The 218,418-nt window shown below is 39.4% G+C and overlaps 14 protein-coding genes and 2 pseudogenes across 18 annotated transcripts; 12 read left to right on the forward strand and 4 right to left on the reverse strand.

The window, feature by feature from the left end:
- The first annotated feature begins 20,330 nt into the window (after positions 1 to 20,330).
- LOC121995179 (U-box domain-containing protein 18-like) lies at positions 20,331 to 22,301 on the forward strand. Its single transcript, XM_042548990.1, has one exon. The coding sequence runs from the start codon at positions 20,331 to 20,333 to the stop codon at positions 22,299 to 22,301; it is 1,971 nt and encodes a 656-aa protein (XP_042404924.1).
- Positions 22,302 to 22,731: 430 nt separating this feature from the next.
- LOC121997550 (protein LSM12 homolog) lies at positions 22,732 to 28,721 on the forward strand. The gene is made up of 5 exons (XM_042552018.1): positions 22,732 to 22,902; positions 22,985 to 23,147; positions 23,374 to 23,454; positions 28,196 to 28,319; positions 28,406 to 28,721. Exons 1-5 carry the CDS (start codon positions 22,779 to 22,781, stop codon positions 28,454 to 28,456), a joined length of 543 nt encoding a protein of 180 aa, XP_042407952.1. The 5' UTR covers positions 22,732 to 22,778; the 3' UTR covers positions 28,457 to 28,721.
- A 10,410-nt stretch (positions 28,722 to 39,131) lies between these two features.
- LOC121997551 (nucleobase-ascorbate transporter 6-like) lies at positions 39,132 to 43,007 on the forward strand. 4 transcript variants are annotated; one of them, XM_042552019.1, is made up of 15 exons: positions 39,132 to 39,306; positions 39,370 to 39,590; positions 39,729 to 39,826; positions 39,964 to 40,140; positions 40,221 to 40,321; positions 40,409 to 40,484; positions 40,613 to 40,672; positions 40,799 to 40,983; positions 41,064 to 41,160; positions 41,291 to 41,377; positions 41,476 to 41,534; positions 41,638 to 41,729; positions 42,217 to 42,294; positions 42,380 to 42,540; positions 42,625 to 43,007. In XM_042552019.1, exons 2-15 carry the CDS (start codon positions 39,479 to 39,481, stop codon positions 42,841 to 42,843), a joined length of 1,602 nt encoding a protein of 533 aa, XP_042407953.1. In that variant the 5' UTR covers positions 39,132 to 39,306; positions 39,370 to 39,478; the 3' UTR covers positions 42,844 to 43,007. The 4 variants fall into 4 exon arrangements, with proteins under 4 accessions (XP_042407953.1, XP_042407955.1, XP_042407954.1 ...); XM_042552021.1 differs by having other exon boundaries at positions 39,392 to 39,590; XM_042552020.1 differs by having other exon boundaries at positions 39,430 to 39,590.
- A 1,625-nt stretch (positions 43,008 to 44,632) lies between these two features.
- LOC121997552 (uncharacterized protein YuxK-like) lies at positions 44,633 to 47,596 on the forward strand. The gene is made up of 3 exons (XM_042552023.1): positions 44,633 to 44,962; positions 45,732 to 45,899; positions 47,093 to 47,596. The coding sequence occupies exons 1-3, from the start codon at positions 44,713 to 44,715 to the stop codon at positions 47,320 to 47,322; spliced, it is 648 nt and encodes a 215-aa protein (XP_042407957.1). The 5' UTR covers positions 44,633 to 44,712; the 3' UTR covers positions 47,323 to 47,596.
- A 380-nt stretch (positions 47,597 to 47,976) lies between these two features.
- LOC121997553 (nuclear-pore anchor-like) lies at positions 47,977 to 117,259 on the forward strand. Its single transcript, XM_042552024.1, has 48 exons — positions 47,977 to 48,408; positions 48,526 to 48,672; positions 50,177 to 50,275; positions 58,428 to 58,556; positions 58,637 to 58,729; positions 58,821 to 58,886; positions 74,094 to 74,183; positions 74,284 to 74,361; positions 74,708 to 74,832; positions 76,234 to 76,345; positions 76,431 to 76,523; positions 76,842 to 76,890; positions 79,895 to 79,998; positions 80,064 to 80,132; positions 80,299 to 80,424; positions 80,538 to 80,642; positions 80,748 to 80,861; positions 80,947 to 81,025; positions 84,497 to 84,540; positions 84,638 to 84,711; positions 85,946 to 86,048; positions 88,129 to 88,263; positions 88,334 to 88,432; positions 88,679 to 88,720; positions 88,803 to 88,856; positions 89,831 to 90,010; positions 90,089 to 90,136; positions 91,321 to 91,371; positions 91,716 to 91,799; positions 91,882 to 91,956; positions 92,067 to 92,251; positions 92,336 to 92,438; positions 93,713 to 93,829; positions 94,253 to 94,345; positions 105,788 to 105,940; positions 106,013 to 106,066; positions 112,398 to 112,511; positions 112,620 to 112,697; positions 112,867 to 113,016; positions 113,095 to 113,166; positions 114,112 to 114,267; positions 114,351 to 114,404; positions 114,534 to 114,621; positions 114,689 to 114,753; positions 114,819 to 114,926; positions 115,514 to 115,573; positions 115,835 to 116,006; positions 116,072 to 117,259. Exons 1-48 carry the CDS (start codon positions 48,103 to 48,105, stop codon positions 116,974 to 116,976), a joined length of 5,700 nt encoding a protein of 1,899 aa, XP_042407958.1. The 5' UTR covers positions 47,977 to 48,102; the 3' UTR covers positions 116,977 to 117,259.
- A 96-nt stretch (positions 117,260 to 117,355) lies between these two features.
- On the reverse strand, positions 117,356 to 119,848 carry LOC121997554 (U-box domain-containing protein 41-like). Its single transcript, XM_042552025.1, has one exon. The coding sequence runs from the start codon at positions 119,708 to 119,710 to the stop codon at positions 117,830 to 117,832; it is 1,881 nt and encodes a 626-aa protein (XP_042407959.1). The 5' UTR covers positions 119,711 to 119,848; the 3' UTR covers positions 117,356 to 117,829.
- Positions 119,849 to 129,087: 9,239 nt separating this feature from the next.
- On the forward strand, positions 129,088 to 130,089 carry LOC121995180. The gene has a single exon (XM_042548991.1). The coding sequence runs from the start codon at positions 129,088 to 129,090 to the stop codon at positions 130,087 to 130,089; it is 1,002 nt and encodes a 333-aa protein (XP_042404925.1).
- An 18,539-nt stretch (positions 130,090 to 148,628) lies between these two features.
- Positions 148,629 to 151,115, forward strand: LOC121994324 (3-oxoacyl-[acyl-carrier-protein] reductase FabG-like). The gene is made up of 3 exons (XM_042548398.1): positions 148,629 to 148,997; positions 149,720 to 149,949; positions 150,761 to 151,115. Exons 1-3 carry the CDS (start codon positions 148,637 to 148,639, stop codon positions 151,037 to 151,039), a joined length of 870 nt encoding a protein of 289 aa, XP_042404332.1. The 5' UTR covers positions 148,629 to 148,636; the 3' UTR covers positions 151,040 to 151,115.
- A 3,512-nt stretch (positions 151,116 to 154,627) lies between these two features.
- LOC121997557 lies at positions 154,628 to 157,427 on the forward strand (annotated as a pseudogene).
- A 978-nt stretch (positions 157,428 to 158,405) lies between these two features.
- On the forward strand, positions 158,406 to 160,603 carry LOC121997556 (IRK-interacting protein-like). Its single transcript, XM_042552026.1, has 2 exons — positions 158,406 to 158,827; positions 159,055 to 160,603. Exons 1-2 carry the CDS (start codon positions 158,609 to 158,611, stop codon positions 160,441 to 160,443), a joined length of 1,608 nt encoding a protein of 535 aa, XP_042407960.1. The 5' UTR covers positions 158,406 to 158,608; the 3' UTR covers positions 160,444 to 160,603.
- A 308-nt stretch (positions 160,604 to 160,911) lies between these two features.
- LOC121997558 (histone H3.2) lies at positions 160,912 to 161,597 on the forward strand. The gene has a single exon (XM_042552027.1). The coding sequence runs from the start codon at positions 161,000 to 161,002 to the stop codon at positions 161,408 to 161,410; it is 411 nt and encodes a 136-aa protein (XP_042407961.1). The 5' UTR covers positions 160,912 to 160,999; the 3' UTR covers positions 161,411 to 161,597.
- Positions 161,598 to 161,878: 281 nt separating this feature from the next.
- On the reverse strand, positions 161,879 to 169,190 carry LOC121997560 (E3 ubiquitin-protein ligase makorin-like). Of its 2 annotated transcripts, none has more exons than XM_042552028.1 (8): positions 168,975 to 169,190; positions 166,842 to 166,929; positions 165,972 to 166,774; positions 165,070 to 165,139; positions 163,881 to 163,969; positions 163,727 to 163,787; positions 163,396 to 163,485; positions 161,879 to 162,325 (listed from the first exon to the last, which is right to left on the reverse strand). In XM_042552028.1, exons 1-6 carry the CDS (start codon positions 168,980 to 168,982, stop codon positions 163,754 to 163,756), a joined length of 1,092 nt encoding a protein of 363 aa, XP_042407962.1. In that variant the 5' UTR covers positions 168,983 to 169,190; the 3' UTR covers positions 161,879 to 162,325; positions 163,396 to 163,485; positions 163,727 to 163,753. The 2 variants fall into 2 exon arrangements, with proteins under 2 accessions (XP_042407962.1, XP_042407963.1); XM_042552029.1 differs by lacking the exon at positions 161,879 to 162,325 and adding an exon at positions 162,376 to 163,072.
- Positions 169,191 to 191,825: 22,635 nt separating this feature from the next.
- Positions 191,826 to 193,154, reverse strand: LOC121995182 (annotated as a pseudogene).
- On the forward strand, positions 193,150 to 196,558 carry LOC121997561 (heat shock protein 81-1-like). The gene is made up of 3 exons (XM_042552030.1): positions 193,150 to 193,333; positions 193,436 to 193,858; positions 194,804 to 196,558. The coding sequence occupies exons 1-3, from the start codon at positions 193,208 to 193,210 to the stop codon at positions 196,352 to 196,354; spliced, it is 2,100 nt and encodes a 699-aa protein (XP_042407964.1). The 5' UTR covers positions 193,150 to 193,207; the 3' UTR covers positions 196,355 to 196,558.
- A 457-nt stretch (positions 196,559 to 197,015) lies between these two features.
- On the reverse strand, positions 197,016 to 198,623 carry LOC121997562 (GPI-anchored protein LLG1-like). The gene is made up of 3 exons (XM_042552031.1): positions 198,335 to 198,623; positions 198,204 to 198,260; positions 197,016 to 197,528 (listed from the first exon to the last, which is right to left on the reverse strand). Exons 1-3 carry the CDS (start codon positions 198,417 to 198,419, stop codon positions 197,173 to 197,175), a joined length of 498 nt encoding a protein of 165 aa, XP_042407965.1. The 5' UTR covers positions 198,420 to 198,623; the 3' UTR covers positions 197,016 to 197,172.
- Positions 198,624 to 212,887: 14,264 nt separating this feature from the next.
- On the forward strand, positions 212,888 to 214,589 carry LOC121994325. The gene is made up of 2 exons (XM_042548399.1): positions 212,888 to 213,017; positions 213,153 to 214,589. Exons 1-2 carry the CDS (start codon positions 213,007 to 213,009, stop codon positions 214,420 to 214,422), a joined length of 1,281 nt encoding a protein of 426 aa, XP_042404333.1. The 5' UTR covers positions 212,888 to 213,006; the 3' UTR covers positions 214,423 to 214,589.
- Positions 214,590 to 218,418: the final 3,829 nt, after the last annotated feature.

Below are 218,418 nucleotides of genomic sequence, written 5' to 3' on the forward strand. Positions count from 1 at the left end.
ACCGGACGATGTTCGGCTGATGGTTAAAGGCGCCCTGTCGAAATCAGGGTTCCGGCGCTCAGTGGAAAAGGTCGCAGGGCCGAGCGGACTGCACGCTCGGCCAAAGCCATAAGGTAACATACTGCTAATAGTCTCCACAAAGCACGTGATGGAGAATCTCCCCAAGTAAACCACCGCATATGTCCGGCCGGATGTTGAGGGAGCTGTCCGCCCGGACGCCAGATCTGGAGCAAAGGGGAAAAGGACAAGGGACGTCTTTTTCTGACAGCAGGTATGTTTCACGTGTAGGTCATGCTCCAAATCTTGTGACAGGGGATTCCGCTGTCCCATCGAGGACAAGCTTAGACTGTAGCAGTATGGGTTAGGGAAGCTCACTGACAAGCCCTTACTGGGGTATGGGCCATGGACACGTGTACACCTCGGTAGGTGTACACTCACTTCTTCGCTGCCCTATATAAAGGCCCTTGATCTTCGCTGGAGGTATGCATTCTACGAGTTTTGGAGCCACTTTTTCTCTATTGAGCTTCGCCTGACTTGAGCGTCGGAGGGTCGCCGCCGGGAACCCCTTCCCGGCTCGACTTTTGTGCAGGTTCGCCGGAGCTTCGTGCCACCAGTCGAGGATCCACGTCAGCAGTCGGAGAGCGTCCCGTGCCCAGCGTCCGTTGATTCAGCATTCGGACAGGATCAATCTATAAAGCTAATAAAATATGTGTGTCCATTCTAAGATCCCTTAGGGAATAGTCCATAAATATTTGTATGTATTAGTTCCAAAATGTCACTACAATAATTAACCCCTTTATTCCTCTTATTAGTGGTCTTCCTCTTAACACACTCTATGCAAACATCATATTCTTGTTTATTTAGAATTTAAATTTTCAGTAGTTTCTTTAATTCAATATTGGTTGGCAATGATTATGTAGTTGATAAGTTTTATAAATTGACATGTCAAAGGAATCAAGAATTTCATGTGACAGTAACCTTTCTAGGTGTTGTTTGGATATATATCCTAAACGCTTATACTATAACATAGAAGAATTCTCATTGGTCAATTTACGTTTTGTACCTATACTATACATTATTACGTTGTCAATCGTAGGAATAAATGTGTTCAATTTATAAAACTTATCAACTACGGAACCATTGCCAACCAACATTGAATTAAAGAAAATACTGAAAATTTCATTTCTAAATGAACAAGAATACCCTGATTTGTCCAAATAAGAAATTGAAATTCAATTTCATTGAAAAGATAATACAATAAATGTATTTTCTAAATCACATTGGTTTCTAAATAAAGCCTTAAAACACCAATCGACTCAATTTTAGCCTTCTTTCCATTTCCTTTATAGATGTATCTTTCACCATCAAGTGGAAGTCGACTCTGAGACAATCCTGTATAGTGACACTTATGTAAATAGTAGCACCGATATCTATCCACAAGTGTTAGTGGGAATAATAGCTAAATTGACCTTTGAAGTAACAAAATTGAGAATTTATCTTTCTTTACACGCCAATTGGTGTATTTGGGGTCGTCTTTCTTCATATGACTTTTCTTCTTGCAGAAGAAACAAGTAGGCACCTTATCTTGTTTCTTTTGCATCTTATAGTCATAGCCTCTAAAATCTGCAGTTTTCTTTCTTTTTTCCTTTATTGATCCATTTCTTCTTCTTGCTTGAACCTTGGAACCTAAATGTTAAGTAAGCACCTACAGGTATCTCCCTTATGTTTCCTTTGCCATTATATCGCACGGTTGCTAACTTCGAAAGAAGTGTGGTAGTCTTGACCTTTCCGTTTACTACGAAATGATCTGCTAATTGGCTGAGGAAAATCCTAACATCCCCTTCCACAGTTATTAAACCTTTAGTGGTGTTAGTATGGAAAGTCTCATGATACTCAAATACATGCGATTTGATTTCTCCCACAGCTGAAATTCAACTTGCTCTATAATGCTAGCACTAGTACGAGGAGATCTTATAAGACTCTCTGCCCAGACACTATATCCCGTTAGCAATCAGGACATACAATGGATCGACCGATCCAAATGATCATCTGGATATGTTTAATAATGAAGTCATGCTGCACCAATATACAGATGGAGTGAAGTGTCGAGTCTTTCTCACTACCCTCTTCGGATCGGCGCAGCGCTGGTTCTGAAGATTACCGGACAACTCAATACAGAGCTTCAAAGACTTCCGAACCACGTTTCAGCACCATTTCGCCAGCAGCCAACGCTATCAAAAGACGAGCATCAGCCTCTTTGCCCTAAAGCAAGGACCCAAGGAAGTGCTTCGAGCGTACATACAACGTTTCAATCCAGAGAGTAGCCATGGACATCCCTTTTGCCTTTTAATTTATATAAAAGATCAGCCTTTTATATTTGTCGAAGATGGCTCATATTTAGTTGACACGGGGAATGACCGTGTTAAGAGGCATGGCTAGGCCATGTCAGCCGCTGAGGGTATGAGGCACGATGGTGTTGTGAAGCACGGTTAGGTCGTGTCAAGCTCTGTGAGTTTTGACGAGCGCTTCGGAGAAGGTCTTCTCACGGTCATGCTGCAACACGCGACCAAGCTGTGTTGCAGGCACGATTGTGCCACCGAACATGGCTTAGCCGTGTTTGAGTTTGAGGAAATGAACACGCTCATGGCACAGGCATGCCTAGGGACATGGCTTGGCCATGCCCCGTACTAGAGGCGTCGAGAGTTGCGGGATTTATCGTATTGTTGTACCTTGATTCGATCCTAAGATCCGTAATAAACAAACTGACACACCGTACTTGAGTTTTAGATATAGAATCATTATAAATCTAAACCTAATTCTAATTAAGAGTTATTGATTATTTTATGAAGTAGGCATATCACTAAATCATAGTAAAATTTCTCTTCGTCTTCTTTGCTCTCTCGATTCTTCTTCTTTGATTTCTACGAATCTTCGATTTCTCCTTTTTACGATTCTTAGCTATTATTTGCTCTCTTGACTCTTCTTCTTTGCTTCTTTTTATGATTCTTTGCTATTATTTGTTGGTAGTTTTGAGAGCATGAAAACTAAAATGAAGTAATTAAAATAATAATGCAGAAACCATAAACACTCACATTGATCTCCCGAAGAACCACAACTGAAGACGCCAATCGATGAAGAGATTGTCGCTGTCGGAAGCACGATCACGGAGTTGCCGGAAAGCGCTTCAAGGTTCACGAGCCAAATCCCGATCTACAGATGTTCTCCCTTTGCTCACACACGATTACCTCCGCTGCTCCTATGATCACCTCGATCGCTTGCTCGCTGTTCACCTTCACCCCTTCGGATCTGTGCTTGGACGCACCTTTAATAAGAAGGCTGAGGAAGACGAAGGGGAAAGGACACCCCTTTGTCTCCCTGGCGTTTGCAGCAAACATCAGTTTGCAGCAGCGAAAGGGACGGACCCTTTCGTCTCCAGTAACACCTAAACGTCCAACATCTCCCACTCGTCCAAGTCAATCCATATGGTCACATAGACCATGTCAGTTACATAGACTACAAGGTGATCAAGTCATGAAGACCGGAGCGAAATTAGTCACAAAGACCAAATAAGTCACGAAGACCTTATGAGGATCAAGTCACGAAGACCAGAGCAAAATTTAGTCACGAAGACCAAATAAATCACGAAGACTTTATGAGGATCAAGTCACGAAGACCAGAGCAAAATTTAGTCACAAAGACCAAATAAGTCACACAGACTTTATGAGAATCAAGTCACAAAGACCAGATCAGAACATCCATTCCATACATTAGGGAAAATGGTTTGTGCGACAGCAAGCACAGTGAACATTCAATTTCTAAGAAGATTGTCACACCTTACTTAGCTGCTCCATAGAACAAATCAGAGACATAAATGTCCATAGAACAAATCATAGACATAAATGACTTGTCTTTACCCCAGATTAAATTATTTACATCATCATGAACATCTCTAATCCCTCATATTGACCATATGTCAAGAGCATGTTCAACACCTCCAATCAAACAAATTATTCACAATTACATTTTATGTACTGAACTAAAAATGTAACCGGTACCAGTGAATAAATGTCGCAGATGTAAATCAATCTTAATCTTCCTTTTTAGCTAGAATCCATTCACTCTAATCAGTTGCTTTCCTAGTTATGCTCCATAGACCGAATCATCCATAGCCAATAGGAAACATGCTAAAGTAGCAGACACTAACTTCAAGTAGACAGCTAAATAGTCACTTAGGGTAAAATCGAGATTAACTTATAATCTCAAGGGTCTCACATAGTAGAGAAGCAGGGATCCATTCTCCTACAACCCTTCTTGTTGCCATAGCACATGTGGTATGAATCATATGCTACGATGTTATTCTCTTTACCAAAAAGAGCGTATGTTTTTCTCAATTTTAACATCGTACAGATTTTGATCTAGACATTCCCAATGTCTAATCCTGAATTCAACATATGAATTCTAATCTGGCTTCAAGCAGAATCAGTAAATGGTGAGTGCATTTACTCCAATCATTACACAAATGATCTCATCTTGACACAAATATCAAGGCGACCTTAACTTATGGGTATGTCTCTATTCACAGCTACAAAAGCTGTCCCATAAGCAACGGTCTTACCTCTATTCGTACTTAACCAATATAGATGATTGTCCATGTGAGTGGACCAATCCCAATCTGCCAACATGCTTATCGAGACTTTTATTTGAATGTAACCAAGACATATACACTGAATAGGTCATGGAATTTTTCATTTATCAAAATGTCTTTACAATTGTTACATTCTCCGAAGTCTCAAAGACTTCATATGCCCATGAAATGACTCTTTAGTCAATGGCTTAATAAAAGGATCGGCAAGCATTTTTCGTGTAGGGATGTACTCAAGAATAATCTTTTTCTTGTCAACAATATCCCTTACAAAATTATACTTAATTTCTATATGTTTGCCTTTGTTGTGGTATTTGGGATCCTTGGAAAAAGCTATCGCAGCTTGACTGTCACAGTACATAGTAACAGGACTCCCACTATCCTCAACAATCCTCAGATGCTTCAGGAACCTTCTTAGCCAGACAACCTCTTGCACAGTCGCTGCACAAGCCACATACTCAGCTTCCATTATCGACAAGGCTACACAAGCCTGCTTCTTGCTATTCCATGAGATGACGCTATCATTCAGCAAGAAGACATAGCTAGATGTGGATTTTCTGTCATTAAGGTCCCCTGTCCAATCTGCATCTGAGTAGCCACTTAGGCTCATATCTGATCCTTGGAAACAGAGGCAATAATCAGCTGTTCCTTTAAGATATCTGAATATCCTCTTCACCGCTTTCCAGTGTCTCAATCCTGGGTTTGACTGGAAACGACTAACTAAGCCAACAGCATAGCTTATATCGGGACGAGTACACAACATAGTGTACATCAAACTACCAATAGCACTGGCATATGGTTTCTTCTTCATTTCGGCTATTTCCTCAGAAGTCTTGGGATACATACTTTTGCTCAAGACAGTACCTTTCGCAATAGGCGTCTGTTCAATGTTGCAATCTGACATATTGAAGTGTTGTAGCATCTTAGTGATATAAGCTTCTTGAGACAAACCCAAAAGCCTCTTTGATCGGTCTCTAACGATCTTCACTCCTAAGATGTACTCTGCTTCTCCCATATCTATTATGTCAAATTGTGATGAAAGCCAACTTTTGACTTCTATCACACTCTTTATGTCACTTCCAGCTATTAGCATATCATCAACATATAATGATAAAATGACAAGCTTTCCTTTTTCCTTTCTTAGGTAAACACAATGATCCTCATTGATCATTTCGAAACCATAAGATAATATTACTTCATTAAATCTTATGTTCCATTGTCTTGACGCTTGCTTTAGCCTATATATAGACTTCCGAAGTCTACATACTCTTTTCTCTTGGCCTTCAGCAACATAACCTTCTAGTTGTACCATATAGATTTCTTCATCAAGATTACCATTAAGGAAAGCCGTTTTTATATCCATCTGATGTAATTCCATGTTATAGTGTGCTACTATAGCTAGGATGACACGTATTGACACAAACTTTACAACTAGGGAGAATGTCTCTTCAAAGTCAATACCCTCCATTTGGGTATATCCTTTTGCAACTAATCGAGCTTTGTATCGATTAATCGATCCATCTGCTTTCCTCTTTACTTTGAGAATCCACTTATTCCCAATAGCCCTTCGGCCCGGAGGAAGATCGACTAAATCCCAAACTTGATTCTTTCTCATTGACTCCATTTCTTCATCCATTGCAATTTTCCATTCTTTTCTAACTAAGCTTCTCAAAGCTTCCTCAACTGTTCGAGGTTCCTCATCATCAACTGGGAGAACCATCAATGTCTCATTCTCAATATCAAACCTTCTCCGAGGAATAATCTTCGAAGGTTAGACTGTTGAGAAACTGACTCATTCAGTGGCAAATTACTCCCACTCGGTTGACTAGATTCAGGCATCTCCTGATTTGTTGATAAAGGAACATTATCCTCCTCCTCTATCTCATATAGAGGAATTGTTTTATCAACTTCACCTCGTGTTGGGAACTCAGTTTCTAGAAAAGTAGCATCTCTTGACTCTATCTCAGAGATGGTTCCATCTTGTCGCTCACCAATAAAAACATAACCCTTAGAAGTCTCAGAGTACCTTATAAAGATACACTTCTTACCTCTGGGTCATAATTTTCCATATTCGTGAGTCTTATCATGAACATAGGCAGCTGACCCCCAAGGTCTCAGATTACTCAAATCCGGTTTTCTGCCTGTCCAACGTTCATGTGGGGTAGATGGAACTGACTTTGAAGGCACTTTGTTAAGTATATAAGTCGCAACTAATAATGCATCTCCCCAAAAGGAGATTGGCAAATTAACCTGCGCCATCATAGACCTAACCATTTCAAGAAGAGTCCTATTTCTTCTTTCAGCAACCCCATTTTGCTGTGGAGTTCCAGGGATAGTAAGTTGTCTAATAATCCCTTTCTCATTACACATTGTCTTGAACTGATCAGACAAATATTCTCCTCCACGGTCAGTGCGCAAGGTTTTAACCTTACGTTCCAGTTGATTCTCAACTTCGTTCAAGTAACGAATAAAGCAATCCAATGCTTCAGATTTGTGAGAAATCAAATACACATGACCAAAATGTGTGAAGTCATCGATAAATGTAATGAAATAAGAACTCCCATTTCTAGCCTTCACATTCATTGGACCACAAATATCCGAATAAATTAATTACAATGGTGATTCAGCCCAAATAGCCTTACCAAACGGTTTCCTAGTCGTCTTTCCAGCAAGACAATGCTCACATATAGACAAGTTAATCTTAGCATGAGTGCCTAAAAGGCCCTCCTTACACTACAAAAAATTTTAGATTTAACCACACCTAATAGACAACAGTTTTTCGAGAAACTGTTGTCTTTTTGCCATTTAACAACGGTTTTATTGAAAACCGTTGTTGTTCACCATAATTTTTTTTAAATGACAACAGTTTTTAAAAAACTATTGTCTAATGTATGTCAAAGACAATAATTTTTAAAAAACTGTTGTCTAATGTATGTCAAAGACAACGGTTTTAAAAAATTGTTGTCTTTTAGTGTTGCTTATGTGATAAAATACAACAGTTTTATTAAACTGTTGTCTATTGAATGTTGTTGAATCATAAAAACACAACAGTTTTTTTTAATTTCATGAAAAAAACCTAAAACCCACTCCGACTCCTCCTTCGCGACTCCTCCGCGAATTTTTAAAACCAAGGTTTCTTATTTTTCCCTTACTTTCCCTTCTCCACCGAATTCCTTAATCCCGAGCCCTCACTCCCGCGACACCGCCGAACCCCTTTCTTCATCGCCGACTTCTTCCCCTAAGCCTCACCTCGCGACGCCGCCCTCTCCATCCTCCCTTCCCTCTCGCGAGTTCCTGGGCGTTGCCGGCCTCTCCTCACGCCAACATCAGAGATGAGCCCCAGCCGCCGGTCTCCTCTCTTCCTTGTGTGCGAGCAGGCGATCTTCTTCTTTCCCTCACGCGGACAACACAGCAGCGATCCTTCTCCCTCGCTCGAGCACTGCGGACCACAACCGTCGATCCTCTTCTCTCCGAGCTGTGCCTTAACTGGTCAGGCAAGTATACTTCCATGTGATGGTATGAGATCTGTGAGGTGATGATTAGGTTGTTAGGAGGAGTCTAATTTCTTGTTGGTGATGCCCAATTTGTGGATTGAGTCGCGATTGGATCTTCTGCCGTGATGCTCTAGCCTTCCTATGCGATGTTCTGGTTTTTTTTTTTTATCAGATTTGGGGGCTTTAGGGTATTGGTGGAGAATGCTTTTGTTCTTTTCCTTCTTGCTTTCGAATCTGTGGAAGTAGATCGTTGGATTTTGATTTGGGGGCTTTTGTCAAGATGGAAACCCATAAAGATTAGGTTTGATCTAAGCAACAATGATTCCTCTTCGATACTTTGACTTTTCATTTATTCCCTTTGTATTGATCTTGAATACATGCACTCGAGCATTGACACAATGAATGGATGCTTGATATCCTTTGATCGTGAGTAAAATTTTTTTAGAAGTAGCCATGACAGGCACTTGGATCCACACTCGTGTCAGATAATCACACCCGGTCCTAATATCATTTCCTTCCTTAATAAATGTTGATTATACCACAAATTCCTTCAAAGGGGTTTCACGATGTTGTGGTGATTATTGTTATCTTTCATCGTGTGCAAATTCCATGGCATAGGTGCAACATATGAAAACTAATGATGCTTGGTGTAGCATGGAATGATAATTGCAATTGTACAGTTCTGTGCACTACATTGTCTGATGTTACAAGGCTGCAGCTAGATATTGTTCATGCTATGGCTAGGTAAACCCCTTTCAGTTGGCTATGCTATAGTTTGCTGTGAGTCTGTACCCATGATTACAGTTTGTTGCACACTGGATCGCTGAACAATCTACTGTTGTTGAACCTTGTATTCGATGATAGATTTCAACATGCAAGACTCACCTCACTATGGCTAAACTAGGCTTGAATTCTCATCAACGGCACATGAGAATCACATGTATATGGAATATGGATTGTGCACAAATATGGACCATAAGACTCCACGTTCTTTTTAGTATAACATTGCTTTTCCTATCAGTCATAATGCTATCTTTGTGTGATGGCTAACAAAACAAATTGCAATCTCACACCATGGTATTAAAAAGCTCATGCTTGGGCAACGTTGAGCCACCTAGATGGTTTTTGAAGAGGACTAAATAGTGACATATGAGATATGTGATCTGTATGTGCAGTTAAAACCTTATTCAGTTCATCTAAACTAAATACTTGTTTTTTTGTTTGTCGATTTGTCAAAGTTGGTATGGTGTAGTCAATATTAACTTGAGCGTGGCATGGATTTCAACAAGCCTAGGATTTTTTTAGTGTGTATGATCCTTATGTGGCCATAAGGTTTATGCAGTTGCATAAGCAGCCTAGGCAATGGCTTTCTAAATCTGTGGTTACCTGTTAACTTATATTAATTGGATTGAATATTAGTTTAGAAAATGAAAGAACCTTGTTTGAAGTTCTGGCGATTCATTTTTTAAATTCTAATTTTTTTTATACTAATATCTGAGCGTGTCATATGTCGGATTGGATGGTTATGCAGATAATTGGCATCCTATGGTATATTGTTGGAAAGCTGAAGCTAAAGCAAATTTTTCAGCCTCCCATTATTGCCTTAGTGAGTATTTGATTTGAAAATTGTCTTTTTGAATTTCTAATTTCCAATTCCTTTTCCTTGTCACTTGTTATTAAATACTTTATACTTAAAACACTCTCTGGGGCTTCTTGTCTCATGGACATTGGGATCTTAATTTATTTATGCTTTTAGAGTGAAGAGCAATGATGTTGGCATGCCTAGTATAATGAACATTTTTTGTGTTGAGATAAAAATGTGAACTTCATATTTGTTTGATTTTCTGTAATGAATGTATTAGTTTAACCGGTCAAGATCAAGTATCATCTCATTGACTCTTCCTAATTTCCTTCCTCTGTTATTTTTATGAATTCTTTGATTATGAAGAAATACAAACTTGTCCATTTCTCATATTGAAATTTTAATTTTTTCCAGATTTTATTCTCTTGTGAAATGAATCGGAGTTTCATTTTGTCAATACCGCGATGACTACTTTTTCATTGGCAACATCCCTCTAAACCAAAATTTTAGTTTAGCAAAGCAAACTCCCAACCTTTACAAACTCTAATAAGTTAAAACCCCTGCCTTCACTAGAGTTTTATAATGAAACTTTGAGTACATTTGGCAAAAGGGCAAACTTTTGGGGGGTAACATGAAATTCTCTGAAATTTTTGCGGTGGTTATTTGAATTATTGTATTGTTACCTTCTGTTAATGATTGTCTTTAACATGTTATGCAGAAGCAATATTTTGCATGATTATTTTAATGATGTTTTATATGGGATTAGGTATTACTAATGTTTTATATGGAATTAGGCTTTGGCTATCATCATTGGCGCTATACCATTTTTGAAGAACTTCATCTTGACTGATGATGCCCCGCTATTCTTCTTCACTGACAGCTGCTTATTCTTGGGTATTGATCTGTTTCCTTCTTTGTCTTTTCCAATTTTCTCATGCTACTGAAATTTAGAACCTTTTCATTTAGTAACACGCAAATAGAGTCTTAAAACAGAAAATAGTTACCTTGTTAAGGTTGAAAAAGTATGAAGATTTCTATGAATGATGCTAAGTATGAACTGTTTAAGAAATGTCAAGTTGCAATCACATTCTTCTATGGTAAATTTAGATTAGAGAATTAAGATAACTTATTGGCCATCCATTTCTGTAACTATTCTAATTGCACTATAGTGAGCTAATAAGATGAGCCTGATATCTGATGTCTGGTTAGTGGTTAATGACAGTTATTGCATAATTTTTTTGACATTTAAGGACCTCTGTTTTGGAGTTTTGTCTGGTTAATGACTTGGTTATTTGCATAACCTTTTAACACTCAAGGACCTCTATTTTTTGTATTTACATTCAAAGCAAAAAATATTTTAAGACCTGAAGGATTGTCTATATTTTGATTTCCAGGGAAGCGATGATCCCATGTATTTTGCTTGCTCTGGGTGGAAATCTTGTGGATGGTATGCAATCTTCCATTTCTTATGTAACATTTCTTCAAACACATATTGATATCCTATGTCTGACAGCCTAAAGTTCTTTTGCTGGTAGAAGTTGAACAAGTACATTTAGTGATGCTTGATGAAATAGTTGACATAAAAACTATCCATTGGGTTTCTATCTTGAATCTAGAATATCTAGAATGTTACATGCTATATGGCACTTTGTTGTGTTCCAGGCTCTGGCCCAGGTGGTAAAAGACTTGGTTTACGAACAACTGCTACTATCATATTTGGAAGATTGGTTTTGGTTCCTCCTACAGGACTTGGAATAATCACCATTGCTGACAAGCTTGGACTTTTTCCCAGGGGCGACAAAATGTTCAAATTTGTCCTGCTGCTGCAGCACACTATGCCAGAAAGATATGTACAACATCTTTGTCATGATCATCTTTATGCCATTTATTCTGGGGAAATGACTTAACTTGCAATCATATGCTATTTACCTCAGGAAAAAGATAATGACCTTACCCAGAAAGGAGAAGAAAAGAGAAGCTAGGAGGGAGGAGAAAGCACAGGGTGTTTAGAAAGCATATATAAACTCTGCATAATACCTCATGGAAAAGGATGCAGTTCTCGATATGGTGTTTAGAAGATGCACAGGGTATTTAGAAGATGCACAGGTAGAGAAGATTTGATCCAACAAAACAAGATATTTTGGACTTCATATATATGTGTGATATATTGTTGATGTACGTAGATTATATACTCTTTTATGCATACTTTGACGTACATCTACTTGTATTTCATTGACATAATCTATGTTTATTGCACCCTATTTCATTAGAATGTCATACTTTCATTATATTCTGTTCGGAGATCTACTCTTTGCTTATTTTGATTGACAGGACGTGATTTGGAGTAAAAACAGAGTTTAAATGAAGTCTAGAGCTTCCAGAGTGACATGGGCATGCAAAACTATGTTTTCTTCATGTTCTGGCCGTGTAGAACTCACATGGGCGTGTTAAGGCCGTGTAGGGGTCATGTTGGGGCCGTGTGAACCTCACACGGCCGTGTGAAGGCCGTGTGAACCTCACACGGCCGTGTGAAGGCCGTGTGAGGTTTTCTTCACTGCAGACTGAAACTAAAACGGCCATAACTTTGTGCTTGGTTGGAGATTTGGGCTGTTCTTTATACCGACTTGTAGATAACTTCAAGATCTACAACTTTGATGAAGACTTAAACGGGAGAAAACCCCATCTTGGTGGCCTAAAAGATGTTGCAATGAAACATAACTATTCAAAGCTAAGACAAAGGGTGTGCAAGGGCCATGCAAGGGGGTGTGAGCTGCATACGGCCATGTATGGCATCCAGTGCTGAAACCTTACATGGCTGTGTAAATCTACACGGCCGTGCAAAGGAAACAGAAGCAGAACCTCACATGACCGTGTTCCGCACACGGCCGTGTGAGGTTGGCAGAGAAGGAAGTGGTGCAGGCCGTGTGAGCCTCACACGGCCGTGCCACGGGGCCGTGTGGCACCCGTGCCAAGCCTATAAAAGGGGTTTTCTTCCCCTTTTCTCACATCTTGGGCTGGTCTTTGGCTTGGGGCTTTTCCCCATTGCTTGGGGAAGGGTTCTCCCCCTTGGGGGAACCCTAGATCTTCGATCCTTCGCCGATCCGTCCACCTCCGGAGCAAAGATTGCATCCAAGAAGACCGGTGCTACATGGATAAGCTTTCCCTTCTCTTCTCCTTATGTTTTGAGTTGTAGATAGCTTTATTTCTTGTCTCTTGATTGTAATTATCTTGCAATGGAGTAGATCTCTAGATCTAGGATGTAGGAAGCATTTGTGATAAGATGAATGATGTAAAACTATGAAGACACCATGATTCTATTCAATGACTTGTTGATGCATTGTTCTTGTTTGATGTAATGTGATTGTATGCAAACCTTTGTGGATTTGTCATTTTCTTGTTTCCATGATATTGCCTTGTTTGTACCTATTTGATCTTGTGTGGAATATGGTGATTTGGCTTAATGACCATGCTTGATTGAATGTTTGGATTTCTTGTGGACTTTGTAAAGATAAACTCTCACTAGATCATCCGAGGGATCCACGTGACAGGTGCAAGCCCGTGTAAGGACGTTTGAGAGATAATCTTGAAGAGGAAATAAGAATTCAAGAGAGTAGGATGGATCTTGTGATTAGTTTCTTGTATCTTGATAGATTAATAAGTTGTGGGCTTCTATGTTGATATCCGAGGAAGGCATAGTAATAGGTGCGCTTCTGTGTAAGGACAACGTAGGTTCACGTCTAATTGATCATATCTAGATACATTTCTCAGTCCTTAGCCGGTTATCTATTGCAAGAGAGAACCGGCAACTTTCTACAAGTGTTTGGCAATTGAGGGATAAGAATTGGTGAACCATTTACATTGAATAACATCACAAAGAAACCAAAATCCTAGTATCTATTCCCCTCCATTCACTACGCTCATTCTCTCCCTTCTTACTCTCTTTCTTTTCTCTTCTGTTTCTTATCCTAACATTTGTAAACCACTTTTTGATTGTCTAGATAATTCGCCGTGCGAAGTTAACTAATGCTTAATCAACAGTCCCTGTGGATACGATAATCTTTTATATTACTTGCGACATTTCCGTACACTTGTGGAGCGTAACAATTGTTATGGGTACTATTTAGTTTTGTAAACTTTTGTGATGTTTGGATGTTGATGTTTGGTACTTTAATGATGTTTGGATGATGATGTTTGGTACTTTAATGAAATTTGCACTGGATGATGATGTTTGGATCGGATTGTAGGTTTTTTATCAATGATATTTTGTAGATATATTATTTAAATAAAATAATGGTTATTAAATGATGGAAAAAATTTAGTTTTTTATTTATTGTCAAAATATTGTATATTGTACCCAAAGACATCAGTTTAAATATGTGAAACTGTTGTTAATGGCATTAAAAGACAACAGTGAAAAATCATTGTCAAACTGATGTTAAATAACATTGTTGGCTAAAAAGACAACGGTTTTTAACCGTTGTCAAACCGTTGTCATTGGCTAAAAAGACAACGGTTTTTAGTCGTTGTCATAGACAGTTCAAAACTGTTGTTGAAGAGTCTATTATTAAAGGCATATGTTCAAAGACAACGGTGAACAACTGTTGTCAATGAGAAGACAACGGGTTTTTACCATTGTAAAACTGTTGTCTGTTTTCAAAGACAACGGTTAAAAACTGTTGTCTTTGTCTTCAAAGACAACGGATAAAAACTGTTGTCTTTGAGCACCCCCTTTAACAACACAGCCTTTAACAACAGTCCGAAAGAGGCTACGACAACAGTGAAAAACCGTTGTTGTAAGTCTTTTTTCTTGTAGTGTTAGCTAATCTATTCATTCGTTCTTGTCCTATATGTCCCAATCTAGCATGCTAAATTTCATCATTAACATCAGCATTACTAGTAAGAGCAATGTTTGAAAAACAACTATTATTATTTGGTTCTACATCAAGAACCATAAAACCATTTGTTACATAACCATATCCAATTAACACAGAGTTAATTCGAAGTTCCACACAACGGCTATAAAAATTTACATTGTAACCTAAATCAAGAAGACAAATAACGAAAACTAGATTCCGTCAAATCTCAGGAGCGTACAGGACATCATGTAGAAACAAGGTGCCTCCACCACGTAGATTGAGCTTGCAAGTGCCAATTCCTTTGACTTCAATTCTTGCATTGTTTCCTATATATATCCATTTGTTGCCAGCTGGTACCCGACGGTACTCCACATATGTAGCTCGATCACGAGCTACGTGGTTCGTTGCTCCTGAATCTACAATCCACAAAGGATACGAATCAGCTAACAACACTGTACTCGCAACATATTGCTCATGGAAAGAAGACAAAAATGGATCTACCTTTTTAGACTCAGTACAATCCCGAGCAAAATGGCCCTTCTTGCCACAGTTGAAGTAAGTCAACCTGCTCTTAGGTTTTTGTCCATATTTCTTTCCTTTCTTCTTGATTTGGTTTTTCGCAGCAACAACATTAGCCTCCTTTCCTTTCCCTTTTCCTTTCTTGAACCACTTGTTCTTATTCTTGGAACCAGAACCTTCAGCTACAAAAGCTTGACCCGAAATCCTTGTGGATTCAATCCTCTCCGCCTCAAGTTCCACATGGCGTGAGACATCAGTGAAAGTCTTGATACTCTCACTATGGGTCAGGTTCTGTTTCATCGTTTCCCAAGAATCAGGAAGGGAATGGATAATTCGGTCAACACATGACCAACAGTCTTAAGCTCTCGAATCATGTTACCCATCTCCTTGAGATGTTGGGCCATGATAACATTCGAGCGCTTTTTACAACTATCAAACTTGATAGTTAGCTGACGGAGCTTACTCAGACTGACTCCACTGTACTTCTCTCTAAGGGCTACCCAGACTGCATGAGCCGATGGTAATGGCTCATACTCAAATACCAGGTCATCCACCATTGAACTAATCAATATGCCCTTAGCAATGGAGTCCTTCCTTTTCCATGCCTTATAGGCATCAAGGTCACGTCTGTGTTGTGCTGAAGAACCATCAACCGGTTCCTCCATAATTTGGTTTACAGCCTCTAGAACTTCTTGTTTCTCAAGAACATATTGTATCTTGAGGTGCCAGATTTTGTAGTTATCCCCATATAATTTCTCACCCTTATTGAGTTCAGCTATGATGTTTTTAGTTGCCATGATCTACATAAATAAACAAATTATTTATTATTTCAGTGTAATTCATATATGTGCAACTATTTATTGACTCAGTGTAAATTAGAGTTAGTTTACAAAATCAAGTGATAACATTGTTTCCACTCATCATTTGTATGTTCTAATCTAATCAACACTAATCAATTATATTACACATATCCCAACTAATTAACAAATCATTTTATATGAACAAATCATATTTATATGAACAAATCATATTTATATGAACTAATCATATCATGAAATGAACTAATCATTTCCAAGTTAGTTAACATATAACATAACTTTTATTATATAATTCTGTTCGTACAAAACAACTGAAATTATTACATGACTAAAAAACTAGATGAGATAACACTGCTCGTACATAACGACAGCAAACAGAACACTAATAAACTAGATAGGCCAGCACTGCTCCCACTAGGACAAACACTAGTATAGCAGCCAACACTATCCCTATTAACCTGGACTCATTTGGGATAATCTCAGATGGGGTAGCTTCAGAATTCTCCATTAAATCCATTTCTGGATCTTCCTTGAGCATCTCCTGGTCCTCTTCAGACTCTTCTTCACCCATATGGTGAAGTAGTTCCTCACACAGTACTGAATATGTGACATGCCCTTGATGACGCCCCCATACATAGTCTGCTATTATCCTGGGATACTCTGGCAATGAATGCATCAATGCCCAGATCCTATAACTGTCCAGGACTGGAAACTCTTCTTGTTCAAGTTTCCAAAATAGTCTATCCAACCGTCTAACATGTCCGTCAACTCCATAAGCAGACTTATACTCTATCTCCTGAATCTCCTCTCGGAGCTGGTTTCGCCACACTTCGCGACGAGTCAATGTGGTAATCGTCCGTGCCATCTGAAAAATTGAATTTAAATAAGTCAGTACAAAACCGACTAACCAGTACAAAACCAGTTTAATTCAATTTATACAGGCATATCATCATTATAAATCAAGAAAAACAAATCTTCTCGATTTTCAGGAGTTTAAGTCGACTGACCCATTAGACCGGTCAATCAGGAGTCTGGATGTTAAACTTAGTCTATTGTCCTTATTAGAACTAATCTAATTGGACCTATGTTCTGTACTTCTGTTCTCGTTTAAGCCCATTTGAGTCAATCACAGACTTATTAATCAAACTCAGGTTCGTTTGACTCGTCCAATTGCCCATTGGATTAAGTCTGACTCATTAGAACAAATCCAATGTTTCTGATCAAATTTTGACACAACGGAATTAATCCGGTCATATTTGATCAGCCCAACTTCTGTAGTCAAGATCACCCTTATTAATTCAATAATAAACTGAGCTGGTTAAACCAACAAATAATTTGAACCAGCTTTAGATATTATTGAATCAAATTGATCTGCTTAAATTAACTAATAATTTAAACCAGACCGGGGTTTGATCGGATAAGTTGGTCTGATTCAATTTTCAGTAAATTGAACCAGAAATTAAATATCTATTTATTAATTAATAATACATAACTATATACATTTAATTAATTAATAAATATATTTAATTAATATTCACATCTACGGTTTATTAATGTGAAGAAAAAATATATATATGCACATGCATGCACTGTGCTTCGAAACTGTTCATTCCTTTTTCATTCGATCTTTAATCGATTTAGATTTTGAAATTAATCGATTCAAATATCGAAAATATTACTGTGTATGATTTTTAATCGATTGACGAATCGATTCAACAAAGCACTATGCCATCAATTGAATCGATTCAATTCCTTATTCAATCGATTCAAATATTTGAATCGATTGAACAATCGATTCAAACAAAAAATACACGCTGTTCGCGATTTTTGAATCGATTGAAACGAAATTTCAATCGATTCAATTCACTGTTCATCTTCATCTTCGCAACAGAAGAAGGAAAAACACGAGCTTTTCGGCGTCGTTTTTCATGCTGTCAAAACTATACATGCTCTGATACCATTGTTGGTAGTTTTGAGAGCATGAAAACTAAAACGAAGTAATTAAAATAATAATGCAGAAACCATAAACACTCACATTGATCTCCCGAAGAACCGCAACTGAAGACGCCGATCAATGAAGAGATTGCCGCTGTCGGAAGCACGATCACGGAGTTACCGGAAAGCGCTTCAAGGTTCACGAGCCAAATCCCGATCTACAGATGTTCTCCCTTTGCTCACACACGATTACCTCCGCTGCTCCTATGATCACCTCGATCGCTTGCTCGCTGTTCACCTTCACCCCTTCGGATCTGTGCTTGGACGCACCTTTAATAAGAAGGCTGAGGAAGACGAAGGGGAAAGGACACCCCTTCGTCTCCCTGGCGTTTGCAGCAAACATCAGTTTGCAGCAGCGAAAGGGACGGACCCTTTCGTCTCCAGTAACGCCTAAATGTCCAACATTATTATGGCATGGGGTGTTATCATATTAGATCATAAGTTCAAAACTCGATGTATCCAATCATGTCTTCCCTATATTTTAACCACTATACTAATGGCCAGTAACTAGTAACTACTCGTGATTTACCTCCTCCGTATTGACTTAGGGACAAGTTGGCGGGGGTACTAAGGCAAATGAATCACCTTTTGTCACATTTGCTATTATTGTGGTGTGATGTCAACCATATTAATTTAACGGTAAATTGCCCTGACATCCCCATGCGAAGTTTCAACTTTGTCATTAGTCCCAATGTCAAAGAATATTTGTTTCAAGTCACTAATTCACACTAATTCACTATCTATGCATAATCTTGTACAATTATACCTAATTAAACTATATATATACTTGATTTTAAATATTTTGTACCTAATAAAATAGATTATGTATATATATATTTTATATATATATATAAAATGCTCAATTGGATAGAAAATATACTAAATTTTAATTTAAAAGATGCTGAATTTAAGAAGAATTATATCTCATTATGGACTTTTTTATTTATATTTTATCATGTATCTAAAAAATATGTGCGTATGAATAATGCTTAATTTAGGAGAAATTATACTTTATTATGAACTTCTTATACTTATATTTTATCATGTATCTAAAAGTTATATGTATAGATAGTGTACTAAATTTGAATTTAAATGATTCTAAATTTAAAAGGAATTATACCTCATTCTAAATAAACCTATTTTTTAACTTTTGTGCCTATATTTTATAATCCTTGAAATATGCGTATAAATAATAAATTAGATGATTTAGTATAAATTAAGAAGTTAAAAATAAATATTCTCTGATAATGGCAAAATTAACATTTTGCATGGAAATTTTAAGACAATTTGCCCTTAATCTAATGTATATCTCAATTTGGCCTCGAGAGAATTCTTGTTCAGTATCTTTGAAATTCGCACTATTTATCGTTTCAAAACAAAATCCAAATATTTGCTTTTGAAACAACGGTCAGACAAAATATAAAAGCTTCTGCATACAGCAACTTGCAGAGAAATGTTATACATGTTTATTATTTATGTATTTTGTCATTAATGACTACATCCGTTGATGGAGAGGTGAGCTACCTCCTTCTAATTATTTAACTATTAATTCTGCAAAATTATTAAGTGGTTTGTATTTTGTTTTGTGAATCTTCTGGAGCCTTTCCCCACTTCCCTTCATCGAACGCAACAAGTAGAAAAAAAAAGGTTTTGGTCGGTGACTTAAAATCAAAATTAAATTAATCTTTCGTGGACGACCACCAATTTTGATATTTCATAAGTTTGACATTCAAAGAGAAATAACTCTGGAAATTCAACCAATAAGCTGTTCTCAATTATAAATTCGATTTACACGACAAGCAAAAACAGAGGTTGAAATTGTGGTTTGTGCTAATTAATCTCTTCGTCCCGCGTAGATAGCACTCCCTGTCCGCCACGTGTCTCAATTATTTCCAGTACTTTTGTTATCATATTTCCATGACAACGAGATTACCTTCCTAACTTCTGTATTAGGATCCGATGTCATCATTCAAACACAAAGTGTTTTGTCATTCTGAACCAATGTCTACACATGCTGATACATGGCACCTGTAAGTTTACCATTGGAAGCCAACGTGGTTGGTACTGTAGAGACAACAGCATGGGTTCGACACTGTCGGCCGCGATTACAGAAACGCCAAACCAGGTATTGCCTTCTGACGGAAGAAGTCATCATCCAATACGCCACGTGTCCGGAGCCGTCCACGCTGACATTGGATCCTGTCGCTAGCCTAAAATATTTGTCGGCTCTACGGACACGTGTCCGTCTTCTTGTGATATCAGTGAGGTCGAGGCGCATGCTCCTACTTCGTCGACCGACACGTGTTTTTCCGCAGCCTCTTGCCTTATGCGTATATATATATGAATCTCGAATGGCGAAGGGGGCTACTAGATTTGGAGAGCAGATCCTAGATTTGTTGCTTCTAAGTCAATTTCAGCATCGCGATGTCAAATGCGACTACAGGCAGCCGTAAGATCTTCAGCCTTCCGGCGGTGACTCCCAGCACCTCCGTCAACTCCGTGTCTCTCATCCACGTCCTTTCCCTGCTCGCCGACGACGTCCTCGCCCTCCGCGGCGCCGCCTTCCCCGTACACCGCAAGTACGCCCGCGAGGCGCTCCGCCAGGTCGTCGTGATCCGCGAGTTCCTTGCCGACGTTGTCGCCGAGGCCCTCCCTGCCTCCGCCTTTGTCGGGCTAGCGGAGCTCCACGTCGCGCTGCAGAAGCTCGGGCATCTCCTTCGCGACCTCGCCCGCCCTGGTGCCCGTCTCTGGGTGCTGGTTAACTCGGATCGGGTGTCGAACAACTTCAGAGCGCTGTTCAGATCCGTGGCCACCGCCCTCGAAGTCCTTCCTCTCGGCGCCGCATCGCCGGAAGTGATGGAGCTGGTTCAACTCGTGGCCGAGCAAGCGTGGAAGGCGGAGGGCGGGACCTTGCCGTCCGACGCGCTCGCCGCGCGGATTGTGTGGTCCGCGCTTGCCCTTTTCGAGAACGGCATTGAGCCCGATCTGATCGATCTCAATGATCTCATGGAACACTTGCAAATCAGAAGCTGGTCGGATTGCAGTGAGGAGATCGCCTTCCTCGAGGACTTATTCTTCGATTGCGAAGAAAATGAAGCAGCTTCAATAGGTAGCTTGGAGGCGCTCATGGCCTACTGCCGAGCAACTTTATTCGACGCCGACGACCACAATAAGAGAACCGGTGGAAACCAATTCAAGGCTCTACATCGACCAGTGAATCATGTGAACTTGGACGACCTCCGGTGCCCCATCTCTCTGGAGCTCATGCTCGACCCCGTGACGATCGCCACGGGGCAGACCTACGACCGCGCCTCCATATCCAAGTGGCTCAAGTCCGGCTGCCTTACCTGCCCCGTCACCGGCAAGAAGCTCACCGACACCGCTTTTGTCTCCAATTACGCCGTCCAGCATTTGGTCGAACAGCTCTGCGCCAGCAAGAACCTCTCCTTCCCCGAACCCAATTCAAAGCAAAAGCGTGATGGGAGCAAAACTGCGACGCCGCCGAGCTCTGCCGCGGCTGGTGCAATGAAGATGGCGGCGGCATTCCTCGTCCGCAAGCTCGCGTTCCCGACGAGCCTGGAACAGAGCAGGGCCGCGTTCGAGGTCAGGAGGCTATCGAAATCCAACGTGTTCAACAGGACTTGTTTGGTGGAGGCCGGCGCTGTGCCGTGGCTCCTCCATCTCTCCTCCTCGATGGACTCGTCAACGCAGGACAACGCGATGGCGGCGCTGCTGAATCTCTCGAAGCACCCAAGCGGCGCAAGGGCAATCGTCGAGGTCGGTGGACTCGGCCTCGTTGTGGACGTCATCAGACTAACTTTCAAGGTGGAGGCGCAGCAGAACGCCGTGGCCATCCTATTCTACCTCTCGTTGGTAGAGGAATACCGCGCCGCAATCGGGGATTTGCCAGAGGCGATTCCCTTGCTGGTGGAGTTGATGAGGGAAGGATCTTACCGTGGAAAGAAGAACGCCATCGTCACAATCTTCGGTCTCTCACTCTGTTCAAGCAACCGAGTAAAGATTTTGGAATCAGGGGCAGTGCCGGCGCTAATGGCTCTTCTCTCCGGCCAAGAAAAGGGGAACCTTGCTAACGACTCAATGGCGGTGCTCGCAAAGATCGCCGAGCATCCGGACGGAACGGCGAAGATCCTATGCTACGACGGGGCAATCTCTCGCCTAGTGGAGTTCTTCCGGTCTACGGGGACGTCGCGGTCGGGGAGGGAAAGCTGCGTATCGGCGTTGTTGTCGCTGTGCGTGAACGGCGGGGCGGAGGTGGTGGAATTGCTGCGGAGTATGCCGGTGGTGATGCCGCCGTTGTACTCACTGGTGACCGAGGGGTCGCCGCAGGCAGGGAAGAAGGCGAGATCGCTGCTCAACAGAATACACGAGGTGTGACGCCAATGGTTTTCACATTTTGGAGCATATATATTTTTGTTTTTCTTTAAATTAATCAGATTTAACTCACTGCTCGTATTTTAAAAGAGCTGTGAATTTGAGAGATTATATAATATTTATGAGTATATTAATTGTAAAGATATTCTGTATTTATATACTTATTGTAATTGGATGTATGATTTGAATGCAATAAAAGAGAAATTTTATGCATTTTCTGTTTAGTTTTGGCTACTTTTTAAAAGTATTTATTTTATTTCACTGAAAATAAAAATCAAAGAATAATTTATGGGAAAGAAGATCTTTCTCCCTCGATTAAAATGGAGCATCTTCTCTTCCCGCTAGGCATGCACGGCACATGATCTGTGAGGGCTTGAAATTAGGCCGACTCAACAATTAAATCAGGCCCAATAAGATTGACGTGGCGGTTTGTTTATTAGGGATCCTGCGATCGAATCGGGCTACAGCAAGGCGAACCCCATGGAAGGAAGCGTCGGCGAGGAGCTTGCCGTGGGCTGCGTGCTTTCCCTCAGAACCACTCTCAACGACGAAATCGAAGGCCAAATCGTCGCCTACGATCGCCCCTCCAACATTCTCGTCATCCATATCCTCCTCCCGCCTTCATCTTTTACTTCTTCGAATTTGCTTTAGATTTGTATCCTTGACTGCTTGTTGGTGATGCGCACAAGAGGGAAGTTCTAAGGCGGGGGCTCGAAGGAACGTCCGGCTTCTTAAAGCCAACTATATCAAGGACTTCACGTTTCTGAAGAAGGCGGAGGATCCACTTGACGTCGACAAGTGCTTCATCGACCTCGCAGGCCTCCAGGCCAGGGAAGACGCCGCCTTGAGGTGCTTTTTATTCCTCTTATATTTGTATTAATTTAGGTTCTTTTGTTTGAGTCTCTTCAACCTTTTGGTTATCTGTCTGTTGGCGACTTAATTGTTCACAACGTCCGAAGCAAAATTTTGGACAAATTTTGTTAGGTAAATTTGTCAACGAATGAAGTTTTGTTTCCGGTTCAAGGTCATCGGTGTGTATTTTCTTAAGCATGATCTTCTGTGTGATGTGGCGCAGACAAGCAGAGATTGAAGCTGAGAGGATTGGAGTCGGGGTGACTAGTGAGGCACAGAGCATTTTTGATGCATTATCTAAGACGTAAGTAAAAAGTTTTTACTCATTCATCTCTTTAATTCCTGTATTTGCAAATTTGACTGTGAATGGATATCTAGACAGCATTTCATCAAAGAATGTCATAGGAGTAGGTTTTCAGACTAAGATTTGACGCCTGCTGGCCATTGGAACAATTCCATTTTCTTTTTAGTAGAAGTAAAACCTTGTTTTTCAATGTAAGCCATGATTATTGGTATAATGTTAAGAACCTCTAGCAATAGTGACCGAACATGGGTAGTATATTTAGAAGTTAATTGATTAATAAAACCGGGATAAACAAGGGAAGTAGGAGAACAGATGATTTAGAAGCTCACTTCTTAAACTTTTGACTCTCTCGGTCATTATGAGTTCATCTATTTATTTGTCTATGTCTTTGTCTTGTCTTTTAATTGTTTCTTTCTACTACCTTGAATTTAGTTTTTACTGGTTGACAAAGATTTATGCCACAACCAACTCTTGTATTATTTTTTTTTTCCTTTTTTTCTTTTTGTGGCCACATAACCCATCGAAGCACTCTCAATCTAGTATTTAAGTTAAGGACTGGATCTAGGAGAACAAGACAAATCTGGAGCTAGGAGAACATGATGATTAAATCTAGGGTTAGTCGGTTGGATAACTAAGGTTTTATTGTCGCCTTCAAGTGAATCAATTGCTAAAAATATACTTTTTTTATTTCTAGTGAACTGTCTAGGCTGCCTGCACCCTAAGTGAACTAGGGTTTTACTGTTCTATTCAAGTAAACCAATTGCTAAAAAAACTTCTGTTTTTCTAGCAAACCTCCTAGGCTGCCTAGGTATGTTGTTTGAACTGTTTTTCAAAACAGACACAAAATAGTGAGTGCTTAAACAATAAATGAAGAGGTCTCTTTTCATTTCCTAGGCATAGACAGTCTTTAGAATAATGCTTTCTCAATAAATATGCAAATTGTTAGGAGGTGAATCTCTTTTTTATTTCTACTTGATTAATGGAATACCATCTCAAACTTTCAACTCTAAATCCTTTGCGGTGCTTCCAAAAGTGTTCCGGCATTCATATTGTCATGTTCATCTGTCATCTTTTAGTAAGTTGGATCCTCACTTGTCTATTTTTGTTGGTAGTTCTTCTTGTTAAAATAATCAATGCGCTTTTATCCTCCAGGATAAAAAGCAATTGTCATTTTTATGTGCAAATTTTCCCCCATGGGACCTGATAATATTTTTTTTCCCTATCATGTTTCCTATTAATGCTGGTCTACAAGGGGAGATATATTGAAGTAATGATATTTCTCTAGTTAATATTGTAAGAGAGACAGATTGAGTTCATGATGTTGATACCCTTCATATAATTGATGGTTACAGCCTTACAAGGGACAGATTGATTGATTTATGTTTTTCCAATTCATTTAGCTGATTGCCGTGAGGAGATTCTGCAGACACAACAATTCTTATAATTGATAGCCAGGAGGCATCAACATCCATGAGGCTTCTCTAGATGTTGGTGTTGAGAGGGCCTTTATGCATTCAAGATTCCCTTATCTTGAGTATTTTCTTTCAGTGGAGTCTTCTATATTTACATGCTAATTACCATGAAACTGATAGATATGACAAATGAGAGAAAATTTAAGCTAAGAATAAGACTTTGGATCCCAAACACTCTAGAAGGAGAACATTTTGTACCTAGCAAATGGGTGTACTTTAGAAGGAAAAGTGGATTTTGATGAAACATTTACTCCAGTTGCAAAAGCCAATTCTATAAGTCCCTGTTTCTTGTACAACCATCTTTAAGCTAAGAATCAGACTTTGGATCTCGAACACTCTAGAAGGAGAACATTTTGTATCTGGCAAATGGGTGGTACTTTAGAAGGAAAAGTGGGTTTTGATGAAACATTTACTCCAATTGCAAAAGCCAATTCTATAAGAGTCCCTGTTTCTTGTACAACCATCTTTAACCAGACACTAAAAGGCAATTAGATCCAAAGTAGGCATTTTCTTGGTGATTATATGAGGCAATTAGCATGGAAATTTCTGATGGATTTAATAGTGAAACAACAACCAAAAAAGTTTGTCATTTGAGACATGCATTATATGGGTCAAGAGTTGATCGATTTATGGAGATGTGAATTCCTAGCATCTACAAACAGTTGATCACACTTTTTGAAGCCTAATCAGGATACGATTGTTATCTTCAATTTATTATATGGATGATATCATTTTCAAAGGAGATGATAGAACAACAACTAAGTCTTATTTCACTAGGTGGGATTGGCTACGATCCTTCTACGCCATTGAGCTCTATCCTCTACTATATAATCATCTATACTTAAATAAATTTTATCTAATTAAGTTTTTTTTTGCCAACCTTTTCCCCATTTGATGTGTGTATTTATCATAGTTTTATATTGTGTAACTGAGCATTTATTGGTTGTTAGGTACATGTCCGTACCATCTTAAACATGTCTCTCGAAGTTTTTTCTCAATAGATGCAACTCCAACTTTCTCTCTTATGCTCTCATTTCTTATTTTGTCCATCCGCTTATGTCCACACATCCATCTTAATATCCTCATCTTTACAACTCTCATCTTCTGCTCATGTGCTCGAGTCATAGTTCAATATTCAGTATTGTATAACATAGGAAATCTAACTGACATAATGTAAAACTTTTCTTTAAGTTTTAGAGGTAATTTACTTTCACATAAAACACCTGCACCATCCTATTTATATTCTATATACGACATTTCTTTTAATCCCTCCATCATTTTATGAAAATAGTCTTAAATACTTAATGCTCTCAATTTCAAATAACTCGTCATCTCTTATCTTAATAATTGTCTCATTATGTATAATATTACTACACTTAAATTTCATATATTGTCTTTACTCTACTAAACCTAAAACCTTTAACTTTTAGTTTTTTCTACCAAGAATCTAGTTTAGCATTTACTTCTTCGTGTGACTTATCTACCAAAACAATATCTACAAACAACATACACTATGGTATTGTGTCTTGAATGTGTGTTGTCTATGATTGAATATGTCCTGTCTATGATTAGTGTAAAAAGATAGAGACTTAAAGTCGATACTTGATGTAACCTATCTTTATTGGAAATGCTTCAGTCACTCTAGTCATTACATTTTCGTATATATCTTTAATTAGTTCAATATATGTTATGTTAACACTTCTCTTTTTTATAGTGTTGTAAATGGTGGTAGGCGGTGGCGGGGCAGTCAGTGACCTTCTACTGCCTTGGCAACTGCCTAGGCGGTTGAATTTTTTTACTATTTTTATATACGTAATATTAAATAAATATATATATATAAAATATATCCCAACTATAGTTAGGAGTTGATTAAAATTATTAACCTAAATTAATTTAATTAAACCATAACTTACAACTTACTCACATATCCTGTTTCGGTCGGACGATGAGCTTGACACATCACTAGGACCATGCAACGAATTCAGACTCGTCACCAGGCCTAGGCGACACATCTAGGCCTGTCATTGGGTTCGAGCGACGCATTCACACTTGTTGCCGGATTTGGGTGATGTGTTGGGCCTGTCGCTGGTAGGGGTGACTCCATTGGACTCGTTGCCGTGCCTAAGTGATGTGTACGCATGGTGGCACAGTGGTAGTTCCTGGCGCGACGGTGGCAGAAAAAGGTGAGTTACTGCCTAAAGCACCACCTTAGCTTCAGGCAGTGCGGTTGATGTCCGCCTCCCACCTAGGTGGCCTCCTTGATCGCCATTTACAACAGTTTTTTTTAGAATTCTCCATATAATTTTTCTTGGATTTATCTTAAGTTTTTTCTAAGTCAATGAATATTATTTGTAGATCTCGCTTTTGCTTTTGCTCTAATACTTTTCAATTAGTTGCTTGAGAAGATGTATAACTTTTATTGTCAACTTTTATGAATCTAAATTAATTTTCGGTCATCGTGATCTCCTTCCTTAATCATCTTTCTATTACTCTTTTCTAAAGTTTTATAGTATGACTTATTAATTTAATACCCATATAATTTGTATAATTTTATATGTTTTCCTTGTTTTTATATTAGGAAACTAAAGTATTTACCCTCCATTGATCTCATATGATTTTTCGTTTTCAATATTGTGTTAATTAATTTTGTAAGTCATTTAATATCTTGTTTCCCTAGGCATTTTCATACCTTTATCATCTGAATATGATTTGGTCCAATGAATTTTTCATTTTGCATCCCATCCCATTTAAAGCCATTTTCAAAGGAAAGTTGATTTATCTTTTTACACTCGCCTTGATTTTGTTTCTGCTTTATGATAGGTAGGTACAATCATGCATGATCCTCACGAGGGTCGTATTGAAGCCACTTACACAATTTTGAGATATTGGAATAGTTGTCCGGGAAAAAGCCTTATTTTCTCTCAATATTATGGTTTGAATATAGATTGCTATTTTCTGATGCTAACTAACTGAGCAAGAATTTTTTTATTATTGTCCCTCTACCATTGGGTATTCGACCTTTGTTAGTGATAATTTGGTAACTTGGTGAAATGAGAAACTAGTAGTGCTTGCAAGTTCTAGTGGCATATTGTGGTTAAAATGTTTTTTTTTTTCTACTGAGGAAAAATTCCTTTCTAATTCATTGGATAAATAAGTTGAACTGAGAAATATGTTAGTTTCATTTTAATATGATTTCAGTATAGCTTATTTCCATTTATTTTTTTCTTCTTATCAAATCATTTACTGAATCAACTTTGGTTACATGTCAGGCTCCCTGTCCATTGGGATAAGACTGTTATTGTAGTTATGAATGAAGTCTGTGTTAGCAGCCCATACCTCCCCGAAAACGTCACTGGAGGAACACCAGCTGCCAATGATCGGGTGAAGAAAGTGGTATTTTTCTTACTTGGCCTTTGTGAAACCTTGGTGCTTTCGGAAAATATTTCTGTTGATCTTATCTCTTGTGTCTACCCTTATAGCTTGAGCTTGAAAGGAAAAGGCTACAAGCTCGCAATTCCAGCCAGGTCTGATTGCTTCAGCCTGTGTAGAGTTGGCTTCCTGAATCTGGTATCCTAGGTTTAAGACAATAGAAAAGAACTTGTTTATTCATCGTTGCGCTAAAAATGCACGTTCTGAGAAAAATTGTAAGCGCATAGTGTTTGTTTTACCTTGAAAAATTGTAAGCGCATGATACATTAAACCAAATAAACACTAGCAAGACTTCACTCCATTGTAACAATTCTCATATGGTTCTGATTTGTGGATAACAAATCTACGTTTGAAATTGAGCCTTTATGTTTCATTTGTATCAGCTCAACTTTTCTGCATCTTTTTACCCCTAATCAATTCCCTAGAAAGGTCATAAGAAGGCTTTAAGCTTGATCCATTCATCATCATTCGCAATTCTTTGTTGATAAACCATTGTTTGAATTAATCATTAAGATAGCTGTGTATTTCATTGCAAGTATCAAAGCTTCTTCAACTCAATAGGTATGCTCTAGATTTGGATTTTGAATCTGCTCGTCTCTCATAAAATACTCTTTATTTGATACTTCTTTTCCATGAAGATGCAAATCATGTCAATCAAAATTTGAAATTTCTTGAGAATGTGAAGACTGATTCAGAAATGTCAAGATTACTCTACGGATTGCTAATTTGTCTATAGTCCTTGAACTAGCTCCACTTCCAACATCGCTTTCAGCCAAAGTAGTCAATTACTAGGGCATGGTTGCCGCCTTGGAACCTTCAAAAAAAAAACATTCCTTTACCGTTATCTTTTTCCATCAATCTTAAGTTGTCAACTCACAATCTTGAATTCTCTTACACAAAACGCTACATTCTCACAAGGCTTCTGATCTAGAAACTAATACAATATTCGTGTTCTAGCTAAATATAGCAACAGTTTATCTTTTGTTAGGCTATGCATTTGCTTCCAAGAAAATGATAATTTACGATGATAGAAGATAACTCAGGTACCCGCACAAGCTGTTCATCCTCTTTGGTCAAAATTTGATCATTTTACGATGATAGAAGATAACTCAGGTACCCGCACAAGCTGTTCATCCTCTTTGGTCAAAATTTGTAGAGTTAAGATCTGATGGAGAATGGTGCCAAATATGCCATGAAGCTTCTCACAATCCAACCTAAAGCCTCAATCATGGCTTCCAAATTTTCCTAGACAATTTTTTTTTTATTTAACAGCACTTTGTGATGATTGATTGGTAGGTCACTTGTCACATCATTTTCACAACTTGGCAATCTCATCCTGCTGAATCCCATTACCCAATGAAGTTACCCAGCTGTGTGATAATTGAGGAGCAGGTATCCCATGCTGCTATTAACATCATTTTCTTAGGGGAAGTTTCATTTTGCCACATTCTTTATAAAACTCTCATCATTTCATGTCCTAACTATTAACATCGGTTATTCATTTGGCGGTATAATAGGGCAGCAGACACTATGCCTGTGTGCCACATCATTTTCTAGTCCAATAAATTATGACATTAATGATGAAGGACTGAAGAGTAGGAGTCTACTTTCTCTAATGTTCCATGCAGTTTCACTTTATCTTTCAATTAGAAGTAAGTGGCGTTTTGACGTTAAAGTATTGAAATGATACGTATGAGTTTGGAGGTTTTCTGAGTATTTTTTGATGGTTTCAAATTGTGATGGATATTTTTTTAAAAAAAAGGAAATTTAGTAAAGAGGTAAAGTTAGTTTTGAGATAGACGCCCTTGGCCCACGTTAAGGTGACAATGAAAAGGGTTTGGTCGGCAAGTGTTGAATGGCAGGTATTAAAGTAAGAGCCCTCTTTTTCTAAATTCCTTAACACACACACAACGAGGCTGTTTTTTATGTTTTAGTTTTTATTTTTTTATAATTCGTATATCTAAATTTTGCTAGACTAATTTTAAAGGTACACGATCTTTTTTTCTAAATCGTAGGGAAATTTAAATTGTGATTTGCGGGGATTTAAGACGTAAATAAATTAGATTTTATTTTTGCCTACCGTAATTTTATCTGTGGGGGTATATCCCAAAGTAGGTATTTGTTAGTGAATAATTTACAAATAAAACCCTCTTATTCGAAGATATCTTGATAAATTTCCTTCTCGCTCCTTTTCCCAAAATATCCTATGCTTTTAATTTATCAAGTTGTCTCGTTAAGTAACAAGTAAATGAATAATATAATAATAATAATAATAATAATTATTATTATTATTATTATTATTATTATTATTACAAGTTGGGGGTGTGGTTCCTCGATTGATCGTGCAAAGACTCCGCTCTAATCTGTAACATAAGAAACGTCAGTGCTGGGTCAGGGAAGGGGTCCTCGATATTGGCCCTCCGACGTTTAAGTCAGTCGCCGGAATAATAGAAAGATGGTGGAGACACATAGTAACAGTGAGAGCAAGAGCATGAATAACAAATATCACCTATCTCCGCTGATGCATGAATCCCTTTTATATAGTGCTACAGTAGGCGACATGCACTCTCTTCAAAGCACGAACATGTTTTCTCAACCGTTCTATGAAAAGACATGTCAGAAAAATGTCTATGACACCGTACCTTAACATGACATGTAAATCCTTGACATGACAGTAGAATCTTCCGTTGTACGATTTACCTATTGACCATGCTCTGTTGTCAGCGGCATTACCTCCCAGAGGGATATTATGAGATATGGGAGGGGGTTCCACTGTTTTGGTCGAGCAAGATAACTACTCGGCCGGGACTTCGCGCCCGATCCATCTCAGCTACTGCTCTCCTTCGTAGTACCTCGATTCAATAGGTTGTTTCTTGCTCAACCAGCTGAGCGATCTACTCAAATGAGCTTCATACCGATCAACAGTTGAAGTCGACTTTCACTCGGCCCACTTTTGGTGAGCTCGTCAGTTCTCTAGCGTTAATCGTCCTGACTTTGACCTTCACATCGGCTGCTGATCCCACTTTTGACTTATACTTAATAGACACCTTTTACCACCGCATCAATAATAATAATAATAATAATAATAATAATAATAATAATAATAATAATAATAATTTACCAAAAGGTGTACTTAGATTTTTGAATTTATCAAAAGACGTACGCTACTTTGGTATTTGTCAAAGGGAGCACATTTTTACAGTGGTCTTCCCATTGTATCCTCTTAACAAATTTGAGTGTTTTTGGATTTTCTTTTCTCTTCCATTTTTATCTTTTTTTCTCTTTCCTCCTATGCATGCAATGTCTCTTCTCTTTCCTTTCCTATTTTCTCTTTCCTCTCTTTTGTATGCATGATACTGTGAACTTAAAAAACATCCTGAGAAGCTGATTCTTTTAAAAATATTTTAACAATCCTGAGAAGTAAAAATAAACAATGGATAACACTGTTTGACTCTTTGTAGCCTCAGAAATTCATAGGACCTGAAATGGGTCTAATCGAACCTATGTAGGTCGATCAGTAGGTTTCGGTCAAAATCCACTGATAGACCTAGACATGTTCGATTGAATTAATTTCAGGTCCTATGAATTTCTGATATTGTAAGGAGTCAAACGGTGCTATCTATTGCTTATTTTGACTTCTCAGTGGTGTTAAAATATTTTAAGAAAAATTAGCTAAAAAATCTCATATCATACCCACGTCAGGCCTGATAAGGAATTATATCAAGCCCAACGTGAGCTTGATATAGAATCATATCAGACTCATGTTGGGCCTAATATAGAATCATATTAGGCCCGATATGGACATGGTATGATTTAGGCCTGCATTGGGATTTTTTGACCGATTGTTCCATTAATATTTAGCACCTTCCGAGAAGCTGAAATAATAAATGGATAACACTTTTTGACTCCTTATAGTCTCAGAAATCTACAAGATCATAAATGAGTCAAATCAGACATATCTAGGTCTATCAGTGGATTTTAGTCTTATTGGACCAATTTTATGTCAAAACACACTAATGAAGCTAGAAAGGTCTGATTGGACCCATTACTATTTTTGGCATTCTTAGTGGTGCTTCAAAAGTTTTGAAAAAAAAATCTCTTTTTTTTTTTTTTCTTCTCAAACCTGTTATGGGAGATCAACCCAATAAAAAGGCAAAAAAAAAAAAAAAAAGAGTGACATGGTGAGGGTGGAGAGGTGGAGAAGAGAGGGAGAAGCACAGCCAAAGGCCCAAGCAGAGGAGCACAGATCTTCTGGACCACTTTTTTGTGGTCTAAGGGATGTGTCACTCGTATTTGTGGTCGGATCGTGGTCGTGATCTGACCGTAAATTGTTACGATCCCTTTTTGGGTTCACCGTCCCCACCCGATTATAGTTTTTGTTTGGAGTGGGCGGTCGGAGGCCGCCCGGAGGCCGCCCGGAGACCTCCGGTGGTGGATAAATGGCCAAGTTATTGGGTGTCGAGCGAGGGTGTCCTCCGGATGGCCTTCGGCCGCTCGCTCCGAACAAAAACTATAAACTGGTGGAGACGGTGAACACAAGAAAGGATCACAACCATTTGTGACCGGATCACGATCACGATCCGATCGAAAATACGAGTGACACATCCCCTTGACTACAAAAAGTGGTACAGGAGATCCTGCCTCCAAGCAGAGGAGGAAGAAACGAGGAAAACTAATTAATAAAATAGAGTAAAATGATATCTACCTCTTTTAGTGGTGTTTGGGTATTTTCTTTCCGTTTTGAATTTGTCATTTTAATGTTTAATCAACTCATCTTTAAATCTTAAAGAGAAAAAATTCTCTATTTTTTTCTTTTTTATTTCGTTTTTATTGGATCTGATATGGGGAGATATAAAACCCAACGTGGGCTTAATCTCCCATAATAGGTTTGAGAAAAAAAGGGAAAAAATAAATTTTTTTAAAACTTTTGAACCACTACTAGTAATGACGAAAATAGTAATAGGTCCAATCAGACTTTTCTAGCTCTATCAGTGGATTTTTCTTGTAGATTTCTGAGGCTGCAATTAGTCAAAAGGTGTTATTCATTACTTGTTTTGACTTCTCGGAAGGTGCTAAATATTAATGGAACAATCGGCCAAAAAATCCTAATGTGGGTCTGATATAGAATCATATCAGCTCTAATATATATAATCATATCAGGTCCACATTGGGCCTGATATGATTCTATATCAAGTCTAACATGGCCCTGATATAATTCTATATCAGGCCCAACATGGGCCTGATATGATTCTATATTAGGCCTAACATGGGGTCTGATATAATTCCATATCAGGTTCAATATGGGCATGATATGAAATTTTTTAGCTAATTCTTCTAAAAATATTTTAACACCACTAAGAAACCAAAATAAGCAATAGATAACATCGTTTGACTCCTTACCGTCTCAGAAATCCATAGAACTTGAAATGAATCAAATCGGATATGTCTAAGTCCATCAGTGGATTTTGACCGAAATCTACTAATGAACTTACATAGGTCCGATTGAACCAATTTCAAGTCCTATGAATTTATGAGGTTGTAAGGAGCCAAATAGTGTTATCCATTGTTTATTTTAGCTTCTCAGGAGTGTTAAAATATTTTTAGAATAATCAGCTTCTCAAGAGGTTTTTTAAGTTCACATTATCATGCATACAAAAGAGAGAAAAGAAAAAATAGGAGAGGAAAGAAACAAGATGTTGCATGCATAGGAGAAAAGAAAATAGAGAAAAATAGTAGATTATCCTGTTCGAAAATTATGGACATGACAAGTTGGCGATGTGGCTGCTGTGTTGATTGGATGTGGACTCCGCTCCGCTCTGCAATCACAAGAAATATCAGTGTCGTGATAGGGAAGGGGCCTTTAACGTTAGCCCTCTGATGCTCAAGTTAGTAATATAGATACATGTATAAATAGTGAATAACGTATATCTCCACCGGTGCATGAATCCCTCTTTATATAATACCCCAGCGAGCGACGTACACGCTCCTCGAGGCATGAGCACGTTCTCCAATTTGTCCTATGAAAGGACCTGTTAGGGAAAGTGCCTCTGACACCATACTTTAACAAGGCATGCATATCCTTGATAAGACAGTAGAAACTTTCGTCGTATGATCTGCCTGTTGACCATGCCTTATGTCAGCGACACTATCTCGAAAAAGGATTTTAAGAGATATATCAATGATCCCTCTATTCGGCCGAGCGGGATAGCCACTCAGCTAGGAACTCCTCCGTTCGGACGGACTCGGCTGCTCTTCCCTATAGTGACTCGATTCGGTAGCTTGTTTCCACCCGACAGGACTAATGCTTTGATTGTCCCAACATAACTCTGCTTCGTGATATGTGTCTGATGATTGTGGTTGTACGGGCATTCTGTTTACACTAGCCTTTCCTGGTCAGGCAGTTTGTTCTCGATCAACCATTGCAGGAGATATCCATTCGACCCCCCCTTTGGCGAGCTCATTTGTTTTCTGACGTTGACTTCCTTGACTTTGACCTCTACGTTGGCTGCAATCTCCATCCTTTGACCTGCACTTAGTGGGCCCCCATTATCACCGCAACAATCTAGCGGCGACTATAAACCCATGTCTACATCAATAGTCAAGCGACAACTATAAATCCTTGTCTATGTCAACAGTCGAGCGACGACTCTAAATCCTTGTCTACGTCAATAGTCGAGCGACAACTATAAACCCTTATCTACGTCAACAGTCGAGCGACGACTATAAACCCTTGTCTACGTCAACAATCGAGCGACCACTATAAACCCTTGTCTACGTCAATAGTCAAGCGACGACTATAAACCCTTGTCTATGTCTACAGTCGAGCGACGACTATAAACCCATGTCTACGTCAACAGTCGAGCGACGACTATAAACCCTTGTCTACGTCAACAGTCAAGCAGTCGACGTCTATACATCCTTGTCTACGTCAACAGTTAAGTGGCGACTATAGATCCTTGTCTTTGTAAATAGTCGAGCGATGATTATAAACCCAAGTCTACACATCAATAGTTGAGCGGTGACTATAAACCCAAGTCTACGCATCAACAGCCGAGGGGCGACTTTAAAATTAAATTGGTGATGAATAAAGACGAGCGACTTCCATAAAGCCCGAAAGTAAAGTTAACAGGTCGAGTAGTGACCAAAGCAGAGATGCATCGCTATGATATAGCCGTCCAGCTTATGCTAGAATGAGCATTTAGACGTTTTTGAGACTAATTACACCGACGATCGAGAAAGCAGTGAATTATACTTAGGGAAATTTCATAAAATGCTAAGTAGTATACTGCCCAATTGTGCCGAACGACGAGGAGTGAAGGGACATTTGCAAAAATCTAACAAAGTGAAGGAACGCCGAACGACAATGCATAAGGGAATACTTGCAAAAAATAATTGAAGAAAGATGCGTCGAACGGGTGATCATGCATTGATACTTAGAAAATTCTATACATAACATCCGGAGGGAGTGCAAAAGAAGGTCTGCAAAGCAGAGAGGGGGATCACTTGAGATAATCCAGTACGTTATCTGCAGCAACTTGGTCAGCTTCTCTCGATTGATGATCTTGTTGGTCACTGTGGAAGGGAGATAGCCACCGCCCTTCAGCTAGTCGAGGGTCCCATTAATGTCAAAGTTGAAGAGGCAGAGCGCGCGGTCCGTGAACCGGTCATTGAAGGAGTTCAAGCGGAGATATTCCCGTTTGAAGACTTCAAATCGACCGGGCTTTGCATCTTGATAAATTTGGAGGGCCGATCGGGATGCTTCCAACTCGCTAAGTGTAGAAAAATTTGCTAAGTGTTGTCATCAACTATCCCGATCGACACAGATATATAACCATCCCGATCGGCACAGATACCTGACTGTGATATAGCCGAGCAGTCGATCCATCACCAGCCTTTTTAACTATCATCCGAGCGGTCACACACACTCAGGTTAGTAAAATAAATCCGAACAGGATATTTGTTATCCGTTCGGGATGCACCCAAGTCAGCAAATGAAGCTGAGCGACGGATCCACCACCCACCTTTTTACGGTATCATTCAATTAGGAGCTCAAGAATAAAGAAGGCCCAATCAGACGTGGAGGTGACCAGGGACGCTACTTGTCCAGTTAGTCGGACTTGCAGCCTTCGATTAGATTTGAGGGGAAGGCTTGTGATGCAGTGATAATGAGGGGCCCACTAAGTCCAAGTCAATGGATGGAGATCACAGCCGACGTTAGAGCTGTAAACGAGCCGAGCTGAGCCGAGCTTTGGGGTGTTCAAACTTGTTTGATAAGATAGCCGAGTCGAGCCGAGCCGAGCTTAAAATGAACCAAACTTTTGAAATGAGTGTTCAAGCTTGACTTGGTTTATTTTTTATGAACTTGAGCTTGTTTGAAGCTTGGCTTGAGCTTGGTTCGTTTAGATGTTATCAAGCTCTCAATTCGAGCTTGGCTTGAGCTTGGTTCATTTAGATGTTATCAAGCTCTCAATTCAAGTTTGTTTGATTATTTGAAACTTTTAATTGTTTGATTGATTATTAAGATTGATAATTTAAATTTATTTATTTTTTATTTTATTTTATTATTTATTTAGTATTTTCAAAAAAAATATTAATAAATATGATTCGTGAACATTGTTCATGAACGTTGTTCACGAACGTTAACGAGCTGAACACATATGTGTTTAAGCTTGTTTGTTTAGCTTAACGAGCTGTTCAAGCTTGTTTATTTAATTAATCTTATGCATATTAAACGAACATAAACAAACTCTTACCAAGCCGAACACCAAGCTTGTTCACGAACGCTTGGTTCATTTACAGCCCTAGCCGACGTGGAGGTCAAAGTTAAGAAGATCAACGCCAGAAAACCAACAGGCTCGCTAAAGGGGGCCGAACAAAGCTCTCCTACAATGACCGATCGAGAACGAATTGTCAGACTGATAAAGGCTGGTGTAAACAGAACGTCTGTACAACCAAGATCATCAGGCGCTTATCACGAAGCAAAGTTACGTTGGGACAATCAGAGCATTAGTCCGGTCGGGCGGAAATAAGCTACTGAGTCGAGACACCGCAGGGAAAAGCAGTCGAGTCTGCCCGAGAGGAGTTCCTAGCCGAGCGGCTATCCCACTCCGCCGAATAGAGGGATCATTAATGTATTTCTTAAAATCCTTTTAGGAGATAGTGCCGCTGACACAAGGTATGATTAACAGGCGGATCGTACGATGAAAGTTTCTACTGCCTTGTCAGAGATATGCATGCCCTATCAAGGTATGATGTTAGAGGCATTTCCTAGCAGGTCATTTCATAGGATAAATTGGAGAACGTGCTCATGCATCGAGGAGCGTGCACATCACTCACTGGGGCTCTATATAAAATGGGGTCCATGCACCAGTGGAGGTACGCGTTATTCACTATTTACTCCCGCGTCTACTGTTGCTCCGTCTTTTTCCTCTTTTCGATGATTGGCTTGAGCTTCAGAGGGTCAACGCTGTGACCCCTTTCCTGGCTTGGCACTGACATTCCTTGTGATTGCAGAGCGGATCGAAGTCCACATCCAGTTAATACAGCAGCCACATCTCCAGCTTGCCATTTCTATGATTTTCGGACAGGATCATCAAAGAAAAAAAAATGAAAAACAGTCAAATTTATCAAGAGGGTAGAATAGGAGAATACTATAAAAAGGTGTTTTCTTTAATAAACACCAAAATAGTATACGTCTTTTAGTAAATTCAAAAATCTAAGTACTACTTTTGGTAAATTACCGTAATAATAATATGATTGATACTAAATATGAGTATACATTGTTGAGATAATGCAACTTATTAATTGCATTGTATTATTGTAACTACACCTTTATCTTAGTGCTGGAGGTTGATGGTAAAGCAAATATTAAGCATTCACTTTTAGTTATAAAGTTAAAGTAATTATTTTAATATGCAAAATAAATTGGAATCTTTCTTCTTCTCTTCCTTTATGATGATACTTAGGCTATGAATGAGAAAGAACTGATTTTTCCATTCTAACTATTTGGTATTGGGAAACTGATTCTATTTCTCTCTAAATTTGCCATCGATGATCATTTGCCTATGTATCAACCATCGAAATCAAATCTCGATTGAATTGGATGCTTAAAAGGAATCCATAAAATAATTACTCGTCACTAAAGTCCCTATTCATTGATCGCCAATCAACCTTCATTCAAGCCTTGAAATCCTATCTTTCTTGTCTTCTCTCCTCACACCTTTTTACCACTAAATTGTCTTTTTCACTTAGAATTGTCTGTTACACATTTTTCTTGAAGAAACTAAAAAAACAAAAAAAGATTCTGAGGGAAAATAAAATAGTTGTTTTCTAGAGAATTTGACTTTAATATGTAAAAAATTGTAAAGCAGCAATACTATAAAAGGAGAATTAGCTACAATAAAAAAGAATCCAAGTGTGGAATAAGATATGGAAATGCATCATTTATCGAAAAGATATTAAAATAAATTATGTAATGATTAAAAGATCAGGTGAATATTGATTAATAAATATCTTTCCTTTAATAAAAATATTTCCCTAAATTAATATTATGTATTCATTTTTCAGTTTTCATTTTTTTTAAAGAGCTAGAAACATAAATTTTTCACCAACCAAAGGCAAAATCAAAAATATTTTTGACATTAAAAATATATATAAAAAAACATGAAGTATTTTACTAGTAGTATTAAAGTTTGAAAATATTCTACAATAAAAAATAAAAAAATTAAGCTAGCAAATTTTCTTTTACCCCCTTAAAATTCTATATTCCATATCCTAGAAATACAATCTCTAAATGATAAAGCAATTGCCGTAGAGTGAGAAGTGCGGCTGCTCCAGAGCAGATCAAGAGCAGAGCTGGAGTTTAGAGTGCGATCTACCCAAACCCTACTGGATTTTAGCTTCGCTGATCCTTTGCTCTTTGGTTTTTGTTGCTGTTCTCGAGATATTCCAGGTTTGTTTCTGAATCTTCGTCGCCATTTAATCTCTGTCCCACATTTTTGAGCAATACTCGCAGGTGGTGTGCACAATAAATGCAGTGGAAGGACGGGCTTTGGTGTTTCGTTTTGGTTTACAGAATTAGGGTTCTTGAGTTAAGTGGTCGGTTGAAGTAGAGGAGCGGAGAAATGGCCGGAGGTGGTGCGGCGCCGGCGCCGAAGCAGGACGAGTTGCAGCCCCACCCGGTGAGGGAGCAGCTCCCCAATGTGTCATACTGCATCACCAGCCCTCCTCCCTGGCGTGAGCGCTTCATCATCTTCTTAGCTCCCTAAGAGATCTGATGGCTTTTGATCAGCCTTTGAACTTTTCTACTTCTTTTAGTCTTCTAGCTGTTATTTCAGTGGATTTGATCTGGTTTTCTTCACCTTTGGATTGCAGCTGAGGCCGTACTTCTTGGTTTCCAACATTTTCTTGTCATGCTAGGAACTACTGTTATTATCCCCACTGCACTTGTTCCTCAAATGGGCGGAGGAAATGTAAGAATAGATCAGTTTGTGGGGAAAATCTTATTATTTCCCCCCCATTTGTACACATTAGATTGATTATGTTCATTGCTGTTTTTGATTTCTTAGCTTGTAATGACTTGACAAAAATTTCTTCATAAACAAAACAGGACGACAAAGCCAGGGTAGTCCAAACAATATTGTTTGTGTCTGGCATCAACACTCTTTTTCAAACTTTCTTTGGGACACGCCTGCCCGCTGTGATCGGAGGTTCATATACTTTTGTTGTGCCGACCATCTCTATCATCTTGGCTGGTCGTTATAGTGACATTGTGGATCCTCATGAGGTTGGTAGAAGATTTAACTACGGTTCATACTTCATACTCCCATTCTTTGAACATGCTCACACGATTTCTTTTCTACTTAGAAATTTTTACATATAATGCGTGGAACCCAAGGTGCTCTTATTGTTGCTTCAACACTTCAGATTATCGTTGGTTTCAGTGGTCTTTGGCGAAACGTCACTCGGTTAGTAAGCTTTCATCCTGTCTATGCTAGTTGTTGCCTGCTATTTTTTTTTGTTGATCTTCTTAAATTTATCGTGCCTCATGTCAGATTCTTAAGTCCGTTGGCAGCTGTACCCCTCGTTGCGCTTTCTGGTTTTGGGCTTTATGAGTTTGGCTTCCCAGGGGTAACAATTTACCATTTTATGGAAATTTAAGTTTTAAAGTTCTGAAGTCCTATCTTGGTTCTGGTTATTTGTCATTCCACTAGTCATTTTATATCTATGTTCCTAACTTGGTACATTTTGGATGATAGGTTGCCAAATGCATTGAAATTGGGCTTCCACAGATAATTCTTTTAGTCTTATTCTCACAGGTATAGATACATGAAGAAAAAAAAATTTTCAACTGCTTTTGCATTGTTGTATTTGCACTTTTCATTTAGGTTTAGTGAACCATTTCTTAGCATCCATGTTCAACCGCTTTATGTGCTCTATGACAGTATCTTCCTCACGCTCTTCACTCGGACAAGCCTGTTTTTGACAGATTTTCTGTCATATTTTCGATCACAATTGTATGGTTTTATGCATACTTGCTTACCGTTGGAGGGGCATATAGACATTCACCACCAAAGACACAATTACATTGTCGTACAGACCGTTCAGGACTTGTTGGCGGTGCTCCTTGGTAGGGGGTATATATATATATTTAACATTCTTATGCTGCCATGTTTGTAGTTTTTGATATCCTGATTGTAACAAAAATAGGATAAGAGTTCCATATCCCTTTCAATGGGGTGCACCAACATTTGATGCTGGTGAAGCTTTTGCAATGATGGCTGCATCATTTGTTGCTCTTGTCGAGGTAAATTCTCTTTATCTTGAATCTTATGCTTGAATTGACTGGAACTATGTTCTTATAGTGATTTAATTATTCAAGTTTTCTTAGCCAATTTGAATATCTTTATGATTTTGTATCTTGTTACTCTGGACAGTCTACTGGAACTTTTATTGCAGTCACAAGATATGCTAGTGCAACGCCATGCCCGCCTTCTGTTCTCAGCCGTGGTATTGGTTGGCAGGTATATGATCATCGATTGCCTTTAATTGTTTTATAACAGAAACTATCTTCTTAGTATCTCAATTCCCATGAAGCACATAACAATAATCCGAACTCCAGGGCATAGGCATCTTACTGGATGGAATTTTTGGAACCGCGAATGGCTCTTCAGTGTCGGTGTAAGTTTCATGGCGTGACTTGTCTTTCTGTTGTTTCCTGGTTTAACTCGAATGTATAATTCTTCCCTTTTTTATATAATATTTTTTAATCATTTATGTGCAGAGAGAATACTGGTTTACTAGCCTTGACTCGCGTTGGCAGCAGAAGAGTTGTGCAGATATCTGCCGGATTCATGATATTCTTTTCGATTCTCGGTAAGCTTCTTTTTTCTCTAATTTTTGGTTTCCAACTAATTTGCTTCTTGTTTCTGTCTTTTCTCTAATTAAAACTTATTTATTTAAATATGCAGTGTGTCTATAATTTGCTCTTGGTTGTTGTCGTCTATAATTTGTTACATTATATCTTTAAAATATGTGACCAGAATCACCTTTTATTCTATTCACGTTTTTTTCTCTTAAACAAATTATCTCTTAACATTGAAATGCAGCTCTCCTCTACTCATCTACTCAATGAAGGCCCAAATGAAATTAAAAAAAAAATGAAGGTTCAAATGAAATTGTATATATCTTTTATCATTTAATATGCGTATCTCATTGCATCATTTAATATGCGTATCATTTGTTTTTGTGTTGACTAATCATTAGGAGAATTTATGTATCACTAGAGAAGCACTTTTTTTACATGAACTTGGTTTTCATGATAGTTAGATAGGCTAATCAACTGATTTTCTTTGCCAACTAGGAAAATTTGGAGCTGTTTTTGCCTCAATTCCTGCACCAATTTTTGCAGCTCTCTACTGCATTTTTTTTGCATATGTTGGTATGTAGTTTGATGCAATACAACTTCTCAGTTTCCTCATTCGAGATTATATGCAGCATTCAATTTTGTCTTTATGCTCAAACAGGTTCAGTTGGCCTTAGCTTTCTTCAATTCTGCAATCTCAACAGCTTCAGAACTTTGTTCATCTTAGGATTCTCAATTTTTATGGGTCTGTCAGTTCCACAATACTTCAACGAGTACACTTCGGTTGCTGGCTTCGGACCAGTTCATGTTGGAGCCAGATGGGTCTGTCGAACTAAGTGAATTCCTAATTCCTTGAGATTGCCCATCCATTGGTTCATTTTTCTTTCTTTTCTTTTTTTTTTGCAGTTTAACGATATTGTCAATGTGATATTCTCTTCAAAGCCATTTGTCGCTGGTCTAGTGGCATTTTTCTTGGACAACACATTGCATAGGCATGATCCTACCGCGAAAAGGGACAGAGGGTATCATTGGTGGAAAAGGTTTCGAAGCTTCAAAGGCGATGTGAGAAGTGAGGAATTCTACGAATTGCCATTTAACCTCAATAAGTTTTTTCCATCTGTTTGATATTCCAGGAGTAGATGTGACTGTCGAATCTACTACTAATCGAATTAGAGAGTTCTTCTGTAAGAGTCAGTTGTATTTCATCTTGCTTATTTGCCGACTTACTGTGAAGTGAATCCTGAGTCGATGAATCGTTTTCTGTTTTATCCAAGTGTAAGTTTTATTCACTCGATGGAATTGCCAGTGTTACCACTAACTTAATCTTCCTAGTGACTACTTTTTAATGATGCTTAATCAATTACCCGCAGACCTTTTTTTTCTGCGATGGCATCTCATTCAAAGCCCTCAGGGATTGGTGTGGTGGTAAGCCCTCGGGGATTGGTGTGGTGGTAAGAAATATGATGTAGTTTTTAAATAATGAAGGTTTAATTTTCACGGAAGGCATACTTATAGTGAGTGGCCTATTCGTGGAGTTGGGCGTCATGATAGGAGCTATCGTGAGTTTTTGGATTTATTTGATGGACAGAATATGGAACTGAACGATTTGGGCTTGAGGTTAATTAATTTTAAATGTGGACAATCTTTCAGTCGTCATCCAGTAAATTGGGAAGGATGAGCAACTCCTCCGTTGGAGGAAAATGGAGGAATTAGGATTTGAGCTATAGGCGTTTTGCTAGTATTGAATCCTTGGTCGTCCTATCATGTTGGGCAAATTCAAGTATTCTTTTAGTTGGCATTAAATATTTAATTTATACTGATGAATTATGGGTTATTAAGCTGACTCATATACATTTTCATTTATTATTAGAGTAAATTAGAAACACTGTAACGAGTGATCCATCAACTCATTCTTAAATCATCTATTAAAAATATCCATTCATTAATTTGTTAAAATTTGAATCTAATCCTTAAAAATTTGAATCTAACTCTTAAATACTGAAAAAATTAAGAAAGTGTTTGCATCATTGCCTCTGGCATTTATTGAAAACATGGTATTGTCATGTTAACAGCCTCCCCTAACTGTTCCATACCATGGAAATAAAGTTCAATAAGAATCCAAATTAACAAGTATATGCACAGGAGTCCAAGGTGATGAAATCTAAATTTTAATTCCACGATCACTATAATTATTATTCCATATATTTACCAATTAAGTCGGTCGTAGAGATCAAATAAAAAAAAAATGATAAATTCAATTAACATTGATTAATTCTAGGAATGAACAGCCTAACCTTATAAAATTTTTGCATCGGCCATCAAAGATAAATCGGAAAGCGTACAAGATGTGCAGTCAGTCCAAGAGTATAATATCTTTTAGTTGAGCGTCCTATTTGGAGAAAAAGTACATACAAATATATCATAGCCAAGCATCGAACTGTGGGTACTTGAGTGATAATCTGGATATTCTACACTATAGTACCGGGGATAAATGATAAAATCAATTAGCTTTATTGAATAGCCCTACGATGACTGATCCGATCTCATGAAAATTTTCCATCAGTCATTATGATAAATTGGGAAGCACGTGTGATGGGTAACCTAAAAACCCTTGGTTGCATACCTCATTTGAAGAAATTTTTTTTATAAATATATCATAATTAAAAATTAAACTATAAATACTTAAATAATAATTTGAATATTTTATCATGACATCGTGATTCGATAGTCCCAGGATCAGGACCAGGTTCAAGCTTTTATTGTTTGCCGTTCATATTGCACATCATCATATATTTGAGCCACCTCTTGATATCATGGGAACGGAATTAGACCGGGCAATGAAGCGGCTCGATCTGCGGCTTCGATAGAAAAATCTAGAACAATCAAAATCAGACCGGAAATCACTTGATCTCCTACAGCAGTGGCCGCGACATCTGTATAAATTCCCTCCCGGTCTCAGAAACCCTACCAGCATGATCTGAGTTAGATCGGAAGATGATCCGCAACGGCCTCTCTCGAATATCGCTTCCCGCCATCGTATCGTCGTCGTCGCCGACGACGGCAGTTTCTTCTCTGCTGGATTCCACTTTGCCGTCGTACCGTACGCCAACCCGGTTCGAGTTTGCCAGCGTGGTCGATGCCTTGGATGTCGACCGCCAACCGCCTCCCAAGGTTGCCGCCGAGCCGACCCTCCTCCAGCCGCGCGTTGTGATCTACGACGGCGTTTGCCATCTCTGCCATCGAGGTGAAAAAAATGTTTTCCTTTGGTCGAATTGGGATGGGATTTGTGGTGTTTGTCGTTGATCGTTTTGTTTTGCAGATTTTCTTGCTGTTAACATCATACTGTTGATAAATATGAAAACTAGGATGTAAGCAAATTAGGAAACATAATAATCCTTATCATCTTAATTAATTGAGTGCAGTGAAGCAAGAAATTTGGGAAGCACAATAATCTCAATTAATTGACTTTTGAAAAAAAAATGCAAACCAAAGTAATTTCCACATATTGGAAATTGAAAATTCAATCAAATTATATGTTGATTTGTGTCAGGTGGCTTTTGTAATGTAATTTGAGAAATAGGAAAGAGCAAAGAGAATAACCATCTTAGGCTGGTAGAGTGGTAGTTCACTATCCAATGACTGTCGTGAGCCTCATTTTTTTTTTTCAAAGTTCATCCTGAGCATCATGCACAAGGAGAAGAGATCTTTCAATACTCATACTTTTTGATACCATGCTGTACAATGTAACTAAACATGACCAAGCTTATTGCTGTTCGATCATCAGTTTGTGGTCACTTGTGTGAATTTGTCAGTTCAGCTCAGTTCCTTTTTCATTTTGCTGTTCAGTAGTTTATGAGATTTTCTTCCTAGATTTTAGGAGTTAAACAAATTATCTCTCTCTCTCTTTTAGGCCTTAAGAATTTCTATCATAAACTCCAAAAAATATCACTATGCAATTTATCCATTCACAAAAGCTGACACCCAATATCTTTGTTGTGGATATTGGATTACAGGGGTAAAGTGGATCATCAAGAAAGACAAGTATAAGAAGATTAAATTCTGTTGTGTCCAATCAAAGACCGCTGAACCATACTTCAGATTATGCAGTGTGGATCGAGAAGATGTATTAAAACGTTTTCTGTTTGTCGAAGGACCAGGAGCATATTATGAAGGATCCACAGGTTAGCATGCATGAAGCCTGTTGATTGGTTACTTGTTCACTTGTGCATCTTGTTTCTTATTGACTTAGTTAAAGATTATTTTGATCCTGCATTGCTTGATGCTAGAAGTTTCACAAGTTGATTACTTTATGTTGTTTTTTTAATATGAACTTTCATTTTTAATAAATAACTATAGTAGATCAAGCCCACCATCATTTTTCCTGAAATTTGGTTATTCTTCTCAAGTTCTCAACAGAAACATTCAGCATCATACATGCATTAGATCTTCAAAACTGTTGTTTTTTTTTTGCCAAAGGATTTGAACTGATAGGGAATTCCTTGAGAAATAAACCAAGAATATGCATTCTTTAATTTAGTTCATGGAATGAAGTTGATAGATCAAATTTGATCCTAGTTTGATTTGTTGAAATGCCATAAGTATTTGTTAAGGAATAAATCTCCACAATGATAATATATCTTTCCAAGCAATGGTTCGTTCCATCTTCGTGTGTCTGCCAACCAGGAGAAGACTCAGCTGGCAAATCATGTCTACTCACTCTGCTTGACTGGTTTGCTCGACTTGATCGATTCTTAGCCTGTGTTGCCTGGCTTGCCCCCATTGACTATCTTGTCTTACCCCATTTATTATATGGCTTTGTTGGAATAAGGTATTCTTTGGCTAATAAACTCGAATAAGAATAAATATTCTTTAAAGAATGAAACATGATAAGAATAGATATTCCTTAAAATGGAGTATAAGGAATATTTGAGGAAAATGATTAAAGACTACCAATTCCATGAGCTACGGTGTTATGAGTTTATTTTGTAACTAAACATAACAATATTTATACCATAAAATTTCAGAAAGAATAAAAGGATTGCTTCTTTGAATGAAATTTGCCATTGATAGTGTAAAAACTTACAGTTGAACATGCATCAGTGAAACATCAAAATCACACAGATTAATATGTAGCATAATAAATGATTATTTCTTTGAACCAAACTACTCTCATTAGTGTAAGCTTATAGTTGAACATGCTGAATTTGAAATAATTGGAATAGCCACTAACAAGGTTCGGAGGGCTCAGTAAAATCAAACTTTTAATATATAAAGTACAATCATGTGCTGTTAACAAAGCATGATTACTTGCATATAATCTCCCAAGTTTTTTCATCTTCCAGTAGCTAAACTCTCCCTTTTACTCTCTTTTCAGCTGCACTTAAAGTTGCTTCTTATTTGCCATTCCCATACTCAGCACTGAGTGCTATGCTGATTCTCCCTGCACCACTAAGAGATGCAGCTTATGATTATGTCGCCAAGCATCGATACAATTGGTTCGGGAAGGAGGATGAGTGCATTGTGATGCAGGAGAAGGATTTGCTTGAGCGTTTCATCGACATGCATGAGTTGCTCGACAATGGTGGTGGTGGTGCTAGCGGCTAATTCTTTTGACCTCACGCAACATACACTTGTTTTGTGGTTCTGATACTTTGGCGAGATCGCCTCTTTTGTCCAAATTTACTGAACAACCGCAAAACTTTTGGATTTTTTAATGATAGAACACAGTTTTGTTCATTATCTATTGCTTCTGATGCTATAGATCTTGAATTGGCTGAGAGTGTAATTATATATATTGTGTTCCAACAAACCTCACTTGATTTGGGGGCCATTTTGAAAATATACGATTTAATATAATCTCATTTATTGATTCCTAGAATTTTTTGTATTCCCTAATTTTTTGATTCCTAGAATTTTTTGTATTTACTAATTTAGTTTTGTAAACAATAAAATTAATTTATTTTTAGAAAAGTACAATTTACAAATGAGAAGAATTTACGAACAAACTGCGTTAAAGGATGTGGAAATTGTGTTTATTTATTTTAATTTTAATTATAAAATATTTTCGTGTCGCATAATAAATATGAGACTAACCTTCTCTTCTCTTCCTTTCAAACGGCTGGAAAACGGTGCATTATATCCTCTTTCAACACATATTTAACGGTTCCGATTTGATCAAGATGATCCAATCCCGACGATCCGCACTGTCAAACTAAAGCATAAATATGCGCTTTGGCCACCGCCTCGCTTCTTGTCCCTCGCTCGTCGCCTGTTCTTCGTCGTCGAATCCCTCCGCTTCCAGTTCCATTAACACTTTTCCTTGGAAATTTCCAGATCTAGCTTTCCAGATCGCTGATCTCCCACCGCTTGGCGTGGTCGCCTACGATGCCGCTCTTCCTCTCGGAGGAGGAGTTCCGACTCATCTCAGATGACGCCACTGCTGTCGCACAGAGCGCTGACGCCGCCATCCGCGACCTCCACCGCCAGCTAGACACCTTGAAGGCAGAGTCCGATGCCTCTTCCATTGCAGCCGAGCAGAACTGCGCCCTCTTTGAGCAACGCTATGAGACCCTTTCGTCCGACTTGGCGCAGGTTCGAGCCGAGAACGCTCAGCTATCTGCATCCCTCGAGAAGAGATTTTCAGAGATTGCGGATGCGCAAGCTGAGAAGCACCAGCTCCATCTCAAGGCTGTGAGACCTTTGTCGCCTATCCTTGCCCTGTTCCTTTTATCTGTATCGTTTCCTTTTCTACTCTGAACATTTCCACATCTTTATTTTTAACCATGTACTTATTTTTTATGCTCTCAGATTGCAAAGGACGGAGAGACTGAAAGGCTATCATTAGAAGTAGGTGAAGTCAACAAGTCTAAACGGCATTTGCTGGAATTGCTGGAACAGAAGGATGCAGAGGTCAGAGAGAAAAACACCACACTTCAGAGCTATTTAGACAAGATTGTAAGTCTACATGCGCCATCGTTCTGATTTTTTAATGAAAAGAATGTGTCCTTCGGTCTTCAATTTTGAGGATCCACCTTCGGAACATGAGTACATATTTTTCATTTTAAAGAGCAAATAGTTTTTTTTTTAAAATTTTTTTATGTCATGGTTTATGTTCCGCATTTATAGGTCAGATAGTTTGTATATGAAACTTGGCTAATGCAGTCAAACATGTATCCTAGCTTATACTATAATTGAAATTGAACCACTGGAACATTCTCCTCCACCTTGTTTTCTGAGATATTAAAATGCAATTGCTATGCAAAATTTCCTTTAATGCAAAAATATGGGCGAACATTGATCGAGTTACTATGTCAAGAAAGGTCCTTATTGGCAGGTCAAAGCTCATTTTATTAAACTTTTCTATTTTTACTTTCTCATTTTTTTGGTTATTTATAAGAACACGTGAAGGTGCATGACTTCTTGGTGGAATCATTTACAAGACCTAACCCTAATAAAATCATATGATGGTGCTGAATCAAAAGCATCTGTATCTTGTGACTTTATTACTATTCAATAATTGCTACATCTAACCAATAACCTCAGGTGGCTAATAAGCAGGTGGAATTAGTTTGTTTTTAGCTTTATGCAGTGTCCTGAAGCTGTTGCTAGATCGTGAGGTAGCACTATACTTTGTTAGAATTGCAGTCCAAAGCAGCAAACAAAGCCTTCTCTGCTGGCTAACTAGCCTTGACTTTATCAGTACTTTTCCTCATATCACCTAGAAGGAAAAAGAGCAGAAATAGATGTTGTCTTAGTTTGAAAGGAAATTGTATGTCTATTGATACGTCTTGTAGCAATGCATTCTATTACTTTCATTTGAGTCTCCAGGTAAGGTTGATGACATGATTTGATTTATAAACTGTCAAAGTTTGCTTGTGTGGGCTTGTGGTTGTGTATGCATTCTGGATTAACTATCTTGTTTTAGTTTGTGATTTATGAGTTGATAATGTAGAATTTGTTTTTATCAAAATTGTACCATTAAAGGAAATATAGCTATATTTTGGTTTTTAAAAGTCACCCCAATCAAGCTAAATTCAATCTTTCTGCAGTACTGAGTTTTGATCGTACTTGCACTAGCATTTGATTTTTATTTGTGACCTTTTTGCTGTATTTTTATGTCAGTGCATTTGGCTCGCACGTACTGGACCTAACTAAGTTGTACATGTTTATGTTTTTTCCCTGACGAACTCTCATTATCTGTTGGCAGCCAACCTCCTATGTCAATAATTTTGATCAATATGCATTAAATCTGTTCTTGGACACTTGTTGTTGCATTCAGCTTATCTATGCTGATTGTGTTCCAGCTGAGGGTCATGGATGGTCATAGATTGAGAAAATTAAAATTTTGGTAGACTTGGTTGTGTTATTTATTTATTTTTGTTTCTGGCATATTAATTTGAATGGTCAGAAATCAAGTAAATCATGATTTTGCTTGAATTATATTGTGTTTTTTTGGTAGATTAATCTCACCGAAAGTGCTGCTGAAAAGGAGGCAAGACTGTTAGATCTAGAAGCGGAATGTGCACGCACTCGTTTTACTTGTAATTGTGTCAATCAGGTTTGTTTTCCATATTCCAATTGGTATGGTTGACTGTACAGATAATCTATTTTCTTGTAAATGTGTTATATTTCTCTGTTACATGTCTGTGAGATGAGATTCTATCGTGTGTTAGCAGTTGCTACCTTGCTTTTCTCATTGCATATACGGTCACTGATGTTGATGACCTATTTCATATTTGAATTAATCGCAATAATAATGTCTATATTACTAAATATTTTAGTTTATAGCATTTTTAATGCTGTGACTTTTTCTATCTTATATATCTTGGGTAAAACTTCAGGTTGGGCTTATTGTGTGAGTGGTTTAATGTTAGATAGGCTGATGGTCTGTTTTTTAATTTCCAGTCAGTTTAATGTCAAAACCATGTAGCCTTCTTGTGATATTTTTTTTATAGATCTACTCATTTTATCACTTTCCTATTTATGGTAAACAAACCCCATTTTGTGTTTATAATGCTCGTCCATTAGTTGTTCAAGGATGTACTTCTAATGACTATCTATGCAACAATAAAGTCACTTCACTTTAGGTAGTTCTGCCTTGGAACCTTTACATTAATGGACTTCTCAACATAGTCGTGTTTCTCTTTAATTGTTGTTCAAGGGGAGAGTTTCATGTTAGAGGTATCCATCCATGTAAAATACTTGTGTCATGCTTTATAACATGTCATATAAGCATGCAATCTTCTTAAACAATAACTTAACAACCCTGTTGTTTCACTACTTCTGTTTAAGCTTATTACTTTGATGTTAGATTTGTAGCTAGAGGAGGAGGGGTGAATAGCTCGTTGCGCTTCGGTTGCTTGCTTTGATGATGTTGTTGCAGCGGAAAACACTCAAACAACTCTCATAATGCTAACACGTAGATTTACTTTGTATCCACCTCAAGAAGAGGTGACTAATCCAAGGATCCACACGCGACACACACTCCACTAATAAAAACACTCCTTCACGGTAACTACCGAAGGCGGAGAAGCCTTGTACAAACTCTCAATAGAACAAGAAGAAAAGAAGAAGCGAATACAAAGAATCTCTTACAAGATTTACACAAATGAAAACCCTAGCTCTCTTCTTCTCCTTGTGTGGAACGCCTCCTTTGGAAGTGCAGCAACACTTTGCTCCAAGAAGCTTCAAGAACTGGCGGAGAGTTGTGGAGAAACTCACGTAAAGATTGGAATGGAGCTGGCGAAGTAGTGAGAAGAAATTGCTCGCCAATGACTTCAATTTGCACAACGATCACATCCCAATCGATCGACTGATCGATTGGGGAAGCTGAATCGATCGGCTGATCGATTCAGCCTTCTTCTGTGCTTCTCGCGACTGCACGAGAAAACTGTCTCCAATCGATCGCTCGATCGATTGGCGGTGCCCAATCGATCGATTGGCGGTGGCCAATCGATCGCCCGATCGATTGCCGGTGCCCAATTGATCGACCGATCGATTGGGAGCTCCTCTGTGGTCACGATTTTGCTTCCCAATTGATCGGCTGATCGATTGGGCCAACCTTCACTCGCGCACACAACCAATAGATCGACTGATCGATTAGATTACGGTCCAATCGATTGACCTCCCTTTGACTTGCTTAAATCAAGTCTAGGATCCCTAATTCTAACATCTGATCAACCGTGACCTGTTGGAACTCCTCATGCCTAGCATCCGGTCAACCTTGAGGATTTCTTCACCAAGTGTCCGGTCAATCCTTTGACCCGCTTGGACTTTTCTTCTCGTGCCAAGTGTCTGGTCAACTTTGAGCCACTTGGACTTACCGTTTCGTGCCAAGTGTCCGGTCCTCCATGACCCACTTGGACTTTCACCAGATGTTCGGTCACCTTTGATCCATCTGGATTTCCTTGTGCTAAGTATCCGGTCAATCCTTTGACCTACTTGGGCTTCCCAACACCGGTCAACCTTGATCCACCTGGATCTCCACGTGCCTCGCTTCACTCACCAGGTCTTTCCATTTGCCTAACTTCATTCACTAGGACTTTTCATCTGCCTGACTTCACTTGCCTAGCTTTACTCACTAGATCTTTCACCTGACTTCACTCACCAGGATTTCCCAACTGCCTAGCTTCACTCACTAGGTCTTTCACCTGACTTTACTCACCTGGATTTCCAGCTGCCTGACTTCACTCAGGACTTCCCCTCGCCTAACTTCTAGTTAGGACTTTTCTAGTCAAGTATCCGGTCAACCCTTTGACATACTTGACTCTTCTTCACATAAGACTGGTCAAACCTTGACCAGAGAAAAATTGCTCCAACAATCTCCCTAATCGGACGATTGCTCCTGCAATTTTCATATATTGTCAAACATCGAAACCTAAACATCAAGACTCAAGCTTAATCAACTTGGTTAATCTTGACCCAGGGATATTACACCAACAATCTCCCCCTTTTTGATATTTGACATTACCTTTAAGTTAGACTAATCCCATAGCCTCAACTTTTTCTTCATGCCAATGCATGAATGAGGGTTTCTTTCATTCTCTCCCTTTCCAAGAGGGCAAACTCCTTCGTTAGATAATGAAGGTATAATTTAGACCTTACATTCTCCCTCAAACTTTCCTAGAGATACAAAGGCCTAACTTAAATCCTAGATTCTTCCCCTGTTGGCACACGTCAAAAACTCTCCAAGAGTTATTCAACGTTGTTCACAACCTCACATGTTGTTCACAATACTACAATGATGGTCCCTTACCCTTCATTGTATTCAATGCTCACCCTTGAGCATTAAACCACGTCACACTGCTGATCCAAGAGCATTCATCATTCTAACAATGAAGGTCCCATATCCTTTATTGTAGTCAATGTTCACCCTTGAACATTAATCCACTTCATAATGCTCATCCTAGAGCATTCACAACTTAACAACGAAGATATCCACTCTCTATTATTTTTCAATGCTCAACCTTGAGTATTTACTCTAAAGAAGGTTAAATGACCTTCCATGGTGTTTAAAAAAAATTAATTTTCATGTCCTTAAAGTAACCCCCCCTAAAGACATGCTCCAAACTTCTGTCATTGCACTAACAATGACTTTGAATTCCTAAACCTTTAGGAATCCCAAAACTTGAAGTTTTGAGGTTCAAGAGATTCAATATTGAAACCAACCTCATCCTAAACTTCAATCTAGTGGTCCTTAATCATTGCTCCTTGTTTTCATTATGAAAACTACCCTTAAATGTATATAAATATATTCCAAGGGGTTAGAAGTGGTTAAAGGGGCTAAAAATGACTTAAAATGTTGAAATCATGCTTTCCCACCCAAAATCAGCCTTTTCAATCGATTGCCACTCGTTTCAATCGATCCACTAATCGATCCGCAAGCTTCTGCTCGCAGAAAACCTGCTTGAGTCGATCGATTGATCGATCCAGCACAGTTGAATCGATCGGCTGATCGATTTAACGAGCTTCTACTCGCGATAATACCTTTCTCAATCAATCGCCCGATCGATTGATCGATTAGAGGTCTGATTTCCTAAAATTCTATTTCAGCGAAATTCAGAAATGTTCTAAAAATTCTATAAAATTCTAAAAATTATGAAATTTCTTGTAGACATTATTTAGGGTATATACTATTATGGAAAAATGATTTTCTAAGAAAATACACTTTATTTTCAAAGATTGACACAAACTTGAAAACTTATAAAAAATTCAATGTTTCTTCCAAGTTTGTGTTTAACTTTTCAATGATGATTGCTATAAAAAAAATAGCCTTCACCAAGGTTTTCCAAAGTTATTTAAAATGTTTTTCAAAATCAATTTCCAACCATGTTCTTTGGGCTCAATGCATATGACTTGTATATTAGCCTTCCCAATGATTGAAGTACACATAACTATGTGTTTAGATGAAATCAAAACTTAAATATATACACTAAATCAACATCTTGAGTCTTGTTCATCATCCTAGCATCTCACTTGTATCTAATATGCACTAAAACATATACAAGTCACCTTATGGTCTTTGTGAGATGTAAATTTTGGTTTTGCCCTAAAATAAGGATCATGCATATGTTGGATCGTAAATTCATCAAAACTAACTTAACCTATTTTGTCATTCATCAAAACTTGAGTTAGACCGTTAGTGCTAACTGCACCAACAACATATCTATCTAGGCATTTTAGAAATTTATGAACATCCACCTAACATGTCACTTATTAGTAAATGCCACTATCCTTAATTATAAGGAAATTAAAATAATGCATGATGAGTTATGACATACATCAAAAAGAAATAATTTTCAAAAGAAAATATACTAATGCTACATGATATGACATGGTATTTTTTTATTTGTTTTTCATAATAAACATGAATGCAACATATGATGTCATGACATATGATGGGCAAATAATCATGACAATTAGCATAAATAAAATATATTTAGATATTCTATCTAAGTGTCCTTAATCCTTAGCTAAATCTAAAATTGATCCTAGATTGCCCTCATTTTCTCAGGAAAATGTCAAAATCCAACTTGACATTTCTTTTGTCCTTTTCCATTTGTGCTAATTAAAATTAAGTCCAATTCCTCAAATTTTAACATATTTTAATCTTCCAAAGAGTAATCGATTAATCCTTATCATTTTTAAAGGTTAACAAAAACCTTGAAAATACCTCCAAGTGTTAACTTTATCAAGGTTGGGTTAACCACCCTTCTCATTTGGAGTTGACAGTCTCTTAACTCATCTAGGGTGTAGAGAATATGTTCCTCGGAACCCAAAACCTATTGGTTCTCCTTGGATGCTCTAGGTACTCACTAGGGATAACTTCCCTAGATACCTTCTTAATGACCTTTCTAGGCTTCGTAGAAGCCTTTGTCACTTCCTCTAGGTCAACTCTAGGGGTTGATCTTCTTAGTGACTTTCTTGGACTTCTTAGAAGTCTTAGTCACGTTGGTCTTTCCAAAAATACTCCTAGGGATAATTTCCCTTGTACTTTTGACTTGACTACTAGACCTAGGGTTGGTTCCATAACTATATGGAACCCTATGGTATGAAGCCACATCCTTCTTAGCCTTAGGTTTGTATCCCAAACCTCTATGGCCATAGGACGACTCTTGTTTATCTAAACCTAGGTTTTGCTCATTTTGACCCTTAAAAATATTTTCCATTTTTTTTAGGGTCTTTTCTAATTTATCAAGCCTTGACTTCAAGGCTTGGTTTTCCAACCTTAAATCCTTAGATTTTGGTTTTTCTTGATTCCTATGAATATTTTTGTTTTTAGGCCTATAACTAAAATCCTTAGAGTTATTGCCCAATTTATTATCTATTTTTCTAGCCTTAGATTGAGTGGTTTTAGCATGATAAGCTACATAATTTTCATTAACTCTATTATGCTTTTTATTTTCATGATAAATAACATTAAAATGATATAAATTATTTCTAGCATGCTTTTTACCATGATTTAAAGGAATTGGCTCAATAAATGATACCTTGAGTTTGCTTTTAAGAGCTCCCCCTTGATTTGAGCTTCCTCCTTTTACTTTGGCCGGTTTCTTCCCCTTAGGACATTGACTCCAATAATGCCCCTTTTGATAACACAAGAAATACACAATGTGTTCCTCGCTCTTCTTTGTGACAGGGCCAGTCTCCTTGGGCTTCTCCTTATCCTTAGGTGCCACTTGACCCTTCTTCTTGGCCAATTTATGACACTTGCTTTTGTAGTGTTCTCTTTCCTTACACTCAAAGCAAATGATATGATTTTTATTATTAACAATTGAAATTGCTATACCTTTGCTTGTAGGGGTGACACATGATCCTCCATTTGATTTTTCTTGATTCGTGGAGGTGGCACCATCTTTTTCTTCTTCATTTGACCTGGAGGTGGAAGCTTCTTCTTGATCTGGTGTCAATACATGACGCTCCCCCTCAATCCTAGAGGTGGAGGTTTCTTCATCTCCATCCTCTTGCTCATTGAACAAAGAGTATGCTCTCTCTTTGTTGTGCCTCGTTGAAAATGAAGCTTCTTGGATCTCTTGATCTTGATCCAATGAGTCGCTCTCTTTGGATTCTTCTTGGTTTGGTAGAGGGGATCTCATGGAGTTTAGCCAATTTGCTCCATAGCTCCTTGACATCTTCAAATTCTCCTATTTGTTTCAAAATGTTGTTCGGCAATATGTTGACCAATACTTTGGTCACTTTGTCATTGACCTCGCTTCTTTGAATTTGCTCTGGGCTCCATTTATTTTTCTTGAGAATTTTGCCTTTTGAATCTTTTGGAGCTTCAAAGCCTTCCATTACAGCAAACCATTGCTTTATCTTCATCATGAAGAAATTCTCAATTCTTGATTTTCAAAAATCGAAACTTGTCATCGATGTGAATGGTGGAGGCACCCTTGTGTCGAATCCGAGTCCATCTCAGAATTCCATCTTGAAGTTGAGCCTTTGATGAAGTCTTTGACTTGTTGAAATTTGCTTCAACTTCTTCTCCCTCTATCTTGTTGCCCTTTTCGGTGAAGAGCGACCTTGCTCTGATACCATTTGTTAGGGTCGATTTGTAGTTAGACCGGGGGGGGGGGGGGGTTGAATAGCTCGTCACACTCTGGTTGCTTGCTTTGATGATGTTGTTGCAGCGGAAAACACTCAAGCAACTCTCACAATGCTAACACGTATATTTACTTTGTATCCACCTCAAGAAGGGGTGACTAATCTAAGGATCCACATGCGACACACACTCCACTAATAAAAACACTCCTTCACGATAACTATCGAAGGCGGAGAAGCCTTGTACAAACTCTCAATAGAACAAGAAGAAAAGAAGAAGCGAATACAAAGAATCTCTTACAAGATTTACGCAAATGAAAACCCTAACTCTCTTCTTCTCCTTGTATGGAACGCCTCTTGACCTTGGAAGTGCAGCAACACTTTGCTCCAAGAAGCTTCAAGAACTGGCGGAGAGTTGTGGAGAAACTCGCGTAAAGATCGGAATGGAGCTGGCGAAGTAGTCACAAAGAAATTGCTCGCCAACGGCTTTAACTTACGCAACGGTCACATCCCAATTGATCGGCTGATCGATTGGGGAGGCTGAATTGATCAATTGATCGATTCAGCCTTCTTTTGTGCTTCTCGCGACTGCACAAGAAAACTGACTCCAATCGATTGCTCGATCGATTGGCGGTGCCCAATTGATTGGGAGCTCCTCTGTGGTCACGATTTCGCTTCTCAATCGATCGGCTGATCGATTAGGCCAACATTCACTCGCGCACACAACCAATCGATCGACTGATCGATTGGACTGCGATCCAATCGATTGGTTAATCGATTAGCCTCCCTTTGACTTGCTTAAATCAAGTCTAGGATCCCCAATTCCAACATCCGGTCAACCATGACCTGTTGGAACTCAGTTCCAGCATGCCTAGCATCCGGTCAACCTTGACAGGACTTCTTCACCAAGTGTCCGGTCAATCCTTTGAGCCACTTGGACTTTTCTTCTCGTGCCAAGTATTCGGTTGACCCACTTGGACTTACCGTCTTGTACCAAGTGTCCGACTCTCCATGACCCACTTGGACTTCTACCAAATGTTCGGTCACCCTTGACCCACCTGGATTTCCTCGTGCCAAGTATCTGGTCAACCTTGACTCACCTGGATCTCCACGTGCCTGGCTTCACTCAGTAGGTCTTTAACTTCACTCATTAGGACTTTTCATCTGTCTGACTTTACTCACCAGGACTTTCCATCTGCCTAGCTTCACTCACTAGGTCTTTCACCTGTCTTCACTCACCAGGATTTCCAACTGCCTAGCTTCACTCACCAGGACTTCCCCTCGCCTAACCTCTAGTTAGAACTTTCCCAGTCAAGTATCCGATCAACCCACCTACTTGACTCTTCTTCACATCAGACTGGTCAAACCTTGACTAAAGGGGAATTGCTCCAACAATCTTCCCAATCGGATGATTGTTCTTGCAATCTTCATATATTGTCAAACATTGAAACCTAAACATCAAGACTCAAACTTGATCCAACTCAAGTTTAGTTAACTTGGTCAACCTTGACCCACAGATATTCTACCAATAGTTAGAACTCTAAGAACATTTGATGTCAAAAGTGTATACTTTTTTTCTTGATTTATGGTTCTCACAAATTTCCACCTGATTTCTTTTGATGATCATCATACAATCCTACCTAATCATTTGTTCAATTTTTTATTTCTAGGAGAAGGAACTTCTTGAAAAGCACAACACATGGCTTAATGAGGAATTTTCCATGAAAGTTAACTGTCTAATTGAAGAACGAAAGGCACATATGGAAGTTGTAGCAGATTTATCCGCCAAACTTTCTGAGGCAAGCGTTCTTGCCTGAAAAATGTTTCAGTGTTCTAGCTTCAGAAATTTGCTATGATTTTTTTTCTACATTATCCACAGTCTGAGAGGCAGATTAATGACTATTCTAGTTCACTTAAACACAGTACTGAAAGGGTGGATGAGTTGGAGGTTAAAAATGCTTCCTTGGAAAAGGTAATCTATTCTTTTGCAAGAGTTTCTTTAATTCACGACTCTCCTGACAGGTTACCGACAGTTAACTCATGTCTAGCCTGAAAATATGCAGGAACTTTGTTCATCCAAGGATTCTGCGGCAACCAATGAAGTGCAACTCACATCTGAACTCTCAACTGTCAGTATTATCTTTGATTCAGTTTGGTACTATTTTGTGGATGCTATTCTGATGTTTGGGAAATATCATGAGAAAAATTGGTCTGCTTTTTCTATGTTTGAGCCTTTGTTGTTTATGTATATAATACATGGAGTTGATTTACAGTGGAAACTAGGAATGATGATCACGATATCAACTGAGCTAAACAAAGTTTAGGTTCAGTACATGATAGTACTCTAAAAAATTTAATGCAACCTATGACCACTCAAGCTATTTCATAGATTGGAAATATGCATGTGGTCAATATGAAGAAAATATTTAAAACTGATTTTTCTTAATAGAAGTGCATGACATGACCTTGCAAGGTTTAGTTAGGAGTAATTAGGTGTAATTAAATGTATTTGTGTTATAATTATGTGTGAACTGGGATGTTTAAAGTTAGATTTTAAGTAATTAAGTTCCACTTATGTCTAATTTGGGTTTAAAATGACTGATTAAGGAATATGCATGAATCAATTTGGTTAATTTAGGATTGACCCCAACTTGAATTAGTTCGAACCGTTTGATTCAGACAAGCTCAAGTTCAGTTAGGGATTTTTTGGGTATTAAAATTTTTCCTCTCTTCCTCCTAATCTCACTAGCCCCCTCCTCATTCCTTGTATGGCATGACACAAGCTTTCTCTAGGCCCTCCTTGCTTGTGAGTGCTCCCACCCCGCCCTTCCTTCTCCCAAATTAGTGCAGGAACATGCTTGCCCTTGCGCTTTTGGCTTGTGGCCAACTCTCCACCTCATGCAGCCGGCTTACATGACCTGCTTTGCAGCTTTTATTGTTGTAACATTATTTGTTGTGCAACGTCTGCTCCATGCCGATGCTACCAACTAAGTTCTTTTCCTCATGTGAGTCCAAACCCTAATCCTCTCATCTTCTCTATTGAGATAAGGCAAACTGGCTCTCTCCTTCCTTTTTCTTGTAGCAGCCTGACCTCTCTCGTTCAGGAAGCAGCAACCCCTCCAACCATTTTCTCCAGGTGCTTCTGTAGTCCCTTTGCCAGACAGTCACAAAAAAAGCTGGCACATCATTGGAGTCCTAATTGTTTCCCTTGTTATGACCTTGCAACATCTCATCTCGTCAGTATGTCATAGCAGGTTTATGTTTTCAGTGATACAAGTATTTGCCTTTTAATAGCAGGTCTCATCTGATCTTGTCTGTCAATCATATCTTTTTGTTTGATAGGCTGAATCTCATAACAATAATTGGAAACCAATTGAGCTAATATGCTTTGGCCTTTGGGAAGTGAGCTAATGCCTCAAGGTAGACCTTTTGTGCTTCGTTGTTGTGGGCATTCTTGGCAATGACTGTGTTATAGATCGTGGCATTTATTTTCATATTTATATTTGATTAATTAGAGTCGTTAACATTCAAATTAGGTATTTTGAGTTAACCTAGGAGTGAGAACAAATGTTTTTTCATTGTGTATTGACCCTATTGAGTTGGTTGTCCAGGCACATAGATGGAGCTAATGATGTAGAGATGGATGATCTGGTCGTGATGACAATCTATCAAGCTTGATAACATTAAGGTGATATACGTTGGTCATTCTATTAGGAGAATGATTGAGGTTATGGTGGGAATCATGGGAAATATTTGGATGATTTTGGGGGAAATTGTAGGTAATATTAGTATTGGCTTATTGGATTAAGATGAATTATTTTTGCAGAGTGTTATATAATATTATGGAATCATGACTGTGCATAGATTTGAGTTTAAGGGAGAATTGTCTTAAGTTTAAAAATGATTGATTATCACAAGGTTGAATTGTGTGGTCATTGAGCTGGACCGGTATTGGAGAAATTAACTTTGATGGTGCGTTATGTGTAAAGGTTTAATGTTGGTTCAAATTGGGAATCAAATCAGTAATTAAGGTTTAAATTGTCTTAATCAAGAAGTATGAATGACGTGGTAACTTTGAGATTTGAGGCAAGGAAAATATTGGGGTGATCATGATGGAGGTCTGAGGTAATATAGTATTAATTTATCAAATCCAAATGATTTATCGGGGAGTGTTATCTAATATTATGCAATTATGATAATTTATAGATTCTGATTTTATGGGACAATTGCTTTAATATTTAAATAATTGATTATGATGATGTTGAATTGTGAGATCATTGATGTTACTCAGGATTGGAGAATTAACTATGATGGTGAGTTAGTAAATCTACTTATTGAGGATATGCTACTTGAGAATAGATTGGTTCAAATTTTAAATCCAATTAGTAATTAAGGTCATAATTATCTTTACCGAGAAGTATGCATAATGTGGTAACTAAAAGATTTGAGGTGGCATATAGGTGTATAAATTTGATGTTAGTGAAGAGGGTGATAACAGAAGTCTCTTGGGCCTTGATCTCAACATATCGGATCTTAGTGAGAGTCCAATTTATGTTTTAATCTGTCAACTTGGGTTGTTGGTGACTTTGTATTCTTATTCCTTTGTTGTTCATATTATTGTTGATTTCCAATGATTTGCTCATATGTGAGATCTCATGATGTATGCTCATGTAATATATGAGTGGCAACATATGATATTTTATATCATGCCAGACCATTATTTGTTAAGCCATTCATGCTGGGTATTATGTCATGTATATATGATGTTTTATATGATTGGTTTTATATGACATTGTTTTAGGTGGTCTAGCAAGTGGGAATATAGGCTAAATATGTTGTTTTTGGATTAATCATGTAATGTAGTTGTTTAAGTGCTGGTTCATATTTACCAGGTCAGGTAGCTAGAGTTATAGGTTAATATTAGATAATTTATCGGCAGATAAGGATCTACTGGATGACGAGTCTATTGTAGATAAGTGCTTCAGTGGATGATGACTATTAAGGATGGGATGGGGCCTTTACGGATGATTACTCTATTGTGCATGAGGCTTGTGGCCTGTAGGATGATTTTTTAATTTTTTTTTAAATTTTTTTTTTTTGAGTATTTTAGCAATCATGCCACTTTCTAGCACCTTGGCCATACATTTTCCATTTTATTGACTGATGGATGCAGGATGATTATGCTAAATTTGGTAGTTATTAACATGGTAGAGCATATCGACACCATTCTCTGTTCTAGAGTGGGAAATTACAATGATTCACCTAATGGGTGCAACTATGCTTGTTATTTAGGTTTGCAATCAATAGATACTGTGCTGATAACAACTTAGAACAATGTATATCCCTTTAGTAGATGTGGAACTCATGGAGTTGGCCATTGCATGGTTTGCTTTGTGCGGTGTGATTTTTTGTAGTAGATTATGTTGGAGTTAACATAGGGTAGTCATGATAGATGTTCATTGCAGTGCCAGTGATGTAATTTCATCTTGTCATTTATGTCATGCATCATTGACGAATCTTTGCTGTGACTTATTCATACCTATATTCATGCTGCTGTTCACTTTCCTTATATGCTCTTCATTTCCAAATTTTTCTATCAAGTCGGTTTCGGTATATTCTCGAGGGTAGCAGTTGCTTCTTGATTTTGTTATATTTCTTGTACCGACATTGCTCTAGATCATGCACACTGAAGGAAATTTGATGTTTGACGGATTAACTTTAGGTAGTGCCAAGATGCATGTAAGGGGCTAATTCTAAAAAAATTAATCCCTAGGTATCTCCCTAGATACATATATTAGGTCAGAGCATATATTCTGTAGTAGGCCCTCAACCCTTCGTCTTATGCTGTTTCAAAAATATATTATAGAGCTTTAGATTTAACACTTATTATAAAGTTGTCTGACCATTCATTGGGACCTTCGCATTGGTGGGTGCTTCGTGCACCGATTTGCCCTTTATAAAGTTAAATTCTTGGGTCTCTTAGAAGCTTGATCATGAAATCCATTGGTCATGGGGACAAAGATAGAATGATCGTTTTAATTGCACTTTTTACAAAATAACAATATATTTAATGAATTTCATTCTTTTATTAAAGTTCAATTTGAAAGCAATGTGTTTAATAGTATTGTTTAAAGTTTTGTTCTCTGCTAAATATTTTGTTGTGCCCATTCATCGACATGCGAAATAGTCGAAAACTCTCTTGCATGACTTATTTAGATCCTTGGCTTCTCCTCCATGCGGTATGAAATTGACACACCACACTCCTCTGCATTGCTACTCCACATGGAATGAACCAAACTAAGCTCCCTTTTCATGCAATGAACCAAACTAAGCTCTTCTTCCTCCACACAATACCTCCTCATCACATGGAATGAAAGTGACGCTCCTCTTCCACTGTATCCCTCCTTCACACAAAACAAAAGTGCAAGCCACCACCTTCCACGGTCACTTCTCCCCCTCCGCACTGACTCTATGTTGAAACCCTAGGTATGCCAGGTAAGTTTCTCATCCGCACTCTTCTTTTCTTTGACCTTCTTCCTCCTCTCCTTCCCTATTCTCTTACGTCAGCATATCTTCACACTGATACCGATACTGATGACACCATTTGAGCTGGCCAGCGACAAAGCCTCGGCTTAACTTGAGATTTCAAATCATGCATAACAGCCTCGTCTGATTATCATAATATATCTTCATTGGATCAACAAGAACATTGCATAGTTCATTTGTTAGTTGATTATGCCAAACAAACCTGTATTGATCAAGGGCCATACACATATCAGATCTTCTCAGATAGCAAAGTAACTTAGTATGTATGAGATCCTTTCCAATCTGAATTAGTGTGTGTTTTAATTTGAAGGTCTCTTCGATCATTTGAAAAATTCTCAAAGCTATCTACTAATGGTACTCACTTGAAAACTCAAGAATGCTACTTGAAAATTTCCTCAACTTGTTGCAGCTTCCACAATTAGTGCACTCCCTTTCCCATGGCCTCCACGAGCAATTTGACTACCTCCACTACCTCAACTTCATCATGGAGTAGAAACAGATCATATCTAAACTTCAAGAGTTGATCTCAGTCCAGGTTCAGAAGGTGAGATGGTTTGTGATTGCTCATGTAGGCATCATGTAGAGGGTATAAAAGTGCCTCCTTGAAATTTTAGTTTTGACCAACATAGATTCATGTGAAATTGTGTGAAAAAAACCTAATAAAAATTAGCTTATTGGTGTTACAACTTGATTTTAACATTTGCTATGATCTGCTACAACTCTCTAGAAGTATGAAAAAGTTCTGAAATTGATTCAAATAAGTGGTTATCTCTCAGAAAAAATTCTGAATTATCTTTTATGCAGGCCACTTAAGTATGGATCCCTAGCTTGTGTTCCATGTCCCATAGCATGAGAAAAACATCAATAAATGCACATGGGAATAGAAAGAGATATTATGTAGTTTTTGAAGAACTTGGTATTATTTGGTTCAAAGATAAGCCTTATAATACCATGTGCATATGGAGGATAAACAAAAAAGAGGAACAATGTATAGCACCAAACTATGTATTACCATTGAAGAAGAAGACTTGATTGACAATAGCGACAAGAAGAGGACCATGTTATCTTAAGGAACTAGGGCGCTAAGCACGCGAAAGCGCAGTGGAAAACATCTAGTTCCTTTCCAGAAGATCCATGCGAAAAAAAATCATATACTAAGTTTCTCATAAAAGGAGTTATACCTTTGATGCGTGCCCTTCGCAATCCCAACAACAACGTTTCTTTAGATACAGATCTTAACGCGATCAAGTGGCCGTGCCTCTATTGTATCCACACGAACAAGCTTCGTTTGTCTCACAAACTCACAAAGTGGAGAATGAAACAACCAAAGGTTGTGCTAACAACCCTTCTTGGAAGTTTCGGCCACGTGAAGAGAGGAGGAAAAGAGCAAGAACACCAAAAACTCATCATAAAAAATGAATCCAAAAACCTCCTTTTATAGATTCATGAAATTGCCTTATACTTTAATGTCAATTGCCTTAATTGACATTAATATTTGTCTTCATCCAATAAATCCAATGCATCCAATGCATGAGCAATTCAAATTGTTCACTTTTCATCCAATGCATCCAATGCATGAGTAATTCAAATTGTACACTCCTCTTTCTTCATGAATTCAAATTCATGAAATCACTTAATGAGTCCAACTCATTAATCATCAATCCAATTGACTCAATGAGTTTAATTCGAATTGGACTCAATTCAATAGTTGGATCCAATTGAGTCTAACTCAATGAGTCTCATTTGAATTAGACTTATTCAATGATCCATCATATGAATCCATCTCCATTGACTTGTTCTTTGTGTGTGACCCAATAGGTTCTCATAACGTTGGCAATGTATTCAAATCAACATTTAGATACATAAGCAATGAGTGACATCTAGCAAGGCATCATTGGTACCCAAGCGACGAGAATGTCGAGATCCGACTTTTAATCTTTCCGTGTCTATTATCTTGTATGACTTGGTCCCTCTATCCTTGATATCTAGATTGATCAATGAGACATAGACCGTGCCATCATCTTATCAACCTTTGTATTTCTTGATCCCTAAGTAGACACGTTCAATCAAATAAGCTTAATATCTCATATTAACTAATTTGAGCATGACCATGCATTTTGTGTCCTACTACAGATATCGCTTCTGGGGATAGATCCTATCTACATCACTCACATCCCTCCGCATAATTTATCGCATACCCAGTGATCGACTTTATAGTCTACCTTGTTATAAGTGGCGTTTGTCGATACCAAAGTACATAATGCCTTGTGTAGGGAACTATAGTGACTTCAGGTCTAAGGACTATTTATACCAATAGTCACATGAGAATATTTGACACTTATATAACGATCCATGAAATATTCTCATGGCGGGTCATTCAGTATATATTCTCTAATATATACCCATGTGTCAACCTGATATCTTATACCCATGACTTGTGAGATTAAGTCATCCGTTGACTGACATGCTAGTCTCAACGCATTATTATTGTCCTTGTATATTAATGCTTGACTAGAAATAGTTAAGAGTAGTGTTCTATGTATATCTATAATATCTTACTATCAATTCAACTAATTGATAAGTTGTAGATTAGAACCTACTACCCAAGGACATTATTATATTATTCATTCGGCATTGAACTGAAATAAATATAATAATCAACTTTGCCTTTTATTAATAATGGAATATGATACAAAATGAGCTCTTTACAATCATCTTATAATTGGTACTAGGGCTTATACTAGCACTAGTGATAATCACTGAGATATCGAATAACCAGTGACCTAGTGTCGCCATCATGCTTCCTTTGTGCTAAAGCGTTGGTCAAAGGATCCACAATGTTAGCGTCGGTTGGTACTCTACATATCCTCGCATCTCCTCTATCGGTGATCTCTCGAATGAGATGAAATCGCTGTAGTATGTATTTGGATCTCCGATGAGAGTGAGGTTCTTTAGCCTGTGCAATAGCCCCATTGTTATCATAATAATGATCTATTGGGTTCGCTATACTAGGAACAACACCAAGCTCTGTAATGAACTTCCTGATCCAAACAGCCTCCTTTGCTGCAGCTGAAGTAGCAATGTACTCTGCCTCTGTTATAGAATCAACGACTGTGTCTTGCTTTGAACTCTTCCAGCTCACAACACCATCATTTAAGCAAAATACATACTCTGACTGTGATCTGAAATCATTCTTGTCAGTTTGGAAGCTAGCATCGGTGTAACCCTTTACAACAAGCTCTTCATCGCATTCAAAGATCAAGAAATAATCTTGAGTCCTTCTCAAGTACTTGAGAATATTCTTGACGGCTGTCCAGTGACCTTCACCTGGATCTGATTGGTATATGCTTGTCATGCTTAACACATACGAGACATCTGGGCGAGCACAAAGCATGGTGTACATGATAGACCCTATAGCAGATGCATAAGGAATCTGATCCATGCGGTCCCTTTCTTCCTTAGAAGAGGGGCATTGAATTTTCGAAAGACTCACACCATGTGACATAGGTAGGAATCCCTTCTTGGAATTCTCCAGGCAAAACATTTAAGCACCTTGTCAATGTATATATTTTAGCTTAGACCAAGTAATCTTTTAGATCTATCTCTCTAGATCTTAAGGCCTAAAATGTAGGTTGTTTCACCTAAGTCTTTCATTGAAAAACAATTCCCAAGCCAAGTCTTCACCGACTGAATAGTAGGGATATCATTTCCAATGAGAAGTATGTCATCTATATACAATATGAGAAAATCATAAGATGACTGTGCTCCCACTAACCTTGTAGTCATCTTCATTCTTAATGAAACCAAACGTTTTGATTGCATCATCGAATCGAAGATTTCAGCTTCTAAAAGCTTGCTTCAATCCATAAATAGATCTTTGCAACTTACAAACCTTTCCAACATTCTTTGGATCTATAAAACTCTCAGGTTGTGTCATGTACACATCCTCGAGGAGATTCCGTTAAGAAATATAGTTTTGACATCCATCTGCCAGATCTCATAATCATAGTAAGTTGTAATAGCAAGCATGATCCGAATGGACTTGAGCATCGCAACTGGGGAAAAAGTTTCATCATAGTCTATACCATGAATTTGCTTGAATCCTTTAGCTACCAATCTACCTTTATAGGTATGCATATCTCCATCCATGTCAGTCTTCACTTTGAAGACCCACTTACACCCAATGGGTTTGATCTCTTCAGGTGGATCAACCAAAGTTCATACTTGATTAGTGTATATGGATTTCATTTCGAATTTCATTGTCTCTAGCCATTTCTCAGAATCTGGGCCTGTACAGCTTCCTGATAAGATGTAGGCTCATTGAGACCAACAAGCACTACATCACCATGGTCAGATAAGAGAAAAGAATATCTCTTAGGTTAACGACGGGTCCTATCAGATCTGTGTAGAGCTTGTGCTACTTGAACAGGTTGTTGCTCTACAACTTCTTGCAGTGTAACAAAATCATGATCCACAATATTTTGTAGTACCTGTTCAGTTTCCATTAAGGCTTCGATGCTAGTTTGTGTATCTTGAATTTCTTCAAGATCGACTTGACTCTCACTAGTTTTTCTAGAAATAAACTCCCTTTCTAGAAAGACACCATTTCTGGCAACAAACATTTTGTCTTGTGTGGGATTATAAAAGTAGTATCCCTTTGTTTCCTTGGGATATCCTACAAAATAACACTTGTCCGATTTGGGTCTTAGTTTATCTGGGACTTGTCGTCGAACGTAAGCTTCACAACCCCAAATCTTCATAAAAGACATCTTGGGACTCTTCCCAGTCCATATCGTATATGGTGTCTTTATGATGGTCTTGATGGAATGCGGTTAAGTGGGAAAGCGACCGTCTCTAGAGCATGTCCCCAGAAGAAAGTAGGAAGATCTATTTGACTCATCATCGATCATATCATATCAATAAAGTACGATTTCTCCTTTCTGATACACTATTCCATTGTGGTGTTTCAAGTGGAGTGAGTTGAGAAATGATCCCACACAATGAGATGGTCATGAAACTCTTGGCTAAGATATTCCCCACCTCGATCTGATCGAAGCATTTTAATACTCTTACCAAGTTGGTTTTGTACTTCATTCTTGAATTGTTTGAATTTTTCAAAGGATTCAGACTTGTTTCTCATCAGATACACATAGTCGTATCTACTGAAATCATCAGTGAAAGTAATGAAGTAATGATAGTCTCCTCTAGCTATTATTTTGAAAGGGCCGCATACATCAGTATGTATGAGTCCTAACAAGTCATTAGCACTTGCGCTATGTCCACTAAATGGAGTCTTTGTCATCTTGCATTGAAGACAAAATTCACATACCTCATATGATTCAAAATCAAATGAGTCCAAAAGTCCATCCTTATGGAGTTGGGATATGTCACTCTCATTTATGTGACCTAAGCGATAATGCCCGAGATATGTGGTTCAAATCATTAGACTTGAACCGTTGGGTATTTATGTCATAGATTGAGTTGTCAAAGTCTAGAACATAGAGTCTATTCACGAGATGTGCACTACAATAAAATATTTCATTGAAATAAACAAAACAACATTTGTCCTTTATTATAAATAAGAATCCTTTCTTGTCTAAACAAGAAACAGGGATGATGTTCTTAGTTAAGGCAGACACATAACAACACTCTTCAAGTTCTAAGACAAGCTCAGTGGGTAAAGATAAGGAATATATTCCTATAGCGACAGCAGCAACTCTTGTGCCATTGCCTATTTGTAGGTCCATTTTGTCCTTTGTCAATGTTCTACTATTTCTCAAGCCCTGTATATTAGTATAAATGTGAGATGCACACCCGGTATCTAATACCCATAAAGAAGAAATAGATAGATTGACTTTTATAATATATATACCTGAGGCAGAATTTTCACTTCTCTTCATTTTCACTTCCTCTAGGTATAATTTATAGTTCTCTTCTAATGTCCGGTCTCACCACAGTGGAAGCAGGTTCCTTCTTTAGCTACCCCACCTTTGGATTTCAGTGTATGAGTCTTGCCCTTGCCTTTGGCTTGGGTCTTAACCTTACCTTTAGGCTTCCACTTGCTTTTGCCCTTTGACACCATTAAAATGGTGCTAGACTTTGCCTTTTTAAGGTTGAGTTTAGCAGTTCTCAACATGCTTAGCATCTCAGACAATGACTTTCATTCATGTTATAGTTCATGACAAATTGACTATAGCTCTGCAATGACTGCAGAATTGGGCCAGTGGTCAATTCTTGACCTAATGGAAGTGCCAATCTTTGTAGGTTCTCCACATACCCGATCATTTTGAGTACATAAAGCCCTACGAGACTTCTTGCATTGTCCTTGATATAGTTGTCTAAGATGTTCAACCATATCATAAGCATCCATGTTCTCATGTTGTTTCTGAAGCTCAGAGTTCATGGTAGTGAGCATAAGGCATGATACATCTAATGCATCATCTTGATGCTTCTTATAAGCATCCTTATCAGCTCTAGTGGCAGTAGTGGGGGGTGCTTCAAGAATGGGCTGCTCTAGGATGTACATTTTTCTTTGTTGCTTGAGAACTATTCTCAAGTTTATGTACTAGTCCAGTTAGTTCCATTGAGCTTGTCCTTATCAAGGGCAGATCACAGAGAGAGTATTTGACGTATTTGACGACATGGTGATCTACAACAATAAAATGCAGAAATAAGTATCATATTTTCATCATTTAACTAGGCCTTTAATTAAATGATTCTCCTACTAAATTGTAAAGCTTTGGTAGGAGTAAGTCATGGAGGTGGTTTTACTGACACTACTAGCTCCAAATTCAATCGCGATAATACTCATGTGGGACAAGATCCATATTATACTGCATCTTGAGTTAGCTTTGACTAATCACCCAACACTTAGTATAACTTAGATAGGCAAGATTTACCAATTACATCATATGTAACTTTTGTATCATTGTGTGGACAAGACTATTTGTTCATTTGCCCATCTTATAAAATTTACATTATAACTCATCTTGAGTTAGCTTTGGCTAATCACCCAAACTAGTATAATTTGAATTTCATCGTATGGGATATACCTCTAAGTTCTTAACTTAGTTAAGTCATACCTAAAGTTTTAATAGTTGAACATCACAATTGTCCTGTCGTACTCTAGTAAGATAAATCGAGTTACTTTACTTTGGCAAAACCTGACTATAATTGATCGAGCTAGAAGTGAGTACCAAACTTTGGTAGGCATATTTAAAAAGACCTAATCATGATTAAACTACACATGCATCGCATACAATCATAGCATATTATGACATACATCACATATATGTATAAAAGAAATCGTGACATGGTTATGGCCTCATTTTCTATGATCCTCTCAAACCAATGAGAAGATCGAAAAGTTAACCTAGGCAAAAACATCTTCTCTAAGTGCTTCCTTGGTCGTCATGTGTTGTTATCCTTCTCCCTTCTCACCGTCGTCAAGTAGACTTATTCTTCTCTAATTTGTACATTACAAAATCTAAAGAAAACTCGAGTTACATTCGAGTGTAGTCTAAATTTACAACAAGAATGAAAGAGGAGAGGCACAACACGCAGGTCGTATTATGAATTACAACACACAGATCCAATCACATCGGGGTTTAAGAGCCATAACCATGCACCATGTCATATAACATTCATAATATATTATGACATAAAATTTACTATGATTTAAACAACTAATTATGAGTCGCAACGCTACGATGGTCTCGCTAAAAACCTCTTGGTCGAAACTTGCGCATAATCATGCAAATCATAATAAACATGTCATGCAATTTCTATATCACATATGAAATTCTAACTAAAACTTAGTATATGCCTTCGCAAGAGGCTCTAATACCACTGTAAGGAACTAGGGCGCTAAATATGCGAAAGCGCCGTGGAAAACATCTAGATCCTTTCCAGAAGATCCATGCGAAAGGAAATTATATACTAAGTTTCTCATAAAAGGAGTTATACCTTTGGTGCGTGCCCTTCGCAATCCCAACAACAATGTTTCTTTAGATACAGATCTTAACGCGATCAAGTGGCCGTGCCTCTATTGTATCCATACAAACAAGCCTCGTTTGTCTCACAAACTCACAAAGTGGAGAATAAACAACCAAAGGTTGTGCTAGCAACCCTTTTTGGAAGTTTCAGCCACGTGAAGAGAGGAGGAAAAGGAGCAAGAACACCAAAAACTCATCATCAAAAATGAATCCAAAAACCTCCTTTTATAGATTCATGAAATTCCCTAAACCCTTAATGTCAATTGCCTTAATTGACATTAATATTTGTCTTCATCCAATGAATCCAATGCATCCATGCATGAGCAATTCAAATTGTTCACTCTTCATCCAATGCATGAGTAATTTAAATTGTACACTCCTCTTTCTTCATGAATTCAAATTCATGAAATCACTTAATGAGTCCAACTCATTAATCATCAATCCAATTGACTCAATGAGTCTAATTCGAATTGGACTCAATCCAATAGTTTGATCCAATTGAGTCTAACTCAATGAGTCTCTTTTGAATTAGACTTATTCAATGATCCATCATATGAATCCATCTCCATATCCAATAGGTTCTCATAACGTTGGCAATGTATTCAAATCAACATTTAGATACATAAGCAACGAGTAACATCTAGCAAGGCATCATTGCTACCCAAGCGACGAGAATGTCGAGATCTGGCTTAATCTTTCTGTGTCTATTATCTTGTATGACTTGGTCCCTCTATCCTTGATATCTAGATTGATCAATGAGGTATAGACCGTGTCATCATCTTATCAACCTTTGTATTTCTTGATCCCTAAGTAGATACGTTCAATCAAATAAGCTCAATATTTCATATTAACTAATTTGAGTATGTCCATGCATTTTGTGTCCTACTTAATTAAGGGGCCTACAGATATCGCTTTCGTCATATGGAAGAGATAGATCCCATCTACATCACTCACATCCCTCCGCATAATTTATCGCATACCCAGTGATCGACTTTATAGTCCACCTTGTTACAAGTGTCGTTTGCCAATACCAAAGTACACAATGCCTTATGTAGGGAACCGTAGTGACTTCAAGTCTAAAGACTATTCATACCAATAGTCACATGAGAATGTTTATGACACTCATATAACGATCCATGAAACATTCTCATGGTGGGTCGTTCAGTATATATTTTTCTAATATATACCCATGTGTCAACCTGATATCTTATACCCATGACTTGTGAGATTAAGTCATCCGTTGACTTACATGCTAGTCTCAACGCATTACTATTGTCCTTGTATATTAATGCTTGACTAGGAATAGTTAAGAGTAGTGTTCTATGTATATCTACAATATCTTCAACCAATTGATAATTTGTAGATTAGAACCTACTACCTAAGGACTGAACTGAAATAAATATAATAATCAACTTTGCCTTTTATTAATTATGGAATATGATACAAAATGAGTTCTTTATAATCATCTCATAATTAGTATTAGGGCTAATACTAACAGTTACTTCTGTTATAGATGACCTACACTTGGCTAGACGAAGTACCTAATCTGCCTTTTGTGATAGGACATAATGGAGAATGTAAGAAACCTTGAGGAGGTGAAGTCTATTGTGAAGTGTTAGTGTTTGATTTATAAAAAAATTAAATCAGCACCAAAGATACTTCATAGTAATCTGTTTCAAATCAGTGAGCGGGGTCGTAGTTGAATAGGAAAGTTGTTGAGACCAAACTCGGGGATGGTAATGCAGCTCACTTGGGTTTGCCTGAGGTGTAGCCGAAGTGGATACTGGCATGCTCAGGTTTGACCGGGATGGAGCCACTTTGATCGAGGAACTTGGCCAGGGTGCTAGGTGCCCTAGGCTGAGGTGGATGTTTACGGTTAGAGATGCTCAGTGGCTACCTGATGATCTGTACAAGACTAAGGTGGTCTAGGCTTGGCCGAAGTGGTTGAGACGTGGCTGTGATGATTGACCTTAAAGATGGTTGGCTTTCTTTGTCTTTTTCTACTGATGGAAGTTGCTAAGGCTTCTTTAGCAGATGATGGCAGAGGAATGACATTACAAAAACTGTCAAAACATTCTTCTACTGCTGTTTCAAACCTTACACATAGGAACTAGGAAAAGGCACTCCAGTTATGTGCCGCCATGTGTTGAGATCCTGTCAATGATGGTGTTTCACTCTGGATTGTTGGAATGCTCACTTTCCTTTCTCCTTACTTACACACATGATATTAATTTGACGGTGCTTCCAGCTTTAGTGGCAGTGGTAAATTTCCCTACTATCACGAAGAAACCATATTTATGTCACTTGGTTGCGATGGAAACACTTGACATTCTTTGCACTGAAGTTAGCCCTTACAGTACTACCTGCAGCCAGGCAAACAAAAGACTGGAACACTAGTATACTTAAACCAAACTGTATATTTACCATGAAGAGGGCAACCTGATTGTGACTACAGCAACCAGAACATGATCATGTGGCTTCTGCAACAGAGGTCTATCTTGGTCTAGAAAATGTACTAAATCTGCCTTCACAGACAGGCTGAACTGCAATGGAGAAGAAGATATTGGATGTGGTAGAGATGAAGTCTGTTGTGAAGAAAGCAGATCTGTGAGATTAATTCAAATCTACTGCTTGGCTGTTTTGGATTTTGACATCTTGATTATCTTGTTCCAGATAATTTGAAATTCTTTTTATCTTTATGTATTGCAGTAACTACTAAAGGCTCAGTTAACAATTGTTTAATGAAGTCATTGTTCTTTTCTTTAATAATCCAGAAAGTTTTTGCTTTCTTAAAAGGTAAGAAAACTTGCTGAGCTTTATAAAGAAAGATCTGAGGAATGGTCCAAAAAGTCTGGGGAGCTTGAAGGTGTTATCAAAGCCTTAGAGGTGCTTATTTCTGTAACAAATTTGATAATTTATTATTCGTATTATTATTTTTCAAACTCATCCTGTGATGTGAAATTTGAGGCATATATATTTCATGCAGACACATCTTTGTCAAGTTGAAAATGAATACAAAGATAAACTTGAAAAGGAATCATCACAACGGAAAAATCTTGAGAAGGTATGAATTTCTTGCTGATGCTGGATTACACTAAGGATGCTTTTTTAAATTGACAATTACCTGCCCTTTTATCATTTTGGGTTCGTGATTCCTGAATAAGCTACATGTTCCATTGGTCTTGTTGGCCATGTAGCAATTAACTGTGACTGTTGTCCATTCTTGTGCCCCAATGGATATACCCATGGATGATGCGACAGATACATTTTTGTGTTCTAACAGTAAAATTACAGGCATGTCACAATTCCTGTGGCGCACATGTTACAGATGGGTACCATAAATTTGCTTATAGATAGTTCCTTTTGAAGTTCTGTGATACTGCATGGCAGTGACTTTTCTTGTCATGCAGGATGCTGCAGACATGAAAGGGAAAATAGAGAAATATGAAGCTGAACTTGAGAACGCAAGAAAATCTAGTGAAATAAGTCTTGTTCCGGTGGCCAATTTTCATTTGGATTCAAGTTTAAATGATCTGTATGGCCTTTTTCTTCTGCTTTCAGCTTTTGTTTTAAATAATATTTTTCTCATATTATAATTGTAGGGTAGGATTTCCTATTGAAGGCAAATAAACTTCCCATTTGATTAATGTGAAATATATTAATTGGGATGCAAATGTGAATTTTTGATTGGAAAGAAAAATCTTGTATGTGTATCCAATATGGGTGCGGATTTGAGTCTTCTACATGGCTATTTGTAACGGCTTTGATTGTATGGACAGAGATATTAAGTGCCAACCATAGTGCAGGCAAATTGTGGGTGCCTCTGCAAATCTTATATTTCTTTTTCCAAGAATTATATCAATCTGAATTAGGGATTATACAAACTAGAAAATTGGCTCCTTGATGCAGAATACTTAATGGAAGTGAAAGGCTGTAGTATGCAAGATAAATATATGCAATCTAGCTCAACAATGAATGCCATGTAAGAAAGATTATCAACAAAACTGGCAGTAGTTACATTTCACTTATTTATTTGCTTGTTTCCATTACTTTTTGATATGTTCTTAAAGAGTTGCTTTCTTTGAAAGACAATTCTCTATACATGTTTGTGGAGATTCCTTCAGATGTTACAGGTCCTCAACATAACTGGTAACCTGAGGGCTAGAACCTACACAACGTGGAAGTTTGGTTAGTTGTGGGTTTCCTTCTCCCAGACTCAAACTTAACCAAAGCATGATTTTAGAAATCTTCCAGTTTGAAATTTTGAATTAATCTTTTCTAACCTTGTAATCTGTATTTCATCCTGAAAAATTACCTGACTCGTCTCAATTTGGAAGATAGTCAAGAATATTTAGGTTATGCAAATGCCAACCCTACTTATGTTCTACCACTCGGCCAACTCACCTCAATTTTGAAGATACACAGGAATATTTAGGTTACCAAAATGCCAACCCTACTTGGTTTTGGTTGTGTTTTGACCAACTCGTTTTTCATTTAAGTAGCATAACCAGAAATTTCATGTTTGTTTCTTATGGTCCTAAACTTGATCTCACCTCCGACCACCCTACTTTAATAAATTTCTCTTGAAGGCATCTCTTTTTCAACAGTGGTTTTTGATCCTCTTGTGCTGATTTTGAAGGTTCACAAGCTCGCTTCTATCTTGCTACAACCTAACGTATGCCAACTTTGGATCTCCACCCACAGTAGAAAACTCGCTTTAGTACTCAGATGTACCTATTTCTAGTTCCATCAAAGAAATTGCCTTGCATGGGGTTGAATTGGAGAGCATGTGGCCAACTAAATATTCAAAAATCTTGCTTGTTTTTCCCCCCTATTATCATTGAAAGTGTGGGATGAACTTGATCATACATTCCTCTAATAAAGAGAAACATAGTTCATGTTATATAACCTAAGCTTCTATTTTCTGTTTTAACAGAACAGTTGCAGAAACCACCAACATTGAGAATAATCAGATTCTTGTCCCTAAGATACCACTTGGTGTTTCTGGCACAGCATTAGCGGCTTCCCTTCTACGTGATGGCTGGAGTGTAAGATTGTGAACTATCATCATTTCATTTCTGTTTTTTTTTTTAAATTAAACTTACTTGCTCTTGAAGGTTTTTTTCTGTGTAGCTTGCTAAGATGTATGAGAAATACCAAGAAGCTGCTGATGCTTTGCGGCATGAGAAGTGGGGTCGGAAAAATGCAGAAGCTGTTTTGGCACGGGTACTGGTTCTGGCTGTTGTACATGTTATATCATTTATTATTTTTTTAGCACTGACAAATTCTGTCTTTCTTTTTTAAAGAATCCTTGTTTATTCTTTTTGCATAAGCTTCTAGCATATAAATTGCTCTATTACTAAACTTCTACATGGTTGCTATAGATGTCCGTGTAACATACACATGCGTTGTGACTATTCAAAAAAATCTACTAAATTACCTGAAAGAAGCAGAAAATATGTGATGTTTACTTTATATGATTTTTGATGATGTCTCTTAATTGCTTCTAGTTTCTTTGTGTAATTGTTGGTTTTTAATGTGCAGGTTCTGCATGAAATAGAAGAAAAAGCTGAACTAATTCTTGATGAACGAGGTAACTCTTATGATCCTATTTGATGCTAAATTCATGTTTTTGTTTATTATTTCTTCGATATGTTGCCTTCTTTCTTTTCGTAGAATTTGGTGAAGAGAACATTATATTACTTTTCTTCAGTCTTCCTCTTCCTCATTTAATGTACATATCTATTATAGTTTCACATCGTCTAATTGGAGCATTTATTAGTCGTCTAAATATATGTCTGTACCATCTTACATGTATCTCTATTCTCTCTATAGGTGTAACCTCGACTTTCTCTCTAATATTCTTATTTCTTATCTTGTCCATCCTCTTATTTACGTTTATCCACCTTAACATATTCAACTCTTATTTTCTGCTCATGTGCTTGAGTCATAGCTCAGCATTCAACTCCATGTAACATACCAGGTCTAAACTGTCATTTTGTTTTTAGAGGTGCTTTAGAATCATAACGAACATCTAACGCTCTTCTCTATTTCAACTATCATTTTTAAATTTTATGTAAGACATCTCTATCAATCCCTCCATCATTTTACAAACATAATCCTAAATATTTAAAGCTCTTTAATACATACAACTCGTTATTTCCTATCTTAACAATTACCTCATTACATCTAATATTATTAAACTTAAATTCTATATATTTCGTCTTTACTCTACTAAGCCTAAAACCTTTCACAAAGTATTTTCCGTCAAGATTCGAGTTTCGCATTTACTTCTTCATATGACTCATCTATCAAAACAATATCATTAACAAATAACATGTACCATGATACTGTGTCTTGAATGTGTTTCATCCTTGATTAATGCAAGGACACTCGAAACTTGTTTCAGATGTTGCAGGCAAGCTGTAGGCTTGGTGGTGCATGTTTAAGGGAGTTATTGGCATGAAAAGTTTTGTTGGATTAGTCTCTCGCATAGAGGTCAAACAGAAGAGCTTGGGAGGTCACCCACAATGAGATTATCGAAAAGATTAATTGTATAAGTTGAGGCCATTGTAGCAGTGGCAGTGACACCCTCTAAGGGATTTTGTTTTTTTGGGAAAATCTAACTTGAGAAGAGTGGTTCTGATAGCATTTAGAATTTGGGAAAATAAAATATTGTATTGCTTTGGTAAGCTAGCAATTACAAGGTATATACCTAATAAGTAATAACCCAAACCTATTTCTAAAATACCTAAGCAGATTAAATCTGATACACCAATGACCCTATTAGTACTAATACCTTTACAATTTTCTTTGTTATAGGTATTTTTTCTTGATCTAGTGGGTTTTCAGTTGTTATATCTTGTTTATATTCTCAAGTGAGGGAAGAATACTTCTTAACTCTTCAAAGAGCTTCCATGTGTTTGCATGCTGATCAGTGCATTACATTATGTTTCCTTGGCAATGAACACATGCCTATAGAAGACAATGGACACACATAAGTGACTGAATTGAGCTCAATGGATCTCAGTGAAAGCTACAATTCTCTCTCATTTAAAGTACTCTTTAAGACTAGATCACTTATAGAGGAAGATTTCAACTTGCTGCTATTTTCATGATTACCTGTACTAGTCTGTTTATTTCTTCAAATATGGGGTGAGCCTATGTGTGCTTCAATTTATTTGTTATATTCAGTTTTTTGTTTACTTTTTTTTTCTTAAGCAGTCCAATCGAGATATTAAGTGTTGGAGCAATCTAGGTGCCCTAAGTTTTGATGTTTAGACAAGGTTTAAATTAGGTTATTTATTGTATTTGATATGTGCTTGTGAGTGTGTAGGATGCAAGTACAACAAGGCAAGTCTAAGTGGAGTCTTGGCGATGTAAGTCCAAATATGTAGTCTTAGTGTGACTTTGCAAGGTTGAAGTCCCTGAGCGAGGAGCTCTTGGCAATGGAAGACCCGACAACAAGGACAAGACTGAAGGAAGCTTTTGAAGGCAAAACTTGAAGGATGGGGAAACATCTGAGGGACGCAAAGCTGATGGAGGAGGCTAGAAGGCAAGGTCAAGGTTGTGCGAGCGAGGACGAGTGCTGAGAGATTGTACTCGGGGTAAAATCCTAGGTTTAGGATTTACCAGTCGACTGGTGGTTGGACTGGGAGAGAACAGAATGCTTCTGTTCTTTCAACTAAAGTGGACCAGTCGACTGGTATCGAGCCATTGGAGCTGTAACGGTCGAATTCCACAGCGGACCAGTCGATTGGCTAGTCGACTTATAATGGCAGAAACAACAAGTTGTTCCTCCCGAGCTCTATTTAAGAGAGGGTGAGTGGCTCAGGTTAACGAAATAGGCTTGGTTAAAGTCTATTAGAAGTCTCCCAAGTGCTCTAGCAATCCAAGGTGTGCTCAAGTGTTCTTGAGCAAGATTGTGGTAAGGTTTCTCCACTCACAAGGAGATTGTGTTAGCCGGAGGTTTTCTGGAGATTGATCCACCGAAGGATCACAGGATCGTACACCTTATGGACACGCCGTGGAGTATGAGTAAGTTATCTCTGAATCACGTTACACGAACGTGTCGGTTTGTTTTCTTGTTTATTGTCTTCTAGGATTTAGCTTTCTACTTGTTAGTTTTGTTTTTGTATTCCGCTATGTGCTAACAATTGTAGGAAGCGAACAAGGAGGGTGACCATTTATTCACCCCCCTCTAGCCGGTGTCAAAGGTCCCAACATGAAGTTCCTAAAATGATCTGCTTTTTCATTATTATCATTTTATGTTATATTTATTAGATGAATTCTGGAGTTGCTCCTGGTTTTGAAACATGCATCCTCTTTATTTCTCCTTTTGAATTGACTGGGGTTAAGAAATCTCTTTGTTGAAAGTTCTGTAGTCTGTTATTTTGGTTTTATTCTGAACTGTTGTCCAATAACTATACTAGTTATGGTGGTTTAATATATCATTGTTGTTTCCTGCTGGCTGTGTTAATACATGGTACTTACTAATGTACATATATGAAATTATATAAAACGTACAATATATGAGAGTTGCTTTTTGTAAATTTTGTTGTTATGCTAGTTGGTAAAAGCTTCTGGCTTTATATCAGATGAACATGCAAGGATGATAGAGGCCTATAATTTGATGAACAAAAAATTGCTGCAGTCATTGGAGAAGCATGAAAATTTTGAGAATACAATTCTGCATTTGAAGGTATTTGATCTTTCACTATGGAGCATTATGACACCCTTCTGTTTGTTTAAAAGATTCTTTGTTAGGCTGAGTCGAGAAAGTGGGAGTGTGAATATACAATTGCCCAGAAGGAAATTACTGATCTAGAGAAGCAGGTTTGTTGTTTGCCTATCCTCGTCAATGATTGACTTGATTCTGGTTCTGGATCTTAAGGTTGTCAGTTTTAGGTTGCCAAATTACTTCCTAGAAAAGAGATTGTAGTTTCTTAAGAATGAAAATTCTTAGATAATTAATTTTGATCATGAAATGACTTTGCTGTAGGTAACACTACTCTTGAAGGAATGCCAGGAAATTCAAGTTCGCTGTGGTGTTACCCAGTTATGCAATAACAATCCTCTTGCAAGTGCAGTTAATATTGATGAAGGAAGGTCAACTTCTGAACATCTTGTATGCCATCTATCTTACCTTCTATGGCGATTGTGAATTTTTTTATCCTTGGTCTCTTCTAAGATATAGCACATCATTGTTGGATATTGATGTTCTGTGATTTGTATTAACAGATTTCTTTTAAGGACATAAATGAACTAGTAGAGCAAAATGTTCAACTTCGAGGTCATGTTGCCCGACTTTCCACTGAAATGGAAAATAAGGAAACAGAATTAATGGTAAAATCTGAAAATATAATCTTCTTTTGTTTGTCCCTTGGAGCTTATTTGTTTCCTTGCTAATTTATATTTTATGATTTACTTGGTTTATATTTTCTCTTCAAGGATGCTTTCCAAATTCAACTCCAAAAGATCACTGCTGAGGCAGCAAGCAAGGTTGAAGCAATGCTTAAAAGGTCTGAAGAACAAGGGCAGATGATTGAATCTCTTCACAGTTCTGTAAGTCTTTGCAACGTTATCTTGTTCATATTTGAACCTATGAAAAGTGTCCACAATCAATTGCTTGTTGTCCTACCACTTGTAGGTTGCTATGTATAGAAGGCTGTATGAAGAAGAGCAGAAGATATCAGCATCTACTCATCCAAACACTGGTGATCTTGCAGGTATTTTTGTCTAATTTTCTACACTTTTTAGCAATGCCTTTAAGAAGGAAACCCTTGATTTCATGGATCTTTCATAACCCTTAGTATTAGGTGTGTACTCTGAAACAACCACTTTGCCTTTTGGTGTGCTATTGTATGGATGCTGACCTCTTTGTTGATTAGATTTGGTGCTCACTTTTGTTAGGATGATCCTACCATGTTATTGATTTGCTGTTTTCACACTTATAATTTTCAGATTTCCCATCTAGATTTCCATTTCTTTGGTCAAAAGTAATAAGAGTCTGAGCACTAAAGTTGTCATCGTTCAAATCTAATAAAGCTAATTAGCAGCACTATGGGCTTCCTCAAACATGAGGTTGTGTGAACAATGAACTAACTCTGCATTCATGCAATGTGCACCATGTGTAAATTGTTGAAGAACTAAATGGTTTTATTGCCTAATGCATAAAGTCAGAAGAATTAGAGGTTGGTTATATGTGCATGTGCTGTAATCCCTTTTCAAGACATACATAAAAACCTATCTAATTGGTATTAAACACTCTTTTCCTCTCCCTTTCTTTGCCACTCTATCTCCTCTACATCACCCTCTCTTCGTTTGATTTCATCTCTTCACATGTCATGATCCCTAATTCCAACTTAGTCCAAAGGCTACCACTGCCTATTATTAGAGTGTATACTAAAAGCCTAGCTTTTGTAAATATTTATTTATGAAATAAAAGAATCATATTGGTCAAATGTCTACATTTTATTTATTAAGTGTAGTTGTTCAATTAATTTATATTGTAAATAACATGGTGTGTGGTGTCACACATAGAAGATCATGTTATCAGTTCTTTATAAATTATAAACAGTTGCTCACGACTAAGATGGAAAGGAACAAACCATTGGAATAGTCGTAGTGTAATTAGGTATTAGTTTATCTTGGCTAATAAATTACACTAGTACACTCTAAGTGTATTGAGTAGGATCATTTTAGGTAAGTTCTTTTTATACTGACTTAATAAAAGAACTAGACCTTAGTTATTATGGAAGTGTGTGCTCTTAATCCTAATATAATAACAAGCACATATATTTAGTATTTATTTTTTTAACTTATCAAAGGGTGAGATTTAGCTTGATAAATCAATAGGCCCGATAAGTTGGGAAATGATATTACTTATAGTGTGTGTTGTTGATTATAGAAGGAAACTATGTCCTAGTAAATCTAGGTTGAGAATGTCCCCAAGAGGAGCTCATAAGGATTGTCATGTTAAACCCTGCAGGTGGACTTAGTCCGACATGACAATAAGGTTGAGTGGTATTACTCTTAGACTTAGATATTAATTAAGTGAGTTGTTAGTAACTTACTTAATTAGTGGATATTCGTTATCTTAAACAGAGGGAGACTAACATACTCATGATAAGAAGGAGCCCATAAAGTAATTTGGGATTGGTGCGGTAGTGCAATAATAATTCTCTAGTGGAATGAGTTATTATTGATGAACTTAAGTTGTGTGTTCGGGGCGAATACGGGATACTCAAGCTCATCGGAAGGCCAAAACCAATTTCTCCTCTAGGTCCTTGTCGTAGCCTCATTAAAACCTCAAGTCCATCCAATGAAAGCCCATCTTGGTGTCCAAGAAGGGCCGGCCATGAATTCAGCCTTTGCTTTATGCAAAGGGGCTGGTCACAATAATTCAAATATAAGGGGGTGTTTTGAATTTTTAAATTTTTCTCTTTGTAAAAAACTACAAGTTTTAAAAGAGAGTTTTTAAAATATAAAACTTTCCTTATTTGAATTAGGCCACATGGTTTAAAAGAAAGTTTAAAAATTTTAAAACTTTCTTTTTTTAACCATCCTCATGATTTTAGAAAAAATGAAGAGAAGTTTTAAATTTTAAATCTTTTAATTTTGTAATCATGGTTAAAAAAAAAGAAATTTTAGTAGAGAAGTTTTAAATTTTAAAACTTGATTTTAATTTTTTAAAACTTTCCTTTTTAACATTCACAATAAGAAAGAGAGCTTGTAAAATTTTATAAGAGGATTTCTTCTTATAAAATTTTATAAAAATTATTTTTCTCTCCTTGATGATGTGGCCGGCCACCCTTGCTTGGTGCCCAGCAAGGGGCCGGCCAATTAAAGATTAAACCAAATCATGATTGATGATTGATTTAATCAAGAGGAAAGAAAAGGAAAAATAAAAGGGGAAAAGGAAAAACAAGATGAAGATTTTATTTTTTGTAAAAAGTCTTTCCTTATTTGCCTTGGGCAAGTAATATAAAAGAAGGGGAGGAGAGGCCTCATGGGACAACAATTCTTATTCTCTTGGTGGAGACTCTTCTTGTGGTCGGCCCCTTTCCTCTTCTCTTTCCCCTTGCTCTTTTTTGTTCTTTGTGTTGGTGGTGGCCGAATATTGAAGAAGAAGAAGGCTTTGGGTGGTGTTCATCTTGGAGGATCGTCGCCCACACGTCGTCCAAAGCGAGGCGAGGAATACGGCAGAAGATCTCGAGGTCATTAGCATACAAACAGAAGGTATAACTAGTAATTTTCTTCCGCATCATGCTAGTTATTTTTCTTTGTATGAATTCCAAATACAAGAGGCAATAGATTCTAGTTTTCGGATTTGTTATTCGAATTTGTGTTTTTTGTTTTTTTTCGAATTTGTGATTCGATTGTTCCTTTTGGTTAAACCTAGAGTTATATAAGGAAATTAAATATTAGCTTTCCTTAAAAGACTTTGTCTAGGAAGTGGTGGTTGCTCCAATATCCAAGAAGACCTAGTGCCTCGCCATGTTTAACCTGGAAGCCAATTTTGGAAATTAATATTTAATTGAATTTATAACGTAGATGGATTTGGATCAATAGTGTTAAGTTCCGCTTGCGATCCAAGTCTAAACCATTAAGAACAAATAAGTTAAATTTGGAATCAATAATGTTAAGTTCCGTTTGCGATTCCTAATTTAACTTCTAAAGAACACAATAGGTTATTTAGGAAAGGTTCGACACTTGTACAAAATTTTTGTACTGGAACTGGTATGATCTTCCTAAGACTACCCAACACCTATGTGCTTAATGCTTCCCTTTGGTTGAATTTGCCCTTTTGGACCTTTGCACAACATCATTCCTACCGGCAATTGCAATCTTTCCTACAAATAAGTTGAGCTGGATGTAAATCACCTGATCCATTCTTGGAGGCCAAAGAACTATCCAAATTTACCAAGAGTATCTTGAATATGGTGTTTTACACATTTAGCACTTCTGCTTACAAAGGCTGCCACCTGTATGGTCGGATCAACCAACAGTCATTGTTTAGTTTCACTTTGCATGAATAATTGTTGATCCACCTTGTTATTCCATATCTTTTTCCCTTGAATCATTTCTGTCTCTCGCATATTGTTTTGGAGATAAAAAAAGATTTCAAGCTTGCCTTCACGAATGTGAAAGTTTCCTTATTGAACATTCTGACATTCCTGTATTCAATATTTTTGTAGAAGATAGAAAGAATGAGCTAATGCTTATGTTTGAGGGTTCTCAGGTAATATTTTTTTTTGATGTATCAACTGAGTGATTATCCCTTTTGTCTCTTGATTTTAATTTTTAGATTCACATGGTCTTTCTTGCACTCCCATCAGGATGTTTCAAAAAAGGCCTATGATCGACTTGCTGAACGCTCTAAAGGTCACGAGGAGGATTTGGCAAAATTTAGGTATTGTCGATTCTCTTTGGTGCACTATATCTAGTTGTTGAAGCAGAATATTTTGCTCTATGACACAATACTTCCAGTTGGTAAAACACTTGTATTGCAGCAATCTAATGTTTTGAGAATATGCATTAAGCATATTGCTTGGGCATTTAATATGGGCACTGCATTGTTCATTAGTTTTTTTAAAGATCTATTTAATGTTTACCTGTATCCTAGTATTAGCCTCACCATTAATCTCTCCTACTGTTTTTCCTTAGTTTATTATTTGGCTAGAACATGAGTTATTTATAAGCCTGTCGTAGCCTCCATTCATCAGTTTTACGCCTAATAACTCATTTCTGTGTTTAATTCTTGATACAGTGTATGCCCAAGGATTTGTAGCTCACTATTCTCCGTATCATCAACCGACACCTTAATTTTCTAATAAGAATGGTAGAAGTAGTTCCTCATGAAATTGATCCAAACATCCTTGTGTTATTGTGTGTTATTCAGTGTATTATAATAAACCCAACTTACAACCAAAGAAGTTACACTTTTTACTTATTCAGAGAGTTTGCTCCCCATTATCTTCTATCTTTCTGTAGTAATTTGCATAAAAGATTTTTTTTTATCTCAAGTCAATTCATATAGTATTTTTGCATGCAAATATGTAAGAATTCGTCTTTGATTTTGAGGTGTATATTTTGGCATATATGCGCTCTAAACTTTTGACTTGTCAAAAGGTGCCACTTTAGCAGTGTTTTATATGCTTCAGAATTTAGGGTTTCTAGTTCAGCACTTTGTAATATTCATTGCTGAATCCGATAGGGAAATTGTTCAATTAAAAATTTCTGTAGATGGCATCATGAAACCTTTTACTTGCACAAAATTAAAATACCTGTCATGTGCAAGTTTCAGTAACCATTTGATGACATGTGCCAGTTGTCTGGTACTCCTTATGAAATATTTTGGTTTCGTGTACAAGAATACCCATGTGAACAGGGCTTGTATGCCTATTCTAGGCCAATCAAGAGTTTTTGAAACTTATGTCTATGCCATATTGCAACTTAAGTTTCTAGGAGTGGTTCTTTCCATTTGGGAAATGATGTTATTCATTGCAATTGCATGCAAAATGTTAAACATAAATATTTTTGTAATATGGAAATTGTAAACACACTTTGATCAGGACTATTTATCTTGCTTATTTGTGTTATTTTTTTCTAAACTGTGTGATTCATGCTTTCCTTCTTCATAAAAGGGGTGAAGCCACACTATTAAGATCAGAACGTGATAAAAAGGTTCTGGAAGCTAACTTTGCTAAAGATCAAGTGGATGGGCTAAAGAAGGAAATTGAACACCAGGTAGGATTTTTTCTAAAACCAGCACTATAATGCATCTTATTCACAGTCTGTCATTGTATTGCTAATTGCCAGACTACTTAGTTTACTGTCCTTTTGGCTACCTGCTGTAACAGATTTTTCTTATCTTGTTTCTTGGATAAGTTATTTATCATCAATGCTTGTAAGTATGTGAAATCCTGAATATTTCCTAAGATGCATTTGTGCAGCATTTGCAAAACTGTAGTGCACCATCTCTTGTTATGTCCATCTTCTGTGATGCTTTCCTGTTTCATAACCACGGTAAAACTGACCCTTTGATCAGTGTGTTTCTGGTGAAACCAGTACAAGTTGCGGGTTTCACTTCTGCCAAGGTGTTAGGCAATTATCTGATCCAAGTAACTCTTGATTTCATAAAGTAGGCACTTCTATATATGATCACTGGAACACAAACTATTCGCACAATATTCAAGAATTGCTATCTTTGAAATGTTTTTTTTGGCTTCATTTCCTTGAAAAAATATCAAGGTAAAACAAAACCCAGTTAGTTGATCTATGTATGTTCGCAAATGTAATGATCTAGTAATATTGAAGGTTTTTAACTAATCCATCATGTTGACAAGTCTAGTTGTATTCTTGCTTTCGCTTTTGATTTTGTAACTTCGTTTTTCTGTTGTATAACTACTTTTCTTATTTCCTAAAAAGTAATGTGACTTAGAGGAATGGGTAGAGGGAGCAAGGTTTAAAGTCTTTATGTGAGCTAATGTATTGGTTTTCACTTAGAACAAGATCTGATGACCATGCCAAGCCATGTGCTGGTCCCTATGTTGAGCCCTAAAAGCAGGAGGAGTTTAGCTGGAGAAAGAATCTACTATCTATCCCTAGGAAGAGAATGCCTGGAGGTGGAAGAAGCTTCTGCTGAGCCCTGGGAAGGAGGAGAAAGAGGAAGATATTACCTAGAGGAAGAAGAAGCTTCCTTCGAGCTCTTGCTTCATTGAATGCTGAACAGAGGAAGAAGAATCATCCCTACACTGGGCCTTAGCTTTGCTGGGCAGAGGAAGATGTTTATGTTACTAATAAGCAGCAGCCTAGTTGCACAGGAAGGAAGAGCAATATGTTTCAGGTTGGCAGAGGATGAGAAGGTTAGTTGGGGTACAGGTCTTGTAAGGTTATGCATGCTGGCTGAGATGCAGAAGGTCAGAAGGATATGTTTCACCTTTGCCCATCATCATGGAACAATCTTTCATACCTCGAGAAGGAATAAGAATAATGGCTACCCTATTTTAATTTCACTGTTATTTGCTTTTGTTGCTGTAAAGAAATGACTCTTGAAGATCCAAGTCGTTGGAGGGATGGGTTAGGAAAATTTTGCCATCCCAAATGTAGTTAGGTTAATCTTGCATAATTCCATAGTTGTGAAAGGTGTACGCCTGGCTGACCCAGATGCATTGCTTGAAAGAAGCACGCTAAGCATGCGCCTTTTGAGAGTCAAGGGGCACTTGTAAGGTGCGATTTTTCTTGCCTTATTGAAGCAAATTTTCTAGCCCCACAGCTGCGGTGGAGGCGTCATGCGAGCCTTGTGGCAGCGGCGGATGCGTCTCGTGAGCCCCCTGCGGTCGTGGGTGGCGCGTAACAAGAAGTAAATTAGTAAATTATCTTTTAATTAAATAAAAACTTAAATTAATAATTTCAATCAACTCCAACTCCTAGTTATAGTAGGGATAATTTAAATAAGCTTAATTAATAAAATTATCCTATTAATTTAATATATATATATAATGATTGACAGGTTTTACTTTCAGAAACCTATTTCCAATTATGTTATTCAACACAATCGGTTGTCAGTTTTTTTTTTCCTTTTGAATGATCTGAAATGTTCTCACAGTTACGTTGTGACATTGATATGAATTACACACATACTGTCATTCTGTTAACTAATTTTGATGGCATAGACCAGTTTAGTAAATAAATGAATTCTTGAATTTTTAGCGTGTTGTTTTTTATGATAATTTTATTTTGATTAAAAACATTTTTAATTTTGGAAGTTGTCTCTAGTTAACTTCTTGTTTATATTCTTGTTTTTTTTTCTTCAAAATATCTGCAGAGGAAGGAAGCTAATGCTGTCTCAGCTAGAAATGTGGAACTTACTCAGTTGGTAGTTGATTTTCAGAAGAGGCTCCGAGAATCTTCTAATTCTGTACAAGAAGCTGAGGAGATTATAAGAAAGCTATCCATGGAGGTTGGTTAATTATGTGTTACATTTCTTGTTTAGAGTCTGGGTGCATGAGATCAATAGGCCTTTTTTCCAGGTGTCTATTCTGAAGCATGAAAAGGAGATTTTGACTAATTCAGAGAGGAGAGCCACTGATGAAATTCACAACTTATCTGAGAGACTACATCGTCTTCAGGTGATGTTTGCAATTAATCTTCCTATTCATAATTTATAGCCTTTCTTTTTATTGTCATTTTGTTGGTCTAGTTGTTTTGCATGTCATCTTTCAATTCAGTTGGGCAGTTTTCTATGCTTGTCTTTCTTTAATGCCAGAATGTAGTCATGAATATTATGCCAAGTTTAATTGTGAACTATTGTGTCAAAATTTGATACGTGAGTTCATTTTATAAGCTATTGAGATATTCATTTGCTTTTGATACAGTCAACCTTGGACACCATTCAAAGTGCAGATGAGGTTCGGGAGGTATTTCTTTTTCATGTGTAGTTCTTTTGACATTATTTCTTAGGACTTCATTGTATATGGTAACATTTTTCTGTTGATTCAGAGTTCAAGAACAGTTGAAATTAAAAAACTTGAGGAATACGCAAAACGGGTAGAGGTATGGTGATATTGTTTATTTTTTTACTTGATTATGCATTCTTCTGCCATAATTTTTTGTCATCTGTTTTATTTTGTTTGTCTATATATTTAAGCATTCTTTTATCTCTTTCTCTTGCTTTGGATTGACATGATGGATGGCGGGTTTGTGTTCTCTGTAATTGCTGATTCGATTTTGAGATGCATGAAAGACCATTTCAGTGTATATTTCTTGAGTTTGGTTTGTGCTCTATATCAGTTTTTGAATCATTTGCTTTGCAGTTCATATAAGTTTGGTACATGCGTATGTCACCTATAAATATGACATCTCATTTTGTGAATGCAATGTCATTTGCAGTTGGTTGAACTTACCAAGCTTATTTGTAGCTGTCGTGTTACCATGAATGAAGTGTTGAATTTCTTTTTTTGTATCAGTTTTCATTAAACTGTCTTTGATGCTGTTTCTCTCTTTTTTTTCTTTTTTTTGATATTTAGCTGCTTTATAAATTCCAAAAAAAAAAATCTTCTTTCTAATAACTTTTTCATGCTGTAATCTAAAATTCTGTCATGTCTTTGTATAGCTGTAATCTTCATTTATGGACTGTTCACGGCACTATACTCATCAATTAGTCTATTCAATTGGCTTGTTAAGGTGCTTTCATCATTGATTTGTTTGTTCTCTATTCATTTTTTTTTTAATTGTCGTCTTATGTTCCTCCCCTTTGCTGATTCTTTTGAATGCTATTTCTTTTATACTGAAGTTTGATTCATGTTTAGTGAGATCAGTTTGAGTTTGGGCTTTGATTCAGCTAAGGGCTAGTTAAATCAGGTTCAAATGTGTGGCTTATTTAAGAAGATCTACTTATCTTCTAGCTGCAGCTTATCTGGCTTCAACTGAGCTTCTTGACAATTTTGGATTGAATGTTTCTGGTTACAATTTTTTTTTGTATTTGTCACTCACTCTACTGAGTCGTTATGTCCATTCCATCTTACCAGAGAGAATGGGCAGAAGCTAACAGAGAGCTACAAGAAGAACGAAATCGTGTTCGTGTTTTAACAAATGATAAGGATAATGCACTTGAGACTTCTATAAAACAACTTCAGGAAATGAAGAAAGAATTAGCTGATGCTTGGGCTACTGTTACTTCTGCTGAATCTAGGGCTGCAATAGCTGAGGTTTTCCTTTAAAAAGTTTAACTATTTAGTTCTTGTACTCATTGTTCAGATGAATTCTCATGTGATCTTATCTTTTAGGCCCGATGTTCTGAGATTGAAACAAGGGTAATGAGTGGTGAACAAAAGGTAGATATGAAACCTTCATCTATCTGGCCCCTTTGATACGTCTTCTATCATTTACAAGCATAATAGTTGTATTTTAAGCTAAACTTGCTTGGTTGCACAATGAACTTTAAAAATTCTATTGTTTTACTTTTTTGCATTGACATTTTAAATGTTGACCTAAGACAGTTCATTTTCAGATGTTAAAGGACCAGCATTATTTTGTGTGCAATTAGCTATTTTATCTTGAATTAAAGAATGACTAAATAAACAAGAAATCCAAAGGGATTATTGCAGAACCCAATAAATCTTCGATATGAAAAAATTTAATGGCCTGTTTTGGGCTTATAAAGTTATTTTACTTGCAAATGAAAAAATTAATCCTGTTTATTTTTGGACTAAGTTCGAAAGCTTCTTCGAAAGCCTTATTTAGTTATTGTTTAAGATGAGCAAATTCTACCTGGTCCTAAGTGTAAGTATGTTTCATGTTGTGAGCAAATATCATTCGAAGTGGTTCATTGAGCAAATAGAATTGGTGTATGTTGTCAAAACCATGGTTTAAAGTGCCGTGCCGAAACGCGCGAAACGTCTCGTTCCACGTGGCGACCGACACCGGCACGACCTCGGCACCAGACCCACGACAAATGTGATGTGTTACGCGACCCTGTGGTCACAGTAGAGGGTTGCTCGACCCTGCAACAGTAGCGGAGAGATCGCATAACCCTTCCGCTGCCGCCGTGGAGGCATCGTGCGACCCTGCGCTCATTGCAGAAGGGTCGCACGATCAGCATAGTCACGCCGAAGGAGTCATGCAATCCCCACGACCATGGCTGGTTGTGCAATTCTGCGTCAACACCGAAGTCGTACGGGCTCACGAATGGTGTCAGATTTCAGTTTTTTTTAAAATTAAACTTAGGTTAATTTTTTTAATCAACTCCTAGACTTTATTAATTAATATATTTTTATTTAAAAATACCGAAACTATATCGGCACCGCACGATACGGTACCAAAATCGTATCGTTCCAGTCCAGGACCGAAACCTCGGCACGGGTCGAAATTTTAAACCTTGGTCAAAAATATGATGAACTTACCCATTATAACTGAAATTTATCCCCTGAATCTTTTTGATGATATCTAATAGCAAATAATTTTTGACTAACATGAAAATATCTTTATACTATTCATGTCATTTTTTTAATCCATACAGGATGGCAAGGGCGATGCCAGATATGACCATCCAATGTTTTCTACCAATGAGGTATGTGCTGGCTTTTATTTGTTTACAGTTTGGCATTAATATCTCATTTCTATTTCATTCTATCTGCTACGATAATTTTATTAACTTGTATATAATATAAATTGGTACATCTGATAGTACCACAGCTTCATTCTTATTTAGTATTTTTTAAGTTGATACAAATTTTATGTCTTATTTTTACATCCTTAAACGAATCCGCATGAATATATTTGTTGTGCTCATGCTAGATCTCTCATCTTTCTTTTACAATAACAGTATGCACTATAAAGCATTCTCGTACATGTATAGTTCTGGGTGAAGATGATTGGCTACGTTAATTCTATTTATTCTTCTTGTTCTAATAGGATTCTGGAGAATTGTGGAGGGTGAGAGAGGAATTGGAAAGACTAAGAGAGGAGTCACAGGCCAACAAGGATTATATGGTTCAGGTACTTTGATTCTTTGTATTTTAGGATTATGATATTTCTTTCATTCTTGTATAATTATTTGGGTATATTTCTTTTGGCACAGTACAAAGAAATAGCTCATACAAATGAGATGGCATTGAAGCAAATTGAATCTGCCCATGAGGCATACAAATTAGAGGTGATTTAGTGCTTGGTTAAGAAGATTAGAAACTTATTTTTGTCTTTTGTATATTGTCTGTTAATTACTCTTAAATTAAGAGTTTGCTGCTTTGTTTTTGATGGCTATAGGCAGAAAAAGTGAAAAGGGCATTAGCTGATGATGTCTCTGCCCTCAGAAATAAGGTATCTGAGATGGAGAAAAAATACATATTGAAGTGTGAAGAAGTTGCTTCACTTATTGAGGCCAAAGATAGGGAAATCTCTGCTCTTTTTGCTGAAACTTCAAGTCTAAGGGTGGAAATTTCTCAGAAATTGTATGTTTTCACTTTTATATTAGGGTATATGCTCCTCTTCAGCATACTGTAAATGCTCGTACTATTTATTCAATCTCATCATAGGGCTCAAATAGAATCGTTGGAAACACAAGTATCTTCCTTGAAAGAAGACCTAGATGGGGAACACAAGCAATGGCAAATTTCCCAACGCAACTATGAGAGACAGGTAAAGTGACAAATTAAGAGACAAGGTTTTTATTTCTTCGTGGATTTTTTCTTTTGATGGCTGAAATGTTTATATGGGTTGAAAATTTATTTGAAAACTCATGAAACATTAATGTGACTTCATGTATAGTTCAAAACTCTGGGTTTATATTGGTAGTCTAGTGGTATGCTTTTTACATAATCCACTTGCATTGAGCAAAGTTCTGATTTCAGCTGACTTTTAGCACCTACTCTGATAGCTATCAGTACATTGGGGCCTTCTTGTTTTGATTCCCATGCTCGGCTCTTCACACTGACATATCAGTTTCAAGCCAAGTAACCTGGATATTGGTACTGCAGAAAAGGAAAAAAAAAACTTTTTTTATGTGGAATAAATTTCAAGTTGGATTTAGGTGGCCTCAATAATTTGGATGGTATTGAACTGGTTGTCTAGGCTGGACTCTGCCAATATAAGCTTAGAGTGAATATGTTCTTGGTGAATTATGTTTAGTGACCTAGGAAGAAGGCATGAGTACGAAGAGAAGGCTGGAGACAAGCACAAGTATATCTGTGTATGGCTCATTCTGTCATGCCCAACTGGTATGGAAATGAGTGATTTCTAGGGAACCATGCTTTTTATATTGCAAATTCCACTCATCTTGTGGAAGGCTCTTTGTGAGTGCATCCACATTACAAAATTAAGTGAAAATATGTTTTAAATTCATTGTAAATTCTTTAAAATTCATTATTTGAAGATTATATCAGTGATTTAATGTGCCACTCATGTTTTATAAGGATTTATTGAGTTTGAGATTCCTCTCTGTTGTGTGATCTTAAAGAATATAAAGATGAACATTTATAGTGAGTTTTATAAATTACTGTCAAAATTGATCATGATTTATGAATGTCAATATTATCTTATATCTATATACTAATTTTTTTTGTCATTAACAGTGTTTATTTTTTTCTTTGGAATCCATTTTTTTCAGCCCTACATTTAATGCCACAACAAAATTTGGTACTAATACCTAGTTTATGTGCACTTAACTTATTGGATTGCATGAGCTTAATATTTTTGTTATTGAGATGCCAAGCTTAGTAACATTTTTATGGTTAGTTCAGTAGAGTTTTTCTAAAACCTTTTTATGTTTATTTAATTTTTTTAATCCAATTAAAATTTGTATTTCTTCTGTAAATTTAAAAAATTTTGACTTACAATTACTTCTCCCAGCTTCTTGCTGCAATAAAATTTGTGAGTGAATTTTGTTTCTCTTAGTTGTTTTCTTATGCTTGCAGGTTATGCTTCAATCTGAGACAATACAGGAGCTCACTAAAACATCTCATGAGTTGTCTTCTCTGCAATGTGAAGTTGTAAAACTTAGGGAGGTTTCAGATATGCTGAAAAATGAAAAGGTATACCTTTTTGATCTTTAATGTGTAAAGTTTTGCAGCTCTAGTTGGGATTATTTCAGTTTTACTTGGTTGGCATTTATGTTACTTTGACAGTAATTCAAATTAGGAATTTAATTTTTAAAGTTTTAAGATTTCTAAATGTATATATATCTTTTATTTAGGATAATAAGTGAATTAGATAATTTTTTGTTTTGGTTATTATGGTACTTAGAGTATAGGGGATTATTCCAAATTTGATAAATCCTTTTAGCTATAAGATTATTCTTTTCTAGATAGTTTGTTTCTTTTTCATTTAGGTTAGATGCTGTAAAAAGGATTCCAATCTCTCATGTTACTAATCATTTTCTTCATAATAAAATTTGAATTCCGAGAATTTGGTTTTGGAATTGCAGGAGTCTGACAACATTGCTTGTTTGTTTTCAGGAGATCCTAAAGTCATCTTGGGAAAATGAAAAGACAACATTGCATGCTATGAAGGATGAGTCTGACAAGAAGTACAATGAAGTGAATGAACAAGTATGTGTTTCTTATTTATTATTTATTTTTAAAAACACTATATAGAAGGATTCAGGGTCTGTCAGGCCTTGCTTTACAATGACTTAGATCTAGCTCATGATTATGTGCAATAAAATGTCATTCCAGGTACTCTTCATTTTAACAGCACCGTAGTATTTATTATTAATTAAAATTATGTTCATGCGTGAGAGTAGTTGTGATAGGTAATTAACACAGTTAAAATTAACAGTTTTTGCTAATGAGCATAAATATGAAAGGAGATAAGATTGAAGCTGCAATAGTCTGAATTCTACTATCTTTGCTGAGAATTGATTACATTTACGACACTCTTGTTGAGATGTGGGAGAGATTTTTTGCTTAAACTATAATGGCCAAAAATTACGTCCAAAATGGCTTGGAATGGCCTCCCCAACAGCCGCACTCCAATCTCTTATGAGCCTGCTATGCTGGTACCAAAATTTTGTTGGAACAACACTATATGCAAGCTCATGCTATTAATAGTGTTACCCACAAGAGAGACACGAAGAATAATTTGGATATATCTCATTGCAAATACTAACTATATCACATTTGAAACGTTACAAGATAAATTTGCAAATTTAAAAGCAAATTGAATATATAGATATGAAGTCTCTTAAACAACTTTGAATAGAGAAATTTGTAGTAACTTTGATGCCTATATCTATCCAAACCTATGAAGGAAACAAAGATAGTGACTCAGCTTGTTTGCTGAAAGATTAAAAAAAAAAATAGGTAAAAAACTTTTTAGGGAAGAGATATTATTTTCTACTATTTGAATGTGATATTAAAATATATTGAAAAATATTTTTCTGAATTTGCCACACAAAGGGAAAATATTCCTCCTTCAGGTCATGATGGTTGGGCTAGGTGTCTTGTGCCTAGCCCGATAGGACAACCAATCCCTAGCAATTGATTAGTCCTCAACAAATTAAAATTCTAAGCTTTCTTTTCTCATGGACCTGAGGCAAGAGAAGGGAATCACATGACTTCCACATGTAAGGTTACTAACTTGAGATCATACCATCAAAATCCATGAATACCTCAGTGCAATTTAAATTCTAATTGATAAACTGCTAAGTTACATTCAAGATGGTAACACAGACATGGGTATTACTCCCTGCAGTCGAAGATTGTGTCTAGTTTGACTCGAAAATTGGTACCCAGCTGGTGGCTTCTGGCAATGCAAACAAAACTGTGATGATCAATGATCATCAAATAGGCCAATAGCTTATTCAGAATCAAATTCTTATAGCTATGTCATTTTGTATCTGTACTATGTCCTTGCAAAATGGAATTTGTCTATTTCCTATTAACATATACATAGGTATCAACATACTTTAAGAAGGAACTTTAACAAATAGCACATGAACCACAAGTTTAAAATCCCATTTATCAACCGTCATTGTTACTGCATAGAAACAGTGTGTGATGATAACAACATATAAAACAAGTTATGATAATGACATGTAACATAATAGTCCATATGAATTATAATTAGCATGATGGTGACATCATATAAAACTAGTGATCGTGCACACGCGTCGCGTGTGTAATATAATACATTGAAATCATATTGACCTTTTATAATGAAATTATATTAATTAAACTATTTTAGCATTAAAATATTAAAGTAGAGTCATTAGGATAAAGTACCTAACTTTTGAAAATCTGAATTATTTGGGTCTTTGAAAATCCGAATTGTTTGGATTTTCGAGTGTCACCCTTACGGCTTCCCTATGAAAAAAATTAATTTAATTTAATATTATACTTATCTTAGTAAAAAAAACTAAGAAAAGTATATTTTTTAACATTGTCGGTCTAAAATATTTATAGAAGCTTCTTTGATCATAGTGTTGTCAATTCTAAGATGTGGGACTAAAGAGAACTATATTTTTTTATATAAAACAATCATAGAAAATTAATGATGAGAAAAATTCCTAATAATATGCCGCAGCTGAGTCTCGAACTCTAGATCACTGATTGTTTCGTTTGTGGAATTACTAATAAACCTTAAAATTATTTTTAGTGTGAATAGAAAAAAGGATATTAATGTAAATTCATTTTAGGCTTCACCAAAGTTAGTTAGTAAAGGGGGAAGATTTTTAATAAAATAGTAAGATAACTGAATGAATAATTTGAGCACGTTAAACAAAAGAATTGCCCTAAGACTAAGACCACACCAATTTTCTGATTCAATCAGTAAAATATATTTGAACTTACCATTTACCACAATCTCTCACCTCTAACCTGTGTGAACTCTCTTTCCTTTTAAACTCAATAGGTACCAAAGGACTAATCACAACAAACTGTTAGGACCAAAAGTAGCTAGAGGGGGGGGTGAATAGCTCGTCGCGTGCTCGTCGCTCGGCGTTGCTTGTTTCTTCAAGGATATGCAGCGGAAAATAACAGAAACAATCACACACGCTAACACGGTTGGTTTACTTGGTATCCACCTCACAAGAGGTGACTAATCCAAGGATCCACACCAACACACACACCCTCCACTAAATAAACCTCTCCTTTATGGTAACTACCAAGGGCGGAGAAGCCCTACAAGACTCAATACAAGAAGAGAGGGAAGGGATACAAGAAATACAAGCTTACAATAAGTACAAGAACCCTAACCCTAGTTTCTTCTTCTTGCTCTTGATCCGCCTCTTGACTTGGAAGAGCCTCCAAGAACCTTCAAGAACTGGCGATCTCGAGCTTGGGAAAAGCTGTGGAGGAGCTGGTGAAGATCTGAGTTGAATCGGTGAAGTTGTCTGAAGGAATCGCACGCCAACGGCTATAACCAGCGGTCGGATCCCAATCGATTGGATTGCTCCCGATCGATCGGGAGGCTGGATCGATCCACGGATCGATCGGGCAGCTTGGCGATAAGCCGGATCGATCACGGATCGATCCAGCGCTTATCATGGCCAGTCGATCGATCCATCGATCGATTGGGACCTCTGATCGATCCACGGATCGGTTCTGTTCGCGGGGACTCACCGGATCGATCGGCGGATCGATCCGAATCTTCTGGATCGATCCACCGATCGATCCGGTCTGGATCGATCCACGGATCGATCGAAATCTTGGATCAATCCACGGATCAATCGAACTTGCTGGATTCAGTGCCCTACTGGATCGGTTTACAAAACCAAGTCCAAAGCCCCTAAACCAACATCTAGTCAACCGCGACTTGTTGGTACATAAGACTAGCATCCGGTCACCCCGGCCATTAGGACTCTCTCACCAGTGTCGGTCGATCCCTGACCCACTTGGACTTTTCTCTTGCAAGTATCCGTTGGTCCCTCGACCTACTTGGACTTTTCTTTCTCGTGCAAGTATCCGTTGACCTACTTGGACTCTCACCGGATGTCGATCAACCTTGACCCCGGATTTCTCTTGCACTCACCAAGACTTTTCGATTGCCTAGCTTGACTAGGTCTTTCACGGCTTCACTCACGTGATTTTCCTCCTGCTAGCTTCACTCACTAGGACTTCGATTGCTAGCTTCACTCACTGGGTCTTTCACCGGCTTCACTAGGATTTTCCTCTACCTAGCTTCACTCACTACCAATCAAGTATCCGGTCATCCTCGACCTACTTGACTTTTCTTGATCAACCTTGCATTGTCAAACATCGACCCAAACCAAGACTCGAGCTTGGTCAACCGGTCGACCTTGACCGAGGGATGTGCACAACAATCTCCCCTTTTGATGTTTGACAATACCAACACTATCACTTCTAATACCACGTGTAAGTTAGGCTAATCCCATTAGCCTCCTTCTTCATGCCACTAGGTAATGAATACATAAGTTAAGCCCTTCATTCTCCTCCTAAGAGGGCAAACTCCCTCTAGGTAATGAAAGCCTAACTTACTCCCTTTCATTCTCCCCCTATTGGCACACATCAAACCATCTTTGAGCACACATCAACCCGTGCCTCAATTTTGGGCACTCTTCAACAAATGCCCCATTGTTGAAAACTCTCCCCCTGAAGAGTTGCTCATCGTTGTTCACAACTTCACTCGTTGTGACCAACACGATAATGAAGGCCCATACCCTTCATTAACCTTAACCCTACATTCTCCCCAAAGTAGGCAAATGCCCATCCTTGAGCATTATCCACTTGAAGCCACTTGAACAATGAGGATATCCACTCCCCATTAAAGTTCAAACGCTCAACCTTGAGCATATTCTTAACGGAAGGTTGACCACCTTCCAAGGTTCATGAAAAATAATTTTCATGTCTTTAAAGAGTCCTCCCCTAAAGACATGGTGGTAACTTCTGTCATTGCACCAACAATGACTTGGAATCCCCAAAACTTTAGGAAACCCAATTTTAGAAGTTTTGAGGTTCAAATATTCAAAATTTGAAACAAACCTCAACCTAAACTTCAACTTAGCCTTCCTTAACCAATCCATCCTTGTTTTCCACACGAAAACACCCTTTTATGTATACAAATGTATTTTCAGGGGTTTGGAATGGTTACCTAGACTAAAATAGGTTTAGAGTGCTGAAATCAGGCCTTCCCAGCCAAAATCAGCATCCTGGATCGATTGGAGTTGGGTTTCAATCGATTCAGCCTATCTGAATCGATCCACTGATCGATTCAGGATGTGTGGATCGATCGGCTGATCGATCCAGCGAGCTTCTGCTCACGAGAATTGCCTTATGAATCGATCCACGGATCGATTCAGGCACTCCAATCGATCCATGGATCGATTGGAGCTCTGATAGTTGCTGAATTTCAAATTCAGCCAACTTCAGAAACCCCTAGAAAATTCTACAAAAATCTAAAAATCATGAAATTTCGTGTAGACATTATTTAGGGCATACTTTATCATGGAAAAATAGTTTTCTATGAAAATACATCATATTTTCAAAGATTGACACAAACTTGAAAACTTGCAAAAACTTTAGTGTTTTCTTCAAGTTTGTGTATAACTATTCAACGGTGATTACTATCAAAAGATAGCCTTCACCAAGGTTTTCCAAAATTATTTTTAAAACATGTTCAAAACCAATATCCCACCATGTTCCTTGGGCTTAATGCACATGACTTGTACATTAGCTTTCCCAATGATGGGAAAACACATAACTATGTGTTTTGATGAACCTAAAACTCAAAAGAATGCACTAAATCAACATCTTGAGTTTTGTTCATCTTCCTAACATCTCACTTGTATCTAATGTACACTAAAACACGTACAAGTCACCTTATAGTCCTTGTGAGATATGAGATTTTGGTTTTGCCCTAATCTAGGGATCATGCATATCTATCTAGGCATTCTAGAGATATTAGACATCCACCTAGGATGTCACTTGTCAATACTTGTTGTTAAATGCCATTCGTCCTTAATTACAAGGAATTAAACTTAATGCATGATTATGTTATGGCATACATCAAAAGAAAATAATTTTCAAAAGAAAATATCCTATTACTACATGATGTATGAATGTCATGACATGGTATTTTTGGATTTTTCATAATAAAACAATGAAGTCAAAAATAGACATGATGTCATGGCATATGATGGGCAAACAATCATGGCAAGATTTAGCATAAATAAAATATACCTAGATTACCTATCTAAATATCCTTAATCACTTAGCTAAACTCAAAATATACCACTTGTTTTAACTTAAAATGATACCACTTGTTTTAATTTAAAACATTAAACCTAGATTGCCCTAAATGCTTCAAAGAAATGCCAAAACCTAAATTGACATTTCTTATTTCTCTTGATTTGTTTATGCCACTTAATAATTAAACATATCCTCAAATGTTGGCATATTTCATTTTTCCACAAGAGTAGCACTAAGAAAATACCAAAGTCCCAACTTGGTATTTCTTATATTTTTCTAATTTGTGCCATTTTAAGATAAAATCAATTTTTCCATCAATAGACACATGTTACTCTTTCAATGAGTAAATAATAGTTCCATTTCATTTTCAAAGGTTAACAAAAACCTTGAAAATACTCCTTGAGTGTCAATTTCCTCAAAGTTGGGTTAACTACCCTTCTAATCGGAGTTGACACTCTCTAACCCATCTATGGGGTAGAGAAGATGCTCCTAGGAACCCAACACCTATTGGTGCTCCTTGGATGCTCTAGGTATTCACTAGCGATAACTTCCCTAGATACCTTCCTAGTGACCTTGTTTGGCTTCTTGGAAGCCTTGGTCACACTTTCTAGGTCAACTCTAGGGATAACCTCCCTTGTGACCTTGTTTGTGACTTTCTTAGACTTCTTAGAAGTCTTAGTCACATTTATTGCAAAAATACTCTTAGGGATGACTTCCCTAGTATTTTTAGCTTGACCACTAGACCTAGGGTTTGTTCCATAACTATATGGAACTCTATGGTAAGAGGACACATCCTTCTTAGCCTTTGGTTTGTATCCCAAACCTCTATGGCCATTGGATGACTTTTGTACCCTTAAACTTAGGTTATGCTCATTTTGCCCTAATAGGATATTTTCCATCCTTTTTAGGGTCTTTTCCATTTTATCAAGTCTTGACCTCAAGACTTGATTTTCCATCACTAAGTCCTTAGTTTTTGGTTTTCCATTAAGTTCATGAGCATTTTTGTGTCTAGGCTTGTAGCTACAATCCTTAGAGTTCTTGCCTAGACTTTTACCTACATTCCTATCCTTAGGTGTAGTAGTTTTAGCATGAAAAGCTATATGTTTTTCTTTAACGCTATCATGCTTTCTATTTTCATGGTAAATAGCATTAAAATGATAAAAATTAGAACTAGCATGCTTTTTACCATGATGTAAAGGGGTAGGCTCAATAAAAGTTACCTTCCTTTTTACCTTAGAAGCTCCCCCTTGACTTGAGCTCCCTCCTTGAGCCTTGACCATCTTCTTCTCCTTAGGGCATTGACTCCGGTAATGCCCCTTTTGATTGCAAGAGAAGCACACAATGTGCTCCTTGCTCTTCTTTGTTCCGGGAATGGTCTCCTTTGGCTTCTCCTTGCCCTTTTGTGCCACTTGACCCTTCTTCTTGGCCAAGTTTGGACACTTGCTCTTGTAGTGCCCATGTTCCCTACATTCAAAACATATAATATGATTTTTATTATTAATTGAACTATTTTTACCTTCTTGTGTAGGGATGGCACTTGCTCCTCCATTTGATATTTCTTGAATGTCGGAGGTGGCACTATCTTCTTCTTCTTCACTTGACCCGGATGTAGAAACTTCTCCTTCTTCTTGATCCGGTGTCACCAAGGATTGCTCCCCCTCAATCCTAGAGGTAGAGGCTTCATCATCTTGAATATAAAACAAGGAGTATACTCCCTCCTTGTTCCCTTCGGTGCATTCCCTTGAGGATGAAGCTTCTTGGATTTCCTCTTCTTCGGAGGTTGAGCATCTCTCAATCTCGGAGTCCTCCTCTTGGTCTTGCTCCAAAGAGTCACCCTCTCTGGATTCTTCATCTTGCTGGAGAGGATCTCTGTGAAGCTTGGCCAATTTGCTCCATAATTCCTTTGCATCTTCAAATTCTCCAATTTTGCAAAGGATGGTGCTTGGCAATAAATTGACCAAAAGCTTGGTCACTTTGTCATTGGCCTCGCACTTTTGGACTTGCTCTTGGCTCCACTTGCTCCTCTTGAGAACTTTGCCCTTTGAATTTCTTGGAGCCTTGAAGCCTTCCATTAGAGCAAACCATTGCTCTATCTCCATCATAAGAAAGTTTTCGATTCTTGATTTCCAAGAATCGAAGCTCGTGGAAGTGTACGGTGGAGCCACCCTTGTGTCAAATCCAAGTCCATCTTGGAATTGCATCTTGAAGTTGAGCTTCTTGAAATCTTTGACTTTTGATGAATTTGCTTCAACTTCTTCACCCTCTAGCTTTTCTTGTTATGCTTGACCCTTCCGGCAATGATTCCGGTGAAGAGCGGCCTCGCTCTGATACCACTTGTTAGGACCAAAAGTAGCTAGAGGGGGGGGTGAATAGCTCGTCGCGTGCTCGTCGCTCGGCGTTGCTTGTTTCTTCAAGGATATGCAGCGGAAAATAACAGAAACAATCACACACGCTAACACGGTTGGTTTACTTGGTATCCACCTCACAAGAGGTGACTAATCCAAGGATCCACACCAACACACACACCCTCCACTAAATAAACCTCTCCTTTATGGTAACTACCAAGGGCGGAGAAGCCCTACAAGACTCAATACAAGAAGAGAGGGAAGGGATACAAGAAATACAAGCTTACAATAAGTACAAGAACCCTAACCCTAGTTTCTTCTTCTTGCTCTTGATCCGCCTCTTGACTTGGAAGAGCCTCCAAGAACCTTCAAGAACTGGCGATCTCGAGCTTGGGAAAAGCTGTGGAGGAGCTGGTGAAGATCTGAGTTGAATCGGTGAAGTTGTGCCGAAGGAATCGCACGCCGCCTATATAAGCGACGACGGTCGAATCCCAATCGATTGGATTGCTCCCGATCGATCGGGAGGCTTTGGATCGATCACGGATCGATCCGAGCGCCTCTGCGCTCTGAAACTGCCGGATCGATCCACGGATCGATCCGGCGCTTATCGAGCGGCGGCGTCCCAATCGATCCAGCGATCGATTGGGACCTCTGAATCGATCCACGGATCGATCCGGAGGGGTTCGCGAGGACTCACCGGATCGATCGGCGGATCGATCCAATTTCTGGATCGATCCACCGATCGATCCGGATCTGAATCGATCCACGGATCGATCGAACTTTGGATCAATCCACGGATCAATCGAACTGCTTGGATCAATCCACGGATCGATCCAAATTGGTTTTCAAAACCAAGTCCAAGCCCCTAAACCAACATCTAGTCAACCATGACTTGTTGGTACATAAGACCTAGCATCCGGCCCCCTTGACCGGCTAGGACTCTCTCACCGTGTCCGGTCAATCCTTTGACCCACTTGGACTTTTCTCTTCTTGCCAGTATCCGGTCAGTCCTCGACCTACTTGGACTTTTCTTTGTCTAGCAGTATCCGGTCAATCCCTTTGACCTACTTGGACTCTCACCGGATGTCCGATCAACCTTGACCCAATTTCCCTCTTGGGTTCTCTCCCCCTAGACTTGCCTAGCTTCACTCACTAGGTCTTTCACCTGGCTTCACTCACCAGGATTTTCCTCCTGCCTAGCTTCACTCACTAGGACTTCCCAATTGCCTAGCTTCACTCACTAGGTCTTTCACCTGGCTTCACTCACCAGGATTTTCCTCCTACCTAGCTTCACTCACTAGGACTTCCCAGTCAAGTATCCGGTCATCCTTGACCTATTTGACTCTTCTTCAATCAACCTTGCATTGTCAAACATCGAAACCCAAACCAAGACTCAAGTTTGGTCAACCAGGTCAACCTTGACCTGAGGGATGTTGCACCAACACAAACCTCCATTGAAGCCGCTTTATTTCTGTCCAACGCTACCTTTGTGAACCTTAACCCAACCCTCACCTATGCCTCTCACCCTAATCCCTTGACAATCTACACAAGTTATTCCATAGCAACAGCAATACTCAAACTTAGGTCGACTCTTTCCTCCCATGATGATTTCTACCCAGTTGTATGGATCAGTCATTTCATTAGACTCATACAAGTTGGTAATCATGCCAAATCTGACTTGTTAAACACAATTGTTGCTTAATTCAATGGCTTCCTTACTGTGAATACCTACAAGATCAAGTCAATGTCTCCCTATGCCTACAATTACCTTGCAGATCTGCCTGATTCATGGATAGGAGAGAAAGAACCCATCGTGTATATGTTGAGTAAGGTGTGTTGTTCAGGTACGTGTGTGGTTTGGCAATTGCAGGTGGTACTTGCAGGCAAGCTGGTGCAAAGGAACAGGAGCACAACTTGGATCGGAATGGAAAACCATCCACAGAAAAGATATTGGGATCTCCTTATTGCTAATTGGAATCCCAATATCTCTTGTGGTGGACGTTTTATGCTGCTTCCTTGTTGATGAGTTGTTTGTACTATTGATGGAGATCCTCATGTGTAGTTGGTGTCAGCCATGTGCAATGGTCGAGAGGGGAGGGGAGGTGTCAGCTTAGGGTGATGGTGTAGGGATCGAATGATTTGTCAAAAAAGAGGACTTTTAACGACCAACACACACTTGGGCTAAGTTTATCATTTCTGCTGCACCAGTTCCTTTTGGTTTGACCTGATTAAACCTCGCTTCAATCATAAAAGTTTCCCACCCTATATAAGATTGGTTAACTTTAAATGATTAATCCCAAATTACCCACTAATCTCGCAGGTTCAGCCTTATTTGAGTGTAATTATACCTAATTAACCCTTCTAATCACCAACTAATTGTTAGTAAAATATCAGAGTATATCTTAAGTATTTTAGTCTATCTGGGGCCTGGGATTATGTCTGTGAAATACAAATATCACAGTAAAATTTATATCTGCAATTGTGACTTAACAAAAAAAGAAAAAACATAATTATCATATTTGAGTCTTCTTAGACTCATGATATGATCTTTTCCTCATCTTCATTTATCAGATTTGAACTTTGATGCTCGGATTCTTCTATTACACTCCAATACCCATGTTAACACAACACAGGGTGTTGGATGTGAGTTTGACACTTGAAGAGAGGTCAAACTCTGTTTGTGAACTCTGTGGACATACACAAAAATCTGTATAATTTTACAACATATGTTTGCAGTTCTATCTCCTCAAAAACATTTTAAAAAAACTAATGGTAAACTAAAATGGAAAAAGAAAAACCTGAAATCATGAAGAAAAGAGTGGATCTTCGACCTTCATTTCTTATGGTGTGTTGTATGTAATGTGGTTGGTATATCACCAAAGAAGCTAGAAGATATGCTGAAAGGTAAAGGTTGGAGCAAGAAGAAATGATTTGTTATGTATGAAGATGAAGAGAAAGAAGGTAATGGGCTGGAAAAAAGGATGGGATGGAGCATGAAATGAAAAGTTTTTTTGCTTAATAGAGGGAACAGTGCATCTTTGTAAGTGAGAAAGAAGCAATCTCTCATTTTTAATGCTCTATTAATGATTTGGATAAATAGGAATAGATATGATGCATTGAATATGCACCCTATTTTTAAGGCATCAGGTAATAAACCCATTGACTGTTGTGTACAGTATAGTATATTAGTATCACTAGCTATTTAACTTGTAACTGATTTATTTTATTATCATTTTTCATAATTATAAATCTTTATTATAATGATTAAAATATGTCATAATTAATTCTATGGTTTACATTATCTCTGCATGTTCCCAAAATCAGATACTTTTTCTAGTGAGTTCCCATGCTCTTATTTTGGAAAAAATATATATTTCTCACAGATTCATGTCCGTACCAGATATCCAAGTTTGAGTACCTTAGAATTAAATATCATTCCCTATTTTATTGAGATATCTTATTGCCGATAGTTTTGATGCATTTACCCTTTTTCTATCAGAACAAAATATTACACAGTCAGCTGGAGTCTCTATATGCCAGATTTGGTGAAAAGGGACATAATTCTGCTGGAATTGTCCCCCAAACTGTAGATTCAAAAGCAGAGAGTGATTTGCATAGTGTTATCAGCTATCTTCGCCGATCAAAAGAAATAGTAAGTGGACTTTTTTTTAATACATTTAATTATGATTTTAGTTCTGTATCATGATAAACAAAAGTTATGCAGGCAGAGACTGAGATAATCCTGTTAAAGCAGGAAAAGTTACGCCATCAAACTCAAGTATGTTATGTTCACTGTTCCTTTTTTTGGTTCTACCTTCAAATATTGTCTATATATATATATATATATATATATATATATATATATAAAGAGAGAGAGAGAAGAGAGAGAGAGTCTTGATACCCTACTTACCTTATGGTGCTCACCTTGACCTAAGCTCTAAAACAAATAAAGAAAAAAAATATACTTGGTGCTCACAAGGTGAGCTCCATAACAAGTAGGGTAACATCCAAACCCTAAACTCTAAAGACTAAACCCTAAGCTCTAAAAAAATATACCTGGTGTTCACCTTGTGAGTACCATAACGTAAGCAGGGTAGCATTCTTGTGTATATATATATATATATATATATATATATATATATATATATATATATATATTTTGTGGAAAATCAAACTATCCTAATTTAGTTAATTCTAATATTATGCTACACATGTTAATATCTTGTATTTATAGCTATTCCCTGTAATTAGTTATCAATCACGCAATTAGTTTCCTATTAATTAGGATTTCTGTATTTAGCTTTATTTTAGGTAATACCTTGTGTATTTATATTACATCTATCCATGAATAAGATGTACTTTGTTTTTCCTCTCAAAAACGACATAGTATCAGCGCCTAGGTTAACCTAGGACCCGCTGTTTTTGCCGCCAATGGCTGCAACCCTAAACTGTAACGTCTCCTCTGCAACGACATCGCCATCTTCTCCTCTGCAGTGCCAGCGTCTTCTCCTTTGCAGCGCCAGCGTCTTCTCCTCTGCAGCCACAACGCCCCTTTCTCCTTCTAATCGTTTGTCTCAGTCTTCATGGCCTATTCCAACCAAACCTCCGATGATTCATCTGTCACAAACCCTCATGTTTCTTCTCATATACCAAGCAGTTCACAAACACCAGTTGATTCCTCCTTTGCCCTTAACATCGGTCACAAACTTGATGGCCACAATTATCTTCAATGGTCCCAGTCCATGATGATGTTTGTGATCGGCCGTGACCGCGATGACCATCTCACGGGGGCAGCCGTCGAACCTGTTGTTGGTGATCCAAATATCAGAAATTGGAAAACAAAAAACAATCTTGTTATGTCATGGCTCATCTGTTCCATGATCACCGAAATAGGAGAAAAATTTCTCCTCTATTTATCAGTGAAAGAAATTTGGGATGCTGCCCGTGAAACATTCTCAATCAGCGACAACACCATAGAGTTATTCCACGTCGAAAGCATTCTTCAAGACCTACACCAAGTTGATCCCTTCTTCTTCACATTGACAAGGCTTGGGCAAAAATTGGATCATTTTGAATCTCATGGGTGGAAGTGTACTGACGATGCTGCATACATCAAGAAGATTATTGAGACTAAACAGGTATTTAAATTTCTTATGGGACTAGAGAAGTCTCTCGATGAGGTGCGTGGCCGAATTCTCAAGGTGAAACCTCTCCCTAATCTTCGAGAGGTATTTTTTGAAGTTTGTCGTGAAGAAAGTCGGAAAAGGATCATGATGGGAACTCCAATCGAGACACTTTTCTCTGAGTCTTCTGCCTTAGCCACTGCCATAGAAGAATTCACATCTCTGGCTACTCGAAAACAACCTCAAAATTCTGCTCCACAAAGAGGACGGCCACGATGTGAACATTGCGAGAAACTATGAGAGACTTGCTGGGATTTGCACAGCAAGCTAGCAAATTGGAAGCCTACGCGAAAGTATGACTATCGAGGTAATACTACTACTGTTGATGTGCCAAAACCATCGCCCTTCACCAAGGAACAAATGAATGTTCTCAGGCAAATCTTCAAGTCTCAAGTCACTGCCAATACAGTCAAGTCACTGCAGCAGCCGCTGAAGGTTCTCAAAGTACTGCCCATTTTGCCTTTCATTTAACAAATCAGCACCCATCCTCCTCTTGGATAGTCTACTTTGACGTCTCCGACCATATGATAGGTGATAGGAGATTATTCACTACATTTGTTCCATATTATGGTTCTCAGACTGTACATATTGCTAATGGGTCACAATCCAAAGTCTTTGGAAGTTACGCCTAACACCATGTCCCAAAATTAGATTGTAACTTGCTCTCTGTAAGTAAACTTAATTCTAACCTTAATTGTGAGACTAAATTTTTGGCTCAATCTTGTGTTTTTCAAGCATTGGATTCAGGGAAGATGATTGGCAGTGCTAAACTCTGTTCCGGATTATATCTCTTTAAAGCAAGCAATCCTCTCATTGGTAAACAACCCAGCTCTCAGTGTCAACCAATCAAGTATCTTAAGACTTGTTTTCATTCCAGTAAAGATAGTGACATTATGTTATGACACTATCGATTATACCATCCAAATTTTATGTACCTAAAGCATTTGTTCCGATCATTATTCATTAGTAACAAAACAAATTCATTTATGTTTGCCAACTCTCTAAACATACTTGTAGCACATATTCCCCTATTACATATAATCCGTCTCATCCATTTTCCCTTATTCATAGAGATATTTGGGGTCCTAATAAAATACCAAATCACACTAGGGCTCGTTGGTTCTTACTATTAGTCAATGATCATACCCGAATAAGTTGGGCATTCCTTATGAAAGATAAATCTAAAACCAGCAACATTTTTAAAAACTTTCATGTAATGATTAAGAACCAATTCCATACGGATATCCAAGTTTTCAAGTCTGACAATGCCCATGACTTCTTTAATTCCAATCTTGGTCCATTTTTGAACGACCATGGCATTGTACATCAAAGATCCTGTGTAGAAATTCTGCAAAACTTGATTGCTGAACGCAAAAATCGTCACATATTAGAAGTAGCCCGATCCATGCTGTTTCAAGCTAATGCCCCAAAAAGATTTTGGGGTTGAGCTGTTCTTATGGCAACCTATCTGATAAATAGGATGCCTTCTTGTGTCATCAACTTCCAAACACCACTCTAAGCCCTTGTCCACCTATACCCAAACTCTCATCTTATTTCAAAAATTCTGATAAAAATCTTTGGTTATACTGTCTTTGTCCATGTCTACCCCCATAATAGAAGTAAATTTGATGAACGTGCAATTAAATGCATGTTCATTGGGTACTCCTTGAATAAAAAGGGTTACAAATACTTATCGCCTATAACCCATAAATTCTACACTACCATGAATGCCATTTTTTTTGAAAGACATCCATTCTTCTCCAATTCTGAAATTCAGGAGGAGAGTCATACACATGAATATCAGAATTGGAGTTGATCCTCCTCATTGACACTACTGCTTTTGTCTTAGCAACCTACTAATAATCAACCACCTTTGGTCGACCAATCTGCTGTCCAACTTCAGCCTTCAGATGGTCCACTTAGTTCAATCTTCCATATAAGTCTATTAAAGTTTACACGAGGAGAAAACGCCTTGAACAGACTGAGCACAACCAGGAGACAACTCTGAATCTAGTGACAAACGAAATAGCGCAGGTTGAACCGACAATTAGTCCACAGTCAGAGCTTGTGGATTCTAAATCACTAGATAATTCTATCTCCAATTTGGATCTACCAATTGATCTTCAGAAAGGTACCAAATCCTACACAATGCATCCAATTCAGAATTATCTTTCATATGTCAGTCTCTCACTAAAGTTAGAGCTTTTGTGTCAACACTATACAAAATCCAAATCCTGATGTATTTGAAGCCCAACAAAGGCCTGCATGGCATATTGCTGTCCTTGAAGAATATCGGGTTGTAATGGTGAATGAAACTTCGATATTCACACCACTATCACCTGGGAAGAGAGTTGTTGGATGCAAGTGGATTTTTTCCGTGAAACATACGGCAGATGGAAGTGTTGATCGATTTAAGGCGCGTTTAGTTGCAAAAGGATTCACACAGTCAGGATTGACTATCTTGAGACTTTTGCTCCAGTTGTCAAGTTTAATACTATAAGAGTTCTCCTATCTTGCATCGTAAATCAAGAGTGACCAATATTCCAACTGTATGTGAAAAATGCATTCCTAAACAGGGATTTAGCTAAAGAAGTATATATGAAAATTCCACCATGATTTGAGAATGGTCAGACAAGAGGGAAAGTGTGTAAAGAAATCTGTATGGACTCAAGCAGTCACCGCGGGCGTGGTTCGAGAGGTTTTCCAAGGTCCTGAAGCTGGAAGGCTACTATCAATCCCAAGCCGATCACACATTGTTTGTTAAGCATGCCCCCAATGGTAAGGTGATCATTCTAATTGTATATGTCGATGATTTAGTACTCATGGGAGACAATGAAGAGGAAATAAACGATTTAAAAATGTCCTATCCAAGGAATTTGAGATGAAGGACCTAGGACTTCTCAGATATTTCTTAGTATGGAAGTTGGTAGATCTCGTCAAGGAATATCAGTCTTTCAGCACAAATACGTGTTAGACTTACTTCGTGAAACTGGTATGAGTGGTTGCCGTCCATCGGAAACACCTATGGATCCTAATGTCAGATTGAAGGCTAGAACAAAAGAAGAACCTGTTGATAGGGAGCAGTATCAGCGCCTAGTAGGTAAATTGATTTATCTCACTCACACATGGCCAGATATTAGTTATGCAGTGAGTTGTGTTAGTCGGTTCCTCACCAATCCTTCAGTCGATCACTTGAAGGTTGTTCATAGAATCTTAAGATACTTGAAGGGAGATCTTGAAAAAGGATTTTTCTTTAAGAAAACGACAAATCGATAGTGGAAATCTTTATAGATGCTAACGGGGCAGGATCTCAGAGTGATCGAAAGTCAACATCTAGTTATTGTCCATTCGTATGGGGAAATTTGGTCACTTGGCGCAGCAAGAAACAGTCAATAGTTGCTCGTAGTAGTGCTGAGGTAGAATTTTGAGCCTTAGTTCAAGGCATTTGTTAAGGAATATGGTTAAAATGATTGTTGAAAGAGCTCAGAATTAGTTTCCAAGGTCCTATACAGGTGATGTGTGACAATCAGTCAGCTATGGCAATGACTAAGAATCTTGTCTAACATGATCGATCAAAACATGTTGAAATTGATTGACATTTTCTCAATGAGAAGATACAAGATAAGAGTGTGTTGATGAACTATGTCCCTTCTCATCAACAAGTTGTGGATATTCTCACCAAGGCTCTATTCAGATCCACCTTCGGTGAACTTATTCTCAGGGTCGACTTAATGAGTATCTATCGCATAGTTTGAGGGGGAGTGTGGAAAATCAAACTATCATAATTTAGATGATTCTAATATTCTGCTAGATATGTTAATAACTTGTATTTATAGCTATTCTTTGTAATTAGTTATCAATCACGCAATTAGTTTCCTATTAATTAGGATTTCTGTATTTAGCTTTTTATTTTAGGTAATACCTTGTGTATTTATACTACATTTATCCATGAATAAGATGTACCCTGTTTTTCCTCTCAAAAACCACATATATGCACACATATTCTTCTAAATCTGTACTCTTTCAAAGGTGATAGTATGATCTAATAATTCTTTGAATATAAATATTGTTTTTTAGGCTATCTTTTGTATAAATTAAGTGTTTTTATGATGGTGTTAATTTTACATTTGTCATTTTTTTTATTGTTAGAAGTTATTAGTAGAGGTGTGTATATATTCTATGGAACTGTTTCCATATAGCAATATTGCAGTTTAATCATTTAAACTCTCAACATTCAGAACACTTTCTGAATTCTGATTATAAACAAAATTGGTTTCAGTGACAGCAAGTTGCTACCATTACTATTGTATTCAGTTTTATGTTGGAAGAGAGGAGAGATTCAGTATGCTAAGTCAATATGATGGGATAATGACACAAGAAGGTTATGAACTGGGCCTCCTGGGCCTCAATTAATCTAAGTTTGTTAGAAACCTGACATCCTGTGCAATAATCAACATTTGGAGATAATAGGTATTAGCTTAAATAAGATCTTTTAATCATTGATTTTCAACCATTTTAACATTCTCATTCTAGAGTAGCTGGTCTCAGAATTATGAATTGTTTGAGCTCTTAGTTTATTTTATCAAGTATTTTAAAGAACTTTGGCAACTTTTTTTCCCATCTTCAATTGAATTTGGGTTCAGCTTCTGTGTTTCTAATTGTAGAAACAAAAGCACTCTGCCTTGACTCAGTAGAATTCATCTTATCATTTAACAAATAACTAGTTTTTAACAACTTATCTGGTTCATAGAATTATTGGATATATTAGACCAAGTGTATCCATCTTCGAATTTTATTTACTATTGACATACTCTAAATCTTGTAGGTTTATGATTTTTGTTTTTTTTCTCGTTATGCTCTTAATATTGAATGCTTTCAATAAAAATAGGTTCTTTATTTATCTAAATTACCATTTTAATTCCCTAGCTTGAAACTGCACTTAAGGCTTCTGAGACAGCTAAAGAGTTGCTTCAATCTAAACGTGAGAATGATAGAGCACTATTGTTAAAAGATGAAGAATTGAAGGCTCTGCTGATTCAGGTAACAATTTTAAACTTCGGCATTCTTTTACCATATTTAGTTTGCAGGTGGATTTAGCATTGGTTGCTTGTTGTTAATCTCATTTTGAATGATATTTACTCCATGCAGGTAAGAGAAATAAATTTGCTTCGTGAAAGCAACGTGCAGCTTCGTGAAGAGAATAAGCACAACTTCGAGGAATTCCAGGTTCGGTAAAACATACATTGCAATTGCTACTATCCTGTTGGTGTTGGGTATTGTGTGTCATCTTGATTTATGTACATCTAATCAAAGTCTTGAGGTTCATGATGGCTGAAATAAAATCAAGATTTCTCTGCTAGGAATCTTTCACAAAATTTTTCTTGATTTTGCACAGAGATATCTCAATGAAGCACAAAAAGCTAGAGTAGATGCTGAAAAGTTTGAAAATCTTTTAAGGGAGAAACAATTGCAGTACGATGCTTCCCAGAAAGAGGTTGATGTGTTGAGGACACAGATAGACCATTTAAATATTAGAATTTCTGAGGTGCTGTATATCCCAAAACATTAATTATGAGAAAATGTGAGAAATATTTGTGTATGGAATCTTCTTTTCATGTTGCAGTTAGCTGAATGTTATAAGAATATTGATCTTGTGGAGTATGAAAAGATGAAAGATGAACGAGAGAAGCTGAAGGCAAGTTATTTTTTTTTTTTGTCTATGTTGCTACTTTTGCTTTAATCAACTTGTTAGATGATTCTTTTAAGGTCGTTATTAACAATATAAATATATAAATTACGCCCTTTTTCTAACAGCTTGACCTTTTGAGAATAGTGGTTAGCCAATCAATTTAACATGGGGGTGTCAATCCACTTGTAAAAAAAAAATCTAATCATTTCAGGTGTTGAGGTTGGTTCAATCAAAGTCAAAATTGTTAGGGTTGCAAGGTTACAAACATAGTCCCACATTGAAAATACATGGGAAAGATCATGAGTTTATAAGAGAAAAGTTGTCTCCATTGGCATGAGGCCTTTTGGATAGAGCCCAAGAGAAAAATCATGAAGGCTTAGGCCCAAAGTCGACAATATCGACTGTGCACAAGAGCTATGTGGGTATAATATTGATCTCGAACAAAGAAAGTGGAGGCTCCTATGTTCGGATCAAGAGGACCAAACATTAGACAGGAAGTCCTAGTTGCGGCTAGTAGGCCGGGTGGACCGAGGGGCAGGAAGACCTGGTGGGTCGAGGATCCAACGTGGGAAGTCTGTGGTGACATTGAAAACACATGGGAAAGATCATGAGTTTATAAGAGAAAAGATATCTCCATTGACATGAGGCATTTTGGATAGAGCCCAAGAGCAAAACCATAAGGGCTTAGACCCAAAGTGAACAATATCATATCATTATGGAGATATCTAAATTTGTTTCGATCCTACAATATATGTATGATATGGTAAACAATTTTGGTTAGCACCTGACTATGATGGCAAATGATGCACTCTCCAGACTTTGATCTTTTACAACTTTATTCATCTGCGCAAATTTTCACCATAGGATGATCTGCTCATTTGGGATGCTGTTGTTTTCTTTATCTAAATAATTTTATTTTCATCCATTTTACCTTCTGTTTTTTGTGGTTAGGTGTTTTTGAGGAAATCTGAGACGGAGATTGAACTGACAAAGAAGCTTCTGTCAGAGAAACAAGAAACCATAGCCAACTTGGACCAAAGTCTTGCTAAATGTCAACTTGATTTAGCTGAACAGGAGAAGAGAGTTAATAATGCTGTTCAAGCCCAAGTAAATCACCAAATATCCTTCTGTCATCCTGTGTGGTTTGTGTCTATCTGAATACTAATGCCATGTAATTATGAATATTTCAGGGAACTATCAAGCTAGAAAATGAAAAACAAAAGAAAATTATGTCTGTTCTGAAGGTTATATTTTCTCCTATACTATCCTTTACATACTCTCTGTTAATATTTTACAAGTGTTCTATGGCTATTTTCTGGAATCTTTATTCTTTGATTGTAGTCATACTATAATTATTATATTTCTTCCTTCAGAAGAGAAACGATAATTTAATGAAGGAGAAGGAGGAACTGAACCAGGAAAAAATGGTTCTTCTGAAAGAGATAGATGACTTTAAATCAGGTAAACACCATATAAATTTTGCTTGTTAACTCAACTCAGCATGCTAATTTGGTCAAACTTTTAATAGGTCAAAAAACCTCAGTTGAGACATCAATTAAACAGGCTACTAAGGAAAAGGACACTAGAATACAGGTTTGTGATTTATTCTGAAGATTGAGACTTCTAATTGATGATATGACTCTGACTTCAATTATCAGATCTTAGAGAGAACATTGGAAAGAGAGAGGGACGAGAACAAGAAGCAGAAACAAAAACGGGAAAGCACAGAGAAGACAATTTTTGAACTTATTCAGAAAATCAGTAAGGTGAATTCTGATGAGATTCATCCATTGCCGTAAAAGACATCTAATTTTTCTATTTTAAATTAGTGGGTTGCTAGCTCTGATATCTAACACTCAATTTAGTCACATAGTGAGTTGTAAGGTAACAAAAAAAAAAACTTTACAAGCTCAGATGACTGAAGTATTATTACTTTGGATTTAAGCCTTTTGAGCTAGTGATTGGACTAACAAGTGTCTCATATAAGTGGGTCATAGATTAGTATCAAAGTAGAGGTAATCATAGACATAGATGTTGGAAAGGATTGCCCACATGATAGTGTGACCAACATTGTGTCTCACATACCACTAATTAGGGATGCTTTTGGGCTAGAAGTTTGACTTTGGATTTTGATGGATTATCAAACTGAGGAAATTGTGGCACCTTCTAAGCTTTTAGACGTGCCATTTAGTATTAATTTGAGCTTAGGCATTCTGAACTAGTAGGTAAGTTTCATGAGTTGACGAGTCGAATTTCTCATCTAAATGGGAAATATGCCACCTGATATATTAGATCCAATCTCCTGGATTCTTTTCATCAACTGATCACCAATGATTTTCATGACAAATTGCAGGAAAAGAAAGCATTATCTGAGGAATTTTTAAGGCACAAACTTGCTGCCGAGGCATTGAAGGTACAGTTCATAAGCCTCTTCTATAGCCAATATGTGAACAAAACTTGGATGGAGTCGACCTTCACAGAATTTTCTAAGGCCTCATTCCAATCAAAGCACAAATCAATCTTATGACTCCTTTTACCCAAGATTTGTCAGAGCTTTACTTTTTTGACTGTGGAAGACTTGTATGATTTTCATGCGCATAGAGATGAGAAACCTTATATGCTGAGTTCTAAATTTATGCATTGCTTTTGATATTCGCCATTGATTATCTTCCAGTCTAGCGGAGGAACTACTTCTCAACTTCCGTCAGAGACCACATTGAGCGAACAGTTTGATCGATACATTCAAGCTACCGTTCAGCTTGAAACTGCCCCAGGTTCCATTGCTGATGTGGGGCCTGCCACAGCAACTGATACAGTGTCCGTGGATGCATCAATTGCGACTGCAGGTTCTGTCTACGATTTAACATCTCCTCTAAAAGACCTGTTGCTGATTAGGGTTATATATTCATAGGACGACGAGTTGCTACTCAGCCAACCAGGCCCTTGATTCCTCAAGTTAAACCTGCTGTGGAAAAGGAGAAAGATTCTGCTGTGGTCCAACCGACTTCTAGTGCTCGAAGGATAGTAGGAAGAAGGATAGTTCGTCCTCGTCTTGCGCGGCCGCCCGAAGAGCCTCAAGCTGATGGCGGAACATCTGGGGTGGAGGGTTCTTCACTAACAGAAGACGAGAAAACTAGTACATCCCACGAGCATGAATCTTCTGGTGACAATTTGTTTGGGCACCCTGCATCTTCTGGCTGCAAAAATATTGCCTCGACATCCAATGAGAATGAAGATGTTGCTCCTAGAGATCTCGGTGCTGATGCTGGAGCTCTGCTAAAGGAAATGGACTCTGATGAAATGTACGGTCCCACTTCATCAGCACAAGTTGCACCTACTGATTGTAAACATCCAGCCTTAAAAACATTGCAAAAAGATCTTGTCGATGCTACAAGAGATGAACTTGGTGCCGATGTGGTGCCACCTTTAAAGAAATCGAAATATACAGATGGGTTGCAAGACCTGACCCAAGATATAAGCAATGAACAAGCCGTCTTGCCCTCAGCAGTAGATGTTGAAACAACTGAAGCTTCCTTTCCATCTGTATTGCATCCAACCTCTGAGGAGATTGAGGTGGATCAGGTAATGGAAGAGATTTTGGATAGCATAGCAGAGGAATCTTTTGCCAGCGACCAGCAAAATCCATCTCTAGATGAATCAGCTGTTACTGAGGACTTTCCGGACAAGCCTAAAGAAACATGTGAATTGTTGGATGAAAGCCTAAGAAGCAAGGCGGCGAATGAGATCACAGAAATTCCTGCCGCTGAAGATGATAGGGAAGAGGGAGAGCTACCAGATGAAATGGTACATGGATGATTATACCTTGCCACTGCCAGTAAGATGTTCGGAACTCGTCCTTGCAGAACCATTGTTGGAAAAAAAAAAATGCATGTCATTCACCAAACTGTTCTCTGCACCGAACTTTCACATGCAGAATTAATCCGGATCTTTAAAGTATTAGATGATTGTCAAGGATCTTTCTCAAAGGGATAATATTAAATAGGTTTAGTATATAATGTTATCACAAGTATTATTCGTTCGCTTCGAATGATTTGTTCTAAAAACACCCAAACTTCTAAAACACCCAAACTCAACTTAACCACTGACTGAGTTTGGCCGTAGGTGACTCATTCTGTTCTTCGACGGTGTTGAACCTTTCGATAGTGCTGGTACATAAAATCAACTATTGGAAATTTTTCGCATCTTCTTTGTTAACACAGATCTACGAATTCCATTTGGCAGGTGCCTCTTTATTGCCGTTTGACATGTTGATGTGATCTCCTCGAATGTTGTTAGGTCTTTACTGCACCCCCTCTATGGTCGTTAGAGTCGGATCTGCAAAAATGTCCATAGGTATTACCTTGTATAGGAAATTTAAGTACATACTGCATATTAGACAAGTAACCAAGGAAGAAATTGTCTACATTTTCTTATTCACTCTTTATTAGGGAATTTTTCACACGTTTAAACAATTAGACTCAAATTTCCAAACGACTCAAAAAAATAATAATAAAAAGAAATAGCAGCAACCATAGTATACATTATACAAACGAAAGACACCAATGAGCCTATCTTAATTGTAAAAACAAAAAAGGCAAATTAAGAGCTAAAATGTTTTTTTTTTTTTGAAAAAAAAAAAGGTGCAGAAGAACGATTCGTCTTAACTCGGTTAGAATTCGGCCGAGTTCAAGCGCGGTGCGTTGTTGTAGTGGTTGGGACGTCGGCGAATCGACATCATGCCTTCCGACACCACGCTACTGTCTCCGCCCATCGGGAACGTCGGCGCCGACGAAGATGTGGTGTACTCGTTGTCTTCCTCGCCCCGCATCGCCCTCAGCACCTTCTTCGCCATCTCCCGCCTCACGTCACCCTCGCCGCTCTCCGCTATCTGCATCAGCACCCGCTCCGCCCCCACCGCCCTGGCTAGGCCGCGGAACCGGAGACTCCCGCGGCTCATCCCATAGAGCGCCGCCACGCAGTACTCCTCCTCTGCGGCCGTGGCGGGCGATCTCATAAGGGACACCACCGCCGCGACTGCCCCGCCATCCATCAGCGCTGCCCGCCCCTCGTTGCACCCTGCCAGATTGCACACCACCATCAGCGCCAGCCTCGCAAGTCCCGGCCCTTGCGCCGAAGCTTCTGCATCCTTCTCCATGGAAACAGCGAGCAGCGAGCGCACCGCCCCCGGAGCTCGCGCGATCTTGGTCTGGTTGGCGACGTTGAGGGACAGATAGTAAAGCGCCATCCCGGCGTCGCGACGGGCGTGGGTCGCATCGGCAGCGGGGACGCAGAAGAGGTCGAGCAACGGCGAGATGACTCCAAGCACGGCGATCGCCGCCCGGTTGTCGTCCGCGAGGGAGAGACTAAATATCAAACTGGCCGCATGGCCGCGAGCCTCCGGGTTGCCTCTCTTGAGTACCTCCACGAGCGGCGGCACCACGCCCGACCTCAAGATAAGGGCCCTGTTCTCACGCTCCAGCGAAAGATTGACAAGTGCGGCGGTGACGTTGTTCTGAACGGCGGCGCTGCTGGAGAGAAGCATGGAACGCAATGCGGCGAGGATTCGAGGTTTGCATAGTGCGATCCGTTGTTCTCCGCTCTCCCTGGTAGCTTGTCGGAGCAACACCAATCCGACTTCCTGCTCCGACACCTCCGTACCCCCAAATTTGTTCAGCAAATCCTCTTCCGAGATGCTGGCACCGGAGGCCGAAGACGCAGGCAGATCAGGAGCCGGCGCCTGTGGTTGCGTTTCTTTGGGCGATTCCTTGACGACGACCTCAGTGGCTGAGGAAGAATCATGCCGAACGGGGGAAGCGGGAGCTTGCCTGGAAGTTGCGTTAGGGTTCGCCGACTCCCAAAAATTCTGGTTCTGGTTCTGGTTCTGGTTCGATCTATTTGATCTGCTGCCGAAACTCTCGACTTTTGCGTCGTAGTACGCCGATGAACCTCGAAAATCCTCCCCTTCTTCATCGTATCTGCTGCCGCGGGAATTCGGGGCAGCTCCCGTTACCTCCGGCGGCGACATAAAGGCATCATCTTTTTCCTCCTCAGCTGCTTCTTCCACCGATAGCGACGCCAATCGCCCGACGAATTCCCCTCTCAGATCTCTCCCTCCGGAAACATAAGGAGAGCGCGGCGGGTTACCTGAGGAGGAGGAAGGGGACATGAGGCGGCGGACGAGGGCGTAGGCGGCTTCAGGGGGGACGGGTTGCGGGGGCGGCACGCCGGAGCGGTGGCACCAGCCAAGGATGGTGGAGCGGAGGGCAACGTTGGGGATGAGACAGAGGGCGGCGGGGTCGAGGTCGAGGGATAGCCCCGGCGGGGACAAGGCGAGGTCGGCGCAGGCCTGGATGCAGGCGCGCTCGAAGGTGTGTCCGGAGGGGGGCACGATGACGGGGTCAGCCATAAGGGTGCGAGAGACGGGGCAGAGAAACTCCACAGGCATCGCCTCCGCCATCGTTGGGAAGGCCGTCGGCGACTTGTGGGTGCGAGAAGGACCTGAGCGGTGGCCGTGGATGGAGAACTTCCAGAATGGCTTGCGGCTGCCCATTGACTTCTCTGCCAGTCCACGCCCAATCCCAAGGTTAACAACCGTATAGCTCCTTCTACTTCTATATCTTTCAATTTTTTTTTTGCTTTCCTATTTCCATCATAATGTTTTTTTCTTTTTCATTTTCAATATTTTGTGCGCACTCATCATTGACATCGAATTTTCAATCACAAACAATCAAAAGAAAACATGGGCATTGAATTTATCTTATTATTATTATTTTTTAAAAAAAAATACAATCCCATATTGGATATATGGTACACAATCGCAACTTTATCAATTCTTCAATCTCCCTTTCAAAAAAAATTAATATAATAATAATAATAATAATAAAGAAATGATTAGAGTATAGAAATAAGCTTTAGGCTTTGAATGGGTTCAGCTTATGGTTCAGAGATGGCTTGCACATCCGGTAATATAGATACCAACCATTGACTTTTAAGCAAAGTCTTCTATGTTTATTCAAGTTCCTATTCAAAAAATCATTTTTCAATTGCAACCACAATGCCTTCATCTCTCATCATTTACCTGCCAAAACTATTTCCTGTTCAATCTCCAAATCAGTGACGGATCAGGAAATTTATACATGGAGGGGTGATTTTTACATGGAACAAGGGATGGTATTACCCGTGGAATCCCATACTACTAGGGGTTCTATTACAGACAAGGGGGGTGACCACCAATGCCTCCCCCCATCTGGATCCGCCCCTGTTCCAAATTCATCATTTACCTGATACTTTTCACTTTACCAAGCAGAACTTTGGAATTTCAATTTCCCAACCAATCAAATAAAAGTTGGCTACGTAAATCTTTTAACAATTTGCTGGAAGTTTCGTTAGTTCTAAATGTTTGCATAGGGACGACGAGCCTCACAAATTGTCAACGAGTGATTGCAGCTTTTTATGACTATTTCTGCTCCAATATTGAATAGATCACTAAAGTTGACTTAGGCCAGGTACCTTCCAAGTGCATTCGATCGAACCTATGAAGGTCAATTGCCTTTGTTATTTGTTCATGTTTAGAGAGCCTATGAATGTCCTTTTTAATCCATGTGAAACTTCTTTTCTAATATTGTTTTCCTGTTATAACTTCAGTGCTAATCTAACTTATTTGGTCTCGGTGACGCCGATGATGAAAGAGGGATGAATTATTTATAAAAAATTAAATAATCCTTTTTTTCGTTTTTTAGACTTTGATTAATAAACATAATTAATTAATTAATTAAAAAATTAATATAAAAAAATAACAACTTAAAAAATAATAAGTAAGAATGCTGAGATTTTTTACTTAGTTATAATCTAGATAATTATTAATCCAAGACAGTTATAAAGTATCATTAAAATGTCTCATTTATTGAAAGCGGAGAAGTATTTTGTACTCTTTGAAAAACTCAAGTATTAATTGGAAATTGAATATAGAAATTTTTGTCTACTTCTTAACTCAAGGGGTTTTTTTTGTAGTCCATGAAAAACTATATCCGAAGTTTGAAGGCGCATTCAGTTGGGTTCAAGGTGCCTTTATGAGAGAAGTTTTATCACCGAAGATAAAACTTTATCTTAGGTCAATGGTCATCTGAAGGCGCCTCCAACAGGCTGGAAGGCGCCTTTCACGAAGAGTGTCGAAGGCGCTTTTCATGAACAGTGTTGAAGGTGTCTTCCAAACCATTGAAGGTACCTTTCCTAAGGCAGATTGACTCATTACCTGATTTTCTTTGCTTAGGTGATGCTTCGGCCTTCAGAGTTGAACTCACTCGGATCCAATTCCAACTTTCTGCTCGAGCAGGCTTACGTTCCGGCTTCTCATCCCTTGGAAGCGTCGCTCGTGTCCTCGCTCCATCGACATACTCTTCTGTAGCTTTTCATCCCTTGGATGCACCAAGCTCATCAACTCAATTCTCGTGTTATCCTTCTTGTCTACCACATCTTCTGCTCGACTTCTTACGTTCTTAAGTCCTTGCACATTCAGACGTAAGGTATCAAATAATACAGAATCTAACTTAACTTGGTTGATCATATTAAAATTAATATAAAATATTTATAGTTTTTCTTATAAAAATTAGTTAGTGAAAGGGACTAAAGAAACCTAGAAAAAAAAAAGGTGTGAGATCTTTCCTTTAATCAAAAGCTGCGAAAGCTTTAAAGCTTAGGGTTTGTCCGGATAACTAATATAAAATACCAAAAAAACATACAATTTTTTCTACACTAAAAGGTTCTGTTGAGCTGTGATATAGCTTCAAATAAGATTAAAGTAGTTAATAATTGAAAAATAAATATATATTTTTGTGAGCTGGTGCCAACTAAAGGGAATAATGTTGAGAGACTAAGCCCACATGATGAATTAGTCCTCTGCTTTATAATTATTTGTTCAATGGCCATGAATCGATTAAACTGAAATCGTATAAATCGATTGTGTGTGTGTGTGTGTGTGTGAGAGAGAGAGAACAAACTAGACCGTCCGAACTTCTCTATGAAAACTGAGCCAATTCAACTGATAAAAAGCTAATTAAATTGTTTAAAAATTGAAATAATTAAATTCTTAGATAGTGAAATCCACCAATCGACTTTTAGTCAAGTAGTTAATTGATCAACAACTCTCTAGACATGGAATTTTAAACTCCGATTCGAATATGGCATTTAATTGTTATGTGCTTTATTGACAGCTAATAACATAATACGGTAATCTATCAAATCACGCATCTAGATATCTTAATTGACCAAAAGACATATGCTACTTTGGTATTTACCAAAGGACGCACTTTTTCAAGTGCACTTCCCTTTTTATCCTTTTGACCAATCAAATTTTTTTTTGTCGTTTTTCTTTTCTCCCTCTTCTCTTTCCTATCTTCTCTTTCATCAACGACATTTTAAATTTAGTTAATTTTTTGATAACATTTTAATACATTTAGATAAGCTAAAATAAACTATGAATAGTAAATTTGAACTCCTTGCAACATCAGGATTCTACATGAACTGAAATGGGTGTAATCTGAGGTGTCTAGGTCCATCAGTAGGTTTCGGTCAAAACCCACTGATGGACCTAGAGAGCTCCGATTGCACCCATTTCAGTTTCTATGGATTCCTGGTGTTGCAAGGAGTTCAAATTTGCTATCCATTATTTATTTTGACTTTTAGAAAGTGTTAAAATACAAGAAGAAAGAATCAGCAAAAAAAATTCATATCAGGCCCAACGTGGGCCTGATATGATTCATATCAGGCCTAACGTGGAGCCTTTTGTTGATTCTTTCTTCTTATATTTTAACACCTTCTAAAAGTCAAAATAAACAATGGATAGCAAATTTGAACTCCTTGCAACATCAGGAATCTACAGGAACTGAAATAGGTGTAATCTGAGGTCTCTAGGTCCATCAGTGGGTCCCACTGATGGACCTAGAGAGCTCCGATTGTACCCATTTCAGTTTCTATGGATTCCTGGTGTTGCGAGGAATTCAAATTTGCTATCCATTATTTATTTTGACTTTTAGAAGGTGTTAAAATACAAGAAGAAATAATCAGCAAAAAAGCTCCACGTTAGGTCTGATATGAATTATTTTTGCTGATTCTTTCTTCTTGTATTTTAACACCTTCTAAAAGTCAAAATAAACAATGGATAGCAAATTTGAACTCCTTGCAATATCAGGAATCTACAGGAACTGAAATGGGTATAATCTGAGGTCTTTAGGTCCATCAGTGGAACCAAAACCCACTGATGGACCTAAAGACCTCATATTATACCCATTTCAGTTCCTGTAGATTCCTGATATTGCAAGGAGTTCAAATTTTCTATCCATTGTTTATTTTGACTTTTAGAAGGTATTAAAATATAAGAAGAAAGAATCAGCAAAAAGGCTCCACGTTAGGCCTGATATGAATCATATCAGGCCCACATTGGGCCTGATATGATTCCATATCGGGCCCAATATGTATCTCACTCTATTAAGAATTCTCAATTGTTTTAGGAACTCTTCATTTCCAATGTAGCATTTTATTTTGACTTAAATCTCAATTCGTGATGTATGTCTTTGTTGGGGGTTTGAAAAATTATGCGGAAAAACCTTAACTGCTGAATACCTCTTCAAATATGTTGGATTGGATATTGAAAAGTAATGATTTTTGCAATTCCTCTACCTTTTGCTTGGTATCTTTTTCCCATTTAAATAATTGACACACTTTTCTTTCAAACTTCAAAATTTGGAGTGGTGTCTCTTTGTCATTTTCCCTTATTTCTCGTAAGTGATCTCATTTTCTGGATTAATTTTTTTTTTACAAAGAAAGAAGAAATAAGTGAGTCATGACTTATTTGCAGTTACATGCTAATAGAAGAATTAGGTCTATCTGATATTGTGTCAATTCTATTTATTGGAATTATACGTATCTTCTCTTTTTTCAATAACTATACTATGACTATTTGTTCTAAGTGTTTGCATATGTATTTCTTATAGGTAATGAAACATTATACATTCTCTAATTTGTCAGAGAACTCTCAATGTTTTGCTACTGTCTTTTTCCACTTGATTTCATCACTAGCTGAAACATTTATGTAGGAGGATATGCATTGATGCCCTTATCTATTTTTCTACTTAGAGCAATCATAAACACATCCATTATGAAATGAAGAGTTCCTAAAACAGTTGAGCATTCCTAATAGAGTGAGATCCACGTTGGGCCTGATATGGAATCATATCAGGCCCAACGTGGGCCTGATATGATTCATATCAGGCCTAACGTGGAGCCTTTTTGCTGATTCTTTCTTTTTATATTTTAACACCTTCTAAAAGTCAAAATAAATAATGGGTAGCAAATTTGAATTCCTTGCAACACCAGGAATCCATAGAAACTGAAATGGGTACAATCGGAGCTCTCTAGGTCCATAAATGGGTTTTGACCGAAACCCACTGATGGACCTAGAGACCTCAGATTACACCCATTTCAGTTCCTGTAGATTCCTGATGTTGCAAGGAGTTCAAATTTGATATCCATTGTTTATTTTGACTTTTAGAAGGTGTTAAAATATAAGAAAAAAGAATCAGTAAAAAGGCTCCACGTTAGGCCTGATATGAATCATATCAGGCCCAACGTGGGCATGATATGATTCATATCAGGCCCAACGTGGGCCTGATATGAATTTTTTTTACTGATTCTTTCTTCTTGTATTTTAACACATTTTAAAAGTCAAAATAAATAATGGATAGCAAATTTGATCTCCTTGCAACACCAGGAATCCATAGAAACTGAAATGGGTGCAATCGGAGCTCTCTAAGTCCATCAGTGGGTTTTGACCGAAACCCATTGATGGACCTAGAGACTTCATATTACACTCATTTCAGTTCCTGTAGATTCCTGATGTTGTAAGGAGTTTAAATTTGCTATTCATAGTTTATTTTAGCTTATCTAAATGTATTAAAATGTTATCAAAAAATTAACTAAATTTTAAATGTCGTTGATGAAAGAGGAGATAGGAAAGAGAAGAGGGAGAAAAGAAAAACGACAAAAAAAAAGTTTGATTGGTCAGAAGGATAAAAAGGGAAGTGCACTTGAAAAAGTGCGTCCTTTGGTAAATACCAAAGTAGCATACGCCTTTTGGTCAATTAAGATATCTAGGTGCGTGATTTGGTAAATTGCCGCAACATGATATCGTGAATGATGTGGGCCCCTGAACTCAAGGCAAAATCCAGAAAATTGACTAATGTTACCGTTAAAGTTAAAGTTAAAGTTAAAGATAAGTCAACACTCGAGTAGAATAGTCGAGCCCCTCAAGTCAAGTGATTATTTGATCGGATCCTTGGGACAGTCGAATCCCGGGTCTCTCAGTATTAGTGAAGCCCCAAGTAAAGTCAGTATCTTTAAGAGTCAAGTCTTCTTAATTCATCACTCGGGGATAACATGGTCAACTATTCCGACTAAGTGGTTTAGTCGATCGGACTTATGGTCCAATTAGGCATGCTGGACACTAGGACCGATCGGATTCATTGACCAAACAGGTCAAGCGAGGACCGAGTCCCTAATAGCATTAATTGAATCTGACCTGGTCACTCCTGAAAACGACAACCAATTAGATTACAGAAGGTGCTCAGACAGCTTGCCAACTAAGCATATTAAAGGACTCTAACTCAACGGTATAACATTCCCTCTCGTTATTTTTAGTGATAGCTGTCAAAGAATCAAGGAATATCTCTTATGCAAGCTGTATATTAGAAGTTTCTACTTTATATAGCACAGAGATTGCGGATTCATTTTAAGAAATATGTCAAAACATCTTTATGATCTATCCCTTTTTGATAATGCATCGAAATGCAGTCACAAATGAACAATAATACTATAAAAGAGAGTCTTCATTTATAGACATAGATATAATTTTACACGCTTACATTACACAAACGACGCCCACATCCACGGTTCATTTTACTGTTGTTCATTGCTTCGATCGGTCACTGACTTGAGCGTCAGAGTACCTATGTTGGGACCCCCTCCTTGTCTAATTGCTGACGTTCTTTTTGACAGACAAAGCTGGTCGAAGTCATTTTTTGCCAGCTCAGAGTCTTCGCACGATCAACATCAAAGCCATCTACCCGCACGTTATCTTCTTCGCTCTCAGACGGGATCAATAACAATCGACTGATTTATTCGATTTAGTTTGTTTAATTGAATTTAGACTTTTAAAATCATCAATTAAATCGATATTTTTTAAAACATAATGTTTCGAATTAACCATACTATACTTTCAAATTCAATAGAAATCCTTTGATACACTTCACCCAGTGAGCTTCTTCCTCAGTTTCACGAGTTGCTAGCAACTTTCTTCAAGAGCTCGCGTCTTGTACAATCATGAGCGTTTTCGTAGGTTCTAGCCGCGAGCGGTGGTGTGAAGTTTATTGTGTCGATAGTTCATTTTTTTCTCCAAGTGATCAAATAGGAATATGACTGAACTATTTTGCAAATAGATTGCAGTGATCAATTTCCTCTAATGCTCATAATTATTTGAGTTGTCGAAATCTGTAACATTTATCAGTTCAGTTGACTGGAAGAGTATAAGATCTACGCTCCTGTGAGTGTCAATTTGAGCATGTGCGAATGTTTACTGGAGCAAATGAGACTACAATTAAGAAGTTTTTTAGGACATGAGAAATCGAATGGACCTAATTCTAAAGTAAATTGATTAAATTGAGTTGTAAATTAAATCCAATGGGCTTAATTGATTTGAAATTCTAATTAAGCATTGGTCAAAAATCGGCTGCGGAACAAAAGCCCCTCGATCAGTCAACAGAGAACGAAAGCACATCGATCGATTGTGGGATGAAAGAACGACGCTTGGTTGCATACTGTCAACGAGATTTTTGGATGACGACATTTTTTTAAGTCGTTCATAAGTATTTCTCGATATATTCTGAAGGTCCATGAAAAACTTTTGTAAATTTGAATCGGATCATTTCAAATTTTCTATTAACTAATCATCAGTTAGCTTTTTTTAATAGAGAAGAAATCATTGTTTCTCCTTTTAAATAGAAATATTTCATTCACAAATACATTCCTCGCCCACTTTGTTTACTTTTGACCTTTACTCGCCTTCCCTCGTTTACTTGACTTTTATTTTTTTGTTTTATTATTATTTTTTTTAATCATAAAAATAGACAGTCCAATTTTATAATGGGCGACTAAGTAAATCTCAAAAGTACAAGTGGATATTAACGTGACAGTTTAACATCATCAGTGGTTTAGATAAATTAGGCCCAATATATCCAATGTGAGAATCAACCCCTAACTAACATTATAGTATAACCTAGAGCATAATTTGATTTTATTTATCTTACTATTTTATTAAAAATCTTCCCCCTTTACTAACTAACTTTGGTGAAACCTAAAATAAATTTATGTTAATATCCTTTTTTCTATTCAAACTAAAAATAATTCCAAGATTTATTAGTAATTCCACAAGCGAAACAATCAGTGATCTAGAGTTCGAAATTCAGCTGCGGCATATTATTATGAATTTTTCTCATCATTAATTTTTTCTGATTGTTTTATATAAAAAAATATAATTATCTTTAGTCCCACATTTTAAAATTGACAACACTATAATCAAAGAAGTTTCTATAAATATTTTAAACCGACGATATTAAAAAATATATATTTTTCTTTATTTTTTTACTAAGATAAGTATAATATTAAATTAAATTAATTTTTTTCATAAGGAAACCGTAAGATGACACTTGAAAATCTAAACAATTTGAATTTTCAAAAAATCAAATAATTCAGATTTTTAAAAGTGTGCCGGGGGCATCTTTGACTTATACCCTCAACTACTCATCGACGACGAGGCGATGCTATTAATTCATATGTGTATAGGCCAAGAGATAGATCTCCTACTGCCATTGACTATAATTCATGAATCTGCTGGAAATTAAATGGACGAGCAGGTCACCTACATCGGCCTCCGCGGTCGTCGGCGCCGCCGCCTCCCCTATAGCACAAGCACCGGCCTTGGCCTGAGCTCACGCTGGTGCCGCCGTGGCCGCTTCCTAATCGGAGGCATCTCTGTGCCCCGACTCAAGCTCTGCCTCCTCTTCCGGCGATGCCTGCGGGTGGTTAAACGAGGCTTCTTCGGTTGGCCGCGAGGCGTCGACGACGACGACGCCGGTGGCAGAAGAGCCGGAGTCCGGCGCCGAGCGGCGGTGGAGCGCAGGTCGTGCAGCCGATCCAACTCGGAGGCGATCGAGGAGTGTTTGGAGTTCATAAAGAGGTCGAATTCCGGACATCGGCCGATCTGATTAAGTTTCTTTGCGATTTTCTACCATTTTTAATTTCTAGTTCGATCATGATTCAGATCGTGTCGTATTGTAACATCTTAATTAACCATGTTAATATAAAAGTGCATAAAATCGGTTATATGCTTCCAAAAAGATAGTTTTACAGTGCAAAACTAAGTATTTCCTGAATAAACTATGATTATCGTGGAAACGAAGAACATGTTATAGGTGAGAAATATCCCTGTTTGATTCATTTAATCATTAATTATCATTTCCCTGGTGGACTAGAACTTGATTGTTGATTAAATTTCTTAGCCGCCTTAGTGCGGGGGAGAGATTAGTAAATTCGACAGCGAGAGGAAAAAAAAGTGAGAATACTGAATGCTTGAGCTATTAGATTCGCTGCGGCCCAATAGGTGCGAGATTCATTTCGGCCTAATGCCACAAGGCCCAACAAGGCTGTTGCTCTCTATGATATCACACGGAGAACGTGAACGAAAAGAAAAAAGGGTAAAAAAAATAAGGAAAGAAAGAGAAAACCCGCCGCCTGTCATCATCCATTTCCCCAAATTGCCAACCCTAACCTCGATCTATCTCGGGAAGCGATCGAATCGTCGCGAGATCGCCGCCGGTGACGATGAAGGCGTCGCTCAAAATCCGCGACGACGGCAAGCCCTTGGTACGGGCCAAGGTCCCCATCACTATCCTGGGCCTCCCTTTCGTCTCCGGCCTCGGCTCCGCGCTCGACGACGCCCGCCACCTCCGCCTCGACCTCTCCACCGCCTTCGCCTCCGGTCCCTCCCTCCGCCTCGCCTATCGCCCCAACGATCCTGCCTCCCCCTTCGCCCTCGTCCTCAAGACCGGCCTTGGCGCCCTCGGCTCTCCCGATAAAGGATCACCCTTTTCCATGGCCGCCGAGTTCGGCCTCCTCGCTTGCCCCGGAGGAGCCGGCCCCGTCTTCTCTGTGCGCTTCAAACCTCAGATCGGGGACTTCGCCGTCAAGAAGACCATCACTTCTGCGACAGCCGCCGCCATCCCGGCCAAGCCAACCCCGAACGGCGACGGGTTCGAGGCGCCGATTGCGGAGAACCACTTCGAGAAGAAATCGAACGGTTTTTTCTCCAGCGACGACGTCGCGAGCGGGATTCATGGACTCCTCTCCGGGTATGAGGTCACCGCGAGCACCGTCCTCCCGATACGGGCGCATACCGCCCTCAAGTTCAAGTGGGGGCTGACACTACCGCCCGAGCTCCGCGCCGCGATCGGCGGGAGAACGGCCGGCGGCATTTCGCTCAACAAACTGCCACTCCTAGCGATGAGCAAGATCTCGATCGAGCGCGGGAGCGCAAGTGGGCGTGCCAGCGAAGAACAGGACATCGAATCGCGGGAGAGAAGTTTGTCGGTGAGGAGAGAGTTGGAGTCCATGCGGGCGGAGAACGTGGCGCTGAGGAAGGCGGTGGAGGAGCTACGGAACGAGGTCGGGGGTTGGAAGGCAGTGGCACCGGCTGTTGGAAGAGGAGGAGACAGCGGGAAGAGTAGAACTAGGAATCCAGGTATGTCGGTTGAAAACGCGAGAGAGGAGTTGAAGAAGGTGTCGGCGATGGGATCGGCCGGCGCCGGGCGAAGCCCTTCGCCGTAGGTTGCAATGGCTTTAAAGTGACTGCCGCAGCCCGTAGGTTAGTTAGGCTTTTGGTTCCCACGGTGTAAATATTAAATAATTGATGGGATTGATAAAAATAAAATAAAGAAATGGTTTTGTTAATTAAGGCATAAGTAAATGATTATAAGTCATTTGGTTCATCATCAACTATTGCCGATTGGTAGGAGAAAACTCTTGCCTCAATAGCTTGGACAGTTGCTTACCACCACGGTAAGAGAAAAGGTTAAGTCGTCATATTAAATCATAGAATCAGACCCAAGACCTATTAGCATGATATCGATTAGTTCATCATCTACTCTGGTTTATGTGACAATTATCAAAATGCACACTTAAAATTGTAAAATTCTTAAAGACATTTAACTTTTAAATTTTTTAAATGACATTTATTTTTCATTTTACCTTTTTGGTTAATCATGATGATATTCCATGTTAATATTGCAATGTTGGACTTTAAAAAATAATAATATTATGACATTGTATTTAAGAAATCAATATTTGTTGTCCGGTAATTTATCAAAAGGAAATTATCAAAAGGTGTATCATAGTTGTGTATTTATCAAAAGGTGTAATTCTCATTTTAACCCTCTCGTCAACATCCTCTCTTCAGTCGAGATTTTCCAGACATTCGAATCACATTTTGAAATAATTTGATTTAAAAATAAATATGCGATCATTTTTCTCCTTCCTTTTGTCAACTCGTGCATGCTTGGGTGTTGTTCGTAATTCTCCGATTGCAGCTCCAATTTTGTGGCGAAATCGTCCCAGTAGTGAACCCCTATGTAATGTCTTTGTGCCTCTCTCAAGCGGCATCAAGCATATAGACCTAAAAATTCACAGTGTTCGTGAGTTTCCGGTGAAAGGTTTTAGGGTTTCTGTCAATAATCTCCTTTCATAATGGCGCAAAAAAGTGGATCGGGTGTATCATCCTCTCCACTTCAATTATCTGTAAAGGTATCACCTTAAAACTCTTTGATTTTAAAACTTTGTGATTTTGTAAAGCTCAACGAGTATGAATAAAAAATTTTGAATTTTCTAAGTTGTAGGGTTCAGTTGATGTTGGACGGTAACTGCATTGGAACAGTGTTTTAGGTCACTTTAAAAGTTTTTTTCAAGCATCCACAAAAAAAGGAAGGTATCATGGATCTGTTATTTTACATGACCAACACATAGCATTGATCAAACAGTCACCCTTTAGTATATTTTTGGATATAAAAGATATGCAGTATATCCGTGGTATATTAACCAATATATGTAAAAATTGGGATTCAAGTACTCAAACCTTTAGATTCTCAGGTACAATTTATAATTTTGTAATTTAATCATGAAGTAGTTGTATAGTAAAATAAAATATTTTGCAAAGGTGAAAAATTTAGCAAGAATAAATAAGTGGAGGAATATTCCTTCACATATTAATAAGGTGAGAGATTTGTTCGATCGAGTCTCATCTGAAGAGGTAAATTTTCATTACTGTGACTTTAGTTAGGTTAAAAATCATTTTTTAACATGTGTTATAATAATTTGACAGATTATGATTGATCTAATCCCTACCCAATATGAGAAATCATTGGTTGAGAACCTTGTTGGTGTTGATGACATTCTATGTGCAATGGAGACATCACAATTTAAAGTAAATGAAGAAGGAAGTCAAAGTAATAAGGAATGTTGTAATTACATTATTCAAGCAAACAGAATTAAGGAGCTAACAATGGAAAACATACATTTGAATGATAGAGTGAAAGAATTAATTAAAATATTAGAAAATAAAGGCATGCAATCTCAATATAGCGAGTCTGTAGACGATCCTCAATGTGAACCGGTAGCTTTTGCAACAAGAAGGAGGAGAGGACGTGACAAAAGTCACTATAATTACAGGGATACTCCAATTAATAGTCAATTATGGCTCTAAATTTTACCTAAGAGACAGCGGAGAAATATACAAATATGTGAGCCTGCGGAGAATATTTCAAGACAAGGTGAGGGAAAAAAATGTTTAAAAGAAACTGATGTTCTAGAGAAGGGGAAAGGAAAAATTAATATGGATGATATGAAAGAAGAAATAGACATTATACAATTGAAGGAAGACAAATCTAAAGAAGAGGCAGAGAAGGATACAGATAGGATTGTCAAACATAACAAAATGAGGAAACAAGTCATTGATGTGAGTAGATATTTGCAAATTTTATAGTAATATGTTTGATTGAATTCATTATTTAAATTCATTTTATGTTGATGGGCATAATTTGTGAAGAAGCAATTTAAGACTTTGAAGAAAAAAAATAAAATGAAGATGTGGCGTACTTATTAAAAGTGTTGGAGAAACTAAAGTATGTGAATTACATAGGTGATTTAATTAATTTATAATTATATGTTTTTCTAATTTAGATAATTATACGGTTCTCTAATTAAATTTTATGACTTATAATCATTGATTTACTTTGTAGGTTTACAAATGATTTAGTTTGGGAGGAACCACCTTTTGCTTTAAATGTGTATTCCCTCTTATCCGATGTGAATGGAGAGATACTGACAAATGGGGAGATGATTGACACGTATTGTAAAATTCTATTTAGGAGGACATCCTCGTCTGGTAGGACATACAACAAGTCTATTTATCGTTCAACCTTCTTCACAGTAAGGAATCAATTTGAGAATAGTAAAAATTTGAATACATTTTATTTATTTGGTTAAGTATGTATGACTTTGCATATCTGTAGTCATTAATAAAATTCTCAAGCAAGGTTGCCTTCCAACAACTGATAAAGACAGATACAGAAGATGGAGAGGTTAGGTATATTTTTATACCTTTGTGCAGTGATAATGCACACTTCCACTAGTTGATGGTGAACATTAAATCAATGACGTTCAATCATTACAATTCTCTAGCAAGTGGAAGAAAATACAAATATGAATTTGGTGCAACGGTGAACATCCAATATTCATGTGTATGTTTGTATTGTTGTATAAATGGTAGTTGATGTAAAATTTAAATTTGCTTTTCAATCTTACAGGTAACAGATTTAAAACTCTATAGTCATGAGCACCTTGCTGCTATTGATCTAAAATTTGAAAGGCATCACCCCTTCAATCAATGGATGTCTCGCACAATAGAATGTCCACAACAAGAAGCCAAGTAAGTCGAGCAAATAGTATCAATAGAAAATATTGATATAAAATATTGAACATTAAATTGGTGATGTTATTTACAACCTTGACTGTGACTTCTTTGTAATCCAATACATTCGATGTATTCTATACGATATGAAGATAAACTTCAAATAAGGAGATATGAAAAAAATAAGAATTGATGTAATTCTATCAATTTTGAGGGATAAATTCTATAAAACATTGGATTAAATATCCATAGTGTTGTACGACAAAAAGTTGGTAGGGAATGTAAAGGTACAATTACGTAGTGTTTGTAGTTTTATATCTTTGTATGTAGTCTATGTTGTTTAAAACACTGGTATGTATGATATGATAAGAGTATACTAAACTGTCACAGGAATAATCAGGTTGGAAACCCAAAGTCAGACTCGGACAATCTGGAGACTGTCATTATCACTTCTATTATGTTTTATGTGCTAACTTTGTGCTGCAGGGTATATTTGAGATTAATGTATCTTGCAGGGACCAAAGTGCAAAAATTAACCTCGGATGAACAGTGTCCGAGGCGCCTCCATGGAGCTTGGAGGCGCCTCGGGTGCAAAACCTGAGCTGGCTGCGAAGCAAGCTTCAAGGCGCCTTGGATAGGCTGAAGGCGCCTTGAACAAGTTGATGAAGGCGCCTTGGAGAGGTTGGAGGCGCCTTGAACAGGAATTCGACTAGGTCGGTTCTGATCCACGCGGGTGATGCGGCCAGCTTGGAGGCGCCTTGGAGGGATTTAAGGCGCCTTAAACACCCTTTATAAGAGGGGTTCGAGCAGCAACAATAGATAACGAAAGAAAAAGCTTCCTCGTGCCGTGTTCTGCTCAAGTATTGCTTCCGAAGTGCTGCGACAACCACCCGACGACCCGGAGCTCCGAAACTTCATTTCTTAATTGTCGTTGGTATAATTAATTCTTGTCAATTATTGTACTTCAGTTTGTAATTATTCCGAACTTATAGTTGTTGCCCACCGAAAGTGATCAAGGATCACAGGCCTTCGAGTAGGAGTCGATCTAGGCTCCGAACGAAGTAAACGACCGTGTTCTTGTGTATTTATTTTTTATTCCGCTGCTTTAATCTCAACGAACGTTTTACGATTCCGATAATCGAACGAAATAGCCACGAGCGCTATTCACGCCCCTCTAGCGCTTCTCGATCCAACAATTGGTATCAGAGCGGAGTCGCTTCGAATAGGTGAAACCACCATTCAAGCATTTCTTTTGTGATTTTTTCGTCTATTACACCTTTCATTTTTTCCCTCCAAAATTATTTTCGAAAAATTCATTTTCATCCTTTCAGGGTTTATTAGTATTGATAAAATATTGAATTTGGCAAAATTTGAAATAATATTTTTTAATAATATTTTATTATTGTTTTATTATTTTTTCTCGAAACTCGTAAATTTTTATTTCTATCCTTCTACCACACTACTAATCCAGGATTAAGTCCTGGGACAAGTTTTTTGCTCACTTTTTCGTGCAAGATTCAATGGCTCTCCAAGAAGGCTATAGCATCACTCGACCACCGCTCTTCTCCGGCGAAGACTTCGGCTACTGGAAAGGCCGAATGGAGTCGTACCTACAAACCGAGTTCGATGTCTGGATGATCACCAAGACCGGGCTTGAAATACCAACTGACGGCGTCGGCATACCACTACCGTACGAGAACTGGGACGCGAACCTTATCAAAAAGGTAGAAGCAAACGCAAAAGCAACGTAAACACTTCAGTGCAGCTTAACGAATAAGGAGCTGAATCGCGCCGACCCATTCTCAAGCGCCAAGGAGTTGTGGGAGAATCTGATTCAGTTACGCGAAGGTATGTCAGACACAAGTAAGCATGATAAATTATTTGAATTACATGAGCAGACTGATACTACTCCGGCCGAGGAAGGTATTGCGTTGGTTGCAGGTACAAGCATAACACAGGAAGCTAGAAAGATGAAGGCAACATGGTCTGAGTCATCAGACGAATCCGAATCCGACGCAGAAGAGCATACGAGTTTCCTCGCTCTACCAGTACTAGCATTCGTGGCCGAAACCGAATCCGAGTTCGAATCCGAAACCGAGAACGAGTCAGACACCGAGTCCGAGCGAAGCCACGAATCCGTATCCGTTTCCGAAGGACCCAAACTCACTGTAAGCTCTTTAATGTCTAGTATTGACTTAGAAAATTCGGAAACTTAATTCCTTACCTGCTTAAGAAATTGGCTAAATCTAACATCCGGGTCAAGTCGCTCCAAAAGTAGGTAACAACCCTTAAGGAAGCGACTGACTTGAGTGCTTTAACTGAGCCAGTTCAAATTGGAAGTTCGACTCAAGTCCAACAACTTGAGGAAGAAAATTCCAATTTGAAAACTCAAATTAAAGAACTCAAGGACACGTTGGAACAGTTCACCTTGGGTTCCAAGAATTTGAATCTAATTCTTGGAAAACAACGAGCCAGTTACAACAAATCCGGACTTGGATTTAAGACCAAAACAAAATATAAATCATATCTGTCTTTATTAAATAGAATAATAGAAAGGTAGTCCAAGCATGGGTACCTAAGTCCAACTTGGTCAATCAAGTTGAACTTAGTCAATATTGGGTCCCCAAGGATCAAGTCTACTACCTCGATAGACCATATCGAGGCTATGATCCAAGGGGAGCAAAAAGAAAAACGATATTAATTAAACGAACTTAAAATTCAAAATTAAAATTAAAATTCAAAATTCAAAATTAATTCAAAATTAAATTTAAAATTTTGAAATTAAATTAAAATTTAAAATTAAATTAAAAAATTCAAAATTAAATTAAAAATTTGAAATTAAATTAAATTAAATTTAAAAAATAAAAAATAAATTAAAAAATTTGAACTTAAATCAAAATTCAAAAATTCAATTTAAATGAAATAAAAATATAGAAGGAGGATCCAGAATAGCTGACACCCCTAACTAAACTACCCGACTGGGTAACCGAACTTAATCTACCCGAAATGGGTAAACAAGAGTAGACTACCCGGCAGAGTAATTAAGGTTAGATAAAATGAGCTAGGTTTAACTTGACCCACGGTACTGGTGAAGTTTTTGGATGATAGTACGTTAGGGAAGCTTGGGCATCGCATGTCTAGAAAGATATGGCTTCGACTTGATGCATTTGGCCAAGTGGAACTGACCGAAGCTACCCTTAAATAGATCCTAACCAGTTAGACCAAGGTTTAGTATTAAGTTCAATGGGTAGGACTATTTGAAAAACCTCAAAGGCATGGTTATTTTAATGAGTTCCTTGTGACTCACCATAGTTCAGAAGTTTATCCAAAGAAAGCTTACTTGTTGAACCCAAAGCTAAACCTGAATCTAACACAAAGTTAAACCAAACCCTTAAATTGAATCTCAATTCATCTCACAGCAAGTATAGGATTCCCTGATTAAAAACTTAGATCGGGTGAGATGACTAAGGAATTTAAAATTCAAATTCAAAATTAAACTCATAACTATAATTAATTCAAATTCTATAATCAATTAATCAATTTGTTTTAAAAAAAACTTATTTAAAAAAACCTTTTTAAAAAATATTTTAAAAATCCTTTTAAAAAATCCTTTTAAAAAATCTTTTTAAAAAATCTTTTCAAAATATTTCAAAATTATTTTAAAAATCTTTAAAACTTAATTTCAAAATTCCTTTAAAAATCTTTTCAAAATTGTTTTAAAACTTAATTTCAAAATTATTTTAAAACTTAATTTCTTAATTTTTTTAAACTTAATTTCAAAATTATTTTAAAACTTAATTTCAAAATTATTTTAAAACTTAATTTCAAAATCTCTTTAAAACTCAATTACAAAACTCTTTTAAAAAATCTTTTCAAAATTATTTAAAAAAAAAATCTTTAAAACTTAATATCATAATTCCTTTAAAAATCTTTTCAAAATTATTTTAAAAAATCTTTAAAACTTAATTTCAAAATTCTTTTAAAAATCTTTTCAAAATTATTTTAAAAATCTTTAAAACTTAATTTCAAAATTCCTTTAAAAATATTTTCACAATTATTTGAAAAATCTTTTAAAAATTATTTTAAAAATATTTTAAACTTAATTTAAAATTATTTGAAAAATTCTTTTGAAAAATCATTTTAAAAATTATTTGAAATTTTTTTTTGAAAAATCATTTTAAAAAAATCATTTTAAAAATTATTTGAAAAATTCTTTTAAAAATCATTTTAAAAATTATTTGAAAAATTCTTTTAAATCATTTAAAAATTATTCAAAATCATTTTAAAAATTCATCTGAAAATTATTTTAAATATTTGAAAATCAAAAGGAAATCATCTTAAAAATCGTTTGAAAAAATATTTTAAATATTCAAAATCACTATCTACAAAATTATAGTTTTTCAAATTATAATCAAATTTCAAGTTATTAAAATTTTAATTCTTTTCAAATTATAATTTCAAACTTAATTAATTGATAATATTCAAAACTTTAAATGTTTAGTCTTTTGAAACTCTAACTTACTTCAATTATCAACTGCAAAGACAACTCCATCTCACGTTCACTCATATGCTAAACATGCTTGTTAATTTAGATTGAGTGAGATGGAAAATTAGGAAAATAATTTTTTAACCTCTCATTCTTGAACTCCTAAACTCAAAAATTTATTAAGGCATTAATTAAGGAGGAGTGATTTTGAGTCGGTTTTAAAATTAGTTTTTCTTTAAAAATTTTGACTTGACCTCAAAATTTAAAACTATTTTTGGCATATCTTCGAAAATTCAAGTTATTTTTAACTTAGCTTTAAAATTAAAATTATTGATGACCTGACTTTTAAATTATAACTGCTCTATAAGCTAAATGTTTTCAAAGCTATGTATTTAATTAAGTTTTCTCTAACTGATCTTGTCCGAACGCTGAATCAACGGACGCTGGGCACGTGGCGCTCTCCGAACTGCTGACGTGGATCTTCGACCGGTCGTATGGACCTCTGGCGAACCTGCAAAGAAGTCGGGTCGGGAAGGGGTTCCCGGCGACGACCCTCCGACGCTCAACTCAGGCAAGTGGACAACAAAGAGGTGGCTTCAAATCTCAAAGAACGCGTACCTCTGGTGAAGTGTGAGGCCCTTTATATAGAGCTGCGAAGAGGCTCACGCACACATACTGAGGCGAGTACGTGTCCTCAGCCCATACCTCAGCATGGGCTTGTCAGAAGAGCTTACCTGACACCATACTGCTACAGTCCGAGCACATCTTTGATGGGACAGCGGCACTCTCTGCCATAAGATCCTACGCATGGCCTGATCATCGAACATACTCGCTGTCAGAAGATGTTCCCTTGTCCTTTTGTCTCTTCTTACCCCATGCCGAGCGTCCGGCCGGTTGGCATGTTCTCTCACGTCCGGCCGGTTGTATGTGCTGGTCCACTCGGGAGATTCCCGGTCGTGTGCTCTATGGACTGTTCGCAGTGTTGCTATTTTATGTCTTCGGCTGAGCGGGCTATCCGATCGGCCCGACGACCTTGTTCCCCATGAGCGTCGGAGACTCGACTCCCCGTCGAGCCGTTTTTAATTCTGCTGAGACCCCCTTCTGCCAACCGGTCCCCCCTTTTCCGGTCGACCGTTTGACCCTTTGACTTCCACGTGACATGACTTCCCCCAGAGGGGGGTCCCTGTTCTTACAGTCGGATCACTAACTAAACTTAGTTAAATTATTTTCTTTGCTTAGCTACTTGGCAAGATATTTTCTCAACGCAATCATGTTTAAGTTGAAAACATAGCTATGTATTTTCAAATTTAGCTATAAATACTAAGTTCTGCTGAAAATGCTAAGTATTTTCCAAAACATTCTCAAAATTTCATCAAAACAGTTTTTTTTAAAAAAAAACTAAATAAGGTTAAATACTTAACAAAACTATTATCCTCATAAGTTTAGCAAAGTCCTTGATAAAAGTATTTTAAAAAGTAAAAATCTTAGCTAAACTAAGTCTTGATCAATTTTTTTGCTAAACTCCCTCTTTAAAAACTAAGAATTTAAAGTGGTTTGATATCACAAAAATTTGCTAAGTTACTGTTTAAAGACAAAAAAAACTTTATCTCAGCTAAAAGTATCTCTCAAACTAAAGGAAGAATTTTGCTTTCAAAATTATGATAACATTTTTTATTTCACCTAGCTAAAAGTCTTACAAGAAAAACTAAGTGTTTATCAAAAGTATGCTTAACCCTCTATTTTTCTCTTTGAAAGTTAAGCTAAAGCCTAGATTTTCTTCACTCTCTTGAGTATTTTGATATATGGCAAAGGGGGAGAGTAGGAAGAAATTCAAAGAAAATTAAAAAGAAATTTTCTTTGTGAATGTGCCTATGCTTTATGCCTATGCTTATTTATGCTTATCTTTATTGCATTTTTACTTAACTTGAAATTTCAGTTGTCATAATCAAAAAGGGGGAGATTATTGGTGCAGTAAGTATCCGACGATCGAACCTCAGTTTTGATAATGGCAATGAGATTCAAAGTTAAAATTCCTTGTTATCTAACGTGGTTAAATAAGGTTTCAGGAAAGTCCTAACTGCGGTTAGGCAGGGGAAAATCCTAAGGGGGGGTAACCTTAGGTCCTAGGGGTGGTAACCCTAGGTGAAGGAAAATCCTAAGGGGGGTAACCTTAGGTCCTAGGGGGCGGTAACCCTAGGTGGAAGAAAACCCTAAGGGGCAGCAACCTTAGGTCCTAGGGGGCGGTAACCCTAGGTGGAGGAAAACTCTAAGGGGCGGCAACCTTAGGTCCTAGGGGGTGGTAACCCTAGGTGGAGGAAAACCCTAAGGGGCGGCAACCTTAGGTCCTAGGGGGTGGTAACCCTAGGTGGAGAAAAACCCTAGGGGGCGGTAACCCTAGGTGAAAAGTCTAGTCGGTCTGGGGGGACCGATCTGGCATCAGGTAAATCTCCTGAGTGGAGTAGGTGAGGACGCGTTCCCCGTAGAGGGAACAGTATGCGTCGGGTCGACCTAGGGTTTCCGGTTGGAAACCCGAAGTCAGACTCGGACAGTCCGGAGACTGTCATTATCACTTCTATTTTATTTTATGTGCTAACTTTGTGTTGCAGGGTATATTTAGGATTAATGTATCTTGCAGGGACCAAAGTGCAAAGATTAACCTCGGATGAACAGTGTCCGAGGCGCCTCCATGGAGCTTGGAAGCGCCTCGAGTGCAAAACCTGAGCTGGCTGCGAAGCAAGCTTCAAGACGTCTTGGTTAGGCTGAAGGCGCCTTGAACAAGTTGATGAAGGCGCCTTGGAGAGGTTGGAGGCTCCTTGAACAGGACTTCGACCAGGTCGGTTCTGATCCACGCGGGTGATGCGGCCAGCCTGGAGGCGCCTTGGAGGGGTTTAAGGCGCCTTGAACACCCTTTATAAGAGGGGTTTGAGCAGCAGCAATAGATAACGAAAGAAAAAGCTTCCTCGTGCTGTGCTCTGCTCAAGTATTGCTTCCAAAGTGCTGCAACAACCACCCGACGACCCGAAGCTCCGAATTTTCATTTCTTAATTGTCGTCGGTATAATTAATTCTTGTCAATTATTGTACTTCAGTTTGTAATTATTCCGAACTTATAGTTGTTGCCCACCGAAAGTGATCAAGGATCGCGGCCTTCGAGTAGGAGTCGATCTAGGCTCCGAACGAAGTAAACGACCGTGTTCTTGTGTATTTGTTTTTTATTCCGCTGCTTTAATCTCAACGGACGTTTTATGATTTCGATAATCGAACGAAATAACCGCGAGCGCTATTCACCCCCCCCCCTTCTAGCGCTTCTCGATCCAACAAAGTCTAAACACAGTTTAAATAAGAAAAACTAAAAGAGCAACACTCGTCTTCGTGGACTGCAGGGAACTAGCAATTGGAACCCTCAGGACAGCATCAACCTGAAAATAACAATGGAGGAGGGCGTAAGTCCAACACTCAGCGGGTATCAACTGATATGCATAATAAAGAAAATAACAATCAGCACCAATTATGCGTACAGTCTCCTGATACAAGAAGGATAAATGCAATTGAAACAAGCAGGAGAAAACTGTATTAACCAGGACCAGGGTATAAGTACAACAGGTCGTCAGACTGAGAGTGTCATAAATCCTGTATGCATGTCAATCATATGCATCCATACAAATGCAGCAATTAAATGCAGCAAACACAAACAATAAATGCATCATGCATATGATGCCAATGTCATGGCCACCCCTGACGTCAGTCAGTCATCTCACACACAATGGTGAGACCAAGTGGGTAGGACTGTGACAACCGTGCACTCTGCCGTCATTGCTCCTGATGAGTGATCGAATGGACGGGATGCTGTCGGAGTACACCTGTCCTCCTACCCCAAATCATAAATGGGGGAGCACAATGCTCTCATCTCCCAGTACACCATGACGGGGAGGGATCCCTGACGTGCTACCACGCTGCGTCACACTACCCATGAGCGGACCAACGGAACACCGATAGAGCCAAATTGACGTACTACCACGCTGCGTCACACTACCTATGAGCGGACCAATGGAGCACCGACAGTGATGAAACTGGCGATGTGCTCAACAATAATGGAGCAGACTATCGCGCAACATGCAATCACAAGCTACACCATGAAACTGGTTATACATTAATTATTATTGTCTTTCATATGTAGGTGTTGTTTTTTAAGGAGTTAAACTGGTCATAATATCACATATGGCATCAAGGATTAGCACCTTTCTCCGGGAGAGACTTTAAAACGCTTCAAGTTAATGGCCCTACACAAAGCAAATCGTAAGTATTTATGTATGTTCCATCATCTTTACCTCACAATAGACTCTCACCATTATAATATTTTTCCTTGTAGGTTAGATTGTGCTTTTTTTATGATGCGCTATGCAGAGAGTTTGATGTTTCAAATATCAACAGATTTTATACAAGCTGACATGAGAGCCTATAGATTTAGACTTGAACATAAAATATGTCTGACAAAAACTTTAATGTCTAGAAATTGAAAATTTGTAATTAAAAATGTGTAATAGACTATTCTTGTAATGATATAATGTTTGTATAAATTAAAATTATGGTGAATCAAATTCCCATGCCGTAACATCAAATTATGCTATTTTTTGAAAGGTATCATATGATCATATCAGGCCCACGTTGGGCCTGATATAGTATAATATCAGGCTCACGTTGGGCCTGATATTGTACTATATCAGGTCCAATATGAGGCTGAATTTTTTTCCCAAAAGGTCCTGTCACACATAGAGAGTTGTACAACAATAATGGATAGCACCGTTGGAGTCTTTGCAATAACAGAATCTAACCAGAGATGAAATGAGTCCAATCAGAGGTGTCTAAGTCCATCAGTGAGTTTTGACCAAAACCCACTGATGACCTACGCTACTTGGATTTACTTGAAATCACGTTCCCTATAAAGGCCTAAGAGGGGAGATGATATATATATAGTGTCAAATCTTAGTTATACACCCTGGATAAGAAGTTCTTGCTCCGTGTCATTTGGCACGGAACAGTGCACCTGTTTTTTTCAATGAACTACAACCGGTGTCCAATATTTTTTTTTCAAGCATCACAACAATCATTTTATCTAAGTTTCAACTTATTTATAGTTTAAAACAATCATTTTGTCTAAGTTTTAATATCAAGCTCACGTTGGGCCTGATATGGTATCATATCAGGCCTATGTTGGGTCTGATATGGTACCATATTAGGCCCAATATGAGGCTGATTTTTTTCAAAGCGTGCTACCACCACTAGAGAGCTGTACAACAGAAATGGATAGCATCGTTGGAGTCCTTGTAATACTAGAATCTAACCATACTTGAAATAGGTCCAATTAGAGGTGTCTATGTCCATCAGTGAATTTTGACCAAAACCCACTGATGACCCTATGCTACTTGGATTTACTTGAAATTACGTTCCCTATGAAGGTTTGAGAGGGGAGATGGTATATAGGTGTCAAGCCTTAGTTACACACCCTGGATAAGAAGTTCTTGCTCCGTGCAATTTGGCACAGAACAGTGCACCTATTTTTTTCAATGAACGATAATCGGTGTCCAATTTTTTTTCAAGCATCCCAACAATCATTTTGTCTAAGTTTCAACTTATTTATAGTTTAAAATAATCATTTTGTCTAAGTTTTAATATCAGGCCCACGTTGGACCTGATATGGTACCATAACATGCCCAATATAAGGCTGATTTTTTTTTCAAAACGTGCTACCAACCCTAGAGAGTTGTACAACAGTAAGGGATAGCATCGTTGGACATCCTTGTAATACCAGAATCTAACTAGACTTGAAATGAGTTCTATAAGAAGTGTCTAGGTCCATCAGTGGATTTTGATCAAAACCCACTGATGGTCGTATGCTACTTGGATTTACTTGAAATCACGTTCTCTATGAAGGTTTGAGAGGGGAGATGATATATATGATGTCAAACCTTAGTTATATATCCTTGATAAGAAGTTCTTGCTCCATGCCATTTGGCACGGAACAGTACACCTATTTTTTTTCAATGAATGGCAACCGATGCCCAATTTTTTTTCCAAGAATCACAACAATCATTTTGTTTAAGTTTCAACTTATTTATAGTTTAAAACAGATTGACATGACTTTGAAATTAACAACCCCTACCTATTGAATTGAAATACAAAGATAGACTAAACCTATTTTTTCTGAGTATTCACAACTGCTAGCGCATTTTTATTTTACAAAATGGATATATGGTGTGAAGTATTAGTTCGGCCTTACTAGGATGGTTTACACTTCTCATACCATACATAATACTGTATTATAAAATATATACTACAATCAAAGATATAACAGTAACATCACTTTGCACAACTGTTTTTCTTACAATTTTATGGATGTACTGCATACAAAATATACAAAATATATAGATCAACTCCTCCAATTTACAAGTAAGTCAAGACCCAGGAGTTGGTGGCATTCTATAGGTCCTCCGATTATGGCACAGTTGTTTGCATCAGCTGCATTTGATTTTTACCTTCCCGTTATGTTTCGACTCGATCTGTGCCTTCTTTCGCCTACTTGGCTGCACAAGGCTACGGACACATAGAACTATAATGTTGTTTACTCCCCTAGGCCAAAATTCCTTACTTCGATAGGGGTAAATATGATCCATGTATGTCGCATTCCAATTCTGTGAATGAAAATAATGCTCACAATATGAGAGTGTATCCATGTTTCAATGAATGATGACGACAATTGCATGTGAGCAAGGCAATCCTGAAATTTGAAACTCTCCATAGTTACAATATTTTCTTTCCAAATCAACAATGAATGAAGCACCCCATGTCTCTGCTTCCATTTCAGATTGAGAATAGGGGTGGACTTTATATCGTCTAGCTTTCTCTCTCCTTGAATCCATTTCTTTGGTAGCATGAGGTGTCAAAGCAACATACCATTTCGAGACTTCCTCCCTACGGTTATAGAACTATTGAGCTACCTTTCTTCTAGTATTATCAATTAACCTGTTTATGGGAAGTTCACGTGTCTCCTTAAACAAAGCATTTAAATTCTCTACACAATTTATAGTTAGCATTATGTATCTTCTGCCACTAAAGTGTGAATTAGCCCATCTTTTAGGGTCAATGTTCTGAAGCCACTTATGTGCATCTGGATGTTTTTCAAGTATGGACTGCATTATGAGATCCTATTGGAGTGTTGTGTTTGCTTAAGCTGCTGCCCAAAACAAGCCTAAACTTGACCTACTGCCAGTATCTGTTACCATATTGCAAGACATGAGGTGACAACAGAAAGCATGATGGGCGGTAAGGTAGTCTTTCCTAACTGCTGATATAATGTCGTGATGTCTATCTGATACTATGCTAATTGACTCTGTATCAACAACAAAGAATCTCTTTGTATGATCCAAAAACCACTCCCATGCAAACCCACATTCAACTTCAGCGATTCCAAAGGCTATTGGGAGGATATTATCATTAGTATCAATTGTTGTAGCCATCAACAACACATACGGATATTTCCCTCTTAGATGTGTGGCATCAATTCCAATTAATTTGCATAGATAAGACCTGAATACTCTTCTACAAGCTCCAAAACCCCAAAAACAGCGTTGGAACTGATTATCCTCATTCCTGTGTAGTGCCACATAGGTTTCAGGATCCCTGACTCTTAACTCACGCAGATATAGTGGAAGATCTCTATATGCTTTGTCATAATCTCCAACGACTTTCTTCATCGCTTTCTCTTGAGTTATGTATGCTTTTCTGTATGATATGGTCACTCCAAACCTAGCTTTTATATATGATATAATCATACTTGGCTTGTACTGTTCATTAACAAGAAATTTCTCTTCAACAAAAGACAAACCTAGCTTTTATATATGATATAATCATACTTGGCTTGTACTGTTCATTAACAAGAAATTTCTCTTCAACAAAAGACGCTACAAAGGAGGAAGAGTATGCTTGATGATCAAAACTTTCCCTAATGGTGCCACATTGGTGTTCCTTTATATATTTCGTAACAATGAACTCTACATCCTTTTGGCCAACTACTTTCCATGTATATGGTTGATTGAAGCAGACAATTTTTACTTTATTTTTTCGAGTGTCAACTGAGTTATATCTCATATATTTAACCATGACATGTTTCACAAGTGCATTCTTGAACTCTTGTAGAGATGGAAAAATCAATCAAACACAAAATTCATGCTCATCTATTGCCTCTTCAATTGGCCTTTGGAGCAATCGAGAATTTAGAATATATAGATAATCAGCTATTGGGAACTCCTCCTCTAAGTCACTGTACTACTCTGGAGAAATTTCATATTGTTCAATCTGCATATCATCAGCTAAGAATTCTTGTATATCTGTATTACATTGTAATTCCTCTCTAATTAGGGTATAATACCCTTCCTCCTCACTCCAAGTAGGCTCAAAGTAATCACCAAATGTTGTACAAGGATTCAGAACCTCTTTTTCTTGAATACTTGCTTCTTCATTTAGATCAAATGTGAAATTACTGTTTGTATTTCGATTTATGTTAGGCACACTACTATACTTCAAAGACGATGGAATATTTCTTCTAGCTAATTCTATACATTAGCTCCATGTCCAATGCTAGAATTTGTATCAAACGTATTCCATATCTCAGAGAGAATTTCTTCAGTTATATGATCATCCCTGATAAATAAATTACAAACTAATTTAGTAAATTTGTAACTACATAATCAAGTACTATTGTACATACAAATTTATCAAAGACCAAGTATATGATGTACCTATTAGATTTTCATAATTTATCAGTGGTTGTGACACAGTCTGACTGATATGGGCCTAGGATTTTTGTAATTTTGTATATTTCCAACCATTAGGAAGGGTTTAGTGAGAAAAATATCTATATAATGTAAAAGCAAAGTTTTAACAAAAGATCATGTTCCAGCGTGGGTCTGATATCATCCAATATCAGGCTCATATTGAAACAAAAAGTTCTTGTAAACTTGGACGACCACTGAGATAATGAGAGGCCTAAATAAAAATGATTAGCACAATTTAACTCCTTACAACTACAGAAACTAACAATACGTTAAATGAGTGTAATCGAACAAGTTTAGGTCCGTAAGTGGCTTTTGGTCAACACACATTGATGGAACAAGGGTAATTAGATTTATGCAAACTCCCAATCACTATGAAGGGTTGAGCGAGAGAGAAGGTAGATATAGTATCAAACAAAACTTTTGATCAAGGCAGAAAGTGAGCTTGATATGATCGCATATCAGACCCAACGTCTTGATAACGCCATATTAACCTAACATGCATGAGCAAGGTCTAGCTAAATCTAGCATCATACTGGAGCACCTTGCAAATCGATTAAGTATTGGATTACATCATATTGCATGTGTTGTTGAATATTTATTCCCCACACATCTAATGAAACCATAAACACGATTTTTTTCGTCACTCTTTATAACCAAACTGTAATTTTTTTTTACATCACTACCCTATTTACAGTAATAAATCTATACATACATCGCTAAATCTTTAACTGTATTCTTCTACTAATTTCACTCTTGCTTGAAGTTTGTCCTTGAACGTTGACGTTTTTAACTACTGTTGTCCTTTGGACTCCTCTTGAAACTTTTACGTCAATATTCCTAAACCCTAACTGGTCTTTTGTTATCCCGCCAACCAGTACGAGAAGGAATGACAAGTGAAGGAGGTTCATATTTCTTTCGTGTTTATAAGACCAGGCTAGAGGGATGGAGGGAGAGAGACGGTGAGAGGACGTGCATCCGAATCACAAAATAATTTTCAATTCAATTTGTGGCTTGGATGCTTAGAAAATGATGATTAAAAAGAGGAGGTTGGCAGATTATCAGAGGGATAATCTGAAAAATAAATTTTTTTATCTGTGCCATTTGATATAAATAAAAGTACCTTACGTCTTTTGAAAAATATAATATACAATGTACGTCTTTGAGTAAATTGTCCCTAGTTGTCCTTATGACTTGTATTTTAAAAATCAATACGTGTTTTATAAATTTTAAAATCAATACTATAATAATATTATATTTTTAAAATACATTGATAATTTCAACATCGTTCTTTAAGTCAATGTCGGCAGAGACCTGAGTGTGCCAGGCTCGGTGGCATTCGTTGTAACTCCGAGGAAGAAATTATCGTGTTATTTCGGCATTGTTTTTCTATTTTGAAGGGAAAACAAACTATTTGAATTATTAAATAGCCTCCCTTTTATATTGTTATTATTTTACTTTTTAGAGAATAATTATTTTTGTTAATAATTAACAACTTGGGTTTTAGGCTTAAGTAGTCATTAGATCAAGAAATTATTTTTTGCCGATAATATGTTTTTTTTAAAAAAAAATCCTCCCATCTCCTAGATAATTTGAGTAAGATATAAGTTATTTTCATAATTTATCTCTTTTTATTATTATAGTTTAGAGATGGACTATGAAAATCATCTTAAATAAATATAATCATCTTTTATTATAATTAAATAGTCATTACAATTTAATTATTTATTTTTCACAGGATGCTCAAGCAAAACTGACTCTATGGTCATTGCCCAATATCCCTTTAAGTAATATGAGGATGGCTGATAAAAAGAGATGAGAACAAAGGCTGAACCAGATCCTTTGGGGGCAATGGCCCCTATCTACTAGCCTCCTACCAATTCTCATTTTTTGATCCAGGAACATATCAGGAAAAGGGATAAGAGAAAGTCTGTTTTTTTAGGCAACTCATAGCATAGGCCATTTATACAATTTAATTCAATAATATATAAAATAATTTAATTAATTATTATATAATTCAATTAATTTTGACTTGGCGTAGACGTATTTTAGTTTAGTCTATAAATAGGCCACCCTTGAGGCGGATAGTATTAACGTCGCAATGGTGGAAAATACGGCGACGGCGGCGGCGGCGGCGATCTCGAGCCGAGGAGTCTCGACCCCGTGGGCGAGGCTGGAGGGCAAGGTCGTGATGGTGACAGGCGCGTCCTCCGGCATCGGACGCGGCCTCTGCCTAGACCTCGCCCGGGCCGGTTGCCGAGTGCTTGCGGCCGCGCGGCGTGTCGACCGTCTAGAATCCCTCTGCGAGGAGATCAATGGGTCCTCCGCGCCGGAGTATCCGAGATCCGTTGCGGTCGAGCTCGACGTGAGCGCGGAGGAATCGTCGATAGCGGCCGCCATACGGAGGGCGTGGGAGACCTTCGGTCGGATCGATGGGTTGGTGAACAACGCCGGGATTCGAGGTACTCTTCGTTTGGATCTATCTTTATTCGAACAATTTGGTATTTTAAAGAAAAACCTAAATTTTTTCATCCCGTTTTGTTCTTCAACAGCCTTCGCCTAGTTTTCGCAAAATGCAGACGTCTATAAAAGAAAGCCAAAGTTCTTTATTTCCAGTAATTTTTATGATAATCGAAACGACTTTAGGTGTTCACGAACTTAGATTCCAGTATCATCGATTGAACTATTGATTAAATCAAACATTGGAGCATATTTCTGATAAACACGAAAATGGTGTCAAATCGGAAACTGTATTCTGAGCGAGATGATAATGGACTGCATGAACAAAAAGGAACAATGCATTGTGAATTTTAGAAGGTCGTGTACAATAATGTGTTAGTAACACTACCTAATGATACATTGTCTCTTTTCTCTTTGTTGTTCTGATCTTGTTATGCCCTTATGAGGTATATGTTGTTCTTCAAATGAGGCACAAATGTTTACTTCATAAATAACTTGGAAATTACTGAAGGGTATATCTTTCATTCTTACTCTCACTTGAACTGCGTTCTTCTGTCTTTGTGATGCTCACTCAAAACAATTGGTTTTTCATCAAATCATAACTTTTGTTCTTGTATGCTTTCAAATCCTGACATTTTGGGTTCCTCTCTGTTGCCAATTTATGTGATCTATCTGCTTAATTTCAATACAATGCATGATCAGTGCTTTCAATTCTTTCTCTCAGGTAGTGTGCATTCCCCTTTAGATTGGTCTGAAGAGGATTGGAATGACAACATCAGAACAAATTTAACTGGACTGTGGCTCGTCTCAAAACTTGTGTGCAAACTCATGCGTGATGCAAAAGTGAAAGGATCCGTAGTTAACATTTCATCTATTGGAGGCATTGATCGTGGCCATTTACCTGGAGGACTTGCCTATATTGCATCAAAGACTGGTGTCAATGGAGTTACTAAGGTAATCTTCCAACTAAAAACATAGCTAAACCTTCCCTAATAATAACACTTTCAATCATGATGCTTGAACAGAACCAGTTTCAGGATTTTATAACTTTTGCTTTAGATATTTTGATTCTTACTGCAAACTCTAGCAGCTAAAGTTATTAGATACAATATTTTTATTAATTATAAGCTTCAGTGCAATCTCATTTTTTTAGTGAAACAAAATGAGATCAATAAATTATTTTAATCAGTGAAGAGTTCACTAGGTCAAAATTAATTTATTCGAGTTTAATATAATTGGGTCTATCACGTGTATTAAACACATGGCAAGACACTTGATATTTAATTGCAAAATTAAGTTGAGCAAATACCGGAGAAGATTGGAGGTTTGGAGCGAAAAGTTATTAGAAGATGATTAAAGCACACTTCAAGGGTAATTTCTATTTCTTTGTGTGATGCATTATTCAATTCATGTTAAATGTGTAAAATAGTCAAGATTTTGTGGTGAGACGTTGTTACATAAAATCAATCTTTGTAATTTAACTTTCTCATCTTGGCTCAATATAATGGTAATTTTGATTTTGGTTACATATTTCGAAATGATTTATACATGTGTTAGTTAATAACAGTATTAGGAACTCAATAAATTCTAATTTGAGTTAAGGAATTCTTATTGGTCTGGTAGAACTCTTGGGGAGAGAAAATGTAGTATTACATTGTTATATTAGGATTAACATAACCCTAAACTCTAAACTCAAAAAATTACTAACGCTCCTTTTGTTTATCTTCACATCTCTATGAGATTTGATAAACTTTTTGCCTAACAGGCCATGGCATTGGAGTTGGGTCAGTTTAACATTCGTGTCAACTCGATCGCTCCAGGACTGTTTGCGTCTGAGATCACTTCAGGTCTAATGAAAAAAGAGTGGCTGAACAGAGTGGCTGAAAGAATAGGCCCACTGAGAACTTTTGGCACATTGGATCCGGCAATGACATCGATTGTTCGATACTTAATTCATGATTCATCAGAATATGTTTCAGGCAACATCTTCATCGTCGATGCTGGCGTCACCCTACCTGGAGTCCCTCTTTATTCTTCCCTTTGATCCTTGTTCTTCTTTTTGTTATATTTTCCTGATGTGGCTACCCAAAAGCTGATCAAGTCAATTTAGTTGTTTCATTTAGGAAATTGCTTTTGTTCAATAAAATAACTTCATTGGTTCATAAAGATGGATTGATTCTCTTATGCATCACATTAACCACCTGTCTCCCTTTTTTATTCACCACCATTTTAGTTTCTTCATACAAAAATTAAAAGTTTATTTTTTTCTCTATTTATTGTAATTGTTTCAAGAGGGTATAGTGTTTTTTAAATCGGTTTTTTACTTAACCGCGTATATAAGTTTGTAAAATACTTATTTCACGTAGGGAAGTTTTAAAATGATCAAATCATGTATTTATTTCTAATTTTACCCCTATCAGTCGAATAGTGTTTTGGAGCAGTCGAATCGATTTAGTTCTGTATTGAAATGTCAGATTGTTAGTCAAAATCAGTCGACTGATTTTAAAAATCAGTCGAATTGATTTATTTTTTTTTAATGTTTTTTAAAAATCAAAATTGATTTTAGATCAAATCGGTCGATAGACCAAACTGTTGGGACTTTGACGTCCGCTAGAGGGGGTGAATAGCGTCTCACCCAAATCGTCACTTTCTACATTTGTTAGTACGCAGCAGAAAAACAAAATATAAACTAACAAAAAGAAAGTTAAACCCTATAAACAATAAGGAAAGACAATAAACGAAAACAAACCGTAAGATAAGGCGTTTACGTGGTTCGGAGATTAGGGCTCCTACTCCACGGTTGTCCGTAAGATGGACGATCCCAATCTGTTGGTGGATGACTCCCATGAAACCTCCGGCTAACTCAAACCTCCTTCTCGGTGGAGAAACCTCACCACAACCTTGATCCAAACACTCTTAGATTACAAGAAGAGCATAGAGACTTTGGAAGACTACTAATAGGGGTTAACCACCTCTTTTTCGTCAACTTTGCACAAGCACCCCGAGCTCTATTAAATAGAGCTTAGGAGGAAAACACCAAATGTTTCCCGCCACCAGTCGACTGGTGTATGCACCAATCGACTGGTCCTTTAAGTGAAGTCAACCGTTACCCAATGGTCGACTATCAGTCGACTGCTACAGTGTACCAGTCGATTGCTACAGTGTACCAGTCGACTTCTACAGTAACCGGTCGACTGTTATAATGTCGCTACAGTGCTGCTACAGTATCGCTACAGTAAATCCTAAAAAACATAGGATTTTACCCCGAATACAATCACTTAGCACTCGTCCTCGCCTGACCAACCTAAACCTAGCCTTCTAGCCTTCTAGCCTTCTCCATCAGTCTCGCGTCCCTCGGATGTCTCCCCATCCTTCACGTCTTGCCTTCTAGAGTTTCCTTCGGCCTTGTCTTATTGTCGGGTCTTCCTTTGCCAAGAGGCTCCTCACCTCCAGGATTCATCCATTGCCAAGTCACACTTGGACTTACATTGTCAAGACTACATGCTTGGACTTACATCTCCAAGATTCATCCTTGGACTTTTCTCCTTTGCCAAGATCACACTTGGACTTTCCTTATTGTACCCGTATCCTGCACACTCACAATGCATATCAAATACAACAATAAACCTAACTTAAACATTTACCCAAACATCAAAACGTAGAGCATCTAGATTGCTCCAACACAAACGACCTCCGATTGATATGAAACTAATTCTTATGTATTTATCTATCTATCTTGATTATATCTATGCCCTCAAATGTCAATGACGCTTGGTATATCAATCGATTTTGCCTAAAATCGGTTGATGTACCAAATGATCTCAAATTGACATAAAATTAGTTCTTATGTGTTCCTCTACCTCTCGTGATTATATCTATATCCTGAAACGCCGATTTGACTCAATATATTGAGAGTGATGATTTGTTGAACATGAATATGTATGAAAAATTTAATTCATGTTCAAAAAAACATTGCTCTCAATATATTGGGTCAAATTGAAATTTGAGAGTATGAATATAATCAGAAGAACTAGCCGAATATATAGGATCTAGTTTCATGTCAATCCGAGGTCATTTGATCAATCAGTCGATTTTGAACACGAATTAAATTTTTTTAAATATTTTTTATTTCAAAAAATTATTGCTCTCAATATATTGGTCAAATTGAAGTTTGAGGGCATGGATATAATCAGGAGAACTAGTCAAACACATAGGATCTAGTTTCATATCAATTCGAGATCGTTTGATCCATTATTACTCTCAATATATTGGATCAAATTGAACTTTAAGGGCATGGATATAATCAGGAAAACTAGTTGAACACATAGAATCTAGTTTCATATCAATCTAAGATCATTGGATCCATCAGCCGATTTTGAGCAAAAACGGCTAATGAATCAAATGACCTTGGATTGATATGAAACTAGTGATTATGTGTTCGTCTACCTCTCCTTATTATATCTATGCTCACACACTTCAATTTAACCCAATATATTGAGAGCAATAATATTTTAAACACGTCAATATGTCTAATTTCAAATATTTTCGTGTTCAAAAAATTATTGCTCTCAATATATTGGGTCAAATTGAAGTTTGAGGGTATATATATAATAAGGAGAGGTAGACGAACACATAGGAATTAGTTTTATATCAATCCGAGGTCATTTGATCCATCAATCGTTTTTTCCCAAAATCGGCTAATGAACCCAATGACCTTGGATTGACATGAAACTAGATTCTATGTGTTCAACTAGTTTTCCTGATTATATCCATACCCTCAAACATCACTTTAACCTAGTATATTGAGAGCATTAATTTTTTGAAATAAAAAATATTTAAAAAATTTAATTCGTGTTCAAAATCGGTTGATGGATCAAATGCCCTGAGATTGATATGGAATTAGATCATATGTATTCAGCTAGTTCTCCTGATTATATCTATGTCCTTAAATTTCAATTTGACCCAATATATTGAGAACAAATTGATGTTTCAGGGTATCGATATAATCAGGAGAAGTAGAGAAATATATAAGAACTAGTTTCATATTAATCTGATATCATTTGGTATATCAGTCAGTTTTACCTAAAATCAGCTAATGTATCAAACGTCAAATTGATATTTGAGTGCATAGATATAGTCAAGAGAGATAGATAACACACATAAAAACTAGTTTCATATCAATCCAATATCATTTGATCTATCAACCGATTTGATCTAAAATTAATTTAGATTAAAAAAAATCAAGTGGCCCGATTTCAAAAACCAATCCACTTATTTGAATAAAATTTTCTAACGATTCAATATTCGATATAGAATCAAATCGATTCAATTGTTTTAAATATTAGTCAACTGATAAAGTTAAAATTGAAAATAGATACATCATTTTAAAATTTCCCTATATGAAATAAATAATTTACAAATTTATGCACAGGTAAAACAGCCGTTTTGAAATCACCTTTTGAGGATTTTAAATTTCAAGGAATGTTTTAATTAGAGGTGTAAATGAATCGAATTGAGTTGAATATGTTGAAAATTTTAAAGTTCAAATTCAATTTAAAATAGGTATATTCGAATACAAATTCGATTCGAAATTTGGAAATTTTAAAATTTTGTATTCGAATTAGGGCTCGAGTTCAACTCGACAGATTGTTCACGAAGTATTCGTAATACACGCTCATTTTCCGTGGAAGAAGAACCAGTTTGGGGAAACGATACTTCGATGCCGCTGGAAATCTGGGACGCCGTCCTCTCCGATTTCGATCGAGTTTTCGAGGGGTTTGACAGCGCGTAGAGCGCCCAACCCGCGCTCAAGTTTCTACTCTTTTTGTCCGACAAGGACCCATCTACCAAGCTTAGCTGGTGCCCTGGTGCGTGCCTTGTGCCCATCCTCTCCTCTCTTCTTCGTTGCGATTTTGTATGAACTGAATCAGGAACAAAAAGAGTGCTCGTGATTCGACTGAGAACTGCCCGCCTAGCTAGAAGTTGAAACCCTCATGTTCCTTTTTAGAAATTCTTAAAAAAAAAAAAGGTTTTTTGGGGTCCGATCAGGTACTTAGGCGTCCAGAGGATTTCTTTTTGGAATCTATGTGTTTGAGGTGCTGAATTTTGAGGTGATAGATTGTTTACCATTTGGTTGTTAATATTGTTTTTCTCGTTGTTTTTCCATCGACTTCTCAAACTTTCTCCAAAAGTTGATTACCATTGGTCCATTGGTCCATTGGATCGTGAAACCCTATTCATGATCATGTAAAAGGTCATACATCCATCTTGACTCCCACTCTGAATCATGTAAGATGGTATAGGCTAATAGATCCATCTATCTTTAGATAGGAATAGAGAATCTAAACCCATAATTTCCAAACCACTTGATAGATGCAACTATCCTTAATAATCTGATTATCTGTAGTAATTGACCTAGAGGCATCAAAGTCGAGGTTGTGGAAATAGGTTTATTTTTAAGAAGCAAGTAGAAGTTCCCAAGAATTCAATCCCACATGATAATACAAACTGCAAACTATTCAAAATGGACAATCTTGTACTGTAAATCTCTTGCCGAATGCTGAACCAGTCTTTAGATTATCAGAATGTCCTTAATAATCTGATCATCCATAGCAATGACCAAGAAGCAGCAAAGCTGTGGCTGTTAATCTGATCGTCTATTCAGTAGCTAGTGGAATATCCAAAGGACTTGATCCCATATGATAATTCAAAGTGCAATCTATTCAAAAAATGGCCCAACTTGTACTGTAAATCTCTTGCCAAATACTGAACTTGTCTCAGAACAGTGAGTTCCCACCACCATTGCTTCTCTTTGTAGATGATTTTGTGCATAAACTCTTTGTGCATTTGTATCTGATTATAGTTTGCATTATACTAGAAAAAAATATATAAAAAAATATTACTGTTAAGGAAAAGGTAGGTGTAACTTCAGTAGATGGTAAAATGTGAGCAAACATGTTTAAGGTGGTATGAACAAGTTCAAATACAATCAATAAGTTCTATAGCAAACAAGTTAAACATGGTATGAAAAGGATAATTATAATGTTAAAAAAAAAAGGAAAAAGTTAAGAGGTCTGTATGTTACTAATATTATGACCTTTCACTAAGGAGGTAGGATCCAAATAGCCGTCCAAGACTCACGGTTGTTGTTGCTATTGTTGTTTTCTATTATATCTACATGTACAAGTAACAAATAACAAGGCTTATCACTGTCATAATCCATAATGCTAGAGGCTGAGGCATTTCAACGGGGTTTGTAACCACTCTGCAAAACATGTTCAATTTCTGCCTACACATGGTCTTTGTTAGTTTTTGAAGAAACCAAGGGCTGATATTGATCAAAATCGATTTTGCTATCCAGTAGCTACAACATTTGCCACCATTAACAATTGATCATTGTTAAGGCTTATTCTCAAATGACCTATATCTATAGCCATAACTACTTTCCTAGTGTCATTCACATGTCTTCTATCTATTTCTTTTCCTTGGAGACACTCTATGCTTGGAGGTGAATCACCAGCATGTCACCTCTCATGCAAAAAAATCTCTGGCTACAATCAACTTGATCTGCAGGTTATCCTGTGCACAAATTGACTTTGTATTTTTCCCTGTTTTTTGCTTATGTAATTTTGGTTCATTGGACTGAATTGCTTCTCTTTCTGTGTCCCAGTCCATCTTGACTGCATCCTTATTACGAGTGTTGAGAGTCAATTTCGTGTCATCAGAAACCACCACCAGTGTTCATTACTTTGGTTGTTCCATTTATCTTGCGCTCTCGGCTCGATGCAGTGTTGTTGTTACCTAAGAAATAACCTTAACAGATTCATAGCAAAATGCATAATATGATGGCCTTAGTGGTTGGGGATGATACTCTTAAAGTGTCAACTATTTGGAGCTATATGATTCCTGTTTGCATATGGTTAAGTGTATTTTTTTACTGAATAATATAATATTCATCTAATCTACCAAGTAAAACTTTATAAGGAATAGAATCAAGTTTATATTTCTGCAAGACTGTTGCTGCTTTGTGAACTAGACTTCCACTTTACAGATTGCAATGTTGCTGAGCCTGTAATATACAAAAAGCTGGAAGCATCAAGTAGCAACGTGGTACTTCTGAGAGCATATGTTGGAGATAGACCTACATGGAGAAACCCTAGCCATCCATGGAGGGTGGACCCTCGATTCAAGGTCAAAGGTGTTCCTACGCTCATTCGGTGGGAGAATGGCGGGGTCACCAAACGCCTAGAGGACTACGAGGCTCATGTCGAGGTGAAGATCGAATCCCTTTTGGCTACCAAATGAACTCTGTCATGGATGTTAGGGAGAAGATATACAAACTCTCCTACTGAATAATGATGTAGCATGCACTCTGGAGAAACTACAGTGTTGCAAAACTCTTCGTATTTGATATTTACTCTTCTTCTGATCCACTGAAGTTTCAGCCTCTTGTTAACCTCGAGACAGCTGCTTTGAAACCCCCAAATTTGTTGGTGAAGGCCACAAACAAATGAGCACAGCTTGGAAAAGGACTTCCTGCCTTCCTCACGCCTTGTCTTCTCCCCCTCTTGTGCACCAACTTGTCTATTCCCTTCATTTCCTGACAAATTTCCTTTGGCCCTCGCACATCTCTCCCCCTCTAAATCCAAAATGCTAAATCGTCTTTTCAGATTCAAGACTTTCTTTTTTTTGCAACGTGATTAAGCTTTGTCTTTGCATGCCAACTTTAACACGAGCAGGAATTCTATTGCATAACTTATTATGGGCCAAGTCTGTGCCGTGACTAAGTTTTGGCTTCTTATGAAAACTTACCATGCGCCAGAGTTTCCACTCTTGGTGAGTTTTCTGGCTTCTCTCCTGATCCAATGTATCTTTATTTGAAATTTTTATTTTTTAAAATTATTTGTCGTTTGATTAATTATTGAGTTTTATAATATAAACTTGTTTGTTCTTTTTGAATATTTTTTTTATTTATTTAATAATTTGATAAAAAAAAATTTGATGAATATTATTTATGTACATTTTTCACCCAAATAAAAATTAATGAATTGAATATATATATATATCTGTTTAAAATTATTAATTTAATTTGATGAGTATTTTATTTTGTAAGTCGAACATGGTTCTTATTTAGAGCCTAAGTAGCTCCCACTGGTTTAGCTGGAGTGATTAGTGCGTAAAATTTGTCATTTGAGAGCATGAGTTTGAACCTTAGGGTAGTTAGAGCGTAATTTTTTTTTGTCTTTGTGTATCTTTTTCAATTACGGATTAATTTTTTTATTTATCATGATTTATTTCTTTTATATTGGTCCTCTAAAGAACTGTCGGAAAGAGCGAATCGATTTTTGCCACTTATTTTTAAAACCTAAGTACACACACGTGTTTAGTCTAAAAAAAACATGGCGCACGGAGGCTGGGCACAGACTAAAGCATCCATTTTCCTATCCTTCTCCGTTCGATACACTCCATTAACACATACACTGCTGAAAACGAAGCAGCGACGACGACTACCCTCCTCCACTCCTACTCCGGCCACATATTTCTTCTCCTCCTCTTCTGAAGTTTCCACTTTGACGATTGCGGCCGCTCCTCCATGTCCGTCTGAGCCCGCTCAATGGCTTCTTCCGCTGCTTCCTCTCTCCGAACCGAGGACATCCACGCGGCCATCGCTAAGGCCGCGGAGCTGCGGTCGTTGCATGCGTCGCTGGTCCAAAGGATCCAACTTGGTAGCCCAGCCACCTTCGCTCCTCCCGCCGGCGCTTCCCCTTCACATCTTCCCCGCCGCTCCAATCTGCTTCCCTCCGCCGGCGAAGATTACCCCATCTTCGCGGCCGTGAGCAATCTCGAACCCTAATTATTTTTTCAGAACAAACCAAGATGAATTCTTTCCTAATTTCCTCTTCATAGGAACACATCTGGATTGATTTACACCGATTTCCCTATTTTCTTTCAGAAAAAGATCGATCTCTCAAGTAGTATTTATTCATCTATTTCGGAGCAAGTTCGAAGTTTCTATGGATTATCATGCGTTTTCAGTCGATCGCCTGTTCTGTTTGACAGAGTAACGAAGATGAATCGTGGCGGAGTCATCGATGTATCATCGGTCCCGAAAGCCGAAGCTTTTCGGAAACATGGAGAGCCATCAAGCTCGGACAGGGGAAGATTGATGAAGCAGTGAGTGCAGGCAGAAGCGAACACTACTCCACTCCATGCAGCGAGCACAGCTTCAGGAATGAGCAGCTGTCGAAGAGGATCTCGTGTTCGAATGCTTCTCTCATCCAAACAGCTCGCAGGTCTCCCAACATCAGTATAGAATCTGGAAGCGAACACAATTACTCGAAGAAGCTGAAAAACACGAACCTTTTGCATGATTCGGAGCCACAGCCACGGGGGTGCTCGAGACGCCGAGGGCGGCGCATTCTGTCATGGCTGTTTTCTCGGCCGAAACCGAAATCCAGGCCAGAGATGTCGCCGGACGCAACGCAATCCAATGAAAAGGGGGTAGTTCTTGATGATTGGGGATCATTTTCGTTTGAGTCGCTTAAGAAGGAGGTGCATGAAGCCAACAGGAAGAGGGGCGCTGCGGTCGATCAAGTCTCGGAAATGAGATCTTCGATCGGCGATATGCAACAGAAGCTAGCCCACCTAGAAGCACACTGCGAAGAGCTTAAGCAAGCATTGAAGCAGGCAAAGCTTGGCAAGCAACTGCAGCTTTTGAGCACTCCTAGTTTGTCAGTGATACCCAAATGTAATGGCGGAGCGGCCGTGAACAAATCCAAATCGACGATGCCGGTGAGCCATGAAGCAATGGCAGAAGGCTTCATTCAGCTGCTATCCGAGTCGAGGCTCTCCATCAATCAACTTTGCAAGACGCTGCTGATGCTCCAACCCCTTCAAGTGGCAATCAGCAGTGCTAGCCATTCCAAATTGTTGATGCACCATGTCGAAGCTCTCGTGAACCAGTCTCTCTACCAGGACTTCGAGAACTGTGTGTTCCAGCAGAATGGATCTCCAAAGTTCCTCGACCCGCGGCAAAATCGTCAGGCGAACTTTGCGGCGTTCGTCGCGATGAGGAACTTGAGCTGGAACGAAGTGCTGCGGAAGGGGAGCAAGTGCTACGATGAGGAGTTCAGCAGATTTTGTGATAGGAAGATGAGCGGCATTGCTGCTTTGCTGAATTGGCCGAGACCTTGGCCGGAGCAACTACTCGGATGCTTCTTTGTCGCCGCCAAGTGCGTCTGGTTGCTCCACCAACTTGCATTTTCGTTCAGCCCGCCATTGGCGATCTTGCGAGTCGTCGAGGGCCAAAACTTCGATCCGATTTACATGCAGGACGTGTCGGTAGATCGAAAGGGAACAAGAACCGCAGTTTATGTCAAGATCATGGTCATGCCGGGGTTCTACGTTCAAGATAGGGTCATCAAGTGTAGAGTTCTTTGCAAACACTAGTGGATCGTTTTTTGTGTGGTTTGTGCTTCTTCTTCCGTTGTCTGTTGAAATTGTCGATCCGACGTTCGAACCTGAATTTGTGTTCTTCTTCAAGTAAATTTCTGAATCAAATAAGCAACTGTAATTTCCATCTAACCAATGATTAAGTGAGATTTTGAAAGAGTTTTAAGTGCTTTAAATTTCTAGGTTTTGTTTATTATAATTGATTGATGAAAATTTTGAATTGATAATTTTTAGAACTGATTTTAATAAAAAATCATATAAAATAAAATTTGACGCTAGATTACAATGGCGATCACGTGATCGTCACATGCAGTTTCCATAAGGTCTATTCCTTTCGAACACCGATCCGTGTGCTCTTGGTGCAATAAATCTTAACCGTTAATCTTGCAGATCGAACGTTACCTACTCTCCGTTTTTTTCTCACATTCCCGCTTCCAACGGCGCCTTGCTCATCTCTATATAAAGCACGACCCTCTACTTCTTCCTAGGCATCAAATCCACCGGCAGGAAACCCTAAACCAACCCTATTCTTCCTCTGTCTACTTGCTTTGCGATGGCTCGCACGAAGCAGACGGCGAGGAAGTCCACCGGCGGGAAAGCACCGCGGAAGCAGCTGGCGACGAAAGCGGCGAGGAAGTCGGCGCCCGCAACTGGAGGCGTAAAGAAGCCGCATCGATTCCGTCCCGGCACGGTAGCACTGCGTGAGATCCGAAAGTACCAGAAGAGCACGGAGCTGCTGATCCGGAAGCTGCCCTTCCAGCGCCTGGTCCGCGAGATCGCGCAGGACTTCAAGACCGACCTCCGCTTCCAGAGCTCCGCCGTCGCCGCTCTCCAGGAGGCCGCCGAGGCCTACCTCGTCGGCCTCTTTGAGGACACCAACCTCTGCGCTATCCATGCCAAGCGCGTCACCATCATGCCCAAGGACATCCAGCTCGCCCGCCGAATCCGCGGCGAGCGCGCCTAGTGCCGATACCGGAGATAAAAACCGATCGCTCCGTCTAAGTCCCTCCTCGTTCATGTGTATCTCAGTAGTTGTAAACTTTATCTCATCGTAGCAATCTATTTGCTTCGATCTTTTGGTGAATTTTGTATCAGCGTGTCAGTAATTGTATGCAATTTTCGATCTTTTGGTGAATTGTGTTCGCTTCTCAGTAATTGTATGCAATTCTCCATGTTACAATTGCAGATTTGAAATTGACGAGCAGTTGCTGGTGATGAAGAATATGTTCATTGAGAACAATTTAACAAAATGTGCATTTGATATTTCTAGGATATTGAAGATGTTTATGATACTTCATATCCATTGCTCGAGTTCATTGATTAATCTTGCTGTCGATTGAATATGATTGAGGTTTGTTAAGCATTTGATTAAAATTACTCGTAACTCGAAATGCAGTTGAACAAACTTGCAGAAAAGTAGGAAGGGTAAAAATTTCAGCAGATGAATGCATCCAGATATTGCAAATATTGATCAGTTCGATTCCCTAACCACCAAGTTGAGAAATATCACAACTATACTTTCCAAAAAAAAATAAATAAATTTGTTTTGAAGACCTGCTTGTTCTTATCATCACTAGCTCTACCCTCCAACAATGGATCATTCATCTTCATCAAACATAAACAAAGTTTTGCCACAAGAATGATTCAAAACATCAAAAGATTCATTCAGGTTGACGGAGAATTGATGAACTACTGGCACAAGTTTGCACTCGAGGTTTTTTTTTGTTTTGTTTTTTTGTTGTTGTATTGGTTTTTCATTTTATGATCTTGTAATTAACATCCATAGTTCTGGTGTCAAACATCAGTTAAGCCAAAGCCAAATGGCGTTCCTTGTACAAATAATTATGCCTTCTTATCCTCCTCCAGAATGATAATATTTCTGCAATGAAAATATTCCATGTGAAACAAACAGTCATATGGAAAAGTAATGGGAAATTTGAAAAAAAAATGTAATTAATCACTGAAGAGAAAATAGGAAAAATGTTAGTATTGCAAGGTTAGGAAGTTGATAGTAAAACAAAATTAAGAAATTTGGATTTCTGTATAGTTTCTGAGAAAGACAGGACTGTCGATAATGGGACTACTATTTCAGCGATAGCCATATGGTAGATATGTCAAAAAGTTCTCCGTGGTTAAAGAACGATGGAGAAGTTAACTGAAATGGATTAGTAAAAGGCTTCTGTGGTATGATTCAAATGCCTAACGCACATAGGATAGAAGGATGACATAATGAACACTTATCTCGCAACCTGTATTTAAACTGTAACATCTTACTGGCAATGGAAAGGTGTTGTTTGATAAATTTGATTCATGGAGTAAAATTTTTAGCCATGCGGGTTGAGATAGGCAAAATTTACCATTATGCTAATTGATCGACACATGAAACTCATCAACACAAATGACACGGAGTTATCAACTCATGAGGCTTGTCAAGCAACACTGCTTTTAGGTTTCCATGGGCTAGTGTTCCACCATGAACCCCGTGAGGCTTCTGCATGCTCGAGGTTGGCGACAAGAACAGGTCTTCCACAAGCTAGGGTTTTATAGGAGGCTTAAGCTGGAGGTCAGTGGTGAGATCTCCCACAAGCTTCCTCCCCATTTCTTCTTCTTCCTTCTTTGATCCCTCCTGCAGATTGGTGCTGACCAGTGCTAACATCATTTCTTGTTCAGACAGCGAATGAAACCCCGATAAGAAACCGGGATTTTGAACCTTGATTTGCATAAAGTTGAACTTGCACAAATTATAAGTTTTATCTCTATATACAAACATATAATCTTAAACCATATGGTTCTCTTTTGTAATACTTGACATTTGGCTGGAGATACAAAAAAAAAAATGCAAATCATGGAAACAACTGTCAATTTAAATGGCATTTTGTGTAAACAACCAGAGATAAATTTGAAGAAGAAAAACTAGAAACAACTAAACTGCTGCAGAGAGAAGAATACCTCAATATCATAGTCTCAGTAGAATGATAAATCCATTTCATCGCATATAGAGGAGCCAGCACAGCAAATATCCTTGAAACAATACGTTTCCTGCAGTTAGATGGAAAAATTAATTCCAACAGAATTTACCAGAGCAAACGTAGCAAAAACAGACTAAGCAAATATTATTTCAACAATGCCATCATTCACTGCATCACCAAGAAAGTTACAATACATTAGAGAAAGATGAGAAATCCATTGCAATTTCATCAAAAGGAAGGATGGATCAACTTTAGATTGAAATCTGGAATCACTAGCTGATGAGAAGAAATAAAATGGTCTCCATGCTTACGTTTTATTATACACAAGTGATATGAGCCTACAGACGCAGTCCGCTGAAGAAATCGGAAAGCCTGATAAAATAATAGTCCAATTGAGTCAGCTATAAATACACTTGTTGGCAATATAGAATTGAAAAAAATAACAATGAGACATCATTGAAGAACCTTATATCTTTGGCAATGACCGTGTTTCCATCTTCAGCATCTAGATGGCGTAGTACGACTTCTTCCAAACGACCATCTCTATATGCATGCTGTGAAGGTTAATGTCATTTGTTAAATGAAAAACTAAAACAAGATTTTTCAAAAGACGAATCAATTAAAGATATATAGTCATTGATAATGAACAAATAAAGAAAATTGGTGATATCAATTTTCTTAAAAGAATATGTTCAAGACAATATAAAATAATTGCCGATAGTGATAATAACACACTTATTGATGGAAAAGATGATTAGCCATGAATTTCAACCATTTGGGATTGGCATATGGACCTTATCCTATTCCAACCATTGAGCACTAACAACTTCTAGAACCATTTTGGATCACTTTGATCATGTTAAGTAACATTATATACAGCCACATTTACTCCTCACATCAAGTATTATTAAAAGGACAGCTTGGTGCACGAAACTCCAGCCATGTGAGGTCCACGAGAAGGATCCATTTTACGCAGTCTTACCTTGCTTTTTGCAAGAGGCTGTTTCTAGGATTCAAACCGTGACCTTTTGGTCACATCAACTTATTATTGATTCAACTTATCTAACTACGAAGTCCACAAGAACATATCCATGCCAAACCACACCAAACATATATTTTTTTTCATCATGGAAATGACATAAGAAGACCTCTGACGCTGTTAGAAATGGAGATTCCAAGCATGGTCTTTAGGATATAATAGTATGTGTGCATCGATCAGGTTAATTCATGTGCATTCACAAGAATATATCCAGCATGTAGTATTTTGATTCCCAATCGCTATTTTAGCATTCAACTTACCTAACCAGAAACATAATTTCATAATCTGTATTCTTAGCACTGTTCTTTACAATATTTGTAGTAAGCATGATTGGGATGATTCTGTACTGGATGTAAGTATATGTACATGTTTGTCCGATAGAAAAATGAGCTATTAACAATTGCAAAAAAAGAAAAACAACATCATCCATATATAATCATGATAAGTCAGGCAATATGAAGAATGGAGATGCTCTTATACACACATATGCTTGTCTAATTGACAAATGATATCTCCAATCAAAGGCTGAGAAAGAAGTATAACTAAAGCTCCCATATGTATCTAAGCATGAAATAGTACGGCAATGCAAAGAATCTTCAAGGAGTGACATATAACCTTGTAGAAGCAGCTAGTTCCAAAAGGGCATGTGCCATTTCCAAAGTCAAAATATTTGCAATCAATTGATCTGACAAATTAGACAAGTCAGTGATCTGCATAAATATACATTCTAGAGATATCATCTTAATGACACTAAGATGTGGTTCAAGAAAACTGTAAATGATGAAGTTGCTACATGTGGCACAATCACAAGTCATAAGAGTAGCCTATTTATTGAAATCGAAGCTGAAGAATAAAAGACAGATTTTTCTTCAGCATTCGATCAAAGCTGATTGATAATTTGATAATTGGACTGCAACTTCATGTCACTTAATTTTAACCAACAGAAATGAATCCATTGGTTTCATTATTAGGTTTCAGATCAAAATTGTCAGTGATCTAGCATAAATATACATTCTAGTGATATCATCTTAATGACACTAAGATGTGGTTCAAGAAAACTGTAAATGATGCAGTTGCTGAATGTGGCACAAACACAAGTCACAAGAGTAGCTTATTTATTAAAATCATAGCTGAAGAATAAAAGAGAGATTTTTTTTAGCATTCAATCAATGCCAATTGATAATTCGATAATTGAACTGCAACCTCATGTCACTTACTTTTAACCAAGAGAAATGAATCCATTGGTTTCATTAGTAGGTTTCAGATCAAAATTGTCAGAACTAGAACAACTCAATTAAACTAGATCAATCTACTAGCCTGAAATAACCACTTTTCATTGAGGATACTGAACATGAAAAGAATAATCTAAGCCGCAAAAAGGAAGAATTCAACTATTTTTGCATCCAACTTAAGTAATTAGATTATATATCTTGCCCTATCTACTTAAAGCAACAGATAATTATATATTGCATACTTGACAAATTAGCACAGATAATTGAAAAAAATATATATGATACTTGAGTTTGGCTTTGTAGTTGTCAACGATCTCCTGCTTTTCCTCCTTTGTAGAATACCAGATGATACTAGGGATGACAAAGTATGATAGCTTTCGGCATATAGGACAAGCCCTTAATGCGGAGTTGATATCCATGCCAGATGCTGGAGAATTGCCACGCCAATTGCGAATACATGAGATACAAAATGGATGGTCACACTCCGAAAGCAACCCAAATTTCCTCTCAGCTGGATTGGGTTTAGAGTGTACTCGGTCAAGACAAACGCTGCACTCTATTTCTTGACTGTATTTCAGGGCTTCAAGGTGCTTGTTATTCTTTTGACACATCTTTATATGTTCCTCTCTTTCATCAGGACGGAATGGATGCAAGCAATGTTTGCCACATATGGTGCATAAATCACCATGGAGGCGAGGGCAACTTTGTCCATAAGGACATCTACCAGCGGCAGCAAACGAGCAGATGGGGCGGTCAGAATCTGTTAAATAGGTAGGATGGTCTCCAAGCTCATCATTCGAAGAAGTAACAGTTTCAAAATTACTTGTCCATACAGATGTAGAAGGAAGTTTGTGGATCAAATTCATTGTTGACACATCTATGGATTTGCTTGGATCCAAAACATGTTCTCTTGCTGAAGGAACTTCAGAAGTGTGAGTGACTTGATGAGAACCCGATGATGAGCGAGGATGAGAGTTTGGTGATAAGGAGAATGATGGGCCTGATGAATGGGTACGGGAAACTTTTACATGGTCATATCTGCAACGACTACCATAAGAGCAGACACCTTTCTGGTAAAAGGTGCATATCTGTAATAAATACACATTAGCAACTAAAGGAGAAACAATTTTCAATCTGGACAACAAGATGAGTTACATTGTTGGCTTGATCTTGCCAATCATGGGAAAACTCACAGTGATCCCCCTTCAAGCAAGCTCCATGCATAAAAAACTTGCACAAAGTCCTAGATTAATCAAAGAAAAAAAATCATCTAATTAACTTATAAACATATTATAAAACAGAGGATTTTATAAGACAAATACATACAAAATTCATCTTTACATGAAACATACAAAACAGACTATACTTATGAAATTTACAAGGGATAAAAAAATCTGCATACTCAGCATTAACAATGAGATATTCAGTAAAACTAAGCCATAAAGAATTGATGCAGAAACAGTTAATTCATTTTAATTATTTGAACAGTTGTTTTAATGAGATGCGTTTAAGTTTAAGTAGGATTAAGTGGATGCTATGAACTATTTATTTACTCTCTTAATCTTATCTCTTTCCTCTTTTCCCCTATTCCCTTCTCTTTCCTCTCTCCCGGTCTTTTTCCACTGCTTAAATTCATCTATTAAAATTAAATCTAACCTACTAGATACAACTCAATCGATTGGAAATTAACCCAAACTATTATTAAAAAAAGAATCTACTGTTAAAAATAGAACTGGAGAGATCAGGTATGGTAGAATCACAACATTGCATTGTGATAGAAAATAGAAATGTTGTCATGTCAAGACCTAGTACAATAAACAAGGGCGGAGTCTACATCTGATGATGCCTGGGAAGAAACAAGCTTGCTGCATTGAGATTGGAGTCAGTAAGGATGAGGTCCACAATAACCAATAAATTAACTCTTGCCAGATCAAAGCCATCTTTCTCCCCTCTTCATATAAAGGCATCATGGCCAAGCTTCCTATCTTCATTTAATTTAATTTGATTTTTCATTTTTGTTTAGTTGGCTATTCAAACTATTTAGATTTAATTAACCCACTTCTCAAAAATGATTTGCACTATTCCACATACCTTACAAAAAAATGGTCCAGTGGATTTCCAAATGAACATTTCATTCCATTTTCTTGTACTCCATTATTGCTTAACTAGCAATTGTTTATGATTTCTTTCTTTTTTGCTTTGACGTTTAGTCTTCCAACAATGGAGACAAATAGTATGAGAGTTTTATTATGGATAAAAAAATAGCAATTCCTATAGATGGTCAAATGGTTGTTTGCAAGGATGGTAAAATTACTATGAGTAATAGGTTCAATTGTTCAGAAAAGCTTCTACTGGATGCATTAGATTGGTTGGAAAAGATTTAAAATTATTTAAAAAATAAAAATAAAAAAGAAACAAAGAGACATAACTACAAAAGCACAAAATATATGGATTTGCATTGCTCTGAATGGATTATGATTTTATATGAATTCCTTCATAAAACTTATATTTTACCTGTTACTGTGATTAATTCAACATTTTTTTTAGAATTCTAATAATTACAATAACTTACAATGTACTACTGCAGAGAACAAGCTGTGAATCTAAAATATTTAGGGTAGGCTACATAAACCATATCTCATTTATTGAACTGCATAAGGCTATAGCTAATTGACATCTTGCCCTTAGAGGGGGTTTACAGTACTAAAGTTAGTGCTCATAAATTTTTTGATATTGTTTCACATTGGCTGTTAGGATCTATGCAACCCTTAATCTTTTATATCCAAGCTTGAAACCACAATGAACGGTTTTGTATCTCGTTATTACTAATTCAAATCCTTAAGTTGCAATCGTTTATTACTTTATATATAAATTTAGTATCTTGTGTACTTAAAATATGAATTCCATGCTATATAACGGTATTTATTCTGCAGTATCAAATTTCTTTCTCAGAGTTATTAATCACAAAATAGCTACCCAATCCAACAAATGGTTCGACAAAAAGGGAATTTTTGTGTTAAATGGCAGTGAGAAGCCCAAAAACAAATTGGAAAATTGGGGCGATCTAAACATATGAAATTCAGGTGAAATATTCCCTATGCAATTCCAGCCACAGAATTCAAGGATGATTATACTAGAAGCAAAACTCTAAACGGAAAGACAACAACAACAGAAGCAGCAAATAGTCAGACGGAAGCACGAAAGTCAAAATCAGTTTGAGGAATCAGACCGATCATAGATCCCTTAAGAGTAATTCTAAAGCGAGACACGGAGAAAGACCCTAAGTACCTCCTCATATCGTACGGAGCGGAGGGAAATTTGGTGGAATAGGGCGAGAATCGGCAGGATCAGGCAGAAAAGTTCGAGGACGCGAATATCTGGAGGAGGAGCGCGGTCTACGGAGTCTCCGGACGAGGAGGCGGAGACGATCGGCGGATGGCGGAGATCGACGGCGCGATAAAGTTAGAGAGCGAAGAGAAGATACCAAAGGAAACGGAGCCGCTTCGGTCGTATATATAGCCGTATAGGTATAAGGTACTATGGTAATAAGCTATTTTTGGCTTTTTCTTTCAGGGTATAATTTTATTTTTAATTTTTGTTTTGAATATTAAAAAGTTATTTTGGTATCTTTATCCGTAACTACCCTTCACCACTCGTGTAAAAATTAGATTGCAAAAATTAGATTGTAATATATATAAAATGAGGGGAGGGGCAAAAATTAAAAAGGCATATCTGTAAATCTTTTTCGAGTATTTTTTTTAAAAAATTATTAAAATAATATTTCATCATATTTTTCATTCTAAAAATACTTTCATCACATTACAGTCCTAATTCCATTTGACTTTAATTCAATCCCAATCCAAACAAGATTTAGATTACCTTACTGATGTTTTATTTTATATATATTTTTGTAATATAATAAAATGCTTATTACAATTATGAGGATAAGCTAAAACTCTTGAAACATAAAAGCAGAAAAAAAAATGTTTGCTGCTTGATACAAGCCAGACTTCTAAAATCCAGGATCAAGTTTATGAAGACTAGCATAGCACACCAATCCTTGGCTGGGATCTTCTCGACTAAGGAACTTGATTCATTCTCAGTTGAGGACAAAATAAATCAAATCTGCACAGAATAAAACTAAATTTTAGTGTAAAAAAAATGATGGAATCATCAAAAATGCAGAGCCAAGACATGCATAAGAAGAGAACCAAAACATGTATCTTATGACTAAAAATGACTGTCTAAAGAGTACGTTTGTCCAACAAGAAAGAAGAGTAGAATATTAACAAACTAAACTGCAAATCTCTACTCTTACCTTAGGACTAAATTCCATTTGTTGAACAGTTTGCTTTATGCAAAATCCACTATACAAACAAGAAAGCACAAATTCAATTGCTTTACAATTTAGTATAAAACATATAGCCAGCACAAATTCATTAAATTCACAATTTAACTAGAGCAAAGCTTGTTCCATTCCAGTAGAGTTGAAATAAAACATTGAGATTCCATTTATTTGGCATTTTTTTTTCTCAGCATAATCAACTATCCAAACAAGAAAGAACATACATAATGTATTTCCATTACCAACTTTCTGTTGCAATTCAGTCTAAACTCTAGCCAGAAGCTAATGTTCTAGCTCATATTTGATTCATAATTTAAGTATAGTAGAGCTTGTTCCATTTTGTGATAATAAGTTGCAGAACTGAAGCTGTCCTCCATATTTTCACATGGCTAATTCACCGACTGTAAATTGACCAAATATAAGCAACAATCGAGTAGCAAACATATTAACTTATTACCCTTCACTCAAAGAAAGACATTAGGCTAATAGTATCAAAATTCCATTTCTTCAGCGTTTTTGTATAGACATAATCCACTATGTTAAATTCCCAAGTTCTCCATTAAAATCTAGATTGAAGTCTATACCACCACCAAATGTTCTGATTCATGTTTGACTGACAATTATGTATAGTAGAACTTGTTTAATTTTGTTATAACAAGTTAATTATGCTCTTTATTTTCACATCAACTGCCTATTTCACTGACATTAAAGTGATCAGATAGAAGCACCAATCAAGTATCCAACCAAATCAACTTATTACCCTCCACTTGTAGAAAGACATTAGGTAGCTACTATCAAAATTCCATTTGTTCAGAGAATTTTCCTATGAAGACTATATTTCCTTTACCAACTCATTCTCTATTATAATCTAATTTGAAATGTATAGTCAACATTCAATTTCATGACTCATTAGATTCGTTAATTACGTATAGTAGAGCTGTTTCATTTGAGCTTATTAGTTGTGGGATTATCATCTTTATTTTCACATAATTGGTCAATTCACCGATTGTAAGCTAACTGATGTTGGATATATGCGTGAATGAAGAACAAGTGAAAGAGGCATGAACCTCCATTGTGAATGAGACTTTAGTTTCACATTGAGAGTTTCAAAGTATATTGGTTGATTTATATTGATTCACATACATTGATGGTGTGAACAAATGCAAAAAGTGTTGGATACAATCAATCTGTAGCCGGAGATTTTACGGGGTATTAGCTGAATTTAAATATACTGAATTTAAATTCACTTATCTGTTAAAATGACCTGAGCTGATAATCTCAGGCTGCCAGCAGGGGCTGATTTTCTGACCACGGAGTGGTTAAGTGAGCAGAGTGTCAAAGCAGCAAAGTCCGCGCGGACTGAAGGTAGACCGGGCCGAGCATGTGGTCGACCGGGCGATCAACAAAACAGGCTGATCGTGCGAGTAGTGAGACCAACCGAGTGTACCGAGGGCGGACGACCGAGCGAGCGAAGATGCTGACTGGGCGAACGAAGGGGCCGACCGAGCAGCGAGGTCGGGTAGGCAGAATGGCCGGTCGAGCGAACAGCGAGACAAGCCGAACAGGCGAAGAGGCTGACCGAGGCCTGCGAATGACGCAGTTTCCTTGAAACAGATTCGTCCACCTCCGGCTGTGCTTCAAGGCTTACTCGGGTCGTCTGTTTCCCAGGATACAACGGTGAAACCGCAATCTCCACCTAGCACTGGTGGTTGCGGCGAACTGAGAAATACCCGAATGCTATCACAAGGGTTCTGTCGAGTGGAAGAAAGAAACGACAGAGAAGAAGAAGAGGGAAAAGAAGGTGGATGGAAAGATTATTTAATCTTTCTTTTCCTTATTTCTTTTCCTCTCATGCTCAAGGCCTTTTATAGGATGCCTTGCATGAGGTTACTTTTCCATTTGCTAAAGAAACGTCATATGCATTATATTAATATGCGTTTCTTATTTAAGCGTTAATGAAAAAAGAATAATCCAAGTGGCAAAATGTCGGTTAATTTATTTGGGTGTGCATAGGTCGTGCTCGCACACAAGCAAACTTGGTTCAGTGCAATCCGGGCCCTAGATTTGCACCCTCCCTATGCATCCACACACAAGAGCAAGCTTCCACTCATTTATTTGTTCACAACACACATGCTTGTGAAACAATATAAACCAACCATCAAGCCTTGAAACTTCCAATATGGGACTAAAATCTTCTTCAGAATGGAGCTTCTTTCTTCTTCACTCTCTTCTCCATTCACTCATTTTCAACAATCCCCCACATGAATGGAGATAGAGTAAGTGATAACATCCAGCAGTTGAGTCAAGTATAGGATAGGTAGGTTTTACCCTTTGAACCCTCCCTTGTGAAGATTTGGTTGCTTACTGGCTGATAGTAGACACGATGTCTTTGAACTATACTGTCGTTTGTGTAAGCAGTGACAAATCTCACCCAAGACTCTCCCTGATATAATTCAGTTCTCATGAGTGTGTTCGTTCTTGGCCATGAACACGCCTGGTTCTGTGAGAAGCTCTAAGAATTGTGCCTCCAATTCTCTTCGAAGCGGCCTCACTTCTTTCTCACATAGGTGATCCCTCAAGAGTTGTCATATACTCTTCTTGATCATTAAAAGTCCATCGACTTACCCTGGTCTAGTCACTGTTTCATTAGGTACTCCCCACAGTGTGTCTAGTCAGTGCAGATTAGTTGTCCCTTTGAACCTAGTTCTTGGGATCTCCAATCAGCATAGGTTGGGTGTCCTCTGCACTGATCGCTGACAACGACATCAAGCCCATTCCTCGTGATGAGCTTGCAACTAACTCTCGATTTAATCCTTTGGTTAGCGGATCTGCTAGGTTATCCTTTGACTTCACATAGTCAATAGTGATAACTCCCGTTGAGAGTAGTTGTCTAATGGTATTATGTCTACGACGTATATGTCTAGACTTACCATTGTACAGATGGCTCTGTGCCCGACCAATTGCTGATTGACTATCGCAATGTATACAAATTGCCGGCACAGGTTTCGACCATCTCGGAATATCTTCTAAGAATTGTCGTAGTCATTCAGCCTCTTCACCACATTTGTCAAGAGCTACAAACTCAGATTCCATCGTGGATCTGGTTATTACAGTTTGCTTAGAAGATTTCCAGGAAATGGCTGCACCTGCTAGAGTGAAGATATATCCACTCGTAGACTTAGAGTCTTTTATATCAGATATCCAACTTGCATCGCTGTATCCTTCGATCACAGCGGGATATCTTGAATAGTGCAATCCATATTCACGAGTATACCTCAAGTACCTCAATACTCTTGTTATCCCTTTCCAGTGCTCAACACCGGGATTACTCGTGTATCTACTCAGTTTGCTTACTGCGTAGGCTAAGTCTGGTCGTGTACAACTCATTAAGTACATCAGACTTCCGATCACTCGAGAGTATTCTAGCTGAGAGATACTTTCACCTCGATTTTTCGATAGATGTTGGCTCGTATCTATCGGCGTTCGTGCCAACACAGTATCACCTTTGGTAAATTTCTCAAGAATCTTGTCCACGTAATGGGACTGACTAAGAACAAGTCCTTCTGTCGTTCTAAGAATTTTGATTCCCAGAATCACATCAGCTAGGCCCATATCTTTCATGTCAAATCTTGAGTTCAACATAACTTTTGTGGATTTGATTATCTTATCATTACTCCCAATGATAAGTATGTCATCTACATAGAGGCACAAGATGACATAGTCACTCTCTGTGGCTCTCATGTAGACACATTTATCACATTCATTGATCTTGAATCCACATTCCTTCATGGCATTATCGAATTTCTCATGCCACTGCTTTGGCGCTTGTTTCAAGCCATATAATGACTTCACCAATCTACATACCTTGTTTTTCTGTCCTGGCACAGAAAACCCCTCAGGTTGGTCCATGTAGATTTCCTCTTCTAAATCCCCGTTTAGAAAAGCTGTCTTTACATCCATTTGATGTATTTTGAGATTCCATAGAGCAGCTATAACCAACAATACTCTAATGGAAGTTATTCTCGATACCGGAGAGTATGTATCGAAGTAATCAAGGCCTTCTCGTTGTCGGTATCCTTTGATTACCAATCTGGCCTTGTATTTATCGATCGTGCCATCTGACTTCATTTTCTTCTTGAAAATCCACTTGCAACCTAGTGGTTTACTTCCCGGAGGAAGATCCACAAGTTCCCAAGTGTGATTTTGCAAGATAGATTCTATCTCAGATGCAATTGTCTCTCTCCAATGAGATCCATCAGAAGAGCCTACAACTTCTGAGTAACTTCGGGGCTCACTCTCCAACACGAAAGTGATAAAATCCGATCCATAGAATTTTTCTACCCAAACTCTTTTGCTCCGTCTAGGCTCAAACTCCATAGGTTCCTCCTCATCATCATCTTCTTCTTCGCCTTGTGTTTCATTTGCCCGTTTTGAGGAGCTAGCATCCTCTCGGGTATTATATGAAAATACATGCTCGAAGAATGAGGCATTTCTTGATTCGATTATCGAGTTCTTGTGTATCTTTGGTATGTGTGACTCATACACACAAAATCTATACGCAATGTTGTTTTATGCATATCCAATAAATATGCAATCAACAGTCTTTGGTCCTATCTTAATCCTTTTCGGATCAGGCACCAACACTTTGGCAAGACACCCCCACATTTGTAAATATTTGTAGGACGGTTGTCTTTCATTCCACAACTCATAAGGGCTCTTATCTATTTTCTTCTGGGGCACCTTATTTAAAAGGTAATTAGATGTTAACACAACTTCCCCCCACATGAACTCTGGCAATCCAGAGCTCAATAGAAGAGCATTCATCATCTCCTTTAGAGTTTGATTCTTTCTCTCAGCAACTTCATTTTGCTGAGGAGTATAAGGAGCTGTTGTTTCGTGTCTGATCCCATGTTCAGCACACAACTCAACAAACAGTGATACATATTCACCACCTCGGTCACTTCGAACTACCTTAATCTTTCTATTAAGCTGATTTTCAATCTCATTCTTATAGAGAGCAAATTTCTCTATAGTTTCATCCTTACTTTTGAGAAGATACACATAACAGTATTTTGTGTTATCATCTACAAAAGTGATGAAATATTTATTACCACCACGTGTTGGCGTACCTTTTAGGTCACACACATCAGTGTGGATTAGGTCAAGTGGTTCATTACTTCTTTCAATATGTTGAAAGGATGACCTTGTCATTTTCGCTTCAACACAAATCTCACACTTGTGTTTTGGGTTAAGGTGGAATGAAGGTATGCTTTGCATGTTTATTAATCTACGCAACACATCGTAGTTAACATGTCCTAGTCTACCATGCCACAAACACGAAGACTCAAGCATATAAGTGGAAGAGCTTTCAGTTTTATTTATCTTGGGCCTAATGGCCATTACATTGAGCTTAAACAGCCCATCAGATACATAGCCTCTTCCTACAAACATCCCATTTTTGGATAATACAACTCTGTCCGACTCAAAAACAATGCGAAAGTCATGCTTGCTCAGAAGTGATCCGGACACTAGATTCTTACGAATCTCCGGAACATACAGCACATTGTTCAAAGTGAGGTCCTTGCCCGAGGTCATCTTCAGCACCACCTTTCCTTGGCCCATGGTGTCCGAGGTTGCTGAGTTCCCCATGAACAGCCTGTCTCCAGTGACTTCTTCAAAGTTGTGGAGCAGCTCCTTATTGCAGTAGACATGTCTAGCGGCTCCAGTATCGATCCACCATTGTCGAGGGTTTGAACCGATCAAGTTTAGATCGGAGACCACAGCGCAGAGGTCGTCCATTTCTGGTCCCTCGTTCAGGTTGGCCTCTTGCTTCTTCTTCGACTTTCTGCACTCCGAAGATTTGTGACCCACTTTGTCACAGTTGAAGCACTTCCCAGAGAACTTCTTCTTGCTGATGCCTCCTCTGGGTCCCATCTTAGAAGACTTGGGGTTCTTCCGTTTCGAGCTTTGACCGTGCTCGACCACGTTGGCTTTCACAGTAGCCTGAGAGAACAGCTTCCTCTCTGAACTCTTGTTGTCTTCTTCGATGCGAAGTCTGACTATGAGTTCCTCCACATTCATCTCCTTTCGCTTGTGCTTCAGGTAGTTCTTGAACTCCTTCCAGCCGGGAGGCAGCTTCTCAATGATAGCTGCCACCTGGAAGGTTTCACTCAGAACCATCCCTTCCGAATGGATCTCGTGCAAGATCACCTGAAGCTCCTGGACTTGGCTGATCACCGTCTTGGAGTCAACCATCTTGTAGTCCAGGAATCGACCCACGATGAACTTCTTTGCCCCTGCGTCCTCCGTCTTGTATTTCTTGTCTAGGGACTCCCACAGTTCCTTAGCCGTACTCTTCATGCTATACACAGCGTACAGCGAGTCGGCAAGGCAGTTGAGGATGTAGTTTCGGCAAAGGAACTCGGAATGAGTCCATGCCTCCACTGTACTGATGGTTTGCGCATCAGCATCCTCAGTGCGCTTGGGAGGGTCCTCGGTCAAGAACCGAGCCAGATTGAGTGTGGTCAGGTAGAAGAGCATCTTCTGCTGCCACCTCTTGAAGTTCAGTCCACTGAACTTATCTGGCTTTTCCCCATGATTGATTGGTACAGTTCCAATCGGGGCGGAGGGGCCTTTATTTGTTGAGTCTGTTGCACCTCAACATTCTGTTCTGTGGCCATCTCAACAGAAACGAGTCTGTTTCAAGATTGTTGGATACAATCAATCTGTAGCCGGAGATTTTACGGGGTATTAGCTGAATTTAAATATACTGAATTTAAATTCACTTATATGTTAAAATGACCTGAGCTGATAATCTCAGGCTGCCAGCAGGGGCTGGTTTTCTGACCACGGAGTGGTTAAGTGAGCAGAGTGTCAAAGCAGCAAAGTCCGCGCGGACTGAAGGTAGACCGGGCCGAGCAGGTGGTCGACCGGGCGAGCAACAAAACAGGCTGATCGTGCGAGTAGTGAGACCAACCGAGTGTACCGAGGGCGGACGACCGAGCGAGCGAAGATGCTGACTGGGCGAACGCAGGGGTCGGCCGAGCAGCGAGGTCAGGTAGGAGGGCGAAGAGGCTGACCGAGGCCTGCGAATGACGCAGTTTCCTTGAAACAGATTCGTCCACCTCCGGCTGTGCTTCGAGGCTTACTCGGGTCGTCTGTTTCCCAGGATACAACGGTGAAACCGCAATCTCCACCTAGCACTGGTGGTTGCGGTGAACTGAGAAATACCCGAATGCTATCACAAGGGTTCTGTCGAGTGGAAGAAAGAAACGACAGAGAAGAAGAAGAGGGAAAAGAAGGTGGATGGAAAGATTATTTAATCTTTCTTTTCCTTATTTCTTTTCCTCTCATGCTCAAGGCCTTTTATAGGATGCCTTGCATGAGGTTACTTTTCCATTTGCTAAAGAAACGTCATATGCATTATATTAATATGCGTTTCTTATTTAAGCGTTAATGAAAAAAGAATAATCCAAGTGGCAAAATGTCGGTTAATTTATTTGGGTGTGCATAGGTCGTGCTCGCACACAAGCAAACTTGGTTCAGTGTAATCCGGGCCCTAGATTTGCACCCTCCCTATGCATCCACACACAAGAGCAAGCTTCCACTCATTTATTTGTTCACAACACACATGCTTGTGAAACAATATAAACCAACCATCAAGCCTTGAAACTTCCAATATGGGACTAAAATCTTCTTCAGAATGGAGCTTCTTTCTTCTTCACTCTCTTCTCCATTCACTCATTTTCAACAAAAAGTCCTCTCTCTCACACGTGGGTGTGCAAGGGGCCATCAGCTCTGCTAAGGAATTATGCAAGTTCTGTTAGGGTGCGTTTGGATCGGAGTTATTCTTGATAATCTTGGTTATCTATCCAAGGTTATCAACAAAAACCTTGTTTGGTTTAGATATTCGATGATTCCCGAGTAATGTTCCATGCCCGACACGTCAGCTAAAAGGTCATGCAACCCGGAATCGAAAAACCTCAGAAAACTAAGGTTTTTCTTGATTTCGGAGTTAATGAATTTTTTTACCAAAAATACCCTCCGATAAAAAAAAACACATGGAAAAAAGATAAAAAATGTAAAAAAAATAAAAAAATGTTTAAAACATTAAAATTTTAAAATTTTTAAAAATAAATAATGTAAAAAATTAAAAAAAATAAAAATATAAATTTTAAAAAAAAATAAATTTTTAAAAATTTTAAAAAAATTAAAACATTTTTAAAAATTTTAAAAATAAAAAATTTATAAAATTTTAAAAATTTAAAAAGTTAAAAATAAAATAAATAAATAAAATTTTAAATTTAAAAATTGTAACAAAATAAATAAATATAAATAATATAAAAAAATATAAAAACATTAAAAAAATAAAAAAACACATAAAAAGTAAAAAATATACCAGAAAAAGAAAAGTAAAAAAAAAACATAAAAAAATAAATAATAATAATAATATATATAGTTGATTTTGTAACTGAGGGTAATACGGTAAACTATTAAACTAAGGTATTCATTAAAACCTTCAAACAAACAAGTTTTTGTTGCATTACCTACGTTATGTTTTATTCCCCATAATCTTAGTTATGTGATTACCTGGTAATCACATAATCAAGGTTATACATGATGATCCTGTCCGAACCAGGGGTCAATGAACGCTGGGGATGTGGCGCTTCCTGCTGGATCCTCGAGTCCTCCGGCGAACCTGCAACAAAATCGAGCCGGGAGGGGTGTCCCGGCGACGGCCCTCCGACGCTCAAATCAGGCGAGGAAATAGATGAAGAGGTGTCTCAGAATCAGAAGACCTGTGTACCTCCGGTGAAGAAACGGAGCCCTTATATAGACCTCTCCAAGGAGCCTGGGCGCGCCAATCGAAGCAATCTACTGTTTTCAACCATGCCCAGGTATGGGTCTGTCAGAAGGACTATGCCCAGATATGGGTCTGTCAGAAAGACGTCCATAAGGCCATACCGCTACTATATCAACCTCTCCATGATGTGACGGCGAGATCCTCCATCGTGCACTCTTGTGTACGGCATAATCATCAGACATGCCTTTGCTGACATCCCATATTCTGAGCCGAACGGATAGGCCGCTCGGCTAACCTTCGTACCCTCGCCCTTGTCCTGGCCGAACGGACCACCCGCTCGGCCCTTCGGTCCCAGCCGAGCAGACGCCCCGCTCGGCCATTCGGTTCTCCCGCCTTGGCGTCGGAAACCCCAACCCATGACTGGGTTATCTTTGGTTCCGCTCGGACCTACTCAGCTGCTCGGCGCGGCCATTAACCGCTTAGCCCTCCATCTGTCCTCAAGCTGAGACCCTTCAGGAAGTGGATCCCCCATTCTTACCGCCGGATCACTTGCCTTCCCTTCAAGTCTAGTCGAAGGAGGCAGTGAGTCCGACTGACTGGACTATGTGTCCGAGCGGGCGGTCGCCGCCTTTCCGTCGCTTATAATATCCCTGGGGCCGTTCGGCCCTTTTGCCCAATTCAGCCGCTCGACTCTTCGTTTTGGTGGTCTTGTCGCTCAACGTGGATGTTTGCTTGTCTAAATCTTCTCGAAAATCACGCAAATCCTCTTCATTAAACCGAAGCATGCGTGGTATGGGCGCCTTAATTGCGCCTGGTGACAGCGCCACATGGCTCTTCTTGCGTGGCGGTGATGATCCGTACGATGGGACGCCGATTACTTTGAAATAGACGGTTGGATGATGACCTCGTCTCTCGTGACCTGCATCCGACGGCGGAGGCCGACCAGCCTCGGTCGTATAAAGCCTCCGTCTACTTCCTTCGCCGCATGCTTGCTTGTGCGTTGTCCTTCCGCCTCTTCTTCTGCTGCGACCTCCGACGATCCAGTTCCTCTTTTTCGGCGTCTACCATCCCACCGGTGATCTTTTCCGCCCGTTTCCTTCTCAGTGAGTCTTCTTCCTTCGTTTACAAGGTCCTCCCAAGTCGTTTTGCCTCTTTCGTTCCCGTTCCTCTGGTTTCTTGCCATCTTATTGCTTCTTCGAGATGGCAAGCTCCTCTGAGCCCGTTGTTGGTGTTCATGGCCCTTGGTATATGACCATGGAGAGTCGGTTTGATGAAGAGGGCGCTCGGCGTCTTGTCCGGACGTATGGGATCCCTGATGACCACGAAATAATTATAGCCGACCCGTCCGATCGGCCCCATAACCCGCCGATCGGCACCATTTGCTTTTTTCTAGACCAATTCCAGGGCGGCCTTAGATTTCCTACCCATCCCTTTATTTTGGAGGTTTGTAATTATTTCCGCATCCCGCTCGGCCAACTTGTGCCGAACTCCTTTAGGTTGCTGAGCGGGGTGGTTGTCCTCTTTAAGCTGCACAGTATCCCACTTGACCCCAAAATATTCCACTTCTTCTTCTACCCCAAACAATCCGAGCCGGGCACTTTCATTTTCCAAAGTAGAATAGGCTTTAAATTTTTTTGATAATATGTCGACCTCTAACAAGCACTGGAAGGAGTTCTTCTTCTACATACGACTTCCCGAGCGGCCAGCGTTTTGCCGACCCAGCCGGAGCTCGGCAAATTCAGAAGCAACCCGGCTTACCTTCATGCGGCGAACTGGTTGTCCGGTCAGCGGTACAAGATCGACCAGTTGCTTCTCAAGGGGGTGTTGTATATTTTCGGATTATCTCCCGTTCGGGCCAATCTCCCCTACCGCATGAGTAAGGACTTTTTACTCTCCTCGCCTTTTTTGTCTAACTGATTTTAATTTCTTCCCTTGCAGCTGAAGTCATGTGGCGCTCCAAGGCCACCGATCATCTGAAGTTGAAGGCCGTGGAAATTGAGGCGGCGACTAAAAAAGAACTCGCCGAGCGGGGTCTAATCCCCAGCCGCCCGGCAGCTACAGGAGAGGGGGGGACGCAGTCCGCCCCTGAAACAGAAGTTACCTCAGCCGCTTCAACGGAGGTTGAGGCGGATCCTGTTTCCTCTGCTCCAGCAGAGCTGGGAGTCCCCCAGGTCGGGGATCCCCCACTGGAAGTTCGGCGGAAACGTCGAAGAGACCCCAGCCTTTCGCCGACCCAAGAAGGCGAACCACAAGCGCCGATCGAGGTCGGTTCGCCAGATCGCACGCCTTCGCAGATCGGAACCTCAGTGGCCTCGCCCACCGCACAGCCCTCTGGCTCTCCTCCACTGACTCGCCGTCGCTTACGACGGTTGGGCGAAACTTCAACCATTGGGGAGTCCTCGGGTCAGGCGACTGAGGCTGAGGAAGTGCCGTCCGACCACCCGACCGTCAAGACTACCCTTCGATTCCCATCGGAGGAATATTTATTGTCTGCTGATCGGCCATCAAGCCCCGTTCATGAAATAACCCTGACGGGCCCGCTCGCCAAGCTCTTCGAGGACGCCCAGATTCAAGTGGCCCTCATGACGCCCAAGCAGCTCGGCGATAACAACATGCAGCAGGCCACTCAGGTAAATTCATTTTTCTTTCTGTGCTATGCTACTGTTCGGTTCCTCATTTTATTATTTCCCTTACAGCGCTGGGCTGAGCAAATCGCCACTAGCCATCGGCTAGCCGAGCTGGAGGATCTCCTGGAGAAACTCCAAGTGTCAGGGGGTCCATCGGCCGAGCGAGAGAAACAAACCCTCGAGGCCGAACAGAAGAAGTCCGCGCGACCTGTCTACAGAGGTGGCTCGGCTAGAGGGCCAAGTCAAGAAGCGCGAAGCGGATGCCAAACGCGCTACTGCCCGGAAGAAGCGGGCGATTGCTGATCTGGACAAGATGAAAGTTGAAGTCCGAGCTCTAGATCAGCAATCTAAGGATCTGAAAGCCCAACTAGCTGCCGAACGGGAGGGGCGCTCTGCTGAGCGCACTAAAGCGGAGGTGGACCAGAAAGTCCTCCAAGATTCACCTATCGCTTCCCGAGCGGCTTTCAGAAAGTACAAGGAAGGGGAGCCGAGTCGCCTAGCAGCAGCGCGCCAAGACTACCTTCGCTCGGAGCGGTTCGACGCAAAATTCGGCGGCAACGTCTCATCCACTTTCGCTGAGGCGGTCAAGGTCACCATGGCGTACTTGAAGAAGAGTGGCCACCTTCCTGTGGGAATGCACATTCCAGCCTCTGACCTGGCGGCCATGATTGACGATATCCCGGACGCCTTTTTCAATTTTGAGGACTCGGAGTGAGGCGAATTCTTCCAAGTACTTCCTGTATCTCATCCGCTCGGCGGATGTAAAATTTTTGTACGTGTCGTTCGGCCTAATTGCATTCCTTTGCTTCTATTTTTGTCTGTCCTTCATTGCCCTCTTCTGTCTGTTTGGTGCTCATTTGTAGAGTCAGTTAAGCTATACGTGTCTCCCACTAGACAACCGATCAGGTTAATCAATTGACTCGTTTTCCTCGAAATCGTTTAGTGCTTGGCTATACTGTTTGAATGCGAAGTATTGGCAAACCGACGGCCGATCGGACTTAAACAATTTAGTTTTTGCGAATGCTCGTCGCGCGGATGTTTATAGACAATCGGCGCGGTTCTCGATCTTTAACGACGGAGCTCGTCAGTCTTCCACTCGGATTTTATAGCCGATCGGCGCGGCTCTCGATCTTTAACAACGGAGCTCGTCGGCGCGGATGTTTATAGCCGATCGGCGCGGCTCTCGATCTTTAACGACGGAGCTCGTCGGCGCGGATGTTTATAGCCGATCGGCGTGGCTCTCGATCTTTAACGACGGAGCTCGTCGGCGCGGATGTTTATAGCCGATCGGCGCGGCTCTCGATCTTTAACGACGGAGCTCATCGGCGCGGCTCTCGATCTTTAACGACGGAGCTCGTCGGCATGGATGTTTATAGCCGATCGGCACGGCTCTCGATCTTTAACAACGGAGCTCGTCGGCGCGGATGTTTATAGCCGATCGGCGCGGCTCTCGATCTTTAACGACGGAGCTCGTCGGCGCGGATGTTTATAGCCAATCGGCGCAGCTCTCGATCTTTAACGACGGAGCTCGTCGACGCGGATGTTTATAGCTGATCGGCGCGGCTCTCGATCTTTAACGACAGAGCTCGTCGGCGCGGATGTTTATAGCCGATCGGCGCGGCTCTCGATCTTTAACGACAGAGCTCGTCGGCGCGGATGTTTATAGCCGATCGGCGCGGCTCTCGATCTTTAACGACGGAGCTCGTCGGCGCGGATGTTTATAGCCGATCGGCGCGGCTCTACGGTTTAGCGTCTAGGCTAGACGGCCTGTAAGGCTAACTCCTTACCAGGTCGAGCGACCTTGGCCTTCATAACTTATCTCGCGCTTGGACAGTCTTTGTGCCCGGCCGAACGGCACGGGTCATTTGCTTGCGAATCCAATCGGCTGGGAGGCCTTTACTATTCGGGCGCTTGGTTCGGATAATCCATATGCCCTTTTCACCTAGCTTGGAGAACGTACTCCTGGCCGAACAGCTCAGGGTCTGCTTCGTCGAGCATTTTGGCTCGGATAATTTACCTCCATCCGGAAGGTACTGGGTCTTCGATCTTCGAGCGCTTGGCTCAACCCATTTACCTCCGGCTAAACGACGCGGGGCCTTCGTTCCTTGTTGACGATGCCTTATATTTGTTCTCTTGATTTTTCATTTCTGCATTTCAAATATTCAGTCGAAAAAAGTACACAGGATGATTTACATTGGCACACCTTTCACCCCGCCCGGTAAGGCTGGAGGTGGTTCGCGCTCCACGGTCTATCTAGCTGTCGGCCGTCCTCATCCTCCAAATAATATGCGCCCGAACGGACCTGCCCACGGTGCTTCAAGCTTGCCGACGTCCCCGACCGGTTTGACTTTCTTCTAGACAAGGTCGCCGACCTGGAATGATCGGGGAATGACGCGGCGGTTGTAGTTTTGCTTCATTCGTTGACGGTATGCCATCAGCCGAACGGATGCCTTGGCTCGTTCCTCGTCAATCAAATCCAGCTCCATGTTCCTCCGATCGGCGTTGTCTTCATCGTACAATTGGACCCGGACGGACTCGACGCCGAATTCAACCGGGATGACTGCTTCGCCGTCGTACACCAGATGAAAAGGTGTGACTCCCGTCGCTTCCTTAGGAGTCATCCGGATGGCCCATAAAACGCCCGGCACTTCATCCGGCCAACTTCCTCCCACGTGGTCGAGCCGAGCGCGCAGAATACGGAGAATTTCCCGGTTAGCTACTTCGGCTTGACCGTTGCTTTGGGGGTAAGCCACGGACGTGAAGTGTTGCTCAATGCCATAGCTTTTGCACCAATCTTCTAACACCTTCCCTGTGAATTGCCGCCCATTGTCGGAAACCAACCGGCGAGGGATACCGAACCTACAGATGATGTGTTGCCATATGAATTTTTTGACCATGTGTTCGGTGATCCTGGCTAGTGGCTCGGCTTCCACCCACTTGGAGAAATAATCGACCGCCACCAGCAAAAATTTCCTCTGCCCGGTCACCATCGGAAATGGACCCACGATATCCATTCCCCATTGATCGAACGGACATGAGACGGTTGATGCCTTCATCTCCTCTGCCGGTCGGTGGGAGAAGTTGTGATACTTCTGGCACGAAAGACATGTAGATACTGTCCGAGCGGCGTCTATTTGTAAGGCTGGCCAAAAGTATCTAGCTAGCAGGATCTTCTTAGCTAATGATCGTCCGCCCGGATGCCCTCCACACGATCCTTGATGTACTTCTTGGAGAATGTAAGCCGAGTCTTCCGAGCTCACACATTTCAATAGCGGACGTGAGAAAGCCTTCTTGTAGAGCTGATCACCGATGAGTGTGAACCGACCGACCCTCCTCCTGAGCAGCTGGGCTTCATCCCGATCAGCCGGTGTGGCTCCCGAGCGGAGGAACTCTATGATGGGTGTCCTCCAGTCGCTTGGAAACGTGAGGCTTTCCATCCGGTCGACGTGCGCTACCAGCAATACTTTTTCAATTGGTTGCTGAATGGTGACCGGCACTATAGAACTTGCTAGTTTGGCCAAGTCATCGGCTACCTGGTTCTCCGTTCGGGGAATCTTTCGAATAAGGACCTCTCGGAAAGTAGCTTTGAGTTTTTCAAAGGCTTCAGCGTAGAGCTTAAGCCGAACGCTGTTGATTTCAAAGGTGCCAGAAAGTTGCTGAGCGGCCAATTGTGAATCCGAATAGAGTGTCACCCGACTGGCTCCTACATGCCGTGCTGCCTGCAGTCCGGCTATGAGGGCCTCATACTCTGCTTCATTGTTGGTGGCTTTGTAGTCCAACCGGACAGATAAGTGCATCTTTTCTTCTTGGGGTGAGAGTAGCAGTATTCCAATACCACTTCCGAGCCGAGTGGAAGACCCATCCACATATATCCTCCGCATAGCTTCCGGCTCTGGCCTCTGCACTTCGGTCACAAAATCAGCCAAGGATTGCGCTTTGATCGCCGAGCGGGGCTGGTATTGGATGTCAAATTCACTTAGTTCTGTCGTCCACTTGATGAGCCGTCCGGATGCTTCTGGATTCAACAGCACTCTTCCTAGTGGACTGTTTGTCCGGACGATGATGGTGTGAGCCAAGAAATATGGTCGAAGGCGCCGAGCGGCTAGAACCAAAGCAAAGGCCAACTTCTCGAGCCCGGTGTAACGAGATTCAGCATCTTTTAAAATGTGGCTTAGAAAATACACCGGTTGCTCTTCGCCGCTCGCCCTCACAAGTGCTGAGCCTACAGCATGTTCAGTTGACGACAGATAAATATAAAGTGACTCACCCCCGATCAGCTTGGCTAGTATAGGCAAAGAATTAAGATATGTCTTCAATTCTTCAAATGCTCGGTCGCATTCCTCGTCCCAGTGAAATTTAGTGGCCTTGCGCAAAATTTTGAAGAATGGTAGGCTTCGGTCGGCGGTTTTGGAGATGAATCTGGATAAAGCAGTTATCCGACCGGTCAATCGCTGCACTTCCCTTGTATTCCTTGGAGGCGGCATGTCTTGTAGAGCTTTCACCTTGCTGGGATTGGCTTCAATTCCCCGCTCGGTCACTATGTACCCCAAGAAACGCCCTCCTTTTGCTCCGAACAGACACTTTTGAGGATTTAGCTTGACTCCATATTTGCGCAGCGTTCGGAAGGTTTCTTCCATGTCCTTGAAGAGGTCGGCCGCTCGGGCGGACTTGATAAGGATGTTGTCCACATAAACTTCCAGATTCCGCCCGATCTGCTCTCTGAATACTTTGTTCATCAAGCGTTGATAAGTGGCCCCGGCATTCTTCAATCCGAACGGCATCACATTATAGCAATATGTGTCGTCGGCCGTTACGAAGCTTACTTTTTCTTGATCTTCCCGGGCGAGCGACACTTGATGATACCCTTGGTAGGCGTCGAGCATACAAATTAATTCGCAGCCAGCCGTAGAGTCCACCAGCTGATCTATCCGGGGCAGGGGATAAAAATCTTTGGGGCATGCTTTGTTTAAGTCCCGAAAATCAATACAGACTCTCCACTTGCCGCCCGGCTTGGAGACTAATACTACGTTAGCCAACCAACTCGGAAACTGTACTTCTCGTATATGGCCGGCCTCCAGAAGCTGCTCGACCTCCGCTCGGATGATGGAGTTCTGCTCGGCGCTGAAATCTCTTTTTCTCTGCTTTATCGGCCGAGCGTCCGGTCGGACATGCAACTCATGCTGTGCTATGCTCGGCGAAATTCCAGGCAATTCATGTGTCGACCAGACGAATACATCATGATTTCGTCGGAGGCATTGGATCAGCTCCTCCTTCTGCTTCTCCTCCAGATCAGAGGCAACAAAAGTCGTGGCCTCCGATCGGGTCGGATGAATCTGCACCTCCTCTTTTTCCTCATAAATTAAGGCGGGTGGCTTTTCAGTGATAGCATTTACCTCGATTCGAGGCGCCTTCCGAGCGGAGTTGGATTCTGCTCGGACCATCTCTATGTAACACCGCCGAGCTGCTAATTGATCTCCCCGTACCTCTCCCACCTTGTCTTCGACGGGGAACTTTATCTTCTGGTGGAAGGTTGAGACGACTGCTCGGAATTCGCTGAGCGCCGGTCGTCCCAAAATGACGTTGTTGAGGTAGCCAGCCGGATCTGTCCGACCGGCTGAACTTCGTTACCCGTAAACCCGTAGAGCGGGGTTGTCATGGGAAGCAGCTCGGCTCGATCAATTTGCAGCTGGTCAAACGCCTTCTTGAATATGATGTTGACCGAACTCCCTGTGTCAACAAATATGCGGTGAATAGTGTAATTTGCTATTACCGCTTTAATGAGCAGGGCGTCGTCGTGGGGCACTTCGACTCCTTCTAAGTCCCCGGGCCCGAAAGTGATTTCCGGTCCACTTGCCCGCTCTTGGCTGCAACCGACTGCGTGGATCTGGAGCTGCCGGACGCCTGCCTTTCTGGCTCGGTTGGAATCTCCTCCGGTCGGCCCACCAGCAATAACATTGATCTCGCCGCGGGAAGTATTGCTCCTATTTTCCTCTTCCCGAGTGGCCGGTCGGGACCGTTCTCTGGATGCTCGGCGATTCTCCTGTATTGGAGATCGCTGCCGATCGGACGTCTGTTGATGTCGCCTCTCGGTGTGCTGCCGATCGGACGTCTGTTGATGTCGCCTCTCGGTGCGGGTCCGGTCGGCTTCATGGGTCCTGTGTCTCCTGTCGATGGAAGGAGACCGTCGTTCGGCATTTCTAGGAACGGGATTAGCCACGAAGGGAAGACTTCGACAATCCCTCGTGTTGTGCGTATCCGTCCGGTGGAAGGAGCAGAACATAGGGGTCCATCTCTTCTTTGGCTTAGGCCGAGTGGCAGCTACCTCTTGTACATGGGACCTCACACGAGGGGAGCGGGTTGCTTCGGCCCTTGGTCCCCTCGGCGGTTGATGAGCGGCTAAGGGTCTCCGCTCGGCATGAGGAGCCCGTTCGGTTGGTGTTTCTTTTTTCCTGGCTGCCTGCGCTTCTTCCACGTTGATATATTCATTGGCCCGGTGCAGCATATGATCATAATCTCGGGGCGGCTTTCGGATGAGCGACCGGAAGAAGTCCCCATCCACAAGGCCTTGCGTGAAGGCATTCATCATTGTCTCCGATGTGGCTGTGGGAATATCCATCGCCACTTGGTTGAATCGCTGGATGTAAGCTCGAAGCGATTCTCTCGGCTCTTGCTTGATTGCGAACAAGCTGACACTTGTCTTCTGATAACGCCGACTGCTGGCGAAGTGGTGGAGGAAGGCCGTTCGAAAGTCCTTGAAACTAGTGATAGATCCGTCCGGCAGCCTCCGAAACCACCGTTGAGCCGATCCCGATAGAGTGGTAAGAAAGACTCGGCACTTTACTCCATCTGTATACTGATGGAGCGTAGCTGTGTTATCGAACTTACCCAGATGATCATCCGGGTCTGTTGTTCCATTGTACTCGCCGATCGTCGGAGGCACGTAATGCTTGGGCAAAGGGTCTCGTAGAATAGCCTCCGAGAATTGGCGATTGATCCGCTCGGGAGATGAATCCTCTCGGGGAGCTTTCCCCTTTCTGTCTTCTCGCCTAGGCATTTCGTCGGAAGAAGATCCTCTATCTCTCCGAGCCGGTACGGCTTCAGGGGTGCGGAATAAGGCCCGATGGAATGCGACGGTGGCTTACCCGACGCAGATGTTGCTTGCTGCTCCCGCCGCTCGGCTGACGCTTTTTGTTTTTGCTCCACAAGTTTGGCGGCCCTCATCTCGACCAGAGCATCCAACTCTTCTTGTGAGAGTGCCACATTATGTATTCTTCCAGCCTCGTCCATTGTCTCTGTTCGGATGCAGGTGCGTTCCCACAGACGGCGCCAAATTGATCCTGTCCGAACCAGGGGTCAATGAACGCTGGGGATGTGGCGCTCCATGCTGGATCCTCGAGTCCTCCGGCGAACCTGCAACAAAACCGAGCCGGGAGGGGTGTCCCGGCGACGGCCCTCAGACGCTCAAATCAGGCGAGGAAATAGATGAAGAGGTGTCTCAGAATCAGAAGACCTGTGTACCTCCGGTGAAGAAACGGAGCCCTTATATAGACCTCTCCAAGGAGCCTGGGCGCGCCAATCGAAGCAATCTACTGTTTTCGACCATGCCCAGGTATGTGTCTGTCAGAAGGACTATGCCCAGATATGGGTCTGTCAGAAAGACGTCCATAAGGCCATACCGCTACTGTATCAACCTCTCCATGATGTGACGGCGAGATCCTCCATCGTGCACTCTTGTGTACGGCATAATCATCAGACATGCCTTTGCTGACATCCCATATTCTGAGCCGAACGGATAGGCCACTCGGCTAACCTTTGTACCCTCGCCCTTGTCCTGGCCGAACGGACCACCCGCTCGGCCCTTCGGTCCCAGCCGAGCAGACGCCCCGCTCGGCCATTCGGTTCTCCCGCCTTGGCGTCGGAAACCCCAGCCCATGACTGGGTTATCTTTGGTTCCGCTCGGACCTACTCAGCTGCTCGGCGCGGCCATTAACCGCTTAGCCCTCCATCTGTCCTCAAGCTGAGACCCTTCAGGAAGTGGATCCCCCATTCTTACCGCCGGATCACATGATAATTTAAACCAAACGTACCCTTATTCTTATAGAGGCTAAATATTCCTCTAGAAAAGAATTAGACGCTTATAGAGGCTTTTTTCCTATTCTCTTTAAATATATATATATATATATATAAATATATATTTAATACATAAAATAATGAGTCCTAAGAGCACCTACAACGCGGCGTTAAACGCCGCGTTATAACGCTACTGTGCATTAACACCGTGTTGCAGCATGCCAACATGGCGTTCAATAGCTTGAACGCGTTAAGTGTTTGTGGGGTGGGCCAGGGGCGGTCCCACCCCATGTGCAAAATTATTATTATTATTTTTTTTATTTACGGTACATGCAACGACTTTTTTTAAATTGTTAACTTTTTTTTTATTTTTTTACCAACGGCAGATGCAATGCAACGGCTTTTTTTTAATATAAGTTTTTAAATAATGATTTTTTAAAATAATAGCTTTATATTTTTAAATTAAAAATTAAATAACGGCTAGTTATTTAACGGTTACTTTTTAACGGCTAGTTATTTAACGGTTACTTTTTAACGGCTAGTTAACCGCTAGTTTGAAATTTCGACTATAAATATCCATCCATATGTGTACATATTTTCATTCCCACTCACTACTCTTTCAATTTTACTCTTAAAATTCTCTCTCCATCTATTTTTTCAAGTTCCTACCATCTTATTTTCTATCCAAAATGGATGAAAATAATAGGACATTTTTTACAAATTTCTTGAATTCTACAAATAACTCGCAAGAATATTCATCTTCCCAAAATCCACAAATTCCACCAAATTATCAATACCCATATCCATTTCCCAATATGTCGTTTCCTCCACAAAATCTTCAAAATGTCCAAGGTTTTGGAAATTCTATGAATCATCTGAATTATGCCCCTCGAGGTTCATATCAACCGCTTCCCGCCGAATATTAGCTAAACATGAGTCATCCATATTTCACGCCGTCGGCTGTTCATGGATATGATACCCCGCACACAACTGGTATGTCTTTCACTCCTTCGATGTCAAATGAACCTGCAACTCCGACTTTTGTCCCGTAGACTCAACTTTCCGACCGTGAATCCCCAATTGAGGTGGTTAATTTAGAAAAGCCGGTTTCAAATGCTGAGGGTACAAGAAAGCGTTCAAGTTGGACAAAGGTTGAAGACGAGGTCTTAGCGAGAAGTTTTGTCACTATCAGTGATGATCCAATAATCGGCAATGATCAAAAGGCGGATGCTTTTTGGGGACGGGTTGCAAGCTACTACAATGAGAATCTTCCCCTAGGTTCAAACATCAGAAGTGCAAATGTTATACGGTCACATTGGTACAATACAATCCAAAAGAAGGTATATCGATTCAACGCAAATTACAATAGTATTTATAGTTCATATCGAAGTGGTCACAGTGATAAAGATATATTGAGGTTTGCGTACGAAAAATATCCATCCGAAAACAATGGTGTTGCATTCAATCTCGAACATGTGTGGAGAATTGTCACTTTGTAGCGACAAAGAAGACGAGGACCTCAGAGTCTGGAGCAAGCAACACCTCCTCCAACCAAGATGTGAGTATAGACTTGGATTATGAAGATACTCGTCCAATGGGGCAAAAGGCAGCAAAAAGAAAGGGAAAAGATAAAGTAAAATCGACCATGGAGGATCTGACAGTAAACTATAATAATATTATCACAAAGTTCACTGAGTACACAAGCGTGAAGAAGTCCGAAGTCGATTTGAAACAAAAACAACTCGAAGTAGAGGAGATTAAGGCAAAAGCTGCATTGTCCAAATCTGAAACTAAGAATCGTCGCTTGAAGTTGAAGGAGTACGAAATATTGAACAAAGACACCTCGCAGATGATAAAGAAGCAACTTATCATACATGAATGCCTATCAGCCTATGCAAAGATATTAGGTCGAGATAGAATATCTAAATTGTTTAATTAACGTTCATTTTCTAGTATTATTATATTTTCGAGTGATTGTAATTTTTAATTATTGTATTTCTCATTTCGATTAATGTGATTTTTAATTATTATATTTTTATTTAATATGGTATATGTTCATATTTATTTAATAATGAGTATGAACGTTAAAAGGGATGTGAGTGAAAGAATGATGTTGTTATAACGAATATATGACAGTGGGCCTCATATTTTTTTGATGATGTGATAGGTGTTATAATGCTAGAGCACTGTGGATGATAAAAATTGAGGCCTGCATGATTATGACCTGTGCCTAAAGCCGAACATGTTCAAGAGCCTATCAAAAAGTTTTTTATTTTCATTTTAAATTTTAAATTTTAAATATTTTTTTTCAATCCATCCGCATCCAGCCACGTGGAATTAGAGGCTAAATACTTCTCAGAAGAGGCTGCCGCGGTGGTTCCTTCTGCAGCTTGGTTAGCATCCTTCTCCGGCGACTGAAATACGCTCAATAAGGAGACAGCAGGAGTCTGCAAGCAGCCGAGGAGGTAAGCGTACGATTCCATCCGCGTGGGCATGGTCTCAAGGGCTTGGAAGTCGATCGTCGGGCCCATAGAGACGGCCCTCAAAGACGGCGCCGGTGAAGTCATTGAGGGCGAGCTTGAATTCCCGATGGAAGTCACGGCAGGGCTTGATGGCGGGCGGGATCTCGTCCGAGTGCACGAAGAGCCAGGCGTTCATCCCCTTGGCGCAGGGCTGAAGGGGCTCCCACCGGGTGCCGGCGATGGCCTTCTCCACAAGCGTATTCTTGGCAACGATGAGCTTCGAAGTGGGAGGAAGGGATCCACGGAGCGCCTGCAGCTGCCGTACCGTGAGGCCGTGGCACCAGATCCCGGCGAGAAGGTGGCAGTTCTGCAGCTCCCGACGCACCGTCTCCTTCTTCATACGGGACACCACCGCGCGTATCGAGGGAGGGTGGTGGACAAGGCGGAGCTTACGGATGTCATGTCCGGAGGAGGAGGAGGAGGAGGAGGGCCCTTGTCGCCGCCGTGGAAGCCCGAAGCCTAAATGGTAGCACAATCCCAGTTTAATTCTCGACTGAAGATGACGTTAAATGCTTTAATTGACGTGTTTATTGATCACAAAAAGCATCAACGGCGGAGAGCTTTTCTTGGCTGAATTAAAATTATTTAAATTGAAAATTATATTTTCTCACATTTCCGATTTAGAATATTGTTTATCAAAATATATAATAACAAATTAACAATCAAATTCAAAAACAAAATCTCCATTAAAAAAACACATCATAAAATTTATTTAATTAATGTTAAAAGACCACACACATCAATTTATGTATATGTAAATATTCGAAGCTTTATTTAATAAAGGGGCGAGGAAATAAATTGATTTGATATGTAATTAGATAACATTCTAAAGAATTATTTATTTTTATTTTTAATCTTATTTATCGACAAATTGATCTTCGTTCCAACTATTTTCCAGTTAATATAAGATATGAATGGAAAAGTATTTTAATTAGCGTAGACTCTTTAAACACAGAAACATCTAGAATTCTTATCGGATTCGGATCCTGCTTTCGTCGTTTGATCCGGTCTCATAGAAAATGATCTACAGAAGAGTCTAGAACCACGCTTCGCTTCTGCTACATTATATATTCCAACTCTTCCTTCAACCCTAGTCCTCATTTTCGCCCACATCTCCGGCGCCGATCGCTTAGTGGAATCAAACAGATCCTGCCATGGCTGCCGAGACAGAGACGTTTGCGTTTCAGGCGGAGATCAACCAGCTCCTCAGCCTCATCATCAATACTTTCTACTCCAACAAGGAGATCTTCCTTCGCGAGCTCATCAGTAACTCCTCCGATGTGAGTTCTCGTCCTCCCTAATCTCGATCATGAGAACAACGTTTTTGCTTTGTTTTTTTTATGAAAGAATTCTTCGTTGTTGCTGTCATGGCTGTAATGAAGGCCTTGGACAAGATCCGGTTCGAGAGTCTCACGGACAAGAGCAAGCTCGACGCTCAGCCGGAGCTCTTCATCCATATTGTTCCTGATAAGGCCACGAATACCTTGTCCATTATTGACAGCGGTATCGGTATGTCAAAATCCGATCTGGTTAACAATCTCGGTACAATTGCCCGGTCCGGTACCAAGGAGTTCATGGAGGCCCTCGCTGCTGGAGCTGATGTCAGCATGATCGGCCAATTTGGAGTTGGGTTTTATTCTGCGTATCTGGTGGCTGAAAGGGTCGTGGTGACCACCAAGCATAATGACGACGAGCAGTACGTTTGGGAGTCCCAGGCTGGGGGTTCGTTTACGGTTACCCGGGATTCCTCAGGGGAGGATCTTGGAAGGGGAACAAAAATCACTCTCTTCCTCAAGGAGGATCAGGTAACACCAAACTTTACTCAACCATTATGTAGCTTGTCGTTTACAGGATTGCTTTATTCTGCTTGCTTTATTCTGCTTGCCTGTAGAAGAAAAGTTTATAATTACTTTTCCATAGTTTAAAACTTGTATAAAATCGATTATTGCTGGAAAATATTCCGATTGCATAATTCTATATTGCTGGAAATTCCTCAGTTTGTATTTAATATGTGGGGAGTTGTAAAGTATCTATATGCTGGCGTTATGTGTACTCCACAATTACTCTTCTTATGAATTTTTAAGAATTCCTAATAGTATGTTTAGTTATTTTTCATCCAAATCCTTTTTTTGATTATATGTAATTTTTGAATTTTTAGTTTGTTTGTAGAATGCATGACTCTGAATTTGTATACGAAACAGTTTCTAAATTTAACTCCATTAACGTTGGAACTAGCTTTCAACAAATAGGTTATTCAAATATGATTGAAACTAGAGTGGAATTAATTATGATATGAAACTTGATGGAGAAATGGTGTTTATTGTAGATGTAGAAATCTTTCATGTGGCAATTACTCTAAACAAAATGTATTTAGTCTATTTCTCTCTTCTAATTTCCTTGCATCCTCATGTGATGTTAAACATACAAGTGTTTGACATATTAATCTTTTAGCAAAACTATATCGATGACACTGATGTTGTGAATCATATTCTCTTTGCTTCACTAGGCTGCTATCTGTAGTTGTAGATTATCTCATTGTATAAATTTGGTGTGATTTTTCACAGATTACTTGCTTATCCTTCACTTTTTAAGCTCTATGTTTCGAGATAGAATCATAGTGGTTACCTAGAATCAACTGTAGTAATTGCCATTTGGTTGTTCATTGTACTTTGTTTCAACAACCATGTTTGATAATTAAGATTGTCGGTGGTACTAACTGATAAGATGAATGACTGGATGTATTATTGCAGTTGGAATATCTCGAGGAACGCCGCCTTAAAGACTTGGTGAAGAAGCACTCTGAATTCATCAGCTATCCCATCTCCCTGTGGACTGAGAAAACCACTGAGAAAGAAATCTCAGATGATGAGGATGAAGAAGAAAAGAAAGACACTGAAGAGGGCAAGGTGGAAGATGTTGATGAGGATAAGGATGAGAAAGAGAAGAAAAAGAAGAAGATCAAGGAGGTTTCCCATGAATGGTCATTGGTCAACAAACAGAAACCCATCTGGATGAGGAAACCTGAAGAAATCACCAAGGAAGAGTATTCTGCTTTCTACAAGAGCCTCACAAATGATTGGGAGGAGCATTTGGCTGTGAAACATTTCTCGGTTGAAGGCCAACTTGAGTTCAAGGCAGTTTTGTTTGTGCCAAAAAGAGCTCCTTTTGATCTCTTTGACACTAGGAAGAAGCTCAACAACATCAAGCTCTATGTTCGTCGTGTTTTCATCATGGACAACTGTGAGGAATTGATTCCTGAGTACTTGAGCTTTATAAAGGGAATTGTGGACTCTGAGGACCTTCCACTCAATATCTCAAGAGAGACGCTTCAGCAGAACAAGATCCTCAAGGTTATCCGCAAGAACCTGGTGAAGAAATGCATTGAGCTCTTCTTTGAGATTGCTGAGAACAAGGAGGATTACAACAAGTTCTACGAGTCATTCTCGAAAAATCTCAAGCTCGGAATCCATGAAGATTCCCAGAATAGGTCTAAGATTGCTGAATTGTTGAGGTTTCACTCCACCAAGAGCGGTGATGAGATGACAAGCCTCAAGGACTATGTTACAAGAATGAAGGAGGGCCAGAATGACATTTACTATATCACTGGTGAGAGCAAAAAGGCTGTGGAGAATTCTCCCTTCCTTGAAAAGTTGAAGAAGAAGGGCTATGAGGTTCTCTTTATGGTTGATGCGATTGATGAATATGCTGTTGGCCAGCTGAAGGACTTCGAGGGCAAGAAGCTTGTGTCTGCTACAAAGGAGGGACTGAAGCTGGACGAGAGTGAGGATGAGAAAAAGACAAAGGAAACTCTAAAGGAGAAGTTTGAAGGACTCTGCAAGGTCATCAAGGAAGTGCTTGGTGACAAGGTTGAAAAGGTCGTTGTCTCTGATCGCGTGGTTGACTCTCCCTGTTGTTTGGTCACTGGTGAGTATGGATGGACTGCTAACATGGAGAGGATCATGAAGGCTCAAGCTCTGAGGGACTCCTCCATGTCTGGTTACATGTCGAGCAAGAAAACTATGGAGATAAACCCAGAGAATCCAATCATGGAAGAGTTGAGGAAGCGGGCTGATGCTGACAAGAATGATAAGTCTGTCAAGGATCTGACATTGTTGCTCTATGAAACTGCCCTCTTAACTTCCGGTTTCAGTCTTGATGATCCCAACACTTTCGGCAACAGGATTCATCGCATGCTCAAGTTAGGTCTCAGCATTGATGAGGATGACAAGGTGGAAGACACCGACATGCCTGCCCTTGAGGAAGGGGATGCAGAGGAGAGCAAGATGGAGGAAGTTGACTAAGCTTTTCAATGCTGCTTGTTTTGCTGGAGTTCGTGGTGCTAATTTGAGTTTATGGTTTTGCCGTGTCCTCTACTTATCCATGCCTTGACAAAGTCTATTTTCCTTGCAGTAGCCTTAAGACTAATAGAAGCTTTAAGTGCATTTTATTTTAATATCTACTTGGACATTTTGCTTAATTCTATCTTAATTTGATATTTAGTGAAATATCTAAGATCAAAGTGGAGCATGGGTTGGTTATCGGTGACAGTGTGGGAACTCTACAAGCTGCCTTTTCGTTATTTTCTTTTCATTTTAGTTCTAAATCAATTGAAGAATTCATTAAAGTTATTAGTTTCCCATTTTCCCCTCTAGATTTCTGATAGTTCGAATGATTCTTTGGCCTTTTGATTATTCATCGTGTACTTACAGCCCTCTGGAGGGGCTGTAACACCCACATGATTTCTGATGGGAAAACCTTTTGCATTGTCTATGCAGTATTATAAGGATCTTTTAGTCTTGTGCAGCTCTTAGGAACACAGGAATGAGCTAATTTACTTGATTATTTTTGGGTTTTGAACAAGCAGTTCTTTCATTTTGTCAAGGTTCATTATGGAAGGGGACAATACGACCTGCAACAGAAACTTGCAAAAGAGGAACAAGAGCTCAACTATTTAAAGATGGGTTACTAAAAAAATCTTATTGTTCTATCGAATTAATAGATACATAGTGATAACACATGGCCATATTCCTATAACAATTTTATCAAATTTAACTCAACTGTAATAATATTAGATTGTGGTCTTGCATCTTTTGGAAATCTACAACTTATTCCACTTTGGTTAACAAAGCATAAACCCTAGGAGACCACACAAAAGCAAGGCCAAAGAAATAAGGCTTTGGCTCTTGCGTCCTGTGCGTGAACTGACCGGCGGCTGTGGGGCACTAGCCATGCAAGAAATCCCTAACCTGTCACCGTGGCATTCGTTCGCGAATAGCCCTGGAGGGTAGTTCCCGTAGAGATGGATGTAACTGAACATGATTTGCGCACAGTCATTCGTCAAATTGTTTATTTGTTCAGCATACGGGCATGCAAAATCCGTGAGAGCTCTGCAACATTGATCTGCCGGATACCGGGGACCCTTGCACCGGCTTGTGATGATTGTATAGTTCATAAACTCAAAGTTCACAGGGCAACCTAGGCAGTGATGCAAGACGAGTTAAACTACAAATTCATGATAAATCCAATGGATGACCACAGAGAAGCAAGAAAACTCTACATAGCAGTTTCTTCCAATGATCCCTCATTCACATGATGAATGAAATCACTCGGCTCTTAGCTAAAGCTACTGGTGCAAATATTGCAATATGATGACCTTAGTAAAATGTCGAGTTACAAATCTTTACTCATTGTTGTTGAAGGACGCATTCCCTTACACTGTATATGAATCCATCAAACTGTTCTTTGTGAAACGATGGGCAAAGACAATGTGGAAAAACTAAGTGAGAAACAAGACAGTCAAATCAACTACATGATGCTAAATCTCCTCGAATCATTCGCAGCTACTAACTCAAGTCTGTGCTATGGATTAGCATAAGCTTTTTCAAATCAATAACTGATAGCTTAGATGGTCAGGGTCTTCAGGTACATGGATCATTAGCGGAGCTGAAATGAGTGGGACTAACACAGCTTTTGTTGTATTAAATCAGGGACTACAAATTCTTCATCGAAGTTAATAATCATTGACCCAGTTTATTGAAAAAGAAAAAAATAGGCAAAACGTGCGTTCGAGAAACGCAATGGATCTCGAGGATAAATCTAAGAAAAAGATGGTTAAGGAGGTAAAGAAAGAAACAGAGAATGAAATCTTACTAGTTGTTGCTTGGAGCAAGCTCCGACCACCAGATCCATGAGGCACCGACGCATCATCTAAAGCCAAAAACATTTCGTAAACTCACCAAATCAGGCTCGAAAGACCAAATTTCACCAAAAAGAGAGATCACCTGAGATAAAGCTCGAAGCAGCCGCCAATCCAGCGATCGCCGAAAGAACAGCAACCATTAACGAGAGCTTTGGATTCGAGTCCATTCGGCGCCTTCGTTCGCCGCCTCCTTCGATCAAGGGAAGAGGAGAGAAGGTCTAGGTCTCCGAACCACGAAATCGTTGGAGATGGGTAAATCGGCGATCGCCACCGATTCCGAAACTAAAACGGCGACGAATATTTAAAGAAGAAAAGAAATTCAGCGATTTACTGAAACCGCGTTCTTAGTCGTAATACCCACCCAATACGCGAACCTGACTTTCATATTTATCAAATAATTTCCAATTATATCCTGCTGTATCACAATCAGGGTGATCAATTGATTTCTAAACTTGTTATATTTGACCTATAATATGTCAACCATTGCGCACCTTTTAAAAATAACTTAAAATTATATTTGCAATAAACACAATAAACTTAGTTTGAAATATTTATGTGATGTCTAAAATTATCAAGGCGGATCGGCTCGTTATTCGGACGGATTGAAAAATAATCAATCTAACTCCAGGTGGATTGTTAATTAGACGGACCAATTCAAGAGCATGGTCGGCCTATTTGAGGCGCTAAATAGAAAATTTTTTTTAGATCTTTAACATTGTTTTAAAAAAAAAACCCTCAGGTTGAGATCGAAAATGGTAATTTAATTTATTTATTTTTTAACAAATTAAATATTAATTTTTAAAAAATATTTTTTTTATAAAATTTAATTTTCTCACCTTTTAAATGTAAAATTATTAATTAAATTTTCATATATTCGAATTTTGATAATCAAGATAAATATAAATTTTATGATATTAAACAGAGTATTATTATTAGATATAATAATACACTAGATAATAAGTTTACAATTCATTTAGTTAAAAAATGAGTGTATTCAAAGTTATTTCAAAATAAAGAAAGATAGAAGTGTGTCTAATTATTTAAATGAAAAATAGATAGAGCAAACCTTAAAAAAAGAACAAAATTGAGTAAATAAGAACAATGAAATAAAATAATAATATAAAAAAAAATCATGTTCTCATGCTCAACTCATCATCATCTGAAGCACAAAAAATAAATAAATAAAAAATAATATCCAAAAATGACAAAACTAAATACAATACTTAAAAAATAAAAATCGCAATGAGACCAAATCAGCTATTATCATTTATCAAGAACTAAATGGAAGTCTTTTTAGACACAGAGCAAAAGAAAAAATAAATTATATTTTTTATTAACTAAACGAGAATAATTGTAAATGATAGAATGGAGACAAAGAAAAAATCGAATAATTTATAACTGTAAATATATCTAAATAAAAGTTAAACATAATGTATATTAAGGAAGTGGAATGGTAGAGGTATCTAACTCTTTATTACTAAAAAAATAATAAAATCTTCTATTTTGATCAGAAACAATATGCATGAATACTGATCCTGCCCCGAAGTTGAGGAGATGGCCGCCGGGAAGTAACGCTGAGGTGGCTCTTCGTCTTCACTGATGATCCTACGCCCTTACAACCACAAGTCGTTAGTGCCAAGCCGGGAGGGGGTTCCCGGCGACGACCCTCCGACGCCCAAGTCACACACCGCCAAGTAAAGATAGGAGCAAAAAGAAAATGATGAATAGTAACTACAAGAGATGTCTCCTGCGTACCTCCGCGGCGGGCGATCTCCCTTCTTATATAGAGCCTCGATGGATAGATTGTACACTTCCCGAGTGGACACGCTTCCCCAAGTTTTCCCTAAAAGCTAGTATCGAGAAGGTGTCCCTGACACTTTACCATAACGGGGCGAGCATATCTCTACAGAGACGGCGGAAGCTTCTCCTGTATGATTCTCTGTCTTGCCGTTCGATTTTCTGTCCATCTGCGTCGATCGTCGGCGGCACTGACTCCCAAAAGGATGTAGACACGTGCCCCTACTGTTCTTGTTTGTCGGCTACTAGTCTGACCGGGCTCTCCTCTATTGGTTCGGTCCGTGTGCCGCAGTTGATCGGCTAGAGTATCATTTGCCTTTGTGCGCTGCAAGCTCGGTCGTCTCTCACCGAACTCTATTGACCGATCGGCTAGGGAGAGCTTTTCGGTCGGTTGATCAATCTATAGAGAGCTTTCCGGTCGGCTGGTCAATTAGTTGACCCCTCTGACCTTGACGCCTACCGAAGCCCTGAACTTCCTCGGAGGTGGGCCCTCCTGAGTCCTCCCTGGGTCATCCCCATTTGGAGGATGTCGTCGACATATATCTCCAAATTTCGCCCGATCTGCTTTCGGAACACTTTGTTCATCATCCTCTGATAGGTGGCGCCAACATTCTTTAGCCCGAACGACATGACCTTGTAACAGAACGTCCCATCAGCAGTGACGAAGCTAACCTTCTCCTAATCTTCACACGCGAGTGGCACCTGGTGGTAGCCTTGATAGACATCAAGCATGCAGATCAACTCGCATCCGGCCGTCGAGTCCACCATCTGGTCGATCCATGGTAAGGGGTAGGAATCCTTGGGACATGCCTTGTTTAAGTCTCTGAAGTCGATGCATACTCGCCATTTATTACCTGGCTTGGAGACCAACACTACGTTGGCGAGCCAGGTCGGAAATTGAATCTCCCTGATGTGTCCGGCCTCTAGCAGCTTGTCAACCTCGACCCGGATAATCAAATCCTGCTCGGCACTGAAGTCGTGCTTCCTTTGCTTGACTGGTCGAGCGTCTAGCCGAACATGCAGTTCATGCTGTGCCATGCTCAGGTCGACTCTAGGCAGCTCATGTGTCGACCAGGCGAATACGTCGTGGTTCCTTCGCAGGCAGGCGATCAACTCCTCTTTTTGCTGGTCTGGTAGATCGGAGGCTATAAAAGTAGTAGCTTCTGATTGGCTGGGGTGTATCTGTATCTCCTCTTTGTCGTTGTACACCAATGTGGGAGGCTTTTCCCTGATGACGTTCACTTCCATCCGCGGGCATTTCCTGGCGACTTTAGCTTCTTCCTTGACTATTTTCAACGTAGCAACGTCGGGCCGCCACCTAGTCCCCTCGAACCTCGCCCACCAACTTCCCGATAGGGAATTAATTTTTTGGCAATAGGTTAACACTACGGCCCGAAACTTGTTGAGGGTCGGTCGACCTAATATCACGTTGTACGCTGAGAGCGCATCCACCACAATGAAATTCGTGGTGCGCGTCCTAATCAGTGGCTCTTCTCCGAGCGAGATGGCTAACCTCGCTTGCCCGATCGGCAAGACCTCGTTGCCGGTGAAACCGTATAGTGGAGTTGCCATGGGCAGGAGCTCAGCCCGATCAATTTGTAATAAATCAAATGCTTGCTTAAAAATAATATTTACCGAACTTCCCGTATCGACGAAAGTCCAGCGGATGGTGTAGTTGGCGATTACTGCCTTGATGATCAGCGCATCTTCTACTCCCTCCAAGTCCTTGGGGTCGAAACTTTTAGCTAGAGCCCTAGAGCCAATCATTTGATGATTGTATTATGGACTTGTTGTATCATATTCTATATAAATAAAGGCATTTGGTTTTTGGTTATTATACTTACTTGTATTGGTGTCAAATAAACTAAGTATAATAACGTCCTTGAGTAGAAGGTTCTCACCTATATCAATCGGTTAGTTGAACCGATAGTGAGATGATATAGGAAACACTACTCTTAATCATTCCTAGTCGAGTATTAACATTCAGGGACAATGTTAATGCAATAAGACTAGCATGTAGGTCAACTCGATGACTTGATCTCACAAGTCATGGATATAGAGATATCAAGTTGACACATGGGTATGCATTGGAGAATGTATACTGAATGACCCGCCATGAGAAAGTATCATGGATCGTTATATGAGTGTCATATACTTTCTCATGTGACTATTAGTATGACTACTAGTCCGTAGACCTGAAGTCACCATGGTTCCCTACATAAGGAGTTATGTACTTTGATTTCGTCAAACGTCACCCGTAACTGGGTGGAGTATAAAGGCGATTACTGGGTATGTAACAAATTATGCGGAGGTATGTGAGTGATGTAGATGGGATCTTTCCCTCCTATATGACGGAAGAGACATCGGTATCCTTGATAGAGTGAGACCACGAAGTGCATGGCCATGCCCAAATGAGTCAATATGAGATATTGAGCTCATTTGATTGAGTGAGTCTACTTGAAGTTCAAGATTTAGATTAATTAGAGGATGACACGGTCTATGCCTCACATTGATCAATCTAGATGTCTAGGATAGAAGGACACTTGTCATATATTGTGAGGAGTCACAATTAGTAGTCACAAGGTGATGTTGGATCTCAACATTCTTGTAACTTGGGTAGTAATGATGTTGATCCTGTCTGAACCAGGAGTCAACGGACGCTGGGGACGTGGCGCTCCCTGCTGGATCCTCGAGTGCTCCGGCGAACCTGCAACAGAACCGAGCCGGGAGGGGTGTCCCGGCGACGGCCCTCCGACGCTCAAATCAGGCGAGGAATAACAAAGGAGGTGGCTTCAGAGATCCAGATGCGCGTACCTCCGGTGAAGAAATGGGGGTCTTATATAGAACTATCGAAAGAGCCTGGGCACGCCAATCGAAGCAATCACCTGCTTTCGATCATGCCCAGGTATGGGTCTGTCAGAAGGACATACCTAGGGCCATACCGTTACTGTATCCACCTCTCCGTGATGTGACGGCGAGATCTTCCATCGTGCGATCTTGTGTACGGCCTATTCACCAGACATGCTTCTGCTGACATCCCATATCCCGAGACGAGCGCCTAGGCCGCTCGGCTACCTTTGTATCCTCGCCCTTATCTTGGCCGAACGGAACACCCGCTCGGCCCTTCGGTCCCGGCTGAGCGGACTCCCGCTCGGCCCTTCGGTCCCAGCCGAGCGGACTCCCGCTCGGCCCTTAGATCCTCCTGCCTTGGCGTCAGAAACCCAAGCCCATGGATGGGTTATCTATAGCTCCGCTCAGACCATTATCCGCTGGGCTAGCCCTCCATCCGTCCTTAGGCTGGGACCCTTCAGAGGGTGGGCCCCCCATTCTTACCGCCGGATCAGATGTATTGCTAGATACCGCTCATTACTTATGTTTCTAAATGAGTTTAGGGGCATTGCCAACGTTACAAGAACCTATTGGGTCACACACAAAGAACAAGTGGATGGAGATTAGGTTCATATAATGAACCAAGAGGATTATATTCATTTGATGAATCAAATTGGATTAAGAGTAATCCTAATTGGGCTAATTGAGTTGGACTCAAGTTGATTCATATGTTCAATGAGTCTAATTTAGATTATGACTCATTGAATCAATTTAATTAAATGAATTAGATTCATTATATTAAATTGGCTTGAATTAAATGGTTGGATTAGATCAACCATGAGAGAGATTAAGTCAAGTTTGACTTGACTTGAGAGGAAGATGAAGAGTCAAGTTTGACTTGACTTTATGCCACCTCATTGGTGAGTTGACATTAAGTGGACCAATGATGATGCTCCACATCATCATGGTTACTTATGTGAAGTGCCACCTCATAGGAGTTACCAAGAGTTGTTACTCTTGGTATCCCATGGAGGTTACAAGCCACTTAATTAGATGAAAAGAGTTTCATTTTGCAAGTGTAACTCTCATTCAAGTGTTCTTCCTCCTCCTAATCTCTCTTCTTGCTCCTTCTCTTCTCTTGATCGTGGGTTTCAAGCAAGGGAGAAGAAAGGAGAGTGAATCTAATCCAAGAAGAAAGGTTAGTGAAAGTCACATAGAGATTTTAGAGGAGTGTGTTCTCTTCTTTTCCTTTATTCTTCTTCCAATCCTACCCGAGAGCCCTAGAGAGTGCTAGCACACTTGTGGTGCTCTCTTCTCCATCCTTGAGTGTTAGAGAACACTTCTTGTTCGTGTGGATATCACTAGAGAGTTGTCTACGTTGACAACTTCGAGATCCGGCGTACCGTTGGACGAGTGAGATTTGCGAGGGCACGCTTCAAAGGTATAAGGCTTTCCCTTTGTAGATCTACTGTAGATCGACGTTTAAACTCGTACTCGTATTTTTCGTAAGTTTTCTTCGCACGAGATCCAGTGGCATGGGTGATTCGGGGTTTCCGCGACGAGAAAACGCGATTTTCGCAGCCCGAAAAACCCAACAGAAACTGATCTCTGGCCTTTCCGCCTTCTCCTTGCTGCAACCCACTGCGTAAATTGATAACTGCCGAGCGTGGCTCTTCCGAGCTGGGTTGGAGTCCCCTCTAGTCAGGCCACTTGAGATCATTCCAATTTCTCCGCGGGAGGCGTTTCTTCTATTTTCTTCCTCTCGTGTAGGGTGTCTATTCCGATCAACGGAAACACGAGTAGGACTCCGATCTCGCCGATGATGCCCTTGTTGGTCTCACGCCTTCCGACCATCGGTCATTTGCTCGGTTCTACGTTCGGGATGTTGCTCTGGGGTGGGCGACCGGTGTCAGTATTCCCTCAGCTTTGGTCGGTGCACATTAGGGTCGCCACGCACTCCTAGGTGTTGTGCGTTCCTGACTGGTGGAATTTACAGAACATTGGGGTCCATTTTTTGCTCTTCTTCTGCAGATTAGCCTCCATATGCACTACATGTGTCCTTGGCTCGGGATACTGTTGTACTCCTGTGGCCCGGGGTCCATGCGGGGGTTGGTGGTTGTTGGACACTCTTCGTTCGAATGGCGCGTGGGGCTCAGCGGTGCTTCTTTTCTGCGGGCTGCCTGTGCTTTTTCTACGTTGATATATTCCGTTGCCTTCTTCTGCAGGTGAGCAAAATCTCGTGGTGGCATGCGGATGAGTGACCGAAAGAATTCGTCTTCTACGATGTTGATACAGTCTGACCTGGATGTTGTTTTGATGTTGACACTGATTTAAGTTTCAATCAGATATTGAATTAACTCAGACAAATCAGGGTTGACTTGGTTGACCTGATTAATCTGATTGGGAAAAGTCCGAGCAAGGAGCTTGGCATTGGAGAAGTCCTGGTGAGTGAAGCCAGGCAATTGGAGAAGTCCTGGTGAGTGAAGCCAGGCAATTGGAAAGTCCTGGTGAGTGAAGCCAGGCAATTGGAAAGTCCTGGTGAGTGAAGCCAGGCAATTGGAAAGTCCTGGTGAGTGAAGCCAGGCAATTGGAAAGTCCTGGTGAATGAAGCCAGGCAATTGGAAAGTTCTGGTGAGTGAAGCCAGGCAAGGGAAAATCCAGATGGATCAAGGGTGATCGGACATCTGGTATTGGGAAGTCCAAGTATGGAAACTTGGCATGTATAGTCGGAGAAGAGCTCGGTAGCTCGGTCTCTGGACTGTCAGGATTAAGGGTAGCAAGCTTGGAAGCTTGCCTCTTAAATCACAGCCTTGGATCGGTCTGATGACCGATCCAGTGGCACAAGTGGCACGGGTGATCGGTCGGCAGACCGATCCAGTGACACTAAGTGTGCCCTGATCGGTCTACGGACCGATCAGTAAACACTCAGTAGCATACTGTGTTGTTACTGATCGGTCCGCCGACCGATCAGTGAGAACTCAGTAGCATACTGCGCTACTGTATCGATACTGACCGGTCTCGGGACCGGTCAGATTAATGCCTGATCGGTCCGGAGACCGATCAGGCTTGTGCGCGCGACACCTGATCGGTCTGGGGACCGATCAGGTTAGTTTCTGATCGGTCCGCAGACCGATCAGTAACGATCGAAAAAGAGATTTGAACGTATGGATCGGTCTGCAGACCGATCCATATTATAGTCTGTTTTGCATGCACTTTCTCTGATTCTTTCTGATTCAAAGTTGCTTTTGCCTAAATATTTCTAACCATCTGCTGCAAGATTTTGAGGTGCAGGTTACTGGTAATTTGCAATTGGTTGATTTCAAATTGAGCTTCATTAGTAGAGGATACCAGAGAAACTTTTGCTATGTTCCACTGTAAACCTGTTAAAGCAGCAAAGTCGTGGCTGCGATCTGGCGGTGATCTGGCATCGATCAGCTCAACTCATGGTGATTGGGTGGAGCTCAGAGACACCAGTGAAGACCAGAATTCCATTGGTGTGAGCTCAGATGATCAGATGAGAAAGAAGCGTGATTGGCAATGCTATGGCTGGATGCAGAGATTTGCTGCAGTTTGGCAGGGATCCGTTGCGGGCGAAAGGCAGAGATGGCAGAGACATAAAAGGCTGGTTGAAGAGAGGGTTAAGAAGAAGTTTTTCTGGAGAAAAGAAACTCTCTGTCGATCGGTGCAAAAGCTTTGACGCTCGGGGCTGAGAAGCGGCTGTCTCGACTTGCTCTCTGTTTCACTGACCTTCGCGTGACTGTAAGCTTAATTTTCATTCTCCTAAGTCACCAAGCTCAGTAAGTCTTGTGCTATATTCTACATACCTGTTGAGATTTTGTTGAGAGGTCACTCCACCGAGAAGGAGAAAGTTCATAGCCGGGTGTTCACCGGGGTTGATCTACCGAAGATCGGCTTGTCCACCTTACGGACACCGAGGAGTAGGGGCAAGTTATCCCCGAACCTCGTAAACACTTGAGTCACTGTGGTTTGCTTTGGTTCTTCTCTTATTCTTATTCTGTTCTTAACTTGTTTTCCGCTGCGCTAACCACTCGTGTGAGTTTTATCTTTGAGTTTTAGCTTTTGAAGAGGCTATTCACCCCCCTCTAGCCATCCAGGATCCTAACAAGTGGTATCAGAGCTTGGAGCTCTTCATCCGGCTTAACAACCTAAGAGCAAAGAGATGGCCATGAGGGAAGGTTTTAGCACAAATCGACCACCTTACTTTGAAGGGGCAGATTTCCAGTACTGGAAGGGACGCATGGAGTATTACCTAAAGACGGACATTGCCATGTGGTTCTCAGTCAAGGAAGGCTACACACCACCAAGAGATGAGGAAGGTAAGGAGCTCGAATCGTCAAGGTGGTCTACCGAACAACTCCGCAAAGCACAAGCCGATGCCAAGGCCATGGTCACCTTGCAATGTGGAATCGCCAAGGACCAACTAGTCAAGGTAGGTCCTTTTACTAGTGCAAGAGATCTATGGAACAAGCTCATTGAGCTTCAAGAAGGACTCGGGACTCTCGAATTGCCAAGAGAGACTTGTTCCTCAACCAACTCCAGAACCTCACCATGAAGGAAAATGAGAATGTAAGTGAACTTCATGGTAGGTTTAAAGAGATCATTAACGGTCTCCATTCCATAGATGAACGTGTAGAAAACCGCGATCTTGTAAGGTATGCACTTAAAGCTTTTCCTAGGAATGCCTTGTGGTCATCTATGGTAGATGCCTACAAGGTATCCAAGGATCTTTCAATTGTCAAGTTAGATGAATTTTTCTGTGAAATGGAATTACATGAACTTGCTAACAAAGGCCAAAAGGAGAAAGGTATTGCTCTTGTTGCAGGAGAAAGGAGCAAGGATGGGAGAAGGAAGAAGGAAAAGAAGAAAGAAAAGGAGATCTCCTCATCCACCTCTTCCTCCGAGTCCGATGACGAAGGCGAATCATCGTCATCAAGCGAAATGGCGAATTTCGTGAGGAGGATCATGAGAAGAAGCCGAAGATACAAAGGTAAACCTAATGATCCGAACATTGATAAATCTAACGTTACGTGCTATGAATGTAGTAAGAAAGGGCACTACCGAAGTGAGTGTCCTAAGCTCAAGAAGGAAGAACGAGCCAAGAAGAAGGAAGAACGAGCCAAGAAGAAAGAAGAAAGAAGCAAAAAGAAGAAGGCCCTTAAGGCCACTTGGGATGAGTCATCTTCAAGCTCATCCGAGGAAGAAGAGAAGAAGGAGAAGAGCACTCGCCATTTAGCACTCATGGCAAGGGAGGACTCCGGAAGCGATGGCAACTCAAGTGATGCTTCAAACGCGGCCTCATCATCCTCGGATGATGAAGAGGTAACCTCTTCTCATGTAGAAAAATGTTATAAGACTATTACTCATTTATCTACATTGCTTAAAAAGTCGAAAACAGAAAATAAATTGTTAAAAGAAGAAGTAGAAATGCTAAAGGCTCTTAGGGAAGATGAGGTTGATGACCTTCATCTAGAGCTTCTTGAAGATGAGAACAAGGCTTTGAAGAGTGAGGTTGAGAAGCTCAAGAAAATGCTTGAGAAATTCTCAACTAGCTCTAAGACATTAGACATGATCTTAAATGCCCAAAGGGCAGTCTACAACAAAGCCGGGATAGGTTATCAACCCAAAGAATCGAGTTTTATCTCATTAGTGTCTAGGACCCAATACCATAGATCAAATGATTCTAGGGTTCATGGAACTAGGAAGGGTATGACCAAAGCATGGGTTCCTAGGTCACTTCTTGTAGATGCATTAGGTCCCAAGATTTGGGTACCTAAAACATCTATCTTTCGTATCTTGTAGGCATTGATCGAGGGGGAGCACCTATCAACTTGGTTTGTTGATAGTGGATGCTCCAAGCACATGACCGGGGACAAATCTCTATTTGCTTCTCTTCAAAACAAAAGTAGAGGTAATGTGTCCTTTGGTAACAATGGTAGTCTTAAGGTAATAGGAGTTGGAGACATTCATATATCCGAATGTCTTCATATCAAGAATGTCCTTCTAGTCAAGGGAATGACTTTTAATCTCCTAAGTGTCAGTCAATTGTGTGATACGGGTTACACAATTGAATTTCATTCAAGTCAATGTTTGGTTAAAAACATTGACACACTTGACACAGTACTAGTAGGCACAAGGGTAGACAATATTTATCAAGTATCATTTAAAAGTGCTACTAATGCTTTGATTAAGTGTTTCATGTCAAAAGAAGAAGAGTCTTGGCTATGGCATAGAAGGTTGGCACATGTAAACATGAAGAACATCCGGAAGCTAGCAAACAAAGGATTAGTGCGAGGCTTACCAAGCATCAAATATCAAAAGAACAAACTATGTGATGCATGTCAAAAGGGTAAGCAAACAAAAGCGGTTCATAAAGGTAAAAGCATTGTAAGTACTTCTACTCCGTTAGACTTATTGCACATGGACCTATTTGATTGCAGTAGTGTAATATCTTTGAATGGAAGTAGATATTGTCTTGTGATTATTGATGATTTCACTAGATATACTTGGACCTTCTTTTTGAAACATAAGGACCAAACCATAGATATTTTCATTTCTTTTTGTAGAAGAACGGAAAATGAAAAATCAACCACAATTAAAACCATTAGGAGTGATCATGGTGGTGAATTCCAAAACCATAGGTTTTAGAGTTTTGTCAAGAGAAGGGTTATAGACATGAGTTCTCTACTCCAAGGACCCCACAGCAAAATGGGGTTGTGGAGAGAAAGAACCGAGTCCTACAGGAAGCTGCACGAAGCATGCTCAATGAGTACTCTTTGCCGAGCTACTTATGGGCCGAAGCTGTGAGTACAGCTTGCTATGTGCAAAATCGAGTCCTAATACACATATTTTTAGGAAAGACCCCTCATGAACTTTGGTTTGGGAAACCACCTACAATTAAACATCTTAGGGTGTTTGGTTGTAAGGTGTTTATCTTGAACACAAAGGATCATCTTGGGAAGTTCACGGCTAAGGCTGATGAAGGGATACTGGTCGGGTATTCACTCACCAGCAAAGCCTATCGAGTCTACAACAGTAGGACTAAATTGATTGAAGAGTCCTCTGATGTAGCTTTTGAAGAAATCCCTAATTTAAATGATCAATCAAGGGATGTAGAACAAATTCAATTCGAACTTAGAAGGCTAAGTTTGAATGACCAAAACATCGAAAGAGTCGAAATTGACTCTGATAATGATGAGCAAGGACAACAAAGAACTCAGGTGGATCCATTGCCTGATATTGAGTCCTTGTCTGTGCCAAGTGAGACCACTCATGAGGCACCATCAGCACCAAGGCAGTCTAGGTTAGACACTAGTCACCCCCAAGACCAGATTGTGGGAGACATCCATCAAGGGGTTAGGACTAGGTCATTCTTTAGAAATGAGTCCAATGAGGTCGCTTTGATCTCAGAAATTGAACCTAGATTAATTGATGAGGCATTGCATGATCCTGAGTGGATCATAGCTATGCAAGACGAATTAGGTCAATTTGAGAGGAGCCAAGTATGGGACTTGGTTCCCAGACCTAAGAAGACCACCATTATTGGAACCAAATGGGTCTTCAAGAACAAATTGAACCAAAAGGGAGAGGTAGTTAGAAACAAGGCAAGACTTGTAGCCAAGGGCTATAGTCAAGTTGAAGGCCTTGATTATGATGAGACATATGCTCCAGTGGCCCGATTAGAGTCCATTCGCTTAATGCTAGCTTTTGCTGCACATAGAGGTTTCAAGCTCTATCAAATGGATGTAAAATCGGCCTTCTTAAATGGTCTCATTAAGGAAGAAGTTTATGTTGAACAACCACCGGGATTTGTGAATACCGAATCTCCAAATCACGTGTACAAGCTCAAGAAAGCACTTTATGGGCTTAAACAAGCACCACGAGCTTGGTACGAAAGGTTGTCAACATATCTACTAGAGAAGGGCTTTGTTAGAGGACAAATAGACCCAACACTATTTCTACGTAGAGATGGTGAAAATATTTTTGTAGCCCAAGTATATGTCGATGACATAATTTGTGGCTCAAACAACAAGGGCTATTTAAATGAGTTCATCACTCACATGGAGAGTGAGTTTGAGATGAGTCTAGTGGGAGAATTGACTTTCTTCCTTGGACTCGAAATCAAACAAACTAGAGATGGTATTTATGTCCATCAAGCAAAATACACTCAAGAGATGCTCAGAAAATTCAATATGAGTGACTCTAAGGAAGTGTCCACTCCAATGGCGACAAACACTCGCCTTGACAATGATGAGAGTGGAAAACCAGTTGATCTAACGCAATATAGAAGCATGATCGGTAGTCTTCTATATCTCACAGCCAGTAGACCCGATATACTTTTTGCTGTGGGCATGTGCGCTAGGTATCAAGTCTGTGCAAAGGAATCTCATTTAATTGCAGTCAAAAGAATTTTGAGATATCTTAAGGGCACAATAAGAGTAGGTCTTTGGTATCCTCGTACCGAGTCTTTTGACTTGATAGGTTATACCGATTCCGATTATGCTGGGTGCAAATTGGATCGGAAAAGTACGAGTGGGGGTTGCCAATTTTTAGGGTCATCTTTAGTTAGTTGGTCAAGTCGGAAGCAACATTGTGTTGCTCTCTCCACGACCGAGGCTGAATATATTGCCATGGGAGAGAGTGTATCGCAATTGTTGTGGATGATACACACCTTAGAGGATTATGGATTTTCTTACAAGGGTGTACAAGTGCTATGTGATAACATTAGCACGATTAACCTAACTAAAAATCCAGTCCATCATTCAAGGACAAAACACATTGAAGTGCGTCATCACTTCATTAGAGATCATGTAGCTAGGAGACATTGCACTCACATATGTTGAGTCAAAGTCAAACCTAGCTGATATTTTCACCAAACCCCTTCCGGAAAATGAATTTAGTCATTTAAGGAGGGAGTTGGGAATGTGTTTGGCTCCTTAGGTCATTAGAGTTTCACCATGATCAATAAGGACTATTAAAATGACAAGAGTAATTGGGACAAAAATTTGGGCAACTTGGGAACATCTCACATACACTATAAGGTTTAACAAAATGTTTTTGTTTGCTAGAAATGGGGTGAGATGCTAGGATCAACCAAATTATTCAAAATGTATCATGCATCCCTTGAATAATTAGGTTGAAGAGACATTAATTGAGTTTGGGGAACACCATTACACAATTCATGTGTATTTGGTTCCTAGATCTTACTCATACATTCCAACCAAGGAATCTTGGTTGGACTTTTGTCTAGAAATTGTCTAACATAGTTAATGTGTTTGGTTGATACTTTTTGCTTGATACATTTCATGACTTTGATTGATGTTAGGACAAGTTGATAAAGAAGTATTAGGAACTAAGACTTATTTTGACAAACTTGAAACTAATCATAGAAAGGACGAATTTTGGAATAGGTTACAGGTAGCCTATGTCAGTTTTGGGACTTTGCTTCACTACAGATTGTAGTTTCAGCAATTTCCTAAGTTTGTGGAGATTCACTGATTTTGAAGCTAAGAATCGAGAAGGTTTAAATTTTGAATTTCTAAGCCTTGAATGAGTTCAATTCTTGAGAGCAAATCATTAGGAATTATCCATCTGATATCACTAACTATAATCTATGGGCTTCTAGGATCCTAGGAAGTTGTTGGAACAAAATTTAGGACTTTTGATACGAGTTTCAGATATCAGAAGTCTGAAGTATCAGACACTGATCGGTCGCTGGACCGGTCAGGAGACTCCCTGATCGGTCCACAGTCCGGTCAGGGGCTCTCTTGCGACAATCATATCTGAACGGTCTGCAGACCGTTCAGATATCGAACAGAGAGGTTGCCGACCGATCAGGAAATTTCGATAGGTTCTGTTCGCGTTTTGAACGGTCCCGGGACCGATCTGAAGGATGCCTGATCGGTCCAGGGACCGATCCGCTATCTCCGATCCAAGGATCTGATCGTTCAATCCTTCTCCTGATCGGACGGCCGTCCGATCGGGTTGGTCACCTACCCTCTTAAAACCTCCCATTCTTTGGCGTCTCACGCGAACCCTACCTCTCCACTTCTCTCGTTTCTTCTTCCCAGCGCCGGCCGACCCTCGTTTCTTTCTCCGACGAACGAAGTAATGCCTCCAAGGTAACTTCCTCTTCCCATTCTATTCATCCTTAGCATTTTTTTTCTCACTGCATTTGCGTTTTTGGGTCGGTACTCATCTGTTGTGGTCTTGTGCTCCCATGTGTACCCCGGTCATGTCCCATTTCCCATCCTTAGGAAGAAATCTGCAGGGGAGGGTACCTCTAAGTCGGATAAGTCCAAATCTAAGGTTCCTACCTCTTCCCGACCTCAACCATCCAGTTCGGGGAGATTCCCGAACCAACAGTTTGAGAAAAACTTTAAGGACAGGACTTTCAAGTTGCTCCCGTGTAGGTCGGTTGATAAGAAGTACATGAACGAATTTTGTCCGTCCATAACCGAAACTATCGACTACTACAAACTTGACACCTTGGTATATTTGGAGAGAGACATCAACCTTGACTTAGTCTCGGAATTCTATAATAATCTTCATCAGACTTTGGATGGTAATTATAGAACCCGAGTGGCTAAGCAAAACGTTGATTTCAATATGATTGACTTCTTGGGTTATTTGGCTTGTCGTGTAAGTACGGGGTTGCTCGCTTTCTACCCTGATTTGCCAGACCCCGTGCCTCCTCCTCTCGATGCCTCACCTGACTCAATCTATGAGTATTTCTTTGGACACCCCAGACAGGATGGATTAGATGAGTTGGATGACGACTTTCCCACATTTCCAGCCCTTAGCCTTTCTCCTCCTGACTATATCCTTTTTAAAGTGGTCACACAATGTCTTCTACCGATCACCACTAAATCGTTGGCAGAGATTCGCCCGTATCACTGTCTGATGCTTTACGGGTTACGTCGGCGTCTAGATTTTGATATCATGTCCAATATCTATGCATCCATCGTATTCCATAGCACGCCAAGCGGCGACAATGTCTATATGCCTTATGGGCATGTCATTACTGATTGGCTCGAGACTTTGGGTATAGATGTCTCTAAGGGGAGGTTGGTGAAGATGGTTCGCCAGGATTGTCGACTTGGGAAGCGTGCGTTTTCCAAATCTGGCATCCTCAGTCAGGATGGGACCATTAGGTGGATGGATGGGAGGGCACTGGGTGAGTTACCACTCCCACGACAGGGTGCTCGTGCTCCTGCTCCAGCTGCACTTGTCGAGGCGGATCCAGATCTGCGCTGGCAGATCGCGGAGTTGGAGGACCGATTTGATCGCCACGAGGAGATGGTGGCTGCTGAGTTCGTTGGTCTACGTCTCCACATTGACCGACGCTTTGAGACCCTACAGAGACATCAGCTGGCTACTCATCAGGCGTTTATGGGATGGATGGCCAGCCACCCACCACCTCAGCCTTCTACAGACGATCCATCTTCAGGCAGCGGCGTACCCCCTCAGGGATTCTCTTATCCTGTTGCTGATGACACTGCTCCTCATGATGAGGATGCGAGTTGATTTTGATTATGTGATTGATTGTTGATTGTGCTACTTTGTTCTAGATACGATGTTGATTACCTGTCCTGGATGGTTGCTACTTTAGACATTATGTTTATTTTCATGCGTTTTGTACTCCTATGATATCTTTTTCATGCTATGTATATGACATTGCTTGAGTTCTATCATATCTTACTTCTGTTTATGGATTATGATATGGGTTTAAGGGGGAGGTGTTTGTCAGTCCTCATATTTTTTTTATATATATATACCTTTTCGGTGTTTGACAAAGGGGGAGAGAGTATTTGAAGTTTAGAGACGAATTGTAAACTCAATATGAAAAAGGGGGAGAAGATATTTGAGATATATCCGTCTTAGGGGGAGGATCCCGATTTCCCTAAAATTATGGATATGAAAGCATTTCTGATCTAAACTTAAATCGTGTTGTCAAACAACAAAAAGGGGGAGATTGTTGATACAGTCTGACCTGGATGTTGTTTTGATGTTGACACTGATTTAAGTTTCAATCAGATATTGAATTAACTCAGACAAATCAGGGTTGACTTGGTTGACCTGATTAATCTGATTGGGAAAAGTCCGAGCAAGGAGCTTGGCATTGGAGAAGTCCTGGTGAGTGAAGCCAGGCAATTGGAGAAGTCCTGGTGAGTGAAGCCAGGCAATTGGAAAAGTCCTGGTGAGTGAAGCCAGGCAATTGGAAAGTCCTGGTGAGTGAAGCCAGGCAATTGGAAAGTCCTGGTGAGTGAAGCCAGGCAATTGGAAAGTCCTGGTGAATGAAGCCAGGCAATTGGAAAGTCCTGGTGAGTGAAGCCAGGCAAGGGAAAATCCAGATGGATCAAGGGTGATCGGACATCTGGTATTGGGAAGTCCAAGTATGGAAACTTGGCATGTATAGTCGGAGAAGAGCTCGGTAGCTCGGTCTCTGGACTGTCAGGATTAAGGGTAGCAAGCTTGGAAGCTTGCCTCTTAAATCACAGCCTTGGATCGGTCTGATGACCGATCCAGTGGCACAAGTGGCACGGGTGATCGGTCGGCAGACCGATCCAGTGACACTAAGTGTGCCCTGATCGGTCTACGGACCGATCAGTAAACACTCAGTAGCATACTGTGTTGTTACTGATCGGTCCGCCGACCGATCAGTGAGAACTCAGTAGCATACTGCGCTACTGTATCGATACTGACCGGTCTCGGGACCGGTCAGATTGATGCCTGATCGGTCCGGAGACCGATCAGGCTTGTGCGCGCGACACCTGATCGGTCTGAGGACCGATCAGGTTAGTTCCTGATCGGTCCGCAGACCGATCAGTAACGATCGAAAAAGAAATTTGAACGTATGGATCGGTCTGCAGACCGATCCATACTATAGTCTGTTTTGCATGCACTTTCTCTGATTCTTTCTGATTCAAAGTTGCTTTTGCCTAAATATTTCTAACCATCTGCTGCAAGATTTTGAGGTGCAGGTTACTGGTAATTTGCAATTGGTTGATTTCAAATTGAGCTTCATTAGTAGAGGATACCAGAGAAACTTTTGCTATGTTCCACTGTAAACCTGTTAAAGCAGCAAAGTCGTGGCTGCGATCTGGCGGTGATCTGGCATCGATCAGCTCAACTCATGGTGATTGGGTGGAGCTCAGAGACACCAGTGAAGACCAGAATTCCATTGGTGTGAGCTCAGATGATCAGATGAGAAAGAAGCGTGATTGGCGATGCTATGGCTGGATGCAGAGATTTGCTGCAGTTTGGCAGGGATCCGTTGCGGGCGAAAGGCAGAGATGGCAGAGACATAAAAGGCTGGTTGAAGAGAGGGTTAAGAAGAAGTTTTTCTGGAGAAAAGAAACTCTCTGTCGATCGGTGCAAAAGCTTTGACGCTCGGGGCTGAGAAGCGGCTGTCTCGACTTGCTCTCTGTTTCACTGACCTTCGCGTGACTGTAAGCTTAATTTTCATTCTCCTAAGTCACCAAGCTCAGTAAGTCTTGTGCTATATTCTACATACCTGTTGAGATTTTGTTGAGAGGTCACTCCACCGAGAAGGAGAAAGTTCATAGCCGGGTGTTCACCGGGGTTGATCTACCGAAGATCGGCTTGTCCACCTTACGGACACCGAGGAGTAGGGGCAAGTTATCCCCGAACCTCGTAAACACTTGAGTCACTGTGGTTTGCTTTGGTTCTTCTCTTATTCTTATTCTGTTCTTAACTTGTTTTCCGCTGCGCTAACCACTCGTGTGAGTTTTATCTTTGAGTTTTAGCTTTTGAAGAGGCTATTCACCCCCCTCTAGCCATCCAGGATCCTAACATACGAGTCTCTGGGTGAAAGCGTTCACTAGTACATCCGGGGAGACTGTTGGTATATCCATCGCCACCTGGTTAAAGCGCTGGATATAGGTCCTGAGCGTTTCTCGAGGACCTTGCTTTAGCGAGAACAAGTTGACGCTCATCTTCTGATGTCGACGGCTGCTAGCAAAATGGTGCAGGAAGGCAGTCCGGAAATCCTTGAAGCTACGGATGGACCCGACCGGTAACCTGGTGAACCATCGCTGAGCAGGCCCCGATAGGGTTGTCAAGAAGACCCTGCACTTCACCCCATCGGTGTATTAGTGTAGTGTGGTCGCATTGTCGAACTTGGCCAAGTGATCGTCCGGGTTAGCACTCCCATTGTACTCCTCGATCACCAATGGGGTGTAATGACGAGGTAAGGGATCCTCTATAATTCCTCGCGAGAATTGATTATTAACCCGTTCGGGCGAATCATCATCTCGTGGCGTTTTCCCCTTCCTAGCATCCCTTTCGGGCGCCTCATCTGACGAGGAGCCTCGATCTCGACGGGCTCGGCCTCCTTCCTCCGAGGGTGTCCGGAACAATGCTCAATGAAAGGGGATCAGCGCGTTGGGCACTGGTCCGAACGTGTCCGACTTTTTGCGGATTTCCTGGTCGGCCACGGGTTCAGTCTCGCGACCCTGATCTCCAAGTTGGCCGGATCCTAAGACGGCTGACTCTTGTGCCGGGCGTTCGGCTAAAACTCGTTGTTGATGCTCCATCGCCCTTGCCACTCCAGCCTGGATCAGCTTTTCTAATTCTTCTATCGTCAGAGTTACGATCGTAGGTCGTCCGACTTCTTCCATCTTCTGCTTCCGGGTTCAGGTTGAAGTTCCCACAGACGACTCCAATTTGATCCTGCCCCGAAGCTGAGGAGATGGCCGCCGGGAAGTAACGTTGAGGTGACTCTTCGTCTTCGCTGATGATTCTACGCTTCTGTAACCACAAGTCGTTAGTGTCAAGCCGGGAGGGGGTTCCCGGCGATAGCCCTCTGACGCCCAAGTCACACACCGGCAAGTAAAGATAGGAGCAAAAAGAAAATGATGAATAGTAGCTACAAGAGATGTCTCCTGCGTACCTCCGCGGCGGGCGATCTCCCTTCTTATATAGAGCCTCGATGGGTAGATTGCACGCTTCCCGAGTGGTCACGCTTCCCCAAGCTTTCCTTAAAAGCTAGCATCGAGAAGGTGTCCCTGACACTTTACCATAACGGGGCGAGCATATCTCTGCAGAGACGGCGGAAGCTTCCCCCGTACGATTCTCTGTCTTGCCATTCGATTTTCTGTCCATCTGCGCCGATCGTCGGCGACACTGACTCCCAAAAGGATGTAGGCACGTGCCCCTACCGTTCTTGTTTGTCGGTTACTAGTTTGACCGGGCTCTCCTCTATTGGTTCGGTCGGTGTGCCGCGGCTGATCGGTTAGAGTATCATTTGCCTTTGTGCACTGCAAGCTCGGTCGTCTCTCACCGAACTCTATTGGCCGATCGACTAGGGAGAGCTTTCCAGTCGGCTGGTCAATCTATGGAGAGCTTTCTGGTCGGCTGGTCAATTAGTGACCCCCCTGATCTTGACGCCTACTGAAGCTCTGAACTTCTTCGGAAGTGGGCCCTCCTGAGTCCTCCCTGGGTCATCCTCGGATCAAATACATTAGTATTTGAATTTAATCAAGCAAGGAGCATCGGTGT

The sequence above is a fragment of the Zingiber officinale genome, chromosome 6A (assembly GCF_018446385.1).
Source record: "Zingiber officinale cultivar Zhangliang chromosome 6A, Zo_v1.1, whole genome shotgun sequence".
Classification (NCBI taxonomy): domain Eukaryota; kingdom Viridiplantae; phylum Streptophyta; class Magnoliopsida; order Zingiberales; family Zingiberaceae; genus Zingiber; species Zingiber officinale.

Bases quoted from the DNA above. Each gene is read 5' to 3' on its own strand.
- LOC121997552 (XM_042552023.1), top strand. From the start codon at position 44,713: ATGATCCGCAACGGCCTCTCTCGAATATCGCTTCCCGCCATCGTATCG. The intron at 44,963-45,731 runs GTGAAAAAAATG...ATTGGATTACAG, and splicing joins TTGCCATCTCTGCCATCGAG to GGGTAAAGTGGATCATCAAG. The intron at 45,900-47,092 runs GTTAGCATGCAT...CTCTCTTTTCAG, and splicing joins ATATTATGAAGGATCCACAG to CTGCACTTAAAGTTGCTTCT.
- LOC121995179 (XM_042548990.1), top strand. From the start codon at position 20,331: ATGTCAAATGCGACTACAGGCAGCCGTAAGATCTTCAGCCTTCCGGCG.
- LOC121994324 (XM_042548398.1), top strand. From the start codon at position 148,637: ATGGTGGAAAATACGGCGACGGCGGCGGCGGCGGCGATCTCGAGCCGA. The intron at 148,998-149,719 runs GTACTCTTCGTT...TCTTTCTCTCAG, and splicing joins GAACAACGCCGGGATTCGAG to GTAGTGTGCATTCCCCTTTA. The intron at 149,950-150,760 runs GTAATCTTCCAA...TTTGCCTAACAG, and splicing joins GTGTCAATGGAGTTACTAAG to GCCATGGCATTGGAGTTGGG.
- LOC121997556 (XM_042552026.1), top strand. From the start codon at position 158,609: ATGGCTTCTTCCGCTGCTTCCTCTCTCCGAACCGAGGACATCCACGCG. The intron at 158,828-159,054 runs GTGAGCAATCTC...TCTGTTTGACAG, and splicing joins ATTACCCCATCTTCGCGGCC to AGTAACGAAGATGAATCGTG.
- LOC121997562 (XM_042552031.1), bottom strand. From the start codon at position 198,419: ATGGACTCGAATCCAAAGCTCTCGTTAATGGTTGCTGTTCTTTCGGCG. The intron at 198,261-198,334 runs GTGATCTCTCTT...TTTTGGCTTTAG, and splicing joins TGCTTCGAGCTTTATCTCAG to ATGATGCGTCGGTGCCTCAT. The intron at 197,529-198,203 runs GTAAGATTTCAT...ATCACTGCCTAG, and splicing joins CTTGCTCCAAGCAACAACTA to GTTGCCCTGTGAACTTTGAG.
- LOC121997554 (XM_042552025.1), bottom strand. From the start codon at position 119,710: ATGGGCAGCCGCAAGCCATTCTGGAAGTTCTCCATCCACGGCCACCGC.
- LOC121997551 (XM_042552019.1), top strand. From the start codon at position 39,479: ATGGCCGGAGGTGGTGCGGCGCCGGCGCCGAAGCAGGACGAGTTGCAG. The intron at 39,591-39,728 runs GTGAGCGCTTCA...TTTGGATTGCAG, and splicing joins CACCAGCCCTCCTCCCTGGC to CTGAGGCCGTACTTCTTGGT. The intron at 39,827-39,963 runs GTAAGAATAGAT...TAAACAAAACAG, and splicing joins CTCAAATGGGCGGAGGAAAT to GACGACAAAGCCAGGGTAGT.
- LOC121997550 (XM_042552018.1), top strand. From the start codon at position 22,779: ATGGAAGGAAGCGTCGGCGAGGAGCTTGCCGTGGGCTGCGTGCTTTCC. The intron at 22,903-22,984 runs ATATCCTCCTCC...GGTGATGCGCAC, and splicing joins CTCCAACATTCTCGTCATCC to AAGAGGGAAGTTCTAAGGCG. The intron at 28,320-28,405 runs GTATTTTTCTTA...CTACCCTTATAG, and splicing joins ATGATCGGGTGAAGAAAGTG to CTTGAGCTTGAAAGGAAAAG.
- LOC121997558 (XM_042552027.1), top strand. From the start codon at position 161,000: ATGGCTCGCACGAAGCAGACGGCGAGGAAGTCCACCGGCGGGAAAGCA.
- LOC121997553 (XM_042552024.1), top strand. From the start codon at position 48,103: ATGCCGCTCTTCCTCTCGGAGGAGGAGTTCCGACTCATCTCAGATGAC. The intron at 76,346-76,430 runs GTAAGATTGTGA...TTTTCTGTGTAG, and splicing joins TTCTACGTGATGGCTGGAGT to CTTGCTAAGATGTATGAGAA. The intron at 92,439-93,712 runs GTAAAGTGACAA...TTATGCTTGCAG, and splicing joins AACGCAACTATGAGAGACAG to GTTATGCTTCAATCTGAGAC.
- LOC121997560 (XM_042552028.1), bottom strand. The intron at 166,775-166,841 runs GTAACTCATCTT...TATTTATTACAG, and splicing joins GGCAAGATCAAGCCAACAAT to ATATGCACCTTTTACCAGAA. The intron at 163,788-163,880 runs GTTCTTCAATGA...TTATTTTATCAG, and splicing joins GTCATTGCCAAAGATATAAG to GCTTTCCGATTTCTTCAGCG.
- LOC121997561 (XM_042552030.1), top strand. From the start codon at position 193,208: ATGGCTGCCGAGACAGAGACGTTTGCGTTTCAGGCGGAGATCAACCAG. The intron at 193,334-193,435 runs GTGAGTTCTCGT...GCTGTAATGAAG, and splicing joins TCATCAGTAACTCCTCCGAT to GCCTTGGACAAGATCCGGTT. The intron at 193,859-194,803 runs GTAACACCAAAC...GTATTATTGCAG, and splicing joins TCTTCCTCAAGGAGGATCAG to TTGGAATATCTCGAGGAACG.
- LOC121995180 (XM_042548991.1), top strand. From the start codon at position 129,088: ATGAAGGCGTCGCTCAAAATCCGCGACGACGGCAAGCCCTTGGTACGG.